This window comes from Trichosurus vulpecula, chromosome 1 (assembly GCF_011100635.1).
Source record: "Trichosurus vulpecula isolate mTriVul1 chromosome 1, mTriVul1.pri, whole genome shotgun sequence".
Taxonomy (NCBI): Eukaryota; Metazoa; Chordata; class Mammalia; order Diprotodontia; family Phalangeridae; genus Trichosurus; species Trichosurus vulpecula.
In genome coordinates, this window is record NC_050573.1 from 312,460,326 (window position 1) to 312,718,253 (window position 257,928).

Consider the following 257,928-nt stretch of genomic DNA (forward strand, 5'->3'; position numbering starts at 1 on the left):
AAAAGCCCAAGGTCCCCGCTGTATCCTAAGCCATCTCCAGTTGTCCTGATCTATATCTGGCCCCTGGAGCCATATGGCTCCAGAAAAGAAAGTGAGACTAGTGGCTTTGCACAGTCCTCCCTCACTTAAATCCAATTCACTTGCATGTTATGGCATCAGCTCCTTGATGTAATGGTCTTCTTTGAGAAGGAGGGACAAACAGGAGCAGCAGCAATAAAAGTAATCACTTTGACAGCTAAAAGGAAAGAATTCAAAGATCTTTTTTTTTTAAATGAAATCTTCCTATCCTCTTCCTTTTTGGCAATGAGTAGACTCTAATGTCATTAAATATATAGTTGCATATCATATTCCAATATTGGTTCAATAATAAAGAGCAGATAACAGCTTCTTATTCTTCAATTTTTAAATGTTCTCATAAACCTATTTTAATATTTTTTTTTCTAATCAAGAGATGTGTTTGTGAATGTGTATAGAAAGGCCTCAATGACCAAAAAAATCTCATCTCCCAAAGGCCAATCTTCTAATGACAAGCCATATATACCTTGGTGGTTGTTGTTCATTTGTTTCAGTTATGTCTGACTTTTTGTGACTACATTTGGGGGTTTTCTTGGCAAAGATACTGGAGTGGTTTGCCATTTCATTCTCCAGCTCATTTTACAGATAAGGAGCTGAGGCAAGGAGGATTAAGTGACTTGCCCAGTGTCACACAACTAGAGATGCCTAAAAAGGTATAAAGGGGAAAGAAAATGCAAGAAATTCAGTAGAAGCGAACTGTTTACATCCCTACATAGGAAGATGATGCCTGTAATTCTAAAACTTTGTACCATAGTACAACTAGAAGGAATATACATAGACAGAGGGTATGGGTATAAAGTGAATTTGAGAGAATGGCATAAAAAAATCTAAGAGATGAGAAAAAGGAGTACACTGGGTGCAGAAAGAAGGGAGAGGTAGAATGGGGTAAATTATTTCATATAAAGAGGTGCAAAAGACAATGGAGGGGAAGATGAGACGGTGGTCAACGGGCATTGCTTGAATCTTACTCTCATCAGTATTGGATAGAAGAAGGAATAATATACAAAATCAGGTGAATATAGAAATCTGTCTTATCTGATAGGGAAATAGAATGGGAGAAGATTAAAGGAGATAGGGTTGGGGGTGGGCAGGACTGAAAGAAGGGAAGGCAGATAGGGAGAGGTGGTAGACAAATGCAAAACACTGGTGAGGAGGGAAAGGGTAAAAGGAGAGACAGGACAAACAGTAGAAAAAATAGGATGAAGGGAAATACATAGTTAGTAATCATAACTGTGGATGTAAATGAGATGACCTCTTCCATAAAATGGAAGCACATAGCAGAGTGCATCAAAAACCAGAATCCTGGCCAAGATGGCAGCAGGTAAGCAGGGAGTAGAGTGAGCTCCGTACGAAGTCCCTCCAAAAACCTATAAAAAATGGCTCTGAACCAATTCTAGAATGGCAGAACCCACAGAACAGCAGAGGGAAGCAGGGCGCCAGCCCAGAACAGCCTGGATGGTCTCTGGGTGAGGTCTATTCCACACGGAGCTGGGAGCTGGGAGCTGGGAGCTGGGAGCTGGGAGCTGGGAGCTGGGAACGGAGTGGAGCAGAGCCCAGCCTGAGCGGCGTGGAACAACCAAACTTGGAGTCGTGCGGATGGGGCCCCTAGCGCCCTGATTCAGTGAGCTGTGGCAGTTACGAGACTTCTCAACCCACAAACACCAAAGACTGCGGAGAAGGTTAGTGGGAAAAGCTGCGGGAGTGGAAGGAGTTCGCGGTTTGGCTTCCAGCCCCAGGGGCAGCGGAGGTGGGGCAGCCACAGTTGCTGCTGCTTCTGGACCCAGGCCCACCTGGTGGGAGGAATTAAGTGGCGGATCAGAGCAGGAGTGCAACAGCCTGCTGAAGATCTAAGCCCAGCTGGGGCTGGGGGTTCTTAGGGAAGGAGTAGTGCGGGTCTGACAGAACTGGCACCTCCCCCCCAAACATGAAACACAGAACTCTGTAGTCTACAAGCAGTCATACCCCACTGAAAAACTCAAGGGTCAAGTTAGTTGGTTGGGAATATGGCCAGGCAGCGAAAACGCACCCAGATTCAGTCTCAGACTTTGGATTCTTTCTTTGGTGACAAAGAAGATCAAAACATACAGCCTAAAGAAGACAACAAAGTCATAGGGCCTACAACAAAAGCCTCCAAGAAAAACATGAACTGGCCCCAGGCCATAGAAGAACTCAAAAAGGATTTGGAAAAGCAAGTTAGAGAAGTAGAGGAAAAATTGGGAAGAGAAATGAGAAGGATGCGAGAAAACCATGAAAAACAAGTCAATGACTTGCTAAAGGAGACCCAAAAAAATACTGAAAAATACACTGAAGAAAACAACACCTTAAAAAACAGACTAACTCAAATGGCAAAAGAGCTCCAAAAAGCCAATGAGGAGAAGAATGCCTTGAAAAGTAGAATTAGCCAAATGGAAAAGGAGGTCCAAAAGACCACTGAAGAAAATATTACTTTAAAAATTAGATTGGAGCAAGTGGAAGCTAGTGACTTTATGAGAAATCAAGATATTATAAAACAGAACCAAAGGAATGAAAAAATGGAAGACAATGTGAAATATCTCATTGGAAAAACCACTGACCTGGAAAATAGATCCAGGAGAGAGAATTTAAAAATTATTGGACTACCTGAAAGCCATGATCAAAAAAAGAGCCTAGATACCATCTTTCAAGAAATTATCAAGGAGAACTGCCCTGATATTCTAGAGCCACAGGGCAAAATAGAAATTGAAAGAATCCATCGATTGCCTCCTCAAATAGATCCCAAAAAGAAATCTCCCAGGAATATTGTTGCCAAATTCCAGAGCTCCCAGATCAAGGAGAAGATACTGCAAGCAGCCAGAAAGCAACAATTTGAGTATTGTGGAAACATAAGCAGAATAACCCAAGATCTGGCGGCTTCTACATTAAGAGATCGAAGGGCTTGGAATGCGATATTCCGGAGGTCAATGGAGCTAGGATTAAAACCTAGAATCACCTACCCAGCAAAACTGAGTATCACGTTCCAAGGCAAAATATGGATTTTCAATAAAATAGAGGACTTTCAAGCTTTCTCAGTGAAAAGACCAGAACTGAATAGAAAATTTAACTTTCAAACACAAGAATCAAGAGAAGCATGAAAAGGTAATCAAGAAATGGAAATTGCAAGGGACTTACTAAAGTTGAACTGTTTTGTTTACATTCCTACATGGAAAGATGATGTGTATGATTCATGAGACCTCAGTATTAGGGTAGTTGAAGGGAATATGTATATATATGTGTGTGTGTGTGTGTGTGTGTGTGTGTGTGTGTGTGTGTGTGTGTATATATGTCTATGTATATATATAAGTGAATGTGTATGTATATATCTATGTGTATATGTATATATGTGTATGTATGTGTATATATATGTTTATATGTGTGTATATATATGTATATATATATATGTAAAAGAGAGCGAGCAGACACAGGGTGAGTTGAAGATGAAGGGAAGATATCTAAAAGAAATAAAATGAAATTAAGGGATGAGAGAGCAACATACTGAGAGAGGGAGATAGGGAGAGATAGAATGGGGTGGATTATCTCTCATAAAGGTGGCAAGAGGAAGCAGTTCTGGGGGAGGAGGGGAGAGGGAAAGTGAGGGGGGAATGAGTGAGCCTTACTCTCATCAGACCTGGCCTGAGGGGGAATAATATACTCAGTTGGGTATCTTACCCCACAGGAAAGAAGAGGGAGGAAGATAAAAAAAAACAAAAGGGGGGGGATGATGGAGGGGAGGGCAGATGGGGGTGGAGGTAATCAAAACAAACACTTTGGAAAGGGGACAGGGTCAAGGGAGAAAATTCAATAAAGCAGGATGGGTTGGGAAGGAGCAAAATGTAGTTAGCCTTTCACAACATGAGTATTGTGGAAGGGTCATACATAATGATACATGTGTGGCCTAGGTTGAATTGCTCGACTTCTTAGGGAGGGTGGGTGGAAAGGGAAGAGGGGAGAGAATTTGGAACTCAAAGTTTTAAAATCAGATGTTCAAAAAAAAAGTTTTTGCATGCAACTAAAAAATAAGATACACAGGCAATGGGGCGTAGAAATTTATCTTGCCCTACAAGAAAGGAAGGGAAAAGGGGATGAGAGGGGAGGGGGGTGATAGAGGGGAGGGCTGACTGGGGAACAGGGCAACCAGAATATATGCCATCTTGGAGTGGGGGGGAGGGTAGAAATGGGGAGAAAATTTGTAATTCAAACTGTTGTGAAAATCAATGCTGAAAACCAAATATGTTAAAAAAATAAATTTAAATTAAAAAAAACAGAATCCTAAAATATGTTGCTTACAAGAAGCACACTTGAAGCAGAGAAATACACACAGAGTAAAGATAAAGAGCTGGAGAAGAATCTATTATACTTCAGCTAAAGTAAAAAACATAAGAGTAGCAATCCTGATCTCAAACAAAGCAAAACCAAAAATTAATCTAATTAAAAGAAATAAGGAAGGAAACTGTATCTTACTAAAAGGTACCATAGAAAATGGAGTAATATCAATACTAAACATATATGCACCAAGTGGTATAGCATCTAAATTTTTAAAGGAAAAGTTAAGTGAATTACAGATTCATGACCAAATGAGAGATAGAGAGTATTATGAAATGTAAAATAGATCATTTTGATTATATTAAATTGAAAAGCTTTTGCACAAACAAAACCAATGTAACCAAGATTAGAAAGAAAGCAGAAAGTTGAGAAAAAATCTTTACAGCAGGTGTCTCTGATAAAGGCCTCATTTCTTAAATATATATGGAACTGAATGTGTAAGAACACAAACCATTCAACAATTGATAAATGGTCAAAGGATATGACAGGCAATTTTCAGATGAAGAATTCAAAGCTATCTATAGGCATATGAAGAAGTGCGCAAAATCACTTTTGATGCAAATTAAAACAACTTTGAAGTACCACCTCATACCTATCAAATTGGCTAATATGACAGAAAAGGAAATTGATAAATGTTGGAGAGGATGTGGGAAAAGTGGGACACTAATGCACTGTTGGTAGAGCTGTGAACTGATCCAACCATTCTGCAGAAGAATTTGGAACTATTCCAAAAGAGCAACCAAACTGTACATACCCTCTGATCCAGCAATACCACTACTAGTTCTGTATCCCAAAGAGATCATAAAAAGTGAAAAGAACCTACATGTGCAAAAAATATTTATAGCATCCATTTTCATTCTGGCAAAATATTGCAATTTGAGGGGATGGCCATCAATTGGGGAATGTAGTATATGAATGTAACAGAATACTATCATGCAATAAAAAACGAACAAGTAGATTTCAGAACAACCTGGAAAGACATGTACAAACTGATGCAAAGAGAAATGAGTAGAACCAGGAAAACATTGCATACAGTATCAGCAACATTCTGTGATGATCAACTAGCAACGACTTAGCTCTTCTCAGCAACACAATGACCCAATACAAGTACAAAGGACTCATGAGGGTAACAGTTAAAGAACTGATGGGCTCTGAATGCAGACAGAAGCATACTTTTTTCAATTATTTTATTCTTCTTTTGTGAATTTTTTTTCCTTTTTGGTCTGTTTTTTTTTCCTTTCATACAGTGACTAATAGGGAAATATGTTCTACGTGATAGCACATGTATAACCTGTATCAAACTGCCTAACATTTTAAGAATGGGGAGGGGAGGAAAGGGAGAAAAATTTGGAACTCAAAATCTTGAAACATATTAATGTTAAAAATTAGCTTGACATGTAATTGAGAAAAAATACTATTAAAAATAACGTGCTCATGAAACAGTATTAGGATAATAAGCTCCTTTCATGTCATCTATTAGGAATGATCTACAGTTATTATTAGTCAACAAAGTCTGCAAACAGATAATGACGGCATCCTTAGCAATCAATTGAACCTAAGGGGTTTCTATGACTTTTTTTAAAAGACTACATTCTTATCAATATACTGAGATCATGTGGTAGGAAAGTGATCTTACCTCAGGATAATAACCAAATATGAGCAAATGAGGAAGCATAATACTGGAACAGAAAAACAAAGAGCAAGTAGATATGGTAACAATACTACTACTAAATTCTAGCATCACGATAAATGGTTACCGATATCATAATGGTTGCTATTTTAATTCTGATTTTTTCCTTGTAATACATTAAAATGGTGGGTGGTAAATACTTTTGCAACTCAGTCCAGAGGACTCAAGCATCTGTTCTAACCTTTTGGTTCATATAACACAAGAATATCCCAATCAATTTGTCTATAGCTGCTGCTTTTTAAAAATTAACATCACAAAGTCTAACTTGGGGGAGTTATTTCATTGAGGATCAGGATTAAAGAAAGAATAAATAAAAAAGGCAATGGTAATAAGTAACCTATATTTGGAAGAGAAGGATGGAATGTTCAGATAGGGAAAAAAAAGCAATGCATGGATGGGGCCATGGGGATAGATAGGAAGAAGAAGGATGGAAAGGAGTACTGTATATTGAGAAAAGTGGGGCGAGTGTTCAAAGAGTTAGTCAACAAGAATTTATTAAGTTCCTACTATGCTCTACATGGTAGCACACGTATAATCTGTATCAAATTGTCTACCATTTTAAGAAGGGGGAGGGGAGGAAAGAGAAAAAAATTTGGAACTCAAAATCTTGAAACATATTAATATTAAAAATTAGCTTGACATGTAATTGAGAAAAAATACTATTAAAAATAATTTGTGCTCATGAAACAGTATTAGGATAATAAGCTCCTTTCATGTCATCTATTAGGAATGATCTACAGTTATTATTAGTCAGCAAAGTCTGCAAACAGATAAACTCTGTGCTAAGAGAAGGGGCATAAAAACAATGTGGAGAAGAGGCAAGGCTCTAGAAAGGAAGGGGAAGAATGGAAATGATCACTATACTTGCCAGAAATACAAATGTAGATAAAAAGAATATGACAAGTGGAACCAGTACATGTTGGGCACATGGCACAGAGATTTAAAGATGGGGAGTGGGAGAACACTCCATATGTTCTGTCTAATTGGCCTATTTGCATGGGTAATTCAAATTTTTCTAAGTTTCTCTTCCCAGCACCTAAAACTGATCCTGGCCTATAGTTGGCCATTATTAAATTCTTAATAATCAATTGAACTCATTTAAATCTCCCTGGTCCAAGTTTCCTGAAGTATAAAAAGAGAGGGTTTGGACTCGTTCAGTTATTTCAGTCATGTTCGACTCTTAGTGACCTGCTTTGGGACTTTCTTGGCAAAGATAACTGGAGTGATTTGCCATTTCCTTCTCCAGTTCATTTTACAGATGAGGAGGCAAATAGGGTTAAGTGACTTGCCCAGGGTCACAGATCTAACAAGGGTCTGAGACCATATTTGAAGTCAGGAAAACGAGTATTCCTGACTTTGGGCCCAGCACTCTATCCAATGTGTCACCTAGCTGCCCTAGGATTTGGACTTCCTGAACTGTAAGATTTTCCTCCACTTCTACATATAGGATCTAATGGTCCTTCCCATGCCTCAACATGAGGCATAAGAATGCAACCAGCTGTGGCTTGAACACAATGAGCTCCCTCCAATTGCCCTCCCTACTGAAAATGAGCTGGAGAGATTATATGTCATTATTAAAAAAGAAAAAGAATGGGACAAAGGCAGCACCATAAGTGGAAGCAGAAGGTGTTTATTGTACCTAAGACTCAATGTATATTTACATAGAGTTCAACACTCCTCTCTTTTTAAAAATTGGAGTTTTGTTTTTTTTTAATTGAGAGGATTAAATAAATATGCTTTTGAATTAGATTATCATGCTTCTACACTTATTTTTCTCAACTCAACTAATTACTGAATAAAAAAGAAACCACAGCATGGAATCATGATTAAAACACCAACATGTCATTTTCATATTTGTCACTCAAGTACTGTGGGCACATTCAATTAGATTAAACTAAACTAAATTAACTATCCACTATTTAAAGGGTTATTAGGATGATGAAAATAATTTCTATGTATATCAAAATCCCTTTTCTTTCATATCCTATTATCCTGATGACTTCTAAAACTAATATTTTCTTTGGAAACCCATTGAAAGTAATTGTTATATGAGGTTCACTTAAATTACTCAAAGGATAGCAGAGTAGAAGAGTGCTAGATTTGGAGTTCAAGATCTGGGTTGAAATTCTGCTTTAGCAACTTACTATCTGTATAAACTTGATTCAGTCAATATGCCTTACTAAACACCTTCCATGGGGTAGGCCTTATGCTAAGTGCTGCTAAGTCCCTTTCTGTGCCTCAGTTTTCTCATTTGTAAAATGAAGGGGCTAGGGTAGATTACCTCTAAAAGTCTCTTTCAGCTCTAAATCTATGATTCTAAGATCCTATCATAAGTGCCCCAACAATACCAACTTCAGCCAAATATTTCCATTTGTCTCCACATTATCATTCAGACCCAAAACTCTGGGACTAGTTCCTAACCTTGGAAGGAAGAATCAGAGAGCCCCTGACTCAGACAGCTTTTGCCCATTAATTCTTTTCTTAGAGTTCATATTCCATATTTGTTCCTTTGATTCCCTCTTAGATGGCAATGTCTTTCTGCTAATCTGCCCTGGATTCCTAAATCCCATTTCCTGACCGTCAGCTTGCATTCTCTATCTTGACAACATGAATATCATGAGAAATGTTGCAATTGTTTTACTGAAATGAAGACAGATTTTTCTGCCATATTTCTCCTGATTTATCAGTCATTCTAGCAAATATCCAAAAGGTGGAAATGAAATATAAAAATTTGCTATGACTTGTTCTTCATGAATTCATGCTGGTTCCTGGAGATTATCTCTTTTCTAAGTATTCACAAACAATTATTTTAATAAACTATTCACGAATTTGGCAAAGAATTGGAATTAAGTTCACTGCTTTGCTCTTTCAGAATCTAATGGTCTCTTGATTACCGACTTTGATGGCCTTTTCTTAGTCTTCATCCTTCTTGACTTCTCTGCATCATTTGCTGATGTTGACCACCCTCTTCTTTATCTTTATAATTCTCCTCTTTTCAACACTGTTGTCTACCTTCTGCTTTTAGTTGTCTGACCACTCCTTCTTAGTCACTTTTACTAGACCATCATCCATTTCCCACCGCCTAACTGTTAGACCACAAGGGTCTATCCTGGGCCTTCTTCTCTTCTCTCTCTAAGCTTTTACTTTTCTTCTTGATTTCAACAACTTGCATGCATTCAGTTATCATCTCTATGCAGATGACTTGCAAGTCTACATGTCCCATCCAAGTCTCTATCCTAATCTCCAGTCAAATCTTTTCCTAAAAGAGCCTTTCCCTTCTATCCACTACACACACACACACATGCACACACACACATACTGCTAAAAATCTTGCCTCTGAGATTATTTCCCATTCATACTATATATATATATAGTTTCTTTCTTTCTTTGTGCCTGACACATAGTAAGTATATAACAAATGTTTCTTATTGGTGGTGGTGATCATGATCATCATGATGATGATGATGATGATGATCATAGACATTTTGACTTTGAAGTCCATAGGCATCTCATACTCATCTTGTCCAAAATAAAACTAATTATCTTTCACCAAAATGTACCTCTCTTGTGAACTTCCTTTTTTGTCAAGGGTACCACAACACTTCCAATTACTTAGGATCACAACCTTTAAAACATTTTTAATTCATTACCCTCATCCCACATAGCCAATAAATTGACATACCCATGACATATCTTTCTTCCAAACCCTTCTTTCCATCAATGCACATGGTTACCACCCTACTAGGCTCTCAATTACTTCTCATCAGGACTTTTTCAAAAATCTTCTAATTGGTCTAAGTCTCTCGCATCCCTAATCCATTACAACTACAACAGTAATATTCTAAAACAGATCTTACCATATCAGTTACCTGCTCAAAACACAGTTCTCAAAATTCTCCCTTGGGTACCCATTGACTCTAGGATTAAGTAAAACTTACGTGACCTTTCATCTCACTTTTGAGGGACTTTGCACAATCTTTCCCAGTACCTCAAATGTACTCCCTCTTGCTCTCCACCACTTAGAGTCCCTAGGGATTCTTCCTATATGAGACTTTTTCCTAGTCCCTTGAGCTACTAGTACTCTCCCAAATCATATATTATTTACCTTGTATGCATGCTGTATTTATTTATGTGTACTTGTTTTCTGATAGACTTTAAGTTACTTCAGGGCAAGGACAATTTTATCTTTGTTTTATATCTTCAGCACATAATCAACATTTAATAAGGGATTATTAATTAATCAAATACACTTTCCCCACCACCACCACCACAGGAAACTGTGACAAGATTTTCCTGTTTTCAATATCTTGACATTTTTCTTAGTCTTTTTAACGATGGAGGTATATGTTGCTGCTGTGTCTACTTGTTCCTGCTATTCCTATTTAATGTACTCAGATAGCCTCATCGCTCAATAACATCAGTCAATTAATAAATGGTTCTTAAAGATTTGCTATGTGCCAAGGACATAGTAAGCACTGGGAATAAAAAAATACAAACAAAAAGAATCCCTTCCCTCAATATCTTACACTACAATAGGAAAAACATCACAACACGTATAAGGAAGCTCAACAGGGGAGGGGAAGAAGGATACAAAGCGTGGCTGCTGGGCATGGTGAAAAAGTATACCAGAATGCAGATTGGTGAGAAATAAAGAAATGGATGCCCTGGATGCCCTCCTTAACTGGAGTTTCTGGGAGGAGCATTCCACCCTCCCATCAGAGGGTAGCACCTGATAGGCAAAGGATACTTCCTAGGTGTGAGTTCCAGGGCTAAACTGATCTTCTAGGATAAAGAGTTTCTCTGTCATGATAGAGAAGTCCAGAAGAGTGAAGTTTGGTGGAAAATGAGGTAATGACTTTTATTATGGGAATCATATAGAATACAGCTAATTTGCAATGTATAACTATGAAGCAAAGAGACAAATTTCCTTGTGTCACTTGTAATGGCAGAGAGAAAATTATCAGAGTAGGAATATTTTGCTAGGTTTCAAATTGTAGCAAAAGTACACTAAAGGTCAGTCAGTCAGTCAGTTACATGCTAACACCTGTGACAAATGAAAAATACAGGTTGATTTATGTCAACAAAAAATGGAGCAACTATTATTTAAAATAATTATCAAATGTTTTTTCTCAATTTATTATTTCTGAGCATGAAATGTCAAGAGAAAAAAGATTACTACTACAAAAAATATTTATCATAGTTGATAAAAAAAGTCCAAGAAAATGCACAAAGTCATTAAGTCATCACAGGACTAATGAAAATATTGAAAAGGTCTAATAAACGATGAGTTGTAAGAGTTAAGACCGCACCATAAAACTGAGGTAAAGAACAGTGATTCACCCCAAAAGAAAACTTAGACAAAAAAAGTTCTTCAAATATTATGCCGAACATTCTGTATAATGTGCAGAAACATTTTTTAAATGATATTTCTTCTCATCTTTCCAAAAAAGCAATCAAAATAACGTGTTCTTAGGGGAAATAGCAGAGAATTGGGATTTTTTCAGTTTGACCTGGAAATAAAGTTTTTAATAATGGAGTGGAAAATTTTAAAATATCCTGGAATGCTAGTATGTCATGATAATAACTGAAAACAATTCTGAATTTTTTATATCAATAGCATCACCCTTGAAGAATTCAAACAGTTAAGTCAGAATTTGAGAGGGCCTATATGATGCCAATGGGGTGTGATACTAACTGTGGCCCAAATATTTACTTTCACAGCATAATCTTTTTTATCTCTTTGAGTCATAGAATTATTCTATCACTGCATCAAAGGGTGTACTCAGCTTAGCAACTCTGGGGACCCAGTTACAAATTTCTTTCCAGGTTGACTGGAAAAAATTTCTTGCAAATATTTTTAAAATATTTTCTTCCAATTTTAGCTGCATTGGTTTTGTTTGTGGAAAACCCTTTTACATTTTACGTAATGAAAATTGTCCATTTTTTTCTTTAGTGATCTTCTCTATCCTTTGTTTTGTCATAAACTCTTATTAAATTGATTTTGATCACTCAATTCATTATGTTCAGGCCTGAATTATGTTTGAATTTCAAAACTCAAATGTACCATAAAAGGATGAAGACTTACTCTAATGACAGGAATTCAAAAGTATAAGGCACATACCCTGAAAGGAGCACAAAAAGAAGAGCCCTCAAAAAGATTTTGAGCCATGGCAATATCTGATTAATAGCATGGTAAAATGAAAAGAACACTTGGAATTTCAGTCTAGAAGATCTTGGTTTGAGTAATATGGTTCTTGTTTAGTCATGTGATCTTGGATAAGTCAATTTTTTCTCTCTTTCTCCAATGGAGCTATTAAAGAAAGAATTTTATAAACTGGATATAATTTAGTGGTAGAAGTGGAGTGCTAAAATTGTCTTTTCATTGAGCCATTGCACTGAAAGATCAAAGGAGTCTTATTCTGGCTGCCCAAATCAGAAAGGTAAGCCAAAACAGTGGATGCTAGGAGTGACAATCAGCAGTATCAACTGCAAAGCTTGTCTGTTCTGGAACCAAAAGCTTTTCCCTTTCCAGAACATAATCATTTCTCAAATACTCTGGAAAGCAAAGAGCTTTCTTTGAAATTTTTTTTCAACTAAGTATGCTACTATTTTAATGTATTATTCCTGCTGATCTGTTAGTATCACAGTAAATTGAATCAATAGTTCTAACTCTAACTCAGAAAGCTGCCCATTTTAAACAATGGAAAGGGCTCCAGGCAAATAAGACAATTTTTGTAAACATCTAGAATACCCCTACATTGAACCTGACTTAATTGCCATGCTCAGACTCAAAGTTGTTTTGTTTTGTTTTTTATCTTGGTATGATCCATCTAGTGTGTTCTCTTGTGACCTAATCTTTGGTCAGTGAGCATTTATTAAGCACTTACTATATGCCAGGCACTGTGTTAAGTGCTGGAGATACAAAGAAGGTAAGAAACAGAGTCCCTACTCTCTAATGGTGACAATGTGAAAAAAAATATTACATATGAGACAATATCTCTGGACTTGCTATCCCACAGCCAGGGAGGCTAGATCTTCCCTTCAGTATTGTAGGAGTACCTCCTGAGGAATCTCTAATATCAGCTTGAGTACCTATTTTGGGTGTTCCTACTTTTCTTTTCTAATTCCTTTAATTCTAGTGCTTTCTTCTGTTAATCATTTCCTATTTATCCTGTATATGATTTGATTATATATATTAGTTGCTTATTGTCTTCTCCCTTTAGATTTTGTGCTCAGTGACAAAAGATATCTTTTGCCTTTCTTTGTATCCCCAGTGTTTAGCACAGTGCCAGGAACATAGTAGGGTGCCTGGAACACAATAGGTATTTAAATGAATATTTATTGATTGTTCTCCCATACACACACATTCTGTTAGGTGCCAGTAAGTGGTAGCCTGGTTACATGTAACATTACTTTGCTCTTATAAAGGGATATTTACTTTAAAAATATTGTGATAACAAAGCTAAAAACAGTTTGCCCCAACACTTCTACTCTATATAGTTCTACTCTATATCATTGCTGTGTCTGCAAAGGGTAGGCTCAGAATTAAGTTTTTACATAGCATAGGTCCCACCAAGTTCAAGCCCAAGTGTAAGATCAATGTTGGATGAGTCAGAGTCGCTGCCACATCAGAATAAGGCATTAGAAGTGGTTGGTGTCCTTTGTTCTCAAAGAAGACCATGGCATCAGAGAGTTGATGCCACAACATGCAAATGAATTGCATTTAAGTAAAGGATGGCTGTGCAAAGTCACAAGCCTCACGTTCTCCTCCAGAGCCATCTGGGACCAGCAGCCAGATATAGATCAAAATAACTAGAGATGACTCTGAAAGCAGTGGGAGACCTTCACCTCTTTAAGCTAAGATCTTTAACAGGTCTCAATTTGACTGAGGTAACACCCATTCAGTGATTAAGACTAGGTGGGAAATGAGGCAAAAAATGGCCTCTTTAAAAAAAATAGAGGAAACCCTTAGGGTTTTTAGCCAAAACAGAAACAATTACTATTTACATTCACTCTGAGCCAATCCAGGCCAAACAATGATCAAGTGGGTCTTGGGCTGGGATCTATTGTTTGCCAATCAATGAGAGCCAGAGTGATGTGTTAAAGGCATGGTCCTGGGGTGGAGCCAAGATGGCAGAGTCAAAGCAGAGACTTCCTTGAGCTCTCCCCCAAACCCCTACAAATACCTGTAAAAAAAAATTAAAGAAACACCAAGATGGCAGCTAGAAAGCAGGGACTTGTGAGAGCTCCCCCTCCCAGGTTCCTCCAAAAGCCTATAAAAATGGCTCTGAACAAATTCTAGAACTGCAGAACCCACAAAATAGCAGAGGGAAGCAGGGCTCCAGCCCAAGACAGTCCGCATGGTCACAGGGTAAGATCTATGGCACATGGAACTGGGAGCGGAGGGCAACAGAGCCCAGTGTGGGTGGTGGTGGGACCAACCAGACCAGGAGCCAGGCAGAACAGTCCCTAGCACCCTGAATCAGTGAGCTGTGGCAGTTACCAGACTTCTTAACCCACAAACACGAAAGACAACAGAGAAGGTTAGTGGGAAAAGCTGCAGGGAGTGAAAGGAGTTGGCTGTTCCGCTATCACCCCGGGACCGTGGGGGTGGTGCAGCTACAGAACTACAGCTGCAGTTGCTTCCAGCCCCAGGCCCACCTGGTGACAGGAATTAAGTGCCAGATCAGAGCAGGAGTGCAGAGCCTGCTTAAGATCTGAGTAGCTGTTTGGGTTTGTGGTTCTTGGGGGAGGAGGAGCACTGGTGTGGCAGAGCTGGCTGTACAGAAATACCTCTGAAAACAACAGTGCATCCCCTCAAGGTTGGAACAAAGTGTTCTATACTCTACAAGCAGTCATACCCAGACGAAAAACTCAAGGGTCAAGTAGTTGGCTGGGAACATGGCCAGGCAGCAAAAACAGACTCAGATTCAATCTCAGACTTTGGAATCTTTCTTTGGTGACAAAGAAGACCAAAACACACAGCCAGAAGAAGTCAACAAAGTTAAAGAGCCTACATCAAAAGCCTCCAAGAAAAACATGAATTGGTATCAGGCCATGGAAGAGCTCAAAAAGGATTTGGAAAAGCAAGTAAGAGAAGTAGAGCAAAAATTGGGAAGAGAAATGAGAGTGATGTGAGAAAACCCTGAAAAACAAGTCAGTGACTTGCTAAAGAAGACCCAAAAAAATACTGAAGAAAACAACACCTTAAAAATAGACTAACTCAAATGGCAAAAGAGCTCCAAAAAGCCAATGAGGAGAAGAATGCCTTGAAAGGCAAAAGGAGGTCCAAAAGACCACTGAAGAAAATACTACCTTAAAAATATGATTGGAGCACGTGGAAGCTGGTGACTTCATGAGAAATCAAGATATTATAAAACAGAGCCAAAGAAATGAAAAATGGAAGACAATGTGACATATTTCACTGGAAAAACCACTGACCTGGAAAATAGATGCAGGAGAGATAATTTAAAAATTATTGGACTACCTGAAAGCCATGATCAAAAAAACAGCCTAGATATCATCTTTCAAGTAATTACCAAGGAGAACTGCCCTGATATTCTAGAGCCAGAGGGTAAAATAGAAATTGAAAGAATCCACCAATCGCCTCCTGAAAAAGATCTCAAAAAGAAAACTTCTAGGAATATTGTCGCCAAATTCCAGAACTCCAAGATCAAGGAGAAAATACTGCAAGCAGCCAGAAAGAAACAATTTGAGTATTGTGGAAACACAAGCAGAATAAGACAAGATCTAGCAGCTTCTACATTAAGGGATCGAAGGGCTTGGAATACGATATTCCGGAGTTCAGGGAGCTAGGATTAAAACCAAGAATCGCCTACCCAGAAAAACTGAGTATCATGCTTCAAGGCAAGATATAGACTTTCAATAAAATAGAGGACTTTCAAGCTTTCTCAATGAAAAGACCAGAGCTGAATAGAAAATTTGACTTTCAAATACAAGAATCAAGAGAAGCATGAAAAAGTAAACAAGAAAGAGAAATCCCAAGGGACTTACTAAAATTGAACTGTTTTGTTTACATTCCTACATGGAAAGATGATGTGTATGATTCATGACACCTCAGTATTAGGGTAGCCGAAGAGAATACATGTATGTATATGTGTATATGTGTGTGTGTTTATGTGTGTATGCACATATATGTGTATATATATTTGTGTGTATATATGCATATGTGTGTGTATATGTGTATGTATATGTACATATACGTGTGTGTGTGTGTGTGAGTGTATGTAGACAGAGGGCACAGGGTGAGTTAAATATGAAGGGATGATATCTAAAAAAGAAATGGGGTAAATTATCTCACATAAAAGTGGCAAGAAAAAGCAGTTCTGTAGGAAGGGAAGAGGGGGCAGTTGAGGGGGAATGAGTGAATCTTGCTGTCCTCGGAATTGACCTGAAGAAGGAATAACATACACACTCAATTGGGGATCTTACCCCACAGGAAAGAAGGAGGAAAAAGATAAAAAAGGCGGGACGATAGAAGGGAGGGCAGATGGGGGAGGAGGTAATCAAAAACGAACACTTTCGAAAAGGGACAGGGTCAAGGGAGAAAACTGAATAAAAGGGGATAGGTTAGGAAGGAGCAAAATATAGTTAGTCTTTCACAACATGAGTACTGTGGAAGGGTTTTACATAATGATACGAATGTGGCCTATGTTGAATTGCTTGACTTCTTGGGGATGGTGGGTGGGGAGGGAAGAGGGGAGAGAATTTGGAACTCAAAGTTTTAAAAACAGATGTTCAAAAACAAGTTTTTGCATGCAACTAGGAAATAAGATACATAGGCAATGGGACAAGAAAGTAAGGGAAAAGGGGATGGGAGGGGAGTGGGGTAACAGAAGGGTGGGCTGACTGGGGAATGGGGCAACCAGAATATATGCCATCTTGGAGTGCGTGGGAGGGTAGAAATGGGGAGAAAATTTGTAATTCAAACTCTTGTGAAAATCAATGCTGAAAACTAAATATATTAAATAAATTAAATTAAAAAGAAAAAAAAATAAAGAAATTCTAGAGCATCGCAAACCACAAAATGACAGAGTGAAACAAATTTCCAGCCCAAAACAACCTGGAAGGCCAATGGTAAAGGCCTGTTACACCAGCCTAGGAGAGGAGCACAGTTCAGTGTGGGTCATGCCTGCACAAATGAGCCAGAGCAGGCCACAGGGCACTGAGTCACTGGCAGCTGTGGCGGTTTCCAAACTTCTCAACCCACAAAGGCTGAAAACATTAGAAGGTCAGTAGGAAAGGTCTGTGGGACTTGAGTGAGAAAAGAGCTCTGTCTAGCCCCTGCCCCAGGGCAGTGGAAGTGGCAGCAGTGTCAGCAGCAGCAGCAGCTGCTGCTTCTAGGGCTCTTGGCCCACAGACCATGGGGGGATTGTGAGCACCAAAGGTAATCCTTACCGTGGCTGTAGATATTTGGGTAGGGAGTTTATCTAACACCTTTATTTTCTCCGTAGGCTGAATCACTGACTTTGCACACTAGGGTTTAGAGCCCAAAGGACCTGCACTATGCTTTGGGGGCATAATTGTTACACAAAGCCTGAGTTTTAAATGCAAATAATGAAAATATGCAATGCCTGCATGGGAAGCTTTTTAAGCTCTTGTAAGGTGACCAAGATCAGAAGCATTTAGTAGCATACCAGCTGCTCCACAAACTTGACACATTGTACCACTCATTTTTTTTCTGTACTGTGCATAGCAGCAAATGTGTGTGCAAAGTGCAAGTGAGGTTACTAGTAAAATCACATGAATGCCTGAAGTAGTGAAAGTTAAATCTTATGAATGTTGAGAATTGATTATGTTAACTTCTCAGGCACACTTACTTCCTCACACAATACTTTTTTTTTAAACAGACTCTATCTATTTCCTTAACATTTGTTTGACCCCCTCCCTCACCAGGTACTTCAGTTTGTTGTGACTTTCTAAGCTGCAGGGATTTCATTTAGAGGTGCTATACATTGCCATATTTACAACAGCACCCCAGTGGGACACAGGATTGTAGGATCACAGATGTACTGCTGTAATTGATCTGAAAGGCTGTGTAGTCCAACCGCAAAATGGTATTACTTTAACAGATGTGACTATGAAGTAATGAGATATTTTCTTGCATAGCTTATGGGAATAGTCATTTCATTATGAGCAGAATGCTGAAATAGTGAAGCTCCCTTAGCATGGGACAAGACCTTACCTCTTCTACCATCCACCCACACCCTGCACCCCTTCTATATTTTTAGAAACTGCTCTGCTGAGAAAGCAGAGATGAGAAATTACATCGGGGACAGACACCTGCAAGGTTCTGTTTATCTAGCTTTTACTCCCTTATTGCTGAATACCAGTCCCTGGTCTCACGCCTGCCTTTTTGTTCTTTGTTCTCTGTTACTGGACAGAAAATTCCTCCTTGTTTAGAATGTGAACTCCAAACCCAGTCAATGGGAAGAGGAGCCAGTAGGGGATGGGGGAACTCTGCGTTAGGGTCTATATAACTTGCTTTGAGCTGTATGCAACACATACACACTTGCTGGGGTATGTCCTTTCTCACGAGAAAGTAATATACTCCTTTTTGCTTTTTCTGAAGAATGGTCTCTGTATATTTTTAATGTGAGTAGTGGTCTCTGACCCACACAACTAGAACTATATTCCATGTTACAGCAGTAATCTTTTTTTAATGTATGTTATATGTAGCATTATATGAAATCTATTCACTTCGTTTTCCTTGAGTAATTTGGTTTAATTTTTGCCTGAAAAGTAGATGTTGCCTCGAAGCACATACAAAACTATTTTAATGTATAAACCAATAAGATTGAATTTACTAAGATTTTTTTTTCTCTACAAGTAACTGAAATTTTCAGTTTTCACTATGTTTTAGTTAAAAAGTCTGGGCTGTCCCCAGGCAAAAATTTTTCACTGTGCCAGGTATAGAATGTTAACATATACAAACAGAGTATTACCTGAAAAAAGGCTATCAATTGGAATGAAAATATTTCAATGAGCTACAGCAATGAATAATATTTTAACAAAATGAAATCCAATAGGGACAAATTTAGAGTTCTACATTTAGGTATCAAATACCAACTTCAGAAATACAAAATGGGAACTTCTGTCAAAATGGTTGAGTGAATAGTTGTCTCCACACCCAGGTCTATGGAAGCAGTAAAATACGCCATTTAGAAAAAAAAAGGAATGCAGAAAAATCCTCACAGGGAAAACTTGCAAAAAAATTATTAGAAAGACTGAAGAAATGAGTAACTAATAAAGATACCCCAAGTCAAGTCAAGAAGCACTTATTAAGTGCCTTATACATGCCAACTGCTGAACTAAGTGAGCTCTGAGAATACAAAGAAAGGTAGTCCCTGCCCTCAGGGAGCTCGCGATCTCATAGGTAAGACAACATGGAAAGGCCTGTGTACATACAAGTTATATACAGGGTAAAGTGGAAGGCATTAACAGTAGAAGGGTACTAGGTTAAGGTCTATTGTAGAAGGTAGGATTTAAGCTGAATCTTCAAGGAAGCCAGGAAAGCAGGGAGTAGAGCGGAGGTAGAACATTCTAAGCATGGGAAATAACCTGTGAAAATGTATAGATTTGAGAGATGAACTATTGTGTACAGGAACAGCAAGAAGGCCAGTATTGCTGAATCATAGAATATATGGAGGGGGAGGAGGAAAGGATCATTATTATTTCCTGAAATGAGAATACCAACAGTGAAAATCATTCATGCAAAGAGGCAGGAGTAGAACATATCCTAAACAACATTTATCTGGGCTATGCAAAAGAAGTATATAAAAGATTATAGATTTAGACTATTGGAAAAACAGTGTCTAGGTATGAGGTTGGAGGCTGGTATTGGATGGTTTTAAGCAAAGCAAGCTTCAAATACCTAGCTAATTTTTTTAAATGATAATACTCAGGGGCAGCTAGGTGGAGCAGTGAGTAGAGCACCGGCCCTGGAGTCAGGAGGACCTGAGTTCAAATTCGGCCTCAGACACTTGACACACTTACTAACTGTGTGACCTTGGGCAAGTCACTTAACCCCAATTGTTCAGCCTTCCCCCTAAAAAAAAAAGATAATACCCAGAAATCCTGAGGGTAGACTGGACAATAAAGGGACGATAGTATCTGTGAGGATGGAGATAGGGATCTAATTGTTTCAAGTAAGACAAATTGTAGGGATAAGAGGGAAGGACGGAAGATGTTTTTGATAGGGAAGGAAACAACCAAAACTAATTTTGAAAATTAAATGATTAGATGCCCCTAAAATTGATGAGAAGTAAAAAATGGATTAAAAAACAGACTAACAATTTCCTACATACAAGAAACACACTTAGAATACATTCATTCTTCAAAATTACATGGCAGCTTTAAAAAAATTAATCACATATTAGGGTATACAGAATTTGCAAATGTTTAAAGGAAATGTTCAACATACATTTTAGAGTTATTCCATAATAAAAGCTGTAATCATTTTAATGAGCTTGATACTAAATTAGAAATTAAATTGTAGGGTCCTAAAATAATTGGGTCAAAAATTCAAATCTTAGAAATAATAAATAATCATATTAATGAGACTATTAAGAGTGATAAGATATATACTTAGGGATGGTTTTTGTAGGGAGGTATCTGCTGTGTCAAAATAAAACTGTGTCAAAAATAAATTAAATAAAAATTTAAAACTCTCTACTATAATTCCTAATAAAAGTCAAAATAATTGTAAGAACTTAATGCCCATTAGCTGAACTGTTGAAGGTCAAATTAAACTGCTGCTTTGAGTTAACAACTCAGAAACCTGCAAAGACAAGTACAGTAGGAGGAAGATGTGGTTACATATATGTGAGGGAAAAGAGCTAATGGTTTTAGTGGCCTGAAAATTCAACATGAGTCAACAATGATATATGGGAGCCAAAGGGGGAAAATAGTACAATGTTAAGGATAGTGTCCAGAACAAGGGAGGTCATTTTAGCTCCAAAATATTTTACCCTAGTCAAACCAAGCTGAAAGCACTGAATTAATTGTGAGCAGAATATTTTAGGAAGGATAATAACATACCTGGAGAATGTTTAGATGATAGTAACCAGGATGATGAGGACTGTTTTTCCTGCTAAAGAGAAGTGTTAGAAGTAAATATGATAGTTATCTTCAAATATTTGAAGAGTTATTACATGGAAGAGGGGTCAAATTTGTTTTGATTGGCCCAAGAAGGCATAACTCTGAACGACAGGTGGAGAGATAAATTTCAGCTTGGTATGAAAAACTTACTAACATGAGAACTGTTCAAGCATGAAATCATTTATCCCAAGAGGCACCAAATTCTCCATTAAGGAAGCCTTTGAGCAGCACCTAGATGAACACTCCAGGTCGTTATAGAAAACTCCTGTTTAGTTATAGATTAGACTAGAGGTTTGCTAAGGTCATTTGCAAACTAAAGATTGAATAATCACAAAGATGTCACATCTGTATGTGTTTGGAGGTGGAGGAGATGAAAATTGGCATAAATAGTCTGGATGATTCAACAGTTTCTAAGTGCCTGCTGTGATAAGCACAGAGTAACCATGAAATAAAAATATAAGAATTTGGTGCTATGTCATTATAACACCAAGTAATGCAAGCGAAAAATGAACGATTTAGTCAAAATGCTGTACTTTTTCTTGTTGTTGTTCAGTCATTTTCAACTTTTCATGACCCAATTTAAAGTTTTCTTGGGAAAGATACTGGAGTGGTTTGCTATTTTCTTCTCTACAAATGAGTAAACTGAGGCAAATAGGGTTAAGGGACTTACCCAAGCTATACAAGCTTGTAAGTGTCTGAAGCCAGATTTGAACTCAGGAAGATGAGTCTTCCTGATCACATGACCAGTACTCTGTGCATTGCCCCACCTTGCTGCCCTTGTACTTTTTCTACAAAGTGACAAGTAAAATGTTGGAGTTTTTTTTTTCTATTGAACTGATGGTTTTGGTGCTTAATGGCCATACCCAGTCACAAATTAACTGAGGACCCATTGTAAGGAAAATAACTTCTACAAAACTTCAATGAGAGGAGAAATTTAATTAAAGTAAATACTTTCTCTGCTAATGTAGATTTTAAGTTTTCTATGTCTTAAATAATAGCCTTCTTCCATTTCTATAATCAAAAACATTTCCTCTTCTGGTGGCCAAATTTGTGATGAGGCTCTCCAACGAAGTCCATCATTAAATCTGCACTCAAAGTTTCTATAGATTGGTGAGACCTGCTGAAATTTGTGCTCTAAGTTCACAGCCTTTAACAATCCAGGCTCACCTCCATGCCATGATGAGGAAGTGGAATGGGAGGAGAAAATAAGCACTAATAAATTTCTAATCTATTCTTTTCAGTGAATGAAGGCAATATAAAAGGGTTCAGAGGGTTTTCATAAAGAATGATTCAGTAAGGTTACAAGGGAAATTACAGAGGCTTAAAATAAAAGTAAGTTTTAATTAAATGAAATGAAAAATTCAGCTTCAATCTAGCAGCAGTTTCCAGTGAATAACTGCAAAATATGTTAGTGCATTTATTATTTTAGAGCTCTCACTGACAGAAATGATACTGTAGATTTGGATTGTATCTGGGAACTCATCAATGGACTGAAAGAAATGTTAAGTATTTTCTCAGTTAAGCAAAGGTGTATTGAAAGCACCTTTCTGTTTTCTTCTAAAAATATTATTTATGAATGTAGCTCATACATTCACATCAGAATACAAGCACAAAAATTTTAAACTGTAGTGGTTTAAAAGCAATTAATACAAGTAAAAATGAACAAAAATGAACAAAAACTACTTCTGAACAAAACAGCTGAAAAACTGAACATTTTAATAGACCCTTACTAAGCACCAAATATATACTACATATTGTGCGAGGAACTGAGAAACTAAGATCAAACAATATCAGAATCAGCCCTCAATATATTTATAACCTAATAGGATTGGTGACCCTACATTTAACTTCCTCCATGAATTCTTCATGTTTTAATGTGCTACCTGTGAGAGGCAGCATCCTGTGGTAGAGGAAGATCTGGTCTGAGATTCAGGAAGACCTGGACTCAAATTCTGCTTCTGACTGGCTGTGTAGCAATGGACAGTCATCCTCGCAATGTCCCAAGCAACTATCTGAGATAATTATATTCCATTTTCAAATGTCATAATTGATAGGCATCATTCTATGGCAATAATCTAAAACTTCTTCCAGAGAAGTATTTTAGCGTAACTTTCCCAGTTAATGTTAACTGTTCTGTGTCAATTACTTGTTATCAAGTATCAGCCAATTCTTAAGAAAATTCCTGATTTAAAAAAAGAAGAAGAAAACCTCTGAAGATACAGACCCTTACCTAAGGATCCTATAATAAAAATACTGCTTCCTCCTTCCTGTCCTTTCTCTTCCCTTTCCTCTGTCCACACAGGGTATCATACCCTTTCTCTGCCCAAAGGAATATAAATTTTGATCACTGAAGCCTCAGATCTAGAGGCTAGATTTTTTTTTCCTTAAGGACCATGCCTTAAACACAAATCACTCTGGCTTTCATTGATTGTCCAACAATAAGTCCCAGCCCAAGACCCACTTAGTCACCTTTGGGCCCTGATTGGCTCAGAGTGAATGTAAACTGCAAATGTTTCTGTTTTGGACAGAAACTTTGAGGGTCTTCCCCTCCCATATTAGTTTTTTTTACCAGGTAAAAGAGACCATTCTCTGCCTCATTTCTTACCTAGCCTTAATTACTGAACGGGCATTGCCTCAGTCAAACTGAGACCTGTTAAAGATCTTAGCTTAAAGAGACTAAGGTCTCCCGTTGCTTCCAGGGCCATCTCCAGTTGTCCTGATCTATATCTGTCCACTGTACCCAGATGGTTCCAGAGGAGAAAGGGAGGCTAGTGACTTTGCCTCACTTATATTCATTTGCATTTCATGGCATCATCTCCCTGATGTCGTAGTCCTCTTCAAGAAGGAAAGACAAACAATGACAACAATAAAAAATACCACCTTGTTTTAGTAGCAGGTTTTAGAGTTGTCAGAGGTTGTCTAGTTCTAACATCTTATTGGGTCTCCATAGAGAACTCTGCTAGGCAGGATGAAAAAGTGAGACAAATACATGAAGTGATGGAGATTGCACAGTCTAGTACAAAGAAGTCTAGATTGTGAATCAAAACTCTTGGGTTGGAATCTAGATTCTGCCACCTATCAAATTTTGCCCCGTAAGCAACTAATTTCAACCCTCTGGGCCTCAATTTCTTTATGAGTGGGTTAGACTATAATCGTCTCTCAAGTCACATCATCTTAATTTTTTTCAAATTCATAGTTTTTAAGTAACAGTGTTTGCATGCTACCAAAATGATTGCTTGACTCAAAAAAAGTGATTACTTCAGTCTTTTAAAAGGCAGCTTAAAAAGTTGTTCTTTGGTATTATTATTAACTAATCAGTTCAATACAAGTAGTAAATTATGGGTGGAAAGGTTGATACCGTCATAGGTTTGAAAAATCAGTATCTATTGACATGACAGAAATACTTTGCAATCTGGTCTCTCTGACATGACATGATACATGCTGAAGAACAAAATTTGTTGACTGGGAAAAAATCATTTAGCTTATCTGTATCCACAGAAAGAAGTGATACAGAGTGAATTTAAAGGGTTGATATTTTTCCTCTTCTCCTCGAAGAGAAATATTGCAAGAAGCAGGACAGAGGGCAAGTAAGTAAGCTAATTGCAGATTCCAGCTTGAGCAGGCCATGCCAGAGAAAAAGAAAAATATGAGGTGGCCAGCATAGGCAGTATTTTAAACTCGGCCGGGGTTCCACTGCTCCTGAAGCAGTGGACCACCTGAGTCTGTAACTAAAGGAGGCAGATTATTGTGGACTTTTCCATCAGAAAGATTTTTTAAAGACTGTGATGTGCCTAACTCTCCTTCCCCATCATTTTCCTTTGTGTATATTAGGGGTCCAGGATGGGGGAAAGAGATATTGAATCCTAAGTTTTCCTTTCCTTTAAAGTTGATTTACATTTTACATTTAATTAGTTTGACTGCTGGCTTAGGTAAAATTCTGATCAATTGTAGATGTTTCTTCTTTGCTTTATTGTTTGTGCATGGGGAGTTGCACAAAAGAGACAGAAAAGGCAGGAAATGTTACAGACAAAAACAGAAAGAAACAGAGGCAGAGAGAAAGCTAGAGCATCAGAGAAGGATACACAGAGACAGACAGATTCTGTCTGAATTGTCCAGGGATAAGTTCTCTCCAGCTGGGGAATATGAAGAAAGGGTCCTATCAATGGCTATTTTTTGTAAGCTTCCAAAGCTGGATTTAAAAAAAAATACATGAATATAGAGTTCATGATTGCACTGGGCACAACTAGCTAAAACAGCACCTCAGAGGAAAGCAGGCTTGGTAAATAGAAAGGAACTTCCCTCAAAGGCAGTTAACCTCGGAGATTTTATTCCCATTATTCTTTCATGAGAAATGATTGAGTCATCATTACATATTACCACAGGATCATAGATTTAGTCTTGACAGTGACCTTAGGACCTACCTAATCCAACCTCATCATTTTAGAGTAATACAAAGTAGAAAGGTTAGTGATTTGTCCCTGAACACTTGAACCTAGGTCTTCCTGACTCTAAATGCACCAAATAGTTTGTGATTTAATCAAGTACAACTACATATCATATAAAAAGTTTACGTGTTAAATCCTCTTCTGAGAGTAATTTGGTGAAACTGAAAGGCATTATTAATTTCACTCCTGGAGGTAATTATTAAAAATAATGGGGTTTTATGGACTATGGTGTGTGCACAGCATGGAACAAGCTAGTTACTACAAGAAACTCAAGAAGAAAGACCAATCTGTTTTCATAATAATTTTATGTTAAATCAAATCATAATGAATGTTTCTTGTAGATAGCAAAGTATAATTAAATAACTTCTTTTTTTAAGAATTAATAAGATTATTTCTCAACTCCTCCAGTGTTTGCCCCATGAAGGAGCATGTGTTTAATCTAACTGAATTAAGCTTAGCTCAAGCAGAGTAAAATACAAAGTGATTTTCCTAAAATTCAGATCTAACCATATCAGGCCCTTATTCCGTAAATTCCAATGGCTCCCTATTATCTTTCGGATCAATACAAGTTCTGCTGGCACTTAAAGCTCTTTATAATCTGGATCCATTCTACCTTTCTAGCCTTATTACATACTACTCTCCTCTGGGTCTTCTATAATCAGCCAGACTGTGCTGACACTCAATCTCTCATCTTCTTGCCTTTGTACTGGTTATACCCAGTGCCTGGGATGAACTCTTTCTACTCCATCATGACTTCTTGGAATTCCTGTTTGCTTTCAAGACTCAGCTCAAGCTCCACCTTCTCCAGAAGGCCTTTCTTGGTCCCCATATCTTCCCCCAGCCTCCAAGGCTGCACTGTATATGTTTTATGTACCTAATGTTGTATATCTATATTCCCATTAGAATGTGGGCTTCTCGAAGGCATAGACTTTCATTTTTGTCTTTTCATCCCCAGCACCTGGCCTTGTAGATAACTGATGCTTGATAAAGGCTTGTTAGTTAATTGGTTGATTCATTGAGGCAGTGTGACATCTCAGTTTCTTCACTTGAGTATCTTCTAGTCCAGCGGTGGGGAACCTGTGGCCACAAGGCCATATATGGCCCTCTAGGTCCTCAAGTACGAATCCAGATTCAGTCAAAGGGCCACACTTGAGGATCTAGATGGCTACATGTGGCCTCGAAGCCACAGATTCCCTACCCCTATACCTAGTCAATTTCTCCAGTGGAATTACTTAAAGATAGGGGCAACATAAACTTTCCTGCAAAACTGCCTCTCATAAGAATCCTCAGTTCATCCTCCTTCCATCTAGTTGCTAAAGGGGTTGTGATATTTTCGACTCTGAGTGCTTAAGATCACTGTGCATTTCTTATCACAAGCTGTAGATCCTGATAACCTTCTCTATTATTTGATTTTTCTTTGAGGAGTAATTGGGATCAGTGGTTTATAAATGTGTTCTTGCCTAGCTTTACCCACACTCATGCCCACACAGTGTGTAGGTTCTGACTGACTGAAAGCAGTACAGATTGAAGTCTTTAGCCATAGAAGGCTCTGGATCATCATCTCCTTTGGGAAATGCAAGTGTTATTTATGAATAGGACCTTCCTATTTAACATTATGCTCTTACTTGGTGGTGCTGAAACATTCTCACCCCCTGTTTTTTCTTTCTGATGTCCCATAGCTGAAGAATTGAAGTTTTGCTGCTGTTGTTGTTGTTCAGTCCTTTCAGTCATGTCTGACTCTTGTGTCCCCATTTGGAGTTTTCTTGGCAAGATGCTGAAATGTTTGCCATTTCCTTCTCCATCTCATTTTACAAATGAGGAAACTGAGGAAAACAATGTTAAGTGACTTGCCCAGGGTCACATAGCTAGTAAGTGTCTGAAGCCAGATTTGAACTCAGATCTTCCTGACTCCTGGTCCTGGATTCACTACAGCCATCTAGCTGTTCTTACTTGGTAGTGCTGAAACACTCTCACCCCTTTTTTCTTTCTGATGTCCCTAGCTAAAGAATTGAAGTCACAGGTCACCATAAATACAATGGAAAGGCACACGGTGGGTATGAACAAGTATGTGTCAGGTACTGTACTAGTTTCTCTAGATATAAAGATAAAAGTGAAATATTGCCTACTTCCAAAGAGTTTACATTCCACAAGGGAGACAGCCTATATAAGTATAGGCAAAATAAATGCAAAATAAATACACATATCTTGGAAGGAAGAGCACTAGCAGTTAGGGGAGATAAGAAAAGGCTTCATGTAAAAGGTATAGTTTGATCTGTGTCTTGAAGGCAGAGGGAATTCTATAAAAAGATGAAGAGGGAGCACATCCCAAAGATAGGGGTCAGCCATTACAAAAATACAGAGACAGGAGATGTTCCATCATGTATTAGGAGCAGAGAAGGCCAGTTTGTAGAGGAGTAATAATATATAGTAAGGCTGGAAAGATAAGTTGAGGCCAGGTTGTGAAGAGCCTTGAACAATGAATGGTTAAGTTTATATTTTGTCCTAGAAGCAATCGAGAGCCACTGGAGAATATTCAGTAGGAGAGGCAAAATGATCAAATATGAGATCAAGGAGCACATTGAAACATATTAGCAAAGAATTACGTACAAAGAAACAGCATGAGACATCATCAAAGACCTGTCAGGATAACGAAGTCTGTGTGTCATATTAGTGTTCATGAATATGAAAAATTATAAAGGCCCCACAAACATCTGGTGGAGCCCCTTTAGAAGACTTATAGGAGGGTATGGACAGGATTGCCTAAGGGGAGAAGGCATAAAGGCTTGCAAACTACCTTATTGGAGGGGATACTCACATTGATGAGATCACAGATCATATCTTCAACCCCTTAAAGTATCAAAAGATATCCCTAGAGAGTGTCAGGAAATTGTGTTGGGATTTCCTTGCTGTTTTTTCTTTGTTCTCAAAGAGGACCAATAACATCCAAGTATAATGACTTGCACTTGAATTGTATTTAAATGAGGCAGAGCTGCACAAAGTCATCAGCATCACTCTCTCCTCTAGAGTCATTGGAGTCCAGTGACAAGACAAATTGTCAGGATGACTGGGATTGGCACAGGTTTGGTGGGAGATGTTGGCCTTTCTAAATTAAGATCTTTCTCAGGTCTCAGTCTGCCTGAAGCCATGCCCATTCAATGACTAAGGCTAGGTAAGAATTGAAACAAAATATGGCCCAAAAATATCAATCTAGTGTTTCAGTACTAGTCCAGAGACTAGTGGCTGGGCTAAGTAGTTCTCAGAGACAGAGCCCATTAAAAGTGTGTCAGGCTGAAAATCAGGAGGGTGTTCTGAGTTTGGACATTAAAGGAGGAAATACTATAGCTAAAGATTGGAAAGTGCACTCTTCTTAGAGTAAGGAGATGTTGGTCTGGGTACCTGCTCTGCTACTGATTGTGTGATCTTGACAAGTCACTTATCCTTAATGGGCCTCAGTTTCCACATCTATAAAATAAGGAGATTCAACTAGATGATCTCTAAGGTACGTTCCAAAGATAACATTCTATGAAACTGTAAGAGGAGACTAAGAGTTAACAAATTAGAAAATATAACAATCATTGGAAGGAATCTTAAACATGAAAAATAATGAACAATGAAATAATTTCAATAATATGAAGTTCTTGCCACATATTTAATGCTCAAAAGCACTTTAAAAATTGTTTCTTATATAAGAATATAGGATATTATTTGTCTCCACCTAAATCTTAAAACACACATTATTTAAGGAGCTAGATGCTTTCATTTGCTTGACAGATACCAGTAGTTCAGTATCTCATTGAGCTCAATATGTATACCTCAAAAAACATAATAGGTAGTCTCCAAGGAACTAATTGGGACCACAGGATACATACATAAATAATCATAATTCAAAATAGAATATTAATACATAAGAAAGGTACAAATGAATTGCTGCAAGAATTCAAATGAAGAGATTATTTCTGACTACTGAGGTTTTCGTGGAGAAGGTGGCATTTGAACAGGCCCATGAATATCAACTTGGAAGGAGGCCTCCAGTATAGTGGGTAAGCGACTGCTTTCTCTACATGTATGTAAAATGAAGCTCAAAGAGGTTAAATTATTTCTCCATGTTTACACAGCCAGCAAGTGTCAAAGGTAGGATTCAAACCCAAGTCTTTGAGTCCTATACTCTTTCTAACATAACACTGAAGATTTTTGAGGAGAGGAATGAAGGTAGGGTCATTAACTCCAAGCCTCCATTTAAGAAAGAGAACCCAGCTGAGAAATCGCTTCATTTCTTACCTAGGTGCATTACTCTGGGACTTCTCTAAAGTTCCTTGAGGTTAGAGATTGTCATTTTTTCATATTTGTATCCTTAGGACTTAGTACGGTTCCTGGGACTTATTAAGTGCTTAATGAAGGTTGATTGATTATTACCACCTGATAAATTGTAAGTTACTTGAGAGCAAGATTTTATTTTTGTCTTTTATCCTTAGCACCCAGCACATTGCCTGAAACATAAGTACTTAATAAATGTTTATTGTTTGATCATTGGGCTAGATTGGGTTTCAAAATAAAGTATGAAAAGAAATTTGTTCTTAAAACTTAAAATGAAATATTTTCAGGGAGTGTTGCCAGCCATAACTCCCTGACCTTTGCTGTGAACTTAATCCCCATTAAGAACTCTCTAAAGGTCAGTTCCATTTACTTAGTCATGCTGAAAGTCCAGAAAAAGAAGTGCATTTACTAAAGCAACCCAGGAGGGAATCTGTGAATGGGAATGTGAAAATAAAAATAATATTTCAACTCAAGCGAAAATAATTTCCTACAATTAACAAAAATGGCTGCCTTAAATGCTTACACAAAATAAATGCATGAATAAAAATATCATGGTCACAGAACAATTCTTGAAATAGGAATTAACCAAGAAATGCAGAAATCATTATTTATTCCACACATACACATACACCAAAACAGCACCTGCCATTCCTCCAGTGCCCCTCAACACACACACACACACACACACACACACACACACACACACACACACACTCAGTCTTATACAAAGCAAGTTCTTAACTCTTAAAGTAGGTTACCACCATTTATGTTAGTTGTTTAGATACCAGGATAAATTTCCAATGGGCTTATAATATGCACTTTCGCCTCTAGTTTTCAGACTGGTCCCTAGAAAGTGACCTAACTTAAAATGTGAGAGAAATATTGAGTCTGAAACCTTCCTCGGAAGCTTAGGAGTTTTGTGACCCTGGGCAATTCACTTAACCTCTATCAGTCTCATCTGTAAAGTGGAGATAATAGTAGCACCTATCTTATAGTTTTTATGATGATTAAATGAGATAGCATATGTGAAGCATTTTTCAAACCTTAAGATGCCATATAAATGCTAGCCATTATTATTATATTTGCAAAGGAAAACATTCTAGAAAACAATTCTATTAACACAAAAATTAAACTAAATGGAGTGATAATTACCATAGGATCAAATAAGATAATATTTGTATGGTGCTTAGCACAGTTCTTAGCTCATAGCAGGAGCTTAATATCTGCTTGTTACTTTTTCATTATCCCTCCCCTAACTAGAAAGCTAGTTCTTAAAGGAAAGCAGGCTGAATTAGAGGAAATACCAGGCTTCTTCTTTGACTCTTTCCTCTCCACCCAATTTATCAACAAGCCCTGACCAATCTTCCTCCAAAATGTCTTCTTGATCTTCTTTCCCATTGACACTTCCTTGGTCTAGATCCTTCTTTGTACGTAAATTAATTCAAGAAGTTGAAAGCTGTTGCTGGTGGCACTATGGATCATGTTTTGTTACAGAGTGGCTCCCATCTCCAGGTTTTATTGTCTTTCACGAACCACTTCTTCCTGCCCCTACCCCTACCCTGAATGGATTTCTGTGTTGATTAGGTCCTCCCACAATGTTTGATAACTTAAAATAGATGTCTATGCCTGTGATATTTCCCAGTCTTCCCCACCTCCCTCAATCCCCACATTATGCTAGAATCTCTTTAGGTACTAAGTTAAGAATACAGAATACATAATTAAAGCCACTGAAAGAATCCTTAATCTTTCTTTAAAACAAAAATACATATAGTACTCCAGGTCCACTGCTCTTAGCCTGTAGTATCTGTAGTTTGAAAACAGCACATAATTCCGATGTAGAGCTAACTGTATGAAATGCAAGGATAGTTATTCTTTGCAAAACTAGCTCTTCAAAAGGTACATTACATAAAAATTAGCAGTTTGAAAGAAAATAAAGGGTTGGATTTTTTTCTGCAAGAAGTACAAGATCTGTAAAAGGAGTTATAAATTGAAAACCCTTAAGCTATGTGTCTGACGTGGATGATTAATGATTTGTTCCCAGACTGCTACCCAAGCTTGCTGAAATTTTAGCAATTGGAACTTCAGTAATTAGAAGTCTAGCTACATGCTTATTTAAACCAATTATGTTGCTGTTGTTGTTCAAGCATTACTATTTGGTAATGGGAAATGTGTTCTATGCTTTAACAAGGAAGTCAACATTTTTTCCATGTCTTCTTTTCATGGTCCTTTAGATATAACCTTCCCTACTTTATTCATTAGTAGTCCTACAGCTGTCACTAACACATTGCTCCCAGCATCATTATCATTATAGAAGGCCTTCATACATCCAGTACGTGTTGGGTTGTTTGGGATGTTAATGTAATGGCAGTCATTCTCCTTGACAAAAAAACCCCTCTACTTGTACCATTTATCCAATCCTTAATTGTCTCCTCTGGCAGAGTCACCTCACAATCATTCCTTCTTTCTAATCTTCAGTTTTTCTGTATCTTCTAATTTACTTCCAGATGCTTACAAACACACCAGCCTCCCCTATCCACAAACCTTCACTTGCCTCTATTATCCCTTCAAATTATTCTGCTGTATCTTTCATTGAGAGGCCTGGCAAACCAATGGCATTTAATTTGTTCATGTTGATTGATTGACAGTCACTAAGTAATAAACATTTATTAAACACTTGACATGTGCCAGACCTTTTGTTAGTTTCAGGGAATGCAAAGAAATGCAAAAATAGTCCTTTCCCTCAGGGAGTGTGCATTCTAATATATGAGATAACATGTAACTAAGTATATACATAATATTTACAGAGTAGATGGAAGGTAACTGTGAGAGGAAGGGACTATCAACTGTGAGAAACAGAAAAGGCCTTCAATAAGAGATAAGATTTAAGTTGGATCTTAAAGGAAATCAGGGAAATGCAGGGAAACTTTGAAGAGCAAGTGGGGTCAGAGCATTCCAGGCACGGAAACATGCATGGAAATGGGACATCAGGAGCTAAATTGGAGGAACTATATCAGTGTAGTTTGGCTGTAGGAAAGAGTTCATGGAGGAAAGCAAAGTATAAGAAGGCTGAAAAGGTGGGAGGGAAACCAAATTATGAAGAGCCTAAAATGATAGGCAGAGGACTTTATATTTGATCTTGGAAATAACAGGGAGCTACTGGAGTTCGTTGAGAGGAGGGTGATATGGTCAGACCTACATTTTAGATAAATCACTTTAATTGCTAAGTGAAGGATGGATTTGAGTGGGGGGAAAGTTGAGGCAGGAGGACAAGAAAGTCAAGAAGTGACAGGAGCCTGAAATAGGGTTGTGGCTATATGAGTGTTGTGATTGTTTGCATGAGATATTGTTAAAGTAGAAAAGACAAGATTTGGCAATGGATTGGCTATGTGGTTTAGTGAGAGTAAGAAGTTGAGAATAACACTAAAGTTACAGGCTTGTGACTAGGAGAGCTGGAGTATCCTTGATAGTAAATAGGAAACTCTGGAATGGGGGAGGATTTGGGAAGAAGGAAATGAGTTCTGTTTCGGACCTGTTGCGTTTGAGGTCTCTGTGGGACATCTAGGTTGAGAAGTCCCAGAGGCAGTCGGAGATGTGTGTAGAGAGTCCAAGACTGGACTCATGAATCAAGTAATCAGATACATTGAATTAATCCAGATTTAATACATTATTTATAGTATACTGCTTAAGGACTTTTCTCTTTTGTTTCGTAAGAATAGTAACTTTTGTTGTTGTTATTGTCAGTATCTTTTTGTTTATTTTTTAAAAATTTTTATTGCGATATTTTGTTTCAAATTGTCTTCCTCCCTCCTCACTCCACATTAGAGAAGGCTACCATTTGACACAGATTTATAAATATATGTAAAATCATACTATGCATACTCCTATTTCCTTTTCTTCTCCCTTAAACTTGTAGAAAAAGTTCATCATCAAGTTTGCTTCCAGGTATTTTGCCACTCACGGTACCTCTCAAAAGCCATCTAATAAATTGTAGAGGGATCTTTGTGGAGAGTCTTCCCACCCTGATGAAATCCCAGACCCTAAAAGTAAAAATAATAGGGGACATTTGTATAATGCTTTAAGGTTTGAAATAACTTTGCATACATTATCTCCTTATTTAAGCTTAATAACTTTATCAGGTTATTAAGATATTGCAGGTATTATGGTGCCCATTTTAAAGATTATGAAATTTAGGTTTAGAGAGGTTAGGTCATTCATTTGTGGTCCTACAGCTAGTAAGCATCCCAAGTAAAATATGAATCCCGGTCATGCTGACATTAGGACCAGCTTTCTTTCCAGTAGGTCATACTGCCCCTCTATACAGAAGAAAAAAAGAGGAGGAAGATCTCATAGCCTGAATTTAGTATTTAAAGAAAAAATACAAAATGGCATAGTGATCTATACTAATTTTAAAGGCAAAACTAAATTTCACATCTTTCTCAAAACTCTATAGTAGTATTGGTGTGTTGGTTATTTGATAGTCTCTTATAACATTTGCAAGTATGAAAGGGAAAGAAGAGAACACCAAATGTTTCAGATACTGAAAATCTAAGAATCAGACACATTTTCATCCAATATTTTCAAGAAGGGCCATGCTGAAAACATAATGATGGACCATAATGACCCCTCAAGGTCCCAAATAGGTCAGAGCCTGTATATGTCTATGACTCATTCAGGCTACAATTTTTGCAGAAAGACCACAAGCCACTAATTATTTTTAATATATTTGACCTTAAAAATCATAACATAGAAATGTCTCTTCCAGAAATGGGATTTTTTTAAAAATAGTACATATAATAATTTTCTGAGGGAAAACAGAATCAGAAGCATAGCAAAAGGATAAAATCTCATCTCAGGGAGGATTCTGGGAAGATGAAAACTTTCAACTCTCCAAATTTCCTCCACAAAAAAGACAGAACATCACCTCAGAGCAGCAGAAAAAAACATGAAGTAAAATGGTTGTCTTCCTAAAAGGATTTGAGAAGACCCCAGGGATGATCTAGGAGTGGAGGTTTGGCCTGAATGAAGTGCAAACACCTCCAGGCCAACTCTGCAGAATCAACAAACAACGAGCCCTGGGAACAACTGGGATGAGAGACAGCCTCAGCCTTAGAAACTTTGATCTCACAGATAGTGTGGGGGTCTGACCTCTAAGTAGGAGAATATTGAAGGACCTTCTGCTATCCAGGAATGCCTAGCACAGATCTACTGACCAGACTCATCCTGTGCTATGGTGAGTGTAGTAGTGAGGGGCAGGGATCCTGTTGGCTATGGGCACTTGCAGGAGAGCAGAGTCCCTGGTTTCAGTTCGGGGCAGAGAGGACAGCTGTGGTTTGCAGCCGCCTGAGGGACCACAGGGAGTGAGATCATTTGCAGGACAATGTGGCTGTGGGCCCTACCTGTGGTTTGAGTGGAGAGAAGAGCCAAGGTTGGGCCCAAGACAGGCTTCAGAAAATAACAGTAAGAAGGACCTAACACTTGGAGGAGCATCATTCTCCATACCTCAAGACTACAACCTGATTATACTAATAGTTGCTAAAACAAAATAAAACAAAAACTAAATAAATAAAAATGAGTAAGCAAAGGAGCAAGAACTCAACCATAGATAGTTACTATGGGGATAGAGAAGATCTGGGTTCATATTCATAGGAAGATAATAGAGCTTAAAGAAAGCCACTCCTTTTTCAATGAGAAATGTCAAATGGTCCCTGCATAAGAAGAGTTCTTGGAACAACTTAAAAAGGACTTTAAAAATCAAAGGAGATGGAGGAAAAATTTTGAAAGATAAGCACAATCCAAGAAAGTTAAAAAAAGAAAGAAAACTAATTAGAAATAGAGAATCAAAAAGTTAAGAAAATAATTCCTTGAAAACTAGAATTGGGCAAGGGGAAGTTAATGACATGCTAAGACACCAAGATATCACAAAACAAAATCAAAATAAAAAAAGAAGAGAAAATGAAACACTTCATCAGAAAAACAAGACATCTGGAGAACAGCCTGAGGAGAAATAATCTAAGAATAGTTTGACCATCTGAAAATTACAATTTAAAAAAAGATTCTTAATATCATATTATGAGAAATTTTCAAGGAAAAATTGCCTTGAAGTTCTAAAACAAGAAGACAAAATAAAAACAGAAAACATCCACTGATCACCACCTGAAAGAGATCCCAGGATGAAACTAGCAGGAATATCATAGCTCCAGGTTAAGGAGAAAATATTAGAAACAAGACGAAAATTTAAACATCATGCAGCTACAATAAGAATTACACAAGACTTGGCAGCTACTATGAAGGACTGTACATCTTTGAATACTATATTCTACAGAACAAAAGAGTTAGGGTTACAACCAAGGGTAACTTGCCTAGCAAAGTAAATATAATACTGATTTTTTTTTAAAAAAAGGACATTTGACAAACTCAAAGACTTTCAGATTTTTATGACAAAACTCTCAGAACTTAAGGGAAATTTTGACATATAATATCTAGGAGAAGTATAAGGTAAACATTAAAGACCAATTATAAGGCACTCAATGAGGTCAAATTGTTTACTTCATATATGTGAAAATATTAGCAGTACTCTTACGACTGTCATTTTTATTTGGGTAGCTTGACAGAAAGACTTAGGCTGAGCAGAATATAATGGAATGATTCTAAAAAAAATAAAACTGGTTAGGCTGAGATAAAAAGGAGTAATTATCTCATACAAATGAAGCATAAAAGGAAAATTTAATACAGAAGAAGCTCATAGTGGGGAGGGTGGGTAGTGCTGGAACCTTACTCTCATTGGTACTGGGTCAAAGGGGGAGCGACATACACACACACATGTACATATATATATATATATATATACACACACACACACATGTATGTATGTGTGTGTATGTGGGTAGGTTAAGAAATAGGAGGGCAAGGTAGCAGGTAGAAATAAAGTAGAGGAGTGAGGAGGCATAGGGTAAATAGAGTTTGAAGGATACTGAGGAAAAGTAGGAAGGAAGAAAATATACAACACGTAATTGTAGCTTAGAATGTGAATGGGATAAATTTACCCATAAAATGGAAATGGATAGCAGACTAAAAATTTGAATTCAATACTATATTTCTTTCAGGAAACATTATAAAATGAGAGATATACAGATAGACAAAATAAAAGGCAGAAGAAGAATTTAGCATGTAAAAAAAGCAGGGATAGTAATCATGATCTCAGGCTAAGTTAAAATTAAAACATAATTTATCAAAAGTGAAAAATAGAGAAACTACACTATGTATCAGCAAAGTTGTTCAATATTGTTTTAAACCATTTAAAATACCTACACAGTATAAAATACCTGAGCTTTTACCTTCCAAAACAGACACAGGAAAGATATGAACATAAATAAAAAGCACTTTTTATACAAATAAACTTAGATCTAAATAATTGAAGTAATATTTATTGTTCATGGGTAGGTTAAGCCAATATAACTTCTGAAATGAGAATTTCACCTAATTAATCTATTTGTTCATTGTCATCCCAATTAAATTACTCAAAAAATTTTACTGAGCTAAAAAAAGATAAAACCAAAGTTCATTTGGAAGAGCAAAAAGTCCAGAACTTCAAAGAAACCATGGGGGAAAAGATGTAAAGGAAGTAGATTCAACAGTATTAAACCTTAAACTAAAATATGAGATAGAGCATTGTTGAAGTGTAAAAAGAATAATTTTGATTATTTTAAATTAAAATTTTCTTGTATAAATAAAATCTGTGTAGTCAACAATAGAAGGAATGCACAAAACTGTATGGGGGGGTGGAACTTTCATAGACAATCTCTCAGATAGGACGTGAATAGGGTTGAAACGTTGCTGTGATATAGGAAATGAGCTGGTTGATTCAGAAAAACAAGGAAAGATTTGGACTTATGAAGGAAGCTCTATCCACCTTCAGAAAAACATGGTAGGAGGAAATAAGCATAGTATGGTCTTACATATGTGTGTATGAGTATATATGTGTATATATGTTTATGTTTGTAATGTTAAGCAGGGTGGGACTTTTTTACTGTTTTCTCTTTTAGAATGCTAAGGCAATCAAGTGCCTTTAATGAATGTTGCCTTTGTTTGAATCGGGAAGGTAAAGTAGGACCTTTTGTCTTTTGTTTTGGAGTTCTCCTCAGTACTGAGGTAATCAAGTACCTTTAACGAGTCTTCCCTTTCAAATGTAATTGCAAGCAAAGTGGGGTCTTTTGTTTTGAAGTGCTTCTCAGCACTGAGGCAGTTGGGTGTCTTTGAGTCTTGTCTTTGTTTGAATGAAGAGTCATTGATTGAAAACAATGTATATGTTGTAGTACTAGTGATTAAAGATCTTTCCCACACCCTTTTTTGCTAAGCGGGCACTGACTCCTCAGTGCCCTGAACAGGGTACATGAGCTTTGAGGTAGGGGTTTTGCTTTTGGGGGCACACTTATTGGAAGAGTGTTGGTGTGGCCCCTGCTTTGAAAAACCCAGATGTTGGTGCTTCTCTCTCTGGTAACTATGTGTGTGATGTCTTGATCAGACAAAAGCCTGTCTGTTGATTTGTTTATATAGTCTTTGTTTGTATTTGCTCTGAAGTTCAGGGTGCTGACTTTATTTTCCCCTGAACTAAGTGAATGATATATGTATGTTTAACTGGAGTGAGATTGTTAACCCTAACCCCTTAAAGTTGCTTTTTTCTAGAAAAGCAGATCAAAGAACCTGTGCTAGCAGCTCTCCTGTAAGTGCTCTTGTTGTTGGTCTTGTTATTGGTCTTACACCTCCACAGCAGCTGCTAGCAACATTGTTGTTACAATGTTTTAGAGTGTTGGGGGTGGGGGGGGAGGAAGGGGAAGAGATAAAGCAAAAAGTACATAGCAGAGAACAAAAGAAAAACAACAAGGAAGCAAAGAAAATCTGGACAACTTTAAAACAATGCATAATATTTATTATATAGGTTTTCTTGAAATGGTAATTTATTGTTTTATATAGATTCCTTTCTTATGGTCTGCTGTGCACATGGCATTTTTTCTTTTTCTCATTTTGTATTTAAGTTTAAAATTTTAAAATTGCAAAAAAAGAAATCTCATCTGAACTAATTATGGTAGAACACTGATGTAGTATATTGGGTAACATCTAAAATAAATTACGTAAAGTTGGGAAAGTTTTAAAAGGCCCTCCTGGAAAATACAAGGTTGGGCAGCTAGGTAGTGCAGTGGACAGAGCACCGGGTTTAGAATCAAGAAGACTTATGTTCATGAGTTCAAATATGGCCTCATATACTTACTAGCTGTGTGACCCAGGGCAGGTCACTGAACCCTATTTGTTTCAGATCCTTATCTGTAAGATGAGTGGAGAAGAAAATGGCAAACCATTTCTGTATTTTTGCCAAGAAAGCCCCAAATGGGGTCACAAAGAGTCAGACACAACTGAAACAACTGAACAACATATATTATAGTAAATATAAGTAGGATAGAAGGGATTTTTTGAGAGAGAGAACTTTTAAAACTTTTTCTTTGACATGGAAAAGGAAAAAAATGACTTTCATTTTCATTTCAAAAAAATCAATAATTAAGGTTCTATTCAACCCTATTATATTTTCTGTAATTAAAAAGTTGAATAATGGCAGGGGCCAATTGAATCAATCAAGCATCCCACCCCATTCAAAGTTAATGAGATGCTCTATACACTGAAACCTTTTTATCAAGTGAGAAAGCCTCTCTATTCAATCCATCAATGATGTTAAGATAGGTGCAAAAAAAACCAATTAATAAAATTGAGAAGGATTAGAGTGGTATAACCATTGAAAAAAAAATGACTACCCAGGAAATATGTTGTGATTGGTTGACAAGACTCCATCACCTAGTTCATATTCTAGCATTTGAGTGGCAGGCCAGGTTAGTGATGGAAGCACTTCCAGCCAAACTCCTTAGAGAGATGGGAAGAGAGGTCCTCTGTCTTCTCCACACAGGCACACCCAACCAGAGGATAACTTCATGAATTTTGAAAGGCTGGAAGATTTTGGACTTCCCATGCGTACTCTTGCAATATTTCTAGCACAGTGACTGACAATAGCATCTGTATTGGGAGCTGAAAAAGAACTGACCATACTAAGGAAAAGTAGTTTCAGTAGTCCACAGATAGTGCAAAAGAAAGCTACTCGCATCTTAGGGGAATTTCTTGAGGGCCTCACAAAGGTAGAAATGGACATCCATCCAACCAGGTACTGTACATTCCCCTTTACCATATTAGCTCTCTAAATTTGAGCCCACTTTCTCCTGAACTTTGTATGTACTTGTATGAGAATGTGCCCCTTGTTTAGAGGCATATAAAAAAAAATAATTGTTCTTATAAATACTCATGTGGCCAGAGTGGCCTTTGTTTTCCTTGAGTGACTCAGCTTACCTCATTGAGCCTTGCTGGTTGCTGCTGCTTCTCTTCTGGGAAGCGGAGAACTTCCTGTGTGATGAATCATGGGGCTGGCTGAGGGGAGGTGTTAACTCCAGAGCCACACCCTATTGGGTGTTAACTTGTTCTACGCTAGGGGGAGGGGCCAACTCAAGAACCAATAGGCCCTGGTCATTCAGGCGGCGCTTGAGGATATTGAAAACTCTATAACAGGGGAGAGAACAGCTTGAAGACCTCTTTTCCTTTTCTGGTTGGAGCCAGAGATGCTTACAGCTGAAGCTGAGCTGCCGGTAGCAGAGCTGACCCACGTGGAGTGCTGAGCAAGGACTGGAGGCCAGTGGGTAATCTTCTTACCGTAGAGGGGAAGCATGTATACGATTTTCCCTTATACCATCTTGCTTCTCTGGTTACTCTTGTAAGGCGTACTTATAGGGCCTGGAAGCTTTTGATCAAAATATCAAAATGGGGATGCTGGTTTGTGGGCCTGTTACTGTGGAGTGTAAATACATGTTTTAGTTCTCCTGCCTTCTGCCTAGAGAATTCCTTATATCCTGTGGTTCCGAACCTTTCAGACACATATGAGATTCTCTTTGAAATCATAAATTCTGCCTTCCTAATATAACTCATTTAAAGCTAATTAAGTTATTCAGGTTAATTGATAGCAACTGAAAATCATTGGGTAAATCACAATAGTGAGTGTTAGCATCAGAAAGAACAAGGTTCAAATCTTACCAGGGAAATATATTTGCTATTGTTATGGTAATTAGAGTGGGGCTTTTTACTGTTTTCTCCTTTGGAATGCTGAGGTAATCAAGTACCTTTGATGAGTTTTGCTTTTCAAATGTAATGGCAAGCAAAGAGGACTTTTTGTTGTCTTTGTTTTGGAGGGCTTCTCAGCACTAAGGGATCTTTGAATCAGGAATCTTTGATGACCTGCTTACATCAAAGGATGGCCTAGTTCTACCCTCTGACCCTGAGCAAGCATTTAAGTCACAAGAAGGTGTAATAGTAATTAAGGTGGGACTTTTTGCTTTTCTTCTCTTAAGTGCCTTTAATGACTCTGGCCTTTGTTTGAATGGGGCAGATAAAGTGGGATCTTTTTGTCTTGAAGTATTTCTGAGCACTGAGACAATTGGGAGTCATTGATTTGTATATGATGTGATCCTGGGGATGGAGAACTTTCCCAGACCCAGCCTAGGTGAGGTCAAAGCCCTCAGACCTCCAAACTGGATATAATTGAGGAGAGCTTGGCATTTGATTTTTGGGGCACACTCATGGAAGGAATATTAAGACTCTGGGCAAGCTGCAAATTGCCTCCCAGCTTTGCAACCCAGATGTTGGCACTGGTAACTATGTATTGTGATTTGAATCAGACAAGGTCTGTCTGTCAATGTTTGTAATTTCTGTTTGTATTTGCTTTAAAGGTCAGGGTGCTGGCTTTTTCCCCTGAACTGTGAATAATATTTGTACGTTGCTTTGAAATAAGATTGTTAACCCCCTTAACACTACTTTCCTTAGTAAAGCAGATCAAAGAACCTGTGTTGGCAGCTTTCTGGGTGCTGGTTGTTGGTGGATCTTACACCCCCACAGCAGCTGCCAGCCAGATTGTTGAAACAAAAGGCCTAAGTCACTTGGTTTCAAGTCACATGGTTGTGATGCTCTTTGATTCTGAGGAAGTATATATAAACTCAGAAGTTAGTTTTTTGCCTTTGGGGGCTCACTCGTTGGAATAGTGTTGGTGTAGAGACTCTGGGTGGCCATTAAGGAGCCCCCTGGCTTTGAAAACCCAGATGTTGGTGCTTCTCTCTGGTAACTGTGTATATACTGTGATTTGGTTACACAGATAAAAGCCTGTCTGTTGATCTGTTTGTAATTTCTGTTTGTATTTGCTCTGAAGTTCAGTGTGCTGCCTTTTCCCCATGAACTAAGTGAATGGTATATATATGTTTAATTAAAGTAAGGTTGTTAAACCCTGAAAGTTGCTTTCCTTAGAAAAGCAGATCAAAGAAGCTGTGGTAGCAGCCCTCCTGTGTGCTGGTGTTATTGGCCTTACACAGCCACAGTAGCAGCAAGTAGCATTGTTGTTACAGCTATGCGACCCAACAATTCTTTCAGATTTAAAGTTAGACAAGTTGTCAGATATGACTTGGTAGAAGCAGTTTCTATATGCAGAGTGCCATAGTGAATGAAGTCACAAGTCTAGACTAAAGGAAAAGCCATCAGATATATCTATGATTTCTTTCACCAAAAGCTCATACATAGACTAATACATTGAACAGTTCAAGATACTTAAGGAACAGTAAATTTAGTCCAGATTTTGGAAAGTTTCTGATTCTCAGTTTTAAAAATAATTAAGGTAACTACACAAAAATGGGAAGATTACTTTAATCATCCAATTTCTTTTGCTTATCTCCCTTAACTTCAGAACATTTCCCTTTAAAATGCAATACTGTCAACTATAATCATTCTCTGCCTAACACAGCAGCCTTAGGTATTAAATTACATTGTATTTTATTCTTAAATTACACAAAGTTCTTAATGTTTCTCAAAGTTCTCATGTTTCCAAAAGATAAATTGCCCAAAACTTTCTCCTTAAGGAATTACACTACTTTTTTCAAGCTAGAATTATTTTTCTTAATGTGATTCCCAGAATATATGAAATTACAGTAACATAAGTAACTTATTATAAGCTACAAGGACCTTTATTATTATCATATTCTGCTCCATTAAAGTTCTTGAGACTAAGTAGACAGATTAACAGCTAGGTAGCAGATGATAGAGCCCTATACTTGGAGTCAGGAAGACCAAAGTTCAAATATGTACCCTAAATAGCTGAACAAGTTGTGGAATATTATCGTAATGGAATACTATCATGCTATAAGAAATGACAATCATGATGATTCCAGAAAAATCTGGAAAGACTTACATGTACTGACGCAAAGTAAAGTGGGTAGAACCAGGAGACCGTTGTACATAGTAACAGCAATATTATATGATGATCAACTAGAACGACTTAGCTATTCTCAGCAATACAATGATCTAACACAATTCCAGAGGACTCATGATGAAAAATGTTTTCCACCTACAGAGAAAGAACTGATGGAGTATTAATGCAGATCAAAGCATACTATTTTTTGCTTTATTCTATGTAGGGTTTTTTTGGTCTATATTTTCTTTCACAACATGACTAATGTGTTGAAATATGTTCTGCATAATTGCACATGTATAACATATATCAAATTACTTATCATCTTGGTAAGAGGGGAGAAAGATGGAGGGAGAGAGGGAGAGAATTTGGAACTCAAAATTTTTAAAAATCAATGTTAAAAATTGTTTGTACATGCAATTGGTAAAAAAGGAAAATAGCATTTTAAAAAGTACCTCAGCCTCAGATACTTATTAGATGTGTAAAGGCAAGTCATTTAAACTCTTCCTGCCTCAGTTTTCTTATCTATAAAATGGGAATACTAATTGCACCTACCATTCAGGGTTATTGTGAGGATAAGATGAGACAATATTTGTGAAGTGCTTTTCAAACCTTAAAAGATTATATAAATGCTAAGAATGGTTATGAATGTGAAATAAGAGCTTCTTATCTTAAATTAATTTCTTCAATATATAATCTAGCATGTAATTAATAACCAGAATATTGTTTTTCCAGTCTCAGCATTTTGTACTTCTTATATTTTAGAATATCCTTCCTGGGGCAGCTATGTGGTACATGAGCCCTGAAGTCAGGAAGATCTGAGTTCAAATCCAGCTTCAGACACTTGACATTTAGCTATATGACTCTGGGCAAGTAATTTAACCCTGATTGCCTCCAAAAAAATTTAAAAATTGAATATTCCTCCTATATTACCCATCTTTCTGATTAAGCTGTCAAAGCTTCAAACTGCACTAAGATTTTTGGGACTTTGAATACACACGCACATGCATATACTTATGTTATATAGATTACTACATATGTGCATATTATGTATACATGTTATATTATATTATAAATATACACATAATGTTATACGCATACATAACATCAATGACCTGTGATTTTTATTGATGCAAAGAATCCTGGTGAGGGAACTGCTGCCAATGCATTCCTCAACCTGCCTCTAATTTATGATCTTAGAGAGTTTCCCGAGATACAGAGTGGGTGACTTCTCGTCCTGGGTTTGAGGAGCTACTTTCAAGAATTTAAGAGGTTATCAGTCTCTCCTTTTGATTCCCCAATATTTAGCATGTTCCTAAATGTATGATAACATGGTAAATATTACAACCACACTACTAAGGGGGTGGAAATGAAATCCGATATACACATTACTTCTATTTAGGGTAGAGGTGTAATGAAGGATATGGTAAAGCCAGCCATTCTCTAAATCCTACCAAATTCAGGGAATATAACTGTAATCTAGGTGCTATAGGTGCTTCCAGATAAGATATAGGCTCCTTCAGGCTTACAGAATTTCTGATCCCACATTGGTCATCAAAATATTGATGCAAGTATCAGTACTGATGTAATGATCCCCAGATGAATCTTTTGTAGCAAGATGTGTTGTATTTTCTCATCTAGAGAAAATGTTTCATTTCTGATATGTTTGCCATCAAAATCTCACTTTTGAGCTGCTTTTATAGGTTGAGGGGTCACTAATTGCTCATGATAGAAATGAGTGACCTCATAGAAAATCTTTTTGAACTTAATGGTCTTTAGGGTATCTTGTCCTCATCAAACATTCAGCATCCATGAAGACCAGAAAAATCATCGAGGATTATAATAGTCAAGAAAAGCTTCATGGGTGACATGGGACTTGAGGTGGTCTACCTATCCAATAACTGATTTTAGGCCCTGGTCAAATGGTATTATTAGTAAAGTAAGCAAATAATTTGATTATTTCCAAGCAAACCAAATCATTGTCATGCTAAGTCAATTAAAAAGATCCTAGAGTGGTAAGAAATTCTGCTCAATCTTTAAAAAGTACAAAAAAATTCTAGATAAACTATAGACCATCAAAAAAAAAAGACTGATTGTCCCATAAGGTATTTTGACCATAACTGAACTCTTTGTTTTGTTTTGTTTTTTACTTTTCTCAAGTCCCATCTTTCTAACAATGAATTACAATTGACTCATTTTGTCCTACCTCCAGTCCTAATACCATCTGATGAACATGAACACTCTCTCCAATTACATGAAGGGCAATGTATAGGAAAGGGATCTGATTGTTGTGCTTGGTCCCATTTGACAAATAGTGGATCTAAAATCCACATAAAGAAAAAACTTTCCCGCAATTAGGGAAATTCAAAGGGGTTATAGATGGCCTCCAAAGTTAGTGAGTTAGTTCCTCATCCCTAGAAGTATTCATGCAGAGGCTTGAATGTCTTGTGAGAGATTTTGTAGATGGAAATCCTTTTTAGGTTCAGTTTAGAGTAGATAGACTCTAAGATCCCTTTCAATTCTGTGACTCTGCAATTTTTTGATGAGTCTCTGAATGACAGCTAAATAGGTGCAGAGCTTAAAGTTTTCAGTTTTGAAAAATGTTATTCCCCTATTTAGAGCATTAGGGAGATTCCCCCCTCTGCCCAAAAAAATTAGGTTATTACAAGCACCTGGGAAAAGATTATGCATTAGAAGCTTTTCAATTCTTTTGGCTTCTTTTTGAAGCATCCTGATCTGGACTGGTGACAGAATCAGGAAATTCAGGCCAAGGAGGATTCACTGGCCTTGAAATATCCCTAGACAAAATTATGATATAGGAAAAGTTTATTTTTCATTCGCTCAGGCTTTGCTTTTTATACCCCATCCCTCATGGTAAAGCATCGTTTCATTATCTTCCCTGTTTTCTTCCTCAAGAAGGAAGAGCAGGTAGAACTTGACTTCTGATTTCATTTGGACAGGGAAGTCTACAACTTGGAGTGTTAGAGACCTGCCTAGAGCACTGAGAGGTTAAATGAATTTCCCTGGGTCAAACACACAGCAAAACTTAAAGGTGAGAATTGAACTCAGATCTTCCTGGCTCCAAGACTTGTTCTTTGTTTCCTGTTCCACAGCTGCAGGTAACTGAGAACACATACAGAAGGGCAGCAAGGACCTATAAGAATAGTGTCAGGGAATTTAAATCTAAGTATGTACTTCAGCCTGAAATAAAATCTAAAGACAATGTTTTAAGATTGTGCTTATTTTAGTGATGTAATGGGTAAAGAGAAAGGTCAAGGAAGGGGTAGGAACACTACTTCAAGTGGAAGGGAAGAGGATAATAGAGAATGAAAATAAGGCAGAATTATTTAACTTCTATTTTGTTTCTATTTTATCTACCAAAGGGGAATTATCTTCAGATTTAATGGGAGTAAGCAAGAATGAATAATGGGGGGCGGGGGGAAGACATAATTTAATGTGTTAGACAAAGTAAGACATTTGGATTCAGGAGACCTCTGTTCCAATCTTAGTTCTACCATGTATTATTTTTGTGACCTTTAGCAAATTAACAATCTCTCTACCTCATTTTCCTCATCTATATCATGAGAGGGTGTATTAGATGATTTCTAAGAGTCCCTTCCAGCCCTATATAATGCAGTCTTATTATTCTAGCTGATCAGAAAGTACCTATCTCCAGTAAATTTTAAAAAAAGACATTATGAATTAACATAAGAGTCTCAGAAGTAGCTTAATAGTCCTGCCTGTCGGTAGCTTAAAAAGAATCCCATCTACAATATACCTAACAAGTATTTCTCAACCTTCTAATGGAAATTCCATCATGAGAGAGAGAAATCTGCATCACTTAAGCTAGATCATTTCATTTTTACATAGTACCAATTACTAGGAATTTTTTCCTTAGATCACACCTAATGCCTCTTTGCAATGTCCACCCATTGATCCTATTTCTGCCTTTTAGAGTAAAAAGCAATTCAAAACCCTCTTTTATATGATGTCCTTTTAGATATTTTAAAAAAAAAAACTACCCTGATCACCCAAGTTTTGTATTTTCTCAGAGAGGTAAGCATCCTGATTTCCATCAGCCAATCCTTTTATATTATAATCTTAACATCCTTCACCATCCTCATTAATCTACTCTGGATGCTTTACAACTTACCAGTGTTCAAACTAAAACGTGCTATCTAGAACTATAATTATCCAGATGGGGTCTTCCCAGGGTAAAGTATAGCAGAGGTATCACTTCCCTAGTCTTGGACAAGGTTGTGTTTGTCCTTCATTTTCGAAGAGGACCATGGCATCAGGGAAATGATGATATGACTTGCACCTGACTTTGGTCACCAGCCTCACTTTCTCCTCCAGTCATCTGGATCCAGTGACCAGATATTCATCAGGATGACTGGAGATGACCCCAGATGCAATGGGAGACCATGACCCTTTTAGGCTCAGGCCTTTTCATGTACTCACTTAGAGTGAGGTAAGGCCCATTCACTGAATAAGCCTCTTTAAGAAGTAAATCAAGAGATGGCCCCTTAATTAGAAAAAAAGTCGGGGGAGGGGAAGACTCTCAGGGTTGGTGTTCCAAAGAGAAACAGTTACCATTGACATTGACTGTAAGGCAGGAGGGTCCAAAATACAGCCATTAAGTAGAGCTTGGGCAGGGAAAGGCAAAGGCAGGAAGGAAGGAAGGAAGGAAGGAAGGAAGAGAGGGAGGGAGGGAAAGAGGGAGGGATGGAGGGAAGGAGGAGGGAGGGAGGGAGGAATATAGCTAACGAACCCCAAGTTAGTATCTCTCTGAGTCTAGACAGTCTCAGATCACATAAAGTTGGCATATCACAAATCCTACATTGGTTCTAGAGTCCACTAAAGCCCCCCAGTCTTTTTGAAACTATTGTCTAATGATGTTTCCCCAGTCTTGTACTTTGAAGTTGATTTTTTAACCCATGTTAATTTTTTTAAATTTAATAGGCATGCTATTTATGCCTTCACTGATTAAAAGGATTAAATTAAAAAGGCAGCCTGGTGTGGTGGATAGATCATTGAACTTGGACTCAGGAAGACCTCAGTTCAAACCCTGCCTCAAACAGCTGTGTGATCCTAGTAAAATCACTTAATCTCTCTCAGCCTCTATTTTCTAGTCTATAAAATTACTATCATAATTGCACCTACCTCCCAGGGTTTTTATAGGGCTCAAATTAAATCATATAAGCAAAGACCTTTACAGACTTTAAAATCTTATACAAATATCAGCTACTACTATTTTTACTATAATTATTGTAGTTATTAATAGTAATGATAGCAACAGCAGCAGCAGTAGTAGCAGCAATAGACAAAATAGGACCACGTATGCAGATAAACCCTGAGGCACTCCACTGTAGATCACATTTCAAGCTGACATAAAATAATTAGGTTTAATTATTTAGGTCTGGCCATTCACCATAACTGTACTATTGCCTAACTCACATTGCTCTACCTTGTTACCAAGAATAATATAAGAAACTCTGTTGAATGCTTTGCTAAAATCCAGGTAAACTTTAGCTACAACACTGTCCTGATCTACCATTAATACCATAATAGACAACCCATTTCCTTTACCTTTGTAGGGATGGACAATGGAGGCATCCTTAACCTCCTGGGGGATAACCTCCTCCTGCCATATAATACAGAAAATTTCAGTCAAAATTGTGTATAAGCAATGGCTCCCTACCAACACTGTAAATCTTAGCTGAAATAGAATCAGTACCAGGTGCTTTGCTGCAAGAGAGGAGCCTAATGGCATACCTCTTCTTCGGCTGGAAGTTTGCCTAAAGAGGGATTCTATCTGAGGTAAATGGTAAATGGTTTCAACATTGATTGATGACAATCTGTTGAGAATACTATAGTTCAGCTCATCTCTCTCCAGGATCATGTCCTTGTCACTAATCAATGTTGCTTCATTTGTGCAGAACAGCTGAGATGTACCATAGGTCTTTGGCCCATAAATCACCTTTAGGGCACTGTAGAAGTGCTTTGGAAAAAAAAAACTTTTTATAGACACTATCAGATAAAAATCTTATGTCTAAACTATATAAAGAATTTTGTCAATTCTATAAGAATATGAGTCATTCCTCTATTGATAAATGGTTAAAAGATATGAACAGGAAGTTTTCCAATGGAGAAATCAGAACAATTTATAGTCATATAAAAATGCTCTAAATCACTATTGATTAGAGAAATGCAAATTAAAACAACCACAAGATATCATTTTATACCTACCAGATTGTCTAAAATGATTGAAGGGGAAAGTGACAAATGTTGGAGGCGGATATGGAAAAATTGTGACACTAATTCACTGTTAGTGGAATTATGAAATGATACAACCATTTGGGAGAATAGTATGGAATTAGGCATCTTCAACATCTGACCAAGCTCTAAGTGCTTCACAGCACCTGCTTCAGCCACTTTTATGGCCATTGGAACAAATCATTCTCATCCACCCAATCTATCAGGGCCAGAGGAAGTCTTCACATGCTTGCGGTAGATGCCCCCATAACCCACTGAAGGGTTTTATACCCCTTGGTTATCCTCAAGCTGGTTTAGACTTTCTGCTAAAATGGTTTGCTGGCATGTGGCTGCTGCTCATGCTATAGCTTCTTGGAGCCATGGGTGAGAGTTGGGTGGATCAGGTAGACACCAAAGGTAGAAAGCAGTCCTGAAGAGGGCTCCACAGCCCTCGCATAACAGGAACTAATCTTCCCTAAACACACCAAACACCCCAGGGTGAATTACTAATAGTTTGAATATTTGAAAGCTATCACTCAGAGGAACAATTAGACCTGATGTTGGCCACAGACAAACCTGTGACCAATGAATAGAAACTTGTGATGTGAGGGAGATAAGGCTTGAATATTTATGTGTTGATTATTTTTATGGTGATTAAAAGATCTAGATAGTAGTCATTTAATTTATGAGGGCCAGGTGGTTGAAAGGTGATCTCTAGACAATCATATCTGTCCTCAGACCTTATAGGGGCTCTGCTGGGGCCTAGTATTTGTCAATCTGGACATGATAGAATAGTTTGGCTTGGCCTCTCATCATGTGTAAGACTGAATTGCCTTTTTGGAAACTAGAAACTTACAGGGTGGCTACACAGGGTGAGGGAGCCAGAGTTGATAAAACTAGAGGAAAGCTTCTCCTGAAAATATTAAAAAAAACATGGTTGTATGAAAATTTAGCTTAAGGGACGATATTAGACTCACTTATTAACAGTTAACATTTGCATAATATTAGGTTTACAAAGCACTTTACATACATTATCTCATTTGAACTTTGTAGCTCTGTAGAGATGGTAGTTGTTGTCCTTCATGCTTGAAGAGGAACAAAATGACATAACTATATCAGGATCAAGGTACAGTGTGCCTGACTGTGGCTTATCAGACCAGCTTGGAAGGCTCTACCACAACTCGGGTACATATAGTCCATATGAACACTTGGAGTGGAGATATCTTTAAATTTGCACATCTCATGTTTTGTTCGAGCTGATGCAATGCTGTTTTGCTCACAGAGAACAGAGTTTTCTTTGATGTGGGTACAGCAAGCTGGGCAATCCTATGCAGCATTTCCCATGTATCATAATTGATTCCAAAATTCTTGAGAGAGACCTTGAGAGAGAGTCCTTATATTGCTTCTTCTGAACTCTGTGTGAGCACTTGCATTGTGTGAGTTCTCCATGAAATAGTCTTTTAGGCAAACATAAGTTTGGCATTTGAACAATGTGGCCTGCTCATTGGTGTTGTGCTTTCTGTGTTAGAGTTTGAATGCTTGGCAATTCAACTCAAAAAAGGACCTCAGTGTCATGTACCCCATCCTAGCAGGTGATCTTCAAAATCTTCCTAAGACAATTCAAATGGAAGAGTTTTGGTTTCCTGGCATGGCACTGGTATATTGTCCAGGTTTCACAGGCATACAGTAACAAGGTCAGCATAAGAGTTCTGTAGACCTTCAGTTTGGTAGGCATCCTAATACCTCTTGTCTTCCTCTTTCCTTCAGAGCCTCCCAAACACAGAGCTAGCTCTGGCAATGTGTGTATCAACCTCATTGTCTATGTGGACATCCCTGGAAAGTATGCTGCCAAGGTAAGTAAATTTATCTACAGCATTCAAAATCTCTCTATTAGCTATAACCAATGATTCCATGTATTTATATTTAAATATATACAGTTACAGGGAAATTTCCTTAGGGAAATTAAGATAGTGAGGGGTTAATTGACTTGCTCATGATCAGAGAGCTAATTAGTGTTAGAGCCAGGATTCAAATCCAGGTCTCTTGACTCTATATTTAGCATTTTCCCCAATACTCTATTTTGATGATATCCAAAGCCTATCCAGAATGCTGTCATATGCTTGTTCTCATTCCTGATCTAAACTGATTTATTTGCTCCTCTACTTCCTGGAAATTTAGCATAGTGAAGCATTAGAGGCAGCACCATTAGTTTGGAAATCAATAGGAAAAGATATTAGACTTGAATAGTGAGAATATTGAATTCCCAGTCATCAGGGTCATTTATTTTAAAATACAATGAAGGAACTCCACCCATTTCCACAAATCAGAAGTAAAGAATCAGATTAGCTCTGTACAGAGGTTAATATTAAGGAACTGTAAGAGCATCTGGACCTCCTGACACAAAATGGAATAAAGTTGCATCAGAGGTACCTGGTTGCCTGGGTTGAATAAAGGTATCCTTAATCTTGTTGTTTGGTAAACGTGCATGATGAATTCTGCCCCCCCCATAGGCCAGTATTGGTGACATTCGGGAGTGTCAAGGATACATTTTAGTCTTGTGGGTGGTACAACTAGACAGGAGAATATAACCATCATCTATACTATTGCACAGCTCTGCCTCACTTAAAACCAATTTGTGCTCAAGTCAAGACACCACCCTCATGATGTCACTGTTACTCTTTAAGAACAAAGGATGAACGATAACAACAAACATGAGGTTTATAGGATCATATATTGAAAACTGTAGGGAATTATAGAGGCCATGAAGTCTAACTCTCCCCATTTTAAAAGAGGAAACTGGGACTGAGAAAGGTTAAGGTTTTTCTTACTTACAATCCCTTCTGGAAGCACATTTAAGCTTTATTTTGGAGAAATAATCTAGAATAAATGGATGGAAGATAAAGAGAATCAGATTTCAACTCAATATAGAAAACTTGTAGCCAGGTGGGTACTATGATATGCCTTGGGAAATAATATCTCCTTCTTGTGCCTATACCGATGCCTCTAAGGTCATGGGGTAGTACATACCACATAGAGTACCTTGAACCTTTTAATCACTTGCCTTCCTCAGGCGATCTTTCTAATTATAACTTTCTATCAACTAAATCCCAATTGCCAAAGAAAAACCTCTTCCTCTCTCCAACCCTAAATTCCAATGTTATTCTCATCCACCTCAAACTTACTCTCAATGTCCCATTCCAGGTATACCCTTCACTACCACTGTGTCCTTTAGAACTCCTGCTTCATAATTAAGCTTCCTTTCATAAACCTCTTCTCTCACTGCTTTCATTCTTTGGCACTCACTGAGACCTGGTTCCCTCCTGATGAAAATGCATTCCTGGCTAACTTTTCTAGTACTGGCTGTGCTTTCCCTCATACACTATGGACTCACCAATCCTGGTGAGAGGCAGATGGAATACTCCTTGTTGCAAACTGCCACTTTCAGAATGCCCCTGTACTGCCATCATTCAGCAGTCTTTCCTTTGAGCATCTTTCAATCAAAAAAGATGGTGAAAAGAGAAAGATAAAGAACCAAGGGCCAAGCAGCAGTTGCTACATTTCTATCTTTTCCATCTCCTTCTCCCTCTTCACTATCATCATTCAGTTTAGTGTTTTCTAAAGCCTTTACACCACACACCATGAGTGAGTAGATCCAGTAGATGGTTTACCCCAGGCATGGCACACCAAAATTAGAAAGAAATGACAAAGTTTGCAAACCAAAGATATTGATGATACATAGGTTATCCCATTCATTTGCCATTTTGCCTGTCTAAATGAAATATTTTGGTATGATGGAAACTTCTGGTTTCTGTGTGAATAATTGGTCACTGCCAATAAGTATGACAAATTGTTCTTTTTCTAATGTATTTCCTCAAGGCCAAAGAAACCTCCAACCCACATTTTCTAGTTCATTATTTTCTGGCACCTTCATGATATCTCTTCCACCAATCTTCATACAAACTGCTCTTGGTTTTTTGGTTTCTTTTTTTTTTACTTCCTTCTAACTTGAACTTCCACTTTATATGACACTACACTATGAGGTAAGACTTTGATGAAAACAGTCAAAAATAATATCTTAGTTGTCCTGTCCTTATCTTCAGAACGTTGCTTTTTTTCCTATTGGATTTATCTCGTAGTTAACATTTTGTAAATCTTTAAAAAGCAATCAAAGCAATTTGTGTCCTAAACTTTAAATGAATGTGTTTCTATCTGTCTGAGCCCGAGTCTATAATTTCATGCAACTGGGCTTCCAATGGATATTTTTGTCAAATGAACACTTCTAGGAGCAAGTAACAATCTTTTGTATATTCATGATCATACTAAATTACAGATATTAAAGATACATAAACCATGAAGCCACAGTGACATTTCTACCTAGCATTTTCTAAATGATTAAAACAGCCTGTGTTTATACATCTGATTAAGGAATTGAAAAAAGATTGGCACCTGTTACCAATAAAAGGAAATGAAGCTTTGTTTAAATAAATCATGCTTTATTCATTAGTCCAGCATATAGTCAAGTTTATCTTGGAAACTTCAGTCAAGTTAATCTTGGAAACAGTAAAAATGGATGAAATAGTGAGATCCCCTTTTCCTGCTGAGGCAGCATAGTGCAATGGAAAGCCTAGCAGGCTTAGCACTGTGCCTAGCACATAGTGGGCAATTAATAAGTGTTTATTAATTGATTGATTTAGATTCAAAAAAATATCAGTTGGAATCCTGGCTATGCCATCTCCTATTGTGTGACCTTGGACAAGTCACTTCACCTCTCTGGGCCTCTATTTCCTCACCTGTAAAATAAGGGGGTGGGGCAGGACTAGATGATCTTCAATGATTTGTTTCAGCTATAAATCTGTAATGCTATGATTGCAGTTAGGTCACACAATGAATAGAGTGCTGGGCCCGAAATCCGAAAGACCTAAATTCAAGTCCAGCCTCACTTCCTAGCCCTATGATCTTGAGCAAGTCACTTAATCTGCTGCCTTAGTTTCCTCAGTTGTAAAATGGGAATAATAAAACCACCTAGCTTCTCGTATTGCTGTATCAAATGAGATCTGTAAAGCACTCAGAACAGTGCTCGGCTTACATTTATATTGTAGGCTCTGTATAAATGCTTGTTCCCTTCCTTCCTTCTTTCCAACTCTAGGAGCCAAGATTTCTTTGTTAAAGCGTAAATGTGAGGTCTAAGGAAACATAAATGGAATAGGACTTCCTTCCCAAAAATTGGAAGAAGGGGAATTTTTAAAATGCAGACGTGTATTATTGATGGGGAAATGGAGGGAGAGACTCAGGCTGCCTGTGTTCTCTTGACCCTGTGGTATTGTGGAATGAACAATGGATTTGGAAGATAAGAACTTTAGTTTAAATTCCATTTCCAACATTATCTGTGTGACCACCAGTAAGTCAGTTTACCTCTCTGGACCTTTGCTTCTTCATTTGTAAAATGAGAGGGTTGAAATGGAAAATTTCTAAAGTGCCTTCTACCTTTAATCTATAATTCTTTTGATTGTCTTGTACACTTTATTTGTTATATGTTAAAAAAAATAATTAGGAAAATAGTAACTTGAAGTGATATGCCTCTCAATTAAATTGCGGTTTTCTCTTTCTGTCAAGTTCAGATCTCATACACGGGATACTTATATTTTCTGACTAAAAAGTTGTTTGTTTTGGTTGAAGCATTGACACAATTTCTTTTTTGCTGAAGAAAATCACAATTATCTAGGAGTAACAGAATGTCCCTGCCTCATTGTCTCCACAGAAATTTCACTGCCATGCCCATCAGTAGGGGATTTGACCTCCTTAGTTTAAGGGAAAAAGTCAGAAACCTGGGCTCAAACCACTCTGTTTCCCTTTCCACCAGAGTTCTCTCACCTAAACAGTGACTTATTTAATATTCTGTATCTTGATCACTGCATTCCCTTTGTGTTTGTTTTCTATTGGCCCTGAATTATTTATAGAACCTAAGATAAAAATGACTTGAATTCAGAAGCACTTACTTTAATTAAGTTCTGATGATGTGAGAGGCTTATATTTGAAACTGTCAATCCCCTTTCCAGAATAAAAATAAATAAACTAATCAATCAATTAATGAACACTTTAAAATAGGAAATTAAATCTCTCCATTTGATTGAGACTTTGCATTCAGCGCAAACACAATCACCATGATGGAGAGAAAGCAGGACTCTTCACTTAAAAGTAATATTCAAATTGAAATACTTAATAAGTGTCCCACTGAAAGCTAAGGATTCAAAGAAAAAAAAGAATTGAATCTCCTACCTAGCTATAGAAATATATAGATGATTAGAACTAAAAGGGACCTTAGAGATTATCTAGAACAGTAGTCATATTTTGCAGGTGAGGAAACTAAGCCCAAGGGCAGTTGAAGTGACTCTCACCTATAGTTGGACAGTGACTAAATGGGATTGGAAACTAATTTTCTGAATTCCTAGTCTAGAGTTCTTATATGCATTGTTGTTGTTGAAGAGGACCATGACATCAAGGAGGTGATACCATGACTTGAAAGTGAATTGATTTTAAGAGAGGAAGGGCCATGCAAAGTTGCCAGCCTCACTTTCTCCTCCAGAGGCATCTGAGTCCAGTGGCAAGATATAAATCAGGATGACTGGAGATGGCCCAGGAAGCAGTGGGAAACCCTGGCCTTTTTAAGTTAAGGTCTTTCCCAGGTCTCAGTCTGACTGAGGGATTAAGGCTAGTTAAGAAATGAAGCAAAAATTGGCCTCTTTTTCATAGTCAAAAAATTAATTAAATAAATCTGGGAGGGAAAGATCCTCAATGTTCCTGGCCAAAACAGAAACAATTGCTGTTTGCATTCACTCTGAGCTAATCAGAGCCCAAACAATGACCAAGTAGGGCTTGGGCTGGGACCTATTGTTGGCCAGTAAGTAAAAGCCAGAGTGATTTGGATTTAAGTCATGGTCCTTAAGAAAAAAATCTAGAAAGATATTTTGCAAGGTATCAGTGATCAAAATGTGCATTCCTTTGGGGAGAAGAGGGAAGGGAAAGATGAAGGAAGGAAGGAAGGGAGGGAGGGAGGAAGGGAGGGAGGAAGCAAGGGAGGAAGGAAGGAAGGAAGGATGGAAGGAAGGAAGGAAGGAAAGAAGTTTTTTGTCCTTTGTTCTCCAAGAGGACATGGCATCAGGGAGGTGATGCCATAGCATGCAAGTGAACTGGATTTAAGCGAAGAAGGGCTGTGCAAAGTCACTTTACTATACTGCATATACTACCACAGAAGGTAAGAACTAAAAACCAAATAAAGATAATGTCCTGAGAGCCTCTGAAAAATTACCTCACTTCTATAAATACTTTTCAAATGCTTACAAGAGCAACTTTCAAACCAGTTTAAATAACACAGTGTCAAACCTATAAAGTATCATCGTTTCCTAGACCACATTAACAGCAAAGTCATTAACTAGCCATCTACAAACAGACCATTCACGTAGGAAGAGTATTCCCATGTGATGTGATTTCAGACATTTCACACCTGATATGATTTAGGAGGTTTCCTAAATGGAATCAGGTTCATTTGCCTAAAGAAAATTCACCTAAAATTGTCTATTAATCATTTTACCAAATGACACTTAAACCTATATTCTGAATAATAATTGTTTATCAAATATACTATGTATTCCTACATTAAAATGCTGTTCAAGCCTACATCTTTTTGGTATTTGTTCTATTTTAACCATTTTTCCAAAATGTATTGTTTCATTATTTTAAGAATCCATTTTTAATACTTGGCTAGTTACATTAGGGTTTGGATGAGATTTGGTTGAAATTGCTCATCAGGTAAATTGGTTTGATTTAATTCAAAACAATCAAAATCATTTAAAGGAACCAAAGAAAGACAGTCTATTTAACTCCAGCTTCCTGCTCCTTTTTTTTAATGAAACCCTCACATTCTTTCTGATTGGTAGCACAGGACAGACCTTCCAAAAAAGTTTCTGGGCTTTTCTAAGGCAGCTCCCTCAGATGAACTAAATTATAGCTTTTAAGGGGTGCTGACAATTTATCTGCTAAGTCTGCCATAAAAAAAATCCTTCCTATCAATGTTAGAGAATTTGAAATTTGAAACGCCATTTGAGATTAATTCCTTTGGGATGGCAATCTCTTTTTAAATTTAACCTTTTAAATGCACAAAGCCCTGAAATATTGTGTTGTTCAGGTCACAGTAATGGACTGATTTTGAAGTTAAAACTCGATTTTTTTCTAGAACTCTTATCAGTCTTGTGTATATAACCCCAGGTAGTTTCCACTAGATAGCATTTATGGTTTGTTTGGTGGGATTTATAGGCAGCAAGGATTCATCTCAAAAATTTGTTTTGGAGCTAGACAAGACCTTAGATATCATCTCATCAAACTCCTTCATTTTATAGTTGACCCAAGAAAGATGTAGTAAGTGACAGATTCAAAACTGGAACTCAAGGCTTCTGATTCCTCCCACTGTTTTCTTTTCCCTACACTATTATACATTGCCTCCTCTTTTCAGATATCTTGATGTTTTGAGACCTTACCTAGAGACACTCAATAAATACATTGCAATTTTGCATTTAAAAAAGAAAAGAAACTATTTGAAGACAAGAGGAGGCTGTAGTCAGATGATTTTGTCTAAATCCCTGCTTTGATTATTTAGTACATACACAACCAGGGCAAGCCACTGAAGCTCCTTCCCTCAACCCTAAAATGAAGACGTTAGACCAGATGACCTATTAGTTCTTTCCGACTTTAGATCTATGATTCTATAAACCTAAGTATGGGTATTAAACAATGTTACTATATCAGAAAGATGGTGGGAAGTGAAGAAAAAAACTTAAAATTGAAAATGGAAATAAAGGCAATTTGAGATGCCCTCATCTGTATTCTGGTGTTGGCAGTGAAGATAGAATGACAGAGAATAGAATGTTGGGTTTAGAATCTGGAAGATCTGAGTTCATATCCTAACTCCAGCAATTACTAGCCATGGGAACTTGGGAAATTTTTTTAACCTTTCTGAGCACCAATCTCTTTATGTGTAAAAGGGGATAAGGTTATTATTTGCAATTATCTCACAGAGCTGTTTATGATAGTTTATGTGGGGAAAAAAACCCTGAAGTCATCATTACTAATTGCCATTTACCTTGTTCTAGGGTGATTGACCTATTCTTCCCTAAATACTTTTCTACTCTGAAACTTATGCTGGCTGGCTCAACTTCTCTTGCTATGCTCACCCAGCTCACCTCAGTGGCAGCCATAGTAAAAACAGCAATATGTTCCACCAGAAGTTCTTTGCTCCCAGGCATGGGTCCCTAAGTTCCCTGTATTGAAAACAAAGTAGCAGATATCAGGGAAAGGTGAAGAGTTTCCCCAAACATGACCTCAACAAGCCCATCCAACTCATAGCCTTTCTGGACTATAAAGCAAGTATAACCCACATTGCTTGAAAAGTAGAAAGGTCTGGTTCAAAGGTGAAAAAGAAGGAAGTAATCAAGGGCATCACCATTGAGAAAATGCCTCTCTATAGTCATTGTAGGTATTTTGGGCTATGTGCAAACCACCTCTTCTAAGGCCTCCAAAACTTCAAAAGCCCTTTTGCTGGGCACATCAGTGATGAGTGTAAGAGGCAAATTGACAAGAACTGGCATAAGTCCAAGAAGAAGGCTTTCACCAAGTACTGCAAGAAATGGCAGAATGAGGATGACAAGAAGCCCTTGGAAAAAGATTTCAACAGCATGAAACAATACTTCTGGTGATCCAAGTCATTGTCCATATTGCCTGCTCCCACTGAGGCAGAAGTCTCACTTGATGGAGATCCTGGTGAATAGTGGCAGCATGGTTGAGAAACTGAACTGGGTCCACAAGAAGCTAGAGCATCTAATGCCTGTGTCCAACATGTTTGGGTAGGATGAGAAAATTGATTTCATTGCAGTAACCAAGAGCAAGGGTTACAAAAGTGGCACCAGTCTCTGGTCCACAATGAAACTGCCCTGAAAAGTCCACTGAGGCCTATATTTGGTGGAGTGTTTTAGAGCTTGGCATCCTGCCCACGTGGTATTCTCTGAAGCCCAAGCTGGTTAGAAGAGCTACCACCATTGCACAGAGATTAAAAAGAAGATCTACGAGATTGGCCAGATCAAGGACGGCAAAATGATCAAAAACAATACATCCACTGATTACAATCCTCTGGGAGGCATTGTCCACTATGGTGAAATGACCGATGACTTTATCATGCTGAAAAGCTACGTTGTGGGGATCAAGAAGTGTTTCCTCACCCTATGAAAGTCTGTGCTGGTACGGACTAAATGCCACACCCTGGAGAAGATTGACATGAAGTTTATTAACACCACCTCCAAATTCGACCACGGCCAGTTTCAGACTGTGGAGAACAAAGCTTTCATGAGAATACTCAAAAAGGATCATATTGTTAAAGAAAAGGCTGTCTAATGTTTCCAAGTGAACTCAGAAATAGTGGATTCTCAATAAACTGAAAATATTTTAAAAAATCTTCTCTTGCTGCCTTGATTTTTCCAGCTCAGTGGAAAGTATAAAATGAGTGTATTAGATGTGAAAGCTTGGCAAATTGCTACATTTCCTGTGCTTAAGTCATCCCTTACCTTTAGAGACCTTTAGAAACCTGTCTTTATGAAACAAAGCATAACTTTCCATGCTGGTTCCTCACCAATATCACAGTACCATGACCTCTAGGCAAACCAAGAAATCAGAAGATGGTGTGGGCAATGAATCTTGGCTTCCCATGCCTTCATATTTTCTTTGACTAATATATCAGGCAACTCACATCGTGAACTAGAATTCAACATTTCCTGAGGGATATTTAGAACAGAAAGAGAGCCGCCAGAAATAACAGATTCCCAAAGCTGCATCAGCACACACACGCACACAAAAAAAGTCTCCATAGACTTATAACCTCTCACTTTTTCCAAGATAATTAGCTCTGAAAAAAACAACAGCAATATTAGCCTTTTCAGACATCACACAAAATCTCTGCTTCTCTCACATTTTATGTACTTGTTTTCTGCAGCATAAGTATGAGGGAAAGGCATAGGTTCACATTTAGATTATTACCCACAGTAATAGAAAAATGATTTTGTTTCAGCCTCACAACTCAGCTGTTCTGACTTCCCTTATAGGAAACTATAGGAAATCTTAGACACAGTTTAATAACCCAAGTAAAAAAAAAAAAGATTAAGTGTCTTGCCCAGTGTTAGCCAGGTAACAAGTATCAGAGTTGGAATTCAGATCTAAGTTCTCTGACCCTAAAGCCATTACATCCACATTGACTCCAAATTCTACCATACTATGCTTTTTGTGTGTGTGTAACAACTTTCATCATTTCAGTCTAGTGTCTGACTTTTTATTACCCCGTTTCAGTTTTTCTTGGCAAAGATACTGGAGTAGTTTGCCATTTCCTTCACTAGCTCATTTTATAGATGAGGTACTGAGGCAATCAGGATTAATTGACTTGCCCAGGGTCACACAGCTTGTAAGCATGTATAAAACTGGATTTTGAATTCAGGAAAGCCTGGCACTCTATCCATTGCACCACCTAACCTCCCATAGTAACAACTTAGTTCAAGACTAATTGGAACTTAAGGGCCAAAACAAGAAAGTTGGTAAATGTCTAGACCCTCTTCACTTTCTACAGATTACATTTTGACTACAAAGCAATAGGCATGCTGATTACAAGAGGAGAGTGTGAATCCTCCTCTTTCCTGCTTCTACTATTCCACCCCCTATCTTTTTCTCTTTCTTGATCTTGCTACTAACTCACCCTGAATTTCCCCTTCAAAATCTCCTTTGGAAGTGTGTAAGGAAAAGGTCAAGGCAACCAAGTCAATATGATAAAAACGACAATACTATCTAAATTGTTTTACAGATTCAGTGCTGAAATGTCAAGACATTCATGCCAATTTAATAAAAATGACAATACTACCTAAATTATTTTTTTACAAATTTAGTGGTATAGCAGTCAAACTACCAAGGGGTTACTTTATAAAACTAGATCAAAATAATAATGTGTGTGCAAAAGTACAAAAGTCAAGAATTTCAAGGGAAATGATGAAAAAGTAGGAATAAAGATGACTTAGCATTTAAAGAAATCAAACTATATTATAAAGCAATAATCATAACAGAATTTCAGAATTGGAAGGGACCTCGGTGGCCATCTAGTCCAACCCACAGTTTAAAAAGAATTAACTTCAAACACATCTGAAGCGTGGTCCTCCAGTTTTTCCCTAAAGACTTTAGCTATTTCTTTTAAGTGAATATAGGATGGATTTGTGATTTCATTAGCATGGGGAAGTGCCACCTATTTGATTGTGGCTCATCTGTGACTTAAGACAAAAGCCCTAGAAAATGACCTGATAGTCACAGAAGTTGAATTGCTTACCAAGGGTCACACCACTACCAAATGTCAGAGGTTATTTAGTACTATTTTTTTAAGCATAAGGAAAATGAAACAAAAAAAGACCTAGAAACAAATACAGGAATCCAGTGTCTGACAAGCTTAACAAAACAAACTACTAGAGATCTTTCTATACAACAAGAACTGCAGGGAAACAAAACAACAGTTTGGCAAAAAAAAAAGTGGAATAAACATCTCTGAAATTTTATATCTGAGACATATAAGAAATTGACATAAATATGTGAAGCAAGACAGAATCATTCTTGAATAGATAAGTAGTCAAAAGATATGAATTGTCTTGAAAAGAAGAAATACAAATGATTAAATACTATATTTTAAAAAGTAGATGAGAAAAGTAAATTAAACCAAATCTGAGATGTTAATCTTATAACTATCAAATTGGCAAAGATTATAAATAGTGGAAAGAAGAGTAAGTTGTTGGTGTAACTATAAATTTGTTCAAATATTTGGGGAAATTTTGAAATTATGGTAAGAAAAATCACTAAACAATTCATGCCCTTTGAACCAACAATCTTACTCCTGAGCATATCCATCAAGCAGGTCAATGGCAAAAGCAAAGTTCACATATATACCAAAATATTAATATTAACAACAAAAAAGTTAAACATAGGGTATACCAACTGATTAGGAAATGGCTAAACAGATTGTGGCATTGAACTTATTTACGTAATAGTCCAGTTGCAAAGAAAATTATAACCAATGGAATGAAATATGAGAAAGAAGAAACGAAACCAAAAAAGGAGAAAAAAGGGAGCAAATAGTTTGCTTCAATCTGCATTCAGACTCAGTAATTCTTTCTCTGGATGTGTATACCTTTTTCTATCATGAGTCTTATGGAGTTGTCTTTGAACATTGATGAGAAGAGCCAAGTCTATCAAAGTTAGTCTTTGCAGATTATGTAGATAAGTTCAATGCAAAGGTATATGTAGAACCTATATCAGATTACATGCCATCTTGTGGGGGAGGGGGAAGGTGAGGGACAGAGAGAAAATTTGAAACTCAAAACTTGTTGAACTGAGTGTTGTAAACTAAAAATAAAAAAAATCTAAAAAAAGAAAAAAATTGTGGCAAATAGATATAATGGTTGATTATTTTGCCTTGAACTAATTTGAAGAATTCGTAGAATCATAGGAGATAGGAACTAATGGGGAATAATAATAATAATAAATAATAATTAAAAACTAGTATTTACATATTGCTTTAGGATTTGCAAAAAACTTTATATGTTATTTCATTCGATCTTCACAACAATCCTATGGGGTGGATACAGTTATTATCCCATTTTATAGATAAGGAAAATGAAACTTAGGTCATGTGACTTTCAAAGAGTCAAATAGCAAGGAAGTATCTAAGGCAGGATTGTGAGGAGACTCTAAGGGCAAGGGCTGATTGTGGGAGTCAATGTTTGGAAGCAAGACAGACTTTTGAGGAGGGGCAGGATAAAAAGAAAGAGAGAAGGATAAAGAGAGGAAAATAGGATGGAAACCAGAATCTGACAATATAATGTGTACAAACAAAAGACACTTGGGACAGAAAAAAAAAACACACAGAGTTGAAGTGAAGGGCTGGAGCAGAATCTATTATGTTTCCACTAAAGTGAAGAGGTCAGAGGTGGCAATTACGATTTCAGACAAGCAAAATCAAAAATGACCTAACTGAAAGAAATAATCAGGGAAATTACATTTTGCTAAAAGTTACCATAGGCAATGAAGTAATAATTTTAAAAATTGCAGCAAGTTTTTCTCATAAAGGCCTCATTTATCAAATGTATAGGGAACTGAGTCAAATGTACAAAAAAATAAGATCCATTCCCCAAATGATAAATGGTCAAAGGGAATGAACAGGCAGTCTTAAGAAGAAATCAAAGCTATCTATAGTCATGTGAAAAGTGCTCTAGATCACTATTGACTAGAGAAAGGCAAGTTAAAACAACTCTGAGGTACCACCTCACACCTATCAGAACTAATAAATGCTGGAAGGGATGAGAAGAAATGGGTACACTAATGAAACGTTGGTGGAGTAGTGAACTGGTCCAATCATTCTGGAGAACCACTGGGAACTATGATCAAAAGGGCTATAAAACTTTGCATACATTAGATCTATCAATTTCACTACTAGGTGTGTACCCCAAAGAGATCAAAGGAAAAGTAAAATGTACAAAAATATTTATAGCAGCTCTTTTTTGTGGCAAAGAATTGGAAATTGAGAGAGTGCTTATCAGCTGGGGAATGGCTGAACAAGTTGTGGCATGTGATTGTGATGGAGTACTATTGTGTTATAAGAAAGGATGAGCAAGCAGACTTCAGAAAAACCTGGAAAGACTTATGTGAACTGATGCTGAGTGAGGTGAGCAGAACCAGGAGAACATTGTACACAGTTACAGCCACATAGTTCAATAACTAACTTTGATAGACTTGGTTATTTTCAGCCATGCAAAGTTCTAAGACAACTCCAAAAGGCTCATAACGGAAAATGCTATCCACATCCAGAGAAAGAACTACAGAGTCTGAATGCAGATTGAAGCATACTATTTGCATTCTCTCTCTCTCTCTCTCTCTCTCTCTCTCTCTCTCTCTCTCTCTCTCTCTCTCTCTCTCTGTCTCTCTCTCTCTCTCTCTGTCTCTCTCTCTCTCTCTCCCTCTCTTTCTGTTTTATTTTCTTCTTTATCATGGTTCATCCCATCGGTTCTAATTCTTTTTTACAGCATGACTAATGTGAAAATATGTTTAATATGAATGTATATGTAGAGCCTATATCAGATTGCAAGCTGTCTTGAGGAAGGGAGGGAGGCAAAGAAAATTTAAAACTCAAAAGCCTGTGGAACTGAATATTGAAAACTAAAAATAAATAAATCAGTTTTTAAAAAAAGAAATGATGGAGTGATTTCAGGAAAAAAACATGACAAACCTATATTAACTGACGCAAAGTGAGTGAGAAGACCTGGGAGATTATTGTGCACAGTAATAGCAATTTTCTAATGATGATCAACTGTGAAAGACTTGGCTACTCTGACTGTTACAGTAATCCAAGACAATCCCAAAGGACTCATAATGAAAAAAAAATGCTCTCCACCTCCAGAAATAGAATTAATGAACAATAAGTGCAAATTGAAATATAATTGTCTCAGTTTTTTGCTTTTTTTAGCAATATGGCTAGTATGGAAACATGTTTTGCAAGACTTCACATGTATAATTGATATCATATTATTTGCCTTTTCAGTGGGTGAGGGAGGGGTGGGAGAGAGGGAGAGATTCTGGAACTTAAAATTTAAAGAGGAAAGAATGTTAAAAAAAAATAAGTATCTTTTTAAAAAATCTCTCCAAAAAAGCAATAGCTTTGTTTTGCCAAAGAAGAAATCTACCTACCCAACCTGAGAAATTTACTCCCTCATTCCCTTCTCCCTCAACTCTAACCACCCATCATCACCTTTGTACCACTCCAGATTTTACAACCCCATCCACTGTGCCCTATAGAACCCCTGTTCCATTATTTAAAAACCTTTCATCTTAAACCTCTTCTTTTCTCACTCCTTCCATCTGCTAGAATTCACTGAAAACTGGTCCATACTGCATCCGTGTTTCCCCTTTCCAATACTTATTATACTTTCACTGATAACCCCAATTCACTGGTCATGGTGGAGGACTCAAAATACCCTTTGCTTCCCATTGCAACCCTCAAATTCTCCCTCTATTTTCATCATTCAGTAACTTCTCCTTATTCGGGATTTATTCACTCAAAATATATGACCTAATCCAGATTCTGACAACTGTTAGATCTCCTGATCCGTAGGACATTCTTGATCCCTCTTTGGTGAATTCAGTGCCTGGGCTCATAGGCTTCTCTATCCCCAGATCTGGCTACACCCACTCCCCTTCCCTATCTTGACCATTTAGTGACCTAATTTCAATTCTACACCACTGCCATTTCCTCTTGAATCCCTGTTTCCTCACCCTTTATCACTCCTTGCCAAATTCCAAAACTACATTATTCTATTCATGTGGTTCCTTTACTTCAACTTAAATGCTGCTGAATGGACCCAGAGGAAATCACAGAACTGTGCTGACCAGGTCCACTACAAGTTCATGATAGCTAATCTCAACTTGGTACTCACTACATAAGAACAATTCTAGTATGCCATCAGTGATTCCTTTTCCTACATATGACAGCAGCAATTCCAAATGTTTTCTTCTCCTCCAAAGCTTCTCCTACCATTTTTTCCCTCCCTGCACTCTCTGCTGAAGACTTTACTTCATACATCACTGGAAAAAATTGAGGATTTTCCATGTATTCTTTTTTCTCTTTGTCCTCATTTAAGAAGCCTATGACATCTTCCTCCACTACCTCCTTCACTCCTATCTTGGATAATGATATAGTCATTTTGCTTTCCCAGGCCAACCCCTCTCACTGTGCAACTTTGATCCCATCTCTTTTCATGTTCTCCAGAGACTACCCCCCACCATTATCCCTACTCTCTCTATTCTTCAATTTCTCCATATGTACTGGCTGCTTCTCTGTGTCTACAAAAGGTCTATGTCTCTGCATCCTTAAAAACTCTCACTAATCCTACCATGCTCTCTGGCTATCATCCTTTACCTTTCTTCCCCTTCTCAGCTAAAATTCCTATAAAACCCTTCTATAATTAGTGCCTTCATTTCCACTACTTTCATTCTCTTCTACACCCCATAAAGTTTGGTATTTGTCTTTATCATTCAACTGAAACTGTTTTCTTGAAAGTTACCAATGATCAGTTACTTCATTGTAAATCTAAAAGCCTCTTCTCCAATCTCATCCTTATTGATTTCTCTGTAGCATTTAGTCACTCTAGATCACTTCCCCCTGAATAGTCTCCACTCTCTGGGTTGTGATTTTGTTATCTCTTGGTTCTCCTCCAGGTCCTCAAATGCTCTGTCCCAGGATGTTTTCTCTTTTCTCTCTATAATCGCTCACTTTGTGAGCTTACCACCTTTGTGGGTTCACTTATAATCACTGTATAGATGACTCCCAAATCTGTATATCAATCTCTAGTCTGTCTCTTCAGCTTAAATCCTCTATCAGCAACTTCTGTGGAACATTTAGAGCTGAATGTCTTCTGAGCATTTCAAACTGAACATATATTTCCAAACAGAACTCCTTATTTTCCTCCAAAACCCTATGTTCTTCTGAACTTCCCTATTAATATTAAAAGTACTACCATCCCCCCAGTAACACAGGTTTCCAACCACAGTAACATCCTTGGCCCACTCCCTCTTTTGCTCACTTCATATATCCAAGTGGTAGCCAAATATTAAATTTCTATCCCTACAGCCTCTTTCACAATTACCCCCTTTCCATCTACTCACACAATCACAACAACAGCTTGGGTCATCATATTTTTTCCTAGAATATTAAAATGGACTTCTAATAAGTCTCCCTGCTCCACATGGGGAGAGCTCCACTCAAATCCAACATCCATAGCTTCCCAAGTTATGTTCCTAAAGTATAAGTTTGGCCATGTCATTCCTCTACTCACTAAAGTCCAGCGTCTGCCTATTACCTTCCAGAGCAAATATAAAGTACTTTGTTTTGCATGTAAATTTCTTCACAATCTCACAGCTCCCTACCTTTCCAATCTTCTCACATTATTTCACCTATATATACTCTACGATCCTATCATAATAGCCTCTTTGCTGCTCCTGCCACAAAATATTCCATCTCATGTTTCTGTGTCTTTCTACTTGTTGTCCCACATGCCTTGACTGCTCGTAATACTACTTCTGACTTTTAAAGTCACCGGCTTCAGTTAAGAATCAGTTCAAATGCCACCTCATTCACAGTCATTCCAGCTATTAGTGTCCTGCAATCCTTGCTAAAGTGAACTGCCAACTGCTCCATAAGATATAGATATATAGATACGAATTTATTATGTATATATGTTTATATATGTTGTCTTCCCCATTAGAATGCATTATCCTTGAGAACAGGGAATATTTTTGCTTTTTATTTTTATTACCAGGCTATTTTATACAGCGCCTGGCACATAGTCAGTGCTTAATAAACGCTTCTTGATTGATTGTTCTTCAAATTGCAACTTCATGCTAAAAGAAGCTTCTTTTTTTAAAGGAACCACATTTATTTTTGAACATTTTTTGAAATGTATGAAATGAAGCAGTAAAAGTTCATAAACAGATACAATAATAAAAAACTATCCAAAAAATATGATATTGTTAAAATTTCAGAGTAAATTGATTTTTCAGATCACTTTCAACTCTGAACATATGGTCCTGACATAGCATGAGGGAACTACAAGCATGATACATCTGGGGAAAAGGAAAGTGAGGTACTTGTTCTCCTGCATTACACTTTTGCCTTGAGGCAGCCATCCATAATATTAACAGCTGCAATGCCAGTTGCCAGCAAACCCCTATCTATAACCACAAACCCTGACTTAACTCTGGAGCAATTCTGATTTGGATAACAATAAATGAGAGAACATAAAAACAATTATTTCCTCATTAAGGGTTTTCATCAATCAGTAAATATTTATTAAATACTCACTAGGTACTAGGTACTATGCTAAGTGTTGGGACAGTCCCTGCCTTCAACGATCTCACAATCTAATAGGGGAGAAAACATGCAAACAAATATATACAAACAAGCTACATACAGGATAAATAGGAAATGACTAATGGGGGAAGGCAGTAGAATTACTAGGGCTTAGAAAAAGCTTCCACTAGAAAAAAAGAGAATGAAGATGTGGAGGGGGGCGGTGTGGGTGGGTGTGTGTGAGTGAGTGTGTAGTCTGAAACTATGTAGTGAAGGGGAAAGAGCAATAGATTTAGAGTCTAGTTTAAGCTCCAACTGCTCTTCCTAACTGAGGGCCTGTGGTAGCCACTTCAGTTCACAAAGCCTCAGTTTCTTCATTTGGAATTGAAGGAATGATAATATTTGCATTATAACCTCCTGGATTGTTCTAAGCAAATCCATTTGCAAACTATAAAGTAAAATACTTATAAATGAGACCTGCTGTTCTTATTAGCCCTGTTTATTAGTCCATAGTCATGTTACCCCTGTTCTTGAATATACAATTGGTTGGAAATTTTCTACCTGAAGATTTTTCTAGTCCCAACTTAACACCCAATAGAGAGGCCACCCCAGGGTTTGAGGTACATGCCGGGGAACATTTAGAGCTTATTAACCATTTCTTGGTCTGTTTCCCTTTTCCCTTCTATCACCCTTTATCCTTCTCCCCTTTTCCTCCTCTGTGTTAGTGTGCATTACACAAAGCATCACATATTCTGTGACTAAGGGGTTACATTCCATGGAAGGCATCTTTCAGAAATACTTCTGACTGATTATTCTGTGCTTTTACCACTTGATTGGGAATGAGTTCCTTTGAAGTTCAAAAACATGACTCTCTGCTAGCCTGATCAAGCACATGTTTTTCTCCAAATACTGCACAAAGTAGTGTCGGGTACAGTTTCTCTCCCTGCAGGTTCATGCAAAGGAGTCCTGTTAGATGTTTAGAGTTGAATAATGAAATAGACTTAATTTGTAAGGCTATCATTTTTTTAAACTTAATTGATTCATCTCTGTTTTTCCAAATGATTCTATTGATTGGAATGTGTATATCTTAGTTTGTTCATCTGTATTCCATCCTACACATAAACTGTGTCTAGACTCCAACTCTCTACCCCCCATTCATTTTTAACACTTGGATGGGAAATTTCCAGTCTGGATATTTTACAGGAGTGTTACAAGAAATGTTATATAAACACAACATTTTGTGGTTAGAATATCTGAGTACAAAGAATGAAAAATGAGAAGTTTAGATAAATAGTATAATAAGCATGTTTGAGTCCATTCTTCTTCCTAAAATGTATATCATGTATATACATGTATATACATACATATAATGTATACACATGTATATACATATATATAATATATATGTGCGTATAAATTCATATGCATATATGCATCCTTATATAATGTATGTAATCTCATTGTACTTCGGGATCAGTTTTATGTTAGGTTCCTGGTATCACTTGTTTGGCTAAATACTGTATATGGAAAAAAAAAAGTGTGAATGTACTTTCAACAGAGAATTTCAGAATTTGAGAGTTGAAAGGGACCTCAGCAATGATTTAGTCAAATCCATTGCCAAAAAAAAGAATGTTAACTATATCATACTACAAAATTTCTTCTCCAAGATTTTCTTGAAAATACTGGAGAGGAGGAACCTACACTACCTCCGAAGTCAGATTTTTCTGTTTTGGGATAGTTCCAATTGTTAGGAAGTTTGTTCTTGGAGCAAGCCTGAAGTTGCATTTTTGCAACTTCTACTCTTTGCTCCTACCTCTGCCTGAGTCCAAATAGAACAAATCTCATCTCTCTTACATGTGACAGAATTTCAAATATTTCAGTGGCCCCAAGTATGTTGCTGCTGCGTTCCAGGGTAGTGTTACATTGTAACCACCTCAGGAAGCTAAGGTGTGATTCAGAAGTTAGAAAGTTAATAACTTGAGAAGCAGAGTGTAAGGAGACAAGAGTAGGTATGTTTGGGTCTGTCATAAGTCCCACGATTGTTTATAGTAAGAAGAACATGATGTGACTATTTTTCCTACCCTTGGATTGGTTGATCCCGTACACTTGGATCAAAGCACATTCCCTCCCCAAGGCCAGAGCTTCCCACTTTGGAGACCACTATTCTAGATAACATTGCCTCTCTTAAGAGACCCAATTAGCAACCAGCCCACTACATTTTTCTGAGGTGTTGGGAATCAATATCTATGTTCCAACTTCAAGGATTTTAAAGCTAAGCTAGTCCATCTTTCTAGCTAATTAAGAATCCAATCGACAGGATCTTGAAGGATATCCCTGTAGCCTCTGCTTATATACCGCCAGAGAAGAGGAGCCCATGGGTTCACAGGGTAGTAAATTCTACTGTTGGATTATTCTTTGGATACTTCCTTATACTATACTAAAATGTGGCTCCTTGTAATTTCAACCTATTGTTTCACAACCAATTCTGTAAAATACCAAAGAACAGATTAATTACTTCCTCTACAAAACTGCCTCCAAGGTGGCCTGATTATTGGAGACAGGGAGTGGTTAGTGTAAAGTGGGGATATGTTGATATGTTATATGTATTTTCATTTGTAATTAGTATAAAACATATTAAACCAGATCCAACCTTGAAGATAAAGGTTTGAGCATGGACCATGATTTACCCTACATCAGAGAAATTATTGGAGCAAATAGCAAAAACAAACAAATGTGTCTAGTCCCCATTGACTCAATCATGTCTATTAGCTTGGCTCTGCTAGTGAGTAGAGGTCCAGCTAAGTGGCCACTTTCGAATCAAGGTTCAGAATTAGAAAAGGAGGTAATTTGAAAGCAAAGGTGATTCAACCTATAGGCCAAGGTCCAAGAAGTCCTCTTGGTCTAGGCCATAAATTCTGAGCTTTATGTAGAGCATGGGTAGCAGAAAGATAAAAACAATCTTGCTTCAAATAAATCAACTTGAATGAAGAAGATGAAGCAACAAGGGAGAGAAAGTAACCATGTTTCCTCCTCAGATGCAGATCACAAATCCTCCATTCCTCCTCTTCCTGTTCAGTTCTTGACTATAGCTTTCCACAAATTTTTCAGAGAGTATCTACCCAAGGACATGCAGGTCTAGTTCTTTTTTGCACAGATCACAGGATTGTGGATTTAGAGCTATAAGTAACTTCAGAGACCATTTAGCCAAACTGTCTAATTTCATATATGTACAAACTGAAGCTCAGGGAGGTTGAGTGAATTGCCGAAGATCACACAAATAGCATCAGAACTGGGATTTGGATTGAGGTCTTCTGATTTCAGAGTCAGTGTTCTTTCTACTGTACTCTGGTACAGTGTATATACTATGGGGGCCAAATGCTGCATATCAGAAATCCATCTTTTATCCTTCTCCCTCACTTTATGACTGGCATACTTCTTTTTCCAGTCAATTGCAAGTCATTGGTAATTATATACTATAATACACAGACATGCTCTTTATGTTATTTAGCAATAAGTCCTAATAAAGCCTTTCTCACATCTCAGATTTTGTATACATAATGTCAAATATCCATATGACTGATTGATGCTTTGACAAAATAAATATTTTGTAAATATGTACTAGTACTAGGAGGAAGCTTAGAGCACATCTAGTCCAAATCTGTTATCTAAAAGATGAAAAAATTCAAGAACAAGGAGATTAAATGCTTTGAACAAGGTCACACAGATAGTGGCAGAATTTTGAAGAGATAACTCCTGATTCATCAAGAACAAGTCATAGCAGATTAACCTCATTTTCTTTTTTCAATAGGATCGCTAGTTTGGTAGTTTAGGGTAATGCATACTAGTAGGTATATAGTCATTTACATGTCTTAGAAAAAATTCAGAAAGTACCTTATGTTATCATTCTGGACAAGCTAGAGTTGTAGGCTATAACAAGTCACAATCAAGTGAATTCACTGATGGCTGAATAAACTGGTTCAACGAGTAGAGTCGTTAAAGGCTCAATGTCAACTTTGAAAGAAATTGTTAGTAATAGCCCACAGAGCTGTCCATGGTACTTTTATTACACCATTGAAGACTCAACAAATTCCAGAAGAAAATAGTTATTGCTATAATGAACTTGTTTGAGTTGTGCTACCTCTTCCTGCTAGTCAGATATAAAATGAAGACTCATACTACACTAAGAATTTACTACATAGAAGTATGCTCATCATTGCTGAATAGCAACCACTTTTGTACCTTGAAACAACATGTTGGTTCATAGTGATTACTCTTTCCTTTTTCAGTGGGTTTAAATGTGCAAAGTTTTACTAGCACACAATCAAAGTCTTATTCTACTAAATAAATTTCAGATATTGATGTTTCTAAAAGCAAGATGGGAGAAAAACTATGTAGATTCACGATTAGCACCATTAATGAGAAATAATACGTCCTTCCTATATAGGGATGGTGCTACTGATCTATTGTCAGAAGAATGTGTTTTGGTTTAGTAAAAAAGAATGTGAAATACATGGATAATATGGGAATATGTGGCTGTTACAATGACTGTCACAAGCCTAAAGGTATAGCTGCACATCTGGAGTTTAAACCCTTCTGCATCTTTCTGAGATTTAATAGATTTCATTATGATTACCACTCTCCCCTATGGTCACAGGTAGTTAATTACTCTGCCTCCCCTGTGCTAGCTGCTTCTCACATTTCAATGCTTTCACACTTCTTGGACCCTGTATTAACTGACACAAATGAGCTATGAATAATTTGTATTCTTTAAATTCTTGCTCTCCCTGGGGTCATCAGCTAAATGGGAGCCTCTACCTAAGAAATTTCTAAAAGATGTTTTTTCTCTTTTTCCTTAGTGCAAGGCCACATAATTGTGACTGGTTCTTTTTTAAAGATTCAATGAACATAAAGGAGATGAGGAGTAGGAATAATAGAAACACTTGAAATTAGAGAAGAATTAAAATAATATAGAAAGACTTCGAAATGACTTTTGTATTTTTGGAAAGATGTAAAATCTCATTATAATGTTGTTTGCTGCAGTCAAATTTTATTTTAGACAAAAATCGTTATTAAGATGAAGGACTTGTAAACCTAAAGATAGCCAGATTCATTCCAGAGACATAACGAGTGAAAAGCTGGGCTTTGATCTTAGACAAATCACCTCCTCTCTCTGGGCCTTGGTTTCCTCATCTTTCCAATGAAAAGACTGAGCTAGATGCTTGTTACAAGTCATTTTCAGTTAAAAATGTATAACCCTCTTACCTGATTAGTGAAAAATGAAAGTTTTCATGTACACATCATCTCCATCCCTTTCACACTCTAGGTCCTGGACATTTCCACATATAGGTAGATCATTTTATGGGTGCTTTGGGAAATGTAAGTTTTATTCACAATGGATTAGTATATTGAAATGGAGAAGGCTGAAGAGAGTTAAAAGGGGAGTTCTATTCAATGGCAGTGCAAAAATATACTAAAAGATGCACTATAATTTAGATTTCATCTCTACCACTAATTACCATGATAATAGCATAAATTCCCAGAGTGTTACATGAATTTAGACTAGTCTTTCTCCCACCCAATCTATACACCAATCAAATCAGTATGCCTAAAGTACAGGTCTGATTTTATCACTCCCCTCAAGAACCACTACTACTCAAGAATCTTCAGTGATTCCTTATCACCTCTTACCACTTACCACCTTCCTACCTCTGGGCCTTTGCGCGCGCGCGCGCGCGCGTGCGCACACACACACACACACACACACACACACACACACACATACTTTATTGGAACATGGAATCAACTCTTCCATTCCTAAGCATGAGTGCAACGGCAAGCAAAGTGGGACTTTTTGCTATTTTTTTCTTTTGGAGTGCTTCTGACCACTAAGGCAATCAAGTGCCTTTAATTGAACCTTGCCTTTGTTTGAATGAGTCTTTGATTGAATCAAAAGTCTTTGATGACCTACTTAAGTCATAAGAAAGCCTAAGTCACATGAGTTTGAGTCACATGATTGTGACACCCTCTGTGGGCTGACTCTGAAGAAGTGTATATATACTCTGAGGTTAGCACTTTGCTTTGGGGGATCACGCATTGGAAGAATGTTCTTGTGATTCGGCCAGATGAGATTCTGGGTAGCCGTTAAGGAGCCCCCCAGCTTTGAAAACCCCAGATGTTGATGCATCTCTCTCTTGTAACTATGTATGTATTTCTATGGACAAACAGAAACCCTGTCTGCCGATTTGTGTTATTTGCTCTCTTTATATAATTTCTGCTTGTAATTTCTGTTTGTGTTTTCTCTGAAGTTCAGGGGGCTGACTTTTTCCCCTGATCTAAGTGAATGATATATGTATGTGTAATTAAAGTTGCTTTCCTTAGAAAAGTAGATCAAAGAACCTGTGCTAGCAGCCTTCCTGTGTGCTGGTGTTATTGGCCTTATACCTTCTCAGCAGCTGCATGTAATACTGTTGTTATAATGAGTTAATGAAATCAGCCCTTTTTCAGCAGAATAAGAAGCTGAGGCAGAGAAATGGTTAATGATTGAGGCGGATTAAAAAATTATCATCAAAACCTATCATTTCTGCTTTAACAAAGCTACATTGTCAGTGATCTGGATATAAAGGGAAAAAAATCAATTATTGACTTTTTCAACAAGCCAGAACTCACTTTTTTATATAAAGGAAAAGTAATAATATTAATAGCATCCTGCAGCATTAGTAGATAATCTATACTTGTTGAGTCATATCACATCCAAGATGAAATGGAATACTAGTTTTACCACTTTTTTTCACTTTTATTGCTTTCCCAAATTTTAAGTCTAAAATCCACAGGAAGATTCAGTCTTCTGTTCTAATTATTATGTTGCTATGTGAAACAGCACAAAATGTTTCTGCTTGGTTTAACCCCCTGCCCTTAGCAATAGTTAAATAAGTTAAATGACTGTCACAGCTCACAAGATCCCTGCTGCTTCTATTCTTTTTTTAGTAAATGGTAGACAATGATGCTTGGGCTTAGCAAACGCCAGTGGAGATAACCTCAAGGGGTTTAGAGAGAATTACAGGAAGATTTTCTAAAGTGAGATTTCTAGCAGATATGGTAAGCAAAAATGTTCTAAACATGCCTAGGTTGCTCTTTAACCCCCTCAGGAACAGGAAGAAATAGTGTTGCCAAATGAAGCAGAGAAATGACAAATATGAAAGATGAACTCAAAGAAATTCCAGTCAGGTCATCTCTGATTCTAACCTCTATCCCACCCCACCAATAAAAAGTATGACAAAGGACCATACTAAAAGATCCAGGTCTGATACAGTGCCAATGGTCTGGTTCTCCCTGCCACAACCTTATCCAGAACAGTGACAGGGAACATACTCCAAAGTATAATAGCCCTCCTTTGGCAACACTGTCTAGAAAACTTCAATTCCAGATTCCTTCACACTATCCATTATTGCAGGAAGAGGCAAGTATGGAAATTCCTCCCTTATATTCCTTTTTCAGGACTGTGGGAGGGAACAGAAAGGGAACTATGCAGCCTCATACAAGAATGTTTGATATGGGAGTACATGGTCCTGCTTTAGCATCTCAGTCCAGAGCGATGGCAGGATACAGAGCCTGGAGACCATCATGATCTCATCTTAGAGGATATAGGGGTGACAGAGAAAACTGTGGCATCCTTTCTAGAGACACTCCTCAAATTCATACCTGCACTTGTGATTTGGAGTCTCCAAAAGGGAAGATAACTACTTTTTTCCCCTTACAGGTCAGTGGCTTTGTAGTGTAGCCGGAAAATTTCTCTGATAAGAGATGCTGTGCTCTGTAAAGCTTCCCTTCTCTTTGGGTGCCATCTTTCAGTATCCATATTTGTCCATCTCTGTCCTTGTTGAGTCTCTCTTTTTTTCTTGGTATTCCCCCTCCCCCAAGGGAAAGGTCACAATCAACCCCTTACCCAGAGGGAAAAGGGATGTCTGTGGTTTGTTTGGAGTTATAAACAGCTCATCTACAGAAACAGGCAACTTAAAGATGTTGGTTAAAGAAGCATCCATGTTTCTTCTGCTCTATCCTATGGGTCGGGCCAAAGGAGGACCCGTATCAGGTGGAGATGCTGACTGTAGCTGCTGCTCATTGGATTTCCTCACAGGCTCATGAGTGTCCAGTTGAGAGCAATTTGTGACTGGGTTAGGTTGGCAAGGTAAGTCACCATCAACAGGCTGCTGATGTTGCTGTTCAGCATGGTCTCAAAGTCCTCAGGGGCAATCTTGGAAACTTGATTAACCAGGCCAATCAGGAAGCAGGCCTGCAGTGTTGTCAGCTGACATATTTCCAGAGACCACATTCTTGGCATACTGTAACAGTGTGCTTAGAGCATCCTGTATCCGGGCTGATGCCCCACCAACTTGCTGCAGATCACACAGCTTGCAGCCAATCACACAGCTGAGGGTGAAACATGTCTTCCTTATCAGATCAATTCCAATTAGCTCAGTATCATAGTAGACATATTTCACTGTCAGCAGAGTGAACATCACTCCCATTGTTTTTTCCAGGAATACGCATGGAAGCAATGACATAGACTTTGATGCTCATTTGTCCATTCTGAAGGCTAGTGTCCACAGTGAGGGGAATGGGGCTATGGGTCTCCCAGCTGTAGCTCTCCTGAATCAGCATGGAGTGTCCTGTGATGTCATGGCCTGTAGCATACCAGCCCAGAATAAGTTCAACTGGAGAGATTTTCTTGTGTAATTCATACATATTCTTAGTGAATTCCATGTCCACAGCAACCTCAACCTCAGACTCATTATGTGGCATTGAAAAGCAGTTGGTGACTTCTACTGAGTGTTCATCAGTTGTTCCCAGCAGAGTGCCAATGACGTGGCCTTCACCCTTGTTGCTATGCTCATAGCTGTCCATGATGGAGGTGAAGATAAGCAGGTGCTGCCCAATGAGGAGCCCAGGCCTGACGGGAGTGGCGACATCGCTGGGGTTAGGGCAGCCAGTGGAGGTGCCGACACAGGGGCCTGGCCCTGAGCCTGCTACCAAAGTGCAAAAAGAAGGAAGAGGGGTCTCTCTTTTCTCTTTTTTCCCCCACACAAAACTGCAAATCTATTATGTACAGCTTGCTTTTCCTTTTAAATGTATAATAAAGTTATCATGTAACTTTCTTTTTTACCTCCTCCCTTCTCCCTCACCTTATAGATGGCTACCATTAAATACACATACATATCTATGTCTATATCTATATCTATATCTATATATGTATATGTATATATGTGTATATATATGTGTGTGTATACGTGTGTATATATATACATATACATATATGTACACTTATATATACACATAAATGTGTGTGTGTGTTCGTCTCCACATTATACATACTGCTATTTATCAGTTCTTTCTCTGGATGCAGATAACATCTTTCTTCATAGGTCCTTTGTAGCTAATTTGTATATTTATAATAGTCAAAATAACTTGGTTGTTGAAAGTTGTTCTTAAAACAAAATTGCTGTTACTGTATACAATGTTCTGTTTGTCCTGCTCATTTCATTCTTCATTATTTCATGCAGGCCTTCCTGTATTTTTCTAAAATGATCAAGCTCATCATTTCTTATAGCACAGTAGTATTCCATCACAATCATATACCACAACTTGGTTAGCCATTCCCTAATTGATGGACAGTTCTCTGCCCCCACAAAAAGAGCTGCTAAAATATTTTAGAACATATAAGTTATTTTCCTTTTCCCCTAATCATCTTGGGAAACAGACCTAATAGTAGTATTGCTGGGTCAAAGGGTATAGGCAGTTTTATAACTCTTTGATTTATATGGGTTTACTTTATATCCTGTTACTTTGGTAAAAATTATTATTATTTCAACTAACATTTTGGTTGTGTATTTAAAATTTTCCAAGTATTTTGTCATATCATCTGCAAAACCACATAGTTTTATTACCTCATTGCCCATTCTGATTCCTTCTATTTATTTTTCTTCCCTAGCTATTGCTAGGAATTCCTATACAATGTTCAATAATATTGGTGGCAGTGGGCATCCCTGGTTTACACCTGATCTTACTGGAAAGTCTTCTAACTTAACCCCATTAGCAATGGTACCTGCTGATGGTTTTAGTTAAGTGCTTCTTATCAGTTTAAGGGAAAATCCATTTATATCTACACTTTCATGTGTCTTGTAATAGAAATGAGTGTTGTACTTTATCAAAAGCTTTCTGCATGTGATATACTCATGTGATATTTGTTACTTTTATTATCAATATAATCAATTATGTTAAATACTTTTCCCTATTAACACAACATAACATCTTTGTATTCCTGGTATAAATCCCATTTGGTCACAAGGTACAATTTTTGTAAAATATAGTTTTAATCTTCTAGATAGAATCTTATTTAGAATTTTTTCATTCATATTGATTAATGGGATTGATCTATTATTTTCTTTCTCTGTTTTTACTCTTCCTGGTTTAGGTTTCAATATCATATTTGTTTCATAAAAAGAGTTTGGTGGGACTTCTTCTTTACCTATTATTCTAAATAATTTATTTAATATTGGAATTAGCTGGTCTTTAAATATTTGATACACATCACTTGTACATCTGCCTGGTCCTGGTGTTTTTTTTCCTTAAGAAGGTCATTTATAGCCTGTTCATTTTCTTTCCCTAAAATAGGAATATTTAGATATTCCATTTCCCTTTCTGTTAATCTATGCAGTTTATATTTTTGTAAATATCCTTCTATTTCTCTTAAATTGTTAAATTTATCGGCATATAATTGGACAAGATAACTCCTTATAATTGCTTTAATTAGTTTTGTTAGTGGTATATTTGTTAGTGGTGTATTCACCCTTTTCATTTTTCAGACTAGTGATTTGGTTTTCTTCTTTCTTAAAATCATATTAACCAATGGTTTATCTATTTTATTGGGTTTTTTCATAAAACCAACTCCTAGTTTTATTTATTAATTCAATGGTTTTCTTACCCTCAATTTTGTTAAACTCACCTTTAATTTTTTGGATTTCCAATTTAGTGTTTAATTGGGGGGGGTTGATTTTTTTCCTATTTTTTTAATTGCAAATCTAATTCATTAGTCTGTTCTTTCTCAACTTTATTGATCTAAGCATTTAGAGATATATTTTTTCCTCTGATTACTACTTTTCCTATGTCCCATGTTTTGATATGTTGTCTTATTATTGTCATTCTCTTTAATATAAGTATTGATTGCTTCTATGATTTGTTCTTTAACCCACTCATTTTTTAAAAATTAGGTTGTTTAAGGACTTCCGAGGGAGGAGCCAAGATGGCGGCTGGAAAGCAGGGACTAGCATGAGCTAAGTCCCTCCAAAAACCTATACAAAATGGCTCTGAACCAATTCTAGAACTGCAGAACCAATAAAACAGCAGAGGGAAGCAGGGCTCCAGCCCAGGACAGCCTGGATGGTCTCTGGGTGAGGTCTATCCCACACAGAGCTGGGAGCTGGGAGCGGAGCAGAGCAGAGCCCAGCATGAGTGGCTTGGACCAACCAGACCAGGAGCTGGGCGGAGCGGGCCCTAGCGCCCTGAATCAGTGAGCTGCGGCAGTTACCAGACTTCTCAACACACAAATACCAAAGACTGCAGAGAAGGTTAGTGGGGAAAGCTGCTGGAATGGAAGGAGTTCGAGGTTCGGCCACCGCCCCCGGGGCAGCAGTGGTGGGGCAGCTACAGCTGCTGTTGCTTCCGGCCCCAGGCCCACCTGGTGGGAGCAATTAAGTGGCCGATCAGAGCAGGAGTGCACAGCCTGCTGAAGATCTAAGCCCAGTCCGGGTTGGGGGTTTTTGGGGAAGGAGGAGTGCTGGTGTGGCAAAACTGGCACATCCCCCCCAAACGTGGAACATAGAATTCTTTAGTCTACAAGCAGTCATACCCCACTGAAAAACTCAAGGGTCAAGTTAGTTGGTTGGGAATATGGCCAGGCAGCGAAAACACACCCAGATTCAGTCTCAGACTTTAGATTCTTTCTCTGGTAACAAAGAAGACCAAAACATACAGCCTAAAGAAGTCAACAAAGTGCAAGAGCCTACACCAAAAGCCTCCAAGAAAAACATGAACTGGTCCCAGGCCATGGAAGAGCTCAAAAAGGATTTCGAAAAGCAAGTTAGAGAAGTAGAGGAAAAATTGGGAAGAGAAATGAGAAGGATGCGAGAAAACAATGAAAAACAAGTCAATGACTTGCTAAAGGATACCCAAAAAAATACTGAAAAATACACTGAAGAAAACAACACCTTAAAAAATAGACTAACTCAAATGGCAAAAGAGCTCCAAAAAGCCAATGAGGAGAAGAATGCCTTGAAAGGCAGAATAAGCCAAATGGAAAAGGAGGTCCAACGGACCACTGAAGAAAATACTACTTTAAAAATTAGATTGGAGCAAGTAGAATCCAGTGACTTGATGAGAAATCAAGATATTATAAAACAGAACTAAAGGAATAAAAAAAATGGAAGACAATGTGAAATATCTCATTGGAAAAACCACTGACATGGAAAATAGATCCAGGAGAGATAATTTAAAAATTATTGGACTACCTGAAAGCCATGATCAAAAAAAGAGCCTAGATATCATCTTTCAAGAAATTATCAAGGAGAACTGCCTTGATATTCTAGAGCCACAGGGCAAAATAGAAATTGAAAGACTCCACCTCAAATAGATCCCAAAAAGAAATCTCCTAGGAATATTGTTGCCAAATTCCAGAGCTCCCAGATCAGGGAGAAAATACTGCAAGCAGCCAGAAAGAAACAATTTGAGTATTGTGGAAACAAAATTAGAATAACCCAAGATCTGGCAGCTTCTACATTAAGAGATCAAAGGGCTTGGAATATGATATTCTGGAAGTCAATGGAGCTAAGATTAAAACCTAGAATCACCTACCCGGCAAAACTGAGTATCATGCTCCAAGGCAAAATATGGATTTTCAATAAAATAGAGGACTTTCAAGCTTTCTCAGTGAAAAGATCAGAGCTGAATAGAATATTTGACTTTCAAACACAAGAATCAAGAGAAGCATGAAAAGGTAAACAAGAAAGAGAAATCATAAGGGACTTCCTAAAGTTGAACGGTTTTGTTTACATTCCTACATAGAAAGATCATGTGTATGATTCATGAGACCTCAATATCATAGTAGCTGAAAGGAATATGCATATATATATATACATATATATATGTATATATATGTTTATGTATGTATATATATATATATATATAAATGAATGTGCTTGTATGTATATATGTGTATGTATAGAGAGAGAGAGAGAGCGGACGCAGGGTGAGTTGAAGATGAAGGGAAGATATCTAAAAGAAATAAAATCAAATTAAGGGATGAGAGAGGAATATATTGAGAAAGGGAGATAGGGAGAGATAGAATGGGGTGGATTATCTCACATAAAGGTGGCAAGAGGAAGCAGTTCTGGGGGAGGAGGGGAGAGGGCAGGTGAGGGGGGAATGAGTGAATCTTGCTCTCATCAAATTTGGCCTGAGGAGGGAATACCATACATACTTAATTGAGTATCTTACCCCACAGGAAAGAAGAGAGAAGAAGATAAAAAGGGGGGGGATAATGGAGGGGAGGGCAGATGGGGGTAGAGGTAATCAAAAACAAACACTTTGGAAAGGGGACAGGGTCAAGGGAGAAAATTCAATAAAGGGGGATGGGTTGGGAAGGAGCAAAATATAGTTAGTCTTTCACAACATAAGTATTGTGGAAGGGTTATACATAATGATACACATGTGGCCTATGTTGAATTGCTTGACTTCTTAGGGAGGGTGGGTGGGAAGGGAAGAGGGGAGAGAATTTGGAACTCAAAGTTTTAAAAACAGATGTTCAAAAACAAAAAAAATGTTTTTGCAAGCAACTAGAAAATAAGATACACAGGCAATGGGGCATAGAAATTTATCTTGCCCTACAAGAAGGGAAGGGAAAAGGAGATGAGGGGGGGAGTGGGGTGACAGAAGGGAGGGCTGAATGGGGAACAGGGCAACCAGAATATATGTCATCTTGGAGTGGTGGGGAGGGTAGAAATGGGGGAAAAAATTGTAATTCAAATTCTTGTGAAAATCAATGCTGAAAACTAAATATGTTAAATAAATAAATTTTTTTTAAAAAATTGGGTTGTTTAGTCTCCAATTAATTTTTGTTCTATGTTTCCATGGTCCCTTATTACGTATAATTTTTATCACATTATGATCTAAAAAGGATTCATTTAGTATTTCTGCTTTTCTGCTTTTAAACTATAAAAATCTTTATACCCTAATTTATGATCAATCTTAGTAAAAACACCATGCTCCACTGAGAAAAAGGTATATTCCTTTCTATTTCCATTCAGTTCCCTCCAGATGTCTCTCATGTCTAGCTTATCTAAAGTTCTATTCACTTCCTTGACTTCCTTATTATTTATTTTTTATTATATTTATCTAGGTTTCAGAAGGGAAGATTCAAGTCCCCCACTATTATAGTACTACTGTCTATTTCCACCTTTAATTCATTTAACTTTTCTTTTAAAATTTTGGATGCTATAGTATTTGATATATATATATATATATACACACACACACACGCACACACACACACACACACACATATAAGTTTAGTACTGATATTGCTTCATTGTCTACTGTAATGGCAAGCAAAGGGGGACTTTTTGTTGTCTTTTGATTCAGAGTGCTTCTCAGTACTAAGGCAATCAAATGCCTTTGATTGAGTCTTGCCTTTGTTTGTAGGAAGGCCCACAATCTTTCGCTAGTTAGGTCACAAGAGATGTGAAACCCTGGAGAGGTGTGAAACCCTCAAGAGGTGGGAAGTACTCTGTTGCAACAATTTGGCTAGCAGCTGTTGTGGGGGTGAAAGACCAACTCAAGCCCAACAGAAATAATGCTGCCAGCACAGGTTCTTTTGATCTGCTTTACTGAGGAAAGCAACATTAAGGGGTTAACAATCTTATTTCAATCCAACATACAAATATATTTCACTTAGTCCAGGGGAAAAAGCCAGCACCCTGAACTTCATAGCAAATACAAACAAATTACAAACATACATTATAAACAGATCAAATACAATTCATAGTTACCAAGAAACCATCAACATCTGGGTAAGCCGGGAGGCTCTTAGAGCTGCTGTCCAGAGTCCCATACCTCTAGGAGAGAGAGCCTCAAGCAAATACCTCTGTTCTCTCCCACGAGACCAGAACTCAGGCTCCTACTATTGGCTCTGATCTTAGCAACTCCCCTTAGGACCCTGTAAGCTTCACACCCACATAGGCTTAGCACCTAGTAGATAGGGGTTTGGGCCTGGGGCTTTGAACCTAGTAAGCCTCAATCAAAGACACTTAATTAATTTATCATTCTAAAACAGTAAAAAAAAGTCCCAACTGAATTGATATTACATGCTCTGACCCTGAAGAAGTGTGTATATATATATATACTCTGAGGTTAGCATTTTGTTTGGGCCTCCCTCATTGGAAGAGTGTTGGTGTGGAGTCTCTGGGTAGCCATTAAGAAGTACCCTGGCTTTGAAAACCCATATGTTGGTGCTTCTCTCTCTGGTAACTATGTATGTATAGTTTTGGTTAGACAACTAGGAGCCTGTCTGTTGATTTGTGTTATTTGCTTTCTTTATATTTTCTCTGTTTGTAATTTCTGTTTACATTTGCTCTGGAGTTCTTGGTGCTGACTTTTTCCCCTGAACTAAGTGAATGATATATGTATGTTTAATTAAAGCGAGATTGTAAACCACTTAAAGTTGGTTTCCTTAGAAAAGCAGATCAAAGGACCTGTGCTAGAAGCCCTTCTGTGTGCTCTTGTTGTTGGCCCTCACATCAGCTGCTAGTAACATTGTTATTGCATCTACCTCTTATCACAAGGAATTTTCTCTACTTATCTCTTTTAATTAAATCTATCTTAGCTTTAACTTTGTCTGAGTTCATGCTTGCTACCCCTGCTTTTTTTTTCATCAGCTGAAGCATAGTAAATTTTATTCCAGCCTTTTATTTTAACTCTGAGTATATCTCTTATTTTTAAATGCATTTCTTATAAACAACATTTTGCTGGATTCTAGTTTTTAATCCATTTTGCAACATATTTCTCTTTTATGAGTGAATTCTTTCCATTCACATTCAAAGTTAAAATTTCTAGTTTTATATTTCCCTCCACCCTATCTTTGCTCACTATTGTCCTTATCATCCTTTTTACCCTATCCCTCCTTACTAGTTTGCTTCTAACCACTACCTCTCCTATCCACACCCTTTTAAAATATCCCTTCCTTATCCTCCCCGCTTCTAAATATGATCTACACACACTTCTAAAAATCCCTCCCTTATCCTGTCCCCTTGACCTCTTACTTCTGCATAAATTTAGAAGACTTTGTTATCCTTCTAGATGTATATGCTGTTTCCTCTTTACCCCAGATCCCATGAGAGTAAGGTTCCAGCATTATTAGCCTTCTACCCTCACCTGCTTCCTCTGTACCAGTTCTTTTCAGGCCTCATTTGTATGAGATAATTGCTCCTTTTTACTTTTTCCTACACAATTTTGTTTTTTTTAAATCATCCCACCATGCTCAGCTCACCTTTCTTCCAAACTACCCAATAATGACAGTCTTAAGAATATTGGTAAGATTTTCACATATAAGAAGTAAACAGTTTGACCTTCTTGAGTCCTTTCTGATTGGTCTTTAATGTTTACCTTATATTTCTCCTGGATGTTATACATTAAATAAATTTTGCATCTAGTTGTTTTTTGTTTTTGGTTTGATTGTTTTTGTCACAGATACCTGAAAGTCTTTCAGTTCATTAAATATACATTTTTTGCATTGTGGATTATACTGGACTTTGCTGGGTAAATTATTTTTGGCAACAACCCCAGCTCTTTTGCTCTTCAAAAAGTAATGTTCCAAGACCTATGATCTTTTACTATGGAAGCTTCTAGGTCTTGTGTAATCCTGGTTGTTGCTCCACAGTATTTGAGTTGCTTTTTTTTCTTATTCTTTGTAATATTTTCTCCTTAGCCCGGGAGCTTTGAGACTTGGCTATGATATTCCTGTAAGGTTTCATCCTGGGATGTTTTTCTTATGGATTTTTTTTCTATTTTTAATTTACCCTCTTGTTCTAGAACTTCAGGGCAACTTTCCATAATAATTTCTTGTAATATTGTATCAAGATTCTTTTTTGTTTATCGTAACTTTCAGGTAGTCCAACAATTCTTATGTTGTCTCCCTTATCTGTTCTCCAGATCAGTAGTTGTTTTTTCCTAATGAGATGTTTCACATTCTCTTCTATTCTTTCATTCTTTTGATTTTGTTTTATTATTTCTTGATGCCTTGTGATGTCATTTGCTTCCCCTTGCCCAATTCTAGTTTTCAAGAAGTTATTTTCTTCCTTAAGTTCTTGGATTTTTTTCTCCAATTGATTGACTCCCTTTTCATAATTTTGATTTCCTTGGATTATTCTTATTTTTTCCCCAATTTTCCTTAATCTCTCTTATTTGATTTTTGAGGGTTTTTTAAGTTCTTCAAGAACACTTTTGGGGCTTGTGACAATTTATGTTTCTTTTTGAGATAGCAGTGGCTTCTTTTACTTTATTTTCCTCCTCTGAATATAAACTAAGATCTTCTCTATCCCTTTGGTAGCTGTCGGTGTTTGGGTTTTTTCCCCTTTGGTTGTTCACTTTTATTTTTATTTTATTTTATTTTTAGCAGCTTATTGTTGTAATCAGGTCATAGTCCCAAGGTGTGGGGAATAGTGCCCCAGGCCTCAGGTCCTTCTTATTGTTATTTTCTGAGCTCTAGTCAAAGGCCCAACCTTGGGCATTCCTCTCTACCCCTAAGCTATGGCTGAGGGCCCCAGCCACATACTGTCTGGCAAATGCTCATTTCCTGTGGTCCCTCAGATGACTACAAACTTCAGCTTTCCCTTCTACCCTGGAAGCGAAACCAGGGACTTTGATCTCATACAAGTGCCCACAGCCAGCAGGGTTCCTATCCCTCTGCTACTGCACTAAAGAGGTGTGCTCACTCCTCATCCCCAGCCACAGACTGGGACCCCATCTGGTCACCATAGCTGTGTTTGTCATCCCACAATAGAGGAAAGTCCTTCAATCTTCCCCTGCTCAGCTATCTGACCCACACACTGTCCACGAAGTGAAAGTTCCTGAGGCTGAGGCTGCTACCAGACCTAGCTGTCCCCAGGGCTTATTGTTTGTTGATTCCTCCATCCCTGGAGGTCCAGTCTTTCCTGAGGTCTTCTCAAGTTGTCTCAGGAAGACAACTACTTTACCCTGACCTTTGATTCCCTCCCATGAGATCTTTTTTTTTAATTTATTTATTTTCAGTTTTCAACATTCATTTCCACAAGATTTTGAGTTCCAAAATTTTCCCCATCTCTCCCCTCCACCCTTCCCCAAGATGGCATGCGTTCTGATTGTCCCTTCCCCCAATCTGCCCTCCCTTCTCTCACCCCCCTTCTCCCTTTCCCCCTTACTTTCCTGTAATACTAGATAGATTTCTATACCCCATTGCCTGTATATCTTATTTCCAAGTTACATGTAAAAACAATTTTCAATGTTTGTTCTTAAACCTTTGAGTTTTACATTCTCTCCCCTCTTTCCTCCCCACTCACCCTCATTGAAAAGGCAATCAATTCAATATAGGTTATATGTGTGCAGTCATGCAAAACACTTCCACAATAGTCATGTTTTGTGAAAGACTAACTATATTTCCCTCCAGCCTATCCCACTCCCCATTTATTCTATTTTTTCCTTTGACCCTGTCCCTTTTCAAAAGTGTTTGCTTCTGACTATCCCCTGCCCCAATCTGCCCTCCCTTCTATCACTCCCACCCCTTATCCCCTATCCCCTTTTTTCCTGTAGGGTAAGATACCCTACTGAGTGTGTGTGTTATTCCCTCCTTAAGCCAAATCCAATGAGAGTAGGGTTCACTCATTCCCTTTCACCTCCCCCCTCTTCCCTTCCATTTTAACAGCTTTTTCTTGCCTCTTCTATGTGAAATAATTTACCCCACTTTATCTCTCTCTTTCTCCTTTTCCCAATATATTCCTCTCTTACCCCTTAATTTTATTTTTTAATTATCATCCCTTCATATTCAACTCACCCTGTGCCCTCTGTCTATTTATATAGACCTCCAGAATATCATATTCCAAGCCATTTAATCCATTAACATAGAAGCTGCTAGATTTTGTGTTATCCTGATTGTGTTTCCACAATACTTGAAATGTTGAAATGCAATATTTTCTCCTTGACCTGGGAACTCTGGAATTTGGCTACAATATTCCTAGGAGTTTTCCTTTTGGGATATTTTTCAAGAGATAATCAGTGGATTCTTTCAATTTCTATTTTCCCCTCTGGTTCTAGAATATCAAGGAAATTTTCCTTGATAATTTCTTGAAAGATGATTCCCAGGCTCTTTTTTTGATCAAAGCTTTCAGGTAGTCCAATAATTTTTAAGTTATCTCTCCTGGATCTATTTTCCAGGTCAATGGTCTTTCCAATGAGATATTTCACATTGTCTTCTATTTTTTTCATTCTTTTGGTTCTGTTTTATAATTTCTTGATTTCTCATAAATTCATTAGCTTCCATATGTTCCATTCTAATTTTTAAGGAATTATTCTCTTCAGTAAACTTTTGGACCTCCTTGACCATTTGGCTAATTCTGCTTTTTAAGGCATTCTTTTCCTCACTGGCTTTTTGGAGTTCTTTTGCCATTTAGGTTAGTCCATTTTTTAAGGCGTTATTTTCTTCAGTATTTTTTGGGTCACCTTTAGAAACTGTTGAGTTGTTTTTCATTGTTGTCTTGCATGATTCTCATTTCTCTTCCCAATTTCTCCTCTACTTCTCTTACTTGATTTGCAAAATCCTTTTTAAGCTCTTCCATGGCCTGAGACCATTTCATGTTTTTCTTGGAGGCTTTGGTTGTAGGAGCTTTGACTTTGTTGTCTTCTTCTGGTTGTATGTTTTGATCTACTTTGTCACCAAAGTAAGATTCTATAGTCTGATTTTTTGTGCTGTCTACTCTCTTTCCCAGCCAATTACTCGACTTTTGAGCTCTTTGTCAAGGCAGGACTCTACCTTGACAGACTGGAGAGTGCTCTGTCCTAAGCTTCAGGGGTTTTGTGATGCTGCTTTCAGAGATACTTCTAGGCACCTGTAAATTTTCAGTTCTTCTAAGGTGGTATGGTCAAAAGAGAGGTGTTTACTCCTTTCCTGGCCTGTGATCTGGTCTGTGAATGACCTCAAGCACTCTTTTCTGCCTTGGAACTGTGAGGAGAATTCCCTCTCCACAACTGCCAGAAGCTCTGCCATTCTAGCCCTCTTCCTCACACCAGGACTGCCACCCAGGACTGGGACCCAGATCCAAGCAGAGCAAAGCAAGAGAATCCTGCCTCATTGCCAGCGAAGAGATCCCTGCAATTCCTCTCTGATCAGCTGCTCAATCCCCCCACCATCTGTGGGCCTGGAGCCCCAGATGCAGCCATTGCTACTGCTCCTGCACCTGCCACCACTGCTACCTCCAACCCCCTAGGGCTGGGGCAGACTCTGCTCTTCTCTTACCTAGGTCCAACAGTTTTCCTTCTGACCTTCTACTTTGTCTTTGGCATTTGGGGGTTGAGAAGCCTGGAAACCTCCACAGCTGCCAGTGATTCAGTGCCCTGAGGCCTCCTCCATCCCCATCTGTGCCAGCGCAGCCCATGCTGAACCACACTCTTCTCCCAGTGTGGGATGATAAGACCTTTCCTGTCCACCTTCCAAGTTGTCCTGGGCTGGAGATTTGTTTCACTTTGTCTTTTTGTGAATTCTGTAGCTCTAGAATTGGTTTAGAGCCATTTTTACAGGTGTTTGGAGGGGTTTGGGGAAAACCTCAAGCAAGTCCCTGCTTTTACTCTGCCATTTTGGCTCTGCCCCAACTTTCATTTGTTTGCTGCTCTAATTCCCTTTGAGATGATGTTCTGTCTTGTTTGTAGTAGAAAATTTGGAGAGCCTGGGATTTTCTGACCTACTCTGCCATCTTCCTTAAATCCTCTGATGGAGTAATATCAATACATATCATACATGCACTAAATTACATAGCATTTAAATACTTAAGAGAAAAGCTAATGTGTTATAGAGAAAAATAGACAGAAAAAAGTATTAAAGGCAGGTTCTTTAATGCACACTGTTTTAGACAATTCCAATAAATCACTACAAGAAAGAAGTTGAGGAACTGATAGACTTTTAGAAAAGATAGATGTGAAAGATCTCTGGCAATTACTAAGTAGGAATAGAAAGGAGAATAGACAGATAGATAGATAGATAGAGATATAGACATATATATGCAAAAAATGACTGTATTAGGGCATAAAACCTCGTTAACAAATGGAAAAAGAGAGAATATTAAACAAGTCTTTAATGCCCACAATGCAATAAGATTATATTCTATAAAGGGTCAATGAAAAATATTTAAATTAGAGATTAAATAGCCTAATGCTAAAGAGTTTGTAGTTAAGAACAAATCATAGAAATAATAAATGGCAAAAGTGGCAAGAATGAGACAAGATACCAAAATTTATGGTATATAATCAAACCAGTAATTAGCTGAAATGCTACATCTATATAAATTTTCATTAACAAAAGAGAGAATGATCCAGCAATTTGGGTATGCAAAAAAGTCAACTAGAAATTAATGGATTATGAAATACCAGTTGCAAAACAAAATACACATTCTAAAAATCAAAGATGAGATTTATGAAGTTAAAAGAAACAACAAATCTCCAGTGAATTAATAAATAAAATTAGGAGTTGGTATTTTGTAAAGAACAATAAAATAAATGAATAATTTGCTAATCTGATTGAAAATAAGAAAAAGGAAAAACTAAGTAACCAGTATAGAATATTAAAAAGAATTCAGAACAAGAAGAAGGAATAAAATAGTTAGAAACAACTTTGCCTAACTGTATACTAATAAAGCCAACAACATAAAAGAAATGGATGAAGATTTGCAAAAATATATGATATGGTAAACATTTATTTAGTGCCTACTATGGCCACACATTGTGCTAAGCATGGAATACAAAAAAGAAGAAAAAGACAGTCTCTGCTCCTAAGGAGTTTACAATGAAATGGGGAAGACAATGCACAAAAAGAAGACTCAAAAGGTGAGGGGTCCCAAAGGGTACCTGGTGCAGGGGCACAATAAATATAATGGTGAAGTTGAAACCAAGAAGATCAGCTAATTAAAAGAAATTCATTATCTCTATACCACAATCTATCTTTGACCAACTAGAGGCAATCTCTAATCTCTCTACCACTAATTGTCCTTTCACAAGTAAAGGAAAATGCTATCTACTATACTATTATTTATTCTTATATGATGCAAATGCCCTTAATCAATCAGCAATTTCCTGGTGGACTGAAGGAGGAGTCATTGCTAGCCCCATGTTCCTGATGTCCATCTAATCATATTGTCCCCCATGCCCATGATGTTTCTGACTTTGTATCCAATCATATTATTTTCCCCATCTATGCTGCTGCCTTCTAATTTTTAGATGTTCCTCCTTTTGTCTATAAAAAATTATCTGACAGCCCTCACTCAAGGTCTTTTGGCTGGCTGAGGGACTGAGAGACCACTTTTATTGGTAGTTGCAGTCTTACCAATAATTTGATTGTGCTCATAGATTTCTGCTTCAGTCTAACTTATTTTCAATCATGAGAAGACTCTATAAAAGAAAGTTTTGAGAGGAGGTTTTTGCTCTGTCCTCTAACCTGTTGATCACAGAGGCAGAAGCAAACAAGGTACTGATAAGCTGTCAGCAGCAAAGCTAAAGCAATCTACATGATGATGAGTTTCCTGGTGATGAATTTGTCCTGAGTAGAATATGATGAAGGTGGTGGAGTTAAAACTAGGGAGAGCAGCTGGTGGCAAGTGAACATAAAATATAAAGATTAACAGAACAAGAAATAAAGAACCTAATCTCAGAAAAAGAAATTGAACAAGCCAAAAATAAACCCCCAAATAAAACAACTCTGGGAAAAGATGAACTTAGAATCAATAAGAAAATGAATTGCAATATTGCATAAGCTATTTGTGAAAAGAGAAAATTAAAATTCCTACCAAATTTTTTATATTATACAAATGTAATCTTTGTTATTAAACTAGGAAAAATCAAATCAAAGAAAAAATTATAAACCAATCTCCCTAATTAATAACAATGAAATATTATTTTAAAATTATTAAAGAGGCTATAGCAACCTGTCAAAAAATATTATAAACTATGACAGTATTGCATTTATACCAAAGACTCAGGGTTGATTCAATGTTAGGAAAATAATAAACATAATAGACCATATTGATAAGAATAAAAGGTCATTTTCTCTTTCTAATGTGTTAATTAGTATCTACCTAAAACCTAGAGCTATCGTTACATGTAATATGAATAAAACAGAGGCCTATCCAATAAGATAGGAAATAAGGGGAATATAAGGAAGTCCATTGTCACCATCATCATTTCATACAGTACTAGAAATGCTCGTTACAGTAATACAACAAGAAAAAGAAATAGAGATTGAGTATAGACAAAGACAAAACAATTATTTTTGAAGAAATGCTGGTTTACTTTAGAGAACTCTTGAAAGACAACTAAAAATTAATTGAAACAATTGATAGCTTCAACAAAGTGGCATGATACCAAATTAATCATATGCACTTCTTTATATTACCAGCAAACTCCAGCCAGAAGAGATAAAAGAGAAATTTCTTTAAAAATAGCTAATGTATAAATGTGTAAATGTAATGTAAAATGTAATGTAATGTAAAAAATGTGTAAAATACTAGGAAGCCTATCTACCAAGAAACACATAGGAATGATATAAGCACAACTATAAAATATTCTTTACAGAAATAAAGACTGATTTAAATGATTGCAGAAAAGTTGATTGTTCAAAAGAAGGGTGGGCATCAATAAAAATGACAGTACTGTCAAAATGGATTTACTTATTTAGTGCTATGCCAATCAAATTATCAAATGATTACTTTATGCAGCTAGAAAAACATAATAACAAAATTCATTTCAAATAACAAAAGTTCAAGAAACTCAAGGGAAAAACTGAAAAAAATGGAAGAGGCCCAGCAATATCATATGTCAAACTGTACTACAAAGGAATAATCATCAAAACAATGTAATATCAGTTTTTGAAATAGAAATTAATTAGCAGAACATATTAAGAATATAACATACAGAATTAAAAGAATACAGTAGTATGGTTTTTCATAAACGTAAAGACCCCAATTACTAGAATAAGGACTCATTTCAACAAAAATTACTTAAAAAATTGGCAAGCAGTCTGGCAGAAATTATGTTTAGGCTAACTTCTTGAATCTCATATGTAGATAAGTTCTAAATGGATATAAAACTTAGAGCTATAAGTTCAAATAATAAACAAATTAGAAGATGAAGAAAATTACCTTTCAGAACTATGGAAAGAGGGAGATTCCATTACTTAGAAGGATAGAGAATATCACAGAAGACATATGTATGTATATATATCCATATACATATTTATGTGCATATATATAAATATACGTATATACACATAAATACAAACAAATATATCCACATACGTGGATATCTATATAGATATATATGTGTGTATGTATTTATGTATGGAGAGAGAGAGAGAGAGAGAGAGAGAGAGAGAGAGAGAGAGAGAGAAAACGGATTCATTAAGCACTTACTAAGCACTGGGAATATAAATACAACCAAATAAGACAGTCCCTATTTTCAAAAAGTTTACATTCAAATAGGAGAAAGCAAAATATAACGGGGATCTTGAAAGTGACACAGGAAGAAGAGGCACCTTGAAGAGACAAGGCTGTTGACAAGGAGCTGTAAATATCCAGAGAGTAAGTAAGTTGCGAATGAAGTATTGTACAAGCTCCTCATTAAATGCAGCTTCTCCTAGGGACTTACCAATAAGAACAAGAACAATGGTGGAGATATAAGGAGCATAGGGAGGAGAAGGCATCACAAGATTGCTAGCGGAGAATTTTGGAGAGGGAGTTGAACTTGACTGAAAAGGGAAGGCACCACCAGAGCCAACATCATGGAGACAATGAAGGTCTTCCACAACATGAAACATAGTATGATAAGTAAACTAGTGAGAGAATTAAGAGGAATGTCCCACTAATTTTCAATGAGAAAAATAATACCCAGAGAAGATAAATAACTTGCCCTAGGTCATACAGGTAATGATCAGCAGAGGAAGATTCTGAACCCTAGTTCTTTCTACAGTTATTTCCTTTATTTTGTTTCCAGGAGGTTAGTCTGATTCATGGGCCTCATTGTGCCCTGGGAGTGTTATAAACTCGCTCAGAATACCATCAATGGGGTTAAGGTCTACAACTACAACCACCTCTGGGGACAACAGGCTACAAGAGAGTATGGGCATGGGGTATTTCTGGGTCGGAGGCACTGGGACAAGCATGCTAGCAGTGACGGGCTAGTGACCTGGGCTTTAGGGATTTTTTTTCTATTAAAAACTATTATAAGAGTTCTTTCAGTTTTTCGTATTCATGCTACTATGTTTTACTATCTAGGTTTGGTTAGTCTGTTCCAATGAACAACTCTTCTATTTTTTTAACTAGTATCAAAAAGTTTTGATAACTATCATATAATGCAATTTGACACTTGTACTGCTAAACTCTCAGTTGTTAGTGTTTCCTTATTATTTCCCTTAAGATTCTTGAGCTTTTGTTACTCAAGATAAGATAATTGTATCTAGTTCTATTATTGTCTAGTTCTATAAAGTAATTCCTGGGTATTGTAGTTGGTGTGACATTAGATATGCACATTAAGTTAAGAACTTTCATCATCTTAATAATATTCTCAAAACCCAACTCTTAAGGAATTAATATTTCTCTAACCATTTATCTCTTTCCAGATTTTTTTGAACTTTCTTGCTTCCATGCTTTTTTTTCATGCTGTTCTCCAATGCTTGAAATGTTCCAATCTCCACACTAGTTAAATTAAATCCTACCAATTCTTAAAGCCAAACTTAACTGTGACTTCCTCCAGGAAATCTTTCATGCTTAAAAAAAAAAATTTAATGCCTTCTTACTGTGTTCCATAATCTACCTACAACCAATATGTACAGCCTTCTTTTCTTTTATTACCTTCACAGACGTTACAACCCAGCCAAACTGGACTAAGACTCCTAGAAATTGGCTTAAGCCTTTGCCATTAATATTCGCTGACTTGTGATCATGCCCATTTTTGCATGTGGTGCATTTGACAGAACAGTGGACTTGCTAGTGAAGAGATCTAGGTTCTAGTCCTGGTTCTTAAAACTAGAAGACCAGAGTACTTGTAATAAGCATGATACTAATGAGCTGTCTAATCCTGAGCAAGCTGTTTAATCCTTCTGGGTCTTATCCCCATAATAAAAAATGAGGCAAATCATCCTTTACTTGCCTGTGAGCTAGAAGCTAGACCTGTGTATTTCTTAATGTTCCATCTACCTCTAAGAGCTATGATTTGTATAAAGTATCCTACCTCACTACATACATTGGTTCCTTAAATTTGAACTTGGAGCTGGTAAAATAGCCACACTCAAAAGGTCATCATTAGCAATTTGATGTCAACTGGAATAAAGATCTCTAGTAGAGGACTCTAGGATCTCTGTTTGACAAAAAATATTTAACAGGATAAGACCAAAGACTTGGATTAAGTCACAAATGGCATTCTTGAAGATTTAGCAAATTACACAAAGCTAGGTGAGATCATTAGTATTTTGAATGACTGTGAAAGTCCAAAACTATTTTGACAAGCTAAAGTATTGGGCCATGACTAAGAAAATGAAAATTAATAGGGATAGACATAAAGTTTTGCATTTGGAGTTCAAACATGAATATCAGAAGTTCAAGATGGAAAAGGCATGGCTAGATAGCAATTCATCCAAAAATGAACCAAGTATTTTAATGAACTGCAAACTTAGTATGAGTTGACAGTGTGATACAGCAATTAAAAAAAAGTCAATGTGAGCTTAAACTGCATTAAGAGAGCTATAGCAAGTACCACTCATCAAATAGATTATCAAGAGAATTCTTGTTTAGATATGTTTTGGATCAGATGTACTCTGACTCCCCCTTCCAACCATGAGATTCTGTAATTTTGGTTAATGGGTACAAAGTAGTTGATTGTTTATACTAGATTCAATGCCTGGTGCATGTACTAAATAAATGCTTACTGATTCATTGAAATATAAGAGTTATGCCCATTATTGCTTCCAACTAATTTTGACAATAATGGCGGAATCATGAAAGGTAAAAGCTACAGCCCAAAATATTTGTAACAGCTTGTTAGAGACTGCCTAGCTAATGCCCTATAACTATGAACCTCCATGATCTTCATTTATAAAATGGCTCTAAAGACAACCCACTGAACTAACCCATACTGAGAAAGCCTGATGATCATTATTGTGTTAATGTTGAAGCATAACTAACAGCAATAAAAGAAAAATCAATTTAAAGTAAATCTTAACAAAAATAAGAAAGGTTTATGGTGGGAAAAAAGTATAAGAGACTTTCAGAGCAAAATAAGCCATGATCCAGAAATGAAAAGTTAAATGATATAAAATAATCAACATTTGAATGGCATTGAAATCATGACTACAACATTAGATTTGTAAATTAATCTAGATTATTTGTTACATAAAACAAAGCTGGTGGATTGCCATTACTTGTTAATTTAATGAAAAACAACTATTCTGTGGGTGACCATCCTGCCCTGAATCAAAGAAGTTTTTTTTTCCTTGCCAAAAACTCTGGAAAGGAAACAAGAAGGCTCAAGGTCCAAAAGTAAATCATTTACACTAAGCTATTTTCCCCTGAACTAAGTCTATTCTACAAATAACTCTCAAAGACAGAAATGTTTACATTAGCAGCAAAATCAAGACAAAAAGTAATGGAGGGAACTTAAACTGTGAGTTTGAAAACTTCCTGTGGCAATAATCTCAATTCATCATTTTAATTACCATAAATCATGCTTTTTTAGAAGAATTTTACAGAGGTTCTAGCCATTTAGTCTTGCTTTCATCGAATTACATAATATCAGACTGATAAGGGACCTCAATAGCCATGTAGTCCTGTATCCAACCTTTGATTGGAGACCTACAAGGGGGGACCCACTAACTCTTGAGGCAGCTGACTCCATTCTAGGGCAGTTCCAACATGCAGTTTTCCCTTATGTTCCCTCTAACCATGCCTTTCTCCAAGTTACATCCTATGAAGTGAAGTGGAACAAGTCTAATACATCTTTCACACAGCATCCCTTCAAATACTTGAAAACAGTTATTATTTCCCACTAAGTCTTGTCTTCTCCAAGCTAAACATCCTCAGTTCTTTAAATTACCATCATGTGGCATGGTCTCCAGTCTTCTCACTATCCTGGCTACCATGCTTTTGATGTAGTTCGGTTTGCCCATGTGCATCTACAACTGAACAACATTATCCCAGATGTTTTCTTACCAGAGAGTGCATGATATAGTAGAAGACCTACTGGTTTGGGAGTGAGAGGACCTGAATACAAATCTTGATCTCCTACTTTACTTAGGAATGTCAATCTTTCTGAGATTCACTCTATGTATATGTAAAATGGAGAGGTTAGTCTAGAATGATCTCTCTGTAATCTAAGATCTCTTTATAATATAAATATAATTAGGAATTATATATTCCCAATCCAATTAGCATTATAAGTGCCTCCTATGTGCAAGGTGCCACGATGGGCACTGAAGATACCAAAAAAAAACCAGCCCCTGCTCTTAAGGGAGATATTCTATTGATGGGATAGGCCATATTAACAGATAAGTATATTCATCATAGTTATTTGAAGAAGTAAAAAGCACTAACAAGGGATATCAGAAAATGCTGGAATATGGAGTTAATGAAATGGAATATGAGTTAATCCTTGAAAGAAGTCAGGAGTACAGAATAGAGGAAAAGAGGAAAGAATACATTCTAGACCTGGGATATAGCCTTTGCAAAGACTCAGAGACAGGAGATGGACTGCCAAGTTTACAGTACAGATTATTTTAGACAGAGCATAATATGTGTAAAGGGTAAGAATAAACCATAAAACTAGAAAGGTAGACAGGAACCATATTGTACAGGGTTTTAAATGTCAAACTAAAGCAATAGTGAGCTACTAAATATTTTTGAACTGGGGACTGGCATGTTCCGACTTGACCTTTAGGAAACTTGTACTGGCAGCTCTATGGAGGATGAATTAGAGAGAACAGATACCAGAGGCCAGGGATCCAACAGGAGATCATTATAATAGTCTAGGCAGGAGTGATGAAAGCCTGAGCCAAGGTGGTAGATACGTGAGTGGAGACAAAGCGATAAATGCAAGGTATGTTACAGAGGCAGAATCAGCCACACAGTAACTGATTTGAAACATAGCAGAGGGTGAGGGACAGGGAAGAGTTGATGAAGTCTCCAAGATTGTAAACATGGGTGCCATTTCCTTGAATATTTACTAAAAATTCGATTAATATGTTATGCACGTGCTGTTATTACATACTCCTTTACTCATAGTTACATAATAACCTTTTTATATATTATCATTGATATATCATAGAAATATGAAAAATGCCCTAACTATAAGCAGGAAGGTATAAATTGGCTACTTATTTGTGATTTTGAAAATGTTTGTCTTTGTTCTCTCCATATTTCTTTGCAGCAAAAAAATAAATCTGCAAAGAATAGTGTGGTAAACTTTTTTGATATTGTGGTTACCTTTACTGAACCTTTTTTAACCTTTTGTGTTGTCTGTTATAAGGAATGGGTCTCTAAGTAGAGTATAGGGGACATGTCAATTAGTCATTAAACATTTATTAAGTGCCCACTATGTTCAAAGCATGAGGGATACAAAGAAAGTTAAAGGATAGTCCATGCTCTCAAGGAGCTCATAGTCTAATGGGAGAGACAACATGCAAAAACCTATGCACAAACAAGCTACACACGTGATAAATTGGAGATAATCAACAGAGGAAGGCACTAGAATTAAGGGGGATAACAATAGTTGCTTGTAGAATGTGGGATTTTATCTGGGACTTGAAGGAAGCCAGGGAAGCCAATATTGGGAAGTATACTCAATAAAAAAATAAGATATAAGTAAAAAATTATTTATAAAAACTAAAGAGAAACAACAAAAATGTTTACTTTCATGTTTTAATGCAAAACAAGTCAATATTATGCAATTGCTTGTAATGGTAATTAGGGTAAGACTTTTTTTTTTACTGTTTTCTCTTTTGGAGCACTGAGGTAATCAAGTGCCTTTGAGTCTGACCTTTGTTTCTTTGATTTAATTGAGAGTCTTTGATGACCTACTTATGTCAAGGGAAGGCCTAGTTCACATGAGTTTGAGTAGAGTGGTTGTGGTGTCTTTTGACCCTGAGACATGTATATAAGATCTGAGGTTGGCTTTTTGCCTTTAGGGCTCTCACTCCCTGGAAGAGGGTCATGCGATTTGACCAAACGACCCTGCGTAGCCTTCATGGAGTCCCCTGGCTTTGAAAAACCCAGATGTTGGTGCATCACTGGTAACTATGAATATTGTAATTTTGTCAGACAGAAATCTGTCTGTTGATCTGTTTATGATGTACACTTATAATTTCTGTTTGCATTTGCTCTGAAGTTCAGGGTGCTGGCTCTTTCCCCTGAACTAAGTGAATGGTATATGTATGTTTAATTAAAGTAAGATAGTTAAACCCTTAAAGTTGCTTTCCTTAGAAAATCAGATCAAAGAACCTATGCTGGCAGCCTTCCTGTGTGCTGGTGTTGTTAGTCTTAAACAGGCACAGCAGCAGCAAGCAGCATTGTTGTTACATTGCTATAGGTAACAAAGGGAGAAAACTCCATGGATTAATGAAAGAATCATAAAGAGATAGCTATAATGATATGAAAAAAATTAACGGTACATATCAAAAGATTATCATATGTACTCTTTATGTCTTTATTCAATTCTGGAAAAAGCTAACTAGAATAGTAGAAAGGGAACCAGCCAGGAAGATGTGGGTTAAAATATAGTGCTTGAAACATACTGGCTTCTTACCCTGGGAAAGTTACTTGAAATCTCATTGCTTAAGGCAACTCCCTAAGACTATACACTTCAAAATTGTTGACAAATTATATTAGTAATGGAAGTTTCCTCACTGGTAAAAGGAGTTGTTTCTGTAGTAGAAACCCTTTATATAAGTGAAATCAGAGGTACAGTTTTTTTTCAATTAAATGATTGGCAAATCCAAATCAAAATGGCTCGTTGTTACCTCTGATAAGGACTAATTATATATTTACCTTTCTAAATCTTCCTCAAAGATGAATACAAAAATTGGGAAAAATTATTCGTTTCTTCAATAATGAACTCAAAATTTAAAACCACTGGAAAATTATTTGCTTTTCATTGTGGTAGGTAACCTGCTACAACTTCTATAAGAATGCTTCAGCTCTAAGTAGCAAAATCTTATCATTTATTTCCAGGTTCTTGACTTCATGCTTAATTAGGAAAAGCATTGATGTTCTTGAATGAGATTTTTTGTAAACCCATTAAAAAGCATACCTAGTTTAGCTTCATAAACAGCAAATCTCCAATTGTATCCACTTCATGGGGGGCAGAATACTGAAATAAGAAAAGGCAGTAGTAAAATATGATATTTTTCTCTTACATAAATAATAATCTCATATGTTCCATGAGCACTTTTATTCTTTAAAAAAAACTCTATTATCCTGTATTATAGGAGAAATCATGTCAGGTAAAAATATTGATTCCAAAATTTTCCCCCAATCTTAAAATTGCCAATAACCCAGGTACATAAATTTTTGTGGGGTTTATGAGAGAATAAAATATCCTGTTATTAAGAATTCATACCTAACAACAGGAAATGTTTTTACCATAAAATGTATTTCTTGTATTTCATTGTCTAAGAGATATCTAAAATATGAAATTCTAAGTGGCAAACTAGGAATAACTATATCTATCATTTTTCTTATCCAGAATATAGTGAAGGCTGTGTTTTAAAGCACAGTAATAACATACTTCAAATCAGTTGATTCCATTTTTTATTAGAATGTCAAACTTCAGAGTACTTAGAAATAGGGACATAATTGATAGATATTCATAAGACTGTCCAAGAAGCTTTAGGAATTGATTCATAGGGAAATAATCCCATTAATGAATGTGCAGCATGGATTTCCGACAACTTGAAAGAGAAAAGGAAAACTACTTGAAATCATCTAGTGGTGCAAGGTCCCAAAGGAACAAAATTATTTATAATGTGAAGTCAGAGGTACATAAGGAAAGTTTCAGAATAGTAAGAGAAATCATGAGATGCAACGTGAAGAGAAGCTCACAGAAGAGGAGTTGTTGTGGCTTCGCTCCTGGGACCAAAGAAGTGGTCTCAGAGTTCAGAGTTAGGCCTTTACAACTTCTCAGACTTTGTCTGAATGATGGCATATATTCTTATTCAAGACTGCTGCTTATGACTCAAACCCCATCAAGCCTACCCAAAATCACACACACACACACACACATCCCTAAATACCTACATCCTTTGGGGAGAAAAATAATGGATCTTATTATCATTTTTTAAAATTTTTTAAAGATCATCAAAAAAGTATCAGTGACTACCAATCCAAATTCCATTTCCTATCTCTATGCAATCAATAGGAGAATAATCTATTATACATCAAGGGTAAATTTGATAATTAAAGGACTTTTATAATAATATCCTATAGCAGACCACATTTTTTTAGTGATCCAATTGACTGATGGGTATACGGACTATAATTTGTTTTAAGCATTTGATATGATAAAGCAAAAAGGTTGTCTTAAAGTGTCTTTTACAGCAATGTGTCTCTATGTGTATGTCAGTATCATATAAGACTCCCTAAAAGATGAAAAATAATTATCTTCAAATATATTCTGATCATTTCTATAAAATAAGGCATAAAATAGGTATTCAATGAAAGGTGTTTGCTGCCATAGGATTTCTAATACAGAACCCAAGTGGAAGATATGATATATTCATAATATTATATCAAGCAATGGAACACTATAATGCCACTTAAATGACAGCCATAATTACTAAAGAGTACCACTTAGCTATCCACACAGGGAAAGAAAGAGTACATGAAGAGTGTCTCTTCTTGTTCATATGAGTAGTTGGATGGATATAATATGTGTGTATCACATGCACACATACACACACACACACACATTTTCATCAGCAACTGTGCATGAAAGAGTTGGCCCCAAGACTGAATGAGAGAAAAGCAAATTGATTTGCCTTTATGGTATTTTCTAGGGAAGGTAGAGAGGGGGAAATGCAATAATTGAAGTCTTAATTATTTGCATTATTCAAAATTGAATTTCGTATTTTCTTATGTCTATATTGTTTCTTTTTCAACAATTATTTAACCGTTTTACCTTTTAAGGTTTTATTGATACTTTGTGAGGGTTTTGCCAATTTTTTCCTGATATATACCTTCTCCTGAAGCCACACAGAAAAATTTAAACAGCTAATGTAGAGATAGAGCCTGACAGTATGTGTAAAATTTGGCATACATAAGCTCCTTCCTCTTTACCAAGAGGAGGGGCATAGGTTTCATCACCTGTTCTTTGAAATCAACATTAGCATCTGCTCTAAGTTCAACCACAGTTTAGTCTTATTTTGATTTATATCATTGTGTATATTGTCCTCCTGCTCTCCTTTCCCTGTACTAATTCATAAGCCTTCCCATGTATGTCTAAATTCCTACTGTTAATCATTTTTATAGCATAAAGTTATTCTATTACATTCATACACAAAAATTTCTTCAGTCATTCCCTAATAGGCACTTTCATTGTTTCTAGTTATTTAAAATGTAGTTCCTTAAGTGACCCCAAGTTTTTGTATTAAACAAAGACCAATCTTTTTCATGTTAGTATTGTTTGGTGATACTCTATGACTGTGAGTCAAGGAATACTATAATCTTCAAAGTTCAAAGAACTTCAGCTATAGATTACCCAAAGTACAATAGAAAAGTATATGATTGGTATGAGTGGGTTGAAGCATATTAACAATGAAGAAATGCACCAAAGAAGTAGCATAAAGGATAAAATCAAAATAGATATCTGACAAAGAAGTTTACAAGGTATGCAGCTAGATCAAGAGCTGATAGTCAAAACATATATTCCATTGATATCCTCACAGTGGTAAAGGATATAAAAGAAGGTCCCTAGCATGTTAAATGAACCCCTTTGTGGAGGCTTTATGAAAGGCTACTGACGAGTAATTCAAGATGAGAAAGTGTGGATAGATGGCAATCCATCCAGTGCCAAACAGCCAGTGTGTCAGAAGTAGCTCTTGAACCCAGACCTTATGAGGTTTGGGGCCAGCTTACTTATTATACAATTATGCCATGCTGTTTCTTCTTAGAATTGAAATTGAATTTTGACAGAAAGAAGAAAAAACTGAAACTTATTATCTATTACCACAAACTGTAACCCCAAATAGAAATCAAGGCAGCCTTTTAACTTGTTAATGACATTTAACGTTTTCCATATATCTCCATTTTTGTGCGTCAAAGACTAAAATTGAATGTGACACAAAATGTAGGGGTGTGTTGGAAAGTGGGTTCTTTTAATCTGCATTAAATTACTTCCCTGACATTAAAGAACTGCTATGTAAAATCATTATCACTAAGCAAGTTAATTGCATTATTATTAATGACATTTTCTCATGTACTTTAAAAAACACAAGCACTAACAAGTCATTTGACTTTATTTATGAAATATCTGATATCTAAAGCAATCCCAAGGTGCCCAGACAAGCCCTCCAAGATCTCACTTATGCCTGTTGATTGATTATTTAAGTAAAGCAGTCCCCTTATTACTCTCCTTTCTCAGGAATTCTGTTACTTCTGCTTCCTACAAATTCAAATGTCATTCTACATTTGCAACAGCTTGAGGTTTCCAAAGAGGCTGAAGGTACAAACACAGGTTAAGTGGTTTATCCTCATAAGTCTAAAACAGGGGTTCTTAACTTTTTTTGTAATGGACCGTTTCCCAGAATAATGTTTTTAAAGGTATAATTTAAAATATATAGAATTAGAAAGGAAACTAATTACATTGACATATAGATATCAAAATATTTTTTTAGGTTCATGGATTGTAGAGTGTTAAGAACTCCTAGTCTAGAACATTTAAATTCTCACTTTTTTTCTACATCTACAACTAGATCAATAGGTTTTTTTTTTACCAACTTTCTTGACAGGGATATTAAAGTATTAATTAATAATTTCTATTAATAGAATAGAAATATGCCATTTATAATAAAAACCTTTCTTTAATAAGTGGTAATTTCATACTTTATGGCTACATGCAATCCCTTAAAATATTTTGTAGCTAATCACTCAAATGAACATTTAATCACATACACTTTGTCATTGCCTCCAAAGATATCAATCACAACCACATTTGCCTATCCATCCTGAGCCACTCTTGTCCATGTCTTCCCAGAAGTTCATCACAGGTGAGCCATCCTCCATGCCATCTTGGCTTTCTTCTGACATCATAAGGATATCACTAGAATACTCCTGCTGTCCCCCTGCTATTGCCATGGGACTAGCCCATCTTTTTTTTCCCAATCATATAATTCCCTCATGACATCCTTTATTCTATTTCTTCATACTTCCTTATTGGTCACATTTATACAGACAGTTCTCACTTTACGCAAATTTTCATCATTCAAATTCAACATTATGTAAATAATTCTGAAAGAAAGCTGCATTCAAAAAACTTGTCAAAATTCCTCACACAAAGAAGACACTATATGATGCAGGCAACATAAAAAATTATGGGAAGCTGAGAAGCATCTCTAAATCAGTTCCCATGTGTCTACAGATAGTGAAACTGTGTCTCTCCCTGTGTTCAATCTGTACTATTTTTTTTACTATGATCAGGTGGAATTTATTTTTTTTATTTTTTTATTATACCAGAACACAAATACAGAATAGAGAGAAGAAACAAAAACATTTCATAAACTTAAATATTGAAACTTAAATACAAAGAAAGAAAAAGAAGTAAGTCATGTGCATAGCAGATCATAAAAGAGGATTCAAAATATGTAATAATAAATTTTCATTTCAAAAAAGCCTGTATGATAAATAATACACCTTGTGCTGAGAATTGTCCATCTTTTCTTTGCTTCCTTGTGTTTTCTTTTGTTCTCTGCTGTGCACTTTTTAACTTTGTTCTTTTTTTCCTTCCCCAACCCCCCAGAAGGCTACAATATAGTTTAGATATGTTCCTCGATATATACATACACATACAGATATATACATACACTTATACATATATACATGTATATGTAGACATATATTTTCCCAAACATTCTCTACTCCTGATCTTTGTTTTTATGTTTGTACATATCTCTTGTCTCCTGTCCCTCCTGCCTCCTCTACTTCACTTCTACCCACTATATCACAGTCCTATTACTTGCCTGCCCCCTCATCCACCAACCACCCTGCCCTTCTATTACTTACCTTCCCCCCCTCCAAGGATCCCTCCCCTATCCTCCCATTCCCATTGATCTAAACACCATTTACCTATTCCCTCATTCTCCCCTCTAAAATCCCTCCCTTGTCCTAATCCCTCACTTGTCCTCTCCTCCCTCACTATACCCCTACCATTTTATTTCTTCTAAATTTAGAAGACTTTCATACTCTTCTAAATATTATGTATTGTTCCCTCTTAAACCCATTCCCGATGAAAGCATGTTACCAGAACTATCAATCCGTACTCTTGAGGGGAAAAGTAAACCATCAAATAAGAGTAAGCCAATAAACTTGGAAATGAAAATGAAAATAATTAGAAAATATGAAGGAAGACAAAAGTTGTCATCAATAGTACATGAACTTAGTCTTGGGGTATCAACTGTGAATACCATCCTGAAGGATGCTGCCTGAATAAAAGAGAACACAAAAGGCAGTGTTTGTATGAAGTCCATTTATCTCTCAAAACAAAGAGAAGGTAGTATTCTAGAAATGGAGAAACCATTAACTATGTGGCTAGAAGACCAGACTCAGAAGAATATGCCTTTAAACTTGATGACATTTCAAGCCAAGTCTCAAAGTCTCCTTGAGTATTTAAAGGTAAAGCAACCTGAAGGAACACAGGTACTTACAGCAAGCAGTGACTGATTTGCAAATTTAAAAATCATGCAGGATTTCATAATGTGCAAATGTCAGGAGAGGCTGCTAGTACAGATATTGAAGTAGCAAAGAAGTTCTCAGAATTCCTGCAAAAATTAGTATATGAAGGTCCCTACTTGTGAGAATAAATCTTTAACATAGATAAAACTGACCCATTGTTATCAAACATCATCTCTAACCTATATCTTCTTGAAAGAAAAAACTATGCCAGGGCATAAAGGTTCAAAAACTATAATTTCTCCTCTAATTAGAGGGAATGTGTTTGGGACTTGAAAATTAAAACCTGTTCTTGTGCGCCACTCAGAAAATCCCAGAGCACTGAAAGGAATCAGAAAGGCAACACTATCTGTGCATTACTTCACTAACCCTAAGACACAATCACCCTTATCATCTCTGAAGAACAGTTTATGCATTGCCTCATTCCCCAAAGTGGGAAAGTTTTGTAATGATAATGGTATTCAAGATTCTACTTATTTTGGATAATGGCCCAAGCCACCCGCTTTATCTGGATGATTTTAATGAAAACCTAAAGTGGCCTATCTTCTCCCTAACACTACTTCATTAATGTGACCTATGGATCAAGGAGTGATTAGGTATTTCAAGGCCATTATTTATGAATTACATTTGCCTGGACAATTGCAGTTTGGGATGCAGAAAAGAACTTGACACTGAGAGATTTGTGGAAGTCCTTTAATATTTGCCATGCCATCCAGAATATTGCTAACGTATGGGAAGATGTAACAGAAACATGTATGAGGAAAGTTTGGAAGAAAGTGTATCCACAGTTCATTCCTGATTTTTGTGGATTTGAAGAAGTGAACATGATTATAAAATTATCACAAAAAATTAAGCTAGAAGTAGATGAGAATGATTTAAAGGAGTTGATTGAGTCTTAATGAGAGGAACTGTAGAATGAGAATCTGACTGAGCTGCTACGTACAAAGATTGCAGAAGAAGAAAGGGAAGCTTCAGAACCCAAGGTCAAGGTCAAATTTTAAAAGTTCACAATGAAACAGTTGGCAGAAGCTTTTTATCATTTGAATCAGTTTTTTTCTTGTATTGAAAAGATGGATCCAAATACTTCAAGAGTTTTAAAAGTTCAAAGATTAATTGAGGAAAATATTCCTTGTATTCTCAGATATACGAGAGAAAAAAGAGAGCCACTATACAGACATCTCTCCATAGCTTCTTAAAAAAAAAGTTAAAACAGCCAACCACCAGTGATAAAGGCTAGGTCTAGTGGGTGGAGAAGGGGCAAGATACTGCACATCTATGTTAACTTTACTGTAGAGTACTATGCATACTTTATCATTAATTTTACCTTTCAGTTCATAAATCTATGTATTATCATGGTACAGTATTTAATGTCTACATTTTAGTACATTTTATGACTTGTATAAAGGCATTATCTGTGTATGTCTTTATTACATAGGCTAAATAAAGGCATTATCTGTGTATGTCTTTACTATATAGGCTAAGTAAAGTGGGTGGGTAACAGCAAATTCACATTATGTAAAAGTTGCTTTATGTAGAAGTTGGCAGGACGGTCCACTTATGTAAAGGGAGAACTGTCAGTATGTTGCAGCCTACTGACATAACCTTGAGCCTCTCCATTGCCCTCTATGATTTTGCTGTTGTTGTTCAGTCTTTTGTGTTCAGACTCTTTGTGACCTCATCTGGGACTTTCTCAGCAAAGATACTGGAATAGTTTACCGTTTCTTTCTGTAGCTTATTTTAAAGATGAGGAAACTGAGGCAAACAGGGTTAGTGTTGCTGAAGGTCACACAGCTATTAAGTGTCTGAGGTTGGATTTGAACTCAGTTCTCAAATCCAGATACCCACTGCAACACCTAGATGCCCTCTGTGATATTTATTTTAATTCCTTGGAGACCATAGCAGAATTAAATACATGTAGTTTATATATGGGGATGTGCGTGCGTGCATGACATACCCACATATATAGTTGAGACAGAGATAGACATACAGATGTGAGGGAGGGAGGGAGAGAGGGAGGGAGGGAGGGAGGGGGGGGGAGAGAGAGAGAGAGAGAGAGAGAGAGAGAGGGAGAGAGAGAGAGAGAGAGAGAGAGAGAGAGAGAGAGAGAGAGAGAGAGAGAGAGAGAGATTTTCTAGCTACTGTTTTTAGGCTGACCACAGGACTACTTCAGGTTTGTGATTATAACTCACCTTGTTTTGCTGCTGCTTTGCTTTTCCTTCCCCTTTGATGTAAATTTATGCTTACATACTGCCCAAACAGTCACTCAATCAGCCTAAAAGGAAGAAAAATCCTGGATTAATGATTCAGCAATTAATGAACAAGATACCAACCCGATCAGCCTAATTTTTTTCATTTTTCAAATGCTCGTTTTGGCTTCCTATCATCAGGCACAGTCTGATACCCTGTTTACAATATGATATCATTGTCACACACAATGTACTCAAGTATGATTTGGAAGGTTATCTGTTGTCATTGAATGCTAAATTATTTTACAATTCAGCTGTCTAATCTAAGAACTGGAATTTAAGAGGAGAAGGAAATGGCAAAGCACTGCAGTATCTTTGCCAAGAAAACCCCAAATGGGGTTGAGAAGAGTCAGACACTCAGAAAGATTTGAACAACTAATCTAAGAACATAAGGTACCTGAGAGCTCAGACAGCTTAATAAGTATATCAGAATTAGTTACATCTTTGGAAAATCAATACCTAAAGGTGAAATTCTGAACCACAGTTTACAAAAAATTCAGAGAAGCCTAGACTCCTTGATAATTCCAGTAATACACCAATGTGGCTCTGTAGACCCTCAACCTAATTCTTTCAACTACAAAGCTGAAGTCAGCATGGCAAAACCTTCCACACAATAACATAAGGTTATAAACTTATGAAAGGTTGGGAGTAGTAGAATTTCCCTACTCTAGAACAAAGGGGAAGTTATAAAAACCTAGTTCCTTAAAATCATATTCTTCATTTCTCAGGGAAGGGTATTTGAAAGAAGCAGAATGATTTTTTTTTCATATTTTCAATATTTTTCTCTTTCTAAATTGTTGATAAAACTATGTATCTATATCTATGTCAGATGGAATCCACATGTACATAGATTTTTTCTTCCAGATTTTATGTACCACACAATTTTCTGTGTAAAGTGACTCAGTTCTCTCCCACATGCATGCAGTTCAGATTAATCAGAGAGGATGAAGGAAGACTGAATTTTCTTTGAAAAGAATATTATATAAGTTAATTTAACATAAAAATGACATCAGAGATTTTTGAACTCCAACTGATGTTTTGGAATGTATTTGTGTAACAGGATTTTTGATATCCGTTATCCGGTGGGATGGGGTAAAAAAATGTTCTCAATATTTTGTTACTTAATCTTTTTAAATCTTACGACTGGTTGCCTAGAAATTTCCATTCCTGAGAGGAGAGGGAGAAGAAATGAAGATGCTCAAAAAAGAAAGCACTGAGCAAGTGGAAAACATATCAAAGTACAGTGGAAGAGAGTGCGATCTCCACAGCTAGCATAAGCAAACTCAAAGGAGAGTGAAGTTGTAACACCTTTTATGTCTTATCCTGATTTGCATTTCCCTCCCCCTCTCCATTGGTGGGATACAACTTCCTGAACCACCTATTCCATGTTCTTCTCCTAGACATGTTTCCTCCTCTCTCATCATGCATGGAATGTGCATTTAAACTAGCAAACTCCACCCTGAGGGTGTGTGGGTTACTATTAAACAGCTCCTTAAACACGCATACAAGGTCCTGACCTTTTGATGAGGTGTTTGGGTACCAGCACTTGGACTCCAATTACAAAATCACATTTCTCCCTAGCCTCAAAACACTGTCTCAGGCAGTTCCTCACCAGCCCAAGGACAGTATTCTCTAGCAAAGCAGGACAGTGTGCCCTAGCAAAACACTTGTCTCTCTTCCTGATATAGTAGCTAGCTGCACCTATAGAATTTATTAGTTTGAACTGGATTTTTATTGGCTGAACTGGCTGTGTACTGTCTCATAGAGATATTTACTGCTCACTGGACTATCATGTATCCTACACCCCTCATTATATGTATACCTGCGAAGTAGATACAAAATGTGCATATTCCCTTAAGAACTGACCACTCCTTAACCACTCCCTAATCCTGCCCTGAATCACTTAGTTAGCATATTTGGCACATGTTTTACCACAGTTTATCCTATATAAACTTTAACTGGACCCTTCTAAGGTTGCAGGTTCCCTAAGAACTCTTGCCCACTGAAAAGCATAACAATAAATCTTTGCCTCCTTGACTTATGCTTGTGTCCTTGAATTCACTCCAGATGACCCTGTCAGGGAACTCCAGTCTTGGGGTTCCTGTATCTCTCCTAACCCTCATCACTCTTACCAGGTCAGAGGCCTGATTGTACCAAGCCACAGCTCTGGTTGGAACCAGTCACCGTTGACTTAAATCATGTTATCACTTCTGTGGAAACAGAACTCCTGTTTCTCACAACTTGAACTAAATTTTTATGATGATAAGACTGTAATTTAGGGACTGTATGATTCACAATGGATTGAGAACTCTCCTCAGTATTAAATCCCACCAGTGGACCCACCACTGACATATACTGGCTGTGTGAACTTGGGCAAGTTATTTAATATCTCAATGTTCCAGACAACCATCTAAGAATATGACTGCAAAAAGTATTCAGATATTCATTGTTATGCCAAACAAATCACAGATCTAGGCCCCCCAAAGCTATAATTATATGGGTAAAAACCATTCTGTGATAGCATAATATCTTTTTTTAAGTTTTTAAGTACTTTTTTATTTTTAGTTCCAAATTCTCCTCCTCCCTTCATTCCTTACCCTACTCATTGAAAAAACAAGCAATATAATACCCATTATACACGTGAAGTTATGGAAAACATATTTCCACGTTAGCCATGTTGAAAAAAGGCAGGGGTAGGGGGTAAGAAAAATAAAAGTACAAGAAATATGCTTCAATTTGCACTCAGATCTCTCTCCCTCTCTCTCTCTCTCTCTCTCTCTCTCTCTCTCTCTCTGTCCCTTTCTCCATTGATAACTTTTTTTATCATGCATCCTTCAAAATGTTATGGATCATTGTATTGATCACAGTAGCTACATCATTCACAGTTGACCATCCTTATAATATTGCTGTTATTGTGCACAATGTTCTCCTGGTTCTGTTCACTTCATTTTACATCAGCTCATATCAGTCTTCTCCGGCTTTTCTCAAGCAATCTCTTTTATCCTTTCTTACAGTACAATAGTATTCCATCACAATCATATATCACAACTTACTCAGTCATTCCCCAATTGATGCACATCCCCTCAATTTATAATTCTTTGTTACCTCAAAAAGAATTGCTATAAATATTTTCCTACATATGCGTCCTTTTCCTTTTCCTTGATCTTTCTGGACCTAGTAGCAGCAGCATGTCTTTTATTAAATAACTTAATCTGTGAGACAACTGACAACAACCTGAAGTTGTGATATGTAAATATTCTTATAGATAAATAAATTATTTTCCCTGAATGTTGTGGAAAAGGGTTATAAGTAGATATAAAGGAAGGAAAATTCCTTCCTTTGGATATATTGAAAAATGTGTTCTTGAAAAAATGTAATGGTCTCATAAAATGTTACTTCCAGAAAACTTGCATGTTTCTTTCTCATTGGAGCAACAAGAATAGATTTTCCTAGTGAAATGCAAAAAAAAAAAAGTGGTCAAAGTCACAATGACTAGTTTCTCTGCTGTGTAAGGAATTTTACAAAGTAGATTAAAATTCAAAAAATCACATTATACTTGCTCAGAAACTTCCTTACTATCATTTTTCTAACAAATCTTTTACCTTTTCGTGTTTTGTTTGTTATCTCACATTGATATCTTCTTGACTAGATACAGTAACAAAGACATTCAAGTGATTATATTCCATTTCATTGGTCTCCAGTTGACACAATAGTGTGAAAGAATCACAGGGATATAGTTACGGAGTTGGCCTATGATTTCGTTGTTGTAGGAATCTGAGAAGCTTTCACAGACAATTTTCTAGAACTCTCATGAACAGATATGACTTCAAGAGATGTCATTTTTTCCCATTTTTTGCTTCATTCCTGACAATTGTTCCTTTCATACATATCCATTCTGTAGAGGAGATTACGAGAGCACACAAAGGCTAGGTGATTTGTACAGGTTTACCCATCTACTAAGTTACGGACAAGGTCTTCCTCATAGAACAGTGTTACACTGTTCTTCCCACTGCACAAATACCGTGTCTTTTAATGATGAAGGTGATATTTTTGGTGGGAGAACAATCTAAAAGATAGATAGCTTACAAAAGATACCATGTAAATAGTGCCACATTCTGAGATCATAATAAACATTCTACCAATGGTGCTATAGTCTTCCAAACTGTACATCCCAAGCCCACTCTTCAGAGACCAAGCACTAACAGAGAATTCAGGAAGCATCATGAAGAGGCCAGTTACGCTGACATTTAAGGATAAGTAAGACTTTAATGGACTTAGATGAAAATAAAAGCTTTCCAAGAATAGAGAACATGCATGAACAGAGATTCTGTGATTAGAAATAAATATGAACACTGTGTAAGAAATGGCGAACATGTTTTTCTTAATGGCGATTTATCTCAAGTTTGGCTAAAGTATCAGGAATGTGCCATGAAGTAAAACTAGAAAAATTATCTGAGACCAAATTTCAGAGGGCCCTGCATAACAAGCCAAAATATTTCACTAACTAATATTAGTTAGTGAAAATCAAATAAAGGTTTTTGAAAGTGGCATGATCACAATTGTACTTTAGAAAGATTGATTTGGCATGATGTATTAGAGAGAGAAGGAATTAGACAATGTGTTAACAGCAGATTACAGCAATAATGTAAGAGATAGAAATGTGACTGCTTGCCAAGTGATTGCATGTGAGAAACAAAGGAAAGTGAGGAGTCAAATATTACTCCAATTACTTTAAGCATACTATGGGTGTGGTAGTTTCATCAACAGGAATAGAAAGGAGGAGGAAGGGGAGGAGAGGGAGAAAGTTTTGGTGATGGAAAATTAATGAATTTGAGTTTGGATAGGTTTAAGTGCAGGTGAACAAGGCAGTTAGAAAAGTGAGTTTAAATTTTAGAACAGAATTCTGGGGAAAAGATATAGCTTTGAGATTCAACTTCATGAAGGTGATCACTGAAGCCATAAGAGTATAGAATATCACTGAGGAAGAGACTGAAGAAAGAAAAGAGGGCCAAAGATGGAACTTTAGAGATCATCTGCAGGCAGAAAGCCAAAGAACATGCCAGAATGTTGGGCCCCATCTAACAAAATGAAATTTCATAGTGGTATTTGTAGTTCTATGTGTGGATTCTAAAAAACTAACTCCACATTTATAGGAGGATTATGGGTAGATAATAGTTTGTGTGGGGAAAAAGGAGGGGGGTAATTTTGTGGGCTTTACTCAATCTGAGTCAACAGTGACATGGCAATCAAAAGAGTTAACGTTAACTCAAGCTGTATTGAGAAGCATGGTGTTCAGAAGACGTGAATTGATAGCCATTGTACTTTACCCTGGTTAGATCACATCTAGAGTGCCTTTGGTTCATATTTATGGGAAGAAACTGACAAAGTAGAGACCCATTCAGAAGAAGACAGTCAAGATGTTAAGAGTATGGGAAACCATGAAATATGAGGATCATTTAAAGGACCAAAGAGTTATTATAAAGAACAGAAAACTTGTGGGGGTCTGATAGATGTCTTCAAGTATTTGAAAAGCTTCCATTTTGAAGAGGCATTAGATGAACTCTCCTTGACCCAGAGGGAATAATGAGGACCAAGAGGTAGAAGTTACTGTAAGGCAGATTTCAGCTCGATCCAAAAAAAAAAACCCCAAAATACTTTCCTAATAACTAGAACTATCCAAAAGTGGAACAGACTGCGCTTGGAAGTAGCAGGTTCTTTGTTATTGGTGGTCTTTAATGAACAACTAGATGAACAGTGATGAATAGATTATAGAGGGAATTCTTGTTCATAACAGATCTGCCTAGATCAGAGGATCCCTGATTTAGAGTTGTAAGGCACATTATTGATTATCCAGCCCAACTCCCTGCTTCTTTTAGAGCAAAAGAAAAAGAGATTCAGAGAAGTTAGGAGACTTCCTTAGCATTACACAGGTAAAAAATGTCAAAGCCAAGATTTGAACCCATGTCCTCTGACTCCAAATCTTCTTTCCCCCGTGCTAGACAATGAGTAGGTAGGTAGTTGATATAGTAAATACAATGTGGGACTTAGAGTCAGGAAGATCTGAGTTTGAATCCTGTCTTAGAAATATATTATCTGCGTGATCTTGAACCATTCGCTTAATCTTTGTTTGCCTCAGTTTCCTCCTCTGCAAAATAAACATAATGATTACATCTACCTCCTAGTTTATAGTAGTAGTAATAGTAGCAGCAGCAATAGTAATAGTAGTAGTAGTGGTAGTAGTAGTGGTAGTGGTAGTGGTAGTAGTAGTAGTAGTAGTAGTAGTAGTAGTAGTAGCACTAATAGTAAAGAAATGGAAACACTGAATGTGGGCTACTCCTTTTAGAAAATTTGTCAGCAAAGGGAAAGCAGGGAAGGACAGTGGTTTGAATCTCTAACCCCATTAAGGAAAGTTTTTTTTAGGATAAGGGAGAATTGGGCATGTTTAGAAGGAGAAAGAAAAAGCTAGTGGAAAGGAAGAGAATAAAATATAAGTGAAAAAGAGAAGATAAATGATTTAGCACAATTCCAAAAGATATATGCAAGGATGGGATTCTAGGCATAAGCTGGTAGAATTAGTCTAAGCAAAGAAAAGGGATATTTTATCTTCAGAAAAAAGAGGGAATAGGAGGATTTTTATACATGTTTTAATGGTCACTGTTATCAATTTATTAAACATATACTGTTTCCTTACTAATGTGTTAGGCACTGAGGAAAATACAAAAGTCTAGATAAAAGTTGGTCCCTGCCCTCATGGAGTTTATAACCTAAGATGGGTCTAAATACAGAGAATATCTGTGATAGAAAAGAAGACAACTGAATAATATTATTTTGGATAGCCTCAGGTGTCCTTTACCAAAGATCACCTACTACTTTTGCTACTAGTGAACAAATTTTATTTTCACCATTTACAGCAAATTGAGATTTTTCTATATATTTGTTATCCACATGTACCATGTTCCAGTTTCTGTATATGTGGCAATTTTACATTCTTCTTCAGAGATATTCTAAGGTGACTTTTTTTTATATACTGAAAACTGAAGGAGAACAAATTACCATTTCCATTGAGCAATTTTCCTTTCAAAATAATTCCACCTAAAGAACTAAGAGTGGCAGCTCAAGCATGACCTGGCAGTTCAAGCCTTGGTAAGTACTCTAGATGACTTTAAGGTATAATCCAGAGAGAGCAACTCTGCAACTGCTATTCATTTCATGGAGTAGTAGACACCAGAGGAGTGGAAGTTGTAGCCATTTTCTTTTAACTATGGTCTGTTTGCTTCTTTGGTCAAAGAACATTAAAATTGGTTCCCTCCCACCCCTTTCATGTCCCCTACCCCAAGGTGGAAGAGAAATGGTTTAGGGTCAGGTTTAAATGGATGGTTGATAGATGGTTTTCTTACTTTCTATTAAACAATAATGATTCCCAAAATAAATTTAGAAAAAAAAAACATTTTGAAGTGCCTTTGAATTCATTTTTGAAAATGTTAATAGAGCCCTCCCTCACTTAAATCCAATTCACTTACAAGTTATAGCATCATCTTCCTGATGTCGTGGTCTTCCTCAAAAATGAAAGACAAACAACAAAAATGGAGAACAAAAGAAAAGGTAAATAAGATAAAAATTATGCATTTTTTTCTTTTAGCCACAAGGCATTGGAACAAACTGTTTTATTTGTACTTTATTTTTTTAATGGGTATGAAGTGGGAGGGATGGACTTATCATTCCTCCTCAAATTACTTTCTCTTATAAATTTCACACATAAGAATTATATATGGCGTGTATAAAGTACATCCCTAGTGACATCAATCGTAGTATCTTAGACAAGATCATAGGGTATGAGAAAAGGTATGAAAAAAGTGATTTTTAAAAAGCAGAAGGAAAACAAAGAAGCCAAGAGAAATATAAGGCCCATGTGTTATTCACTTATGGAAAGGCAGTTTGATATAATGGGTAGAGAACCAGCCTAGGAATCAGGAAAACCTGGGTTCAAGTTCTACCTCTGATAAATGTTGACTGTGTTCCGGGAAAAGTTCCTTAAACTCTCAATGCTCAGCTAGACCATAAATTGAAGAGCAATTACAGATATGCATTAGTACACGGAGTGTCCTCACTCTGAGTTTGCCATACAAAGAAATCACAGATCAGGTGTAGAAAGATATAAAAGAAATACTCTAACAGTTGTAGCTCCTAAATGAAAGGCAACCTAGATCATTCCTTCATTCTCAACGTGACACTTCCTTGCTCACCACAGGTCGGTAGTTTTCCAGATATTGTCAGTTTGCCCATAGCTGCCCAAGAATTCATCCTCACTCATTAAGTGATATCTCCATCAAAAGGCCAAGGATGTGATCTGCATCCATGTGACATCTGCTTTAACAGAGTTGGGTTTTTTTTAAGAACAGCATCTGCCTGACTATAATATTTTTCAAAATTTCAGACATCTATCTTTGGTGAAAGGTCAACATCTCAGCTCTAACTTTAGTCAGGATGAGGAATGGCTTGTGTGTGAATCTTAAAGAAATTAAAAAGAATTCAGTCCTGGATCACTGCTAAAACATGGCCCAGAAAGACCAAGGAAGCTTCTCCAACTCTCCTGACACTGACTAACATGTAAACTTACATAAGAGACAAAAAGAGGAGTTGCCATTTAATCCAACAATAGGAGTTACCTAGAGTCCCATACCATATGATAGTAGCAACTCATTTCTAAAAAGAAGTATATAGCATAAACACAGGATATTTAGTTCCTTATTTGGGCAGACACTTATCGGTAGCTGGAATAGAATAGGATCATTCTGTAGGTATCATAATTGGGTTGGTTTTTTTTAGTGGGGGGAGGGAGGCTTCGAACTAGGTGGGGTGATTCAGACAGTTAATGGGGTTTGATGGGGAATAAAGCAACCACTCCATGAAGTAAAAACAATGAGATCTAAATTGAGATTCAAGGCACAAATCAAAAGGACTCAGGGTTTCTCTGAAATGCCAACATCCAAGAGACTGAAATAGGTCAGGAAACCATATGCATTCAAACCTAAGAAACTAAAACTAGATAAGGCAACCCAATATATAGAAGCCCAGCAAGACGTCTTAGTCTATCCTTTTAGCTTTTTGTTCACAGCAGTGTGAATTTCCTATTATACACCCCTCTTCTACCCTCCCTAAAGTGATTTAATAAACATTGGATCATCCACTGTATTTCACCCCACCTCTAACTTCCTCCTTCCCTCCTAGGCTTACTGGCAAGCTCCTGGCTTTGATGTAAGGATCATACAGATGAAAAAACTGACATTCTATATAATTCCAGGAAAAGACTGTCTAAGTTGTCCACAAGGAACTGGAGTTACCAGGAATATGAATATTGATGCATGATCTGCTAAGTCTACTTCACAATAGGGCACTAGTACACAAACTGCCCTGGTACCCTTAACTATGTTATTCACACTAGGTAGAAGGTCACAGAATTCTGACATCTACTGCCCTCATGACCATCATGACCAAGCATAAAACAGTAAAATGGTATCTCTCCTCTACCACACATTCTGCTGTCACTTCTCTCCCTTCTCAAATTACCTTGAATTCACTTATCTATACTATTTGCATTCTCCTAGGAAAACGTTAACCCCTGGAGCACAATGGCCAATGTCCTTTTCTTTGTATCTCCACTGTTTAGAGCAGTGCCCTTAACAGAATAGAAGTTTAATATTTGTGGAATTGAATTGAACTATAGAAGGTGGACTACACATGCCACCACCTCAGCAGCAGTAAAAGAAGCCAAGGCAAGTGTTAGAAGTCTTACTTCTACTCCTCTGAGTAGAAAAGAAAAGACCTAACAGGAGTCTCCTAAGGGAGGAGAAGAGGGAAAGGAGAGGGAAGGTGCTGTTATAAATACATAAGGACCCAAGTAAAAAATGCAGTCTCAAAAAATAATTCAGAATTATGCTCAAAAACAGGGGAATAAGATCAAAATAATTTCTACCAAAGCACCATGAGACTGAACAGGAGACAGAGTTAGAAGGGAAAATAAGTTAGTATCATCTCAAAGAGGTAAAAATAAAACATTCAGTTTCTAATGACTTTTCAACTTGTCCCCATTGCATTTTAGAACATTAGAAACAATAAAAATGTCAAGGACAGCAATGACAACTTAAAAATGAGTGGTGACAGGCTGTTGGTCAAGCTGTATGGGAAATACACTTTTGTTCCTTGAAAAACCCAAGTAAGATTCAGATATAACCTTATGAAAAAATAATTAAAGTATGCCAGAATGTGAAATACCATTTTACTTGGCTGAAACCATAATGGATTCATTGAAGGATTCAAAGCTCCATGCAAAACATTGGGTAGGGGGCTAAACCTTCAATAGCTATAGTTCACCTAGGACTGGTTAATTCTATTTTAAAAAGGCTTAAATGAATCCTATGCCTTTTTGTGTCAATGCACAGAAGCTGGAAGTGGAATAACGATTTTGGGAAAAAATTCCAATTCAGCAGGGGTATAGCATCTGGAAGAAAGTTATGTGAAATAAGATTAGACAAATAAGCTGAATGCAAGTTGTGGAGGGCATTCAATGACAGGCTGAGAAGTCTGTATTTTATCTAAGAGGCAATAGGAAACCACTAAAGGTTTTTGAGTAGGATGGTGACATGGTCAGAGTTATGCATTCAGAAGATTATATTGTCAGCTGTGATTGGAGAAGGAGAAGGTAGAAGCACCAAGTTCGATTAGACAGCTATTTTTAATAGTTATGTTGATAGATGATGAGGGCCTGAACCAGAGTAGTGGTTCTAGGAGTAGGAGAGCACTTTTGCAGATATAATCAATGGGACTTGGAAGCTGATTGGGTGTGACAGATGAGGGAGAGAAAAGGATCAAGGGCTAGCTCTGAGGTCCTGAACCTATATTACTGGGAAGATAGTGGCATCTTGGAAGGAGAGGGGTTACTGGAGCAGAAACTCTAGTCTTGTGATAGCAAGTACAGAAGAGGAGAGACACACCATCGTGTGTGAGTAGAAATAAGACTTCTAACACTGGTTTTGGCTTCTTTTATTGCTGCTGAATTGATAGCATGTGTAGTCCACCTTCAATTCAATTCAATTCCACAAACATTAACCATCTGTTCTCTTAAGGGCACTGCTCTAAACAGCCGAGATACAAAGAAAAGGACGTTGGCCATTGCTCTCCAGGGGTTTACATTTCCTAGGAGAAGGCAAATATGTCGAAAAATGGGAAGCTAATATTAAACAGCCAGCAAAATGGATTGGACATAGTGTTTCCAGCAACCTTTTCCTATTGATCACAGAAAGAGATTTGTGCATTTTGTATTTTAAAGGAATAGACTGTGATGGCCACTTCAGATTTGCTAACAGGTTGTGTTTGTCCTTTGTTTTCAAAGAGGACCATGGCATCAGGGAAATGATGACATGACTTGCAGTTGACTTTGATTTGAGTGAGTGAGAGCTGTGCAAGATCATGAGCCTCACTTTCTCCAGAGTCATCTGGATCCAGTGACCAGATATTCATCAGGATGACTGGAAACGATCCAGGATGCAATGGGAAATCCTGGCCCTTTTAGGCTCAGGCCTTTTAATATACTCACTTAGAGTAAGGTAATGCCCATTCAATGAATAGGCCTCGTTAAGAAATGAGTCAAGGGATGATGGCCCCTTTAATTAGAAAAAAAGAAAAAAAAATCAATCTTGGAGAGGAAGACCTTCAGGGCTGCTGTTCCAAAGAAAACCAGTTACCATTAACATTCACTCTAAGCCAGGAAGGCCCAAAATATAGCCATTAAGTGGAGCTTAGGCAGGGACCTATTGTGGTCCAATCTATGAGCTTCATAGTGAACTGGCTTTAAGGTTTTGAGGAAAAGAAAGAAAGAAAGAAAGAAAGAAAGAAAGAAAGAAAGAAAGAAAGAAAGAAAGAAAGAAAGAAAGAAAGAAAGAAAAGAAAGAAAGAAAGAAAGAAAGAAAGAAAGAAAGAAAGAAAGAAAGAAAGAAAGAAAGAAAGAAGGATAGAATGAAAGAAAGAAAGAAAGAAAGAAGGAAAGAAGGAAAGAAGGAAAGAAGGAAAGAAGGAAAGAAGGAAGGAAGGAAGGAAGGAAGGAAGGAAGGAAGGAAGGAAGGAAGGAAGGAAGGAAGGAAGGAAGGGAAGGGAAGGAAGGAAGGAAGAAAGGAAGGGAAGGAAGGAAGAAAAATCTATCCAATAAGCCCCAAGTTAAGTGGGCAGCTTCTGGCCATCAAAATTTACCTTCCTTTGGAGAGAAGGAGGGGGAGGGAGATGGGGAGGGGGAGGGAGATGGGGAAGGGGAGGGGGAGGGAAAGGATGAGCTGAGTTACCCAACTAGCTGGGTCTCCATTCAGGTAGCTCACTCTAACTCAGAGGTTGTATAGAAGACTAAGAAGGAATAAAAATAATTTTCATTTTTTTAGTAGATTGTGGTCTTGATTTCAAAGTAAAATGTCATTTTCAAAAATTAATAAGTTATTGATACTATTTGTTATTGATCAGATATTTCAAGAAGCTATACTCTTATTGATTTGGGCATTCCCTCTACTATCTGAGCTCATATCATTTTTATAGACCATCTTCATGTGTTCTGTTGCTGAAAAAAATCACTTGGTGGCCAAAACTCTAGTTTAGCCTGAGTAGTCTAATTTAGCTGCTTTGTGTTGTTGTGTGTTCATTGCATATAGAGAGGCAGAGCCAAGATAGCCTAGGTTCAAATCTTGCTGCTGACACATTGTCTCTGTGACCTTTGGTAAGTCACTTGACCCACCAGAGTTCTAATCAACTCTTTAGGATGATAAGTTGTAGAGAAGTACTAACCTGAACTGATAGGGAGAGTTTTCTCAATAGGGAGTTGCCAATACCAATGAAACCACACCTATCCATTTTTAAGTAGACATTTATGCTTATATGCTTATATAAGCATATGTTTTATTCACTGATAGAATGTAAGCTCTTTGAGAGTGTGAATTGTTTCCTTTTTTAAAAAATCTTTGTACCCCAAGAAACTAGCACAGTGCCTGACATATGATAGTCATTCACTAAATGCTTTTTGATAAATTTGATAAATTGGCTGACTGATGGATCCCTATTTCTAGATCCATGCTTAAAGCTTTTCCAACTTTGGAGAGTATTTCAATATACTTGGTTTCCTTTTTAATCATTTCTATTATTTTATTTTATTTAAAAATTACTTTTGTGAGAAGGAATCCATAGGTTCCACCACACTGTGTCAAAAGGGTCCATGACACAAAAAAGGTTAAAAGTTCCTGCTCTAGAATAAAAACTGTCTTGTGGTCCTCTTCAGAGTTCAGGAGAAGTTTACATCATGAAATAGTGAAGAATCTAGAATAAATATGTGAAGAAATCTCTTCAGTTCAATCCTCTTGAGCAAAATTTGCATCCTTTCAGAGATCAGCTGCCACTTCCTTTGAAACAATAAGGCAGATTAAAGAGCTTTCAATGACAAGAGGGAAATTTGGCATCATTGACATGTTAATATAGACACTGTCATAAAAATTACCTAAATTGAGGATCCTAACTGAATATGTAATCACCTAAAAAGACAATCCATTTGAAATGGTAGCAATAGCTATTTTTCCTCTCACAAATGTTTGTTTATTACCAATTTCTAGTTGAAAATAGGCCATTTAAAAGTGAAAAGTTCAGTATTTGTTGGGCCCAATAGTCTCTCCGTGCCTATGGGATCAGGCTGCTCTTAGAAGGATACCTGTTTCTCACTCAGTTATCATTGACATCATGGCAGTCAGGGCCCTCTGAAAGGTGATATGGGGCAAATAGAACTCTATGCTTCCTGGATACCCACCAGCTCCTCCTTCCACTCCACCTTTGACATTTGTATACATGCAAAATGAGTGTAAGTTAGCCATAACAGAACATCATGAAATAAAAGATGTGTGTATGTTTTGAAACAGGTTGGGAAGATATTGAGAAGAGTAAAGTGACATACCAGCCTGAAGCAATGCAAACAATCAAGCTTTATTTCAGGGACACACTCACAATTTAGCATCTCTGAGTTGCCACCTGGCCTACCAAGGACAAGGATTCAAACTAACTCCTGACTGCCAATGTCTAATCATGGCCACCTGGTATTTTAAGGGTTGAGTCATATCATAGCCTCCCTGGCACCACACAGAGTATGCACGAAGTCTCTAGTAGAAGTGTGAAAGAGGAAAGAAAAAATACCACTCACTGACTTGAGGGAAGTGGGTATAGAGAAAGAATTTGGCTAATTATACATGACCTATATGCCTTTTTAATTTTTTTTCAGTAACAATTGATAAAGCCACTTGCTTTTCCCTTTCCAGATCCCTCAAGGTATCACTGATCGGTCTCTAATCATTGTAGGAAGTATTAAAACTCAAATATACTTATTTCCAGTTCTATGTTCTTTCAACTTTTCACTTCCTCCAATATTTGATTATTTATTTCTATTCAATCACCATGTAAGGGAGAATAGGTTTCTATCATATATCTGACTACAGGGGGAAATAACTAGTGTATGGAAGAAAGGTGATGGAGGAGATGCCATCTAATATCCACAAGGGTGATTAGCATTAACAACAACACACAAGTAGAAGAATCTCCTCCAAAATACCCAATAATATTGTTTTGCTACATATGAGAGAGAAAAAAAATTACAAATTATTTTAAAATGTTGACAAATATCTAACCACTAGATGGGCACTACTAACCACTAGCCTGATTCTATTCAATAGGAAGGATCCTGAGCTAGACTCATGGATCCATGCTCAGGCTTTTGCTTATGTGTATTAACCTTGATGGATGGAATTGTTAAATGTTGAGTTCTCAATGATTCTCAAAGAAAAGATAACATGTCTCTCTTCCCCTCTTTATGGTAATATCAGCTCATTAGCTGGGTGAGTATGAATCATTGCGGATTTGCTCAGTCAGAAGTCAGCTTTCAAGTTCTCACCTCTGGATGACCCTACCCCCATTTTTTCTGAACTTTCTATATTTCCTAAACTCCAGTCATGTGACCTTGGCTTACTGGATTCAAGATTTATGAACTTGCTTAATGAGCATGTAGTTCTCTTACTCAGTGTAGAACTGATAAACAAATAAGCAGTACATTATAACAAAAATGCACACTAAAATATATTCCACTTACTTATGCCCTGACATCCTTTCCCAGATCCCAACAGTGCCAACAGATGAAATAAACTACTTAAAACCTAGAACTTCTAGGAAATGTAGTATTTGAGTGCCCTTCATGCTCTATCTTCAAAGTTCCTCTGCCTTTGATAATTTGGGGGGGGCTCTTCAGATTACTGAGGCCAAAAGGCCAAAGTCACTGTCTTGGAGAGATTCTTACTTTGCTTCTGATGTCTTAATGGACTCTGTGGGCTCGGTGCTATGTCAGGCCTGAGGGTGAAGATCATTATTGATGGAGAATCAGGTAAGTCTTCACAGGTGGTGGAAATAGATTTGGACTTTAACTGATATGCAGAAATTCAACCAATAAAAAAAGAAAAGGAAGAGGGAATAGCTTAAACCAAGGCACACGCAAATGAAAGGGGTAGAAAGCTGTTCAAATTGGCTGTTTTATCATGTGGGAATGGGGTGGGGAGAGTTACATGGAATAAGACTGAGAAGGTAGGATGACATTGGATTATGAAGGACCATAGGGGACTATTAAAGATCTTGAAAAGAGTGACATAACCAAGTGGCTCAAAAGGAATGATGACTGCAGAGGAAGAGTAGAGATGGAAATAAAAATCATATTAATAGCAGTCACATTTACATAGCACCTTAAGGAAGGTTTTCAATAACATTACGTATATATCCTACTTGATCTTTGCATCAATCTTGTAATACAAGTGCTGTTACTATTCCCATTTTGCAGACAAGGAAACTGAGGCTGAGAAAAGTTAAGTGACTTGCCCAAGTTGCATAGCTGGTAGGGGTCTGAGGAGGGACTCAAGCCCTCCTAAGTAGGGAATGTATATAACACAATTACAAAAATGGGTAACTGACTGGACTTTGTAATCAACTAAACATAAGATATGAGGAAAAGGAAGAATCTAAAATCACACCAATTTTTTTAACATGGGAAATTGAGTATATTATGGCACATAGCTGTAGATCAGAAGAAGGAATAATTTTAAAGGAAAATAGAATGAGTTTCCTTCAAGACTTGTTGGTAATTTACTATTAATTATTACAGAAGAGAGGCATCTAGGTGGCTCAGTGGATAGCCAGCTGGGCCCAAAGTCAGAAAGACCTGAATTCAAATGTGATCTCAGACACTTATTAGCTGTGTAACCCTGGGCAAGTTAATTAACCATTTGCCTTAATCCACTGGAGAAGGAAATGGCAAACCACCCCAGGGCCTTTGCCAAGAAAACTCCACCGACAATATGGTCCACAGAGTCACAAAGAATCACACTCAGTCGAGCAAGGACAACTACAATTACAGAAGAGTATTCAATGAGGGCCAGGAACGGGAATGAAGTAACCAATAAAAGAATTAACAATTCACTATTTATAAAAATTAAATAGTTTAATCTTAGTCCTCTAGAAACTACAGTCTGTAGGCTTACCCTTCTTTCTATACATCCTAGCTCCTTCCTGCCTAAAATTCTTCTCTGATTAGGTCTTGATAAGAACTCACTTCTCATCACCCATAAAATTAGCTGGCTAAGGCTGCCTTTTGCAGCCCTCCCTAATCTTTCCTCACCCAGGCCATATTGAGTCATTTCATCTTATAATATCATGAAGATCATAGATTTAGAGTTGGACCTTAGAAGGCATAAAGTCCAACCCCCTCATTTTAAAGATGAATAAACTAGACATAGTGAAATTAAACAACTTGTGACAAAGGCTCACATCACTAATGTAATCGTTCACTGCACTTGCCAAGGCTAGACTGGAGTCAGAAAATCCTGAATCCAAATCTGGCCTCAGACACTCACTAGCTTGTAAATAACCCTTGGCAAGTCACTTATCTGCCTCAATTTCCTTATTTATAAAATAGGGATGATAATAGCACTTACTACCCAAGGTTGCTGTGACAATAAAATGAGATAATATTTATAAAGCACTTCATAAAACTTAAGACACTATGCAAATGTTAATTATTATTGTTGTCACGGTTGCTATTATTACTGTAATTATTATTTCTAGAAGCAAGAATAACTGTTCTCTACCTGGGACCTAATGTTACCTTCCCTTGGGTTTCAATCTGATGTCAGGACTAATCGGTCATATATATCTCTAAAGAACAGACCCTATTAGAAGCATCTCACCCTCTGGCTTCACCTCTGATGCTGACTGGTACCTTGAACAGATCTTTGGGCTGATTCATAATAATAAACATTCTTCCATATGCATTAGTAAAGCCTAAAGCCAGAAAGCCATACTAACGAGCTTTGTAGGTCGTATCTCTCTATGTCTTTAATCCTGTTATCACCTTATCCTGGTCCACTTTATTTCAAACTTTGACTTCTAGCTGATTCATAGGCACCTTTCCCTATTTCTCAGGTGAAGGGTTCAAATTATTTGTTTATCTTATGTTCATAAGTCATAGATTCTATTTGGGCCACCCCCCATGAATGAAAGGAGATAGATCCTGAAAAGTATTTCTTACTAAAATTACAGAAGAATTCAAGAGCATAAGGACTAGTCAATATGTTCTCATTTCCATACTGTAACCCAATAGCTAAACAAAGATATTTCATCACATATGTTGATTTCACCCAAGTTCATACATTATCTTACTAGCAGACAGTATAGAGGGCAGCCTTCATGGCATAATTTGTGAAGCACTGAAACATTTCTTTGCCTAATATATTTCTCCACATTATTTTACTATGATGCCTAAAATTCTTTTCATTAGATCAGTTCTTTTGAATTAAAAATTGCTTACAGACTACTACTAAAATGCAAATATTACCTCAGAGAGTTAACATATTAACCTACCAGCAACCCTTAAATATGCATCATGGATTGATTAGTTCACGTGAGCTAATCTGAGAATAGGATCCTGAGGGAATAAGACACAGGAAAGATATATTTTAGGTTAATTTGATTAGCCTTCTATTCCATTTTCAGTCATTCCCTCTGATTACTTCTCATAGTGGAATGAGGTCACAAGGTAACAAAGAAATTGGGTCTTTAATTATTTACATCAAGAAACTTCATTGCTTGCATTATCCTGACAAAGAAAGCTGAGGAAAGCAGATTTCACAGTACCATAATCAGCCCTTCTGAACAGAGGTCTGGCAAGATCTTTAATAATCCCTCTATCCTTCCCACCAGAATGATATCCTTCAAAATTCCCCCCTCACAACCCCTTGTATTTCTTACTACCACCAGGCCATGATAGTTGCTTTCTTGTCTCTTTTCCTGTGCATGTGGACCATCCCAGAATTTTTTAGGCAACAGATGTAAACTGAGCCCCATACTCTCTCTAGGAAATTTGGGTCTCCCTTTCCCCCAAAGAGGGAAGAAACTTGGAGAATGGAAAGGCTAGTCCTCAAGTTGCAAATCCCCTTTTCCCTAAACAGAAGAAAACTAGAGGAAGACAATACCTGTTAAAGATTTTTATTGAGCAGGGAAGTAAGAGGAGAGAGTGAGGCTGATGACTGCACAGTTCTGCCTCACTTAAATACAATTCACTTGCAAGACAAAATATCACCCTTCTGATGTCATTGGTCCTGTTTGAAAATGAAGGGCTAACAATCTGTGAGTACTAGTAGCTGCCCAATAAGGACCCAACTGGCCAGTTCCAGTTAGGCAATGCTACTATTTCCTTCCTTTCTTCCTATCTACCTTTCTTCCTTCCTTCTTTTAGTTCTTCTTTCCTTCCTTTCTCCTTCCCTCCCTCCTCCTTTCCCTCTGTCCACATAGGGAATCATACATGTGGGGGCTCTGTCCAAAAGAACATAAATTTTGATTGCTTAAGCCTCACAAGATATTTTAGGGTTTGATGGCTAGATTTTTTTCTTCCCTACTTATTTATTCCATTATTTTTTCCCTGAAAAACTGGGACAATTAACCCTTTGTCTCATGTAGTTTTCATTTATGATTTCTTGAAATACAGCTCCAAAAAACCAAGTTTTGATAAAGCTAATTGGGATTCAAATGGAGCTATTTAACTATGCCTGTAAGCCCAAATCACTCTGGCTCTTGTTAACTGGTCAATAACAGGTCTCAGCCCAAGCCTCATTTGCTCATTGTTTAGGTTTTGATGACTCAGAATGAGTGTAAATAGAAATTATTTCTGTTCTGACCAGAAACCTTGAGGGTTTTCTCCTCCAAGACTGATTCTTGAGAACACAAACTTGGCCATATTTTGCCTCCATTCTTACCTAGTCATAATTACTGAATGGTGTTGCCTTAAACAAATTGAGACCTGGGAAAGACTTTAGCTTAAAAAGGCCAAGGTCTCGCATTGTGTCTAGGACCATCACCAGTTGTCTTGATCTATGTCTTGCCGCTGAACTCCAAACGACTGTGGAGGAGAGAGTGAGGCTGATGACTTTGCACAGTCCTGTCTCATTTAAATCCAATTCACTTGCAAGTCAAGACATCATATTCCTGATGTCATTGGTCCTCTTCAAGAATGAAGGATGAACAATAACAACAGTATGTATTTCAATATGATGAAAAGTAGTCTCTGTTACTCTTTCCTCTAATTTTCATTTAAATATTCTCCATTCCAACTATGATTCCTGGAGATCCTTCTTTGTATTTGTTATCATTCTGTATTTGTTGTGCCTTAGAAAATTCTGTTTCTCATGACACTACTGGTATTGTTTCATTATATTTTTCTTCCGCTTTTTTTTTGTCTTTGCTTCCCTTAATTCATAATAGCTTTTTCATCAAATTAGACCTCTTTTCATACTCCCCACTTATTTGTTATTTTTGAAATTTCTCTTGGGGATTTGTATAAAATCTCTCTTAATCCTAACATATGCGCAAATACACACACACACACACACACACACACACACACAGCAGCTGGTGGCCCAGTGGATAGTGTTGGACATGGAGACAGGAAGACTCATCTTCCTGAGTTGAAATCTGACCTCAAATGCTAATTAGCTGCATGACCCTAGGCAAGCCACTTAACCCTGTTTACCTCAGTTTCCTCATCTGTAAAATGAGCTGGAGAAAAAAATAGCGAACTACTCCAGTATCTTTGCCAAGAAAGTCCCAAATGGGGTCACAAAGAGTCAGAAATGACTGAAAAATGACTAGTAGATGACAGGAATGTACTGGATATAGATTACCTAGATTTCAGCAAAATCTTTGATAAAGCATCCCATACTATTCTGGTGGAGAAGATAGATATGTATGTACGTATGTACGTATGTATATATACACACACGCATAAATATGTATACACATAGATATAAATGATACAAACATGTATGTGTGCATAGTATGTAAAAACTTAAAGTGCTAGAAAATCAGTGGTTTGCAAGACCTTTTTTTCTATAATTGCATAACAATAGCAACAAAATGTGTTGTGAATTCCAAAAGTAATTTAATATTCTACTTATAATATTCTTTTGGATGTATTTTTAAGTACTTACAATAACTACAATGATAGCTATTGCTCCCAAAAGGTCCAAATTAAAATTTATATTATAGAGTTATAATTATAAAATTTTAAAGCTTATTCTACCAATAATCATGAAAACTCTAAGTAGAAAATTATAATAGAAACTGAAAATGAATAATTTATGTGGTATATTTTGTAAAAAGTTAAGCACAATCCATTAAGACCTCCTTGTGTGCTTACTATTATCTAACAGACTTCATATTAAATATATTTAACAAATGTTGATTATGAATATCATTTTAGTGAAGTAAGCTAAAACTTGGAAGATGTTTACTATAATATAATAATCACATATAAACTCATTTTCAATGTTGGACTTTTTTTGGTTGAACAAACATTCACAATATTTGTCTCAACACCAGACAAACACAGTCTTGAATCTGGTTCTGCATTGAGTTTATTTCTATGTTTTGATTTAAAACAAGAAAAAAAGTATAAATATTCATTCATACAAATACATTGTAGAAAACAGCATGAAAAACTTAGAAGTTCTCTTGCTGAGAGACAGATTCATTTTTCTTTAACCACCTAAGTAATCTACAAAAATGTCAGGCTATTTGAAAACTATGACCTCTGGGCATGTGTGTTTGTGTTTTAAGCCATCTTGAAACTATCACAGATAACCACAAATGTTTTCCAGACACCAACCTTGTATTGCCTCTTAAATATTAAAGCTATTTTCTGATTTCAATTTATGTTCTACTTATGTCACCATTCTTCCTTCCGGAGCATTATCGACTGAATTGGTAAGCAAAACTAGTTAGTCATTCACTAGAGTTTCTGTGAAAGACTAGCCAAAGTGCTTGAGGTAGAAAAGAAGAAATTTAAGTTTGAAGAGAATCTGTCTTGCATAGGTTAGATTATATGTAAATATTGTCTAAAATGATACAACATATGCAATTGAACTTTTTAAAATATTTTTATTTAATATTTTTAGTTTTCAACATTCATTTCCACAAGATTTTGAGTTACAAATTTTCTCCCCATTCCTACCCTCCCCCCACCCTAAGATGGCATGTATTCTGATTGCCCCTTTTCCCAGTCTGCCCTCCCTTCTATCACCCCACTCTCCCCCCATCCTCCTTCCCCTTACTTTCTTGTAGGGCAAGATAGATTTCTATACCCCATGCAATTGAATTTTAACATTTATCATTTACTAGTGTTTGTAATTAGTCAATAGAAATGTAAATGTTTTCTATCATAACAAGCCACTAAGCCATTAAATGGGAACTACTGTGGTAGATAAATATCAGTGACTATTAGATTTGATGGAAGACAAAATTATATTATTGAGGAAGAGAATGTCTGGAGGAAGGGAAGAAACACAAAATGAAGCAAGAAAATTAATTACTTGGGAATTTTGGGTTCTAACAGGTCCTGGATCCATCCAATGCATTTTTGTTTTGGATCTCAACACCCAAGTCTTGTTTTGGGTCCACCCAAGCTTGTGTTTTGGGTTCCCTTTGTGTAATTTTTGTGTGACTGGTGAGTTACCTTTGTCAGAGGTTTGAGGTATAACTCACGTGAAGAACAATTTTTCAAAATCCTGTATAATAAAAAGTAAGAGTAGAAATCATGACCTCACAAAAAGCAAAAGCAAAAATAAATGTAAATGAGAAGAGAAACTACATTTTGCTGAAAGGTGCCATAGACAATGAAGTAATATCAATGCTAAAAATATATGCACCAAATTATGTAGCATCCAAATTTTTAAAGGAAAAGTTAATTGAATTACAGGAGGAAATAGACAATAAAACTACACTAGTGAAGGACCTCAACTTTCCCCCTCAGAACTAGATAAATCTAACCACAAGATAATCAAGAAAGAAGTTAAGGAGATTAATAAAATTTTTGAAAAGTTAGACATGATAGACATCTGGAGAAAAGTGAATGGGAATAGAAAGGAGTACATCTTTCTTTTTTTCTTCAGTTGTACATGACATCTTCACAAAAAGTGACAATGTAATAGGGCATAAAAACCTCACAACAAAATGCAGAAAAGCAGAAATGTTAATTGCATCGTTTTCAAATCATAATGCAATAAAAATTATATTCAACAAAAGGTCATGGAAACATAGATTAAAAATGAATTAGAAACTAAATAATTTAATCCTAGCGAATGAGTGAGTCAAAGAACAAGTTGTGTAAACAATAAATAACTATATTAAAGAGAATGACAACAATGAGATGACATACTAAAATTTATGGGATATAGTCAAAGCAGTACTTAGGGAAAATTTACATCTCTAAAAACTTACACCACCAATGAAGAGGAAATTAAAGTGATTATTAGCAGCTATTTCGGCCAACCATATTCCAATAAATCTGACCATCGAAGTGAAATAGAGGAATACTTACAAAAATATTAATTGCCCAGATTAATAGAAGAGGAAATAGAAGTAACCTTATCTTAAAAAAATTGAATAAGCCATAAATTAATTTCCTGAGAAAAAATCCCCAGGACCAAATGTATTCACAAGTTAATTCTACCAAACATTTAAGGAGCAATTAATTCCAATACTATATAAACTATAGGGGAAAATAATCAAAGAAATTCTCTTGAATTTTTTTGTAACAAAAATACAGTGCTGATACCTAAACCAGGAAGAGCAAAAACCAAGAATGAAAACTATAGCTCAATTTCCCTAATGAATATTGATGCAAAAAAATTATATTAAAAACTAGCAAGGAGATTATAGCAATATAAGACAAAGATCATCTACTATGACCAGGTTGGGATTTATACCAGGAATGCAGGACTGGTTTGATATTAGTAAGACTATCAACATAATTAACCATATCAGTAACAAAACCAACAGAAATCGTATAACTATCTCAATAGATGCAGGAAAAGCTTTTGAGAAAGCATAACACTCATTCCTATCAAAAACACTAGAAAGCATAGAAATAAGTGGGAGCTTTCCTCAAAATGATGAGTAGCATCAATCTAAAACCATTAATTGTTCATGGGCAAGCAAGCCAACATAATAAAAATGAAAATTTGACCTAAATTAATTTACTTACTCAGCTTCACACTGATTAAATTACCAAAAAAAATTTTATAGATAAAAAAGAAAACAAAATTCATATGGGAGAACACAAGGTCAAGATTATCAAGGGAATCGTTGGGAAAAAATATATAAAGAAAGGTGAGTTCAGATTAACAGATCTCAGACTGTATTATAAAGCAGTAATCATCAAAACAACATGGTTCTTGCTAAGAAATAGAGGGATGGGTATATGACTTACACTTGAAGGGTGATACCATAAACAAATTAGGAGAGCATGGAATAGTTTGCCTGTCAGATCTATGGATAAGGGAAGAATTTAGGACCAAACAAGAGAAAGAGAGCATTATGAAATATTAAATAGATCATTTGATTATACAAAATTTGAATGGTTTTGCACAAACAAAACCAACGCAACCAAAGTTAGAAGGAAAGCAGAAAACTCAGGGAGTAGGATTTGCAACAAGTATCTTGGATAAAGGCCTCATTACTCAAATGTATAAAGAATTGAATCAAATGTATAAGAATACAAATCATTTCCCAACTGATAAATGGTCAAAGGACAGGAACAAGCAGTTGTCAGACAAGGAAATCAAAGCTATCTATAGTCATATGAAAAAATGCTCTAAATCATTATTAATTAGAGAAGTGCACATTAAAAACAACTCTGAGGTACTACTTCACACCTCTCAGATTGGCTAATATGACCAAAAAGGAAAATGATAAATGTTGCAGGGGATGTGGGACAACTGGACCACTAATGCAGTATTGGTTGAATTGTGAACTGATCCAACCATTCTGGAGAGCAATTTGGAACTATGCCCAAAGGGCTATCAAACTGTGCATACCCTTTGATCTAGCAATACCACTGTATCCCAAAGATAATTAAAGAAAAAGAAAGAGGAAATAGAGATAGAAATCCCAAAGAGATTAAGGCAGGGGGGACCTATTTGTGCAAAAATATTTATAGCAGCTTTCTTTGTGGTGGCTAAAAATTGGAAATCAAGAGAATGACCATCAGTTGGGGAATGGCAGAGGGGAGGAGAGGAGAGGGAAAGGAAGGGTAGAGAAAAGACAGGTAGGATATTTTAGAGAAATTTAGAAAGGCTTACATGAACTGAGCAGAACCAGAATAATGTTATACACAGTAACAGCAATATTGTATGATGAAGGATTGTGATTGATGTAGCTATTCCCAGCAATACAATGATCAAAGACAATCCCAAAGGACTCGTGATGAAAAACGCTATCCACATCCCGACAAAGAACTGATATTGTCTGAATACAGACTGAAACATACTGTTTTTCACTTTCCTTTTTTCTTTCTTTCATTCTTTTTTTGTTTGAGTCTTCTTGTACAAAATGACTAACATGGAAATGTTCTACATGATTACACTTGTATCACCTATATTGGATTGCTTGCTGTCTTAGGGAGGAGGGAGCAGACAGAGGAAGGAAAGGACAGAATTTGGAACTTAAAACTTTTTTAAAATATAAAAATTTGTTTTAACATGTAATTGGGGAAAAATAAAATATAATTTAAAAAAAGAAAGGAAGTGGTAGATTGGTGAAATAGATTAGGTACATAATATACACTAGTAACTGACCATGGTTATCTAGTGTTTGACAAACCCAAAGATCCAAGATCTGGGGACAAGATATCACTATTTGACAAAATTTGCTGGAAAAACTGGAAAGCAGTTGGTAAAAGTAAGCCTAGATCAACATCTCACACCATGTATTGAGATAAGTTCAAAATGGGTATATGATTTAGACATAAAGGATGATACCATAAATAAATTGGGAGAGCTTTGACTACTTTACCTGTCAGATTTATGCATAAAGGAAGAATTTGTGACCAAAGAAAAGATACAGGGCATTACAGGACATAAAATGAATAAATTTGATCACATCAAATTAAAAAGTTTTTCCACAAACAAAACCAGTGCAGCCAAGGTTAGAAGGAAAGCAGGAAACTTGGCAGGGGTGGGGAGTGGGGAGGGGCAGATTTACAGAATTCACAGCACATTTCTCTGATAAAGGCGGCTTCATTTCTAAAATATATGGAGAACTGAGTCAAATTTATAAAAATATGAGTTATTCATCAATTAATAAATGGTTAAATGATAGGAATAGGTAGTTTTCAAAAGAAGTAATCAAAGCTATCTATAGTCATATGAAAAATATGCTTTAAATTTCTATTGATTAGAGTAATGCAAATTTAAACAACTACAAGGTACTACTGCACACCCATCAGATTGGCTAATATGACAGAAAAGGAAAATGACTAATGTTGGAGAGCATGTGGAAAAAATGTGACACTGATGCATTATTGGTGGAGTTGTGAACTGATCTAACCCTTCTGAAGAGCAATCTGGAAATATGCCTAAAAGGCTATAAAATTGTGCATATCCTTGGACCCAGCACTACCACTACTAGGTCTGTATCCCCAAAAAGATAAAATAGAAAAGGCACATGTACGTACAAAAATATTTATAGCAATTCTTTTTGTGGTGGCAAAGAACTAGAAATTGAAGGGATGCCCATCAACTGGGGACTAGTCAAATAAGTTGTGGTATACGGTTGTGATGGAATATTATTGTACCATAAGAAATGATGAGCAGGATGCTTTCAGAAAAACCTGGAAAGGCTTACATGAACTGATGTGAAGTAAAGTGAACAAAACCAGGAGAATGTTTTACATAATAACTGCAATACTGTACAATGTGAGTGACTTGGCTAGTCTCAGTAATAGAATTATCTGAAGGACTTATGAAAAATGCTGTCCACCTCCTAAGAAAGAATTGATGGACTCTGAATGTAGATTGAAGCATAATTTTTTTACTTTCTTTATTGTTTTTGTTTTGGTTTTGGTTTTTTTTGGTCTGTGTTTTCTTTTGTAACATGGCTAAAGTGGAAATGTTTTGCATGGGTGCACATGTATAACCTCTATCAAATTGCCTTATCAAGGAGCAGGGAGGGAGAGGAAGGAGGGAAAGAGAGATTTTGGAATTCAAAATTTTTTTAAATGAATGTTTAAAAAATTTCACATCTAATTAAGAAAATAAAAATAAACAAAATATGTACAAAAAGAATCCTATATAATATAAACCTTTCAGAATCTGGAAGAAGGAGCCACCTCTTTTTCCTACCAGCTCCCTGCCTGCCCCCTCTAATAAATTTCTTTCTAAAACTATTTCAGATTCTAGGGTTTGCAGTCATGGAGCAAGACCATAGAGAGCTTTAACACAAAGCTGAGTACTTTTATTTTATCAGAGAGTTAATGGGGAACTTTCTGAATATTTTTGGAAAAGGGAGTGTTGTGTTAAGACCTATTACTTAGATATGCAGTAAAAATTTGACAGCTATATGGATGGTGGTTTGGAAACAGAAGAATTTTTTTCCAGTCTATACCTATACCTATACTTATACCTATACCTGTACCCAGGGGTTTGATGGTAAATTTTCTGGGAAAACATATATGTACATATACACTTTTAAATTGAATCTGAATTATTAGCATTACTTTCTTAAGGCTAGGTAACCAACAAAACAATAAACCAAATCCCAATTCATAGTGTTTGCCAATTTCCAGTGTGTAAATACTCCACTAAACATTTAACAAATGCTTTTAAGAGCCAGAGGGTGGAAGGAATGGTGCAAGGAACTCAGCCCACCACCGCCTATACATATATCTAAAGCAGGGAGACCAAATAGGAAATAACAGAAATAGCCCAGAAGAGAAGTACAAGGGGTCTGAACAACTGTATAGTAGTAAATGTGTGAATGGAGAGAAGGATGAGTAAAAGGAGTGTTGGAAGGGTATGTTCAATAAAACTTGGAAACTGGATATGGGGGAGGGGAGGTAGAGGTAAGAGTGAACAACAGATTAGATTAAAAACCTGTGTGCTTAGGATGGTGGTTTCCCCAAAAGAAGGAGGAAAATTCAGAGAAGAGGTGAGTTTAATGGGAAAATAATTAGTTACATTTTGAACATATTTAATTAGTAATTCCTGTAGAACATGCAATTGGAAGTGTCCACAGATGTTTAGGGCCTGAAAATTAGGAAATAAGCTAACACCATGTGTGGTGGTGTTGTCGTTGTTGTAAGCTATCTGTGTAGTGATTATAAATGATCTTATGCAAACTGACAAGAATACCCTGAGAATTAATTAGAGACAGAAACAGATGGAGACAGAGAGACAGAAAGAGAATGTGTGTGTTTTGGAAACACTACTTAATATGCAGAAAGAGATCCTGAGAGACAGTATGGGTGGGGGTGACAGGTGTTTGCACTTTGAAAACCTGCAGTGGTCACATAGAACAAAAACTAGGAAAAGTTTGGGTTTAACCTTGGGTTTAACAGTGAAATATTGTTGGTAACTTTGGACAAAACAAGTTCAGTAGAGTGGTGGGTAACCATGAGCCAGAGGTCTCTCTCCATTGCAGTCCTTCCTCCACTCAGTTGCCAATTTGATCTTTCTAAAGGGCAGATCCAACCGTGTCACCTGCACATTCAATAAACTCCCATGGTTCCCTATCACCTCCAGAATCAAATATATGCCTCTATCTAGCATTCAAAGCCTTTCATAAACTGTCTGTCTCCTACCTTTGCAGTATTCTTAGACCTTAGTTTTCCAACATATTCCATCAGGAACACTGGCCTCCTTGTTCTTTGCACAAGATAAGCTATCTCCCAGATCCATGCATTTTCATAGGCAGTCACCCACGTCTGTAATGTTATCTCTCTTCATCTCCATCTTCTGGCCTCTTTGGCTTCCTTCAACTCCTAGCTGAAATCCTGTCTTTTATTAAAAAACTTTCCCAATCCCTCTTAATTCTAGCCTTCCCTCTATTGATTATCTCCACTTTATTCTGTGTATAGCTTTTTATACATAATTATTTCCATATAGTCTCTCCCATTATATTGTGGGCTCCTTGAGGGCAGGGACTCTCTTTTGCCTTTATGTATCCATCACTTAGCGCAATGTCTGGCCCTTAATAAATTAAGTTGGCATATAATAGGTACTTGTTGATTTGCTGTTGTTGGGATGAGTTTATGAAGAATGTTTTATAATTTTCCAATGGTTTAGAATAATACTACATTTTTATGTCCCTAGGTATATGTAACAACAATGCTATTTGCTGCTACTGTGGCTGTGTAAGAGCAACAATACCAGCACACAGGAAGGCTGCTAGCACAGGTTCTTCAATCTGCTTTTCTAAGGAAAGCAACTTTAAGGGGTTTACAATCTCACTTTAATCAAATATACATATATCATTCACTTAGTTCAGGGGAAAAGCCAGTACCCTAAACTCCAGAGCAAATACAAACAGAAATTACAAACAGAGACAGTATAAACAGAGCAAACACACACAGTTATCAACAGTCAGGCCTCTAGCTGTCTGACTAAAGAATTACATAGTTATCAGAGAGAGAGGCACCAACATCTGCATTTTCAAAGCCAGGGGGCTCTAGTGGCTACCCAGAGTCCTATCTGGTCAAATCATAGGACTGTCTTCTAGGGAGTGAGAGCCCCAAACAAAATGCTAGCCTCCAAGTTTATATACCCTGTTCAGAGTCAAAGGGTTCACAGGGTGTCACAACCATGCCACTCAAACCTATGTGAACTAGGCTTTCTTGTTTCTTAAACAGCTCAAAGACTCTTGATTCAATCAAAGAAACAACGGCCATACTCATCAAAGGCACTTAATTACCTCAGTGCTCCAAAAGGGAAAATGGTAAAAAAAAGTCCCACCCTAATTACCAATACAGTATATATTGCTCTCAGGCCTATGGGTGTCTCCATCACTGATTAGTTAACACAGTGACAGCCTCTACAGGGAAGGGGTACATGAGACAATTGTGAACTATCAGTCTGGGATTTCAAATATCACTGAGACATCCACCAAGTACACATGGCAGACTTTCCCAATGTCACAACTTTAAAATAGATTTTTTATATCCAAAACAATGTATCCAGAATAAAAAGAAAAGAAACAGATTAGGAAAAATTTTAATGAAAGTATTTCTGATTAAAAATATGACAACCTAAAGGTCTAGAGAACTAACCCAAATGCATAAGATCCATTCTCCAGTAGATGTGTGGTCAAAGACCCTGAACGGACAATTCTTAAAAGGAGAAAAACATTATCAACAACCACCTAGAAAACTATTCAGATTTTCAAATAATCAGAGAATTAAATTAAGCAACACTAAGATACCACTAAATTAGCAACATTAGATTAAAATGATAAAAAATTCAATGTCAGTGAGTTGTAGGAAAAGAAACATTATTGTACTGCTGGTAGAACTGTAAATTGATGCAGTCTTTTTGGAAAGCAATATAACAAGGTAAGAGTTGTAATACCCTTTGACTCAATGATTCTCACTGCTAAGACTCACACAAAGGAAAAAATTGAAAGGGGGTGGTAGAAGAGAAAAGGATCATGTACAAAAAAAATCCTGGCCGTGTTATTCATAGTAGCAAATAACTGAGAACAGTATCCAATGAGCAAGGAATAGCTAACCAAATTTGTGGCATGAGAATGTATTGTTGTGATATAAGAAATCTGTTGTCAAATCATCTCAATTTTACTTTCATACCATATCTTGTATATGTCCCCTTTACTCTATTCACACAGCTGCCACCTTCGTATAGGCCCTTATCATCTCTCACCTAGACTATTTCAGTATCTTTCTAATTAGCCTCCCTGCCTCAAGTCATTCTCCACTCCAATCTACTCTCCACTCATCTACTGACATGATCTTCCTAAAGTGTAGGTCTGACCATGTTACCACCTCTACTCAATAAACTCCATGCTCCTCATTACTTCAAGGATCCAATATTAAGCCATCTATTTGGCATTTGAACTTGTCATATCTTGGACCTTGTAAACTGCCACCACTTGCTGCACTTGCCGCCAGCAGCCGTGGCTTCCAGAGAGTGAAAAGGATGCCCCTGAGAGTGAAAAGAAGACACAGGCCAGGTGAAAGAGTAAAGGACAGCTCCATTTATTATGCAGAGGGACAGGGCTTATATACCCTTTTAGGCAAGCAGAATCAACAAATCCATGTGCGAGGTATTTGCATAATGCATGACTAACTCGTGCTTAGTTCCCCTTTTGCCATAAACAATACTGTTTTAATAGCCCACAGGTGGTATTTAGCACATGTGCCATGGGGGTATTGGAGAGAGCACATGTATACCGAGGAGGGCTGGAGAGCCTTCATCCTAAACAGCACATGTATGCCAAGGTGGGGGGTGTGGAGAGCCCATGCGCTATCAGCCCAAGGGCAAGTTATCAGCCCAAGGGCAAGACCAGGCCCCATGGAAAACCTGGCCTGTATCTATATCCCAGAATGGACTTTCTCAGAGCTGGCTCTCTATGGTATACCTTTTCAGACATCTTACATTTTACTCCCTTCCCATGGCTTCTTTGATATGGGCCTACTTGTGGCTCCTCACTTCATCTCCCCCATCCATGCATCTACATTGGCCATCCCATGCTTAGAATGTTCTCCCTCCTGATCTCTGACTCCTAGCTTCCTTGGCTTCCTCCAGAACTCAGCATAAATGCCACAGTCTCCTCCGCTACTAATCTTTTCCCTCTATCTTCCATTTACACAGTATATATCTCAAATGCACGTAGTTATTTGCATATTGTCTCTCCCATTATACTGTGACCTTCTTGAGAATAGGGATCGTGTTTTTACCTTTCTTTTTGTCCTCAACACTTAGCTTGGCCAAGTATTCTAGAACCTGAGTTGAATTGAGAGGATCTATTTAGTAGGCTGGAGGACTTTTTCTAACTCTGTTAAATTTCTGTGGAAGCAGAACTCAGGCTGTCTATCCCTTGCTTTCTCTACATGACTAGACCTTTTTCAATCATACTTTTCTTGAATGATATATAGCAAATATACAGCCTGTTAATATTCACCATGGTCTACCATGTTGCTGTTTCATTCATTATGGTGCTATTCCGTGATGCTCCCTTGAAGTATTTCCAGGGTCCTAGAGCTCCTGCCCCACCTCCCTAGTTTTTCACATGACATTCCCCCATACTTACTGTAGACCCCTCCTCCCACCAGAAACCCCCCTGTGTCTGGTCCTTCGAGGGATCCCCCAGTCCATGAGCCTCCTGTTTCTTCCTCACCTGAATCCTCTTGAACCTCCTGCCCTATACCCTGAGAGTTTGGGAAGTTTAGACTAAAGCAATGGGTAAAAAACAGCAGATTCTACAACCCTGAGTTCCGCAAATTTTGGCAGGTAGGCCCAGTTACAGAGCATGAGGGACACATCTATCAAATTTCCTATCAAATTTACAAATTAGGTACTTGTAATAAATAGGTCCCTTAGGGGAAAGTATATAGACTGTAACTTTGTTTAAAAATAGCAACTAAATCTTACAAAATTCACTGAAGAAAGAGTTCAGAAGAGGACATGGAAGAAAATAGTGTTTCTGTTTCTGCCAAGATATTAAAGTGCACAGTCTTGAATGAATTGTAAACACTGGATTTGAATACATTTGTATTTTATTTGAATGTTGACTTATATTTACTGAGTTTAGAAATTGTTTAAAAGAAATTACTCTTTATGTAGAAGGAAAAAGGTTCTGAATTATCTATAACTCTGTCTTCTTACATTCCTTGATTCCTTAACTATATTTTCTGACAATTTTTTCCATTCTACTCCTGGCCACCCTTATATCAAACTCACCAAAGAGTCAAGATACATGTTGACTTAGTAGGATTATATCAAATTTTTCAAAGAATTTCTCCATTTTTTTATCCTTTACAACATAAAATGTTGAATCAGCTGCAATTATATTAATAGCTTTTTTCTAACCTTTTGGTGATGCTTATCACAAATTTGTGAAGGCAAAGTGACAAACATCCCATAAAATAAGGTTTGTGTTTGTTTAGGGGTACAGGATGCAGCAAAATCTATAAATTTCTGAACCCACCATTCAAAGGAGAATCTGTGGGCAATCATCCCATTTAGCTGAAATATCTTTATGTTGTTTCTTTTAATGTCTTCTAAAAATGAGGATGTTAATATGAATGTGGTTAAGTTGCTCTCTTTATATGAATATATATACACATACACATGCATACATATGTGTGTATGTATGTATATATACATATATACATATATATGTATATACATATATACACATTGCTCACTGGACAAAGAATCTGTATTCTGAATACTAAACTAGAGGCAGGTAGGCATCTCAGTGGATCAAGTACTGGCCTTGGGGTCAGGAAGAAGTATATTTCAATTTTCCTCAAACACTAGCTACCTATCACCTTGGCCAAGCCAACAAACTTCTTTCAACCTCAGTTTCCTCTTCTTTAAAATGAAATGATAGTAGCACCTACCTTGTTGGGTTCCTGAGAGGAGCAAAGGAGAAATTTGTAAAGTACTTTGAAAACCTTAAAGTGTCATGTAAATGCTCACCATTATCATTAAAATGCTCTATTAGAGTCTCACCTAAGAACTATTTCATGCTTAGCTTTAGCCCTTTTTTGCACAACTTCACATCCATCCCTAAGGAAGTCTGAGCTATACAGGGCTAAGAGTAGCTTTACATTTTTGTTTCATGGATCTCAAGGAAATTCGCTCAGATACTACCAGGCTATGATCTGGTCAGTTGATAATCTCCTTCTCCTCCATCAAACTGCCTGCATTGACTTATCTGTAGTACATTTATAGCTTACCAATAAATTTGAAGTTCATTGAGGACAAAAGGTGTTTTATTTTTATCATCAAATCTCCAATATTTAGTAGGGTTCCTGTGCATGATGTGTATTAATAAAGATCTGCTGAATTTAATTGTATTTAAGTAATGGCTTCCAAAGTTATTAATGGATATTAAATATTGCAATATGTCCCCAAAGTACACAAAATGACATAACTAAAGGCTCATCTATCACTTCAATAAGAATGACCTTTGGTTCATAAGAGCTGAACCATTATATTTAGGAAGGCTGGCCTTATAAAAAAAATTAGAATGAAGATGTCTTCCTTTTCTTTCTCAATGAAAATGTTGAAGCAGTGGAAAATATGTGCATATTAATTAATGTTCATATTTTCTCTAACACTTTTATTTTGCAGAATAATTAATATGTTGAATAGCAGTTTTGATAGATGTGTGACTAGAGAATGGAACACAGGGGATATCTTAGGAAAGGGAGTGAGTTTGGAAAAATGTAGAATGTGAAACATTCTTGATGATAATGGCTAAAATTTTCTTATCTTTTGCCTTTTTGTTGAAGTAGCAAGTAAGAGAGATGATGTGAGCAGAATTCTATTTATTTTGATCCTTGTATAAGTTCATGTTTATTAAAGAGTCAAATTATTTTTATGCTAATTATGTTTTTAAAGATTCCTCTGGGTTACTTTAATGCTAATACTTCAGAAATTCAACAATATCTTTCACAATGAGTAGTAAAGATGCTTCAATTATGATGGCCTTTTTGGTTCTTCACCCGCATCACCCTCAGTCACTTATTCTCACCCTGGTAGCTGAGCCTTCTTAACTTGCCCATTTAGATTCAGCTGCACCCAAGACCGGTAATCTGGACTTCAGCAACAGACATAGAAGGAATAAGATCAGTCCTTCATGAATATGTTGAAAGGAAAATTCTTCATTTGGTCTTTTCACCCTTACTAGCAAGGCAAAACTCAAGTCAAAGAGAATTAAAAGGAGTTCATTATAAATACATGAAGGCGGCAACATATTAGTAGGCTGATCACTAGAGATCAACAATAGCTTCAAGGTGGGAACAGCTTTTATAGGTAACTTTAAAACAATTCAGATGGGTCCACCTCAGCAGAAGAGGTTGGGCATCTAAGTTTATCCCTAAGATAACAAGAATATAATAATTTGCAGATCGGGGTATGGGACAAAGAGCAGGTAATACAAAAAGCTGCACACTTAGTTTCTCTTTCCCCCCAGAGCCTCCCTCTGCACTGGTTGATAAGCAGAGCAGGGAATAATGGGATTCTGAGTCAACTTAACTTTCAACAGATTCATCGAGTTCATTTTTCTATTTTCCTTGCTCTCACTTTAGTGCTCTGGTGACTAAAATCTCTACCTCACTTTCTAGTGCCCAATAACCAAATCCTTACCTTGTGTTCTAGTCCTCTAATATCTAGGTTCACTGTCTGTATTTCCCAGTATCCTTGTGAGTTCTGAATATTGTTGTTGGAAATTCCATTATGTGAATTCTGTTTAAATTTGTACTGTCCCCCTACCTTCATCTGACTTGAATAGATGTTCCAGGTTTTGGACTCTGGGCATTAATTAATAGTATTCATTTCTCACTTGTCTCCTACATGAGTCATTAATATATGGCCACCAAAAAACAAACTAATGCAATTTTTGACTACATTAAAAGAAATATGATGCACAGATTAAGGGTACTCACATTGTACTAAGACTGAATCTGAAGGATTGTACTCAGTCCTGGCTTGACATGCTTGAGAGACAAACATTCGAAAGAGAGTGGCTCAGAAACAAACCATTATATCACAGCATTGTTACTTTGGGGTTGGGAATACAACTTTCCAGACAGCTCTCATATAACTATCTTCCTTCAGTCCTCTGTTACATACATCTTCTTCCTTTCCTTTGTCACCTTCCTGACCCCAGAAGTAGCATAGCCTATGGAAAAAAAACATTGGGAATTAGGGGGCTGAGTTCTAGTCTCAGCTCTGCTATTAACTAATCATGTGAACTTGAATACTGTCTCAGCTTCCATTTCCTCTTTTGTGAAATAGGGGACTGTCTCCTTCCTGATGATGAACCAGTTAATAATTGCCATAAGCCTCTGAGCAGAGAGAATAGCAGCAGTGGCAGTAGCAGGCTCCCACTGCCAGCTGCCTATTTCCCCAACTGAGGTCACTGTGAACATGAAACCTCTGTTTTCTTTGCCTATATGGATTGATTCTTTCTTCCTTTTAGATGAGTGGCTTTTGGAGATAGAATAAACTAGGCTATAATCTTGTGAGACCTCAAGATTTCAAGAACTGCTATATACACAAGAGTTTGCCATTACCAGGCCCTAGGGGAGATCTTTGGGATCCAGCCCAGCAGTGAATTGAACTCAACAACCAAGGCTATTATGGCTTCATCCATTGACCACACCACATTTGGAAGTAAGCTTTGTATGGTAATGTTTAGTAGAAACCCTTTCCCCCTCCCCCTTAAGTTCGAGCCGACTCTCCCCAAGGATTGAGGAGGTTTAGAGGAAAGTGTGCCCCTCATTTCAAAAGACAGGTTTCTAATTATGTTCTTGCTATAAAAAGTAAATAAATCTCAGTAAATATTCCCTTTGTAAAAGTTAGAATAAGGGGAATAAGCTAGTTGATCTCTAAATTTCTTCCTAGCTCTAGGAGTTCAGACTCTGTTAAATGTACATATATCCAGGATTGTTGTCCTTTAATGTAGAAGTGAACGTAATGTATGTGATTTCCCCCTCCCCCAATTCTTATAGTACTTGATTTATAGCTTGATGACATTTAGAAGAATAGTAGCTCATATTTATATAATAGTACTTATTATTTTAAAAGTATTATCCTCAAAAAAACCCTATTAGGTAAGTAATGCCAGTATTTTCCTTATGTTTTTACAGAATATCATTACCCCCTTTTCCTCAATGAGGACAATGAGATTCAAAAGGTATAAAATCTGGACCATAGAAGTAGAAATTGAGATTCAGAGAATTTGTGAGTTGCCCAATATGACATAATTAGTGATTAGAGTAATTAGGACTCAAACCCATGTTTTTTCCTGTATATAAAAAGAAGCTTTACTAAGAAACATATAGGTAGTACAGAGGACTAGAGTAGAATTGTGAATGCAGAATCTAGTTAGGAAGAACTTAGTTCAAATCCTGACTCAGATGGTTACTAAGAATGGGACATTGGACAAATCATTTTTCCACATCTATAAAATGGGGATGACTATAGTTCCAGTCTCCCAGCATCAGGATAAAGTGAGATATTATAAAGCACTTTGCAAAACTTAAAGTGCTGCATAAATGCTTATTATGATGATGATTAAACTTTTAGTATACTTTTTTATCATAAAAAATGTGAATAGGATATTTTCTATAAGGGCTGAAATCTACAATAGCTTACTTCTCATAGCTGTTCATATTAAAGGGTTAACTGGATAAAATAGAACAAACCAGTCCTGGGCTAGAGCTTGGAATTATAGGTCGTTAGAGCTAGACAGGCCTTTAGAAACTTTAGTTATCATCAAATCTAGCACCATCATTTTAGAGGTGAAGAAATAAGAACCTAGATTTTTCTACGGTCATATGTCTAGTAAACGGGAGAATCAGGATTAGAACCTAAGTCAGCAAATAGAAGGTAGTGTGGGATTGTGGAAAGAGCACTGATTTGAGATTCAGAAAATCAGAGTCTGAGTCCAAGCTCTGGTACTACACTAGTGATGTTCAGCATGTCACTTCACCCATCAGGGCTGTTTTTTAATCTGTAAAATGGGGTGGGATCTCTTTCAGGTCTAACAATTTATTATACCTGTAATTAATAAAATTCTATAAGACTTGGAAAGGGCTAGGGGCAGCTAGATGGTGACGAGAGTAGAGCACCAGCCCTGGAGTCAGGAGGACCTGAGTTCAAATCCGGCCTCAGACACTAGACACATTTACTAGCTGTGTAACTCTGGGCAAGTCACTTAACCCCAATTGCCCTGCTCCCCCAAAAAAACCTTAAAAAAAAGACTTGGAAAGGACTTTCATCACAACAACTCTATGAGACTGGTAGTAAAAGTATTCCCATTTTATAAAGAAACTGATGCTTAAAGAAATTTATGACTTGCCTGATTAGCCAGTAAGTGTCAGAGCCAGGGCTTTATGTCATCTCTCAGGACTCCAAGTCTGATGTTTTCTCTGTTACCTAATGCTGTCTTCACTGAACTCCACTGCCACTTAATGAGTCTGCAGTCCGCTACATGTAGTAAATTAGAGAAAGCAATTCTCCTATATTGTTCAGATTGTAGGACAGTGTTAAAGACAAGATCCTGTGGAACAGAATTCAGCAGGATTTAGGTGGATAAAAAAGAATGAAAAAAGCATTAATTCAACTAATGTTTTGGCAAGGAAGACTGCTCCCAGCTGCAGAAAAGCAATTTTCTAGCAGAGACCAAAGGGTCATCTGGCTCCCAATGACTGATTTGGGACCCAAAGGTAATTTTCACTGTTCTCCTACATCTTTGAAGTTGGACTATCCACTGAACCAGAGGTGGCCTGGTAAATAAGATGGATTGATGGCAAGTCGTGTTCAAAGAATCTCTTGAACAATATATATTTATCAAGTTGGAGTACCATTGATTTAGTAATGATGCTTTTTTGATCTCAGGATAATATAAGCCTGGCAAAGGACAACATTGCTTTTAACTCAGAATTACTTGCCCATATGTGAAAGATGGGGAAACACTATTACACACTATCTTAACCATGTTTCTCCATTTTCCCCATATTTTTTTTCTTTCTTAATGGCAAAAAGTTACTTGAATATTGGGCCTTGATTGCTAATCTAAAAGAGAAATAATATAAAGAAAGAAAAAGTCAATTTAGCACATAGGAGAATGAAAGAAACTGAAAATGATAGTTCCTGGAGTACCTAAAATTAATACAAATTATATTATTGGTTACACATAAAGGTCAAGACAGTATCATGAAAGAAATATAGCTCCACAACATGAAAGTTCTTTACTGATATACACAAATTGATTTAAGTGATACTTATTAAAGTGGTCAGAAATGAAAGCATAACAAGTCTAGAGCAGGAATGGTAGCTGGAGGCTAGCCTAAACTCTGTCAGAGACAGCCAAGAAAGTAGATAGGAATAATAATCAAAAAGCAAGCCAGATTGAAGTTGAACAAAATGTCAAGAGGGACAGCCAAATGCCAGTTGGAGAAGGTGATGGAGCAATTAAAATGGAAAGCCAGAAGTCAGGAAATATGAAGCAGTCTAAAGTAAATGAAGTGTGGTCACTTGAAGTGAAGACAAATTTTCACATGGCCAGAAGTCCATACCTATAGTTTACTTGTGATATAGTATTGGGACAAGCTAGCCACACATACTATTGTGTGTCTTTCTCTGTTTTGACCCTCCTGAGTTTATGTATCAAGACTGTATTTTTGTCATAGAAAAAATTTGATAGGATATATTCTCTATTTTTGCAATTTACATAATATTGGAATTGATTATTCTTTGAGTATTTGTTGGATTTTGCTTGTAAATTGGATAAATCATTACAAAAATATAAAATGCCCAAATCAGCAGAAAAATAAATAGAAAATTTTAAATATCCTAATCTCAGAAAAAGAAATTGAACAAGCCTACTCTTGTGTCTTAGAAAAGATTTCCTTGCCGGGAATAAGAAATTGGAAAATACTATACTCTTATAGGTTTTATTAATAAATTCCATAGTTATTGATTAGTTGATATTATCCAAATTTTAGATATGAACATTTGTTAACTAATTTTTATTATCCTAGAAAGGGCTGATTTTAATTTGTTTAAAGAATAAATAGAAAGGGCTGGAAAAGTGTTCTATAAGAAAAGTGTTAATTATCGCCAATCTCTAATACTGACAATAATGTTGGTCAATTTGTGTTTTTTTAAAGCCTTAACAACATTTGGAACTTCTAAATTAATGATAATTTATGAATACTCTCCTATGACATCTTCTGGTTAAAGACTATTTAAAAATGGAAAGAAAGAAATGGAAATGTTAGTGAATTATCTCTCCATTTCCTCTCAAATTTCCCCATCAAATTGTTACCTACTAAAAAATATATTTTTTAAATAAACTGGTTGGTCTCCATGCTCAACTACCTATTACAATTTCATAAGCTCCACATTCAGACATTCCTAAGAAAGCATCTCTCATGCACTGCTAGTCCCACCCAAGATTGCTAAACAGCCTTTCTTTGTTTAATGTGCAACCACAAGTGAAAGAGAAGCAACATTCCCTTCGATTTTTAGAAGTTGTAAATAGATCACCATGCTACAACAGTAAAAGGCTAGGATGGCTGAGCTTACGTAAACAGACATTAAAATTGTAGTCTTTAAAATATCTTCAATATTTAATCTTATGAGCCAATGTAATAAAATAAAATATAATCTACAAATAGAACCAAGAGAGTAATATATACGTTGTAAAGGACTACAATAATGCAAATGAAAACTATACTAAAAGACAACTGATTCAAATTAAGTGTAATGCTCAGTAGAAGAACAGTAGTGTTTGAACACTGGGGAGAAATATTATATTCAATGTTAGATGCAGTCTATGTAGGTTGGATTTGCTTAACTCTTTTTCTTTGGTAGAAGGGAGGAAAGGGAGGAAAGGGAGAGGCTAATGAGAAGGAAGAGTAGAACAAAGAGTAGAATAAAAAAGCATCAATAAAATATTTATCAATATTTATCAATTCATTATCAATAATAGTTATTATGCTAATTGTGCATAAATGATATGGAATCCTACCTAAAGACTATAGTTAGTTCTACTTTTGTATAGCTGAACAAAACATTTATAATCTTTCTCTTCTCCAGTCAAATTGGTCTTCTCTTGGTACCACAACATCTTGTGTATCAGGAGGTACATTAGATTATAAGCTCCTCTATTAGATTGTTAGCTCCTCTAATAGATTATAAATTCCTTAAGGGTGGGGATTATCTTTTTCCTCTTTTTGTATCCACAGAGCTTAGCATAGTACTTGAAATATAGTAGGCACTTAATAAATGTTTATTGAATTGAACTAGTGTACAAGAGCCTCCATCTCCCATCTCTTTGCCTTTATGTTGGCCGTCCCTCATGCCTGGAATGCACTCCCCATGTCCACTTCCTAAAATCTTTCTCTTCCTTCAAGGAGTAGCTGAAGTATCACCTTCTATGGGTAATCCTTCTTGATTTCCTCTGCCAATATAAGTGCTATTGCTCTCCTTAAACTATGTTATATTTATCTAATTTTAATTTATTTCTATTTATTCTGTTTATGCTCATTTATATCCTTATTTAGAACATAGGCATTTCAGAGGCAGGAACTGTTTCATTCTTTTTCTGTGTATCTTCAACAGTAGGCTCTTATGAGACACTTGTTAATTGATCAAATAATTATATTCCTACTATGTGCCAGGTACTATATTAGATGCTGAAAACACAGACCAAAACAAGACAGTATCTACCCTAAAGGGACTTATAATCTACTTTATATGTCAAAGTCAAGAGTTCTTCCTGATACATTTAATCTCATAATTCTTTCATCATACAAATCTTTATTCCCTTAGTTGTTGTTTGTCCATTTTCGAAGAGGACCAATGACATCATGGGGTAATGCCTTGACTCCCATGTGAATTGGATTTAAGTGAGGCAGAATTGCACAAAGGAATTGGAATCGGCCTCACTCTCTCTTCCAGGGTCATCAAATCCAGTGTCAAGACAAAAGTCAAGATGACTGGTGATGGCCTGCGAATGCGATGGATGACTTTGACATCTTTAATGTCTGACCAAGCACTGAGTACTCCACAAGTCCTGCTTCAGCCACCTTCATGGCCATTAGAACAAGTTGCTCTCATCTGCCCATTCCCTGGGTGTAGTCTTTACATTCTTGGTATAGAAATATCCCTAACTCACTGACAAGTTTGAGACCTGTCAGTTACTCTCAACCTGGTTTAGCTCATCTGCTGAGAAGATTTTATCAGGGTACGGCCACTGCACATGCTATAGCTCCTTGATGCCACAGGTGAGAGCTGAGTGCCAGGTGGATGCCAAATATGATGAGCAGCCCTGAAAAGCTCTCAGCAAACCATCCCACCAGAGGTAATAGTGCTCCCTGAACACCCCATGCACCCCATACATTGTCTAGTAGATTATAGCCACGGTGATATGTAGGGCAGTTAGGTAGCCCAGTAGATATGAAGCACCAGGCCTAGATTCAGAAAAGTTCCTCTTCCTGAGTTCAAATCTGGCCTCAGAAACTTACTAGCTGTGTGATCCTAGGCAAATCACTTAACCCTGTTTGCCTCATTTTCTAATGAGTTGGAGGAGAATATGGCAAACCACTCTAGTATCTTTGCCAACAAGAGTGGGACATGACTGAAAGATGACTAAACAACAAGAACGGTGACCTGGGTAGTAATAACTATAATGCAAAGGAGTTTTAGTCACTGTCATTAGAGAAGCATAGCCAAATGATAACTGTTATATACAGAGTATGTCACAAAGAAATTACATACATCATTATATTTGCTCCTCATGATAACCCTGTGGTTTTGCCTTCATCCCTCAGGATGAGCTGAGTAGCAGGCTAGAGAGACCCTTCGAAAGAAAAGATAATTTTTGTTGCATGTGCACTGACTGCACTGGAAATACAGATCTCTGTAGATCACAGAGAAGATGCATGCATGACTTAAACTTTTCTCTGGCTTCTGGCCAGGCCTCTGACTAGATCTCTTGCTTTCTTCGATGATCTACTTGATCTTCAGGCCACTCTCCTTCCTGTTTTCTTGCTGTGTCTCTCAGAGAGGCCAGCAGACAGATTGCCTCTGGATCTTTTCCTCTTCATCAGTCCTTTAGGTAGAATATGAATGATGTCTCAGCCTGTCTGTATCTTGCTCTCCCTCCCCTCCCTTATTGTCAGACATACACTCTATGTGTACTCTAATATGTAATATGCAACATTTATTAATGTGACAATTTTTACTCAAATTTTTGCTCCTAAGTGAATATAATCTCTTTCAAAATGGTTTCTCTAAGAGGCTATATAGACTTAGTACAACAATGTTGACATTACTCAAAAACAGTTTTGGAACTCCTTTATAAGAACTGCCTTTAGAAACAGCATCATATTCTTTTGCATATGCTCAGTGATGCAAATTTTCACCTTCTAAGAGAAGATTTGAGTTTTTGAAATGACCAAACGTCATTCAAAGCCAAATCAAATGGAATGAGTAGTAAAGTTCATTTTATGATTGAAAGGAAAGAAAAAAAGGCATTACATACAACATAAAGTAATAAAATTGATGCTTCTAAAGATGATTTCAAAAGTGGAATTGCAATAATATTTTACACAATGGTGATTTCATTGGGAATAAGGGCTTCTTCGGGAGTCTATTTTGAATCAATCAATCAAAAAGCACTTGGTAAGTACCTGCTATAAACCAAGTAATATGCTAGCTATGGGGGATACAAATACAAAATTGAACACAGTCCTTGTTCTCAAGGAGATTACACTCTATCTAGAGGAAGAAACACACACATATGCACACATGTGCATGCACACACACACACACATAGATATAGATATACATACATACACATATATATGGGCACCCACACATATATATACATATATGCACACATATACACATGTGTGTATATATATGTATATATGTGTGTATATACATACATACAAAATAGATCAAAGGTGATTTTGAACAGCCATTTGAATGTGCTAGAGCCTAACACAGTACCCAGGAGAATATTTTTGAATTAAAAGAGCTAAGTAAGTTTAAATATGCTGTAAAGAAGCTGTTAGCTTATACATATGTCTCAGTTATACGTAAAGATAAACAAAAGCTAATATTTATTTAGTGTTTGAAGATTTGCAAGGCACTTTAAATATACTACAGTACCTCCTTTGAGTCTTACCACAGGCATACATACCAGGCAGGGTATCACCGCTTCGTGTATGAGAAAACTAGGACTGAGAGAATTTAAGTGACTCACCCAGAGTCACACAGCTAGTGAGTGCCTAAGATGAGATTTGAACTCAGATCTTCTTTTTTCCAAGTCCAATGCTCTATCCTCTATACCAGACTATAAGATGATTTTATTATAAGTTAAGAAATTCATTAAGAGAATTAATCATAACTGACCATTTACCACAATACTTCATGGCTCCATGCTTTCATCAATGTGAGTATTCCCCCCACTAATGCAAATTGGAAACTATCTATCTATACCTTAGTTAAAAGTTTCCATGAATTTCTGTGGCCAAAAATATTAATCACCTAGTCATCAACCTTCTGGTGATAAACTGCTCTGAATACAGCAAGGCCAGTCCCTAGATGAAAGATATACATGTAGTCCATCATTAAAGCCTATACTGTTTGAGCTTGGTTGTTTTTGTTGGTCAGTCATTTTCAGTGTGTCTAACTCTTTGTGACCCTATTTGGGATTTTCTTAACAGAGATACTGGAATGGTTTGCCATTTACTTCTCTAGCTTATTTTACAGATGAGGAAACTGAGGCAAACAGAGTAAAGTGACTTGACCAGGGTCACATAGCTAATAAGTGTCTGAGGCTAGATTTGAATTCGGGAAGATGAATCATTCTGACTCCAGGCCTGGCACTCTATCCACTATACCACCTTGCTTCCAGTTTGGAAGGACATCCCTAAAACTGGTAAGGCACTAGCATAGCCTTCAAGATTTCTACTCCACTATGATGAAGCATCAGAAGAGGATTTTAATGAAAGTGGTAGATTAAACAATTAAAACTACATTACAACATATGAAATCAAGGTGATTATGTCATGCCTTAAAGTCCATATCCCTGTTATTTTCTTTATTTTTCTTCTCACCTTTCAAACTTCTTCCAAACCAAAAAACTGCCAAAGTAATTGTTTTCCCAAATGTATCTCATGAAAAAATAAAAAAGATTTTCGAGGGTGACTTGAAAATGCAGTTTTCTTTAGGTCATTTCTATTTCAAAAGATTAAAAAAAATTCTTAACATTTAGGAACACTACTGACAATTGCCAAGACTCATAACTTTTTGGCATAAAGTGTTTGTTGAGAACTTTCCAAAGCACACCTATTCTCTTAGGAGACCATGCTCAAGTACAAAGCCTATTCTCAGTCTACAGGCAAATTTTTTAATTACTATAATTTGTCAAAGAGGATCATTATAACCTAACAGCACAAATGCAAACTAAAAATAAATCTTAAAAAAAAACCATTGTGCCCCTCTCCTTTACCTTTAATCTGCCACTTTTATTTTTCCTTGGATTACTCTAGCCATTGTGATACTAAAGTTTAGGTAGTGACCTACTGTGATACTAACCAGACCCTAGAACTACACAACGAGAAACTATCTTCCATTGTGAGCTGGGATCCACAGAAGAGGATATTGTCATAGATTGAAAGTTAACCTCTAAATAATTCTTTATAATATATAAACTCTCTAGGCCACAGGCTTTAAATACCATTTCACTGAGGTCTCTTTTAGCTTCTTGAACTGTAAAAAGGGAGGAAAAATTCCTTGTACATTATGAAAAGACAGAAAGGTTCATGTTAAAGTACGTTTTGGGAAGTGGAGCCAAGTTTTGGAGTAGCAAGAAACAGTACAGACAGCTCTGTCACTAAAACAAAACAAAATAAAAAAATAAAAATTCAACTCCTGCACACATCTAGAAAGTAAACCTAACCATTTTCAGAGCCCAGATGGAAAAATCTAAGAAAAAGCCACAGTGAGATGGAGAGGGGAAGTGGTACACCAGAGAGAGGAAATGTAAGGAAGATTGAAGGAATTTTCTCACATAGGGTGTACAACTAGAAGTCTATACAAATAAGGAGGAAGATGTGGGGGAGCAGCTGATATTTGAATTCACTCTCCTTTAAACTGGTCAAAGGAAAGAAGAATGTAAACATATAGTTGAGTATGGAAATACATTTTATTCAACAGGAAAATAGGTGGGAAAGGGGATTAAGGGAGAAGGGGGAATTAGAGGGAAAATTGATCAAGGGAGGGATTAGTCCTAAGCAAAACAAACTCTAACTAAGAATGAACAAAAATATTTACAGCTCTTTTTGGTGTGGCAAAGAATGGGAACCTAGGAGTGGGTATGCCCATCAATTGAAGAATATCTGAAAAAAATAGTTATAATATATAAATGTGATATAAATGAGTATAAATGTGATAGAATACTATTGTGCCATAAGAAATTATGAAGGAGATGGTTTTTAGAGAAACCAGGGGAGAATTGTGTGAAATGACACAGAGTGAAGTAAACAGAACAAGGAGAACAATTTATATGATGACAATGAAAAAGACAAACAATTTTGAAAGACTTAGGAAATCTGATCAGCATAATGACTAACCATAGTGCCAAAGGACTAATAATGATACATGCTACCCATCTACTGAAGAAAAATGAAAGATTTAGGGTACAGAATTACTGATACATCCATGACTATAGATCTATCTATAGGTATATATTATAGATGTATATCTTATATATAAACATTATAGATAGAAATATCTTTAGATTATCCTTTTTTCTTTTAAATATATTCAAGAGGATTTTTTGTTTAACTTCATATTTTTGTTATAGGGGTTTTGTTTTTCTTTCATTCTTAGTTGAGGGAAGAGTGGGAAGAAGAGAGGGTAGATGTTTGCTGACTGAAAGAGAAATTTAATTTAGGAAGAAAGTACATTTTGGATTGCTGTGGGCACTCCCTCTAGGATTGCAGATAACAACTCATCCTCTCATGCTGTACAACTCCTATACATGCCTTACTGTAGATCTCTCAAAGGGAACCCATCCAAGGGGATGGAACTTTCCTCTGGATCTTTTAACATCAAATGAATATGAGTAGAACATATAGCACAAAGGGTTGGGTTAGGATAAACAGCAATGAGGGAAATTAGACAGACTGGCTAATGGGAATATAAAGAAAAAGGCTAAAAGTAAACATATATATATGAAAGAAATGCTGGGTAAAAGCCTACGTCTCCAACAAGTAAACTAAGAGTAACACTCATTAAGGCAGAAGAAAATAAGGTATTTTAAATGGCCGCAACACAATGACTAAGCATTATATTTTAAAGGAAAGATGGGGAGCCAAGATGGCCAAGTAGAAGCAGGGACTTAATTGAGCTCTCCCCCCAAACCCCTCAAAATGCCTGTAAAAAAGTGACTCTGAACAAATTCTAGAGCAGCAGAAGCCACAAAATGACAGAGTGAAGCAGATTTCCAGCCCGAGACAATCTGGAGGGCTGACAGGAAGGGTCTATGGCACTGTGCTCAGAGTGGAGAACAACCCATCCTGGGCTTTGCCAGCACATACAGGACTGGAGCAGGCCTCACGGCACTGAATCATTGGCAGCTGCAGTAGTTTCCAACCTTCTCAACTCACAAATGGCAAAGACAGCTTCAAAGGTCAGTGGGAAAGCTCTCTCACCTGGGTGAGAGAGGAGAGTGGTCTGGCCACAGCCCCAGACCCACCTCCAGCCCCTGGGAGGTGGCAGCCACTGCCACAGCAACCTATTGCTTCTGGAGTTCTCAGCCTACAGATGGTGGGGGAATCAAGCAGCTGATCTGGGTCACAGTCACAGTTGGGGTGGCAGTCCTGGGGTGAAGAGGAGAGCTGGCATGGCAGAGCTGGTGGTAGCTGTGGGAAAGGAACCCTCCTCATAGTCCCAGGGCAGAAAACAGTGCTTGGGTTGCTCGTGGACCAGAGCACAGGCCAGGAGAGGAGTAAACACCTCTCTTTTGATCATACCACTTTGGAGGAACTAAGAATTTGCAGGTCCCTAGAGGTATCTCTGAAGACAGCTACACAAACCCCCTGAAACTTGAAGCAGAACACTCTTCTCTTAACAAAGAGCTCAAAAGTCAACTAATTGGCTGGGGAAATGAGCTAATAGGGAAAAGAATAAGAGTATAGAAGGTTACTTTCTTGGTGAAAATATGTTTTCTTACACACTGATGAGGAAGATGAAGGCAGGCAGCCAGAGGAGGACAACAAGGTCAAGGCTCCTATATCCAAAGCCTCCAAGAAAAATATGAAATGGTCTCAGGCCACGGAAGAGCTCAAAAAGGATTTGGAAAAGCAAGTAAGAAAAGTGGAGGAAAAATTGGGAAGAGAAATGAGAAGAATGCGAGAAAACCATGAAAAGTGAGTCAATAAGCTTGCCAAAGAAGACCCAAAAAAATGCTGAAGAAAATAACACCTTAAAAAAATAGACTAACCCAAATGTCAAAAGAGCTCCAAAAAGCCAATGAGGAGAAGAATGCCTTGAAAGGCAGAATTAGCCAAATGGAAAAGGAGGTCCAAAAGACCACTGAAGAAAATAATGCCTTAAAAATTAGAACGGAGCAAATAGAAGGTAATGACTTTATGAGAAATCAGGATATTATAAAACAGAACCAGAGGAATGGAAAAATAGAAGACAACGTGAAATATCTCATTGGAAAAACAACTGACCTGGAAAACAGATCCAGGACAGATAATTTAAAAATCATTGGACTACCTGAAAACCATGATCAAAAAAAAGAGCCTAGACACCATCTTTCAAGAAACTATCAAGGAAAACTGCCCTGATATTCTAGAACCAGTGGGTAAAATAGAAATGGAAAGAATTCACTGATCACCTCTTGAAAGAGACCCCAAAAGGAAAACTCCTAGGAATATTGTAGCCAAATTCCAGAGTTCCCAGGTCAAGGAGAAAATATTATAAGCAGCCAGAAAGAAACAATTCTGGTATTGTGGAAACACAATCAGGATAACACAAGATTTAGAAGGTTCTACACTAAGGGATTAGAGGACTTGGAATATGATATTCTGGAGGTCAAAGGAACCAGGATTAAAACAAAGAATCTCCTACCCAGCAAAACTGAGTATGATATTTCAGGGGAAAAGTGGAATTTCTATGAAATAGAAGACTTCCAAGCATTCTTATTAAAAAATCAGAGCTGAACAGAAAATTTGACTTTCAAATACAAGAATCAAGAGAAAAATGAAAAAATAAACAAGAAAGAGAAGCCATAAGGGACTTACTAAAGTTGAACTGTTTACATTCCTACATGGAAGGATGATATTTGAAACTCAAGAGACCTTTCTCGGTATTAGGGTAGTTAGAGGGAATATATATATGATGTGTGTATCTGTATGTATGTGTGTGTATATATTTATGTGTGTATGTGTATGTATATGTGTATACATATATGTATGTGTGTGTATGTAGACAGAGGGCACAGGGTGAGCCGAATATGAAGGGATGATACCTAAAAAATAAAATCAAGTATTGAGAGAAATGTACTGGGAGAAAGACAAAGGGAGAGGCAGAATGTAGTAAATCATCTCACATAAAAGAGGCAGGAAAGAACCTTTACAATGGAGGGGAAGAGGGGGGAGGCAGGAGGGAATAAGAGAGCCTTACTCTCATTGGATTTGGTTTAAGAAGGCAATAATATACACACTCAATTGGGTATGGAAATCTATCTTATCCTACAGGAAAGCAGGTGGGAAGGGGATAAGAGGGGGGAGGTAATAGAAGGGAGAACAGATTGGGGGAAGGGGCAAGCATCAAACTCTTTTGTGGAGGGTGTATTAGGAGGGCAGAGTTTATAATCTCAAAGAGGATCATAAACATGTCTGAAAGGTTCGGAACCGCCGGATATAAGAAACTCTCAAAGTAGAAGGCAGAAGAATCAAAACATATATTTAGGCTCCACAGTAACCAACCCATGAACCAGCAACCCCATTTTGATATATTGATCAAAAGCTTCCAGGCCCAATAAGTACGCCTTGAAAGAGTAACCAGGAGGCTACAGAGAAGCATGATTGCGTAAAGCAAAATCATGCTTCCCCCTCTATGGTAATAAGATTACCCACTGGCCTGAAGTCTTTGTTCAGCTTCCTCCCGTAGGTCAGCTCTGCTACTGGCAGCTCCTGCTTCAGCTGTGGCTGTGGCTGTGGCTGTGGCAGCCTCTGGCTCCAACGGGAGCTGCTTTTAACCATCCAGCTTCTGCGGGGTGGTGTAAGGTACGCCGGGGAAAGCACAGGTTCTTTCAATCTGCTTACGCAAGGTGAAGGGGTTGACCGGGAAAGCACAGGTTCTTTCCATCAGCTTAAGCAAGGGAAGCAAGGTGAAGGGGCCGACAAGCTTACTCCAGTCCAACATACAAACAGCATTCAGTTCAGGGGAAAAAGCCAAACTAGTCAAGGGCACTTGTTGACTAAGTGCTAAGGAGCCCATTTTTGGTTGCCAATACAGAGGGACAAGTCAAAGGATAGAATAGAATAAATGGAGGGTGAGATAGGATAGAGGGTAATGGAGTTAGTCTTTCACAACATGACTGCTATGGAAGTGTTTTGCATGACTACTCATGTATAATCTATATCAAATTGCTTGCTTTCTCAGTGAGGGTGGGTGGGGAGGGAGGAAGGGAGAGAATGTGGAACTCAAGACCTTAAAAATGAATGTTAAAAATTGTTTTTACATGCAACTGGGAAATATGATATACAAGAAGTGGGGTATAGAAAGCTATCTTGCCCTACAGGAAAACAGAAGAGAAGGGGGTGGGTGTAATAAAAGGGAGGGCAGATTGGAGGAAGGGGTAATCAAAATGAACGCTGTCCTGGGATGTGGGGAGAGAAGACATGGGGAGAAAATTTGGGATTCACAATCTTGTGGAAGTGAATGTTGAAAACTGAAAATAAATTTATACCAAAAAAAAAAAGAAAAGAAAAAAAAGGAAAGATAACTAAAAAAAAACTCCTAGGAGAGAGAGAGAGAGAGAGAGAGAGAGAGAGAGAAAGAACATGTTAAACACTGTAACTAATGGAACATCAGCAAGAAATTCCAGGATGTTTCAAAAGACAAACAGAACTTTTTTTATAATGTTGAATCATCCTTGTATCCTTAATACTAACCAACAATCAATCAACATCTATTTTCGACTTAGTCATAGTGAATGATTTTGATTCCAGGAAAATCATTTGCTTGTGTGTGAACAAATTAAATGCAGCTAGGATAAGAAGGGAACCTGTCAACTGGGAAAATAGCTTTGCATCATTGCCATTTTTGTATTGAATAATAAAAGCCAGGAAAAAAATAAACAGAAAAATCCCACTCAAAGTAAGCACAAAAAGCATAAAACAGGTGGAATTCAAATTATCAAGATACACTCAAGAAATATGAGTATGGAATTACAAATCATATTTTACAGAAATAAATGAAGGTATATAACTGGAAAGATATTGAAATCGTTGGGCAGTTAGCTGGTGTAGTAGATAGAGTACTGGGCTTGGAGGCAGGAAGACCCATCTTCCTGAGTTCGAATCTGGCCTCAGATACTTACTACTTGTATCACCCTGAGCCAGTCACTTAACCTTGTTTGCCTCCCTTTTCTCATCTGTAAAATGAGCTGGAGAAGGAAATAGCAAACCACTCTAGTGTCTTTGCCAAGAAAACCCCAAATTGGGTCACGAAAAGTTGGACAGGACTGAAAAAATGCCTGAACTGAACTGTTTGAATACAGTATAATGAAAATTATATCAATTTAATCAATTTACAAAAATCCCTGGTTTCTGACATAATTTCCATCATAACATCCTTTTATAAGAGAGGCATTGTGGCTTCAAAGTCAGGAAGACCTGAGTTCAAGTCCCATTTCTGAGATACACTGATTATATGACCCTATTTTTAACTTCTCATTTCCTCGAAGCAATTCTCTGATTCACATGGGTAGAGGGAGTCCCTCTTCAGCAGTTTATTATAGTGAGGAAACCATAGGTCTGGTTAAGAAAAACATATTAATGATGTGTTTGAGTATCAGCACCACTTTGATTCAAAACTGGGGCAGGAGAAAGTAGCTTCCTTTTACCTACTTCTGGACTGAATGAGTATTGGCAGTAATCAGCAATTTAAACAGAAGGCTTGTAAAACAATGACTACAATAGGAAAACCTCTGAAATTAGACATTGGCAAGAAAAATATGATAATCATTGCCAACAAATTTAAAGTGTTCTTGGATGAATTAGAAGCTAAAATTGAATTGTTCCCTGGTTACGACAGAGCTGTTCCTAAAGATGGCTCTACAAACACCATAAAAAGGCAGCTTCACTTGCTAAAGGATATAGGCCTTCTCCAAGTCTGTTCAATGTTCTGTGGTCTTACCTGTTATGATCTGTTCAGATGAAAGAGCATTTTCAAAATGAACATAGGTAAAAATAAATAAACTAATGTACCAATGTCCCAATAGCATATCTACTCATTCATGACTTTATGCCACCCAACATGATGCACAGCAGAGATTTTATGAGTTCTGAAATTACCAAAGTAATGGAGAAAGCCTAGCAGCAATCCTGAAGGATTGGCCAGTTAGGTTTTGGTGAAAATCCTAGCTAGTGTGATGAAATTGCTTCTATGAATGATAATAAAAAAAAAGAATGAGGAGATATAGGGTTAAAGCTTAGCCTTCATCATCTTGACAGAGTGAATACCACTTCTTGATGTTCTAGTTTCCCAAGTGAGCAAAATACTTTTGGGGATGGTTGAATAAATTGTTGTATAAGAATGCAATGGAACATTATTTTGCTGTAAGAAATGATGAAAGGAATAGATTCAGTGAAGGATGAACTACTTGTAAGAACTGATACAAAATGAAATTATCAGAACTAGAAAAAGAATTTATACAATCACTATAACATTGTAAAGGAAAATAACTATAAAAGACTTAAGAACTATGACCAATATAATGATTAATCATAGCTCCAAAAGACCTGAGAATGAAGCATAATGTTTACCTCTTGGCAGAGGTGAAAAATGAGATGGACATTTCCAGTCTCAGCCAAAGTTTGGATTTCTTTTGCTTCACTACACTTACTTTTTTAAAAAGAGATATTAAAAAAAAACTTCTTTTGGAGGATAGAGGAAATTTGTAGGAGGGATTGATGAGTGCTGTTATAGTGATGGAAAGGGAAAAAGAAAAGGGAACAGAAGGGTAGGGAAGAGAAGTGTCAATAAATATTTAAAAGTGTCAATGCAATACTTAAAAATATACAGAAGTCTAAAGGTGAAACAGATAAGCAGGGTAGTATTAAAACTATTATATTTAAGATATATTTTTAAAACAAGCTGTATATAACAGAGTTCCAGTGTAGTATAAAAATCTTCTTTTTGTTTATCCTTATAAAGGATATATATGTTTGCTATTTATCAAATATTTGATAATAAAAAATTTAAAGATTAGATAAATCAGAACAAATTAAAAATACAAATGTACCACCTACTGAAATTCCTTTAATAAAGATGGCACTGACCACTAATATAGGCAAATCATGAATGCACATGAAATTAACCAAAGACATTAATATTTTCATGTGCCAGTTCTGCATCATAGTAAAATTAAAAATAGATCTCACCAATTATAAGCAAGGGCTTCATACCATTTTTTGTCAATAGTCCCTTCAGGTCTAAATTTCATCATAACATATGTGACCAGTGTAGGGAAATTACACACACATGCATACACACACACACACACACACACACACACACACACACTCATCACCTTTAAGCTTAGATTAAACAAAACATGAAATTAAATTGAGGAGCTGCAAAAATCTGAAGATGATAAAGTTGGAAACCCTGAGGCCATTGAAAATATCTACTTAATGCTAGCCACAGAAATTATACCTAATAATAAATGATTTTGAAAGGAAGATAGGCAAATTTAGATGAAATCTGAAAAGCATTTTTTGGGTTTGACAGTCTGGATCTATCCAGCAGACTGATTAAACCAATAAAGAATAATTTTTAAATGCTGGTGTCTTTGATAGCTGTTATGCACACATTCCCATGATATTTGGCAGAAACAACAAAAACAAAAACAATTAAGTACCTGCACACAGCAATGTATCCTGCAGACATTTCTATCATAAGAACTAGATGGAAAAAGGATGAGTAGCAAAACACAGCCATAGCAGAAGAAACTTGAGAAAGCTATTGAAGATATGTAGAAATGGTAACAGTAGTATAAATAGGTGACATTTATATAGCACTATAAGGTTTGCAAAGTACTTTACATCAGTGGTGTCAAACAAATAGAAATGGGCCCACCAATTCATAAATAGGGGTCCCTGCTGGCTGCATATTGACTTAGTTTTAAATATAATGTCATTTATGTTTTATCATATTTTTATTTATTCAGTTAAATATTGCCCAATGATATTTTCATTTGGTTTAACCCCATGGGAAGCATATATGAAACTTCTTTACATCCATTACCTCATTTTAACCTCACAGCACCTCTGAGTCAAAGTATCACAAAGAACAAAATGAACAATTCAATATCAAAAATGCTATTACAGAGGTTGGAGAGTTTTTAAAAATCAAGGGCAATACTGAACCCTCAAAAGACAAAAAAGTGGAAAATTTCTTATTGATCATATAATTTCAAACAAATCACATAATAAAAATTCAAATTGAATCAAATGATAAACAAAAAGATTGTATGCCATTACTATAATGAAAGACAAAACATTTATAACAAGAAACTCTAGGCCCTCTGCAAAATTGAAAAGTTCAAGTCTCATCTGAATTACTAACAAGACATTTTACCCTCTTTCCATCACACATGAACCTGATTCCACCTTTTTAGAAGATGGGATTATGTATATATATATATATATATATATATATATATATATATACACACACATATATATATATATGTATATGTGTGTGTATTTATATACAGGTGACTTACAAGCTCATGAACGTTATTTAAAGGATTGATAACTTGAACCATAAAAGAAATCTATAAACACATACAAGCATTAGTGCATGTCCCAAAACTCTTAGTGCTGTTTTAAACTATTAATACTCAAAACTGAACTAAAGCTTTTGGAAAATCTTGTACATTAGGAAAGGAGTCAGATCAGATCAGTGTGTCAAAAAGTAGCAAAGACATAAAGAACAATGTGAAAACTTATTATTGATTCCATAATTATTGAACAAGCTTCTCTAAAGCACCAAAACATATATCTTACTTTTGTTATCATAAAGCTTTTGACTAAATTCTACACTCATGACTTATTTATGAGTACTACAAATAGATAAAATAGACCTAGGTATAGTAAGGACACCAGAGTATTTAATGTCCAAGTGGAAAAATCTTCTTTATTTAAGACATGCACAATTACAATTCATATAAAAGGTAAAATTTTTCTGGGAAATTTTAACCCATCATCATTCTGCTTAGCCTTAAATCTGTTTGCATCTTTCCTAAATGGAACTCAGTATGGTTTCCAAACTACACGAGTCAAATAAAAACATCTTATTAGTCACTTCATGTATATGAGAGATATCAAGCCATGTTGTTCCAGGAAAAAGTAAAATAAATGGTTTCTTCAACTTAAGAAATTTTTTCTCCTATGAAATATAAAATTTGATTTGGATGCTATAGGTGTAAAATTTAGGAGGTACACCATGGAAAGTTAGATACCTTGGTTTCTTCCATATTTGATAATCACAAAGAGCGCATAAAGATGTAGCACAGTGCCTGGCACATATTAAGCATTTTATGTTTAATGAATTGAATTATTGAGTTGAAGAAGAAGCATGAGACTGAATATGTTTAGGCTTATTGGTGTAATGAAATCAAGGTTATTTTGAAAGAACATGCTTAATGCAATTAACATTGATTCAATAACAATCTTACTGTTCACAGTTGGAATTATAAAATGGCCCATAAAGGATTTACAAAGTACCCTATAAAAAACATGTACAATGTTAATAAAACACGGGACCCAACACCCTAAGGCAACTATAGAAAGATGAACACTTCCATGACAAAAAGGAAAAAGAGAATTGATAGATGTTCTCAGAGCATATGACAACAGGTCAAAGACCTAGTGAAAAAGTGTTTTGGAATAAGCAGACATCACTTTACTAAGTGACAATACTAAAGGCTACTCAATCAGTCAATAAATCAATGTCAGGTTCATGTTATTGGGTTTCTTGAATGTAACCAAAAGTAGCTGAGCTCTATATGGAGCCCTCACAAAGCCCACCTTCACAGATTTACACATGGATTCAGCTTCAAACAAATGACTGTTGCATACAGATTTGCTGGTGGAAACAAAGGGTTTATGGTGACAATTCAGAACCAGGTCATTGCCTCTGGAATTTACAGGATTATGCTTCAGAAATTTGAATTTAGTAAGTATCATAGATTATACAAGGAAATAGTAGAAAAGGTTCAATATATCTCTATATAGAGTGTTAAAACTCAGCACCTACCAAATGTCTAGCAAGATATGACCTGATAACTACAATTATTCATCAAAAACTCACTATTTTTCATGAACTGACAGACAACACCCATACTGCAAATCCAGATAGACTTAGAAATATTCTAGAGAACTCAACCAATAAACTGTGCTAGTTCCAGATGATTATTACAGACTGGACCTACATTGTCCTGGACATAACATCCATAAAAGTTTAATTAAGGGCACGCTACTTTAAAACATTTTAATAGACACTTTCATTCCCAAAACACGTAATCTCCAAGCAAAATGGAACAAAAAGTTTTCAAAGTATTATATGGCTGAGAAAACCAAAATCATGAGGGAGCCTATTATCCCTAGCATCCTGATGGCTACTAAAGTTGTACTGAGGATGCTTCCAGTGGATGTACCAGGGATAAGATTACATGTTAATATTTTAATTCAGCTACAAAAAAAGAGTTGTTTTATGAACTAGACAATAGCACAGATAACATTGAACAGAAAGCCCTATTTTTTCCAAATGTGAGGAAGGGCAGAGCAAGGGAGATAGAGTCAGGGTAGAAAAAAATAAAAAGGAAGGAAGGGAGATGAATGAAAACCCTAAGAGACAGAGTTTCTAGGTAATTAATAATCAATTTATTAATTAGGCTATCCAGCAAACAATAAATTGATGGTCAGTGCTTTCTCTCAGTAACCAAAGATTCTAAGGGAGACCACAAAGTGCCTTAAATCCCTTCCAAAATGGAATTCCAATAACAAGTGAAAATGAACCATAATTGGTGGACATTTAATGAGGAGGTGGGCTAAAAGTCTTCAGCTCCTCCTGCTGAGAATGTGGTTTGATCATGAGACTCGACAGCCTCAAGGCATCCGAACAAAGGAAGCCAATCTATCTGGACTTTTCTGGCTAGTTTTCTCCTTCACAAGCCGGGTCACCCTAAACTGTAATGGAGATCAAGTACAGGGATTCCTTCCCCTAGGGTAAGGGCTCTCACAGACTGGATTCTGCTTATACTCTAAATAGAAATTAGGTCTTCTAGTTGAGTGGGGTCCCACATGGCCAAAATTGACAGACACATGACTTGAGGGCTGTGAGCAATCTCAATAGTCAGCCTTGCTCTTCAGAGATTAACTGACCTTTTCAAGGAGATCAGCCTTACCAGAAATAGAAAGAAAAGGGTGGATCACAATTTAATAATTAGTTGTTAATATAATGGTATAATATTAATTTCAGAAGGAAGGGAAGGAGGGAGGAACAGAGGGAGGGAGAGAGGGGAGAGAGGGAGGAAGAGAGGGGAGAGAGGGAAGGAGAGAGGGAGGGAGGGATAGAACTCATTGATTTTGAACTTTGGTAACTGAGAAAACAGGACCCTCATTACCTCATTAACAGAAATAAAAAAGTGAAGGGGAGGAACTAGTTTGGCAAGAGAAAGCAAATGATTAGTTTTCAGTGTGTTGAGTTTGAGTGAGGTACCAACAGGAAATATACAGCAGGAAACTAAAATTCAAATCAGAAAGGTCAGGATTAGAAAGAAAGATTTTGCAGTTATCAATATAGAGGTTATAACCTATATTATAGTTACATATAGCCTTAGAGTACATGACATGCATAAGAAAGAAAGCGTTCTTAGATATATAATGAGAGGTTGGTTCATTTGTAAGCCACCAAAGATAGCATCACTGTCATGGAAAATGCTGGGAGACAGGAATACTAGTGCATGGAGTGAGGTCTCCAACCAAGTTGCTCCAACCAGAGGTTTCCAGGAGTTGAAGAATCCAGATCTAGTGTTGCAGTTAGACCAGCAAAGAAAGTTAGATCAAAGGAGTACTGAGGATCAAAGATCTGGGAAACTAGCCCACTAGTGAAACTAATGCTACATAGGAACTGAGTTATATTGCAAAGTTCAATCCATCCCCCACCATCCAGAGACTGAGATGGTATGGGGGGAATTATGCTCTCCCATGTCTTGGGGAAAGTATTAGCAGATTTGGTCTTGAAGTAAGTATCCTTTCATAAAAGCTAATGCAATGTTACGAGGTTAAATTGAAATGGGGTGTTAGTCACTGGGTCCCTAAAATTGAGATGGTATATAATCAGTGGGGGCTGAATCCCCAAATCCTTCAAGGTACTAAAAAACTTTTTGGAGGGGAGGGGAATAGGGAAGGTAAAATGACCCACTTGGCTCTAAGAGAATGGAAACATAATCATATCTGCGTTACAGACGGAAGTGCATAAGGGCCATGGAAATCATACTTCCTTTTACCTTGCCTTGAACCCTTGTCTTGGAGTGATATCCCCTCTCTGGGTTTCAGTTCTAGATCTTCAGGCCACTTAAACTTCAAGAAAACCACTAAATTTTTTTTCAACTTTTTGACTGCTCATAGTTTTTCTCTGCCTCAGTAACATTTGAGTATTATCCTGCTTAGCTATTGTAGTTAATTACAAGAACAATATTAATTTGTCCACTGAGTTACCTTGTGAATTAGAAAGTTCTACCATCCATATTCACTGTTTATCATCCTTTCTTTTCATATGATCAAAGCAGAGAGAGTACTAAGACAAAAATTCTTTTCAATGGCAACAGTATGACACCCACATGCTGGGTTTTTTTTTCTAAAGAGAAAGAAGAAATTTTCTACTCCCTCTAAAAAAACAATCTGCTCCCTCCTGTGATTCTATAGTCATTATTGATATGAAAAATTAAATTAAAACTCTGAGCACCTGGAGTACTCTTCTGGGTAATCTGGCCATGATTTGAAGGAACCACTAGTAGATGACACTTTTTAAAATTAGTTCACACGGTGACAGCCTTGATCATTTCAGATGAATGGGATTTATGGTAATCAGCATTAAAATCCATGAGTTATTAAGAAAAACTCTTTATTAATGCAAGGGACCATGCAACTCATGAAATATTTATTGAAGGAATTAATATAATTGGGCTAGAACAAAGGATATAAGATGAAAAACCTTTTAAACAAAGCTAACCTATGCATTTAAATGAGCTTTCTACCTCTTAAACACTACTTCTTCCAATTGCTATTACTCTAAATCCAGTTCTGTTGTGGTATCAGATTAACTTGAACTAGGTCCAGATTTCTACTAAGTTTGCAATCCAATTGCTTCAACTTCTCTCCCATTTAGATCATTCAGTCTTCGATCCCTATATCATTCACCTGCTCTGGATTCTGTCAGATTCAGACTCTAATTACGTTTGCCTATTGTATTGATTGCCCCCAATCAATTATGAAAATAAGAGCTTCTGCATTTAGCTCACATTTAAGCAAGCAATTGTTCACCATGCTAACAATAATATTGAGGCAGCAAAACATTTAAATGGTAGCAGAAATGAATACTAAAACAATAGAAAGTAACCTCGGTCACATTTCTGCACAAGGACAATTTCATTCCCTTTTCAGAGCATTTTAGGAAACTAGCTTCTCTAAAAACTGATAACTCTGAAAAGGCAAGGTTCAGCTCTGCCCTAAGGAATAAGAAGTCTAAGTTTTCACTAAGACCTTCCTTGGCATTGCTATTGGAAAATAGTTCCTGCTTAAACTCCTCTACCTATGTTCTCTTTGGAATTATAGATATTCTTGGGAAATTATAATAATAATTCAGTTATTTCATAGTAACTACTATGCTTACTGACACAGGAGGCATCTCCAAATCATCTGTGTACCATATAATAAGACCATTGACTAGTTAGATCAAAGGTCAAAATTAACACCAAATTAAAAGAAAGGCAGATATTGACTTACCACTCATGTGACCTTAGGTAAATTACTTGTCTTTTCTAGACCTTGGGGGCAGGGGGTGGGGGAGTGAGGGTGCAGGGAAGGGGTTGAGGTTGAGCTAGGTGATTTTGAAAGTTCCTTCTCTCTCTATAGCTAGGTTCCTGGAAATTTCTGCCATTGGCTGCTTGTCACTCACCAGTCTCTGATGCATCCTCTGGATTGAATTGGCCTATTTCAGGTAGTGTTTATCATTAGCCAAGCCATTTCTGGTCTCTGAAAATTATTTTTAGTGCTTCCAGGAATCCTTGTTGGGCTTATGTCCAATTAACTTTTTTTTCCTTGAGCCTTTGCTGGTAGCTATTTTGACTTTATTGTCTTCTTCTGAGTTTGTGTCTTGATCTTCCTTGTCACCATAGTAGATGTGTGGTCAGATTCTTTTTGTTGGTGTTTGCTCATTTTTCCACCCTATTTCCTGATTTGGACTTTGTGTTAAAGTTAGGCTCTGTTCCCAAGATGGTGAGGCAGGTGAGGGAGGGGCACTGTCTCAAGCTTCAGGTTTTTTTCACATTGCTGTTTTGAGAACTAGTTCTTAGGGTTGGGAGTTTTCAGTGCTTCCAAGATGGCATGATATGAGGAGAGGTGTGGTCACTGATCTTCTGGCTTGCACTTTGGTCCTTACCCAGGAAGGGCGCAAGATCGCTTGGAATTACAATCTATACTGCTTCTCAGGACCCCTAGGACTGGAAGTGATACTGTTCCTCAGGTCCCTGATCCCTTGGGACCAAAAGTGATACTTCCTGTCAGGGATTTTACTGAAAATGCTCCTCTCCACCCTTAAACTATGACCCAGAAGTGAGTATAGGCAATGGAGTTGCCAAATGGTCTTGCATCCAGTGCTAGCACAGGAGTCCTCTGTAATCTCTTTCTGACCAGTTGCCAGGTCCCCTTACCATCTCTAGCTTGAGAGCTCCAAGCTGCTATTGATACTGTCACCCACCACCTAGTCCCTTCACTGATGTTTTATCTATATGGGCTCTAGGCCAGCATCCACCCTCAAATCACAGATTTCTCTTTCCTATCTCCTAAGTTGACTTAGGTCAGAATATTTCAATCTGACCTTTTGTTAGCTGTCACTAAAAAATTTGATTTGAGGCATTATTTTAAAGTTGTTTTGAGGGCTATGTTGGAAGAGCTCAGATGAGTGCTTCCTCTACTCTACCATCTTTGCTCCACCTCCAGAAGTACCATTTCTGGTCTCTGATACAGCTCTTGTTCTCTATTTGCTTCCTTATGGTCACAAATCCCTGTAGATAATTTTGTCAACCCATACTGTTCACAGCGGTCTACCCAATATTCACTAAACATGACTTACCTTCTTATCTTCCTGCCTTTGTTCAATGCCATTTCCTCCACCAGGAGAGACTTCCTCTATATCTATTAAAATGCTACTTGTTTTCCAAGGCCTAGATAAAATTTAATTTAATAACATTTTAAAACACTTACTATGTTCAACACTTACTATACATCTCATGTCTATTTTCCCTATATCCTTTCAGATAAAATCAATCTGAGCCATGAACCCTCTCAGTCTTGTAGCAATTAGAGTCCTTATTTTCCCAATGAGCATTCCTGATCTGGGGCCAACGCATCCTAGGAAATTCAAAGGATAAGTACAAAAGTAGGAGATTGTCCTATAATTAAAGAAACAGGAGTGCTAAACCTCAATATTAGTTGAACCTTTCAAGAAAGTAAGGAGAGGACTAAGCGTTTGCCAAACTCAAGTAGGAATGTAGGCCACTCAACTATACATAAGAATTCCTGTGGGCTATGTATGAACTTAGTTTTTAAAAATAAGATTACCCATGTTTTGTTGTATTTCTATTTGTTTTGTTAAATATTTCCCAGTTGCATTTTGATCTGGTTCAGGCAGCACTTGGTTGTACTTTAGGCCACATGTTAGATACCTCTAGCCTAGATTTTCATGAAGAATTTAGCCAATACCCTCATGCTATACACATGGAAAAATGGAAAGTTGAAAGATAGATGATAGAATAGTTAGTTGGATTCAGAATTAGGTTTACTATACAGACAGTAATCATTAATAATTCATTATTGTCTTGGAAATAGGTATCTCACAGTGTACCTCCAAAATCTGTGGTTCTTTGCTTTTTTAACATTTTTTATCAATGCCTTGGAAAAGGTCATAAATGGCATGCTTGGTAATTTTGTAGATGTCACACGTCTAGAAGGGACAATAGCTGTTGTCCTTCATTCTTGAAGAGGACCAAAAGGGCATCACTATGTTGGGGTCAAGGTACAGTGCGTGCAACTCTGGCTGGTCAGACCAATACAAGCTCAGAAGGCTCTACCACAGGTCAGACACAAGTCATCCATATGAACATTTGGAGTGGAAGTGTCTAAATTTGGGCATCTCATGTTTCTTTTGAGCTACTGCAATTCTGCTTTGCTCCTAGATCACAGCACCTTCTTTCATGCAAACACACCGTGCTGAGTGGTCCTGTGCCAATGTCTCCCATGCCTCACAATTGATTCCAAAGTTCTTCAGAGAAACCTTGAGGCTGTCCTTGTAGCACTTCTGACCTCTATGGTTTGTGTGAGCTCTCTGTAAAATAGTCTTTTAGGCAAACATACATTTGGCATTTGAACAACATGACCAAGCCATTGGAATTGCACTCTGCAACTAACTATTTGAGAAAGGAACTCAATGTCTGGTACCTGTTATTGCCGGGTGATCTTCAGAATCTTCTTAATGCAATTCAAATGGAAGAGATTCACTTTCATGGCATGGCACTGGTATACTGTCCAGGTTTCATAGGAATACAACAATGAGGTCAGCACAATGGCTCTGTAGACCTTCAATTTGGTAGTCTAATACCTCTTATCTCCCACGTTTTCCTTCAGAGACTCCCAAACGCTGAGCTAGCTCTGGTAATATATGTGTCAACCTCATCATCTAGGTGTACATCCCTGGAAAGTATACTGCCAAAGTAAGCGAATTTATGCATAGCATTCAAAATTTCTCCCCTTGTTGTAAAATGGAAGGGACAGCTAATGATAACAGAGACGCGATTGAAAAAGATATTGACAACCTACAAACACTGAACTAAATTGAACAAAATAAAATTTCATGGGGATAAATGTACAGTTTTGTATGTTAACTCAAAAAATGAACTTCACAAGCACACAATGCAGGAGAGAGAGAGAGAGAGAGAGAGAGAGAGAGAGAGAGAGAGAGATGATGATGATGATGATGATGATGATGATGATGATGATGATGATGATGATGATGCTGCTGCTGCTGCTGCTGCTGCTGCTGCTGGAAATTTGTTTGGAAAAGATGTAGAAGCTTTAGTAGACTGAAGGCTTAATCCAAACCAGTAGCAATATTAGCTTTTTGTTTGAGGTCAGCTTATGTCATGTCATCCCTTTGTTCCTTCCTCACTTTCATTTCAGGTCCAACACTGATAGTTCAAGGTGCACCATCTTTAACCATTAAACATTAAAGACAAGGACAGCTATTCCTATTTTCTCTAAAAGTTTTTTTCCCTCAATTAAAGCTCTCCCATGCAGTCTTCTTTTTTCTCTGGATCTATTCTCCTAATCACATAGTCTTTCTAATCTGATTCATTCATTCTGGCCCTTCTCTAGAGCAGGGCTTCTTAAACTACTTCCACTTGCAACCCCTTCAGCACTTCTTAAACTGTGGGTCAGAACCCCATATGGGGTTGCAACCCACAGTTTAAGAAGCGCTGCTAGAGTATTTGTAGTTTTAAAAAATTATGGGATTTTTTAGAGTTAAAAAATTATGAATATTTGTGAAACAACCATTCGATCAATTTATAAATGCTAAGTATTTTAAAATGTTTTTCTTCTGGATGAACATGGTTGTTATCATACAGAAGCATATTTCACTAACTCAGTCATCTGAGTCCTCAAGAGTTAAGAGAAACATTACAGGGAAACATTTTATATATTTTCTTCGCACGTAATTTTTCCATTCTCCTTATCTCAAATCTTCTTCTGTTACCTTAACACCAGCATAGCTTACTAAGAGATTGGGCTGATTTCCCTCAAGTAATTAAGGCCATTACTTAACAAGTCCTAAAATTGATTCAAAACACTTTTTGTGAACCAGCTCAGGGACTTATTTGTTGGGTCCTAGAACAGATTTAAAATTGTATGATTCTTTTTTACTCCCTATCATTTATCTCTTTAAAAAAACATCATTTACTCGGGATGGAGTAAAAAATGGTATGAGGGAGAAGGAAAATAATTTATTACTTATTTTTCTTTGAAAGATCCTTTACAATTTGCATTCATTCTTTCCTTCCACTAGTGCCTTAAATATGTACTCTACTACATCTGCACTATAATGTTTAATTTTACTTGAACATGTCTTGCCTTTTCCAGCTCTGCCCTTTTGCTCCTACTACTTTCTATCTCCATTAGGAATGTGCTCCCCTCCCACCTCGTCTCGCTGAAATATTACTTAAACCCTCAAAGAGCCAGCTCAAATTTTACTTCTTCCATGAGGCCTTCCTTCATCATAAAAGCATTTTTTGCTTTCTCTGAACTTGAATTGGAAAAGGGCATAAGTAGAATGCTTAGTAACTTTGCAGATGTCACATATCTAGAAGGGACAGCTAATACATTAGGTAACAGAGCCAGGATAAAAAATGATTTTGACATCCTACAATACTGAACTGAATTTAACAAAATAAATGTATGATTTTTTACTTACTTATTTGTACTATTTTCACGGAATTCATCACTTCTCTCACATTATACTTATTTATTATGTAGGTGTACCATTTCCCCAAGCCAAATTTCAACATCTTTCATTAATTCAGATATGAATGGCAGTGTGGTAGAGTAGATAGAGTGCTGACTCTACCATAAAGTCAGTATTCTATCTGCTATACTATATATACTATACATGTAGAACCATCAGTTACAGCAAATGGAGAAGTTTTGAATGCTGTGGATAAGTTCACTTACCTTGGTAGGGTCCTTTCTGGGGATGGACATGTTGATAATGAGGTTGCCACAAACACTGCCAGAGCCAGCTCAATGTCTGGGAGGATCTGAAGGAAAGTGTGGGAGAGAAGAGGTATTAGATTGACTACCAAACTGAAGGTCTGCAGGGCCACTGTGCTGACCTCATTGTTGTATGCCTGTGAAACCTGGACAGTATACCAGTACCATGACAGGAAACTGAATCTCTTCCATTTGAATTGTCTTAGGAACATTCTAAAGATCACCTGAGGTCCTCACTTGAACTAAATTGCCAGGCATTCAAACTCTGCTTCAGAGAGTCTAACTCCAATGGACTAGCCACATTGTTTGAATGCAAAAATATTTGCCAAAAAGACTATTTTATGGAGAACTAACACAGGGCAAGCACTCACATGGTAGTCAGAAGAAGCGATACGACACTCTCACAAGGTCTCTCCTAAGAACTTTGGAATTGATTGTGTGACATGGGAGACACTGGCACAGGACCATTCAGCATGGCATGCTCACATCAGAGATGGTGCTGTGCTTAATGAGCAAAGCAGAATTCAAATAGCTCAAAGGAAATGCAGGATGCACAAATTTAGAGTATCCACCCCAAATGTTCACATGGGCTATTTGTGCCCAACCTATGGTAGAGCATTCCAAGCTCCTATTGATCTGATCAGTCACAGTCTGACGCAATGAAACTTGACTCTAGGTATCATAGTGATGTCATTTTGGTCCTCTTCAATAAAGAAGGACAACAACCAACCAACCATAGGCTATATATACCACATACCACTATCATACTATATATAGTATATAGTATAGTAAATAGTATGGTATAACTATACTATTTACTTTCAACCCACATCTGCTTGACTGGGTGTGAAGCAGATGTTGGTTGAAATTCTGCCTCCAAATTTTACTAGCTATGTTACCCTGGGCAAGTGATTTAATCTCTATAAACATCTATTTCCTCATCTTTAAATTGGGAATAATAAAACCTATAGCACCAAACTCACAAGGTTTTTGTGAGGCTTAAATGATATTTTGTATATAAAGTATTCAATAAACTTTCAACAAAATATAAATATCATCTATTTATTCTATTCAACAAACATTGGTAAAGTTCTACTGTAGCAACTATATGAATTGTGCTAAGTACTTAATTTTTGAAAAATATGAAAATAGTCCTTGACTTTGAAGAGTTATAGTCTCGGTCTAGCCAGAGAAGAAAAAAAATAGGTAGGTAGGTAGATAGATAGATAGATTGATAGATAGGTAGATAGGTGTGGGTGTGGGTATGGGTATGGGTGTAGGTATATATATATCTATGTATTCCTATATACATAGATATATATACAACACGTGTATATATGTGTATGTATACACATATATATTGTACGTATCAAATTGTGTGTATATATTGCATTGTGTATATATTGTATGTGTATATATATATTTATATCTGCATGTATGTGTATATACATACACATATATGTGTGTGTGTGTATGTGTGCATACAAACAAAATAGATATAAGGTGATTTGGGAGAAAAGGCATTAATAGATGGAAGGAATCAGGAAAGGCCTCGTACTTGAGTTGTACTTGAGGTAGTACTTGAGTTAGCCTTGAGGGAAAAAACAGCCTCCTCACAGTTGTAATATTTTGTCACAAAGAAATCTCATCTGGCTATCTTTTGACTTCCCCTTCCTAATAAAGTTCAGTTGAGCTCAGCTGAGTTGAGAGCTAACATAGAAAAATCAGCCTAGCAGCCTGGGCTAGCAATGGTTTCGTAACCTGGCTACAGGCAGCCTTGAAGAGGGAGATAGATTGGCCCCCTTATCAGAGCTATTAGTAACAGTTTCTACCTTTCTGTCCCCATAGAAAAAATGTACTGCATCCATGATTGTGGTCAGAGCTTACAGTTTAATAGAGAAGAAAAGAAATGCACACAAACAACTATTATATGAAAGAGGTTGAGATAAGTGCAAAGGAGAGTTTCAAATATCAGTATGAAAAATTTGAGGATTGAGAGAGAACTTTCAATGGGCAGGGGGAAAATTTTAGGGAAGGCCTATCATTGTCGTTCATCCTTTGTTCTCTAGGAAGTGGATGTCTCAACTTGTAGGCTGCGCAAAGCCATCAGCCTCACTCTCTCCTCAAGGGTCAATTGAATCCAATGGCAAGACATAGGTCAGGACAACCGCATTTGGCCCAGATGCAGTGGGAGACCTTGGCCTTTTTAAGCTAAGGTCTTTTCCAGGTCTCAGTTTGTCTGAGGCAACACCCATTCAGTGATTTAAGACTAGGTAAGAAATAGGGCAAAAGATGTTTGCCTACTCAAAAAAAAATCAAGCTGGGAGGGGAAGACCCTGGGGGTTTCTCACCAGAACTGGAATAATTGCTATTTACACTCACTCTGAACCATCAAAACCCAAACAATGACCAAATGAGGCTTGGGCTGAACCCTATTATTGGCCAATCAGTGAGAGCCAGAGTGATTTGGGTTTAAGTCATGCTCCGACAGCTCCATTTCAATCCCAATGGGCTTTATCAAAACTTGTTTTTTCAGAGCTCTATTTCAAGTAGTTTCAGGCTTCAATGAATAAATGATACCTGAGTCAGACCTGGTGGGGGGGGGAGGGTGCTGTGTGAGGAGTAGATAAATGGTGATGGGTCTGGAAAGGAGTCCATTCCAGAGATGAGGGAAAATGGGAGGGAAGACTTAGAACTGGGAGAAGACAACACAAAAATACTAATTAATAACAATAATAATAAATGATTATTATAGCTAACAGTTATTTAGCACTTTAAGATTTGCCAAACATTTTATAAATATCACCTCATTTTATCTTCATAATAATCCCAGAAGATAAAATCAATTATTATCCTTATTTTGGAAATGAGAAAATAAGAAAATTGAGGCACATCAACCTTAAATGACTTGCCCAAGGTCACACAACTAGTAAATGTCTGAAGCAAGAATTGAACTCTGGTCTTCCCAATCCCAGGTCCATGCTTAATAGCACCACTTAAATGAGAAAATAGTCAAGTTTGGCTGGAACACAGCATGCATAAAGGGCAGTAACAAGAGGTAGGTATGGAAAGGTAAGTTAGAACCAGATTGTGCCAGACTTTGAATGCCAGGATCAAAAGTCCATAGTTTATTCAGCAAGAAATAAAGAGACACTGAACAAGGTATCTGAGTCAAAGAGTGATATTATTAGAAGAGCAAGGGAAGATTAAGAATATTATTCAGACATTTGTGAGATGCACATTAAAAAAAGAATTGATTGGTAGTAGAGAAAGGTCAGGTGAAAAGACCTGACAGACATGAGCAAAGGGAATCACTGTAGAAGTTGAGAAGGGGGTATAGAGGCATATTATCTCTGAGTTAATCTATATTGAGTTTTGAGAAATGTGAAATTATGTCTGGCTAATCTAGCATTGTGAGCTCAACAAACCTAGGTGTTCTGTGACCTTAAATGTGAAATGCTGATTTGGCTGCAATTTATCTGGAATTATGAAGCCTAGAGACATTTCTCTGAAAGACTGAAATGTGTTTCATTAATACCAGCATGAATGGAGATGTTTTCAAAAGAATAGGATGTTGAAAAGAGAATATGGTATCCCCAATTTGGGAGGTCACAGAAATTAGGACAGATTCTAATCTGAATGGACTGAGTAAGGGGAAGGAGAGGAGCCAAGAGAGGAAATGAATGTAGCAAATGATATGCAGAGGCCTATTCCAGTTTTAAAAATTACCTCTCCCCAAGAGCTGACACCAACCACAATGATCCAGCAGTGGTTGGCTTCGATAAATTACACAATAATCAGAGTAGTTTATTTGGCACATAAACAGGATACAAATAATAAATGCTAAACAGACATAGTTTCCTCTGAAAGATACTAAACTCAAATTACCCACATCTGTGACTCATTTTAATGATAGCTACATCCACCCATACAGATAAAAAACCATTTCCTCATAGACCAGAATCCCCTAATGCTACCAGAATTGACAATATAATTAAAACACAAAGTAATAGATAATTTATACAGCTTTATTGGAATAATTCTGTTGATATTGAAATGCCAAAGCAAATATTTATCCAATTTTAGTTGGCTATCACTTATAGGCCACAGACCCCACATACCACCTGTTCTTTTCTGTCTTTACTTACTATTGCCTTCTCCTTTCTCTGTGCTTTTATTACTAATTTAAGGTTCTACTTCTGTGAAAGCTATCCCCACTCTTATGGTGAGCTCACATAGCACATACCAACTCATATTAAAGAAGAAAATGGTTCATTTGTATTTGTGAAGGAAGGCTGATGCTTCCTCTCCTTTAAAACCTTCCTTAAGATATTTCTTAAGATCCAATATAAAACAATCAAAATTCTCTTTAATAGTATAACGACTATATTATAGTTTGCCATTTTGCTTCATCTCCCAATGGATGTAAAATTTAAGGAGATATTTGAGTATTATCATAGAATCACTTATGTAGAGTTTTAGGGGTCATCCAGTCCATGTAGCCCAACTCTAATATTACAGATGAGGAAACTCAAGCCAAGGAGAGGTTAAGTGGCTTACCTGAGGTCAAGTAGTAAGTAGCAAAGTCAGAATTCAAACCCAGGTCCTCCAACTCCAAATTCGGTGCTCTTTTCGCTATACCATTCTTTCTTTTGCAAAGTTCCTTTGTAATGGTGTGGGGGAGAAGCAGTTGGATTATCTGGAGAGAAAAGAACATTAAGGACTTGAGGCCTTTTAATATTGTAATAGCAAGCAAAGTGGAACTTTTTGTTGTCTTTTGTTTTGGAGTGCTTCTCAGCACTAAGGCAATCACGTGCCTTTGATTGAGTCTTGCCTTTGTTTGTAGAAGGCCCACACCCTTTCCTAGTTAGGTCATGAGAAGTGTGAAACCCTCAAGAGGTGTGAAACCCTCAAGAGGTGGGAAGCACTCTGACCCTGAAGAAGTGTATATATACTCTGAGGTTAGCAATTTGTTTGGGGTTCATTCATTGGAAGGGTGTTGGTGTGGAGACTCTGGGTAGCCATTAAGGAGCCCCCCAGCTTTGAAAACCTAGATGTTCATGCTTCTCTCTGGTAGGTATGTATGTACAGCTTTGGTCAGACAGCTGTCTGACAGCCTGTCTGTTGACTTGTATTATTTGCTCTGTTCATATTTTCTCTGTTTGTAATTTCTGTTTGTATTTGCTCTGCAGTTCAGGGTGCTGACTTTTTCCCCTGAACTAAGTGAATGATATGTATATGTTTAATTAAACTGAGATTGTTAACCCCTTAAAGTTGCTTTCCTTAGAAAAACAGATCAAAGAACCTGTGCTAGCAGCCCTTCTGTGTGCTGGTATTATTGGTCTTTCACCCCCACAACAGCTGTTAGCATCATTGTTGTTACAAATATGAATCTTGAATATGTGCTATTAGTTTTGAAAAGAAAAGTAACATTGAATGGAAATTAATTCAAGTCATAATAAAATTAAATTCTTTCAGAATTTTTAAAATTCATAATCCCCACCCAGTTAAATATGTGAATTATAGAAGTAATGCCAAATGAAAATTTCTCCACATCTAACTCATCATTCTCTAAAATACGTTTTTGGTTACCACATGCTTGTCTACCACTTAAGCTTCTTGCCCCTTATGGGTGAAATAACACTTTTTAAAACTTATAACAAATGATATTTAGGAGAACAGCAGATGACCTTCCTAATTCCTAATCCACATTTATCAACCTCTACACCCCCTTCCATTTTTTTAAAATCATGGATGAAATACATTGGCAATGTATCATACATGTCCATGGTTTAGTATTACATGGAAAAACTAAACTATATTTCATGAAATTATGAATAATGACTAGAGAAAAGTTATTTTTTCTTTGTTGCTAACTTTTCTTAGTCATTTCTTATTACTATGATACATTGCCAACATATTTCATCCATGATTTTTAAAAAAAGCTGTGAAACAAATGGAGAGGTGTTTATGAAAACCTCTTTTTGCCATCTTTCATTTTTAATCAACTTTGGATGGAAGAAACTTTGATCTGAGGTTATTTTTAACATGGATCTCAGGACCCACATTGTTTCCTTACCTAGTACAATATTAAGAAATGACTCTTTTTAAAAATAGCAACAAAACAAACAAAAATGTGCTTAAATAACTGAGTGAATAGATTAAAGAGAAGGGGATAAAGAGAATAAATTAATTGACAAAAGACATCATGGTGTTCTACTCAGAATAATGCCACATATGTGTGTCTCCATATAGGGAGAATATTAACACATCTTAGGTCTTTCTGACTCTATATTCTTTACTTCCTTCAAAGACTAGATCAAAATAATGATTAAAAAAATTAATAGACCAAGTAGAAGATGGATGAGGACTGGTTTAGGAACAGCTTGAGGGCAATGATTTAGTATATTCGACTAACTGGAAGTTTGGTATGAATCATTCATATTTAGGTAGAAAAGTCTAGATGACTCTGTGAACATGGATTGTGGTTTGCTCTGCATTTCCAACAAAACTCTAGTCTAGAAACTGTCTATAACCTCCATTTCACTCTTTGCCCCCAAAAGATCTAGTAGAATGTTCAGTGACTTCTCAATAAACTTACGCTTATCCAAGTTATAAAAACCAAATCAATCAAAATTTTAAAGATAACTACAAATCTTTTTATCTTTCTCTTTAAGGAATATTGTTATATATTTTTGTAGATAACAAAACTTTATTAGGAAGGGAGAAAGTCATTGCTTGTTCAAGGAAGCCAAATCATTGATGAATTTGGCAGAGAAAATCATATTTAATCCCCCCCAAAAATTAAAAAATAATTATCAGGAATTGAGATGACGTTAGTTGATTAGACTTGCTTAAATCATTCATATAAAACTTCTTTTCCTATGTGTAACAAATTGTAATCAATGAGTAAGATGTTTTGGACATGAAATTAAATGTGTATATTAAAACACACAAAGACAGAAAATCTATCTTTTCAGCTCTGTATGAATGAATGTACTGTGTGAAACTAAGGTTGAGAGACCTTTCTTCTACCCCTCTTCTTCAGTTTGCTATTAGAATTATTCTCAGAGAGAATGGGTAAGAACAATTGACGTAGACTTGTGAAAGGGGAGGATAGGCCAAAAAAATAGTTCGCTAATTGTTTTACTATTTGCAAAACACTTTATAGGCATTATTTATTTGATACTCACAACTCTGTGAGATAGGTACTCTAGGTATCTTTATGCCCATTTTAAATTAGAGGAAACTGAGATTCAGAATGATTGTGACTCAACAATAGTCACACAGAGGGGCAGCTAGGTGATGCAGTGAGTAGAGCACGGCCCTGGACTCAGGAGGACCTGAGTTCAAATCTGGCCTCAGACACTTGACACTCTTACTAGATGTGTGACCTTGGGTAAGTCACTTAACCCCAGTTGCCCTGCCTTCCCCCCTCCAAAAAAAAAAGAATTAAAAAAAATGATAGTCACACAGCATTAGAGGTAGAATGTGAACCTAGGTTTCTCCTAACTCCAAGGTCAGTGCCTTTTTTTTATTACTGTATCACATTGGGTTAACACTCAAAGAGGGAATGAAAGAAAAAAAGAAAAGGTAAAGAAAAAGAGAGATCCTCCTCATCATCTGATTTGATTTGATGCCTTTATTGTCTCCAAAACTAGCACTCTTTGCCCCTTCCTACAACATATGTAACAACCTTACCTCCACCAAGATCCCCAAGGCATCCAAAATGCTTCAATAGCACTATAATTAAACAACAAAATATATTCTTTCTCAGTTGGCAAACATCACTATTGTTTCTAATCCTGTTTTCTCAATTGTTTTATATTTTGCAGATGTTGTTGCCCATTACTTAAATTCTCACTATGCCTCATAAATAATCATCCCAATAATTGTGTTATGTATGTGGAAAGCTAACTTTTAAATCTCAGAGATGAATTTTTATTTTGTCAATTAAAGTATATTCTAGTTGAGTTGTAAAATAGGTGATTGAGGTAAGTCTTGGGCTTCTTGCGTTGGTTATATTACTTGTGTTACACTAATAACTGGTTCAAGGCTTAGATGCAATAATTGCCCCATACAGTTACCATAATTTGGAGAGAACAAAAAGACCACAGGAGCTGGGCTAGAAGGATAAATGCATTCAAAACATGACACTTCTCTCGGGAAGCCTTAAGTATAAAAAAGTGGGCTTGGCATATCACTCATAGATATGTTTTTGAAGAATATACCAAATTTTTTGAATGACACAGCAGAGAAAGAAAGAAAAAAATTAAACTTTTTTTTTAATAAAACCACTGACCTCAAAGGAAAGGACTGATTCCAAGAAACAAATTGAATTTGTATGCATAAGAGATTAAATAAAGCTTTCAGCAGCTGGGTTCAGGTTTCAGCTCTCCTAGGAATCACACTTCAAGAAACAAAGTCCTACCCTTTAATGGAAGAGATATGAGGTCAAAGATGGAGACAGATGACCATACAATATTTAGCAATACATTTACTTTAAAGCATGATAATCAAATAAATCTTTTAAATTTGAAAGCGCTGTCCTCAAGTTGGGGTCAGTTTATGACCCAGGTATATACCAACAGCTATGCTTCCCCATATTTAACCTACAGCTTCTGTCTCCTCCTCTCACTAACAGGCCCTGGCTCCTTCCCACTTCCCACCAGTGTTTCCCTTGAATAAATTCTGAGCATGTGTGGTAGGAGAAGGAAACTGTCCTTGAGATTTAATTGGCTCAGGCCATTACATAATTTTCAGGGTTACTTGAGTACAGATCAGCCAGGATAAAAGGATATGAAGCTCTTCTCCCAGGCTTCACACCAAACTAGCAAGAGAACCAACAGTGATGAGAACTATGCTTAGCTGAATCCATGTTGTTTCCTGGAGGAAGACCCCTTCACTCCTCTGAATATTCTTCTTTTACCATGGCTAACTAAACCTCCTTCTGTCAATTTTTGATGGGAGGATCAGAGTGCTGCTAGTGGAACCTTCCTATGGGATATGGGATATTGCATTGTGATGCTCCTGTACTGGCACTTCTACAAGGGTTTTCAGGGAGCCAGAGAGTAGGAATGGATTGGTTATTTATTGGACAAGACTGGCCGAAACGAGGTGATAGGCAGAGTGTGTCATGAAAAGAAGGTCTATAAATACAGATGAATTGTTTGGGAGGAGCAGGGCTGCTATAGCACCTGCAATGTTAGGTCCTTTAGAAAAAAAAAAGGTTTATTAACTTCAAACTTCATCAAAACCAGTTTGACATATTTTACACCTACCTACATAAGAATAAATTTCAACTCATGAAAATTGCTAAGAAAGGGTAGATAACACCCTGATAAAGTGAGGATTCAAAAAGACAGCAACAAAGTAGGATATTGAGCCACAATCTTTTTCAGTATAATATTATCTTTTTCAATTAACCAAACATCATATTCTCTTCCTCCCACCTCCCCCTCAAAGAAAAAGAAAACCCTTTTACCAAATAGGCATTTTGAAGCAAAACAAATTTCCAAGAATATGTGTCAATCTGCATCAACTCCATCATTTCTCTGTCAGGAGGAGTAGCATATTCCATCATTAGTGATCTGGAATCGTGACTTATTATATTGATCAGCATTCTTGAGTCTTTGAAAGTTGTTTATCTTTACAGTATTGTCATTATTGTATAATTTTTTCTCATAGTTCTGCTCACTTCACTCTGCAACAGTTCATAGAAGCTTTCTCAGATATCTTTGAAATTGTCCCTTTCATAATTTCTTAAATTACAATGATATTCCATTATGTTCATAGATCATAATTTGTTCAGCCATTCCTCAGTTGACAGAGCCATCCTATAGTTTCCAATTCTTTGCTACTACAAAAAAAGATGATAAAAATATTATTGTACATATGGGTTCTTGTCCTCTTTCTGCAATTTCCTTAGGGCATAGGCCAAGTAATAATATTTCTGGGTCAAAGGGTAGGTTTGGTAACCTTGTGGACATAACTCCAAATTGCTTCCCAGGATGGCTAGAACAATTGATAGCTCAACCACTACTAGATTAAAGGCTATTTTCCCTAGACCTCCTCCAATATTTGTCACTTTTCATTTTTCGTAACTTTGCCAATCTGATGGGTAAAAGGTAGAGATTTATTAATTTTTATTTTTCTAATTATTGGTGATTTTGAGCATTTTATATAGCTACTAATAACTTAGATTTCTTCTTCTGACAGCTGTCTGTTCATATCCTTTGGCTATTTATCAATTCAAGAATTGGATCTTATTCTTACAAATGTGAATCAATTCTTATAAAGCTTGGAAATTAGACCTTGATAACAGAAACCTGGGCAAGGAATTTTTCTTCAGTTACTGCTGTTCCTTCTAATTTTAGTTGAATTGGTTTTGTTTGTGCAAAAGCTTTTTAATTTTATGTAATCAAAATTTTCAATTTTATCTTCTGTGATCCCCTCTGTCCTTTTTGGTCATGAACTCTTCTCCTATCTGTAGATCTGAAAGATAATTTCATCTTTGCTCCTCGAATTTGTTTAATGTGTAACTCCTTATGACTAAACTATATATCCATTTAAAGTTTATCTTGATACACAGTGTCAGTTTTTAGTCTTTACTTACTTTTCTGCTAGACTGCTTTCTAGATTTTCCAACAGTTTTGAGTTCTTATCCCAACATCTGGGGTCTTTGGTTTTATCAAGCACAAGACTACCATGGTGGTATACTTCCATGTATTGCTGACCTCTTCATTTTTTACAAGTATCAAATCACTTTAAAAATTATTGCTTTGTAATACGGTTTGAGATATGGCACTGCTAGGCCCCCTTTTTTCTACTTTTTTTTCCCTTATTTCCCTTAAGATTCTTTAATTTTTGTTTCTCCAGGTTAATTTTATTATTTTTCTGGCTTTATTATGTAATTCTTTGATAGGTACAGCACTGAATAAGTAAATTAATTTAGGTAGTATTGCCATTTCATTTTTATTATAATGGCATTGCTTACTCATGAGCAATTAATATTTCTCCAATTGTTTAGGTTTGGATTTGTGTAGAGTGTTTTGTAGAATATTAATGTAGTTCTTGTGCATGTCTCTACAAATAGATTCCCAAGTATTTTGTACCTTAGTTTTTAAATGGAATTTCATTTTCTATTTTTTCCTGTTGAATTTTCTTGGTAACACATAAAATGCTAAACATTATATGGATTTATTTCATATCCTACTACTTTTTGCTGAAATTATTATGTCATCTAATTTTAATTGGCTCTCTCTGATTCTCTAAGTAAACAATCACATCTTCTACTATAACTTGTCATTTTGTTTCCTCTTTGGCTATGATTTTTAATTCATTTGTTGCTGTCTTATTGCAATAGCTAGCATTCCTAGCACTATATCAAATAGTAAAGTTTTTTTTTAATTTATGGAATAAAATGAGCATTTCCATAACATAGTACAATAAAAAAGATGATTGTACATGAAACTGCAAATCTACTATGCACAACTTGCTATTCTTTTCAAATAAACAACAAAACTATCATATAATTCTTTTTTCCTTCCCCCCATCCTAGAGATGGCTACCATTAGATGCAAATAGGTGTGTGTGTGTGTGTGTGTATGTGTGTGTGTATTAAATTATTTTATACATACTCCTATTTATCTGTTCTTTCTCTGGATGCAGATAGTATCTTTCTTCATACATCCTTTATAGTTAATATGGGTATTTATGATAGAAAAAATAACTTATTTGCTCAAAGTCATTCTTAAAACAACATTGCTGTTACTGTATACAGTATTCTCTTGTTTCTGCTCATTTTGCTTTTCATTATTTCATGCAAGTCTTTCCATATTTTTCTAAAATCATTGAGCTCATAATTTCTTATAGTACAGTAGTATTCCATCACAATCATATGCCACAACTTGTTTAGTCATTCCACAATTGATATTGGGGGGAAAATTTTATAGACAGCTGATTAAAGTTCTCATATCTAAAGTATATAAAGAACTTTGTCAAATCTATAAGAAGATGAGTCATTCCTCAATTGATAAATGGACATAAGATATGAATGGGCCATTTTCCAATGAAGAAATCAAAATAATTTATAGTCATATAAAATGCTCTAAATCATTATTGATTAGAGAAATGTAGATTAAAACAGCTTTGAAATATTTTACACATAGATATCCTTGATTAACTACAGATCTTATTGGAAAGGCCTTTCATTTATTCCCATTACATATAATGCTCTCTCTTGCTTTGCAATAGGCTTTACCATGTTAAAGAAAAGTCTATTTACTCCTATGTTTTCTGGTGTTTTTTAACAGGAATGCACATTGTATTTTGGCAAAAGCTTTTGATTTGTCTCAATATAATCACATAATTTGTGTTGCTCTTGTTATTAATGTGGCCTGTGAAATTAATAATTTGTCTAAAAGTGAACCAACCCTGCATTCTTAGTATAAATCCCACCTGGCCATAGTGTAATCTTTGTTTTATATTGCTGGACTCTCCTTGCTAATCAAAAATTTTGAGTCAATGTCCACTAGGGATAGTAGTATATAATGTTCTTTCTCTGTTTTGACTATTCCTAGTTTAGGGATCAAAATCATATTTGTATCATAGAAGGAATTCTCTTCCTAATTTCTCAAATAGTGCATATAATGTTAGAGTTAATTGTTTGTTGAATACTTGTTAGAATGTTATTTAAATTCATCTGATCCTAGGTTCCCTCTGTCCCACCCCACCCCACCCCCCAAGCTCATTTGTGGCTTGTTCAAATCTTTTTCTGAGATTGTGTTATTTGAATTTTCTATATATTTTTCTATTAATTGAGCATTTTATATTTCAGTAAATACTCAATTCAGTAAACATGTATTAGACACCTGTTATGTGCCAGGCATTATGGTAAGTGCTGGTAGCATGAGAAAAAGAAAGACAGTGCCTTCCCCCAAGGAGCTTATAATTTAATGGGGGAAGATGACTCACAAAAAGAAGCTGGAAAGTGGGGGTAGAGGACCAATAGAGGGTATCTTTGTTCCATGGAGTTGGAACCAGACAGACCTACAGATGCAAAGTGAAGTAAGCTGGAAGTCCAATTCCTGCCCTTTATAAAGGAAAACTTGGAGAAAAGTTTAATAGTTCATCTATTTCATTTAGATTGACAGGTTTATATGGTATATAATTAGGCAGAATTGGCTATAATAATTTCTTTTATTCATTTGTTGTGAATTCTCATTTTCAATTTTTTTACTGATTTAATTTTTTTTCTAAAAAAGTAATCTTTTTAATGGATGCAACAACAGTGTTACTTGGAGCTACTGTGGCTGTGTAAGACCAACAACAAAAGCACACAGGAGGGCTGCTAGCACAGGTTCTTTGACCTGTTTTTCTAAGGAAAGCAATTTTAAAGGGTTTACAATCTTACTTTAGTTAAACATACATATATCATTCCTTTAGTTCAGGGAAAAAAGTCAGCACCCTGAACTTCTGAGCAAATACAAATAGAAATTACAAACAGAGGAAACATAAACAGATCACATAACACAAATCAACAGACAGGCTTCTAGCTGTCTGACCAAAGCTATACATACATAGTTACCAGAGAGAGAGGCACCAACATCTGTTTTTCAAAGCCGGGGGGGGGGGGGGGGGGGGCTCCTTAACACTTCTAATGAGTAAGCCCACAAGCAAAACCTCTCCTCTGGCAATTCTGAGAGCTTAGGCTACCCTCAGAGTATATTATACCCTTTTTCAGGGCCCAAGGGCTCCACTCCTCTTGAGGTCTTCACACCTCTTGTGAACTAACTAGGATAGGGTATGGGCTTTTCTTCAAACAAAGGTAAGACTCAAACAAAGGCACTTGATTGCCTTAGTGCTGAGAAGCACTCCAAAACAAAAGACAACAAAAAGTCTCACTTTGCTTGCCATCAAAAAGTCTTAACTATTTTTTAAAAGTGTATCCTAATTTTATGTATTAATACAACTAATTTTTTGCCTTCAATTTTGTTATCCTCTCCTTTGATTCCCAGGATTTCTGTTTTGATATTTAATTGGGTTTTTAAAAATTTGTTGGTTTGGGGGCCTTTTTTTTTTCAGGTGCATACCTAAATTGTTGATCTGTTCTTTCTCTTTTTTTCTTGATGAAAATATTTTCTTGAGGAATGTCTTAGCTGTATCTCAAAATTTTTGGTAGCTTATTTCATTGTAATAATTATCTTCAATGAAATTTTATTTAATGAAATTATTGATATGACTTGTTCCCACAAATTCTTTAGGGCTAAACTATTTAGTTTCCAATTAATTTTTAATCTTTTCATCTGTGGGCCTTTATTGAATTTTTTATTGCATTGTGTTCAGGAATAGACATGTTTAAAATTTTTGTTTTCCTGCATTTTTTTAGGTTTTTAATGCCCTAATATGTGGTCAGTTTTGGTAAAGGTGCATTATATAGCTAAAAAATAAGCATATTCTTTTCTATTATCCTTCAATAATAACCAAAGTTCTATCACATCTAACTTATCTGAACTTCTATTCAAATCCTTAACTCCTTGTGGCTCCAAGAAGCTGTTGCATATGCAGCAGCCACACCCCAGTAAACTATCTGGGCAGATTAAGGGTTAAGATCAGGTTAAGGGTAACTGATGGGCCTCAAACCTGTCAATGAGGCAAAAGGGTATCTATTCCAAGCATGTGAAGACTTTCCAGGTAAACTAGTCTGATGTGAGATTTTGTTCCAGCAGGCCATGAAGGCAGCAGAAGTAAATGCTTCGGAGTGCTTAGAGCTTGGTCAGACATGAAGATACCAAGGTCATTCACTGCATCCAGAGCTGTTACCACTCACCTTGACTTTTGTCTTGCCACTGGGCTTCAATAGCTCTAGAAGAGAGAGTGAGGCTGATGACTTTGCTCAACTCTGCCTCATTTAAATCCAATGTACACACAAGTCAAACAGTATCACTCATGATGTTAGTTTGGGTTCCTTTGAGCATGAAGGACAAACAAAAACAATAATTTTTGGTTAGACTTATCTACCTCTGAAAGGTGTTCATTGAGGTCCTCCTCTATTATAGTTTTACTTTCTATTTCTCTCTATAACTCATTTATCTTTTTAAGTATTTGGATTCTATGCCATCCAGTGTATACATGCTTAGTATTGTTATTAATTCACTATCTATGACACCTTTCAGCATAACATAGTTTCTTTTTCTCTTTTAATTGACAATATTTTATTATTGCCTTGTCTGAAATCATGATTTCTATCATGGCCTTTTCATTTCAGCTGAAGTGTAAGATTTTGCTTTTTATTTTCACTTGGTGAATCTTTATGCTTCAAGCATGTTTCTTGAAAAATTGTTGAGTTCTGCTTTCTAATCTTGTCTGCAACCCTCTTCCATTTTATTCCACATTCATAGTTACTACATTGTATATCTTCTTCCATCCTATTCTCTTATTTTTTCCCCCTTTGCTTCCCAACTCCTAAAAAGTAAAAGTGGGTGGTACCAAAAAGGAATGTATTCAACACCAGTGATCTATCCTAGAAGCAATCTACTTCCATTCCTCTTCTTTCTCAGTTTTGCCAAGTAAGTTATTCTTAGTTCAAAGCAAAGAATTTGACTTAGACATTCTTGGTATCTTTTGCCTTTGGGAATGTTATATTCCAAACTCTCCACTTCTTTATATTGGTGACTACTAAATCTTGTGTGACTGTGTGATACCTGAATTCTTATTTTCTGGATGCCTGCAGAATTTTGTCTTTGACCTGGAAGCTTTGGATTTTGTCTCTGGTATTGTTGAGGTTTAACAGTGCTCAGGACCCCAAAATACTGACATGCTGGGTCCTGCCCAAATGAATTCAACCCAAACCTTCTTTCAGCCAAAGAGAAAAACAAAGTTTATTAAAGATTCACCATATTGGGTAGACTTTTAAGGAGCCTGAACTAATACTTGTATTGACAAGCAGGCTGGATGGACTCTAACCTAGATTGAATCTGAGCACCTTCATGGAGGCAAGATGGATCTTACATACATAAAGACTATGGGAGGGACCTAGGGGTGGTTCTGGAGTAATCAGAGGAGGGGTTTAGGGAGGGTCTTGAGGAGGAGTCCAAGGAGAATCTTGATGGGACTGGGGTTACTAGGTCAGACTCCAGGAATGGGATTATGGGTAGGAAATAGCTGAAGGCTACCTGGAGATAATAGACAAGGGAGGGCTAGGCTAGTTTAAGGGTAACAGATTTGGGCATAGATATTTTGATAGGATCAGTGATGGGAAGTAGCCAGACAATGGAGGCCTAGGCTAGGTTAAGAGTGACAGAGATTTGGGCCTAGGGTTAATGGAAGGCTTATGGCCTCAGGCAAATCCCAGATCAAGTGGGAAGATTCGAGGAAAGTTCAGGAGGGTTCCCAGAGCCTATACCACAGCAGTATTACTGAAAATTTTCATCTTGGGGGTTTCTTTCAATAAGAGACTGGTGAATTCTATTTTTCATTTTGTTCTCTGTTTCCTATAGAGCTGAGCAGTTTTCTTTCAAGATTTTTTGGAATTTGATATGCCTTTTTTGATCATGGCTTTTAAGTAATCCAAGAGTTCTTAAATCATCTCTCCTTGATCAGTTTTCCAGGTTAGTTGTTTTTTATATGAGATATCTTATGTTTTATTCTATTTTTTTCAATCCTTTGACTTTGATTTAATATTTATTCTTCTCATGCTGCTATTTACTAATGTTTTATCTATTCTAATTTTCAAGGAGTCTTGTTTGGATAAAGTTTTATATCTCTTTGCTAAGTTCTTCATTTGCTTTCCAAGTCTTTCTACCATAGGGCTCATTTATTTTTCAATTCTTTCCTCTATAAAATAATTTTTAACTATTCTTTTTTAATTTTTAGTTCATTTCTTCTGGAAATTCCGGTAGAACTTGTATCCATGCTCTATTGCTTTTTTTTTTTTAAGTTTTTGCTTTATTATTCAAAAACAGGCCCCAAGACATGAAATAACTTTAGAAAGAATATTATTAGGTCATTTGGCAAAGGAGAGAGTCAAACGAACATGAGGCTCCTTCCTGAGGTTACATTATATAGAGTTTAGACAAGGGCATAAGGACATTTCCCTGATTAATGCTACATAGGAAATAAAGAAGTTTGAAATGTATATCAGCAAGTAAGTACAAATATTCAAAATTTGAGAACCCAGACTCAAAACAAGACCTGAATGAAATCTAAGCTTTTCTTGCATACGTTCCATTTCCTCTCCAGCCATCTATCTTCCCTAGAGCTTCTCTGAGGTGAGTTTGACATCTACTGTAAGCTTTGGGTTAGACAATTTTCTAGCCAAATAAAGCTAAGTCCAAACAATACTAGTAAATAAAAATTAATATTTTTTCCAACACCTTGTATTTGTTTTAGAGTATTTTTTTTTCTTCTTCTGGGTTTGTCTTGAGCATCTCTGCCAATATAATACTGTATCTCACTGCATTATCATTGCCACTGCATAATCGTCACACCCCAGGGGGTTTTTTTCAGTCCAAAATTGGTTTATAACCTTTCATTGAGTAATTGTTGCATGGTATAATTCTGTTCCTCACACCTTTTAAAATGTGAACAAAGCAGCTACGTATTCACCAGTGGCATGTGGATACATATTTATCTTTTGTGCATTGTGAGCCACAAGCCTAGAATTAGTGCATATGCATTGTCAGCATATTTCCGAAAGCCCACTTGCTTGATCTGGTGATTTGTTTAGAGTTCTGCAGTACTAACGGTAGGTGCAAGGGGAGTGTGCAGGCAGGCAAAGCCGCCATGAGTAAGTCACTTGATATGATAAGCCTTGCATCTTCCCAATTTTGACATATATTCATGAGTACTCCACGCATCCTAGTCTTGTACCAAAGATGGTTTAGTAATAAATGGGTTTTTAAGTATCACTGGCACAATTTAAAAAAAAAAAACTTTACATAATGATCATACCCCACTTTTTTGCAAAAAAAAAATGGCAAAAAATTTGAGGCAATTCTGTGGTGAAATACAGTAATTCTTTATCATATTATTATTATTACTATTATTGTTATCTCATCCTTTCAGCCTTACTCACCAGATTGGGACTTTGTATTAAGGCCAGGCTCTGTGCACTTCTAGGAAATGTTTGGGTCTTGTTTGGTCCTATTTTGTGTTCTCTTGGTTCCCGCTGCTGCTTTTTCAGTTTCAAGTGCTGTATTCTTCAAGGATCTCAGGGTGAGTTCAGACAGAAAACACGCAAGCTTTCATTGTGTCCAAAGCTTTTTGATTCAGGATGAAGTTTGATTACTGCCCTCCTGATATAAGCTTTTTAAGTCCATAGAACTGTGGAATTACAACTAGTCAGAGCACTCTATAGGTTCCTAGCAACAGAAATGCAGGCTCTGCTTGGTCTGATTACTCAACTATAAGACACCCAGTTGAGGGCTGAGGTCCAGGAACCCCAAGACTGGAGTTCCCAGATAGGGTCATTGAGGGCGAGTGCCCCTCAAGGACCCAAGTACTGGAGAGGGTCAGGGCCATCTGGAATGAATTCATGGACCCAAGCATTCTTCAAGGCAAGGTGGCAAAGATTTATTATGCTTTACGGAGGGCAAGAGTTCTTAGGGAAACTGCACCCTTACAGGGGTACAGGAAAAGTTTTTATAGGAGATTTTGGAAAGAAACGTGTCAATTAGGTGTTTTGTGGTAGGATTAGGGAGTGGTTAAGGGGTGGTCAGTTCTTAAAGGAACATGCACTTTTTGTATCTGCTGTGCAGGTATCTTACCCAGAGTTCACTAGGGAATAGCCCAAGGTGGGGCTATAAGGAGGAGTGATTTTGACCATGAAACCTCACTAAGTCAACTAAAGGTCAGCGCTGACTGGAAATATCCAGGCTGCTTCCATCAAATGTCTTGTTAGACAAGATAAATGTAAGGGAGTATACATATGTCTATGTCTAGGATACATATCAGTAAGGTCAATAAGTAGTAAATATCATTATGGCCCAGTGCACAGGCAATTAGCATGTACACAGGGAGTCTGAACTAATAAATCCTATAAGTACAGCTGTCCACTGTATCAGGAGGAGAGATAAGTGTTTTGCTAGGGCATACTGTCCTGTTTTGCTAGAGAGAACCTGCTAGGGATAGTGTTTTGAGGCTAGGGAGAGATGTGATTTTGGAACTGAGGTCCAGGCACAGGCACCCAAGCAGAGGCTAAGAAGAAATGTGATGTTAGAATTAGGGTCCAAGCACAAGCACCCAAGCACCCCATCACCACCAGGCTGAGTTCTAGGTCAGAACTAAATAGCTATTGCCTACTTGTTTCTGCTCTTTGCAGGAACACTGTCAGATCCCTGATAATTCCTTACTCTAGTCTGCCACCCCTAGGACCAGGTACAATCCCACAGTCTGCACTGCATCTGTGACCAAATTATCAAGTATAGGTAACAGATATCCAGTAGGAACCTATTCCTTCTCACCACACAGCATCAAGCCCCACTATGTTAGATCCTGGACCTCTTCTTGCTATAGTCTACAACTATAGGCCCCAGTTCAGTTCCCATGCTCAGAAATTCAGTACACACCTGACTAGATCCTGTTCCCAGTGTCCACAGGGCTCTGCCAACATAAGATGAAAAAAAAAAAGAATCGCTACAATTTTTCCTTGGATTTCCCTACTAAGAGTTGTTCTTGTACTTCTTCTAGGTGTGTGTGGAATAGTTATGAGGAATAGAGAAGGAACTTTCTGCTAAATTTTACAAGATTAAAATTAATAGGAGAAATATAAAATTTTTCCACTCAGGTTCAAAAAAATCAATTTCATGAGTACACATTTGGCTAGATAGCAGAAGCTCTAGAGTTTCAGTGGGTTACTAGCTTAATACAAGTTAATATTAAATTATGAAAGCTAAAAAATTAATTCAATCATGCATTTCATTAAAGCACTGTCCAGGAATAAGTCCTGCTGTCCTCTACCATGCCTGGGCTACATTAGGAATGTGATGTTCAGGGCCTCAACTTTTAGGAAGGATATTGATAACCTGGAAAATAACCATAGGAGAGCAATTAAGATGCTGATGGACCTAGAGATAGTGTAGAATGAGGATCAGTTGGTGGTACAAAGTATGTTTAACCTGGAAGAATTTAGACTTACAAGGAAAATGATAGTGATCTTTCAGAATCGGAAGGTCTGCAAGATGGAAGAAGATTCTGTTTGGTCCACTTAAACCCAGAAAGCAACATGAAAAACAATGGGGAGAAGTTGCAGAGAGCTAGCTGTACGCTTGATGAAAGAAAAAACTTAACCATTATAACTTTGTGAAAGTAGAATAGGTTGCCTCAAGAAGTAGCCTACTAGAAGGCTTAAAAGCATTGGGTACATGACCACTTGTTGATTATGTTGTAGAGTGACCTCTTGTTTAACTATTGGGTTGGATTGTAGGTCGTTTAGGACCCCTCACAATCCAAGATATACAAAATCTGAATGTGGATGTGGATACAACCAAGAACTTCTTGGGTCAAAATTCTTTATGTCCCTGGGTCCAGGACTTTTGAAGGGAGCAAATACAAAGGGAATGGGACCTTTATGAAAGGTCCACTGCATAATTCCTATTGCTTGTGAGAACCCTAAAATCTGAAATATTTTTAGAAAGAAATTTTCTAGGTAATTTGGTAGAGACGAGCAAATGGGAAAGAAGGTATGGCTTCCACTCATACAGACTCTAGATAGAGTCTGAATCAGATAGGATTTATACAAACACAAACTGTGAACATGACATTAAGCAATTTTTCCAAGAGAGCAACTTGTAAGCAAGGTGGATTTAGATAGATATGACTAAATATAAATACTCATTAAAATTTAGGCAAAGCCAAACACAAGCATGGGGGACCCAAAACAAGAATGTCTTGGGTAGATCCAGGACCTGAGGAATCCAAATTTCCTTGTAGTCATCTCTGGCATTCCTGGAGAATTACTGACATTCTGGGTTCAAAAAAATCTCTAATCATATAAAATTGGATTTAAATAGCATAATAATGTTTTCCAAACAATATAATAAATGATAAATAATAATCCTTCCACTATATAACCCACTCCTCTTGGCACTAAATTTACTTTAAGTATTCCAGGAAGCTCACTAAAATTGTTCTCCTCCCAAAATCATGCAGCCAGTCTCAATAGCAATGACAGCTTCATTAAGGCAGCCAGATTTGGCTTGAGGATTACTAAAAATATGCCTATGCAGTGGTGATTTCCCTAACTTGATGAGTCTCCACCTGATGCAAACTATTACACTAGGTTCCTGCCCAGATGAATCTCTGCAGAACTGAGAGAGAGACAGAAAAACAGACAAGACCCTGGAAGCTACACAACAGACAGATGCTAAAACGTTCACAAAATTCCTCCTTGCCATGGATATCCTTATTTAAATAAAATGACATTAGAAAGGAAAAGCTTCATTTTTTCCAGTATTTCAGTCTGCCTCATTATTTCAGGATTCAACAAAGTGCCTGGCACAGAACTGCCAAGGTGCTTTAAAAGATAACCACTGCTGCAGTAACGCCAAAAGTCTCAGTTGCCTCTAACCACTTTTAATTTCAGACTTTTCCCTCTTCTTCACTCTGTGCTTGATGCTACTCTACTAACTTGGATTTATATCCCTCTAGTCTTCTCATAGTCTGATGTTGTTGGTTTCCAAGAATAGCTCAGTTCATAGGAAAATATACCTAATGACTAAAATAAAGTAAATGAATGGAACAGTAAAAACAAACTGAACATTATAATTAAAATAACCAATCTTGACCCCAGATAAGAGAAAATCTACTTCTTGGTTTCCTCAGAGAGGCTGGGGAGGGAAAGGAAGACTATGGATGAAGAATGTAGTATACAGTATCAGACATAGTAGCTGTATGGGCTGTTCTTACTCATCTTTATTTTAAGAGAAAGAATATGGGATTGGAGGAGGGGGGATCCTATAAATATTAATGACTATGGTGTTAAATACAAAGGGCATCAATAAAATTTATATTCAAAAAAAGAAAGAAAAAAATAGGATTGTTTAGGTCACCAATTCCAACTCATCCCTGACTTATATTGACATATAATATTCAGCCCTCTGCCCAGTACAGAATATTGTCCATGTAAGAAAGTCTCACACCATTGGAATTATTCTTTACTTATGATTCTGCAGCCCCAAGCTGGGATCAGGCTAATGGAACCTCCCTATCTTCCACTCCTTTGTAGAGACTATATCCCAATAGTTGCCTTGCCATACAGAAAAAGAAAAACAAGTTTAAAAAAAGCTTTAGTAGTAACTTCTAGATGAGAAAAGCACCTTTTCACATTTGGCCTTCACAAGCAGTACTGGATATGTCTTTATTAGATTAAAAGAATAGAAAAAAGAGCCATTACCTCAACATTTTTATTCCCGTGACATTTTCTTTTTCTGTAGATTTAAAGAAGGTGCGACCGATGGCAATCACAATCAAATTATACCTGAGGGAAAAAAAGGAGAAAAAAAATTGCAGCATGTCCTTATGTAAAATGGAATTTGGACCATAATTTGTTCAAAATCATTCCACTTTGAATTATTGTCTTGAGAACAATTGTTAATTCCAATGTTCTGATTCTATTTTTTCAGGGTAAAAAATGGTTTGTCTTTTTTTTTTCTGAGGTAAAATTTTAATATAAGGCTGTAACAGCTGCATTCCCTACGCTTAATGAATAAGTATGTGTTTTCTTGGGCACTGAGGGAACAAAATCTCTACTTATGTATTCATATCACTAGTTCTTTTATCTCCTAACCTCCTATCCTCCCTTCCCTACCCAGTGGAGACTTATTAGGACAGACAGTATCACAAATTCCAAGTATATCCAAACCCTATTTATCACCCACTTCTCTATGTTTATGTGTACCTTATCTTCACAGGAAACTAGCTAGAGAAAGTCATTGCTTTTATTCTGACACCTTGAATATGAAATGCATAAGAGATAACCAGAGACGATTATTTCTCTCCAACTTCAGATTTCTAAAATAAAGCAACTTTGTTATAAGAGAAGGCTTGCTATATGGGAGAGAGATGTATTCATAAATGAAAATGTAAAAACAAAACATAGCAATACATTTTTTTTTAAAAATAGAATAAAGTAAACTTTACTTTTCATTTCCAGAGCTTCTTTTTACTCTTAATTCAATATGCCAGACACTATGCTAAGAGTATAAAGACAAAAACAAAACAGACTTTGAACCATTATTTCACTAATGGAAAGAAAAGGACCTGTATAACCAATGCATGACCCCTTTCCCACTAAATACAAGTTCCACAATGAACACATAGAACACTTAGCCAAAATTCTATTTATCCATGAAGATCAAGAGCAAAATAGAAGTTAGCCACACAATACAAAACAAAAGAGTTCTCCCACTGGGAATGAGGTGACTCAGCTCCACTGAGAGAGAAGACAGAGAGAGAGAGACAGAGACAGACACAGACAGAGACAGACACAGAGAGAGAGAGACAGAGAGAGGGAGTCTTAGATCTTACCCAAGAGGAAGAGGAAGGTCCCTGAAGACTCCAGTGTAGTGGTGGATAGAGAAATAATGGAGACTTCCAGCTCCTCAATTGTTGGTTTCTCCCCAGAGTCTTTTCCTTCAGCAAACTTTCATCTTTCATCTCTCTTGAAGCTGGAAGCCAGAAGTGCACAAAGCACCTGTAGAGGACAAAGAGACTGAAGAGACTTGAAGTGGCCCCAAGAAAACTGAAGAGCTTATCTCTCTCCCACTTCTACCAACTCTACCCCCTCTCCTTACACAGGTGAAGGGCATTGATACCAATGAGGAAAGTCCCATACCAATGTGCTTTGAGACTCAAGTTAAACAAAAATAAAATTAGATTTTCAGTAACTTTCTTGATTACGTTATCATCACCCAACTACGACTTGCAAGTGTCTCAGTCCACAGAAAACAGGAAAATAAATTCTGTTTTAATCCCAGGGAATTGGGGTGGGGAGGTGGGGGCAGGGAGGGGAGCAGCAGAACCCTCAGCCTGGTTAGTTACCTCAGCCTTATAGGTGATGAAGGCCCAGGTGCTGCAGGCTCCTGTTCAGCATGGCAGTTCTATAAGTCACTTAACACTTGGGAGAAATACCAATTTCTTTATTTACATGCAATAGAAGTTAATTTTATGAACATGGCAAAATGGAATGGATCACATTGAGAGTTTTTCGTGACCAAAAAAAAAAAAGGAACAAAATCAGTAAACATTAGGAAGAGCAGTAAAAACTAAACACCATTCCCTGCAGACCCAGTCCTTCAAAAACTAGTCAATGGGCATTTCCTAAATTTAGGAGTCCCTAGACACATTTCAGATGCCCAGATTCTTTCACTCCAGACAGAAGCAAGAAGCATCCCAAATGTCATACTTGGCAAATGGAGGTTTGTTGCATACAACTACCTCTGATCCTGCTTTCTTCTTACTGCCCCACATAGCTGTTCATATAATGGGCTGTGGAGTTTAGTGTTTTAGTCAAATTGTTTAGTGTTTCTTCCTTAAGGCCCCTCTCTATGAAGAGGCAGAGAGAGACAGAGACAGAGACAGAGACAGACAGACAGACAGACAAAGAGAGGACTTCAATATAGGCTACTGCTTAAGTCTAGTGCTACTTTCCAGAGGTTCCCCTTTGCCCTTCCCTCCATAATGTAGTCAACTTGTTTATAACAAATACTCAGAAAGCAACGAAAATCAGCTCATCATTTCCTAACGACAAAACCCAATATGAAAGTATATGCAGCAAATAAACAAGATTTAAGAGTAAGTGGTGCCCGTTCAGTAGACATTGACAAAGCAGGAAAAGACAGAAAATGCGGTTAAGATAAATCCACCTGGTCCTAGAACTGCAGCAAATCCTGTCCAGGCAAGTCCCTCCCTAAACAAGTCAGTGAACTAGAAAAGGCTCCAACTGCTCATGATTACATTCACTTTGGGTAGCAAGAGCATCTTTCTTCATAGGTCCTTTGTAGTTGATTTGACTATTTATGATATTCAGAATAACTTGGTCATTCACAGTTGTTCTTTGAACAATATTGCTGTTATACTATTGGTTCTGCTCATTTCACTCTTCATTATTTCATGTAAGTCTTTCCATGTTTTTTTCTAAAATCAACCAGACGATCATTTCTTATAGTACAGTAGTATTCCATCACAACCATATACCACAACTTATTTAGTTATTCCTCAATTGATGGGCATCCTCTCAATTTCTAGTTCTTTGCTACCACAAAGAAAGTTGCTATAAATATTTTAGAATATATAGGTTCTTTTCCTTTCTCCCTGATCACCTTGGGAAATAGACCTAAAAGTGGTATTATAGGGCATGAGTATACACCATTTTATAACTCTTTAAGCATAATTTCAGATTGCTCTTCAAAACAGTTGGATAAGTTCACAGTTCCATCAATATTGTATTAGTATCTCAATTTTTCCACATCCCCTCCAAAATTTATTATTTCCCCATTCCATTATTTTAGCCAATCACTATTGTTTTATTTTGCATTTCTCTAATCTATAGTGATTTAGAACATTTTTTCTATGCCTATATATAGTTTTGATTTCTTCATTTTGAAAAGTGTCTGTTCATATCCTTTGACCATTTATCGGTTGAGGAATGACTCATTCATATAGATTTAACTCAGTTCTCTACATATTTGAGATGTGAGATGAGAGAAACTGTCTATAAAGATTTTTCCCCCAGTTTTTTGCTTTCCTTCTAATCTTGGCTATGTTGGTTTTATTTGTACGAAATCTTTTTAATTTAGTATAATCAAAATTATCCATCTTATGTATTCTCTTATTTATTTATAAATTCTTCTCCTATCCATAAGTAAAATAGGTGATATATTCCATGTTCTGATTTTCTTATATCTCCCTTTGTATCTAGGTCATGTATCCATTGAGAGAAATAATTCGTTTGGACTCCTATTTTATTCCAATAAGTATTACTCAGTTCAGTATGGTTTCATAAGGGTGATGATTGTTAGCAATTAGTAGTGGTATACTCATCTACTAATATATATTTAGTCAGGTTAGTCATTTAACAATAGTACATGAATTACATATATTAATGCATATTTTACATATATCATATAGCGATAATTAGGTAAGTGAAATTCTTCCTTATAATAGGCCTCAAATTTTAAAAACTATAAGTTCACTTTTCACTACTTATTTACCAGTTATAAAGTTTGCTTGTGTAACCATAAGAATGCTGATGAGGGTATCTTTATCATTTTGTTCATTTACCATGGCCAAACCCAATGTGAGTAGGATGCTTTAGCAGTCCCTTGATTTATTCCTGCACCTCTGGACAATCCTATTTTACCCAGCATGAGAAGGAGCCCATCTTATGATAACTTAGTCAGCAGAGATGACCCCTGCTTCACCCAACCTGTGACCCTCATGCTAATACATCATTTCTGTCCTTCCTGGAGGGTCAAGAGCAAAGTCTATCAACCAATGGGACTCCATAATTTGCTTTGCCTCTTTTGTGTGTCTGGGTATCAAGTCCTATAAAAGTAAGAACCTGGGGACCAGGGGGCATCTCAGATCAGGAGGAATATTTGAGGTCCACTTCATTAGAAGGGGCCAAGTCCCTTTAATAATATGCTATTAACTCACTCTGCCTCAGTTTCTCTTATTGTATTTTGGCTATTTTGGACCCCACACCATTTTGACCTTATCTTGATAAATGGCTTAAGTCTATACCCAGTTTCTGCCAGGCTACTTTCTAGTTTTCCCAACTTTTTTTTAACCAAAGTGAATTCTTATCCCCAAAGCTTAAATCTTTACATTTGTCAAACACAAGGTTACTACAATCATTTAATATTGTGTGTTTTATGTCTGTTCCATTCTACTGATCCACCTATTTCCTAGCCAATACCAGATAATTTTGATAATTAATGCATTATAATATAGTTTAAGATCTAGTACTGCTAAACCTCCTTCCTTTACAATTTTTTTCTTTTATTTCATGGATATTATTTACCTTTTGTTTTTCTGAATGAATTTTATTATTTTTTTCTGGCTCAATAAAATCATTTTTTGGTAATTTAATTGGGATGGCATTGAATAAGTAGATTAATACCTAAATTATCATTGTCATTTGTATTACATTGGCTCTGCTCACCCATAAATAATTAATATTTCTCCAATTATTTAAATCTGATTTTATTTCATAAGAAGTGTTTTATAATTATGTTCATGTAGTTCCTGGATTTGTCTTAGCAGGTATACTCCCAAGTATTTTATACTGTCTACAGTTATATTAAATGAGGTGTCTCTTACTATCTCTTCTTGCAGAGTTTTGTTGGTAACATAGAAATGCTGATGATTTATGTGGGTTTATTTTACATCCTGCTACTTTGCTTAAAAAAAAAAGATTGTTTTAACTTTTTAGTTGAAAACCTAGGATTTTCCAAGTATATCCTTATATTGTCTGCAAAAAGAGATAGTCTCATTACATCATTGCCCATTCTGATTCCTTCAATTTCTTTTTTCTTCTCTTATTGCTATTGTTGGCACTTCTAATACAATGCTGAATAATAGTGGTAATAATAGGCATCCTTATTCCGCTCCTGATATTATTAGGAAGACTTATAGTTTATCCCCATTGCAAATAATGCTTGCTGATGGTTTTAAGTAAATGCTTCTTATCCTTTTAAGGAAAAATCAATTTATACCTATGGTTTCAAGTGGTTTTAATAGGAATGAGTGTTGTATTTTGTCAAAAGCTTTTTCTGCATCTATTAATATAATCATATGATTTTTGTTACTTTTGTTATTGATATAATCAAGTATGCTAATAGTTCTTCTTATGTTAAATCATCTCGTCACTAACCAAGAAAGTGAATAACATATTAATTGGAATACTCCAGAAATCTGTGTGTATCCCTGTTTTATTTAGCATATTTATCAAATATTTGGATTAAGGCATAGATGTTATATTTAGCATATTTCCAGAAGACACAAAGCTAGGACAGATAACATGCATATTGGATGACAGTCATGATGCCTAAAAATTTCAGTGGACTAGAATGTTGAGCCAAAATAAGAAAATGAGATTTAATAGGATAAATGTAGGATTTTATACTTGAATTTGTGACAGAAACTATCCAAGGATCCATTGATAGGTATTGCTATCAATCATAGCTATCAACAAGACAGAAATATGGAAAAAAAATAAGGAGTATATACTCAGAGCATAGAATATATGTGCGTATATACATACAAATATATGTATATATACACATGTATATGTATGTGTGTGTATATATACATACCCTGATAAGCAATAGTTTCAGCAACCTTATATGGGTTTTAGTTATATAGGCAGGGTAGACACAAGGGAATCTTACAAAAAGCAGAAGGGAAAGATAATTATTTACACTTCAAAGAAAATATATTGGAAGGGGAAGCTCTTTATTAGACAAAACAGAAAACTAGTCAGTACACACCTTCCATATAGCTAGAATTTATAAACTAATTATTAAAACTAGAACTAAAGCTGATGTCTCAACTTGATTTTACAGATCCTGGACAGTATGAGATGTTTGTTCTAAATAAATGGTGGTAATAAAATTGAGGCAGAAATTCTCTTATTACAAGTTCTAAAAAAGCAGTTTCACAAGTACAAGATGGGGAAGATGTAGTTGGATACAAATTTGTCTGGAAAAAATTTTGTAATTAATTTATTACTAAACTAAAGAGGAATGTATTGTCCAGAATGAGAAAGGTGATAATATAACTTCACTTTTTCTTGGTCATATCATATTTGGAATATTGTGTTCAGATGTGTGTACCACCTTTTAATTAGCACACTGAGAATCTGGAGAATGTTCTAAGGAAGATAATTAGGATGGTAAGAAGCCTTCAATATCATGTATTATTAAAATCAGTTGAAGGAACTGGGAATTGAAGATTGAAGAAGGAAAGGCTTAGGAGAGACACGATGGTTATTTTCAAGTATTTGAAGTGCTGTCATGTCTAAGAATAAGCTTCTTCTATTTGAACCCAAAGAGAGTAATTAATTGGAGGGACCACCAGTCTGAGGGACTTATGGTATGGACAATATTATCCTGCTAAACATGGATGTCAAAAAGATATGGAATCTTAGTTTTCACAAAAAGGAGGTGACCTATGTGGCTCTGAACTCTTGTGTTTAGCTGATAGTCACAGCCTCAGTGGACTAAACTGAAAATTTGGGACCTGATCAGAGGGAAATCTTGCTTTGTCCACTCTGTGACTCATAAACATGTATATTGTTAATGTATTGAATGTATTATTAATATATTGTCAATACAATTTGAAGATCTTCCCATCCACTAATAAGCCCATGTGAACCTGTGGTAGGAGGAGCTTGCTGAATGGGTGGAGCAGGAAGGTGTGGAGCAGGAAGGATGGAGCAGAGCTGAGAGGAAGTGAGACAGTTCTGAGCTGGGAGAGAGACACAGAGCAGCAGCTAGTGTGAGTAAGAGCCAGGGAGTGATTTTGCTTGAGGGGGTTCATTTGTGGGAAGGCCCTAACAGAGTGAAAGCTTGGGGATGACAGTGCCCCCTCCATTGATAATGTCTTAATAGTAATAGTAATAGACTTATTACTTATATTACTTAATAGTAATAGACTTCTTTGTTGCTGTGATGGATTTGGCTTTCTGGTATTGGGATTTGGCTTTCTGGTGTTTGAATAAATGTTTTGGTGTCACCTTCAATGAAGAGAGTCTGTTATATTTTGCAATTCAGAACTACACCAGCATATTCATAGCAGTTGTAGCCACTGTGAGTATGACATTGCACTACATTTGGTGACAAGGATGGGATCATGAAATATCAGACCTCTACTTGGAGTCAGGAAGGCTTTAGGGAAGGAAATGGATATCCCAGGATGGGAGCATTTACTTTATTCCTCCCTAGCAAGAGAATGGGCTAAAAGCACAGGGCTCTGTGAAAACTGGGAATTGAGGCTATAGAAGGGAGGACCCAGAGATTTAAAAAGATGTTCGAAAAGAATACCAGTAGAACCAGGGAAAGAACTGGCAGGGGTGTGTAGGAGAGGCTGGGCCTTGTTAACAAATTATCATATTATGTGTAAAAGCAGAGACAAATTACTAGAGGAAAGAGTTCAAATGAAAAAGGAGTTAGCTGGTTTGCATCAGAAGATTTCTGTGCTACAGCACTCGAGCTTTCCTTTAGAAGAGCAAGCTAGAAATTCTCATGTGGTAGAAGAAAAAGCAGCTGTGAATTTAGTTCAGAAAAAATAAGCAAAAAAGTAACAAGAGGAAGGTGCATGCAGCCCTTGCACAGGCTGGGCTGGATTGGGGCCCAAACACCAGAGAACCAAAGGGGGCACACAGTGTTTAGGGAAATAATTGAGGATTTTACTCAGCAAGAGGTCACAGATATTTTGAGTCGATTCACCAAAAAAAAAAAAAAATGGGAGAATTAGTATCTTGGATGGTGAGAATCAGTGATGAAGGGGCCAGAGAAGTAGGGATATCTAACACAGATTGTTTGAAATTCATAGGTATTAGTCAGAATCCTTTTATACAGCAAGCTTTTAGGGATTACCATATGCAAGGAGGTAACAATGCAACTAATCTGTTAGCTTTAGCTGCAAAAAGATGCAGCAGACAGTATGCTACCAACTCTATGTGACCTAGTAGAGATAGACCCAGATACTTGCTTAGAGAATGTATGTGAAAGTGAAAAGAAGAGGTAATAATAAAGACTGCAATTATGATGAGAAATGCAGATGCATATCATGGTACCTCTTTTGTAGTTTCTCATAGAAATATCATAGTGAAGACAGCTCCTCCTGCTTTATAAGCACCTAATTCTGACTCTACTAATTGGGGAAATAGGGTACCTTCTTTCGGAGTGTATCAGTAAGGCAAGATTTATGACCTCAAGGATGACCATGAACATGCCTGTATGGTCTGGAATCATAAAGTATGAAAAACTCTCTAGGTAGAAGGCAAAAGAAGTATAACAATTATTTAGACACCAAAGGATTAGACCCCAAGACCAATAACTCCAATTCGATATAGTAGTAATTATATTACAAAACCGGTAAGCCCACCTCAATGTAGCAATAAGGAAATTATAACACAGTATTATAGCAAGGAGCCAAGTCATCCTGTAACCTTCCCCCCTGCTGGGGCCTCCCCATAAGCACTCATGAATCCTAATTGTCTACTTGCTCATGTTCTCTCCCCTCTCAGTTCTCTGGTCTCTACAGCTCTCTGGTTTCCACTCTCAACTCTGCACTCTTTCTGCACCTCTGAGTTCTTACTTCCCCTCCTTGGGCTGGATTCTGAGTTCTCAGTTCTCAATGGCTACATTCTGGGTGTATATACTCTTTTTAGGGCCCTAGGGCTTCATACCTAATCAGTAAAGGGGTGTAGGCCTGAGGCTTAGCATCTACTTAGCAAAAGGGCAGCGGAAAAATCTTTAATCACTGATTGGCATCACAAAGGTGTAGACCTGCCTCTAATCAGGACTTTCTTAACTGGCCCCACCTGAGAGCTATTGAATGGGAGGGAAAGATCTTTAATCACATTATCACCACAGGGAGGTGCTAGATAAGATTTTACAGTTAAATGACTTAGGGGAATGGGGAAAAGATAAATTTCCTCAAGAGAAGGGTAAATAACCAGTGGATTCAACATCAGAATAGATTAACCGGGAAGGAATTATTTGCTGCTCTATTGAGAGCAAAGATAGATTTTGGAAGAATATATGGTATTCCAACTGATGACCTATAGAAGATGTACCTAGAAAAAGGGCTTAATATTAGACTGAATAGAGAAGTAAGAACTGCCCCTACAGATGCTCCTCAATCATTGTATCCAAGTTTGTCACACCTTCAGGGAGAAAAGGAAATTGGCCAAGCCCCAGATCAGATTAAAGAAATACAGCAGTAAAGAAGATGGGAGTTAATATAGTTTTAGTGAGTTCATGGACTCCAGAAGCATGGCTGAGCCCATATTTACCCTGCTTCTGGTTGTTGTCCCCTTATTTTTTTTTTTTTGGCTTTTCAACTTGTTTGTTAGATGTGTTTCCTACAGGTTTGGTGCCCTCCACCTGTAGATGCTTGACCACTCGAACTGAATGTCACCTCCTGTCCAAGACTGTGCTGTGTCACCCCTGGACCTGGCATTGCCTATACTCTGAATGCCAGCTAAAAGAACTGACCCCTCGAATGGGACCTCTTTGAGCAAGGACAGCTCTACATCCAATTTCAGCAGGAATTAGCTATAGAAGAAGAGACCTTCACCCCTTACCCCAAGGGACTTTGGGCCCCATTTGTTGAGGGGGGAATGATGGGGTGCTTCTGCTCAAGCGCCACCCTAAGATATTGTTTTATGTGCTTATTTTGTATTATCCTTGTTATATTGTTGTAGACTCATATGGAAGTCTGAGTCACATAAGCCTGTGGTGGGAGGAGCTTGGCGAATAGGTGGAGCAGGAAGGGGTGGTACAGGAAGGATGGAGCAGAGCTGAGAGAAAGTTAGACAGGGCAGTCAGAGCTGGGAGAGAGAGAGACAGACAGACAGACAGACAGAGCAGCAGCTAATGTGAGTGAGAGCCAGGGAGTGATTTTGCTTGAGGGTGTTCATTTGTGGGAAGGCCCTAACAGAGTGAAAGTTTGAGGACGACAGTGCCCCCTCCATTGAGAATGTGTATAGACTCCTTTGTTGCTATGATGGATTTGGCTTTCTGGTGTTGGGATTTAGCTTTCTGGTGTCTGTTATATTTTGCTATTCAGAACTACATCAGCATGTTTATACCAGCTGTAGTCACTGTATCAAATTGGCACTACATTATGCTGTCAGTGTACTAGCCTAAATTGGGCTAGACTCCTGACCACAGACCATCAGAGTGGAAGCTGAGTACAGGGTTTACTCTGTTTCCCAAAGGACCTATCCCTAACATTTCATTCAATACCCTCAGCTCCACTTTCAGCACCTCATGTCCATCAAGGCAATATGACAGATTCATTATGACTTCATTTTGTTGGGTGAATGGCCCGACCCCAATTTTGCTACTTTCACCCCTCATGAGCCTTGAACAATTGATATATTTGATGACAACTCAGGGAAGATGGTGTACCAGCTTTATGACACAAATTCTTATGGTATCATTTCAAAAAAATAAGTTTGGTGGAAATATTGAAATGGCAGATTAGCCCTAATATAAGAAAAAAAACTTACTAATTATCTAAAAGTGGAATGGGCTGCCTCAAGAAGAAGTGGGTTCTCCCATGCTTGAGGTCTTCAAGCAAATAATAGGTGAGCATTTGTTAGGAATAGCATAGAGGTATATATTAGGTATGGGTACTGGATGACCTTTGACATCACTTTCATCTCTGAGATTTTGTGATCTGTGAAAATTTCTTATGATATAATTACAGTTAATATGGAGATATATGGCCTTAGTTATAGGAAATTTAATTTGTTGAATGATAAGACCTCAAAAATAACCAGGTCATTCTGAAGAGAGGTCCTTAGTGGAACACCCCCAGGGATATGCCTTTAGGCCTGTGTTCAGCATTCTATCAGTCAATTAGATGAAAAGGTATATGCTATGATTATCAGATTTTCACAAAAGTGATAGAAAAAGACATATTAGACAATAAAGAATGATGGGCTCAAATCTAATAAGATGAAACATAAGAGGGATAAAAATAAAGCCCAATGTCAACTGTGCAAATAAAAGAGACATGACTCAGAAATACTTCACTTGGATATTTAGTAGTTTTAATGATCTGACACCTTAATGTGCATCAACAATATGATATGACAGCTAAAAAAACTAAACCAATCCTGGGCTGCATTAATAGTTACAGTGTACAGAGAAATGGAAATGATAGTGTTGCTGGGCTATGGTCATCATCATCATCATCATCATAATTTAGCTTTTATACGGCACCTACTATGATCCAGGTACTACAATAAATGCTTTACAAATATTATTTCATTTGATCCTCACAACAACCCTGGGAGGTAGGTCCTATTATTATCCTCATTATGCAGAAGAGAAAACTAAGGCAAACAGAGGTTAAATGACTTGTCCAGAAAAACACAGCTATTAAGTATCTGAGGCTAGATTTGAACTCTGGTCTTCCTGACTCCAAGCCCAGCACTTTATCCTACAATGCACCACCTAGCTGCCACATTTAGAACATTGTGTTCAGTCAAACCACATTTCAAGTAGTGTTCAGTTCTAGGCACCACATTTCAGAAAGGCCCGAGACACTTTAGAACAGGTCCAGAGGAGAATTCAGTAGGATGAAAAGCCTGGAAACCATGACATAAGAGAATCAGATGAACAAATGGGAGGATTTTTGTCCTGGAGAAGAGAAGGGTTAAGATGTATCCTAGAGCCAAACTCAGGTGGGAAATGTTTCTTTTCAAAAGGAACATGCTGAGGAAGCCAAGAGAATCCCACCCTAGATGGAGACTAGGATTGTCCTCCCAGCCTTTCCCCAGATGTACAAGCTTTCCTCTGTTAATCACATGAGGCCACCTTCCCTCCGAGTATGACTTCATCTGGCTTCCGTTTTACCCATACCTTAGCTCCCAACTTTATTCTATCAATGGAGCAAGACCCTTTTGCTCTTGTTTCAAAACTCCATGTACAATATAATCTCAAGAAATTGGCCCTTTCAGCACAGTCCTCCGGGGCCAGGCTTATCAGCTTAAACCCTGGGAGGAAGGGATTATCTCCTGCTCTGGGCCTCTGGGAATCCTCGCCCAGCACTTCCACCTGCCTGTTTTCCTTGCTCCTGAGGCTCCATAGAACCATAGCCACCTCAAGTACAAAGAGCAGTCCAAAAACAGGGAAGCATTCAACCAACCCAGCACCCCAAAACACCATGCTCTCTTGTTAAAGCCAGATCCTGACCAAGACTACGCCATATGTTTTAACAACCCAGCTAGCAGCTTCTGTGGGGGCATAAGATGCACCCAGGAGGCTGCCGGGAAGCTGGGAAAGCACAGATTCTTTTTATCTGCTTAAACAAGGAAAGCACGGTGAAGGGGTTGACCAGCTTACTTTAATCCAGCATTCAGTTAGCATACAGACAACATTCATTTAGTTCAGGGGAAAAATGCCAGCATTCAGTTAGCATTAAGTTAGTTCAGGGGAGCATACAGACAAGCATCAAGAGACATACCAAATACAGATTCATTCACGTACTTCAGGGGAAAAAAGCTAGCACCCTGAGGTTCAAAACATTCATTTAGATCAGGGGAAAACAAACCAGTACCCCGAACCTCAAAACCAAAATATAAACAAGTTACAAATATCAACAGACTGACTCAATACAATTCATAGTTACCAACATCTGGGGTCCGCCCGAGAGCAAGGGCTGGCCCAGAGTCACGCTCTCCTGCTGCTGCTGTGCCAACCGGAAAAGGAAAAAGAGCTCTTCAAGCTGTCCTCTCCCCTCTTATAGAGTTTTTGACCTCATCAAGCGCCGCCTGAATGACCAGAGCCAATTGGTTCTTGAGCTGGCCCCTCCCCCTAGCGTAGACCAGGTTAACACCCAATAGGGCGCGGCTCTGGAGCTAACACCTCCCCTCAGCCAGCCCCATGACTCATCACACAGGAAGTTCTGATTCCTGGCATGGTCACTGGACTTCCTGCCCCAGAAGAGCAAGCCACAGCGTCCAGAGGCTCAATGAGGTAAGCTGAGTCACTCAAAGAAAACAAAGGCCATTCTGGTTACATAAGGGATAAAAAGTTGGTTGATAATTGGCAACCATCCTCAACAGGTTGAAGGTTGACATGTGGAAAAGAGATTGGATTTGAACCACTTGATAACAAAAGGCATAACTAGGCCAATAGGTAATAGTTACAGATAAGGAGACTTCTGCTCATTATAACGAAGAATTTCCTAACAATCAAAGCTATACAAAAGTAAAGTAGGCTGCCTCTTAAGAGAGTGAGTTCCCAGCCATTGGAAGTATTCAAACAAAACCTGAATGACTATTTGTCAAGGATGTCATCACTGGAATTCCTGCTCCAGTAGAATTTGAAAGCAAAGCCAAGTCTAAGATTCTATGATTCTGGTAGAGCCCTTGAGTCAGGCAGGTTAGCCCAATCTTGGATCTTACACCAATTATTGACTTTTTTTTAATTTGGGGAAGCAAATTCTTACAATCTTATAATGGTGCTATAGTGAAGTTAACTTATACTAGTAACTAACCTATATTAAGTAAACAGAAAATGGAGGAAAAGACTATGGAGTAGTAGTGCAGAAAGAAGGAAAAGAGTAGGCTGTGCTAGATAAAATCCCTGAGCTAACAAAATGATTCAGAGGTTTTGATGCTGCAGCTACTCTTTGTTCAAATGTCAATCAAAGCTGTGAAGAGAATTGAGCAAATATATATTAGAAGTCTTCATGGTCCTTTCATAATTACTTTGAAGAGACTAACAAAGGTGAAGTAAATGTCACTAGCCATGAAAGCATGACAGTTTTGTTTAAATATGATTGAGAGAAAGAAATTTAATTTCAGTTTAAAATTTTGAAATATTGCTATTAAAGCGTGGCATTTAAGAAGAAGGCAACAATTTGTGTAATTGCTTCCTGGTTCCCAAACCCTGGATAAACCTTTTTCTGAACTCTTTGTCTCATTCTGAAGAAGAATTTCTCCATGGGAAGCCCCAAATACGTGGACTGGATGGCCTCTAAAGTCTGAGAAAAATTATTATTAATAACCAATATCTTAGAGATTCAGAGCTTCTCCCCAGCCCCCTTCTTTCAAAGTCCTGACTTTAAGTTATGATTTTCTTAGATTCCTGATAATGAGATCACTAGTCTCCTTATCTTGGTCAAACCCCAACCTGAGCTCAGAAGTAACTTACTCTAAGGTAGGAAGGCCTATTTTGTTCTCCTCAGGCTTAGGTGGAGATAGATTCTTACCAAGGTTTTTCTCCTTTTCTACTTTCTTATGGAGAAACTAACCAGTGTGGGAACTCTTTCTTAAAGATTTACCCAGGCCAAGATCTAATCAGACAGTAAAAGAAACTCTAAGTTTGGACTAATGGATGTATTCTTGCTCCTTGTGTTTGCTCAGACAGATCTGGGAAAATGTTGATTCTCCCTATTTTCAAGACAGGTTATATGGAAATCGATATCTCTTTGACCAAGATTTAGGTGACTGAAGTCACCTCAAGACCCCCATTTTAATATAGCCCACCTCCAAGGGTGTTAACCAGAGTTGATTGGTACCCCTTAGGAACACCTACTCTTCGAAGGACATATAAACTGTGTACCCTAACCCCAAAGGGAGCTAAGTTTCAACACTATAGCTCCATGGAGATGCATGCTGCTGGCTTTGAGAGAAATAAAACATGGACTCAGACAACCTAATTTGTTTGTCTTTCTTAGACCAAATTCTTGGAGGTTGACAAGTACCTTCCAGCTTCCACATTCTGTAACTTGGGTAGCTCTAGTCTTGAGCCCAACTGGGTATCGTTGCCAAACACCATCTTCTATCGTAATAGCCTTCTACTAAAGCTGCACTTTTATTTCTCTCTGAAGTGCAAAAGTAAACCTGAGTTTTTATAGGAGGATCCACACTGATTGAATCACAGATCTATAAAACTATTAAAGTTAAAGGCTATCCTATCCACTCTAGCATTTATCTCTCCTCTTTCACGGACAGACTCTTAGAAAAAATAACTGTCTCTAATTTCTCATCTTTTATTCACTTTTCAAACCTCAAAATACAGATTCTGGTCCCACCAGTGGAGGGAAATTGCTTTCTCCAAGGTCACAAATAATTTTGTTTTATTGCTCAGTTATCATACTTCTTGACTGTCTGTAATGTTTGACACTGTTTACCACCCCTATCCTACTGGACCGTTTCTCCTTCCTGGGGTTTCATGACACTGCTCTGTCATGGTTTTCTTCCTATTTTTTTTTCTTAATGAACCTTCTTGATCTCCTTTATAAATTCAACACCCATTCCCCAACCCCAATGCATAAGTATACCCCAAGACTTACCTGAGACCTTTCCGCTCTGTCTCTGTCTCTGTGTGTCTGTCTCTGCCTCTCTCTCTGTCTTTCTCTCTTTGTACCCCTCTTTTTCATATTATCTCATCTCATCAATTCAAATGAGTTCAGTTGTCATCTCTATTCAGAGAACTCCAAAAACTGTGATTTAGCCCTAGTCTCTCTCCTGAACTCATCTTCACAACTCTAACTCCCTAATGGATATGTCTAATATGAATGTGGGCTTCTTCTACTCAACATGTACAAACTGACCTAATTTCCCAATTTATGAAAAGGGAACTTCCATTCATCTCATCACCTAAGTTAACAACCTAGAAATCTCCTTGAAGCTTCACTCTCATTTATGCCCCTCCCCCCATATATAATCAGTTGCCAAATCTTATCAATTTCACCTTCTCAACAGCCTTTGGATCTGTCAGTTTCTTTCTATAACCCAAGTTCTGGCCCCATCAACTCCTACCTGGATAACTCTAATAGCCTCAAACCAGTTTTCCTCCACCCAGTCTCTCCCTTCTCCAGTATTCCACCTAGCTGCCAAATGGATATACTTGCAGTGCTGTTCTGACAATGTTCCTATTGTGCTCAACAAGCTTCAGGGGCTCTCCCTTACTTGTAGGATAAAATGTAAACTCCTCTTTTCCACATCTACAATCCAACATAACCTGGCTCCAGCCTAACTCTTTCCAGGCTGATTGTTACTTCTCAGTACAGACAATTATTAACTGTGTGACCTTAGACACATCACTTAACTGCTGTCTCGTATTCCTCATCTGAAAAATAGGAATGATAATAGTACCTGCCTCCAAGCTATTGTAAGAAACGAGTAAGATCTTGTTTGTAGAGCACTTTGAAAATCTTGAAGCTCTCTCTCTCTCTCTCCCTCTCCCCCCTCCTCTCTCTCTCTCTCTCCCTCTTTCTCTCTCCCTCTCTCTCTCTCCCTCTCCCCGCCCCTCTCTCTCTCTCTCTCCCTCTCTCTCTCTCTCTCTCTCTCTCTCTCTCTCTCTGTCATTATTATTCCCTCCCTTTTACCTTTACATCAGCTTTCCTGAATGTTTGGAATGCTCTTAGCCCTAAATTTTGCTCTTGGAACCCCTAGCTCTCTCTATGTTGCAGTTAAAGTGTTCTTGTAGGAACCAGAAGCCTTATCTGATTCCCCCAGGTGTTAGTGTTCCACCTTATGAAATTGCTTTTTATTTTGTGCATTTCTTTCATTTACTCTTCTGTGCGTGGTATCTCACCCAGGAGAATGTGAGCTCTTTGAGAGTCTCTTTTTTTGTTTTTTTTTCTTATACCCTAGAACCTAACATAACACCTGGCACATTATAGGCATTTGATTAATAATGTTGATTGGTTGATTGAAGATAACTGATCCAGCACTGGAGAATAAGACTTTCTGTTTCTGTTGATATCAGTAATAGTGCTTCTTCCAACTTCACCTTCTCTTCTATTTTCTAAAAAAAAAAAATAGCCGTTACCTTGTTTTTTCTCCCTTGAGGGTTACTGAGCCACTGAGAATAGCTTTATTGAGAATATATTCTGAAGTGTTTAAGGTTTGCATGCTGCCCTAACATTTCTAACAACCGGTCTAAGAAAACAAAATGCTAAAGACAAAATAACAGAGACTGAAGAGAAATAGTGATGTTTTGTATGAGAAAAACAAGTACTCTTCCAAGAAAAGTGAATGAGATCACAGTAAAATAATCTACTCTTCTTAAGGTAACTAATAAACACAAAACTACATTTTGTGTCCAGACCATTAATATGTATCAATATATAAGGTTAAAGAGAAAGAATTTTTTCCACTTAATAATATTTTATTTTTTCCAATTATATGTAAAGATAGTTTTCAAAATTCACTTTTATAAGATTTTGAGTTCCAAAATTTTTTCTCCCTCCCCCTCTCCACTACCCAAGATGGCAAGCAATCTGATATAGGTGATAATGTGTACAATCATATTAAATATATTTCCACATTAGTCATGTTGTGAAAGAAGAATCAGAACAAAAGTGAAAAACCACAAGAAAGAAAAACCTACAATAAAAAAGAGAAGATAGTCTGCTTCAATCTACATTCAGACTCCATAGTTCTTTAAGAGAAAGAATTTTAAAGAAAGCATTAAAAAATTTACACCGATCACTACCTACAATTTCTTCGGCATTATCTAAAATGTTTTTCTCATAACTTCTTTGGAAGAAGAAATAAGTTTTATGCCTGAAAAGTACATTGTCCATTTCAGTTAAAATTGAGGCATTGATATTGGACAATAAATTTTTCAAAACCCTCTCTCCATCCTCTCTTATTTCTTAAATTTTTGGAGAGAAATGTTTGTGACTTTTCACAAACCAGCTTATTGAAGCCTATTTAGGGAAATAAGGCACTGAGAACTTTTTGCCATATCAGAATTATCTCTTTAATTCTCTCAGTGATACTCATAAATATACTTAACATAAGAAGATCATTTTATTTTTTTTTTGCAGAGTAATATATCCCTTAGATTTCAAAAGTCTCCGTACTTTAACAAGGCAAGTCTTATAGTAGAGGACCAGCAGCATATTATATTGAAAATTACTATATCATAAGTCAGAAGACCTGGGTTGATATCCCAATGTGAATAGTTATAGACAAGTCATTTAACTCGTTCTCCCTCACCCCATATAGATTCACTCAGTTGCCAAATCTTTTTGTTTCTCCTTCCACATCTCACACATTTGATCACTCCTCTCAATTAACACAGTTACCACCTTACTTCCAGCCCTCATCACCTCTTGCCTAGACTCCTGAAATGACCTCCTAATTGATCTCTCAACTCATCTCTCCTCATTCCTCTCTATCATCTGCAAAAATGCCAAAATTATTTTCCTTGAGAGAAAATCTGACAAAATCACCCCTCTGCCTAAAAAACTCAACTGACTTCCTATTGACTCAAAGATAGCAGCTAAATTCTGCTGTTTGGTTTAGCCCTTCTTAAACTGGCTCAATATATCTTTCCAGCCTCATTGTATAGTATTCCCGTCACAAAACTCTGTGATCCAGCCATAGTGGCCTTCCCTCTCTTGCTGGCTTGTGACATCTTCCCACATCTCTGTGCTTTGGCTATCTCTCATATATGGAATGCATTCTAGTCACCTCTTTTTTTTTAAGACATAGCTTAAGCACCACCTGTCACATGAGTCCCTTCCTGATTCCCCCAACTGCTAGTGCCCTCCATCACTAACTATCCTGTAATTGTTATCTTTATACTTAGTCTGTAAATATTTATATATGCACTGTTTTCACCCCCATTAGGTAGACTGTTACCTTATAGTAGGGCTATTTCATTCTTTGTTTTTGTATCTCCAGCACCTAATACAGTGCTTGGCATATAATAGGTGCTTAATAAATGCTTTTTGATTACTTGATTTCTAATTTTTGCTGGAGATTCCTTATATCTCTGTGTTCAGGATTTTCTACATTGACTGGAAAGAAAGCATAGGTGACAAATTTGCTAATAACAAGGCTAACATGGTGGATAACAAGGTCAAAAGATCCTGTCACATCTGTAATATTGTGTTCCATCCCAAGAACTAGATACAGTAAGGACATTGACACACTGGGAAAATGGAGAAATTCAGCTAGAATGCCAAAGGGCCTCAAAAATGTGCTACATGAGCATTGGTTGAAAGAACTGGAGTTAGCCTGGGAAAGAAAAGCCTGAATGTCAATACAATGGCTCTCTTCAAGTATTTGAAGAAATCTTTAAATTTCTTCTGCCTGGCCCAATACAGCAGAACTAGTAGCAATGGGTAGAAAGTATAAAGAGGCAAATATAATGATATAAATGATATAAAAATGATATAAAAAGGTGGAATGGGCTTCCTTGGTAAGTAATGGGTTCTCCCTCATGGGAAATCTGTCTACCTAGCTAAAACAGCTAATGACTCCAGGGCCTATAATGGGAAAGGATGAAGAGTTTCCTAATTGCCTTCTCATTTGGAATTCAGTGAGTATCTTAAATGAGCAACTCACTTCTCTCACCTTCCAACTTTGATACATAAGGGCTATTCTGAGCAGTGACTAGAGAGTAGGGTAGGGGAAAGGGAGCTGTTCTATCTGTCCCTTAGCTCCATGTGATGATGGCCATATGTCCTGCATAAGCAAACCAACACCTGGCATGGCTTTGGGTGTCTTTTCCTCATATAGGTGACCTTGTGAATTTAAAAAGGTCTGGAAGTCTTCAGCTGCAATGGGAACATCATTGTTTGTCATGAAGGCAGCATGAAAGGACTATACCACGTTACCCCAAAGAAAGAAAGGACTATCCCATTTTAGCTACTATGACAGGAAGCTTTCACCAGAGGACTCTTCAGACAGTATAAGAGAGGGCAGTGTAAAAATGGCCAATTATAGTACTGCAGACTATATTATATCCCATAGATGCCAGGGTATCATCCTATCAGTTGATTTTACTAATACTTATAAGCTGTTAATCGAATTCTCTATAAATCATTCTGTTGGTGTGCATTATGATTCTTTTTATGGTCATCATTGCCTTCTACTTAGGAATAAATGACTTTTCCTATGCCTGATTCACATTTGCACATTGCATACATCTTTCTTACTGCCCCTTTTCAGGTGAGCCTTTGACTGGAGCCCCAAAGTAACAGTGTCCCCAGGAAGCAGGAGTGAGATTTTAATGAGTCAGTGACTGTGAGAAAGAGGCTAATCCTCCTAATTAGAGATAGGCTCCATTGAATATGAACCTGATCCCAGACCAAATGTCTGATATAAGGATAAAAGAAAAACAGAATGGCACAATACCCAAACCTCTCTTGAACCAAGCAGTAGTGCTTTCTAAAAGTTAGGAACACTTTATTTTAATCTTAGTTTCAGAGTTTTAAAAACTGACTTCCATATGAATATTTTTAAAATGAAATAAATGGTGTTTCTTTGTACCTTTTTAATTCTTTATAGACCTGACATTTTGAAAATGAAAGTTATTAAATCATCAATTGTACTCCCTTTCTTCCCATTTTGATCTCTCTCCAGGGAAAAAGAGGTAAACAACCTGACCTTTATACTTAAAGCGAATTGTATTGCAACATGATTTTTTTTAAATCTCTACTATCAGTTTGCCTCTTTGTAACATTCTTCTAATATGTGTTTTTTCATGCTACTGTAGAACTTATAACCTGATTTAGCCATGGGTTATAACTTTCATGAGTACATAAACAGACATTTTTCCTGTAGATGTTCTGAGTATTGGGCCCTTAAGGTATGGAGAGTTGAATCATAAACTATACATTATTGCTAATGTAACCATGTTGTTCCTTTTAAAATTTATTATAATTAATTATGTTTGTGATGCATTTCCAAGTTGATCTTAGTCTCCAAAATGTTTATATATATATATATATAATATGCATGTATGTGTGTATATGAGTAATGCTGAATTTCTGATACCACATTATCTATTACTCATAGACTCATAAAATGTTATTTATTCTAATGTATCTACCCTTATTTTTTTTAGTTTTAATTGATACATTTTACCTTGACTACAGGCATATCATAACAAAAACCCAACAATTTCCTCCCCACCAAAGTACAACAAGCAAAACCACCTGACAATGCTGACAATTTATAACACATGCCACTTTGCAATTTTATAACTTATCATTCGTTAACAAAAAGGAAGGATATGTGCTTTAACTTAAATAATATGGTATCAACATTGTTCACTGTATTTGCCTCACACATTGATACAGCACTTTAAGGTTTGCAAGGTGCTTTACAGATGTCTTATTTTATCCTCACAATAACCCTAGAAGTTGCTGCTATTATCGTCTTCATTTTATAGACGAGGAAACCAAGGCAGACAGATTAAAAGACTTATTATTAGACCCAGGGTCTAATAAGTATGTAAGGCTGGATTTAAACTTAGGTCTTACTAACTTCAGGTCCATTTCCCCAGCAACTATACCATCTATTTACCTTCAGAAGGATCCTTAGAGATCATCTAGTTCAATCTACTTCATACCATGTAGATATTGTAAACTACTCATTTAATTAGAATAAAAATATAATCAAATACTTCATTCCCTCTTAGGCATAGCTCCTTTAGAATAAATGAATACAGTAAATTGGTATCAATAGAGTGTTAATTTCTCAAAGCTAAATCAGTTTTAATAATCACTGGTTATATTTCCAAAATACCACCCCCCCCAAAGAAAGACTCCTTTTCTAAACTAATCATAGCATTGTACTCAACTCTATTGACAGGTTTCTGAAATTCAAAAATTAGACTTCAAAACAAATTCAATCTCCAAAATAAAGAGGCAATAGTTTCATAATATTAGAAGACCAATTTCCAAATGCATTAAGTGGTTCTAGGAAGAACTGTGAAGTTGACATTTTGTCTTAAACATTTTTCCCTTTTCAACTTTCAGTTTGCTTCTCACTCCCAACTAGGCTGCTCTTTAGAGAATTCTTATTCTGTATACTGACATATACCTTTATATACTGTACACCTACAGTTTTTTCTCAGGTTACTGCCCCTGCTTTAACACTCTCCTCCTTTTTCCATCTTGACCACTTCATGAACCAATTCAACTCTATACTGTCCTCTTTCTCTTGAGTTCATTCCCTCCTTATTATATTGTCAATCTTGCCCTCCAAGCCTCAGCCTTGTATCATTCTCACCATCCACTGCCTGCATTGCAACATATGTTACTGAACAAAGCTGGAGAAAACTCACAAAACCATGCTGACTGGGTCCACTACAAATTTACATTACAGAACCTTACTATTACAAGGCAATCCCTTTGTTGCCCCTAATTAGTTCATTCTCACTACAAATTTACATTACAGAACCTTACTATTACAAGGCAATCCCTTTGTTGCCCCTAATTAGTTCATTCTCACTCACCACAGTGTTTTTTCCAAACCTTTTCATCTCTTCTTAAACCTCCCATGGTTCCCCATCTCTCAACTGAGAACTTTGTTTCATATATCACTGAAAATATTGTTGTCATCCACAGAGAGCTCCTTCTTCTGTCCTCTTCATCTCACATTACCCAGTTGTCTTCTGCCATGATCTCCTTCACCCTTGTCTCACATAATAAAGTGGCATTTCTCCTTGTCCAGATGAACTCCTTTGCATGTGCAAGTAATCCCGTTCCACCTCATCTTTTCTAGTAGATTGCCCCCTCTATCAACCCCACTCTCTCACTTATCTTCAGTCTCTCCTTGTCTATTGGCTGCTTCCCAACCACCTACAATATCTTCTTCACCCTCAAAAAACTCTCACTTGACCTGCCCACCCCTGTTAACTAGTATCCCATATGGGACAGCGAGGTGGCACAGTGAGTAGAGCACCAGCCCTGGAGTCAAGAGGACCTGAGTTCAAATTCTGCCTCAGACACTTGACATACTTACTGTGTGACCTTGGGCAAGTCACTTAACCTCAATTACCCTGCCTTCCCCCCTCCAAAAAAAAAGAAAAAAAACTTGCATCCCATATAATAGTTTCCTCTACATCCTTTCTTCTCACTGTTTTTAACTCTCTACATTCTAAATCCCTAATGGACCAAAACTGCCCTCTTCAAAGTTATTTATTTCTTAATTGCCAAATCCAATGGCCTTTTCAAATCCTTATCCTTCTTGTTGTTTTTACCACCTTTGACACTGTCAATCACTTTTCTTATCTGAGACAGTCTTTAGGTTTTTGTGACACTATTCTCTTGTGATTCTCTTCTTACTTACCTGAACTTTCCTTCTTTGTTTCCTTTGCTGGATCATAATAATAAAACTTTAAAGAGTACACAGGAAAGAGCAGAAAGCCAGAAGAAAACAGAAAAGCAGGACAATTTTGAAAGCTGTGTGCTGAATTTATTGCATGCTCAAAAGGAAAAACAATTTGTAGTCATTTTAAATGGCATTTCGCTATCTCTTCTAGGTAGATTTTACTGGTGTCATATAGAAATGCTGACATGAAAGTCATTGCCAAATTATCTGTCCTTGTTCAGTCAGACCACCAAATTTAACAAGCAAAGACCAAAATTAATATAAATCAAGAAGAAAGAATAAAACATGAGAATAAAATATGGAATATAATTAAATGTCCAGCCTGACCTATTTTAAAAAGCTATTAGTGGGAAATTGGAAATGGATAAGAAAATGGACATTACACAGATAATAACTGGTTTCTAAAGAAATTTAATCAATGTAAATTATTCGTTATAATAAGACCAAAAGAGGCTAGAAAATACTTTAGCCAGTGAATACTTTACCTCCTTCCCAACTGGAGAGATATGGCAGCCAGGAGCAAGATTGCTTGATAATTTAAGCTCATTTAAAATATGATGGAAGATTATGAACAATAAGTTCATAAAACTGAAAAAATAACCAGGGAGAAAAACAAGTTTTTAGAAAGCTTGGCAAGGGACTTAACAAAGTAAAACCAACCTCAAGGTATCTAAGGATAAAACTGGAAGGAGGACTACAAATAGAAAATTAAAAAATGTCTCTAAAAATTTTGTAATAAACTCTTTTTACTATCAATGAGATGGAACCAGACATTTAGATTGATTCCATCACAGTCCTAGATGTGCTGCATGAGAAATGGTGCTAAAAGAAACAATGATAGCAAGAATTTCTGAATAATGATAGCAAGAATATCTGAAATGAACTAAGTATGTAAAGAATGTAGGTCCATGCTGAAAGTGATAGAATTAAAAGGGCATTAAGAGATTGATTTTCAAGGTGTCTGAAAGAGAAGTTAAAAAAGCCTTAGAAAAAAGATGCTAGAGATTATCCCCCCTCAAAAAAATTATCTCAAAAATAGCATTTATTACTGATTCATATGCCTACTTTCCCATATCTATACGATTTTATGAGAATAATCTACACATGCTTTGAGAAAATCCTTTATGGAAGAAGGATAAGAAGAAAGAAGGAAGGAAAAATGGAAGGAAGGAAGGAAGGAAGGAAGGAAGGAAGGAAGGAAGGAAGGAAGGAAGGAAGGAAGGAAGGAAGGAAGGAGAAAGGAAGGAGGGAGGAAAGAAGGACGGAAGGGGAAAGAAGTATTTATTAAGTATCTACTATGGACCAGACACTGTGCTTAGTACTTTACAAATATCATTTCATATGATCCTCACATAACCCCTAGGAGATCTGTTTGATTTTTATAACAGTTGAGGAAACTGAGACAACCAGAGATTAAGTGACTTACAGTTATTTAGTGTCTGGAACTGGATTTGAACTGAGGGCTTCCTGACTACTGGCCTAGCATTCTCTATTGATTTTGCCACCATTAGAATAAGCAGAAATACTAGCTCTTTTTTCAGAGCACTTTTTCTGTGATCATTACTTTAGCTTTACTAAACATTATGGGGTGATAGATATACATGATTTTTACTACACCTTGATTTGTAACTTTAATAGGGCTGTGATTAATTGGGGGGGAGCAATGGCCTCCCAAGAATCAAAGAGGGGAATTGTAAAATTGAAAATTGATTTTAATTCTGTTTTTAAGACAATCAAGCTGGCATGGATTTTAGGGCCTTTAGGGAAACATGAGATGGGAATAGTAAGACATTTTCAAATGATATTCTATAGCAGTCTATATTTTTATAGCCACATAATTTATTAAAAGGCATAGAGACCAAGGTATAGAAGGCATAGAAACCCACAGAGTTTCTTTTTTGCTGACAATATAAAAGGATTTGATTCTTTAGAGCAAAAAAATAGCCTTAAAGCTTCTCCTATGTTAGCTGAGAATAAAACTGGTATGTATATATATACACATATACACAAATACATATGTACATCTGTGTATATATACACATATACATATATGTGTATATGTGTAAGCATATACACATATCTTGGACTGACATTTTAAATGGAACTGAAAAGAAGTAGGAAAGTGGGCTGCATTTGCTATGGGATATTGTTATATTTTTAATGACTCCATTTCTCCATGAAACAAGGGCCCATCTTTTTTAACACTAATATTAATTCATCCAGTGATATATGCTTGGAAATTGTAGACTACCATAATCCCTGAAAAATTGAGATTGAGAATCAGCCAAAAGGCACACAGTGGCTTCATAAGTCTACATCATATTACAGAAAAGGAAATTACAAAGGAGAAATGGCTGAAAGGATATTTTCATAGAAATGTATGGCTTAAAAAAAGAGGTAAGTTATATAGTGAGAGTAAAAGATCATTCACTGTTCTATATGAAATGTTGAAATTTCTAAAGGAGGGTACTCCATTGCATTTTGTAGACCCCAGGTGCCTGATTTACAAAAGGACATGGACAAAACCCAGACTTTATGAAGTCGAGGATGAGTATGATCTTCATTGTTGAAGAGATTATCCACATTGATACAATCACAGATCCATAGAAGTGCTTGCATTTCACCCTTAACTTTTTGTATTTCAAAGCAAAAAGCTAAATTCAGTCAATGATTTTTTGGGCTGATATTTAATTTAGGCATAGGGTGATAGGTTGGTTGTTTCTTAAGCCAGTAAATTATTTTCCTTCACAATAGAAACATAAGTAAAACCTTGTTTTCATTTATATGTTAATTGCTATTCCCTGTATTGGCCAATAATTGTTGCATTTATTATGTGTTGAGGGGAAGAGAGGACAGAAGTATGAAGTCCCGAGGCATAAGTAACATTCATCGAACAAATGTGATTCACTTTATATTATTCTACTGAAGAATGGACCATCAAATGAACAGCCAGACTTACAAAGCAGGGAATATAGTGTAGAGAGGCTCATTTAGTCCATTATTATACTGGTTGGAACTGAATCTCCTTAGCCAAAAGAAATATAACACGCATCTAGGTTTTAGGATATGAAATTGAGAATTGAGGATATGAAAGCATTAGCCATTCGCTCTATACGGACAAATGAAAGCCTAGCAATGGATCTAAAACACCGGCTCATAAAAGAACCTCCATTGTGACATACAAAGAGAGTTTAGCATAGAGAGAGGCCAAACATTACAAAAGACAACTCATTTTGCCAGATGGGGTTTATCATCAATAAAAAACAAATTATCATGGATATGTTTAGGGGAAAGCTATAAATATTTGTGTTCCTTGCAATTAAGAGAGAATTAACCACACAGAAAAGCAAACAACAAGCTAAAGAAAACCTTCTATTTAAATGTAAAGAAGCTATTAAATATAGGCCAGGCAGTGAGGCCATTTCAACTGAGTTGAACAATTTCCAACAGTGATTAGATATTAAAAGATAATACTAACCCCAACTGTAGGACATGGCAGGAAACATCTGAATGGTAATAAATACTAGTCCTATAACTAAAAAACTACAATTGAAAAGAAAATATGTTGCTCATAAAGAAGATAGTAAAGGAATGAATCCAAAGGTGAGGGGTGATATGCCTCAGATTGTAATCTACATAAATATCCAGCAAAATTCTGATGATAATTACAGATTTCTTATACTCAGCAATACCAAGTATTGCCCATTATAACTCTGTGAATGATTCAGCAAAGAATTCCGACTTAGAAACTAAAAGAAACAATGAATGCTGACAGGCTATCTTATTCTCCAACAGATGTGCCTAATTTCAAGTTAGAAGAGTGGAGTGAAGGGTTTGCTATGGAAATTCATGATAGTCTTTTTAATGCTAAAAGTTATAACAAGTATAAAATCATAAAAGATGGAGAAAATATGTGGTAGGTAATGAAGCAATGAATAATGCAACTTGAAGGCAAAACACTTTGTTTGGGCAGATTATACTAGGAGGCTGTAGCCAGAATGGCCTTTGTTTTCTTTGAATGACTCAGTTTACCTCATTGAGCTTCCCTGGACGCTGGGGCTTGCTCTTCCGGGGCAGGACCACAACTTCCTGTGTGATGAGTCATGGGGCTGGCTGAGGGGAGGTGTTAACCTCTACCCTAGGGGGAGGGGCCAACTCAGGAACCAATCGGCCCTGGTCATTTGGGCGGAGCTTGATGATGTCAGAGACTCTATAAGAGGGGAGAGGACAGCTTGAAGATCCTCTCTCTCTTCCTTTTCCGGTTGGAGCCAGCGACAGTTACAACGACAGTTACAGAGGCAGTTACGACAGTTACGTCAGTTACAGCCACAGCGACAGACACAGCTGAAGCAGGAGCTGCCAGTAGCAGAGCTAACCTACGGGAGAAAGCTGAACAAAGACTTCAGGCCATTACAGCGACAGTTACAGCGACAGTTGGAGCCAGAGGCAGTTACAGAGGCAGTTACGACAGTTACGTCAGTTTCAGCCACAGACACAGCTGAGGCAGGAGCTGCCAGTAGCAGAGCTGATCTACGGGAGGAAGCTGAACAAAGACTTCAGGCCAGTGGGTAATCTTATTACCATCGAGGGGGAAGCATGATTTTGCTTTACGCAATCATGCTTCTCTGTAGCCTCCTGGTTACTCTTGCAAGGCGTACTTATTGGGCCTGGAAGATTATGATCAACATATCAAAATGGGGTTGCTGGTTCATGGGTTGGTTACTGTGGAGCCTAAATAAATGTTTTGATTCTTCTGCCTTCTACTTTGAGAGTTTCTTATATCCGGCGGTTCCGAACCTTTCAGACATGTTTATGATCCTCTTTGAGATTATAAACTCTGCCCTCCTGATACATTTGGCGTCACGAACAGGATCGCTAGGTATAAGATCTCTATTTAGAAGCAGAACAATTTCAGAGGAAGAGATGAATATCCCAGGATGGGAGGATCCATTTTATTCCTCCCTAGCAAAAGAATTGGCTAAAAAAGCTGGACCCTGTGAAAACTGGGAACCAAGGCTACGGAGAGGAGATCCTAGGGATTTGGAAAAGTGTTTACGAGAAGTTGGGATTCAGTCAGGGGCATCACTATCTAGGCAAAGCTGGATAGTGTTATCAGCCTACCGGCTAGTATACGAAAGATTGAGATTAAGTGAAAGACATGGGGGCACTCCTACCCCACAGGAAGAAGAGGAATCTCAGATAGCAGGAGACCAAACTGACTCAAATGAGAACTTTTCTATTAATGTGGCTAAGAGCAACAGGAGACCAAAAAAGCCCAGAGTGCATTTCAACCCAGCCCAGAAAGAGCCTGACTGCCTGCTTCGTCCTAGCCATGGTGGCAGAGGAAGTGAGTGGGGAGAGAATGAGACAATGTTAGGGGCTGAGGCACAAAACACTACTGGGGTTCAGGATGTGCCTCACACAGAGAATAGGAGATGGTTAAATGATCAGACAAGGGCTCGACCCATACAAAGGAGGAAGACAGAAACCCGAGGTGAAGATTCAGTTACAAGGGAAATTCGGGAAGATTTCTCACCGCAAGAGGTCACAGATATTTTGAGTAGATTCAGCCAAACAATAGGAGAACCATTGATATCTTGGATGGTAAGACTCAGTGATCAAGGGGCCGGTGGAATATCAGTAGATGGGACAGACTGCATGAGATTCATAGGTATCAGCCATGATCCTCTAGTTCAACAAGCTTTTAGGGAACATCATCAGCAAGGAGATGGTGATAGCAGGACTACTCTGTTGGCATTAGCCGCTGTGGGATGCAATAAGAGATATGCTACTGATTCTATGTGGCCCACTGAGCACAGACCCTGGTATTCACTTAGAGATTGTATCATGAGACTAAAGGAGGAGGTAATGAAGACTGCCATTATGACAGGAACTGCAGACAAATATTACAATGATTCAATGGAACTGCCTCATAGGAATTTAATAATTAGGACAGCTCCCCCTGCTTATAAACAACTAATTTTGAATTTATTACTTGGAGAAGTAGGGAGCCGTCTTACAACAGTGATAAATAAGATTTTACAGTTACATGACTTAGGTGACTGGGGAGGGGATAGATCTCCTCGAGAGAGAAGGGTGAATAACCAGCAAACTTGGCGCCAAAGGAGAGTAACAAGGAAAGAAATGTTTACTGCTTTATTGAGAGCAGGAGTAGGTTTTGAAATGATAGATGGAATTCCAACCAATGAATTATACAGAATGTATAGAGGACTTGATAACACGAGAAATAGGGAAATAAGAACTGCTCCTGCAAGCCCACAAGCCACTCAGACTGACGGTGACCTTGTGTGATTAACGGATGAAAACTTGTACATTTGGGGAAAGGCTGGGAGGACAATCCTAGTCTATCTAGGGTGGGATCCTCTTGGCTTCCTCATTATGTTCCTTTTGAAAAGAAACATTTCCCACCTGAGTTTGGCTCTGATGTTGGATCTTTGCATAACTGAAATCTCAACCAAACTTGAGATGATTTTATTTGAAGAATTATAGTCCATACTTGTCTATTCTTTTTGTCCTTTGTTTTGGCTAACCTTGTTGCTAGTTTTGTTTCCTTCAGGCTTAAGCACCTTGCACTTTCCGGTGACTGCCTAAGCATGTAGCATTCTTGGAATTCCTGCCAGCTCGTTAAAGAAATGACCTCTGGAATGGGACTTTTTGGGGGCAGGGCCATCTCTACATCCAATTTCAGCATGAAGAAGCTATGGAAAATGAGACCTTCACCCCTCACCCCAAGATTTTGAGCCCCAATCGTTCAAGGGGGGTGGAAATGATGATAGTGTTCTGTTTACTTATTTTGTGTTATCCTTGCTGTGTTGTTTTATTGTTATGATATTATTGATCCTATGTAATGGATACAAGGATTTAGGGGTGGACATTTGAATTGTTGATAATTGTTTTGGGGATGATTGATTGAAGAGATTATTTTGCTGGGACCTAGGGGTGGATCGCATTTGAATCGTTAACCAATGTTTGGGAATGTCACTGAATGATATGTTTTGCTTTATAATGAATGATATGTTTTAGTTTCCTTTGTAATTGGATCACAATGTATGTTCTAGGATACATGGCTGATTAGATTATGTATCCTATAACAAGGGGTGGAGTGTAGCCAGAATGGCCTTTGTTTTCTTTGAATGACTCAGTTTACCTCATTGAGCTTCCCTGGACGCTGGGGCTTGCTCTTCCGGGGCAGGACCACAACTTCCTGTGTGATGAGTCATGGGGCTGGCTGAGGGGAGGTGTTAACCTCTACCCTAGGGGGAGGGGCCAACTCAGGAACCAATCGGCCCTGGTCATTTGGGCGGAGCTTGATGATGTCAGAGACTCTATAAGAGGGGAGAGGACAGCTTGAAGATCCTCTCTCTCTTCCTTTTCCGGTTGGAGCCAGCGACAGTTACAACGACAGTTACAGAGGCAGTTACGACAGTTACGTCAGTTACAGCCACAGCGACAGACACAGCTGAAGCAGGAGCTGCCAGTAGCAGAGCTAACCTACGGGAGAAAGCTGAACAAAGACTTCAGGCCATTACAGCGACAGTTACAGCGACAGTTGGAGCCAGAGGCAGTTACAGAGGCAGTTACGACAGTTACGTCAGTTTCAGCCACAGACACAGCTGAGGCAGGAGCTGCCAGTAGCAGAGCTGATCTACGGGAGGAAGCTGAACAAAGACTTCAGGCCAGTGGGTAATCTTATTACCATCGAGGGGGAAGCATGATTTTGCTTTACGCAATCATGCTTCTCTGTAGCCTCCTGGTTACTCTTGCAAGGCGTACTTATTGGGCCTGGAAGATTATGATCAACATATCAAAATGGGGTTGCTGGTTCATGGGTTGGTTACTGTGGAGCCTAAATAAATGTTTTGATTCTTCTGCCTTCTACTTTGAGAGTTTCTTATATCCGGCGGTTCCGAACCTTTCAGACATGTTTATGATCCTCTTTGAGATTATAAACTCTGCCCTCCTGATACATTGGCATAAGATTGTCCATCAACTATTGGATTTGTTAATAGGATTAGGGACTAGATCTGTGATTTTATTGGTACAAGCAATTCCCAGGTAAGGAAATTCCCTCTACCAGTACAGGTAGAGATATAGTATATACCTTCTCTAAAACATAATCTTAAAGAGTTACCTAAAACACTGTGGTGATTTGTTTGTTTGTTTTTTGGGAAGTGGGGGTATATGAAATGACTTAACCAAGGTAAGTTAGCAGTAAAATGTGAACTTAAATCATCTTATTCTGGAGCCAGTGCTCTTTCTGCTGTAACACAATTTACTCTGTATATATTTGGTATTTGCTCATCAGTATTCATTTTCTTTCTCCCCAGTATAATATAAACTGCTTGATGGCAAGGACTATTTTATTTTTGTGCCCAACACAATGGCTAAAATATAGTAGTGCTTAATAAATAGCTGTTGAATTAATAAATAAACTTCTTTTAACCACCTAATTTTATAAATGAGAAAACAAAGGAATAGAAAAGTTAATTGACCTGACCGAGGTTACACAGCTTAGAAAGTAGAAAAGTCAGGTTTTAAACCCAGGTGCTCTCATTCTAAATCCAATACTCTTTCTACTAGATCATATCACTAGGACTAAGGTCTTTGACTTATTTAAGACTATAGTAAAAAGTTCAAAATTATATCAGATTGCTAAAAACAAAAAAAGAAGTACCTTTTTTTCATTTCTACAAAAGTCAAATTTATATCACAAAATATAAAGGGAAAAAATAAACACTCTGAATTCCCCTTTCTCTCAATCTAGAATAAAACAAAAATATAGAGAAACATGGTAGGGGGAGCCGCAGGGAGAGAGTTTTAAATGTGCTCCTGCAATTAATCCAAATGATATAATGTAACATAAAGAAAGCCAGAATAACTGGTCCTCTTGCCAAACATTGGGAAAATACAACAATACAATTTCCAAAAGCATATGAGATGGAGATACATTTATTATCCCTCTAGACCAGAGAAACAGCCAATAACCCTTTGGATAATTCAAATGGATAAATACTGACTGAATTAATCATATAATATATGAGGGAATTGAGGGGATTAGGACGGCAAGTGGCTGATTGTCAGAATTGAGTGAACCACACTGACTTCAAATTGTGACTACACTCTGGAGCTAACTCTGAAAGCTAGCCCTTTCTATTGAATTATGGGTAAGAAAATTTTATTTAATTGTGAAAATTGGAAGAAAACCTTGCTGTATTGTTTGTACCTTGCCCTACATGGCTGGGAAGCTGGATTACCCCTACCTGCTGCTTAGAGACCCTTAAATAAGGATTCAGGTTATGCTGACCAGAAACTCAGGCAGATCCAAAGATTGATGCGAGGAGTTTTTTTCTCAGTTGTACATCTCAAATAAACCATGCATATTATCTGAAAACTGGCCCTATACTTATCAATCAGTGATTGTTTCGATTTCCCTTTGATCATTTGCAGACACTTTGGGAAGTGAGATACCTCCGTTTCTGATTTCAAGGAATTGCATCTGTTTACTCTTCCCCTTCCATCTTGGAAAGTCTCTAATTTTTCCTCCAATTAGAGATCAGATTACTTAATGCTAGTGCTGTTTCCTTTTAATTAATTGACCTTATTTGTTTAATTGTTTTTAATGCATAAAAGTCTGTCTCCCCCTGTGTTAGGGTCCAGCCCTAAGGTGAGGAAGGGGCTTGGTCTCTATTTGTTAGGCATTTGCCATATATTGCTTAATAAATTGATATGCTCAGAAGATTGAACTTTTGTTTCCTCAGGCATTTAATCTTTCACTCTCCACACTGATGAATCCATGAGATAGAGGAAGTAAACACAAACAATATATACACCTTATCTACACTTCTATTGCAATCAAACAAAACAGTTGAAAAAATGGGGTTCAAATGCATAGGGTGTGGAACTAGATGGTGTTTTTTAGGAATTCTAAACTGTTTTATGTTATGACTTTGTATCTGTCAGGCAGAACTTTCAAATTATTTGCATTAGTAATTGATTTTGCACATTAGTTCAGCCAAATGAAAGCTAGTTAAAAGGATATCTTGCCTAGATTAGTATCTGTAAGGTATCAGATGATGGGGCTATTACATTGTGTAATTCAAGGTCAAAATTTTACTGAATAAGTTCTATAAGTCATGAAAATTCAGTTAGTAATTATGAACCCGCATTGTAAAAATGGCAATATGATTTAGATAATTGTTTCAGCAATTATGTAATAATACAACTTATATGATACTTATGGTTATTAATATGTAAAATTAACTTTTTTGTATTTTTTTAAATTGTCCTTAGAGAGAAGTATGACATAGAGGGGAAAAAAGAGGGCAGGAGCAAGAGATAATAAAAGACAACCTGCAAGCAAGCTCCTCTTATAATTACACACTGTCTAGAGAGCTAGAGAAAGACCCTTACTATATTTAGTGGACCCCTGTGGAGAATTTGTGGGAGGACATGGACAAAGGTTGCATAGTATGAGAAGTCACAGACTTGATCCTTATTATTAGGGGTCATACCACATCACAAATCCACCGAAGTACTGAAGTTGAACCATCTGGAGAAATCTTCAAAGGAAATAACACTTCCTGAGAGATTAAACTTGTGGCTAATAAAATGAAGAGGTATCTCAAATTGCAGCAGAGGTATCTAATAGGTCAAGATGATACTCCATTAACAGAAGTAGGGTGATGGTTTTATTTTTTCTTTATGTCATCAGCACTTAGCACAATGCATGGCAAGTAGTAGATATTTAATAAATGCTAGCTGATTGTCTAACTTCAATTGTCCCTTGATTCTCATATTATCTTTAGTTTTTCTTTTTCTATTTTCTCCTTCCCCTCACCAGTAGGCATGATCAGATCTCCCTAATTGTGATAGAAAATAGAAATGGATATGATGGAGGATACAAGTGGAAGAGATAACTTTGGGAAGTAGAAGGATAACCTCTTCCTCTAACATCACAGAGAAGTAACACAGAGTAGATGAAGATCTGACTAATTTAAAGGAGATGTTATAAATTTCATGTCAGTGGGCCCTTATCATTTCAGTAAAGTTGGAAGATATTTGCTGAGATTGAAGGAAGAGAATTTAAGGGAAAAAAGGAAAGATATCCAAGCTAATTTGTGACCCTGGCCATCAATTCCAATCTACGGCATGATCTGGCATTAAAATATAATGTCTTGCCTTCTTCCTGTAGCCGAGATTTCTGGTGCTCCTGCGAGAGCTCTCCCTCTTCCTAGACCAGCACTCATCAAGATGGTGCCATGTTCAGCTCCAGAGCCAAGATCGTGAAGCCCAAGGGCAAGAAACCAGATGAGTTCAAGTCTGGCATTTCACAGCCTCTGTTGGAGTTAGAGATGAACTCTGACTTAAAGCCTCAATTAAGAGAGCTGAATATCAAAGCAGTTAAGGAAATTGAAGTTAGTGGTGGCAGAAAAACTATCATCATTTTTGTTCAAGTTTCTCAGCTAAAATCTTTTCAGGAGATCCAAGTACGACTAGTTCATGAATTAGAGAAAAAATTCAGTGGCAAACATGTGGTCTTTATTGCTCAGAGGAGAATTCTTCCTAAGCCAACAAGAAAAAGCCGTACAAAATATAAGCTAAAGCGTCCCAGAAGCCATTCTCTAACTGCTGTGCATAATGCAATCCTTGAAGACCTCGTCTTTCCAAGTGAAATTGTTGGCAAGAGAAAACGTGTGATACTAGATGGCAGCAAACTCATAAAGGTCCATTTGGATAAAGCACAGCAAAACAATGTGGAGCACAAGGTAGAAACATTTTTTGGCATTTATGAGAAGCTGACAGGCAAAGATGTCAATTTTGAATTCCCAGAGCTCCAGCTGTAAATGCAGAAATGATTAAATAAAGTCCAGTGTTCATTAAAAAAAAAATGTCTTCCTAGTCTCTTTAACTTAGTACTTTAGCTAGTACACCATACCTTGCCACAGTCATTTTTCCATGTTTTCTTTCTTTTAAAATTTTTTTCATCATTATGAAATCAAAAACCAGAAATAAACATTTCTTTATTAAAAGTATAAATATTATGATTTCTATCACATACTTTTAAAATGTATATATTAAAATCAACACAGTATTTCTAATATTCCTCTGCTTGACTGTATTTCCTTAAATTCTTTCTGTATTCTTCTGTGTTTTTTAAAGAACTTTCATCATACTCTTATTTCTTCTTCTTCTTCTTCTTCTTCTTCTTCTTCTTCTTCTTCTGCTGCTGCTGCTGCTGCTGCTGCTGCTGCTGCTGCTGCTCCTCTTTCATCTTAGTCTTTTTAATCTTCACCTTATTATTATTATCATTATTATTCAGCTACTGCTTCATCATCTCCATCATCTTATTCATCATCTACCTTTCCTTCATCTCCATCTTCGACAACTTCTTTGGCATTTTCTTCATCTTTTTTCTCTTCTGAATCATCATCATCATCTTCTTCTTCTTTCTCTTTCATTTTCCTCATCATCATTTTCTTCATCTTCTGATGCTTCTTAATGTTCATCTTTTTATTTTTCTTCTTCATCTTTATCTTCTCCTACATCATCTACTTTTTCTTCTTCAACATCATCTTCTTCATAATCATTATCTTTTTTATTCCAATATCTTTTCTTCTTTATCATCTTTTTCTTCCTCTTCTCCTTTCTTCTCTTCTTAATTTTTTCTTCTTCATTTTTTCTTCATATCTTTTTTATTCATCATCATCTTTTCTTCTTTGTTGTGCTTATCATCTTTTTCTTCATGTCTTTTTTCTTCTTTTTTCTTATGCATCTTCTTTTTCTTTTTCATCATCATCATGTTCTTCTTCTTTTTCATTGTCATCTTTTTTTCATCGTCTTTATCGTCAACTTCTGCTGCTGCTATTGCTTCTCCTTCTGGTATTAGTATTACTTCCCCCAATTCCACTCTGAAATTCCCCACCCCCAAAAAGCAAGCCCTCCCTTACCACAAATATATACAGTCAAGAAAAGCAAATCCATTGGCTATATATAAAAACTTATGTATTATTGTGCATTTCTAGTCCATCACCTCTCTGCCAAGATCTGGGGAGCATAAATCAACATTAGTGTTCTTGGAATCATGATGGTTCATTGAATTGATCAGAGATATTAAGTCTTTCATAGTTCTTCCCTTTACAATTTTGCAGATGTCATATAGGCTGTCCAAAAAGTCTGAATGACATTTTAAGTTATTAAAGTTTTAGTTAAGCTAAAAATATTAAAGTTTTAAACTGTATTAAGACTTTTGGAATGTTCTGTATAAGCTATTTCTCTGATTCTGCTCACTTCATTCTGTATCATGAGTCTTCCCAGGTTTCTCAAAATCCATCCTTTTGTTATTTCTTATGGCACAATAATATTCCATTGCATTCACCTATCATTAATTTGTTCATCCATTCACCAATTAAAGGATATCCGCTTTGTTTCTAATTATTTTTTCAGTTCTTCTTACATCTAAAATTTTACTTGAAAGTATTATCTCAATAACCAAAACATCCTTGTAGGCATCCAAACCCAACCTCTTACAACCATAACTAAAATGTTTTATTTGCCAACTTTTTTTAGTTCCTGGTATTTTGATGTCCAATTGGTAACTGTTTTAATAATCCAGCTAGCAGCTTCTGTGGGGGCATAAGATCCCCCCACAGCCAGCACCCAGGAGGCTGCTGGCACGCCCGGAAAGCACAGGTCCTTTTTATCTGCTTAAACAAGGAAAGCACGGTGAAGGGGTTGACCAGCTTACTTTAATCCAGCATTCAGTTAGTTCAGGGGAGCATACAGACAAGCCTCAACAGACAGGCCAAATACAGATTACAGTCAGCTAGTTCAGGAAACAAACAGCCAACACCCTGAAGTTCAGAACATTCATTTAGTTCGGGCAAAAACAAAACCAGCACCCCGAACTTAAGAATAAAATACAAACAAATTACAAATATCAACAGACAGACCCAGTACAATTCATAGTTACCAACATCTGGGCTCAGCCCAAGACCAAGGGCTGGCCCAGAGTCATGCTCGCTACTGCTCCCATGCCAACCGGAAAAGGAAAAGAGAGCTCTTCAAGCTGTCCTCTCCCCTCTTATAGAGTTTTTGACATCATCAAGTGCCGCCTGAATGACCAGGGCTGATTGGTTCTTGAGTTAGCCCTTGAGTTAACACCCAATAGGGCATGGCTCTGGAGTTAACACCTCCCCTCAGCCAGCCCCATGACTCATCACACAGGAAGTTCTCTGCTTCCTGGCACGGTCTCTGGGCTTCCTGTCCTGGAAGAGGAGCAGCAGGCCAGCAAGGCCCAATGAGGTAAACTGAGCCACCCAAAGAAAACAAAAGCCATTCTGGTTACAGTAACACAGTGGTTTTTCAGGTCTTTCAGGAGTAAAAAATAAACTAACTTAATATTTATTTTTAGGTAAAATAGGAAGATACAAACAGGTAGATATATAGTGAGTGTGAGCTGATAGAAGAATATTCACTTTCCCATATGTTGGGCCCAAAGTAAAAGGAAGACTGTAGTAGAGCAAAGAAAAAAAAAACAAGACACATACACTGATAGCAGGAATACCTAGGAGTCCAATTCCTAATAGAGAATGCCTATAAAGAGTGGGAACTCAGAGGCAAGGCCAGACAGCTGCTGACTGAGGCAATTCATGAACTACAGAACAGGCAATGCCAACTGTTACTACAAAACAGATGGCAGTAAAGACCTAGAACCAGAATAAAGGCCACTCAAACTAAAACAGGACCCATGCTATCAGTATACTTAGACTATTGTGAGTTCATTTGTTGCTGTAGTGAGACTTTTGTAGAAAGTGACTTCAGCAGAGGGAATTAGGAGGTTCAATGTAAGGGAGTACTAGTTGTAACATTTCTTCCCCCCCCCCCCATGCTTTACATTATTTTCTGCTTTAAGTTCAAAGGCTTTAGTAACCTCAGGTGCTTACAAAAGGCAAAATGACTAAGCCTAGGGAAGATGCTGGATTAGGAAATTTCTAGTAGAGATTTCTGGGAAGTATAAAATTGAACCATAGAGAAAAATAGTTACTGAGATCAGGATCAATATCAAATTCAGGTACATGTTTGGGGCTGATTTTCTTGCAGTGATATGGGCTATGGGTTAAAGATGATAATGGTAGATATAAAAGGGAGAGGAGAGGAAGAGGAGAAGGGGAGCAAAGGAGTGGAGAGGAGAGGGAAAGAGAGAGAGGGAGACAGAGACAGAGAGACAGAAACAGAGAGACAAAGAGAGAGAGATGGAGAGACAGGGGTGGGGAGAGAGAGAGAGAAAGAGAGACAGAGACAGAGACAGAGAGACAGACAGAGACAGAGACAGAGAGACAGAGAGGGACAGAGAGAGAGATTTCCGTGATCTTATACTGTTTCTATCCCTAAGTTACCTCTATCAACAACCTTCTCAGTTTCTCCTTGTAAGCTGCCAAATGCTATGAAAAGAATCAAATTCATACTGACTGCATCTATTACAAATTTACACTATAAAACCTCTACTTATATTTGACTACTGCACAGCAATCTGGCAGGGGTAATGGCCTCATTTGTTGCTGCTGTCAAGCCTATGTAGGCAATGAGCAAAAGGAAAAGAGAATTGTCACAGTGTGAAAATGGTCAGGACTTTGGTAGCTTCTGGAAGAGGATTGCATGGTTCTTTCTCACAGCTGTGAAATTCAGCCAGTCACCGAATGTCTGTTTCTCACCAGTGTTCAGAGCTACTACGTGAGGGATACAGAGAAAGACAGAAATCATGAGCAGCTAGGTAGCACAGTAGATAGAGTGCCAGGCCTAGAGTCAGAAAGACTCATCTTCCTGAGCTCGAATTCGGCCTCAGTGACCCTGGGTAAGTCACTTAACCCTGTTTACCTCAGTTTGTCATCTTAAAATGAGCTGAAGAAGAAAATGGCAAACTACTCTAGTATCTTTGTTAAGAAAATCCCAAATGAGGTCACGAAGAGTCAGACATGGCTGAAACGACTCAATAGCAAAAACAATGCATCATAGGTCCCCAAAGACAAAGAAATCAAAGCACTTTATAGTCATATGAAAAAATGTTGTAAATCATTATTGATTTGAGAAATTCACATTAAAAGCAACTCTGAGGTACCACCTCACACCTATCAGATTGGCTAATATGACAAAAAAGGAAAACAATAAATGTTGGAGAGGATGTGTGGAAACTGGGGCATGACTGCACTGTTAGTGGAGTTGCGAACTTAACCAACCATACTAGTTATAATTATGCCCAAAGGGCTATAAAACTGTCATACCTTTGATATGGCAACACTACTGATAAGTTTGTATCCCAAAGATATTTTTTTAAAAAGGAGGGGGAAACGACCTATTTGTACAGAAATATTTATAGCTTCTCTTTTTGTGGTGGTTAAGAATTATAAATCAAAGGGATGCCCATCAATTGGGGAATGGCTAAACAAGCTGTGATGGAATATTATTGTGCTATAAGAAATGACAAGCTGGATGATTTCAGAAAACCTGGAAAGATTTACATGAACTGAAGCAAAGTGAAGTGAGCAGAACCAGGAGAATGTTATACACAGTACCAGCAATATTGTGCAATGAAGAACTGTGAATGACTTAGCTATTCTCAGCAATACAATGGTCCTAGACAATCCCAAAGAATTCATGATGAAGTATGCTATCTGTCTCCAGAGAAAGAACTGATATTTCTTGAATACAGACAGAAATATGTTTTTTACTTTTCCTTTCTTTCTTTCTTTTTTCTCTTCCTTCCTTCCTTCTTTCCTTTCTTTCTTTATTTTGTTCTTTCTTTTTTCTGCTTCCTGTCTTCTTGTGTGAAATAACTAATATGGAAATATTTTATATGATTGCACACATACAACCTATATCAGATTGCTTACCATCTCAGAGAGGGGTGAAGGGAAGGCGGGATAGAATTTGGAACTCAAAACTAAAAAAATGTTTAAAAATTGTTTTAATGTGTAATTTGACAAAAAAAAAGAGAATATGCTATATTTTTTAAAAAGACTAGTACCTGCAGTGTGGGGGGGGGGGGGGCCTTCCACCTTGGTGTCCACCTGCCAATAAATTCTCACTTAGGGATCCAAGAAGTTATAGAATGCATAGTGGCCACACCTTGGTAAACCATTTTGGCACACGGGCTAATCCAAGCTGAGGGTAACCAATGGATGTCAAAACTGTTGCCAAGTTAGAGTAGTGTCAACAACAAGCATGCAAAGACTTCTCCCAGTGGAATGGGTAGTTGTGAATAATTTTTTTTGAACAGGTGGCTGAACCAAGCATTATGGAGCACTTAGCAATTGGTTAAATATCAAATACACTAATGTCATCCCCTGCATCTTGAGACATTGGCAGTAGTCTTGACTTTTGTCTTGTCATTAGACTTTGATGACTCTGGAATAGAGTGAGGCTGGCAACTTAATGTAACTCTACCTCATTTAAATCTAATTTATACATAAGACAAGACATCATCCATACCATTTTACCATTTCTACCTACCTCAAAATTCTGTGGCAATGTGCAAGTTATTAAGCAATAGATGCAGATACACTAGGAGCTGTAGTTACAACCCTGTACACAGGTGACCCAGGCCATAGGGTCATCTCCTCACTGAAGTGAAGCAGCAGTGAGATTTGGCAGCCTCCTAAATGTCTGACTATCCTTCTTTAAGGACAACACTGTTCATCTCCTCACATGAGGAAGGATCTAGAAAAAGCGCCCTAAAAATTCTCTACTTCAACCAACCCTGGCCTGCTTACCACAGCAGGCAGGGATCCTACCCTGCAGTCAAAACACAAAAAAAATGTACAAAAACTTTTGCAAAGATGATTCTACTCATCATTGGTACATGGAATGTGTGCATATTTATGGACAACGTGAAACCTTGTAGACTTGAAAGAAGAACAGCTCTTGTCACAAGAGAATTCAGCAGGTATCACATCCAAATAGCAGCCTTGAATGAAACAGGGCTGATAAATGAAGGCCAGCTTACTAAAGTCAGAGATGGATACATGTTTTTTCTGAAGTAGCCACAATGTAGGAAGATACTGTGAAGCTAGTGTAGGTTTGTAATCAGAACTAATCTAGTCAACAAGCTTCTATGCCTCCCAAAAGGAGAGGCTCGTGACAATGTGATTGCCACTTGCAGGAAAGCACCACACCACCATCATCAATGCATTTTCTTCCACCATGAGAAACCCTGATGAAATCAAAGAAAAATTTAATGAAGACTTGGAGACCCTCATCATCAATGTGCTGAAAGAGGACAAGCTTGTAATTCCAGGAGACTTTAAGGCCAGAGTAGAGTAGGTACAGACTATCAGACATGGCAGGGAGTCCTTGGGAAGAATGGAGTTGGAAACAGAAACAACAATAGTCACTCACTATGAAGACTTTTGTGTCTCATAACCTCATCACCAACACTGTCTTCCATTTATCTAAAGGCAATAAAACTTCATGAATGCACACTCACTCAAATATTGACATTTAGTAAACTATGTCATTGTAAGAAGAAGAGAGACAGGATATGAGAGTAATGAAGGCTACGTGTGGAGCAGAGTGATGAACCAATCATAGACTTATTCTCTCCAAACTACACATTTACATTCAACCAAAGGCAAGAGAACTACTGGAAGACTTAATGTCAAGAAATTAGAGCACTTCTTCACATGTGAATAGTTTGTTGCTAACTTGGAGGGAAAGCTGAGCCAAGACATGGTTGGCAGCAGTGGAGCAGAAGAGGGGTAAGCAGTTTTCACAGATCTGGTGTACAACACCACATTTACTCATCTGAGCCAAAACACTCACAAACATCAAGATTGGTTTGATGAAAATGATGGGAAAATTCTGAAGCTGCTAAATGAAAAATGGGAATTTTACATGGCTTACTTGTACGATAGTTCATCCACCTCTAAGAAGACAGCATTTAATTTCATCAAAAGTGCAAGTAAAGCTTAGAGAGATGCAGGATTCTTGACTCAGTAAGAAGGCAAGTGAAATTTAGTTTTACACTGATAGGAACAATCTGAAGCACTTTTATGATGTTCTGAAAGCTATTTGTGGGCCAAAGATGTATGGTGCATCTCAGCTACACATTGCTGATAGAGCTACATTGATTACTGATAAGGACATGATCCTGGAGAAGTGGGCTAGACCCTTCCATAGTGTTCTCAACAGACCATCATTAACCAATGCTGAAGACACTGACCATATACCACAGGTTACACTGAATCCCTTTCTAGTTGAACTTCCAACTGAAGAAGAGGTTTTGAACACCACAAGAATCCTCTTGAATGGCAAAGTGACTGGTATTGATTTTCTTCCACCTGAAATTTACATAGCAGAGGGTCTACTGCTCACATAAAAACTGGCTAATTTTTTCAGGTTTATGGCAAGAGGGAGTCATCCCCCAGGAAGTTGAAGATGCCTCCATTATCCATCTCTTTAAAGATAAAGAAAACAGGTTGTCCTGTGACAATCGCTGGGGGTGGGGGGGAATGGCAGGGAAGGCGTTTGTCTTGTATTAATCATTAACAGCAAGATTCTTGCCAGAGTCCTCCTTAATAGACTGATCTTTCACCTTAAATATGGTCATCTATCTGAAAGCCAGTGTAGTTTCAGAAAGGGCCAAGTAACAGTCAGAATAGTGTCTGCTGCCCAACAACTCCAGGAGAAATGTCAAATGACTATGGCCTTTTCTACTACAAGTTGTGTTGGTATATAGAAGATCATGGCAAAATTTGATTGTACTAAGAAGTTCATCTATATCATAAATGAGTTTCATGACAGTATGTTTGCATGAGTTCTGGATAATTGAGGATGCTCTCATGCTTTCCCAGTCACCAATGAAGAAGTAGGGTGGTATGCTTCTTCCTACACTTTTTAATATGATATTTTCAATGATGTTGTTAAACACCTTCGAGGAGGAAGAAAATGGCACCAAGGTCAGCTACTACACTGACAGTAATTTATTAAACTTGAAAAGGCTACAACACAAAACTAAAGTGGAGGGGGAGTTGATGTATGACTTTTTGTTCACAGATGATTGTGTACTCAATGCAGCTTCTGAGGCTGAGATGAAAAAAAAAGATTCTCTGCTTGTTGTGCCAATTTTGACCTAACAATTAACACCAAGAAAACAGAGGTTCTCCATCAGCTAGAACCACATTATCCATACATGGAACCATAGGTTATAGCAAATGGAGAAATTTTGAATGCTGCAGATAAGTTCACTTACCCTGGCAGTATATTTTCCAGGAATGTACACATAGATGATGAGGTTGATGCACACATTGCCAGAGTTAGCTCAGTGGTTGGGAGGCTCTAAATGAAAGTGCAGAAGAGAAGTATTAGACTGCCTACCAAACTAAGGGTCTAAGCCAGTGTGTTGACCTCATTGTTGTGTGCCTGTAGAACCTGGATAATAATACCAATACAGAATACGGAATACAATACGGAAACAGAATCACTTACATTTTAATTGTCTTAAGAATATTCTTTTTTTTTTTTTGGCAGGGCAATCGGGGTTAAGTGACTTGCCCAAGGTCACAGAGCTAGTACATGTGCCAAGTGTCTGAGGCTGGATTTGAACTCAGGTCCTCCTGACTCCAGGGCCGGTGCTCTACTCACTGCACCACCTAGCTGCCCCAATCTTAAGAATATTCTGAAGATCACCTGGCAAAATAAGACGCCAGGCACTAAAATCTTTCTTGAACTGAACTGTTCTTGAACTAAACTTGAACATAAAAAGAACAAACTTCAGTTCTTTCCTTCTTTCTTACTTGATCTGCTCTAAATTCATAGCATTATACCAAAGGTGCACAAGGTTAGTCAATAAGCAATTTGTTAAGCAACTGACAGAACTTAAAAAAAAACACTATAGGATAGACCAAGTGATTACAAAAACATAAATACTCATATAAACCAACCAAGTGTGGTGAATTGGGACAATTTTGTCTAATTCAACAGGCAGTTAATTACCTGTACCAGTTGTTAGTCCTTTTTTGCCAAGGAGCTAGTGTTTTGACTCCATCGTGAGCCAGATTTAAGTGAGGCAGAACTGCATAGAGTCATCAGACTCAGTCTCTCTTCCAGACTCAGTCTCTCTTCCAGTGGCAAGACAAAAGTTAGAACAAGTGGTGACGGCCCAAGATATAGCAAATGACCAAGCTAAAAGCCCCCCAAGACACCTGCTTCAGCCTTCTTCATGATCATTGGAATAGACTGTTCTCATCTGCCCATTACACCGAAGGAAGTCTTCGTATACTTGGGGTAGACACCCCTCCAACTCACTTATGGCCCTGTTGATTACCCTCAACCTGGTTTAGCCCATCTGCCATGGCAGTTTTATTAGAGTATGGCTACCATGCATGCTACAGCTTCTTGAAGCTACAGGTACTAACTACTGAAGCCCAAGCCTCAGGGACAAACTTTTGCCATCACTGTCTCTCTCTCTTCCCTTGAATTCTGTTTTGATTTTTGGATGTAAGCCAACTTCTTCAGACTCCCCCCATGTTCTATCCTTTTAGCTCCATTCTTGTCTAACTCTTATACTTAGTTTGTTCCCACTGAAAATCTGACCCCCAACTGAACAATGATTTCTCAGCCACAGTCACATTCCTACCCTGCTCCCTAAACTGGGAAGGTTCAATCTGAACCTTGGACACCTCCACCATGAAAGTCCTTGATGGTCCTGACCCTGGCTCCACTACAAAGTCCTAGATAAATGCTCTCAATTGGAAGGTGTTCCTTGAACCATGACATCTAAAAATGAAATTAAATTAGTGGGGAAACTGTATAACAGTCCAATTCACAAAGACAGGATCACATCTTTTGTCAAAAGGCTAGTATAGAATAATTCCTGGTCTTAGTTTTTCTTACCTCTAAAAAACCTAGTGAATTGAGCCAAGGAATATAGAGATCCCAATAATTTTAATATGTATGAAATTCAAATGAAAGTAATAATGATTCCTATATCCATATAGTTGAATTTAAGTTGCTGTAGCCAAAACAGACTTCTTTATCTATTTATATCTTCCTTTTTCATGCAGGTGATATACTTACGTGCTCCTATAGCTCATAGAGAAATAAAGATAAGACTAACACTAAGAAAGGTGGAGAACCAAAGATTTACCCATTCTGATTGCTAAATAGCCTTTATTTTGGGGCATAATCCATAGCAGGCTTTGTGCAGTAGTTAATTGTGATATGGGATCTTCTCTCTTTGAGGCTGGCTGGCATAAGCCTGGTGCTATATCTACTCTGCCAGTAAGAGAAAGAAGGAAGGAAGAAAAGGAGGGAAGGAGGGAGGGAGGGGGGAAGGGAGGGAGGAAACATGTATTTCAACAACCCTCTTTGTATAGTGTTCTCTGACATAGAGGTAGTTGGCATGACTCCAAAGTTAATCTACTCACAGTAGAAATGTTCTAGAATCTACAGTACCTTGTTCCATTTCAAAATTGCCTAAATCCTTGGGAGAAAGGCAGAAAAGATGAAGTCAAGTTCCCTCAGCTTACAGGAAGTAAGGAAGAAGTGAAATGTACTTGGTCATTAAAACCGTGAGGCTAAGACAAGTTTTCATCAAGTGTGTTAATCCTTCCCTGGAGGACACCACAGTTAGTATGCACAGTATGGATAATTAGTCATTTCCATTAAGGATATATATAAGGAAGGCTGAGCGTTCTTAGTTTCTGTGTTTACCTGTTGTTTTTCAATAAATAAAAATAGAATATATAAACACATATAAATTTAAATAAATAATTTATTCAGACATTAGCTAGTACCCCTGAACGGGGGTGGGGGGGTGAGGGGGGGACCAGCATGACTTTAATAGCAAAGTAAAATGGGACAAGTACATTTAGACAGGAAAGAATTACTGTCATGACTAGTTGTCTTACTTCCCTTAGGTATTATTGAAGAGATTTATACCTTTCTAACACCATTTGGCTAATAATCCTATGAGTCTGAGTTTCTGACACAAGACGTTTCATTTCCTGTCTCTTGCTCTTTTCCTGGCTGCCCATCCCATCTAACCTTAAAATCTGCCCCTTAAAATCTTTAGTTTCTTTTGAAACTCAGCTCAATCAAAATCTCCATTAAGCTTTTCCTGATTCCCCTGACTCCTGATACCTCACCTCCCAAAATAACTTTTATTTGTTTAAAGTTTATTTTGTACAAACTTATAAATGAATATGATGTCTGAAGTCAATCTTTAAAAAATCTTTAAACTCCTATGAATAGTGTTTTTCCTTTAAGTACTATCATTAATTGGTGATACAACATAACAAACTACTTAACCTTTCTGTGCCTACATTTCCAGAGGTATTTGGATGAAAAATAAAAGATAATCTCAGCAATACATGAAAGTGTACATAATACTGGAGAAGAAAGTTGGGAGGAAAGAGCCAAGACCTTCTAATGTTTAATTGATTTTAAATATCTATTGTTCACCCATCAAACAATGCATTTCTCTTTCAAAATAAAAATATATTACTTAGGAAATTTAAGATAGAAAGAGATGCTATTCAAAACTTACATGAAAATGTAAATAACCTTTATAGCATGATGGAATCTTAAAATTGGAAAAGACTTTAGAGGTCATCCTATCCAACATCTACCCCAAATCATGAATTCTATCCCCAATATCTCTGTTGAAAAGTCATGTGGTCTCTGTTTAAATACCTCCAAGAGTTAAAGGACTTGTGTTAAACTCTTTTGATACCCAATGTGAACATGGGCTAGTCACTCACTCTTCATTCCTCAATTTCCTCAGCCATAAAAATGTAGATAATGATACCTGCAAATAATATTTGCTATCATTTTGGTGAAAAGGCAGTTGGGGCAAACCCCTACTTTGCTGTTATCTTGGAAGGGAGTGCATCCTCCAAAGGCATTTTCCCTTTCTTCACCTGGCTCTGAAAATCCACCTTCAGGTTCCTGTAGCTCTGGAGCCCCTTTCCCAGTACGTACTTACCCCTTAATGTGCCCCCACCTGCACCACCACCCCAATCCCCTCCAAAGAACTTCAGTTATGTCAAGAAAATAGTGTCCTACCCCTCTGAAGGATGGATGAACCCTCACCCTTTCTTTGATTTTTTTGTAAAGAAAGAATTGTTAGTTATGTGTCAGATTGTGAGGTTCAAATGACATTCGTAAACTTTCTAGTACTATATAAATGTCAGCTATTATAATTACTTGAGGGACCCGATAATTTAGTCAGAAGTTGTTTGTTGCCTCTTAATTGCATTCTCTGCTACAAGTTAATGCTCAAGCCTCCCTTTCTCCTTCAATCAGTCAGCCAACAAGTGATCATTAAGTGCCTGTGTTCCAGGCACTGTTTTAGGCACAAAAATTAAGTTCTGCCACAATCTATTCAGGGAGACATAACATGTAATTATGTAATACTACAGTTGCATGGTACTTTGTGGTCATTAATATGCAAAATAAACTATTACTTTTGTATTTTTTTAAAGAGTGACTTCAGATATCATATACATTTATAAGTTTGTACAAAATAAACTTTAAACAAATAAAAGTTATTTTTGGATGTAAGGTGTTAGGAGTCGGGGGGATCAGGAAAGATTTAATGGAGATTTTGATTCAGCTGAGTTTCAAAAGAAACTAAAGATTTTGAGGGGCAGATTTTAAGGTTAGATGGGATGGACAGCCAGGAAAAGAGCAAGAGACAAGAGATGAAACATCTTGTGTCAGAAACATCAAGAAAGTCGTTATGCTGGACTGAAGAGTATAGAGGCATAGGTATTGGACCCTAATTCGTTAGCATAGATAACTCCCAGATGAGGAAATTTCCTCTACCAATACAGGTGAAGGCCTCAGCTTTGCTACTTACTTATCATCAGCATCCTTAGTTGCTTCTGCCTCTCTGTTTGGAAGGCAGAGCAAAAAACTCCTCCCATACTTTCCCTTCATAAAAAAACTCAAAATATGAGCCATCCCTCATTTGCCACCAACTGATCTACTTGGTTTGATTCCACTATAATCTTCATCATTCTCTACCCAGGATAAACTCATCACCAGACAAACTCATCACCAAAAAATTTATCATCATGAAGATCGCTCCAGCTTTGCTACTCACACCTCATTAGTACTCTCAGTTGCTTTTGGAATTCAAACCTCCCCCTCCTCCTTTCAGCTTTCTTTCATGCATTGTCTTCCCCTCCTATGTGTGCTAACATTTTGCTAGGCGCTATGGGACACACAAGATGAATGTGAAACATAGTCTACTGATTATCATGAGCATACAGTCTCATTGAAGAGAAAAAACTAGCACACAAGATAATTGTTTTTAAAATAACAAATAATATACCAGATATCCCCAAATTCTTAGTGCAGATTTAAACAATTAAAGCTTAAGATTTTGGGAAAACCCTATATAGAAGACAACCATCATTTTGTGCACAGGTTGTGATGCAAAAATTCATTAGTAAATCAATTTTGTTGTTGTTGTTGTTGTTGTTTTATGGGGGGGTTGGAACATGACTTACATTTTCCCATGGAAAACAGCATAATTGGAAACAAGTGTGCCAGGTGAGCCCACAAAAGCCCACTTATTCTGTAACTGTAATATAGTCATAATCATTCAACAAACATTTATTAAAGGCTCTGTATAAAATGGACTTTGCTGAATGAGATTTATTGATTCTACCTCTACATCCCACATCTAACCCCTTCTAAGATACAACAACCCCACTAATTCAGTCCCTAATTACCCTTCACCTACCAAGGGCAGGGAACCTGAAGCCTCAAGACCGTGTGGCCCTCTAGGTCTAAGTGAAGCCCTTGGACTGAATTCAAACTTCACAGAACAAGTTCCTTTAATAAAAGGATTTGTTCTGTAAAACTTGGACTCAGTCAAAAGGCTGCACCCAAGGACCTAGAAGGCCACTCGAGGCCACAGGTTCCCCACTGCTGAACTATTTCCATAGCCTCCTAAATAGTGTCCCTGTTTCCAGTACATCCCCTATACTAAAAATCATTAATACAGCTGCCAAAATAACCTTCCTACTGTGTCACTCCCCTGCTCAAGCATCTCAGAAGCTCCCTATTACTGCTAGGATAAAATACTAACTTAGCTGGTCATTCAGCTGAATCTATTTTGTCCAAAGTTACCAATAAATTCTATTGCCAAATCTAATGATGTTTTCATAATCTTTATCCCTCTTAACTCCTCTGTAGCCAATTCCCTTGAAGACTCTCATCTTAGGGTTTTATGGTCACTGTTCTCTCTCTCTTGCTTCTCCTCTTGCTTATCTGACTGTTCCTTTTCAGTCTCTTTTGCTGGATCATCTTCCATGCCATACCCACTAACTAACCAAAGCTATGTTCTAGGTCCTATTCTCTTTTCTCTCTATAATCTCTCACTTGGTGATATCACCAATTCCCATGGGTTTAATTATCATCTCTATTCTCACACATATATACATGCATGCATATACACATACACATACATATATGTGTGTGTGTATATATATATATATATATGTATATATATATATATATATATATATAAAATCTCACGAGTCCTAGTTTCTCCCCTGCGTTCAAACTTGATATCCTAAAAATATCTCAAACTCAGTATGTCCAAAATAAGGTTCACTATATTTTCCCCCAAACCTTCCCCTATTTTGAACTTCCCCCCCTACAATTGGGAGAAACAGGTCCTCCCAGTCACCCAGGTCTACAATCTCAGTATTATCCTAATCTCCCCACTCCAACTCACCCAATTTATTAAATGTGTTACCAAATTTTGCCTTTGCAACTTCTACAATGTTTCCTGTATACATCTTTTTTTTCACACAGTCAGCACCCTAGTTCAGGCCCTTATCACCTCTTCCCTAGACTATTGCAATATACTTCCCATTTGTCTTCCTACCTCAAGTCTCTCCCCACTGCAATCTATCCTCCATACAACTGCAAAAGTGATACTCTAAAAGCACAGATCTGACCATGTCGCCCCTCCCAACTCAATAATTTACAGTGGTTTTCTATTTCCTCTAGGATCAAATATCAACTATTTTGCTTGGTATTTGAAACTTTTCGCTCCCCGACCCCTTCCTATCTTTATGGCATTTTTATACGTGACTACCCTACACACTCTAAATTCAGCCATATTGGCCCATTGGCCATTCCTTACATACATACAGTGTTCTATCTCCTATGTCTCTTCCTTTGTTTGGAATGTTATACCTTCTTACATCTGCCTCTTAGAATCTCTGGCTTCCTCCAAAACTCAACATCACTTTCTGAAAGAGGGCTTTCCTGTTTCCCCCAGAAGCAAGGTTCTTCTCCTCTAGGATGCCTTCCATCCACTGTGTATGCATCTCATTTGTAGCCTTGAGGACAGGACCTGGCTCTCCTTTTCTTTGTGCAGAGTAAAAGAAAAATACTACATATGCATTTGGGGCACAAACCTGCCAGAGAAAATTTAGTAATTAAGCTATTCTTATTCTGATCATCTCTACTTAAAGGTAAAGAGGTCTGAAGAGGCAGAATTTCCCAGTGCCTTTGAAATTTTCTCTGACACAAGCCATCTAGGGTTTACAACATATGGTATTTTCAAAGACAAAATTTGACAATGAAGTAAAACTCAGAGCTTGAGGTGAAAGTTCCATTATATCAAATAGAAGAATAGTCACTTCACTTATCTGAGAGTCCTGAAGAATCATTTCCCTAATATGATGAAGGGCAGATAGATGGCACAGTGGATAGAGTGCTGGGCCTGAAGACAGGAAAACTCATCTTCCTGAGTTCACATCTGGCCTCACGTACTTACTAGCTGTGTGACCCTGGGCAAGTTATTTAACCTTGTTTGCTTCAGTTTCCTCATCTATAAAATGACTGGAAGGAGGAAATGGCAAACCACTCTAGTCTCTTTACCAAGAAAACCCCAAATGGAATCACAAAGAGTTAGAAATGGCTGAAACAACTGAGCAATACTATGATCAAGACATAGAGAATGAGGATACTGTACCTAAATGAAATAATCAGCCCTCTCCCACCCAGATTCCAACTTCATTTTGTCTTCAGGAAGAATACAGTTCCCTTTGAACTTTGACTTAGTATTAGAAATGTAGTAGGCTTTGATAAGGATGTTTTAAAAAATTATTTCAGACTAGAACATTAAGTGTTGGCATTTTCTATTAAGGTGGCAGCAAAGACCTCAGATTGAAAAGTATTGTCCTAATACTAGTTCATAAAACATCACATGAAGAGGGAAAATGGAGAAAGGAGTGCTAGATTTCCTTTCACTTTTGTGTCTCCAATTTAGTGCAGTGCCTGTCACTCAGAAAGTGCTTGATAAAAATGCTCATTGGTTGATTAAAGTAAAATCTCACTTGTTAGCATACCTTTTGATTCCTGAGGTAAAATGTATGATATATTCATGGATAAATGAGCCTGGGGTGAAGGTAAGATTGTCAGAGCCTCACCTTAGAATGTGCAGCTGCTTTTGGGAAGGGCGTGAGAAGGGACAGAGGTTGGTATTCATTTATTCATTCATCAGTATCTTTCAAAGTATGCAAGTGCATCTAATTACAGGTTTCCCAATACTTTATCATTTGGCCCTCCAATCTTATGTAGAACAAAAACGTATGAATAGCAAAACACATGCTCAGAAGAAGCCAACAAAGTCAAAGCTCCTACCTACAAAGCCTCCAAGAAAAATATACATTGGTCTCAGACCATGGAAGAACTCAAAAAGGATTTTGAAAATCAAATAAGTGAAGTAAAGAAAAAATTGGGAAGAGAAATGAGAGTGATAAAATAAAATCATGAAAAATAAGTCAACAGCTTGGCAAAGGAGACCCAAAAAAATACTGAAGAAAATAACACCTTAAAAAACAGACTAGGCCAAATGGTAAAAAGAGGTCCAAAAAGCCAATGAGGAGAAGAATGCCTTAAAAAACACAATTGGTCAAATGGAAAAGGAGGTCCAAAAGCTCACTGAAGAAAATAATTCCTTACGAATTAGAATGGAGGAAATGGAAGCTAATGCTTTTATGAGAAATCAAGAAACAATCAAACAAAACCAAAAGACTAGAAAAATAGAAGACAATGTGAAATATCTCATTGGAGAAACAACTGACCTAGAAAATAGATCCAGGAGAGATAATTTAAAAATTATTGAACCACCTAAAAGCCATGATCAAAAAAGAGCCTATTATTAGGGTAATTAGAAGGAGTGTATGTAGACAGAGGGCACAGATGTGAGTTCAGTATGAAGGAATGATATCTAAAAAATAAAATTGAGGGGTGAGAGAGGAATGTACTGGAAGAAAAACAGAGAGGAAGAATGGGGTAAATTATCTCACATAAAAGAGGCAAGAAAAAAGCTTTTACAGTGGAGGAGAAGAGGAGGGAGGTGAGGGACAGTGAGTGAACCTTACTCTCATCAGAATAGGATCAAAGAGGCAATAATATGTACACGCAATTGGGTATAGAAATCTATCTTAGCCTATAAGAAACTAGGAAGGGAAAGGGATAAAAGAAGGAATGGGGGGGGTGATGGAAAGGAAGACAGATTGGGGGAGGGAGTAGTCAGAAGCATAACATTTTTGAGGAGGGACAGGGTTGGAAGGAGAGAGAGAACAGAATAAATAGGGATAGGGGAAATAGGATGGAGGGAAATAGAGTTAGCAATAGTAACTGTGAAAAAACACTGATAACAGGCTTTCTCTGATAAAGGCTTCATTCTCAAACATGTAGAGAACTGAGTTAAATTTATAAAAATAAGGGCCATTCCCCAATTGATAAATGATCAAAAGATGTGATCAGTTTTCAGATGAAGTAATCAAAGCTATCTATAGCCGTATTAAAAATAGTCTAATTCACTATTGATTGGAGAAATGCTAATCAAACAATTCTGAGGTAGCTATTAAATTGGATGATAGGACAGAAAAGGTAAATGACAAATGTGTGAGGGTATGTGGGAAAAATAAGACATTAATGCCCGGTTGGAGAAGTTGTGAACTGATTCAACCACTCTCTAGAGCAATTTGGAACTATGCCCAAAGGACTATAAAACCATACATTACCCTTTGACCTAGCAATACTACTACTAGGTCTATATACCAAAAGAAATTTTTTAAAAAGGAAGAGGACCTGTAGAGACAGCTCACTTCTGGGGGCAAAGAATTAGAAATTGAGGGGATGCCAATTAAATGGAGAATGGCTGAACAACTCAAGGTATGTGATTATGAAGGAATACTGTTGTACTATAAGAAATGATGAATAGGATGCTCTCAGAAAGACCTAAAAAGACTTACATGGACTGATGCAAAGTGAAATGTACTATGTACAAAGTAACAGCAATATTGTAAGATGATCAGCTGTGAATGACTTAGCTATTCTCAGTAATACAACAATCCAACACAACTATGAAGGAATTATGAAGAAAAATACTATCCTTCCCTGTGATGTTAATGTGATTAAAGATCTTCCTTGCCCATTAATCTCATTAATAGGTCTCAGGTAGAGCTAGTTAAGGGAAGCTTGATTAGGGGAGGCTTGTTTGTAGGATGGCCCTTACCCTTTTGCTAATTAAGTCTCAAGGATTTTGAAGCCCTAAAAGTGGTATATACTCTGAGGGTAGCTGTTAAGTTCTCTCTCAGAACTTTGGGAGAAGAGGACAAAGGCAAGCAGACGGCTATGATTTCTATGTGAGTTTTTATGGGAAGGCACCAGCAGTGGGGAAGGTTATGTGATGGCTTGGCTCCCTGCTGTGATATTGTGTTTTAAATTCTTTGTTGTTATAATGAAGTGGACTTGCTGGTTTGGGGATACAATTGATGCTATGTTGAATTGGAGTTATTGATTTTGGGATTTGATCCTCTGGTGTCTAAATAAATGTTTTACTTCATTTGCCTTCTATATAGTCTCTTATATTCTGCAATACAGAACTATACAGGTATATTCATGATCGCCATTAACATTGTGACACTTACCTTAATGGTACAATCCCCAGAGAAAGAACTGATGGTGTCTGAATAAAGATTGAAGCATACTTTTTTTTTACATTTTTTATTTTTCTTGAGTTTTTTTGTCTGTTTTCCTTTACAACACAACTATTATGGAGATGTTTTACATGACTACACAAGTATAACCTATATTGAATTGCTCATCTTCTCAAGGTGGGGAGAAGGGGAGGGAGGATGGAAGGGAGAGAATTTGGAACTCAAAATTGTTTTTGCATGTAAATAGGGAAAATAAAATTCTGATTTTAAAAACAAAAGGAATAGAGTCTCTTCTTCCTAAACTCAAAATCTCTCCTCATTCTCTGTTTGGTATATCCCATATCCTTTCAATATTTGAATTTGAATTTGAACAGACACAGCCCTTGGCAGACAGAATTCAGCATGTTCTTGATTGAAAATCTGGGAATGAAACTAGACCCCGAGGAGCTCAAACAGAAGATGCCTGAGGATCTGGTTTCCTCAACCCACAACTCCCTTTAAATATATATATATATATATATGATACTTTGAAATGTTTGCTGAATTTAATTGAATACCTTGGGAGTATATAGACCATGTAGTATATTTTATTCAAATGGCTTTTTTAATTTATAATTTTAAAATAATTTTATTGATATATTTTGTTTATACTTCATTTTTACTTCCAAATATATCTTTCTTCCCTCCTTTTCCCAGTGAACCATCCCTTATAAATAAGATTTTTAAAAGAAAGAGCATTTCCACAAAACATATCCAACATACAACCATGTCTGAAAGGATATGCAATATTCCATAACCATAATCCTCCATTTTTACGAAGATGGGAAGAAGATATATTTTCTCAACTTTTTCTCTGAGGCCAAGCTTGGTCATTATGTTTTTATTCTTTGCATTTCAGTTGTGCTCACTGTAGGTATTGTTTTCCTGCTTACTTTATTCTTCATTGGTTCATAAATATCCTCATGTTTCTTTGAATTCTTTCTTTTTATTGTTTCTTAAGGTACAGCATTATTTTACTACATTCTTGTACTAAACTTCTTTAGCCATTCTCCAGCTGATAGGTATCTACTTTGTTTTCAGTTGTCCACAACAACAAAAATTACTGCTTTGAATGTTTTGATGGTACGTCTGTTCTATTCTTGATAAAAATATTGGAGTTTATCCTTAGCAGTGGGATCTCAGGGTCAAAGAGGACAGATATTTTTATCACATTTTTAAAAAATGGACACTAACATTGCAAACTATTTTATATATAGAATCTCCTGTGATCTTAACACTATCCCATGAATAGAGTACAAATAGTATTTTGATTTTATAGATAAGGAAACTGAGATTTAAAAAATGTTTGAGGGTCAGATCCAATCTAGCTCAGATTGATCTGGCCTGCTTTCCTTACAGGCGTCACAAGGGGTGGGATCTCTTGGGGCAGGCCTATTTGGCTAACTCTTAATAAACTTTGTCTTTTCCCTTGAAAAAAAAAATGTTTGCAATTTATCCAAGGTACACAGCTCATTCAGTGTCAAAACCAGGATTTGAACCAAAGTTTTTTGAAAATGTTCTTCCTTAATAAATGCTTACTCGTTGGCTTCCTTCCTTCCACTATTTGCTTACTTCCTCCCGCAGCTAGCCCTTCTAGCTCTAGAACTACAGACGGTGAGCCTACTTCTGGCCATAAATGACTTCGGGTCAGTGCTGCTTGATGAAGAGGAATTTTCTGGTTGGTTTTGCATCCAAAGGTGCTGAGGTACAGGACGTGCTCATTCAAAACTGAGTTTGAATACAAAGGATGGAGACCTGAAGATCCATCAAAGCCATCTGAGGTCCAAACAGTGACCAGAGTTTGTACTTATAGAAGCTGTGTTCAGTGTGGCACATGGCAAATGTTTGTTGAGGAGCCAGCACAGTAGTAAATCAACTGGACTGACTCAGCTCATCCATAGATTGACCTAACAGCCAACTCACCACTGATGAGTAGGATAGTCAGTCCAGATGAGCAAGGGAGAAACTCATCCATTGCCAATTTTTCACGACAAAGTGAACCTTGTGGCAACTCCAAGAAGGGAGAAAAGTGTTCTCAAGGCCAAGAGTCACAAGAAAACCCTCAGTTTCATGTGGTTTTTACATGCATGCATTACTACCTGTGTTATTTAAATTTGAGTGTACTCTCTCCAGGGACTTTGTGTGTGTTCAAAGGGAGAGTTTGCCCCTTGATCAGGGGGTATAGGGATTGTTTTGTAACTGCTACTCTTGCTATAACGTCTCAACAAATACCTTCTTTATGAAAAACTATTTGATGTTAACTTGGTGATTGCTTTTGAGGAGCACACTAGATGGGAGCTTGACAGAAACAATACTGAAACTACAGTCTCTCAATGTTACCCCCTAGACTCCTATTCTTCCACTTGGGAAAAGTAACCTGCTATATCAATGCATGTTTGGAAAGAGTATTTAGTATACTTTTGTTGACTGACTGCTCCCCAAGAGAATGCTACAAAAGTTAGCTCCTTGGGAGTATGAATTTTGTATTTTTCTCTTTTATATTTTTCCCCAATGCTTATTGTAGTGCCTGGAACATATTAAGTGCTTAATAAATGCTTTGTTACTTGTTCATTCTTTCATTTAAATATAGTTCATGGCACTTTCTGGTAGCCTGTTCAATAATTATTAAATGGATAATAAGTTTCTCTTTAAACACTTTGGACTTCCTGGTCTGCCTATTTTGCTCCTTAGTCAATATGGTATTTTCTTTAAAGTGCTTTTAGATTGTTTTACATGAGATAGAAGCTGTGACTGTTATGTATAAAGTGCATAAACTCATAACTGCACTATATTTTGAGGCATCCACCACTGTATTCATCTTTAGGATATAGACATGTGATATTTTATGTTAAGAAAATTGGAACTGAGATTATGCTTGAAGCTAGTATAATGAGGGACTGATGATGAGTATGCCTGGTATGCCCAGCTGATGCAATTGTTGTGTGGAAGAAGCTGGGGAGCCAGCTACCAGAAAGCCATTAAGCCATATAATAGAAGTCCTGTGTTCCTCAATTTGGAGCATCACAGACAGTCTATAATCACTACATAATGAAGAAAAAGACTGTTGATTGGCTTCTTAGCCAGAACTGAAGTGCATTCAAAAGGCATAAACTGACCAAAGTGAAGCTGGTAGTCATTCCTGCCTGTTTGTGTTTACATGAGAAAGCAAAGAATAAGCTTCAGTGGTGAGAGAGACCTCTGACCTTTATCTCTTCACTGGGATCATGTCATCCATAAGTACATGGCTCTGATGTTATATTGTCTCTGTTGTGTCTATTCTTTCCTGATTTTAGGACCTTGAGATTCAAGTTAGCTGCAACCTTCTTACTTTTGAAAGGTCAAGAGAACAATACTCCAGAAATTCTGGGAGTAAAGTTTATACAGAGTTTTATGGTCAGCCAGATCAGCAACAATAATTTGAGAATGACCTTTGGGTCTCAGCCCAGAGATAGCTGAGATGAAGACTCATCCATCAGCTTTGCCATGCTTAGAAATGAACTATGTAGAAACCCATGTAAAGCTTCGAGACTACTTTCCCCAGGGACTGAGATTATATAAGTGAGAGCATGCTCCAGATAAATGTTTGTACTTCTCTGTTTGCTATGAGTTCAGAAAATATACCTTGGTAAGAACTAATTAATGTCAATCTGTTAAATGGAACTGGATGACTGATCACTAGTGGTTAACAGTAGGGTGTACACATCAGAATGGGTATTAGAGCTTATAGCATTAGAGATAACCCAGACCCCTCAGGCATACCTTAGAACCTTGAGGGGTGGATGTAGCAACCTAGCTATTTTAAAGTGAGCCCAGAGTGTTGCTGCATGGGTAAAGTGCCTTGCTAGTGCCATGGACCACAGTGAAGTATTTAAGCCAGTAATTATGTTCTTATCCGGCCCCACAACTTTTGAGGTTTGCAAAAAGGAAAATTTTAGTCACATTTACCAGTGTGGAAAAACAATTAGTGTTTCACTAAAACCTTAACAGAGCAACTAGATGGTGCAATGGATAAAGTCTTGAGTCAGGAAAACTTGTCTTTGAATTCAAATCTGGCCTCAGATACTTCGTAGTTATGTGACCCTGGGCAAGACACTTAATTCTATTTGCTTCAGTTTCCTTCTTTGTAAAATAAGAAGGAAATGGCAAGCCACTCCAGTATCTCTTTCAAGAAAACCCTAGATGAAATCACAAAGATTTGGACACAACTGAAAATGAAAATTCACCAATATTTTAGGACTTTACAACTACGAAACAGTCTCAGGACACAAAGTTTCCATTATCACCTTGGCTGGCATTCCCCTACTTTGCCGATTTTCTCTTTGTCTCCCTCCCCCCACCCCCAACTCCATGGCTTATACAGTATTTTGGCCTTTGAGGAGGATATATTATTATTATTAAAGTATTATTTCATTATGTTACTCCCTTGCAAAAAAACTTACAACCATTGCAAACACATTCAGTCAAATCTTAACTCCTCGGCCTGGTGTCTTTATCCTTCTAATTATGTCATGAGGTCCTTGAGGACAGACATATTTTGGGGGGAGGAGGGGGGTGGGTGGCTTTTCTTTCCTCAGATTCCTCAAGGCACCCTGAATACTGCTAAGTATCTAGTAAGCATTCAATAAATACTATTAACTTTCCTGCACCTGAAAAGGGAATAAGAAAAGATGCTTCTAGCAAGTTTTCAGCATTAAGGGACATAGATGATAGCCAAGAACTCCAAATGGGCAGGTCCCTCACTCCTATGAGCTCCCTTTTTTCTACTAATATCTAGTCTAGATGAACAGCAGCAGAGTACTCTACATTTCCCAGCTTTATCTCTACCCTTTCCGTTTCAGGAAGAGAATTTCAATTACCCATTGGCAGTGACTGAGTATAGGAGATGAATTCAGGTAATACAGGAAGTTGCTCTAGGAAATGGTTGCTTGCTGATACAAATGTGTCCTGTAATTTTGCACTCAATTGGGCACTTGGGAAAATCCTCTTGTGCACTGCTGATGCAGGTTTAGAGTACATTGTCTCTAGCTACATTGAAACTAGACTTCTTTTATGGGTAAATAGGGAGCTCAAGATTCAAAAAGTCTCCAAAGCAGGCCTCTTCTCCCAGTTTGCCAGACTAAAATTAATTCACAGTCACCATCACAACTACCCTGTGCCTTTCAACCAGTGCAGAGACTTTATTTCAAAGAGTTAAATTACTTTTTTAACAGCAATTATAAGAATGATAACAAAAAGCTGATGGCTATGAGAACCAAAGGTTTTCTTTTGTTTCTGGATTATTATATCAGAAGTTCATGGCTGAATTACAGTTTTATTGCATGATGGAAGGAAATGTTTCCTTTCAAAACAGTAAGGGGAAAAATCAGTTTTCCCCTATATTCTCCCTCATCTTTTAAAAATTACTTTAATATTTTTATGTTATTCATGGACACTTTTCATGGAGACAACTTAAGATAAATTATGTCTAGAAATTGCAGTAAACCTTTAGTATAGATATTTGACTTAAAAGAGTCTATCAAAGAAAATCAGAAAAAAACTAACACAGAATGGCCAATAAAGATGCTTGAAAGTTTCCTTCCTCTTTTATAGTTATTATGGAGAGTTATGAAATGATATAATATGCAGCTAAGTTTCACTATGACATTGGATGAGTTCTAAATACTACCTAGTACTTGGCATACATTGTCTCTGCAGTTAGAGCTCTCAAATTCCCATTATGCATGGGATTCATCCAGATTTAATTCGAGTATCTGTTGTTTTGTCACATAAGTAATTTTCCCCATTATAAAAAAATACTGAGCAATTTATGTATTCTCAGAAAACCACTAGAAAACGAAGAGTCTTTTTGAGTAATGAGCTAGCATTCTTCCCATGTTGAATTTACATAATGATATTTACATTTTAAGATGTTGACAAAAAATGGAAATAAGTACTTTCACCATAAGGAGTTCATTTGATAAGTTGCAGAAAAATTGGTAGAAAAGTTGGTTAAAGCAGATGATAGGCTAGTTTTTAAGGGATCCACACTGAACTAAGTTTTATTTCCAAATTTCTTATTCAAAAGGAAGTTAATACAATAATTTTGACAGTTTTTAATCTAAGAAATCCTCTACTGAAGTGTTATTACTTTGATGCCACATTGTGAAATGGAGACAGTTTTGGGTTATCAAAATCTGTGCCTCCAGAATGCAATTTATGAAAGATCCTACCAACTTGGAAAGATTTTCAGTAAGAGTCTGGTGATGGACCACCTCTCATCGAACGACCTGCCTAGCTAAGTTCTGAAAGGTTCATCACCAGGTTGGTCACAAGGTTATGAAATTTTCAGTCAGAGTTTATGTGGCTGATTTAAACTATTTTGGAACTAAAACTTGTCATATTTATTAATGGAATGGGTCATTCAAACTTGGATAATGGGTTTTTCAGTCAATAAGCATTTATTAAGTACCTACTATGTGCTAGGCATAATCAAACTACATCTCTTCACTTACTACTTCAGCTATAATCTTTATAGCCCTTCCTGCCTCAGAGGTAAATTTAGGGATTAGGAATAGGGAGACATTTAAAGGGGTTCAAAAATATCAAGAAGATAATGGATCTATCCATGGAGTGGACAGAGTTTTTCTGTAGCTGCTCCATTTAATTTTACAATGCCAAAATGCCTACAAGAAGATACCTACCCCAGAAAAAAAACTACTTGCCAGCTTAAGAGCTATGAACCATACCTTATACTTGGTGGCAAAACTAATATAGAATCTCCTGAATGATGATTCTCAATTGAATTGATGAGGAAGATACCATCTGGAAAGATCATGATTGTAGCATTCTATCTGAGTCTCTGCCAATCAGATCAGTCAGCTGAAGACTGAGTAGGGCCACATCTTGTGATGTATGTTGTCACAATACTGGACGGCCTGGGTTAGAGGCCTGCCTAAAATAGTAGTTCTAGTAGTTACAGTAGCAGTTGTAGCAACAGCAGCAGCAGCAGCAGCAGCAGTAACAGCAACAGCTACATTAAGACAGCACTTTCAGGTTTAGAAAATGCTTTACAAATATTCTCATTTTATCCTCATAACAACTCTAGGGGGTGTGTGATATTATAATCTCCATTTTACATATGAGGAAACTGAGAGAGTGTGTCAGCAAGGCAATAATCACAATGTAGATGATAATTGTCAAAATGCCTATATGGTTTCGTATCACAAAATGTAAGAGACTCTCCACATAGAAGGTAGAAGAAGTAAAACATTTATTCAAACACCAGAGGACCAGATCCCTAAACTAATACACCCAATCTATCACAGCAACAAAGAATTCAATACACAATATCACAGCATGGAGCCTGCCATCCCAAAACCATCTGCCCCCCTGCTGGGTCCTTCACCAAAACTCACTCACAGTCACCACACGTCTGCTCTCTCCCTCAGCTCTAACTGTAGTAACTGTTCTCTCAGCATTTTCTGGGACACACTTTCCTTTTCCTCTCAGCAAGCTCCTCCTACCACATGTGACTTAGGCTCCCTGTGATATAAGCAGGTCACATGGCCTATTAATAGGTTGGAATGATCTTCAAATCTAAATTGCTATCACAGAGAGACAAAGATAAAGTGAGTTGCCCAGAGCCACAAAGCTACTAAGTGGCCAAAGCTAGATTTGAACTAGTCTTTCTAACTTGGGGTTCAGTATTTGGTGTACTCAACATATACCTATTGATATTTATAGAATAAAATCAACCTGAATTGAACTCCGAAGTAAATAAGAAATATTTGTTTTAGTATCTGCATAGCACTCCTGAGAGGCAGGATAGAGTATTGGCTAGAGAACTAGCCTCAAAGGCAAGAAGACCTGGGTCTAAGGCCCACTTCTGACACATGTTGTCTGTAGTCATGGGCATTTGTCTTACTACTCTAAGAAATTTTCTAAAATTGCAAAGGTGTCATAGAAGGTATCATATAAGGTGTTAATCTTCATTGCTAGAGAGAGTAATCTCATCTAGGAATTCTCTATATAAATGAAATCCCCTTTCTCAGCTCCAATAGTATATTTATAGTCTCTCTTTTGCATTCACCTTGTTCCATTTTCTATTAAATATTAGTACATGTATCTTTTCCTACTTTCTTCCCTCAATTAGCTTACAAACCATTAGAAGACAGGCATTGTGTTTTATGGATCTTTATATCTTATATTGCTAAGCCCACTTCCATAGCTCAATATCCAGTAGCATACTATACTTTTCACTTAAAAGGAGCTTAATAAATGCTTGTTGAAATGAATAGGACAAATTAGTTCCTCAGCTAAGCAAAGTAAAAAGCCAGTTTCAATTGTTCACATAAAATGTTGACTAGTTTCATGTTTCTAATTGCATAAACACACTAGTTTCCCCTCAAGATGTCAGAGTGAGTAAGGAACAAAGTAGCTCAGCTTTCTCATAAAAAAAACTACATTGAAATGACTGAAATGACATGGTTAGACTTGTGCTTTATAGAGATTATTTTGTTAGCTATATGAAGGATGCATTGAAGAGAAGAAAGAAAACAAACAAGAATTACAGTTAAAAG

The 257,928-nt window shown here is 37.1% G+C and overlaps 1 protein-coding gene and 2 pseudogenes across 1 annotated transcript; 2 read left to right on the forward strand and 1 right to left on the reverse strand.

Annotated features, from left to right (window-relative positions):
- Window positions 1–58,812: 58,812 nt before the first annotated feature.
- Window positions 58,813–59,986, forward strand: LOC118837562 (annotated as a pseudogene).
- Window positions 59,987–76,635: 16,649 nt separating this feature from the next.
- Window positions 76,636–210,027, reverse strand: LOC118837570 (annotated as a pseudogene).
- A 19,588-nt stretch (window positions 210,028–229,615) lies between these two features.
- Window positions 229,616–230,200, forward strand: LOC118833907 (40S ribosomal protein S7-like). Its single transcript, XM_036741326.1, has one exon. It carries the CDS (start codon window positions 229,616–229,618, stop codon window positions 230,198–230,200), a length of 585 nt encoding a protein of 194 aa, XP_036597221.1.
- Window positions 230,201–257,928: the final 27,728 nt, after the last annotated feature.

What these genes read in the sequence shown, in the direction of transcription:
- LOC118833907 (XM_036741326.1), top strand. Translation starts at nt 229,616, where the DNA reads ATGTTCAGCTCCAGAGCCAAGATCGTGAAGCCCAAGGGCAAGAAACCA.